The sequence below is a fragment of the Perna viridis genome, chromosome 6, assembly GCF_037379345.1.
Source record: "Perna viridis isolate PV_CMFRI_1.1 ecotype Kerala chromosome 6, ASM3737934v1, whole genome shotgun sequence".
Lineage (NCBI taxonomy): Eukaryota > Metazoa > Mollusca > Bivalvia > Mytilida > Mytilidae > Perna > Perna viridis.
The window spans coordinates 7,051,226-7,339,583 of NC_142450.1; the positions used below are offsets into that span (position 1 = coordinate 7,051,226).

The 288,358-nt window shown below is 33.5% G+C and overlaps 8 protein-coding genes and 1 long non-coding RNA gene across 27 annotated transcripts; 6 read left to right on the forward strand and 3 right to left on the reverse strand.

Annotated features, from left to right (window-relative positions):
• The first annotated feature begins 4,905 nt into the window (after positions 1-4,905).
• Positions 4,906-5,772, forward strand: LOC148613493 (uncharacterized). Its single transcript, XM_088586278.1, has one exon. The coding sequence runs from the start codon at positions 4,906-4,908 to the stop codon at positions 5,770-5,772; it is 867 nt and encodes a 288-aa protein (XP_088442404.1).
• Positions 5,773-6,004: 232 nt separating this feature from the next.
• On the forward strand, positions 6,005-7,690 carry LOC148613494 (uncharacterized). The gene has a single exon (XM_088586279.1). The coding sequence runs from the start codon at positions 6,005-6,007 to the stop codon at positions 7,688-7,690; it is 1,686 nt and encodes a 561-aa protein (XP_088442405.1).
• Positions 7,691-46,180: 38,490 nt separating this feature from the next.
• On the reverse strand, positions 46,181-54,621 carry LOC148613495 (uncharacterized). Of its 3 annotated transcripts, XR_015923360.1 has the most exons (3): positions 54,408-54,621; positions 47,060-53,582; positions 46,181-46,234 (listed from the first exon to the last, which is right to left on the reverse strand). XR_015923360.1 is itself a non-coding variant. In XM_088586802.1 (2 exons), the coding sequence occupies exon 2, from the start codon at positions 53,441-53,443 to the stop codon at positions 47,534-47,536; it is 5,910 nt and encodes a 1,969-aa protein (XP_088442928.1). In that variant the 5' UTR covers positions 53,444-53,582; positions 54,408-54,621; the 3' UTR covers positions 46,181-47,533. The 3 variants fall into 3 exon arrangements, 1 of the variants encoding a protein (XP_088442928.1); XR_015923361.1 differs by having other exon boundaries at positions 47,060-54,621; XM_088586802.1 differs by having other exon boundaries at positions 46,181-53,582.
• Positions 54,622-67,226: 12,605 nt separating this feature from the next.
• On the reverse strand, positions 67,227-118,623 carry LOC148613496 (histone-binding protein RBBP4). 2 transcript variants are annotated; one of them, XR_015923362.1, is made up of 15 exons: positions 118,525-118,623; positions 105,869-106,016; positions 103,712-103,762; positions 99,795-99,889; positions 99,104-99,277; positions 92,738-92,792; positions 92,345-92,405; positions 90,034-90,126; positions 88,372-88,439; positions 74,023-74,149; positions 71,847-72,816; positions 71,281-71,357; positions 69,485-69,542; positions 68,469-68,579; positions 67,227-67,460 (listed from the first exon to the last, which is right to left on the reverse strand). XR_015923362.1 is itself a non-coding variant. In XM_088586803.1 (15 exons), the coding sequence occupies exons 1-15, from the start codon at positions 118,541-118,543 to the stop codon at positions 67,392-67,394; spliced, it is 1,284 nt and encodes a 427-aa protein (XP_088442929.1). In that variant the 5' UTR covers positions 118,544-118,623; the 3' UTR covers positions 67,227-67,391. The 2 variants fall into 2 exon arrangements, 1 of the variants encoding a protein (XP_088442929.1); XM_088586803.1 differs by having other exon boundaries at positions 71,847-71,924.
• A 320-nt stretch (positions 118,624-118,943) lies between these two features.
• Positions 118,944-173,900, forward strand: LOC148613497 (ralBP1-associated Eps domain-containing protein 1-like). 5 transcript variants are annotated; one of them, XM_088586814.1, is made up of 20 exons: positions 118,944-119,221; positions 126,565-126,688; positions 141,105-141,149; positions 145,744-145,795; positions 146,423-146,576; positions 148,167-148,404; positions 148,787-148,963; positions 149,875-149,938; positions 151,032-151,177; positions 151,542-151,565; positions 152,743-152,939; positions 154,308-154,395; positions 157,610-157,717; positions 159,305-159,436; positions 161,692-161,738; positions 162,186-162,398; positions 163,709-163,754; positions 164,450-164,481; positions 164,939-165,015; positions 166,495-173,900. In XM_088586814.1, the coding sequence occupies exons 1-20, from the start codon at positions 119,072-119,074 to the stop codon at positions 166,664-166,666; spliced, it is 2,286 nt and encodes a 761-aa protein (XP_088442940.1). In that variant the 5' UTR covers positions 118,944-119,071; the 3' UTR covers positions 166,667-173,900. The 5 variants fall into 5 exon arrangements, with proteins under 5 accessions (XP_088442940.1, XP_088442943.1, XP_088442944.1 ...); XM_088586817.1 differs by having other exon boundaries at positions 154,308-154,368; XM_088586818.1 differs by lacking the exon at positions 157,610-157,717.
• On the reverse strand, positions 173,884-181,594 carry LOC148613498 (uncharacterized). The gene is made up of 3 exons (XR_015923363.1): positions 181,147-181,594; positions 177,075-177,921; positions 173,884-175,475 (listed from the first exon to the last, which is right to left on the reverse strand). It is a non-coding gene; the product is annotated as an uncharacterized LOC148613498 (long non-coding RNA).
• On the forward strand, positions 180,562-215,921 carry LOC148613499 (uncharacterized). 10 transcript variants are annotated; one of them, XM_088586805.1, is made up of 16 exons: positions 180,562-180,886; positions 182,608-183,374; positions 189,639-189,813; positions 195,923-197,193; positions 199,218-199,421; positions 200,992-201,178; positions 201,745-201,917; positions 203,958-204,174; positions 205,033-205,857; positions 206,502-206,759; positions 209,634-209,780; positions 210,941-211,216; positions 212,257-212,404; positions 212,967-213,151; positions 213,805-213,850; positions 214,428-215,921. In XM_088586805.1, the coding sequence occupies exons 1-16, from the start codon at positions 180,847-180,849 to the stop codon at positions 214,492-214,494; spliced, it is 4,986 nt and encodes a 1,661-aa protein (XP_088442931.1). In that variant the 5' UTR covers positions 180,562-180,846; the 3' UTR covers positions 214,495-215,921. The 10 variants fall into 10 exon arrangements, with proteins under 10 accessions (XP_088442931.1, XP_088442934.1, XP_088442935.1 ...); XM_088586804.1 differs by having other exon boundaries at positions 180,566-180,886; positions 201,742-201,917; XM_088586807.1 differs by having other exon boundaries at positions 180,569-180,886; positions 201,742-201,917; positions 206,502-206,708.
• Positions 215,922-218,754: 2,833 nt separating this feature from the next.
• LOC148613500 (ras-related and estrogen-regulated growth inhibitor-like protein) lies at positions 218,755-222,708 on the forward strand. Of its 2 annotated transcripts, none has more exons than XM_088586821.1 (4): positions 218,755-218,960; positions 219,603-219,656; positions 220,460-220,536; positions 221,734-222,708. In XM_088586821.1, the coding sequence occupies exons 1-4, from the start codon at positions 218,912-218,914 to the stop codon at positions 222,208-222,210; spliced, it is 657 nt and encodes a 218-aa protein (XP_088442947.1). In that variant the 5' UTR covers positions 218,755-218,911; the 3' UTR covers positions 222,211-222,708. The 2 variants fall into 2 exon arrangements, with proteins under 2 accessions (XP_088442947.1, XP_088442946.1); XM_088586820.1 differs by having other exon boundaries at positions 218,757-218,960; positions 219,600-219,656.
• A 40,517-nt stretch (positions 222,709-263,225) lies between these two features.
• LOC148613501 (serum amyloid A-5 protein-like) lies at positions 263,226-276,681 on the forward strand. Of its 2 annotated transcripts, none has more exons than XM_088586823.1 (5): positions 263,226-263,461; positions 274,353-274,440; positions 274,902-274,983; positions 275,244-275,354; positions 276,291-276,681. In XM_088586823.1, exons 2-5 carry the CDS (start codon positions 274,368-274,370, stop codon positions 276,496-276,498), a joined length of 474 nt encoding a protein of 157 aa, XP_088442949.1. In that variant the 5' UTR covers positions 263,226-263,461; positions 274,353-274,367; the 3' UTR covers positions 276,499-276,681. The 2 variants fall into 2 exon arrangements, with proteins under 2 accessions (XP_088442949.1, XP_088442948.1); XM_088586822.1 differs by lacking the exon at positions 263,226-263,461 and adding an exon at positions 263,840-263,983.
• Positions 276,682-288,358: the final 11,677 nt, after the last annotated feature.

Below are 288,358 nucleotides of genomic sequence, written 5' to 3' on the forward strand. Positions count from 1 at the left end.
AAAGTTATTTCTAAAATATCAAGTTAAATTCCATGTTATTTTACGGCAATAAACAACTTTTTTCTCCGACCTATATATGCTTAATTAACAACGATTCAATTCAAAATAGTTGACCTTTAATCTCTGATCATTACATGTTGTTCATTACTATGCATTTACCCTAATAAACTATGCCTCTTCTTCGATATTCAAATTGTTAAACGCATAATAAGCCGTTTGATGTTTAGCTAGGAAGGAAAACCCTGCGATATTATTAATAGTCATCATTCTTAGATAGGAAAAATATAAAGAGATATGCTAGAGCTGTTTTCACATTTCATATTGAGGAGGATCCAAATACATGTATTTATAAAAAGGGGCAGTGATTCCGATAAAGAAAGAGGTTCCAGTTTCATTTTTTGCTCAATTGTTTTGGAAACTTTTACCCAAACTTATAAACAAAAGAGAGATCCAACCCCCAAAGCCATCATGATGTTTATTTCACTGTTTCGAACATTTCAATTATAATCAATGTGCTGAGGCACTGAATCATGGAAGACCTCAAATATATCAAAAATATAAATGCAATCCAAACTTTTAAGCTAAATAAACCAATTAACCAGTCATTTTTAGGAATAACTAGTTGTTTTAATGCAATGAACTCCATATTTTACACTTCTTATGAATTCACTCCAACGTGGGTTGAGATAATCCTCCGTGCACCTTCCACCCACATTTCCCCACTCGTCAACCAAAATATGATTTTCAGCTTCTCTTATACCTGCCTTTTATGCCAAAAAATTAATTAAAGCATGTTTGTATTTTTTGGCTACTTTTTGTACCTCGTTGAAGATTTAAGTTTTGGTGTAAAATGAAAAGAATGTATCCCATTTTTTTTTCATTTTTTAAAAATAATTTCTGACTACGAATATCGCCACAAGTCATCAAAGGAATTCCAGAATTATTAATTGTGATAATATTAAACCGAAAATACCAAATAAGCCATTTTTGTCAAGGAAGGCTATTTACAGAGATCGTAGGCAAGTAGAATTCAACCGGAAGTGGGATATTGCCACATCGAACCGCCAAAATATTCCGCGGTCTGTTCTCTTTACCCCCCCCTCCCCCCACCTTTTCCACCTTGCAAATTTACGTTAGTATATCGCTCCGCCGCCGATCAATATGTGATGCTTTATTTTTCGTAATAGATGGAAGTATTATGACGTCAAAGCTTTTTGTAATATTGGTTGAATTGCAATATTTCTATGATTATGTGCTTATTTTAAACTATTTGAATTTTGTCTTAGCGAGCAGGACCATTTTTTTCTAATTGACGTGGCGCAGGTCAAACACGGTACCTCCAACAACCGAAAGCAATATGACGTCGGAGGGATAAGTGACTAATTTCAAAGTACTGACGCCATTTTGATTATTACGGACTTTCATTAGGTATCTAGAAAGTGCTGGATCATTAATAAAAAACCTTTTTTGCAAGTGTGTTTAAATAACACAGTGAGCAATAATACCACCCAAAAACGTGTTTTATTGAGGTTTTCGGATTTTCAATAAAAAAATATGTTTCATGTTTTTGCATATGTATGGTGTGCATTTAGGTTCATTTTTACATGTTGCATTTTTGACTTATTATTATCACATGTTTTATGATTAGGTTCTATATTGTCATTTTTTCTTTGATTTCAGCTTTTTACCGTTTTCTTGTTGTTTTACGTGAAACTCCTTTGAACATCAGCATACTTCTATATGTTCATGCTACTCGTGTTATTGGAAGCGTAAAATAAAGGTTAACTCTAGTGCAATTTTCATTTGTCCGCCCCTTGGGAATGATGGAGGCACTACAGTAAAAAGACTATTGGATCTGGTGGTACGAGTAGGAATGACCTTTGATTGTACAAGTAAATAGACTCTTGATCCCGACAAATCGAGTGTAATTATGGCTTCCATCGGAGATTTTGACAATGAGGACTTAGACAAAATCGAAGCTCCTGAAAATATGGGTAATATCGATCAACAAGGACAAGACACGTCCGACGATTTTTCGAAGGATAGAAGCAGGAGAATTCGCACAATGACAGAAAGAGGACAATCTGTATTTGAAGCGTTTCAGCGAAAATTCTTATTGGAAATTCAAATTGTGAAAAGTAACTTAGAGCTGGTTTCTCGAAATTTTAAGCCATATTCGAACGATCTCGATGCACTTATCGATTTAAAGGCAGATTTCATGAAAGGAACCACAAACTATGATGACATTTGCAAGAAATACTTAGACTTTCTTAAACGGACCAACACGCAGGAATGTTTATCGGCAGTCGGTTATATGACATCAGAGATCAAGGACTTCTCTAGTATGGTGCGACAGGAAGTTGGGCTCATGAACAAATACATAAACGATTTGCGATCAATAGAAAAACAACAATCTGTGAAATCCAATGGTTCAATGAGTAGACATTCGACAAGGAGATCAACTAGTTCCCCCGCTTCTTCAGCTTTAAGTTGAAAAAGGGCTAAAGCAGAACCCGAGAAGGTCCGCTTAAAATTTGCCGAACTAGAAGCTAAAATTGGCAAGGAAAAGGCCGATCTTGAACATAAGCGTGCGATTGAAGCGGCCAACTTTGACAAAGAGCACGCGACTATAAATGCTGATTTGACTCTCTTGAACACAAAGAAAGAAGCCGCAGTGATAGAAGCAGAAGCTGACGCGTTTCAAGGTGAAATTGACGACAGACTATCGCAAGTATTATCGGATCATGTGCCGATAAACGCTCATGAAAGGACCGCTGCATACGTTGATCATGTGAACACTACGTCGCCAAATAGTGTTGATCAAGTGCATGAACAACCAACGATGACCTTTGATCCACGTGCTAAACCTTTCACTCCGATTGACACAAATCTTGATTATCCTATGGACTCTAGAATTCGTACTTCCGTTGATCCTCAAAGCCGACCAAAGTGACAAGTATATAGTCTCAGACTTTACGAGATTATTACTCAAGAAAGATCTCCTAATGTCACGTTTTCATGTGTTTAATGACAAACCCGAGTATTATCCATCGTGGAAGGATACTTTCCAGAAAATTACTCTGACATCGGAGCCGATGATAGTAAAGAGATCGATCTTCTGCTCAAGTGGACCGGACCACAGTCCAGAACTCACGTGCATAGTATAAAGGCCGCAAACATGTGTAATCCTTCAAACGCTAAAATTCTCATATGGGATAGACTAAACGAGAGATATGGAAGCCCAGTTCTAATTGAAAATGCATTGAAAGTGAAACTTGCTGCATTTCCTCGTATCACGAATAAGGATTATTCGAAGTTATACGACTTGTCAGATATTCTGTCGGAAATATCATCTGTTAAGGAGAGTGACAACTATAAGGCGATCTTTTCCTACTTTGACTCCTCAATTGGTGTTTCTCCTATCGTATCTAAACTGTCATATCAGCTTCAGGAACGTTGGACCAGAACGGCCGTAGAATACAATTCTCGACATGGCACAATTTACCCACCATTTCATGTTTTTGCAAACTTTGTGAAAGAGCAGAGCAAGGTGAGGAACTGAAAATCCGTACCAGGAAATCAACCTCTACCGACATTCGTGGTGATAAACCTCAACAAACCTCACATTCTAGTAGTGATGCACAAGGCATAATTTGAATGACTGTCGAACATATAAATCCAAACCCATCATGGAACGGAGACGTCTTCTCAAAACTCACAAAGTCTGTTTTCACTGTTGTATGTCAAACTCTCATGTTCAGCGAGACTGTCCAGTTGCCGTGATGAATGTGGACGGACAGATCACCCAACAGCGCTACATATCACAATCCGACCTTCAGATTCCGCTAAAGGTCATGGCGGGGAGCATTCTGGACACGACCAAGATACAGTAGAAACAAAATGCACACAGATATGTTTGAACAAGTTTGCCGGAAAATCCTGCGCAAAAATTGTGCTTGTGGAAGGCTTTCTCATTGACAATCAGGACAGGAAACTCAAATTGTATGCCATTCTTGATGACCAATCAAACAGAACTTTGGCTAAGTCCGAAAATTTTTACTTCTTTGGATCAACCTCTGATTCCGACTATATCTTGTTAACTTGTTCAGGAAAGACACACGTAACCGGACGTAAGCTTAGTGGCCTCATGATTCAGTCATTTGATGGAACTACATTGAAATCGCCTGATATCATAGAATGCAACCAAATTCCTGACTCTCGAGATGAGATACCGACACCGGAAGTGGTGATAAACCACACTCATCTCAACGATCTTACGGACTCAATACCTCCATTAGATAGGGACTCTAAAATCCTAGTGTTGATAGGACGTGATCTTACAAGCGCACACCACGTGCTTGATCAACGACTTGGTCCTAACAATTCACCTTATGCACAGAAACTACCGTTAGGGTAGACCATCATCGATGAGACTTGTTTGGGTAAGGTTCATCACCCAGATATCGCCAGTGTGAAAAAGGTACACTTACTTCAGTCAGACAGAGTGTTAATTTTTCCACCGTGTGAAAATGACTTCAATATAGAAGAAATCGATTCATTCGAGGCTTACGAGAAGATATCTGATAACTATGGACACGATATATTTGTGCGTAGTACAGATGACGATAAACCAGACCTATCTGTAGACGATAGGGAATTCCTAAAACTCATGGACAAACACTTCAAGAAGGACGAAAACGGTAATTGGTCAGCACCATTACCATTCAGATCTGATCGTCAGCGACTTCCGAATAATACGACTCAGGCGTGGAAACGAGCAAAAGGCTAACATGTGAATTTGACTAAAAACCCTGAAAAACGAGAACACTTTCTCACATTCATGCAAGGAGTCTTAGAGAAGGGTCATGCTCAAAAGGCTCCAGACATTAGTGATGATCAAGAACAATGGTTCTTACCCATCCCATTTTCGGCGTATATCACCCGAAGAAACCGGGAAAACTCAGAGCAGTCTTCGATTCATCTTGTCAGTTCGATGGACTTTCGTTGAACAGTGTACTACTTGGTGGACCAGACGTCATCAATAGTCTTTTAGGAGTGTTATTGCGATTCCGAAAGGAGCACGTTCCGGTCATGTGCGATATAGAGCAGATGTACTATAGTTTTCGAGTAGATGAGGAGCATAGAAACTTCCGGAAGTTCTTTTGGTATACAGACAATGACTTTACCAAATCTCTCATGACATATCGTATGTGCGTCCATGTATTTGGAAATAGCCCGAGCCATTCTATTGCAACTTGTGGATTGCGAAAGACTGCTCAAGAAGGCGAACTAGAACATGGATCCGATATGGTTGATTTTGTGACTAGAGACTTTTATGTGGATGATGGGTTGATGTCAAAACTCACAAGTGCTGAAGCAATTGATCTCATGACTAGGACTAGGAAAGCGTTACAACAACATGGTAACATAAAACTACACAAGATCTCGTCTAACGATCAAAAAGTTATGCGGTCATTTGACAGTGAAGACCTGGCAAGTGGTCTGAAAGATATCGCCTTATCAGACACTCTCCCAGTTCAGCGCAGTCTTGGAATGACTTGGAATTTGGAGTCGGATTCATTCATGCACGGGATAAACATAGATGTAAAACCTTACACACGTTGTGGACTATTATCTATTATTAATAGCATATATGACCCTATTGGATATTTGGCGCCTGTAACAATTATAGGAAAGTTACTCCTTCAATCAGCAATGACTGGAAATATTGCTTGGGACGATCCGTTGCCTCAGGAACTGTATCGCATATAGGAAACATGGCGTACATCGTTGTTTGACTTGGAAGAAGTCCGATTCTCTCGCATGTTTATTCCCATGTCATTCAATCTTCAAGGAAAATAGTGCACATATACTGCGATGCTTCCGAGCAAGCTATAGCCGCTGTTGGCTACATTCAGTTAGACGATCATCCGAATTTAGGATTCATTATGGGAAAGGCCAAGGTTACGCCAGTTCATGGCCGCACAATACCTCGTTTAGAACTATGTGGTGCCTTGTTGGCTACAGAATTAGGACTTACCATCAGCTTTACATTCCTTTGTCGGATATACGGTATTATACAGATAGCCAAGTGCTGTTGGGATACATTTACAAAACTTTCTACCACTATGTATCGAATCGTGTTGCAAGGATTCACAAAGTATCTGAATCGTCACAGTGGTCGTATGTGCACACAGACACAAACCCAGCGGATCAAGGAACTAGATCAATTGAAGCGTCAAAGTTACAAACTAGCTTGTGGTTATCTGGACCGACAATTCACAAACCGTCAGAGAACAATTTCACTTTAATTGAGCCGGACTCTGACTGTGAGATACTTTCTGAAGTCATTACTACGAAAACAGAAGTTCAGTCTGATTCGTCTCTTGGTTTACACCGATTCGAAAGATTCAGTAGTTGGAACTCGCTTGTTCGTACATTTGCTCGTATCAAGGACTTTGTTTCACGAAAACGCTCACACAAGTCTGAGAGTATTGCTTCTTGTCAGTTTCATGATGCTGAGAAAATCATTCTTAGATCTGTACAAAGTGAAGTGTACTCAGATGAACTTACAAGTATCAGGGAAAATCAACCTTTGAACAAACGGAGCACACTACTAAAGCTCAACCCGTTCATAGATAGTAATAGAATTATGCGTATTGGAGGACGCATTTCACTCTCTAGCGTTAGTTCAGATGAGAGACACCCGATCTTTATTCCAAGTAAACACTGGATTGCGATGATTATTGTTCGTTACCTCCATGAGAAAATACAATACCAGGGCAGACTTTTTTCCTCAGGAACAGTGCGTACTGGAAGTTATTGGATCGTTGGAGGCAAGCGTCTCATTTCTTCTCTGATTCATAAGTGTGTAACTTGCAGAAGGCTTCGTAGACCTACGGAACAACAGAAAATAGCAGATTTACCGAGTGACCGTGTGAATCCAGAGTCACCGTTCACATCAATAGGCATCAACACTTTTGGACCTTGGTCCGTAGTTAGTCGACGTACAAGTGGCGGACTCGCAAATGCTAAGCGTTGGGCCATCATCTTCACTTGTGTGACCACGGGAGGCGTTCACATTGAGGTAGTGGAAGAATTAAGCTCTTCGTCATTTATCAATGCATTCAAGAGATTTACAGCGATCCGTGGCCAAGTGAAACTAATAAGGTCTGATAGAGGAACAAACTTTGTCGGAGCGACTGACTCTTTAGGTATTAATACCATAATCGTTGAGGATGAACCTACGAAACAATTTCTCTATGATAATGGAATACTGTGGCGATTTAATTCACCACACTTCTCCCATATGGATGGCATTTGGGAGCGGATGATCAGGACTACTGGATCAATTCTAGATTCCATGTTATCTAAAGTACCCGGAAATGATCTAGCTCAGGAAGTTCCAGTGACACTTCTAGCAGAGGTTACTGCCATTATAAACTCTAGACCTCTTACATGCGTATCAACTGACACTGATGAACCATTTCCAAATCTATTGATAACTCAAAAACCAAATGTTTTGGTTCCAAAGGATGTCTCGTTCAACTGCAAGGACATGTTTCACGTTCAATGGAAAAGGGTACAATACTTTGCGGACATTGTCTGGAAGCGTTGGTATTTCGAATACCTTCAGGAATATGACAATATCCAAGAAGGCGATATCATTTTGCTCAGAAAAATCAAGTGAGTCGTATCAACTGGCCTATGGGTATGATCACCACAGTATTTCCTAGCGCCGACAATCTAGTCCGAAAAGTGGAACTGCGTACTGTACATTCCATAGACGACAAAAAATGTGCAAAAACATCTGTATTCATCAGACCTGTTACTGAAGTATTCCTCTTGTCGAAAAGGCGGAATAACAGTAGTGACATCAAGATGCCAGACGGGGAGTGTGCTGCCTTTCCCTCACGTGCAGACAGTGACTGTTCTTGACTCTTATTATTGGTACCTATAGTTAAATGTTCGTTTCTTTCCCCGTATTTTCATTCCTCCGATACTTGTTTTGATGACAAAATGTACATTCATGTCTTTTATAATTTTGGATGTGTACACCTGATTCTAGCACAGTGTAAGTTTTTATGCTTATTCATAGTTACAACATAGGATAAGTTAAACATGATTTATTTCCGGTAGTATGACCTAGGACATGATCAACAATTTCATTGTGGTTTTGTTTATATTTTGCTTAGATGATTTAGGGTACCCCTTTTTAATGTTCCCTTGACCTGATTCATTCATTTTTGTGTACATTTTGACGTTTCATACACCTCCCCTTTTTATGTATTTTCAAAAATTATGGAACGCCAGTTTGTCACTTTAAATCAATGTCATTTTTTAATTCTCGAATTTAGGCTAGAACATACATGTATTTTGTCATATATTTCATGATTTTGAGTTAACTGAAGTAATTTCACGATATTTCTCATAAGAAAATACGTTTCATATTTTTGCGTATGTATGGTGTGCATTTGGATTCATTTTTACATGTTGCATTTTTGACTTATTATTATCACATGTTTTATGATTAGGTTTTATATTGTCATTCTTTCTTTGATTTCAGCTTTTTACCGTTTTCTTGTTGTTTTACGTGAAACTCCTTTGAACATCAGCATACTTCTATATGTTCATGCTACTCGTGTTATTGGAAGCGTAAAATAAAGGTTAACTCTAGTGCAATTTTCATTTGTCCGCCCCTTGGGAATGATGGAGGCACTACAGAAACATAAAGAATGTCTGTTTCAAAGGTAAAAATGAAAGGCAATATAATTAAAATTATATTGGGATGAAATGAGGCCATGTGGCATATTTATTACATTCAGTAGTTGATCTTGATCTATATTTAAAAGAGGGATATCTAGTAAAAATAGGTATTTAAAACTATATCGCATAATTATCCTATATCGCATATCCTATATCACACCCCTAGACTTATATCGCATACCCTATATCACAAGCCTAAACCTATTTTGGGTACCCCTAGACCTATATTGCATACTGTACAAATTTATATCACACCCCTAGACCTATATGGCATACTGTATATCACACCCTTAGACCTACATGTAAATCGCATATCGTATATCACACCGCTGGACTATATCGCACCCTTAGTCATACATAATGATATGCACATCATATACTGCATATCACTCCCCTAGACATATATATATATATGGCATACCCTATATCACACCCCTAGACCTATATGGCATACCATATATCACACCCTTAGACCTATCGGGTATATGGCATCCATATATCACACCCCTAGACCTATATTCATATCCTATATCACAACCCTAGACCTGTATTGCATACCTTATATCACACCGTACACAGAACACACTTGAGGTATAATTAAAATATATGTTTTAATGAACATGACATGCCAAAATCTGTATCTGATGCGGTATCAATCCTCGACCTATATCACCCCGCGACCAAGTGGGTTGACATAGGAGTCTTGTGTTGATACCGCATGTGATACAGATTTTGGCATGTAATATTCAGTATGGAATGTACATGTGTATTATTTCTATATACATGTAAGTCATAATAGATTATCAATATATAGTCTTTTTAGTGCATTGTTAAGATATACAGCTATTATAATGCAGATCTTAAAGATAGATACAGGATTTTCATGTTACATGAAAGTGGATTGAAAATATGATGGATATCAAGGCACCCAAAAGTAGACATTTCCTAAAAGCTGATTTTCATGGACATTCATATATGTACAATGTATAAGGTAAGTGAAGGTATACATAAGTTTGTTCACATATTTCCAATGTACACAATGATTTAAAATTTTCAGAACTGGTGATAGGTCTACTGTAAACATTGCTAGTGTAGAACAGTTGTCATATGTCTTAGCAAAATTGGCAGCTTACATTTGTATGTCTGTGAACAGGAAATGTATACTGAAAACTTCAAAAATACATGTGCATGTACTCTAACTATGGTTACTGGCATATGCAGTACAGTATTAATTAACGATTTCATACATGAAATTATGATATTTGTGATATAATAATACATGTATCAAATTTGTTATATACTTTACAGTGTGACATTAATTGCTCATAAATAAATCAACACACAGGGATGGATCCAGATATTTTGAAATTGGGGGTCCAGACATCATTATAAATCATCAGGTAACTAGAAACCATACATGGGAGAAGCTCTAAAGCAATATCATTAGTAAACTTTCCAGTTTCTGTATTTATAAGTTTTGTCTAGTACATGCAATGACTTTAATTTATTGTCTTAAACTCACCATTTCAAGCCACTTTAGTGATCTTCCTGGTTATGAGGGGATGTTTGAATTATTTTAGAGAAAGAAGTATTTATTTTTTTCTTAATTAAGACAGCTGATAGAGATATTTTAAGAATACCATTTCAGAACACTAATGTATAATGTATATTTATTGTATTAACTTTTTATAATGTAGGACAGAAATTATAATATTCCAGAAAAACTGTTTGCAAAATTTCAATCAACCAATACTGGCTAGGTGGCTTAAAAACCAGTAAAAACCTGGGATAATGATAACCACTTAACCTCTATTTTTGCCTGATTTTGCACACACTTATATGTACATGTAAGAATATTTCTCACCAAGAGGAGGTTTCTGTACTTCCATATGATGTGGCTAAAATACATGTATATTTCCATGCTTTACATAATGTAGCATACTGAAATTATCAAAGGCACTGTTATCATATTTTCAGTGTTAATCCCTTTTAAAGTTTCACTAGATGTAGCGAGAAGAAAGCAAAAGCAAAATGGACTATTACTGTGCTCGGACAATATTTAGGCAATTTAAACAATCAATCAGAAAAAAAATAAAAGAAATGCACATACATTATTGAGGGCAGGCAGGTGTAAAACACTTTGCTTAAGCCCAATAATGATTCATCATAAAAAGTGGTACTCATGGGGTATGGGTTCATTAATTACCTTTTTTGTTTTGGAAAGTAGAAAAGATGGATTTATATTCAAAGTGCATTTGTTATAAAGAAAGACATAATATTTCCTGTATTCACTACATCTCTTTATCCTTGACTTTCCATCTTGATTGGAATCTGAAATTGCTAAAATATATGAGGTACAAACAAAGTTACAAAGTTTTTTTTTTTAGTTTAAAGATGTTTAAACTGCATAGTAGTTTTGATAACGAGAGTTTGTATCCTTGTTTGAATTGAAAAATTCCTAGAGAAAGGTAATTATTTATTGTAAAAAAGTGTATAGTTTAGACATTTTCAAGTCGTGGCCTAATCTAGACAAGGACAAGCTTTAGTAAATTCTGTTTGAAAACTAACAATATTGACATATTTGTTCATTTAATCTAATACAAATTACTGTCAAAGAGAGCATAAACAAGGAGAAGTCTTTTGCTCATTTCTCCCTTTAGATTAGGTCCTTGCTTAACCTAGTTCCCCTAGTCCACATTTCTACTTCATGTATCTCCAACCCGAAATTTCAAAGTGTGAATTTTTTCTCACTTTGAAAATCCATCTAATATTGATAGTCAGTGATTCACAGTGGAGATAATATTTTTGAAGAAATGCTGGTTTAGGTGTAAAGTGTCAAGAAATTTGAGGACATAAACGTACACAACCAGAATACAAAAAACAATAAAAGAAAAGAAGATCCATAAATACATTAATAAACAAGCAGTATTGATATGCATTTCATTAAAACAGATGGTTCACTTTAAAATGACAAGGTTTTTGATCGGTTTATTTAGCTTGCAATTTGGTTATATGAATATTTATGAGGTCTTCCTTGACTCAGTGTCCCAGCAATTTGATTTATTGAAGCATAAATACTTAAGAGGTTTTGACATTGAAAAATATGTCGATTTAAGCGATTTTTCGGTGGGATATGGGTAAGATTTTTTCGGCTTACTCCAAAACCCTTAGTGTTACCGCAACTTTCTTGGTAAAATTGAGACATTGGTCTAGATGTTGATATGTATATGGTTTTAGTTTCTTTACACATGCTGTCCGAGGAAGATTTAAACTCTCGAACAAAAATTTTGCTTTTTGACCTAGTAGGGTACAAATGAAGGCTTCCACTAAAAAATAATCTGAGAATACTCTTTGGCAACAAATTGTAATTGGATGTATAAAGTTACCCGAAAATCAACATGATATTGATGAATTGGTGGACCCTCTAAGCCCATGGACTAGTTGAGGCTATAACCTCCAAAAACAATACCAACCTTTCTCTTGTGGTTTGAAACCTTGCAACTAAATTTTATGAAGATTAACCATCTATTACTAAAGTTATCGCACGAAAACCAGGTGTCTACGGACGATGACAAGGCCATACCAATATACGACCGCAAATGTTTACGGTCGTATAAAAAAGGGGAAGTTGTCCAAATTAAGGGTTTCACTCTCTAATTTGCTCTATTTTGGTAAACGTCTCCACAAATGTATAAATAAAAGAGTGTCCCAACCTCCCCGAAATCACTATCATATATCAATCACTGTTTCGAACATTTTAGAAAAGCAGCATTTATAAAAATGGAGCATTTATTTGCATTATACCGTTATGCTGAAATGGTACCTTCTATTATTTATGGCCGCTGAAGACATTCTTATCCCCTTTCCCTCTGAATGAAAATAGGTAAACAAAAAAGACAAAATAAAACAAAACAAACAAAACAAAAACAAAAACAATCGCCGAATTAGACGAACATGTAGATTGAAAACAAATTGTTTAATTTGACAGACCGCTTCAACCTGAAGTTCGCTAACTTGAATTTCGACTTGAAAATTTAGAAACTTGTAGTTTGTAGTTCAATTATTTATGATGTCGGAGGGTTTCGTGTGTTCATTCATGTAGATGTTCAATGTAAACCGATCATGAAACCGATTATCACGAACTGGCGGAATGATTTTTTTGTGTGATATTTTAAAGAAAAAATACCATTCTTAATCAAAAAGGTGAAAGTAAATCAAAGCCGTAATATGCTAACAATTCACAACAACAAGCTTGTGTTCAGGTACGTTTAAGTCGATCGCGGTTCTTCCTTTTCATCTTATTCCCATTTTTGCAGTTTGATGGTTGATTATAACGAGAAATACGGGGCGCTGAATGGGACTCTTGTGGTTTTGTACTCAAAATTCAATTTTGTACAGACAAAAGTGAGTTTTGTTCAACAAAAATTAAGTTCAGATTAAAAAAAAATCATAACATGCTACAAATTTAAATTTTATCATACAAAGTAATCTTTCAGTGGACAAAAGTTACTTTTGTCATGACAAAAATTCATTTTTGTATCACAGACTTTACTTTTGTTACCTAATTTGAATATTGGGTAACAAAAGTAAATTTGCATGCAAACTAGTTTAGTTTGGATTCGGTGAACTAGTAGAAATATTCATTTGCATATCCTTTGGATATGCAAATACATTCTCTCATCAAGATTTTGTAATGACTACTAAATAAAGCATTACTTACTTTAGCGGAATATCGCATCAACCATATGATGTGCCCTTGCTCGAAGTAATCGGAAACTTGATATACCCGCGATTACTGTATCCAATCAGAGACCTTCTTACAAAATCGTGATGAGAGAATTCATTTGCATATCCAAGGATTCTGTAAACAAATTTGCATTACAAAATTGACTTCTGTGACACAAAATTGACTTTATCTCACAAAATTGACTTTTTTGTTATTTAATTTCCATATCAGGTTACAAAAGTCAATTTTCTATGCTAATAAGTTAATATTTGCATACCTATTTGCCACAATTGAATTTTATCAAGACACAAATAAATTTTGTCTACTTATTTGAATTTTGTTATGACAAAGATGAATTTTTTTCATTACAACATTGAAGTGATCATAAACCAAGTCCCTGTATAACATTGACATAGTTTTGTACGACAAAAATGATCTTGTTATGACAGAATTCAATTTTGTGTACACAAAATTGATTTTGATTACAAAAATATCAAGTCCAATTCGGCGCCCCGTAAGTAATAGCTTTTCTCTTAGTTTTAGTTGTTGTTTAAGATACTTAGTTTATTGACTTTTACGATATAGAGACAAGATTTCTGTTGGTTACATACTTGCTATATAATTGAAGATGAAAATGTTATCATAGTTGTCAAAAAAAACAAAATTAAATTGATCAAGTGAAGAATGTCCCATTGCAATTTTGTTGGCGAAGGGTTAATAAGACATTTAATATATTCCTTTTAACACATATGTAAATGATGTTTTTTGCTTTGTGTAAAGTTTCATTCAAATCCATAAAGTTGTTTACGAGATATGCTTACGATAAAAGTGGAACAAAACTGATGAATTATAATAATATATTTGTGTTGGAAACTTATTTATTCATGCATATCATGATATAGTTTCATTTAATTCAGTAAAGTTTCATTTAAAAAAAGAGGTATAGGAGGACTTTGGCTTAAGAAAAATATTGACCAAAACGTTATTTAAAGTCTAATTATTTTACTCTCATGATTTGAGAATAAGTTGATATGAAGTTTCTTATGGAGATTTTCCTTTTTGCAAAGTTTCGTTAAATTTGTGCGGCAGTAAAAGGATGACTTATGAGAAGTGTGAAAAGCGAGCGAAATGTATCTATATCGTGTATTTTCGGTAGATTCCGCGTATTTCCGTAACACGTTTCTATATTTTTTCATCGAAAATATTTTTAAACACACGAAAGATAGTTATGTTTATCTAAGTCATTCTAAGTCATTCATTCGCCATCCCGTGCCGAGTGCGGATTCTCATCCTCATTTCTGCCAAACAAACGACTTCAGAAACTTGAAACTTGAAACTTTTTATTTCTCAAAGACCCCAACTGGGGTATATGAATACAAACATGTAAACAATACAACATTTTTACAATTAAATGGCATACTGTATGTAACATACATATAATTTGAAATATCAAATATTAAAGTGGAAGCAATACAAATCAATGGTAAATGGAAGGCAAATTGTAATTGTAGTGTGAATTACAAAATAATATTTCAGTTTACTACAGACAATATAATTTTACAAAATTTTGCAACATTCATTTTAATAAAATAATCATCTGAATTAAATAAATCATGAAATTTCACAGTATTTGGTTTCGTAATAAAATTATCTGGTAATAACCTTTTTCTTTCATCATCAAAAAAATTGCATTCAAACATGTAGTGGAATTCGTCACCAATATTATTCATATTACAAATATCACATATACGATCATCTCTATCTTCCCCCCAAGAAACGCCCTTGTTCAACTGGCAATCTATGATTTTAACATCTGTAACTACACAATGCTTTTCTCAAGTCAAAAGGAAGATCAACTAAGTAGCTTTCAAAGTTATGACTACATTTGAATACTCTATAATTAAGGCACTTAGCAATATTAAAAACTTTCTCATGCCATGACTGTTTATACTGATCACATAACCTTTGTTTGACCATACATGACAGTGCTAAATTTTGTGGTACATTTTGCGACAACCAAAATTTTGAATAGCCACAAGTATTTAAAATACATTTTCAATACAAGTTAACCATTTTGAATGGTAAAATTGCTTAACATGCATATTGTACAGAAGTTTATACAAAATAGCACTAATTTTGTCTTGCTTATTACATATAATTCTTTTCCAAAATGCTATCATTCTACTTTTGATAAAAAATATCAATGGGAAATCTACCCAATTCACCATAAATAATACAGTTTGGTGTACTCTTTTTAAGACCAAGTATTTGTTTGTAAAATTGTACACAAAAAGACTCAAATACATCATTATTGTTAAAACCCCATACTTCACAACCATAAAGTAATATTGGAACTACCATAGTATCAAAAATTTCGAGTTGTAAATCTAATGACAAATTAAGTATTCTACTCTTCTTTAAAATACTGAACAGACCTTTTCTACCTTGCATAACTAACTTTGTTTTATTTTTACAAAAAGATCCATTTGACATAAATACAGTACCTAAATAATTAAAATCATCTACAATATTAATTACTTCACCATTAAATGTAGATACAGGGTCATTATGAAAATTTACATTTCTCTTGCGAAAAATAACAATCTTTGTTTTGGAAGCATTTACTTCTAATTTCCAGGTTTTACAATATAAATACATTGCATTTAGTGTAGCTTATAATTCATTTTGAGATTCAGCCAATATTACAGTGTCGTCTGCATATAAGTATAACTTCATATACACTGACAATTCTTCATTATCAAGAAAAATATGAGTAGCATTGTATATATTTGACAAACCATCGTAAGAATGCGATATAAATTCAATAAGATCATTTAAAAACAGTGAAATAAAGTACAGGCGATAGATTTTCGCCTTGGCGAACACCTACATTACTACTAAAATAATCTGAAAATTCTGTACCTTTTCTGACACAAGATTTTGCATGTGCATACATATTGTGAATAATTTTAAACATTTTACCATCAATACAGTTTGATAACAATTTATGCCATAATGCTAATCTATCAACATAATCGAAAGCCTTTCGATAATCTATGAAAGCACAATATAAAGGTTTATTACATCTAGTATAAAGATCGATTAAACATTTCAAATTAAAAATATGGTCACATGTGCTATAGTGTTTTCTAAAACCTGCTTGTTCCTCACACAATACATTGTAATTTTATAAGTTGCAATAAAGTCTATTATTTAAGACAGTAGTGAAGAGCTTACCAAAACAACTTAAAATTGTAATACCCCTGTAGTTGTCTGGACTACAGGGATCACCTTTATTCTTATATAATGGAATAATAAAACCCTCTGACCATGTATCAGGAATTATACCACAATCAAAAATAATATTAAAAAGTTTGACAAAAACAGGTAGTAACTTAACACATGAATGTTGCAAAAATTCATTTAATATCATATCTGAACTACAAGCTTTCAGCAACCGTTATTTCCTTGACTGTTACCCATGTAAAGCGACTGGTTCCCCGTGTTTAGTTTTTTACTTATCTATCCCGCCTCGCATGCGAGACGGGAACAATCGATGTATTGATTCAGTACATGATTTAAGCGATGGTGTCATAAAGCAAGTGCTTTGCATTGTCCTTCTGTTTTGATGTTTGGGTATAATTTTGCTGATATCTTCACTAAAAACAAGATAAATATGTGGTGTTTGCGTCGGATTAATTAAAAAAATGTTGACTTTATCCCCCAAAAATATCTTAAAAAGCCCTTTAGTAACGGTATATAGGCGGCTTATTATCATTTCTTAATTTGTTATATAATTTACAATAACTTGTAATCAGTGTATTATAATCATGATTTGAGAAAGAAAATGTTTATGATTTTTTACAAGACTAAAACTTCAAGTAATTTATAAACACATTTTTTTTTTTTTTTTTTTTTTTTTTTTTTGGGGGGGGGGTCCATAAGCGTCACTTAGACTTTTGTAAGTACCCAAATCTTCACTACACTTATTTTGTTTCACTGTTTCGGGTATAATATTGACCTGGTTAAATTTTGTAAAACCTATATTTTTAAGTATAGATGGTAAGTGTGGTAAAACGGTTATCTAATAGAAAGATTGATTATATTTAATAGTGTAGATGTGTAATTTAAATGCATAAAGGTATCCGTAAGTTCTCAGTCCAAACTGAAACAATTTTTCGATATGTTACCATTGCATCTTGCATCTTCAGAAAGCAATAGTATTACCCGAATTCCAGCACCAAGACAGACTTATTTGAAAGTGGGTCAAATATTTTTTGGGAACATAAGAGTGTTTTCTCATCTCTCCGTTGTAAGTAATGTTGCAAGCAGGTATAGACGTCTTTTTTTCCATCAAAGAAATGCATGGGTAAGCTTGACATAAAGTCGATAAGCAAAAGATAAATGAAGGATTTTTTTTTTCTTCAAGTGTAAATCGATTTTTGGTGAATATTATGTTGATATATGGATGCAATATTTACCGCCTATTGAATCGCCAAATCTTGATCAATCGAGGTTGAAATGTTAAAAATGACAAAAAAACGTTTATTTAACGAAGCAGAAATGTTCAAAATCTTAAATAGTCAATGAACTAAAAAAATATGCCCAAGTAAATAATACTGTGCTACATCATATGGTATTGTTGTATTAAGCTAAAGTAAACAAAACTAGTAATACAATGAGAAAAGTCTACCTGTTGATTCCTATCTCTAGAAACCATATAAGAGACCACATGAGTCATTCAGATTGAAAATCTAAATAGGAGGTAAACAATTGAATCATGTTATAAAGGGTAATCAAGGGAACCAAGGTTATAGCGGTAATCAAAAGAATGTAATCCAGGGACAAAGACCAGACATGGAAAACAGACATACACAACAAAGAACATAAAATAACTAAAATCATACATACAAAATAACAAAAGCAAATGAGCAACTCGGACTCCACTAAAAACTGGGAGCAAGGACCAGGTGCACCGATAGGGTAAGCATCCTCTGTTTTTCTAGAAACACCCGCCAAATTGCTCATAAAACGTCAAGTCCGGGGTAGACAAACGAGGACAGGAAAACTATGACGCGCTGAATAAATCAGTTTTTATGGCGCAGATGGGTACACCATAACGATCCACAAGTTCATGATGACGACCATAAAACATCTGTAGTGATGACTTCAATCTTGTAGCAACATAACACTGTTCCAGAAGCCTATTTGTAAGAAGTCTAGCGCGATACAAAAAGTCTACATAGTTTCGGTAAGCTCTGGCATGAGTTGTGATATGAACACTCCATACGCAGGTGCAGAAGGGATGTTGCCACAGATGAAAGGAAAGTTGACAATTCTGAATGAAAGTCATCACGTTTGTCGTAAAGTTTGGTCAATAGTTTCCCTTTACCATCGATTTCTAAGTGTAGGTCAAGATATGAGGCTGACCTTACAGTGTCTGTAGTATCCTTTATCTCAAGTTCTTTGGGGTAGATGCGAAGTATCAAATCCCCGAAATCAAGATTGTTTAAAGATAATGTGTCATCTATTTTGCGGAAACTGATATTAAAGGATCTAGCCAAACGATATTCTTTCTTTCAGATCAGATCAGCTATAAAGTTAGCCTTATAAGAGTGATGGAATAGGTCAGCAAGTAGAAGAGCACATTTGTTCCCAGTGGAATGCAGACCGTTTGTTGAAAAACACGTCCACCACGCTGGACAAATATGTTGCCGATTAAAAATTCCAGCATTTTGTAAACATCTTCCACTGTATATTTGGATTCTTGTGGCGTTTAGGAATCCAGTACATAGACGGTAAATCACAATCATCGTCTTTGGTAGAAAGACCAAAAGAGAATAGCACAGATTTATGGTTTCCCACAATCTCTTCTTTGAAGAGTGTGGTAGCAGTATAGGTCTATTCACTGCTATTATTTGCTACGTTTACCTCTGATAATAAACATTGGATGTTAAACGTTTTGCAGACAAAAACTTTGTCTGCTGGTGCGACAACATATTTATCATGTATAGTAGACAATGTTTTTGCTACATCGGGGTCTTGATGTAGTCTTTGCACTCATTGACCTACTTAAAACTTTCTTTCGTTTTAAAATTAAAGACCTCATGGCTTTTGACCACTCTGACAGAGAATCAATGTCTGCTCGTTCTCGTTTTATCCATTTTCTTGCATACTCCTCCACGGCAACCATAAGAACTTTAAAGTTATAATTTTAGTTTATGGAGCGTGGTTCACGGTACTTGGGACCCTAGAAATGATATCATGCAGCGATTCGTTTTCGATTATGGTTAAATCTCCCGTAACGACGTGACCAGAAGGACCATATTTGAATGGAGAGTTTTTGCAAGAACAGTCAGGTGGTTAAGCCTTGAAGTCCTCAATCTCGAGGTTTTGCAATGGCCTTTTATAATTGAAAAATTTTGGATGCAATGGGTGAAGTATAGGAATATGAAATAATTGGTATGGATTTGTCTTTGAAATATGGGGGAATTTATTGGTAAGGTTTTTGTGATGGAGGATGTTAGCCAAATTAATTACATCTATACCTTTGTTGACAAGCGGTTGCGGAAAAAATGATGGTTTTTCTTCATCTTGACTTTTCACACAAACTGGTTTAAAGCGTCTGTGGAAACCAATACCAAAAATGATGGCAACAAGTCTGTATAATGATGAGATAGGTTCAGAAACAGGAGTGTCAATACTTGTTTTGTAAAGGGAGTGTAGTAGAGTAAAAGGTATAGAATAGAGTTTGGTTCTAATGTGATGAAATCCAAGAGGTTTTGTATGAAAAGAAGGAGACCATCTATGGAGACATCATGTAGGTGACGTATAGTGGCGATGGCCATGACTCCTTTCCCGTCTTGGATTTTTGTCAAATAAATTCATCACATTTATGCTATTGTTATATTGGCTTGAAAGGTTTCCTTTACTTTTGATGTTGTCATTGCATCCGAAAGGTATTGCAGTACCTAGTCTGCGTATTCAGTACTCCTCTCTTTCCCTACGATAAGTTTTACATAGAATGGGACTGTTCGTAGGTAGGTAATTTTTTTTTTCTAAATTACGAACTTTCATAGAGAGCATTGAATGATCTTGTTGATTAAAGTGTTGATAAACTGTCGGGAATTTGGTGTTGTTAATTCCCGAACGATGACCGCACATTCTTTTGTTTAATCGTTCTTAAGTTTCACCGACATATACTAGACAGAAAAAGTTGCATTCTAATTCATATATTAAGATATCAACTTCAGCCATCGTGACTTCTTGTATGGAAGGTTTTGTTTGCAAGGGAACTGGAGAAGTAAGAACGTGTTAAATTAAATTCCATTCAGCGTGTAATAGAAGTTGCGAAATAGAGCTGTGGGGGCGGTCGAACAGGATGAACACTATATACCTAGCGTTTTTCAAAACTGTTGATTTGAACTGGAAATCTGTTTACTGTATTTTACATATTGAAATCACATGATATTCATAAACCTCTTGAAAATTGCTAATTGTTTTATGGGTTAGAACAGAGTGATGAGATTGAGATCATTCCAAAAGATCTGCAGTCGCCATCTTGAAATTGTCGATCGAAGTTTGTTTTCATATTGTATGTCTATTTTCGATGGTTGTCTGTTCATATAACGGTATTTTATGTTACAGACCGCCAATTGCATCATCAAAAAAGTCCTACGCCAAGATACAAAGTAGTCCCTTTAGTATACCATTATAAAAAGAGTTGAAAATATTTTTAAATGAATTAACTTTTTTCATAAAAGGAATTTTATTCTGATAATTTTGAGCCCAAAGTATGCTGCCTCAAACTAATTTGGTAGAACTATAAATAAAGATAGTCATAAAGGTAGATGAGTTCCGAGTCTCAGTGCTGCAATGCAAGGTAGTACACCCCTGGCGAAATTTTGAATGGCATAGCAGTACATGTGTGTTTCAGGAGATATATATTTTGGTTAAGTTAAACTTAAGGTAAACTACTGAGGATCCCCTGAAAATGAGCACATTAACAGAGAGTAATGGGAATCTGAAATAGCGGTTTGTAGCTTTTTTACGTTTCCGGAAATTTGGGGGTCTATACCGATTTCCTGATAGAATTTAGGTTGAGCTTTTTACCGGCCGGTAGCAGACGTATATTTTTGTTGTTTACTTGTTTGTGTAAAAAACATTGGAGAAGCTTAAAATGTGTGGTATAGCTTTCCATTTGTTTGTTTGTTTGTATACTATATAAATGTTCCCCATTGATAGGATACAAAATTCAAGTTTAAATCATTTTTGAAAAAATGAACTCGACAAGTGGGGAAGAAATGAAATTGACACAATCCAATGGAGCACCTGTTGCTCAGACGTGTTTCCAGTTGTTGGTTTTGTTGCTAGTGATATTTGTTTTTTTAAGGGGTGGATGTTTTCGGATTTTAGAACAAATATATATGAATAAGGGCGTTTTTAAGTAGCACTCCAGGCAAGAATTATGATTAATGGGTTAAAAGCCAAATTATTATTATTTTTGATATTTTGTTTGAATTGCCGTAGTAAACAGAAATTAACATTCAGTTTTTCATATAACCCGTGTTCCCAGGAGATAAAATTTATATAGAACGCACTGTAGATTTCAAAATTAAGGGAGGTAACTCTGTAAATGACACTCAAATACAATAGAATCTATTGGATTTTCAATGTTGATTATCTCCTACGAGCAGGCAGATTGGAATGAATAAATACACATTTTATAGTATAGACCAGTAAAACAACTTAATTATAAAAATACAAATATGTGCCCTTTTTTGGAATGTATCACATTTTTCAGATTTTGCATGATTCTTACAAAGACAGCTAATTAAAACCTCAGCAGGACAAAAAATATCCATGCATTTTATCAATTTATACCCCACTCTTCTTCCCGAAGATTTCGCATGATTGATATCCTTGAGTACCACCCACTAAATCCTGGAGACTATCACTGGATGAGATATCTATACCATTGACAAAACTTAACGGTAAGGATTATAAGTTAAATGGGTGATACTTTATTTCTAGTTTTGAAGTAAATTTACAGTTGTTTGCTGTCGCAAAACCAGTTTCTTGTGTATACATAGTACATGCCAATATGTGCGTATTTGTATTTATAAAATTCATATTCATATACATGAAGTTGTTTCAATAGTACTCACTTCATTCGATAAGATACTGTATCATTTATAATAAAAAGTTGTAAATGCAAATTGCAAATGATTGATCATCGGGTTACTGACATAACGCACGACACAAAATAACACCATTTACAAATTTTTGTTGTCTCCCTTATTCTTTTAACTATACGCTATAGTAGTATGATAATAAATATATTTTCGTTAAATATCTCTAGATCTTTCATTCGCATGTTTGTTGTCTAAACGCTGTAGTGACCTTTGAAATATGTGAAAAATCTTTATATCGTTCAAATAGGGGGTGTAAGACAAATCGAGCCCACCTTTAATAATGTATTTTTGTAGTATCTAATTTGTATGTATTGTTCGAAAATAAATACAATTGTGCTACTGCACCTTATTTGTTTAAATGAAAAGAAATTAAAAAAAGGAAAATGTTGGCGTGCAAAAGTTCACGATATATAATTTGTATCTCTATCATTTTTTATGTATTTTTTATTCATACGCATATTTAAGACGACTGAAGAAAAGCATCTAATTATAATAAAAATTCTTCCAATTATCGGCACGTAAAACTGTCCCGTCGAAAATGCTCACCAAAAATGTGATCATCTTATCTCCATCGAAGAAATTTGTTAAGGCTTTTCGTATATCAAACCAATGCTTATATAACGTTATGCTTATAAACCTGGAACAAAATAAAAATATCACTTAGACGACAGATACTACAGTCGCAAGTGGTTTATCCAGATCATTCAATCTCAGTCTCACTGTATAGATGACGTATTGACATTAAACAATCCTGGTTTCATCCTTGTTTCGGCGACTTTATACAATGCATCTACCCAAAAGAACTTTAGATAAAAGACACTACAGACACTATGGAGTCAGCCTCATCTCTTGACCTACATTTAGAAATCGGTGGAAAAGGGAAACACATGACCAAACTATAAGACATACGCGATGACTTCTCATCCCGTATTGTCAACTTTCCATTCATCTGTGAAATCATATCTTCAGCTCCTGCGTACCATTTTCATATCACAAGGCATACGTTGTCGTTATACCAGAGCTTGCCGTAACTATGCGGACTTTTTGTACCGTGCTAAACTTCGACAACTTAGGGCCTGGAACAGGGTCATCACCACTACAGACGTTTCATTGTCTTCATCATGTACTCTTGGATCGTTATAGTGTATCCATCTGCACCATGAGAACCAATTTGTTCACCGTGTCATGTATTTCTTTTCCTCTTTCGTCTACCTTGAACGTTACATTTTATGAGTTATTCGGCAGATGTTTCTAGAAAAGCAGAGAACGCTTATCCTACCGGTGCACCTGGTCCATGATCCGACTTTTTAACTGGAGTCCAGGTTGCTCATTTACGTTTGTATCTTCATACGTCTTATTTTAGTTATTTCAAATTATTTGTTGTGTGTATCAGGTTTACCTGTCTGGTCTTTATCTTTTGATTTCCGCTCAAATCTTCGTTCCCTTGATTACTCTCTCAACACTCTATGTTTGGGAATTAAGAGAGCAGGGTAGCTATGGTCTTCTTCGTAGGTTACATTCAATATAAAGATAACAAGAGGTTCTCAGGGGTCTGAATAGCTCACCTGGTTAGAATTTGTCTTTCCAGGGCAATAAATTCAAGGAGTTGTCCAACAATTTTGACTCCACAAGACTTTGGTAGCACTTATTATAAGGATCATTTCAGCGATTGAAAGTTTCTATCTACCATAATTTTTCAAGATATTGGTTGAAAACTGTAAAAAAAAAGTCATTTTTCACTTTCCAAGGGCAATAACTCTTACAAGCACTCGACTGACAACTCCGATCCATGAAGACTTATGAAGGCCTTATAACAGAATCATTTCAGCAATTGAAAGAATTTTGGTTTTGGAAATATATGCGAAAAACTACTATCTGGCCCCAATGTTCTATTTTTTAGTAATCGCGGCCTTGTTTTTCAACGGATAAAAAATCCCCACATCAGTTATATGCAGGATACCCCAAAGAACTTTCATACCAAATTTGGTTCCAATTAGTGAAGTAGTGTCAGAGGAGAAGATTTTTTTAAAAGAAATAACATTCAAAATAGCAAAAACATTAAAAGAGGGCAATAACTCCAATATGGCTTAACAAATTTGAATAAAAAATTGACCACATCATGCTGAACATTTTTACCCACGTCAGAATTTTGCTAAACCCAACGGTTTTGGAGATATATGCGAATAACTACTGTCTGACCACTATGTTCTAATTTTAGTAACGGCGGTCATGTCTTTCGACAGATCAAAAATCTCCACATCAGTTCTATGCAGAATACCCCAAGGAACATTCATACCACGTGCAATACAAGGACAGAAGTCTCAGTGTTTTAACAATTTTGAAATTTGTAATACTGATATATATAAGAAATAAAATCTGTTATCATCTGGGGTCAGACAATTCTGACTACTTGGTTGGTGAATTTCTCATGCGGATCTTAGGTCCACCAGCAGTGGTAAATGCATCTACATGGTGGTTATCAAATGCAAATATATATAATCCTTGTTATTTATTAAGTGTTTTTGATAGATGAAACCTATAGAAAATCTAGAGAAATCCTTTTCCGACCACATTTTCAAATGCTTATATCTCAAAAACAAGAACATCTATTTTTTTCTACTTTCATTGTTCTAGGATGAACGATCTGAACAAGATTTACGACTGTTTGAAATCCGCTTAAATAAAGCGGCGAACACCCTTAATTGATGCCAGTTAGTATATGTAATGATTTGACCGTTAGTCCAATTCCAACTTAATTAAACCTAATACAAACCATCTGTAAAGTGCATGTACAGTAATGTATTACATGTACTAAGGACCAAATGCATATGGTCAGTCAACATACGAAAGTGTGTCCAGAATATTTATGTTTTGTTATAATTGATCTGTGTGGTTCATAGTTGCAGATTGAACATAAAATTTCTCCAACACGTATTAAATGGAGAGAAGAGGAGAGAATTTTTTAACACAACAAAATATTGATATTCATTTATTTATATCTTTGTTCGTTTGGTTTTCAACTTTCTGGTCTGGTAATAAGAAATTAAACCAGTTTGAGTATTGAGTATTCAAAACATGATATCGTGTAACCTTTTGGGTATTTTCTTGTTATTAATTAAAAGACGTGTATGTAAAATATTTCACTGCTGGATTCAGTTCATTAGCCTTCTCGTTAATGAACGTCTGCTCCTCTGGGGAGTTGATCGAGACAAATCTGCCGCGCAAACCCTCACGTGTTTACTAGTTAAAAAAAGATACCAGCCCTATTCAAATCGTAATATTTACAAGATCACAGCACACAATACAAATAAAATTAAAAAGATAAAACAAATAAAATAAACAGAAATTACATTTTCAACGTTCAAAAAAAAAAAATAATAATAAGCCCGGGAAAAAAATCTTATTCGGAAATAAACAAATCCTGACTAAAGCTTAAAATTAATAATATGTGTTCTACGAGTGTCAAACCTTTGAGTATGGAAAATTATATTTTTACTTTAAGACGAACGGTCAAGAAAGAGAGCTGATTGACTAAATGGGGTATTACCACCTCAAGGCTATAAAAGATTATGCTGGCCTTTCTGTCAAGTAATCCGGGTACCCAAAACTAAAAAAAAGTGGTCCCTGAAGAGATAAATGCTTTCTGATCTAGTGAATGCAGTGGATTTGTTTTGTCGAGCGAAACCGCGACGATGTTTATGATTACTTGATATTGTGGCTATTCAAGCGGTTTGCAGTAAGGGCAATCATGACCCGAGGTAAAGTAAAAAAAAAAAAAGCTTTGAGCTCCTGGACCAAATATAGACCAGCAATATTGAAGAGGTATTAAATCAGATGATGTGGCTTCATTATAACAATCATACCTCGTTTATGAGGGGTTAACAAAAGAGATTTAGATGAAATACTCTAATGAAAGATGGATAGTGTCTATTAGACAGAGAAGATAGTCACATCGCCATAGCCCAAATCTTATAGCTCCTTCGGTAGTAGAAGATAAATCGACACCAATGAAAACATGATATCTACCAGTTTGAGAAGAAAATGGAGGAAAACGTTTCTCAATTCCATTCCTTTGATTTCCACTAGAATCTTGGTTCCCTTGAACTAATTTGAATGATACTGAGGTTCCTAAATGTTTCCATGATATTGCTAGTGTCTTGTTAATAGTCCCTTTTGGAATGTACATGTTACATTTGTGCTTACATATGACTGTTGTCTCCTTTTTGCAGCAACATGTATATTGGACAAATCTGATGGCCCTGATTAAATTTTCCAGGCGATCGACTATTGGAAGAGTAATCAAAGGAACCAATTTCTATGGCGGAAATTAAAAGAATATAATCCAGGGACAAAGACCAGACATGGAAAACAGACACACACAACAATGAACATGAAATAATAAAAAATAATACGTACAAAGCAACAAAACTAAATGAGAAACTCGGACTCCACTAAAACAATTCTGGGAGAATGGACCAGATGCAACGGTAGGATGAACGTCCTCTGATTTTCTAGAAACACCCGCCGAGTCAAGTCAAGTCCGTTGTAGACGAAAGAAGGAAACGGCCTCAAATTCTGCCTCCTGTTTTAGGGGGTCACTCCTAACAGCTGGAGAAACAATTTCACCTCTAGGAACAAATAGACAGGCTTCGCAATATTTTTCGAATTGAATGTTTGGTTCCCTTTAAAAGTAATTGTCACCTAATTGGGTGCACGCGTCAATTTCTCATGGACGATTTTCAGTTTTGTTTTTACGCCCGTGTAATTATCATACTTCATTACGATCAAATGTCATTTAACAGCGTTTTTTCCTGATATGTGAGCGATGGATTACGCCATCAATTCATTTTTTTCCTTTTATGTTCTTTGGTTTAGGATATCAACTCAGAAATTGTTTTCTATTGTTGCTTTGATCTATTTTGAACTCCATGATCATAAGAGATACATTTTCTATCTTTTTTCCCACCGACTCAGATGGTTCCAAAAGTCTGCGATACAATGTGAAATAAAATATAAAACTCACGTAATGAAATTGGATTGTCCCATGACATGCTCAAAGTTTTTAGTTGACTCTGGGTTGCTCATTTACTTTTGTTTCTGTGTACGTGATTCTTTAGTTGTTTCATGTCCTTTATTGTGTATGTCTATTTCCCTTTCTGGTCTTTGTCCTTGGAAGATATTCTTTTGATTTCTACTCGAATATTTGTTCCCTTGATAACTCTTTAAAAAAACATACCCTGCTGCTGCGAGATTCCGTCCTGATTTTACAAATTTTAAAGCAGACTTTTTAATAATTTTGAGTATTTTTGTAGAATTTTGGGAATCTAGATCTTCTTGTGTTTGTATATACGTCTCAGAATGTGACGACTCCATTCGCTACACTGCTCCATCGGAAACAAATTGATACAGGGAAGATACTGTAAACTTATAGTAAGGTCCGAAAAATTCCCAACGATGTTAGAATTGTCAAATTTGCGATGCAAATTTTTGGTCGTTCCCTCAGCGGGACTCGAACTCGTACCGCTGTGACATCTTTGGCAATACCGCCTGCACTAAGTCCAGCGCCCTAGACCACTCGGCCAGCTAGGCTAAATAAATCGTAGCTTTTGCTGGCCGGGTCATTCCGCATCGTGGGATTAATCTAGGGCTGTCATTTAGTACACGATGTGTGGTAGTGTATGGGGCGGTTCACCTAGGTGTTATTATGTAGGATAGATGATCAAATTAATGATGCAAACGTCTCAGAATGTGACGACTCTATTCGCTTCACAGCTCCATCGGATCAAATTGATACAGGGAAGATAATTTAAACGTATAGAAGGGTCTGAAAAGTTCCCAACAATGTTAGAACCGTCAAATTTGGGATGCAAATTTTATGTCGTTCCCTCAGCGGGACTCAGATCCTTCTATACATTTACATTATCTTGGCGTTAGGGATGTATGTACTCTTTGAAAAACGTCTAGAACATACCAAAATATTTATATTAAATTGTTGTTTGTGTGTTTTGTATACGGTTTACCGTGCACGAAATTTTCAATCATTATTTTCTTTATAATATTTTAGGTACCTTATACCTATATCGTTGAACGTAGATGATAATTAGTTTGACGTTACGCACGCTATTGCGGCACATTCGGTAACATCAGAATTTGACGTTTGTTGACATTTTTCGTTTCTTGCTTGCTTGCTTATTGAAACAAGTGTACAGTAAAGCAAAATATACAATAATTTTTTATTGGTAGCAATTAAAACATCTTGAACTGATTAATTTTGTTATCAATACTACCGGTAAATTAAATTTGCACATGCATGCATGTGCACCGCAGCGTGAAATACAACCGCCACATATATGCACACTCTGTCTGTCTAGAGAGGGAACATAGCAACTTTCTCGTGCGATAAGTTGAAATGTGCATTTTGATATACATGTAGGATTTTATGTTACATGTACCAATAGTAGAATTTGGACCTTTCACAGCTTAGTATTTCGTTTGAAAGTTTTTTTCTATTCATCAGAAAATCGGGTTAACTTTCATCAACACCCATTAGATAACCGCTCATTGATTTTCATTTCATTTGCTCATTTGCGTTTTCCAAAATAAATGTTTATGACTCCCTTTCTGCATTCATTTTATCTATTAGCATTCTGCTTTTCTATACCTTTTTAAAGCTCTGTCAAGTCTAATTTGCGTTTCAGTCATTCCACTCCGATCGAATTCCTATAAACTTTAAGAATTTATTCTATTCTTTTTTTAGTTTATTCTTTCGTTTTTTAATAATACAAAATACAGATACTTGTAGTCTTTTTATATACCTTTGATTTCGATTTTTTTTTTGTCTCTTTCAGCTGCATGTTCTATATTTGCAATTGCAGAGATGAGTATAAGTGTCTGGTTCTTGTAATCTAATGCAGAAATTATTTCCGTTTTATTTCCCCATTTACCGATCGACGGAAAACGTTCCAAACGTTCTAACACTGAAAGTTCGAGTTTTCCCCGTTTTAAACGGTTTGAATCATAAAAATTGAAATATGTGTATTCCTAAATGTATGTACAATTTCAAAGTATCATTATTTCATAGAAGAAGTTGCCAATTGATTATAAAATTGCTTTGGAGCATGAACTTTTCTAAGCAAACCCAGTAAATATTGACATCTGACATTTCGCTAGACATTTTCAAAAAGACATTACTTTTTTGTTTGTACTGAAAATTTTATCAAATTCCGGGTAGAATTGCTGAAAGTATGTACATTTTTTAGGAAATAATAATCGGAAAAGAATATTGTGTAAATAAGTTCTTACATTAGTAATAAAATTTGATAACTGAACACTTTTAGAAATCTGACCATTTACCAACTTTCATTTTTGCATTACATATTTTTTTGCCTAAAATTAACGCAATTTCGATAATTATCTCACCAAGAACATATAAAATTATTCCTCCACGCAAAATTTGGCGAATTTCGTACTATCTGCAATAGCGCAATTCACTATTTTAGCTTTTTTGGACCTACAGTGTGTTACACCTGACATATGGAATTTTTACGGGTTTTCGGAAAGTTTAATTGATTTTAAAGTATTTGAAGTACCATCTGCGACAAATATTCAAAACTTATAATTTGTCCTGATTCCAACAGTATACAGCTTTCACATAATCACAGTTTTGATTGTTTTCAATAGTCAGTTTAGATAGGTGTGTTTATTCAACACAGCCCCAATAGCGTGCGTAACGTCTTTGTAAAGAGTATTGTTGTTTTGTTTGTATTGAAAACAGCTTATTTTTGTATCTTCAATTTAAAAGAAACATTCCCGAATTTCTTTGAACTAAACAAATTAGTTATTTCGTATGATTTTTCTTTTTTTTTTCGTGATAGTCTTGTACATATATAATTAAAGAGTAATTACTACTGTATATGACTTTAATTTATAGAGTACTAATTATTATTTTCAAAATAAAGTGTAGATAATGATTTTCGCGTTTCATGATACATTTGCACCAAACTATTTCCTCCACTAACATTCTTATTCATAATAACAAAATTGCTAAACCGTGAGGGGAGCTTTTTAGTACAAACTGTCAAAATTAAGGATAAACCAAAATTAAAAAGCTCTGTGTAATGCATTAATGTGCTACATAAAACAGTTCCTATTAAATGAATCAACAGTCGTTAAAGCCAACTCTGTTATCATCTACCTTTACCAAATGGGATTCTATTATTGTCAAAAACGCACCAAAACCATAAACTGTTATTCGCTGATGGTCATACGGTGATACCATGAAAGTATAATATACTTCCATGGTGATACGGACTAAGCCGAACCCCCTTTGGACTGTGACTGGTTTTCGGTTATTTCAGGGTTCGGTTTAGTCTGGTTTCAATGTATTTACACATCCCACATTCCTACAAAGTATAAAAGAAAAAATATAATATTCATGATCAATCGTTGGAGTGCCTTAAGCGTAAATTTTCACTTCACGTATATTTAATTTTAGCATCCGTTTTAATTGTAACATCTGGTAATATATTAAACAGGTTTCCAGTTTCGCATAAAAAAAATGATTAATTTGCATATTTATCGCCCACTCTGTTTCCAAGTACTGGTGTCTCTACAATTTACGAATCATTTGCTTTTACTAAAATTGGAAATATTTTAGACCTTTCATTAAAAGATATCTAAGATTTTTCACTTTAATTTAAAAAAATGAAGATCAACCTTGGGGTATAACAGTCAATGACACGACACCCCATTTGAAGTTCGAAATCAATATTGTGTCAAGATTCCCAGATCTGACCGTAGCTCAAATGCTTAAATGAATAATAAATAAATAATAAAAAATTTCTATTAAGAGTCGGCATGAAATACATAGTAATAGACAAAAGCTCTATTGAGCTTTTGACCGACATGGTATAGCAACAAAACATGCAAAGAAATAACGGACAACACAAGAGATACATATATGATAAGAGGCTGCAACCATAGCAAAATAAAAGCAGATGAATAAATAGCATTAGAACTAAAAGCAACTAAAACTAATGTGATAAAAACAATACACAAGAGTTAAAAAGCAAAATAAAACATACATTTAGCCAAAAAATAAAAGTGTGAGCACTTCCAATTTACCTATTTGATTTATATTTCATATTAGAGACTGTGACACATGTAATTCTGTCAAATTCTAAAAATTGACATATTTCTGAAAAATGTATGAGTTTGTCAATGAGCATTTTTAATTTCTATAAGAGTCTAAAACTATTGACTAAAATGACAATTTTTTCCATATAACTATCATGTGGGTGACTGCGACATATTAATTTCGGTCAAAATTCTTTAAAAATGTCATATGCTTGCAAAATGAATGAGTGCGTGCACTAATAATTTCCATAACAGTTTAAAATTACTGTAAAAAATGTGAAAATTGTAAATATAAGTATCCTGATACTGGTAATTTCGACACATATATTTCAATCAAAATTCTTAAAATTTACATATTTTTGCAAAATGTATGAGTGCGGTCACTTTTAATTTCGACAGGGATCTAAAATTAATGACGAAGAGCTATTTTTTTTTTCAATATAACTATCATGTGGGGTGGCTGCGACACATACAGATGCGATCACTTCTAACCTCTCTCAAATTCTGTCAGAATCTGTTAGGATTTCTGTTCTACGACAGCAGATAAAACAGAAATCCTGACAGATTCTGACAGAGGCTGTCCTGGGTCAGGACACTTTTTGCTCTATTTCCTGACAGATCCTGACAGAAACTGTCCTGGGTCGTGACAAAGAAAATACGAAAAGCTGTTCTAAAATGTCATACCCCTGGACAGTTCCAGACACTAAATCTTTCTATTCTGTGTGAAATAATTTAGAACAGGAAGTCCGCGATTAATAAATGAAACTGTGTGACTAATGTAAATAACCTAATCCGATTGGAAAAATGTCTTGATTTCAAAATTTACATTGAATTCCAATTATATGGTCATGGTCATCATCCCACTATCAATCGATCGTTGTACGTTCATGTTCAAATTTTCATCGATCACGGTCCATTCACTCATCGTTCAAAAATCATCATTGTTTACATGTATAATTTGTTTACATTCTGTTATACACATGTGATATCAATTAAATTAAATTATTTAATTATAAAATTAAAGGTCTTTGTTTCCGTTTAAGTGTAAAAGTGGTAACCGATAACTTTCAGATGTTTGGTAATTCTCACGAAGTTCAAGATTGACAGAGTACTTTTTGAGTGAAAGCTACTTTTAACGAAATAAGGGTAACAAATCATTCTAAAAAATGTTAAAATTGACAATTTTAGCAGTAAATGGTTGACTGATACCTAAATATTTCGGTCAAAATTCTCCAAAATGCCACTTTTCGCAAGGAATATGAGTGTGAACACTTCCAGTTTACCTACATGGTTTTATTAGTAGAAAATGTAGAAATCATTATGTTAGTTTCATATTAGTGACTGTGACAGCTCTATTTAAGTAAAAATTCTAAAAATTCTGCAAATTGTATGACTGGGAGCAGTTTTAATTAAAACTATTGACTAAAATATTTCTGACAAAATTCTTCAAAAATGTCATATTCAAGCATATGTATGTGTGCCTACACTTTAAATTGCTATGATGGTCTAAAATTAATGACTAAAATGCTAAATTTTTCAATATAATTATCATTTGGTGGCTGCGACACATTGTTTTGAGTCAAAATTCTTTGTAAATGTCATATTCTTGCAAAATGTATGAGTGCGAGCACTTTCAATTTCCCAGAGAGTCTAAAATTTGACTTGAATACTAAATTTTTCAATATAACTATCATATAGTGGCTGTGACATATTATTTGAGTCAAAATTCTTCAAAAATGTCATATTCTTGCAAAATGTATGAGTGGGAGCACTTTTAATTTGCATGAGGGTATAAAATTATTGACTAAAATGCTAATTGTTTCAATATGACTGTCATATAGTGGTTGTGACATATCAATTTGAGTCAAAATTATACAAAAATGTCATATTCTTGCAAAATGTATGAGTGCGAGCGCTTTTATTTCCAGGAAGGTATAAAAATATTGACTAAAATGCTAATTTTTTCAATATTACTATCATGTGTTGGTTGCAACACATTATTTTGAGTCAAAATTCTTTATAAATGTCATATTCTTGCAAAATGTATGAGTGCGAGCACTTTCAATTTCCAATAGAGTATAAAATTAACGACTAAAATGCTAAAATTTTCAATATAACTATCATATAGTGGCTGTGACGTATTAATTTGAGTCAAAGTTCTTCAAAAATGTCATATTCTTGCAAAATGTATGAGTGCGCACACTTTTAATTTCCATGAGGGTGTTAAATTAATGAATGAAATGCTTAATTTTTAAATATAACTATCATGTGGTGGCTGCGACACATTAGTTTGAGTCAAAATTCTTTATAAATGTCATATTCTTGCAAAATGTATGAATGTGAGCACTTTTGATATCCATGAGATTCTAAAATTATTGACTAAAATGCTATTTTTTGTAATATAACTACCATATGGGTGATTGCGACTTCTATATTTCAGTCAAAATACTTCAAAAAGGTATATAAACATAAGTCAAAATTCTTCAAAAATGTCATATTCTTTCAAAATGTATGAGTGTGAACACTTTAAAGTTCCTTAAAGGCCTAAACTTTCTGTACAAACTGTTTAAAATTGTACAGGTACTCTGTATCATACCGGTGTCTAGATATGCAACCAAAAGAATTCAGTACAATATCTATAAAGTCAGGGGTGTACATGTAGCATATGTACGGCAGGCAATAATTTGTGTTCGTACTGCATGCCATACATAAAAGTCGGATCACAAAAATTAAAAAAAATCAAGTTTAAACATTGCAAGACTTCTTTCCCGTCGTACGAATCGGGATTCGGGTGCTACGCCTTTTTTTTTGCAGAATCACGTACATGTACTGTATGTAATTCAGTCAGAGAAGTATTCTCGAGCTAATGACTGTCAGAATCGGTCAGGAACTCTTCTAATCCATATATATCTGTTCTACCTAAAACAGTTCCTGACAGGAGGGTATCAGGACCCATGACAGATTATGACAAAGCTTGTCCAGAGTCCTGACAGACCCTGACAGGGTGTGTCGCGGGTCAGAACAGTTTCTGATAGTTTAGAACTGTTCTATGACAGCGAATCCTGACAGGATCGAAGAGAGGTTAGAAGTGATCGCAACTGTATATTACAATCAAAATTCTTAAAATTAACATATTTTGCAGAACCTCGAGATTGAAGACTTCAAGGCTAAACCACCTGACTGCTCTTGCAAAAACTCTCCATTCAAATATGGTCCTTCCGGTCACATCGTGACGGGAGTTTTGTCCATCATCGAAAACGAATCCCTTTTAAAGGTCCCAAGTACCGTGAACCACGATCCATAAATTGAAATTATAACTTTAGAACAAGAAGACATTGATTCTCAGTCAGAGTGGTTAAAGGCTGTGAGGTCTTTAATTTTGAAACGAATGAAAGTAGGTCAATGAATGCCAATGCTACATCAGTTTTCAAAGACCCCGATGTAGCAAAAACATTATCTATTAAACAAATATGTTGTCGTACCAGCAGACAAAGAACAAAACAACATTGTTTTTGTCTACAAAACGTTTTACATCCAATGTTTATTAGACCTATACTGCTACAACACTCTCCACAGAAGGGATTGTGGAAAACCATAAATCTGTGCTATCCTCTTTTGGTCTCTCTACCAAGGACGATGATTGTGATTTACCATCTATGTACCGGATTCCTAAACTCCACAAGAATCCATACAAACAACGTTACATATCTGGATCTGCAAAATGTACCACCAAAGCCTCTTTCAAAACTAGTACTTTTAGCTTCTATACTCACAGCTGTCAAAGAGGATCTGCAGTCCTACCACAACACTTATTACTCCCGTAGTGGTATTAATTCAATGTGGATCCTGACAAATTCGAAATATCTTTTGAAGACAATCAGTTCAAGACTATTTTCAGAATATAATAGCATTAAAATCTATGATTTTTCAACACTGTTTGCTTCCCTATACTCGGTTCAAATCCCGACTTAAAAACATTATACGTCGTTTTTTCCAAAATAAGATGGTACACCTAGATACATACATGTAGTTCTTGGTAGAGATTCCTCATACTTTGTAAGAAATTATCCCAAATCATCTTCCAAATATACAGAAGAAATTGTTTACAAAACGCTGAAATTTTTAATCGACAACATATTTGTCTAGTGTGGTGGACGCATTTTTCAACAAACGGTCGACATTCCAATGGGAACAAATTGTGCCCCTCTACTTACTGAACTATTCCTTTACTCTTATGAGGCTGACTTTGATGACATATTATCTTTAAACAATCCTAATTTTGGGATTTGATACATCGCATCTACCCGAAAGAACTTGAGATAAAGGATACTACATACACTGTGAAGTAAGCCTCTTATCTTGACCTATACTTAGAAATCGATGGTAAAGGAAAACTATTGACCGAACTTTACCACAAACGTGATGACTTTTCATTCAGAATTGTCAACTTTCCTTTCATCTGTGGCAACATCCCTTCAGCACATGTGTATGGAGTGTTAATATCACAACTCATACGTTATGCCAGAGCTTGCCGAAACTACGCAGACTTTTTGTATCGCGCTAGAATTCTAACAAATAGGCTTCTGGAACATGGTTATGTTGCTACAAGATTGAAGTCATCACTACAAATGTTTTATGGTCGTCATCATGAACTTGTGGATCGTTATGGTGTATCCATCTGCGCCATGAAAACTGATTTGTTCAACGTGTCATAGTTTTCCTTTCCTCTTTCGTCTAACCCGGACTTGACTTTTTATGATCAACTCGGCAGGTGTTTCTAGAAAAACAGAGGACCCTTACCCTACCGGTGCACTTGGTCCATGCTCCCAGTTTTTAGTGGAGTCCGAGTTGCTTATTTGCTTTTGTTACTTTGTATGTATGATTGTAGTTACTTTATGTTCTTTGTTGTGTATGTCTGTTTTCCATGTCTGGTCTTTGTCCCTGGATTAAATTCTTTTGATTACCGCTATAACCTTGGTTCCCTTGGTTACTCTTTGCAACTTTTAATTTCAACAAGGATCTAATCGAAAATTAATTACTAAACTGCAATTTTTTTCAATATACCTATCATGTGGGTGGCTGAGACACATAAATTTGTGTTAAAATTCTTTTTTAAAATGCCATTTTCTTGCATAATGTATGGGTGGGAGCATTGTTAAATTCAAAATGGGTATATGATTGATGACTAGTTTGCAATTTTTTTCCAAAATACTATCATGTGGGTGGCTGCGACACATATAATAATTTTATGAATTTTTGTTTCTATTCAGGAACGAAGATATATGTTTTTACACTGCCAAAATCTGCAATGATATTTTAATTCATAGAAAGAATGTTTTTATATAAATAGCGAAATATTTTAATATTATAGTCTCGTAACTCATTTAAGGGTGGATCTCGAATGGCAGTAATTTTATTACTTTTAATTTGTGTTCTATATTTTATTGTATATATGTATATGAGAGGTGAGACTTAAATAAAATATTTGTCTGTCTGTCTGTCTATATTACAATCACAATTCTTAAAATTGACATATTTTTTGCAAAATGTATGAGTGTGGACATTTTCAATTTCCATAAGAGTATAAAATTATTTACTAAAAGGCTATGTGTTTTCAATGTAACTGTCATGTTGGGGACTGCGACACATATATTTAAGTCAAAATTCTTCACCAATGTCAAATTCATGTATGAGTGTGAACACTTTAATGTTTCATGAAGGTTTCCATTTTTTGTATAGAATGTTTGAAATTGTCAATGTAAGCAGAGACCTACAATTACAGGTCTATGATATAAGTACTATGTATCATATACTGGTGACTGCGGCAAATAAATTTCAGCCCAAATTCTTTTAAGTCAGGGTTGGAGCACCTGGTACACCAGGCAATAATATTTGTTGGAGCTGCATGCCATACATAAATGTCTTGAAAAAAAAACAATTTCAAATATAGCAAGGCTTCCTTCCCGGCGTAAGAATCGAGATTCGGGTGCTACACCTTTTTTTGTCGAATCACGTACATGTACTGTCCGTAATTCAGTCAGAGAAGTATTTTCTAGCTAGTGACTGCCAGAATCTGTCAGGAACTCTTCTAATCCACGTCTCAGTTCTACCTAGAACAGTTCCTGACAGGAGAGGGTCACGAACCACGACAGATTATGGCAGAGCTTGTCCAAAGCCCTGACAGATCCCGATAAGGTGTGTCAAGGGTCAGAACAGTTTCTGACAGTTTAGAACTGTTCTATGACAGCGAATCCTGACAGAATTGAAGAGAGGTTAGAAGTGATCGCAACTGTATATAAATACTTGAAATGACTTATAGTGCTGCGGACGGCTAAGTATTTTTCGAACTTTTAATGGGCCTAGAGGGTATACGGCTATATCATATGTCAATGGAAAGATAAATCAATGTAGTTTTTTTGAATATCAGTCTTTTCTAACTGAAACGTGGGAAAGTTTTCCGCTATGTTTCATTAATTAGAGGAGGGGTCAAAGATCAATCGACCCCAATACACTTTGAATAGTGGTTGAAGTGAAATCATTTATTGTAGGTATCGGAAAACAAGTATCATGTAAAGATCATATGTATAGAATTTCAAAAATGTAAAAAAGAACTTTTTCCGACAAAAGTTGGCTATTTAATCACAGAACAAAAATGTCCCTAAAATTGGTTGTATTTTAGTGCATTTTCAATGATTAAGAGATAATAAGATACCGTAGAATATTACAATGTATATCTTCTATTTACAGAATGACAAATAAAATAAACACAACGTTCACGATTCGATCTGCAACAAGGGCTTTGCAAAATGAGTTTGAAGTTGCAAATTTTCACATATTTAAACTATTATTTTCACATATTTAAACTATTATTTGTACAAAAATTGTATAACACGGAATGGTTTCCGGACAATTTGTCTAGATTTATTTTTGTACATACAAAAATCATACATATTTTTGTTGTTGCATTTGTCTTTATATGCTTGGACTAAAAAAAAACCGTTAAAGATTCAACCATGAATCAGGGATTCTCAAACAAACTGGGAACAAAAAATGCGACTCGGGGGTTCATGATAAGGCTGGATTTCGTAATAAATTTGACAATACACAAACTGTGAACTTTGAAATTTGCATGGAAGCATGTGCAAACATGTACATGCATGTTGTCACAATATATATGTCTTATGTTTTACTGTGCGTCAGACTGATGCTTGTAATGCAATATCCTCTAAAGTGGCAGATCCACATTGTGAAAAGGAGGATGTTAGCCGGAGTTCCTCAGAAAAGGCGGTGTGTGCTAGGATATTATTTACGTTTTTTTTTTTTTGTCAATTTTACACATGAAAATGACAATAATAAAAAAGGGGAGTGCCAATCCCATCACAACCTCTGGTTCGGCCGTCACTCTGAACGGATTATACTAAACAAGTTGATAAAAACAAACCAGATTCCTTGTAAAAATTCTAACGCAGAAAGAAGAAAGAAGTTCAGACGCAATAAAAACTTCTAAGATTTGTTTACCTCTCAAAAAGACTCCAAGTTTAGTTGCCGTATGAATAGGACACAATGGTTTACAACATAGTTGTTATAGAACATTAGTTCATAGGAAACATCACTGTCCAGGCCAGGGGCGGATCAAAAATAGTTAAAAAAAGAAAGGCTCTGATCAAGACGTTTGAAAACAGGGGATGCAATCCATCGTTTGCTATATTTACTGTCTATAAGTTGTTATAAACTTACTATTTTTACGGTGTAAACATACATGTACAGAGCAGTTGTAGTAAGTGGATTGTGCATTGAATTGTGCGTTACTTCTGTTGTCATATTTTGACATGATAGAAAAGTTGTTTTGAACATTAACAATGTCATAGTTTCAATTTTTGGGCAGCTAATCATGTCTGTCTGCTTCACGCAAAGAATGAATAAGTGAGCCACTTTATGGTTCACTGTAATTCTGATTTGTTATAATCTAAATACCAAAAAGAATCAAACTTAATATGGGATCACAACTGTAAAAGCCTAATTCGCTACCATATGGTTACGTCTTGCCCCCTCCCTTCACGCAATGGAAGGGGGAGGGGCAGGACCGTAACCCTTGCCTAACAAGATGCTGTAAAATCCAGGAATCGGAAATAAGCCATTTACATTCATAACTTGGAAACTTTTCATCGGTCTATATGATAGTAAAGGCAGATTTTATTTGAAATAATCCATTTACAAAAAATCTTTGTAAAGTTCTCTTTTTCACCTTCATATACTATATTACTTTTAAGCAATGCCATAGTTTCCCTCCTTCGTTTAAACCGGAATGACATCATTATATAAGAACAGATCGACGGGCGCTTAAGGAAAAACAAAGAAAAGGCGTTCAAATAAATATCCTACCAATGAACCTGGTCCAAACCCCCAGTTTGTTTTTAGCAAGCCTTGCTTGCTAATTAATTCTTTAAATCTATATATGTTTTTCTTATGACTAATTTTGTATTTTGGTGCTTTGTCTTGACTGTGAATATTCTGCTTTTCATTCCAATTTCCTCAAAACGAACATTGTTGAGCGCTCGATTATTGAATGACAGAAGAAATATGTCAAACTTATTTATCTGCTTAAAGAACACTTAGAACATTGATCAAGTTAAAAAAATAAGTTACTTTGGATAATATTCATGCTTTTCTGTTGTACCAACATTTCGGAAACAGGACAGATTGTCCAGAAAATGATTTTTAGTATAATTAGAATTTAAAATATGTGAAAATTTGCAACTTCAAACACATTTTGGAAAGCTCATGTTGCAGATCGAATTGAGAACGTTGTGTTTATTTTATTTGTTATTCAGTAAAGAATACTCAGACATACATTGTTGAATGATACGCACGGTGCCTTATGATCTCATAATCATTGAAAATGCACTAAAATGCAACCATTTTAGGGGCAATATTGTTCTGTGATTAAATAATCAACATTTGTCGGAAAAAGTTCTTTTTTTCACATTTTTGAAATTCTATACATGTGAACTTTACATGTTACTGGTTTCCTAATACCTAAAATAAGTGATTTCACTTAAATTACTTATCAAAGTGTACTGGTGTCGATTGATCTTTGACCCCTCCTCTAATTAATGCAAAATAGCAGAAAACTTTACTGCTTTTCACTTTGATAAGTACGATATTCAAGAACTACATTGATTTATCTTTCCATTGCCATATGATATAGCCGTATACCCTCTAAGCCCATTAAACTCGAAAACTAAATCACTTTTGATACATGTTCGCAGCACTATTAAATGGAGTCAGCACATGCCGTGCATTTACAGTTTTTTCCACCCCAAGATTTTATAATGTTTTAAATTTATTAAAATTTAATATTTTTTTTCTAAAATTGTCAGGTACGTCATTCCATAAAACAGCTGCAGCATGTTTAAATGAGTTCTTATCATAAGTAGTTGTTCGTATTCTTGGTATATCAACAATATTTGAATACTTAAAATTATAATTTGAGTTTCTAAAAACAAGAAGATCAAGTAAACATGGCGGTGCCAGTTTTGGTGACAGTTTGTTTAAAATCTTAAAACACTCTAAAGCCATTGCACGCATTCTTCTGATCTTAAGCGATGATACTTTAGTTTGATCTAATAGTTCATCATATGTACTCTCGTAGTCTTTATACATAAACCGCAAGGCTCTCTCTTGTATTTTTTCCAACTTAGAAGTATTAATTATAGTGCAAAAATGCCATGCCAAGGACAAAAATTAAAGTTCGAAAGAATACAAGTGAAAAAAATATGGTAAGTGTATTTAATTTGAAGAGGTAGCAGCCACTGCTCTTAACCACATTGAGTTGCTGTGAGGCCTTACGACAGATATTTTTTATATGTTGATTGCAATGCAATTGATAGTCTATATCGATCCCCAGTAATTTGACAACATCATCACAGGTTATTACAGATGACTCAATATTAAAAACAGGCTTCATATCATGGGTTTTATCACCAATAGCAACACCCAGATTTTTTTCAGATTGGCCTACATACAGTTAAATTTATTTTAAACTCTATCAATACAGTACTTTCCTTTAAAAGAACAGACATTAATTATCAAAGTTATAATCAGCATAAGACACGGTTTTATCATCAGCATAATTATATAAAGTACCCTGTTCAATAAAACAAAATATATCATTTATAAATATGTTAAAAAGTAAGGGACAGAGAGTATAGAACCTTGAGGCACATCCTTAGTGATGTCAACCCAGTCACTGACTACTCCCTGCAATTTGATTTGCTGCTTATGACCTGTTGTATAATTTTCCAATAATTTTACAGATTTAGATGATAAGCCGTAAGCAGAAAGTTTACTTAAAAGAATAGCATGTGTCTGACAATCAAAAGCTTTCGAAAGGTCCATTAATATAGCTGCCACATACTGGTTTTTATCAAGTGCGAATTTCCCATCTTCAGTGACCTTCAGCAAAGTGGTCTGGCACCCATGCCTTTTTCTAAAAGCACATAAAAAAGAATGAAAAATGTTTTCAAAATCATTTGTCAATTGATCAAACAGAACCATTTCATATAGCTTAGATATCGTTGGTAAAATACTGACAGGACGGTATTTTTTTCTTGTCCACTGGATCACTTTTTTATATAAAGGTACAACCAGTGCTTCTTTAGACCTGTTTGGAAAATTACTATTACAAATAGTATCATTTATCAAAGATGTAATAATCTGGTTAAGAGCAGGAGCCCAAGCACATATAAGCTTAGATGAGATATTATCTGTAGCTTTCACAGCTAAATTCCATAACTCCCTCACCCAAAACTCGGACAAGTTGTACTAAAGAATTTCTTATTTTTCTGCTTCATTATATGCAAGGTAAAAACCCTCTAGTGATACTAATTTTTGTAGGATCCTCTTCCAGACATCTTAATCAATTATTATTTCTTTTAATCACGAAATCGTTTTTATACGTTTTAAAAATTTCGTCTTTAGCAAAGCCTCGTCTACATGCAAAAATTTGCACTGTATGTGTGTAGAAACTTTCACACGTGTGTAAAAGCAAAATTGCTAAGCACTTATATGAGTTTTTGTAGGGTGTGAGTTTTTAAAAAAATCTAACAGTGAATCAATATTCGGTCTTCTGTTGACACATCCTTACAATGGATGGAAATCTTGCCTTTAAAAGACGACAAAGAAGACTCACTTCCTTTTATTTTGGTGGGAATCACCCTGGAATAAAGACGTGGGCTTTTGACAGTCTATCTGTTTGGTGTTAGAAACATTCACTGAACAACAGTGGCTTTAGTCCAAATTTCCTCTGATCTTGCAACCCTCCTCATTTTTATTTGGATAGACAAGATAGAGAGGGATGTAGGGACAGAGAAAATTCGGACTAATTGAAAAGTAGATGGAGAGATGCCTACGGATACTAGATTGCATGTATGGTGATTGTCGCCTGTGTGATGTTTCTGATAAACATATTGAAGTTGGTAAATTTTCATAACGTCTACTTCATTTTCTGTAGTTTTTACTCGTATATTATCATTATTTCATCTTGAACCGGACACACCTTCCACGCAAATTTTGAAGACTTTTAGAAACTCGTGGCTAGGATTTACATCAGGTTAATGGTATTTAAAATTAGTTCTGTTTATCTTCACTTGTTTATTGTTCATACCTTCTGTACTGTTTTGACTACTGTTTTTTTCCCGATTTTGACTGGTGACAATTTGATGCTGCCCATTTCTGCTGAAGTATACCGGAAATAATGAACCGTAATGGAAGCGGGAGGTTAAGCCCTATACAGCCAGGTTTAACCCACCTTTCATTTTGAAAAGCCAGTACCAACGTCAGGACCATTGCGGTGGTTTTTCAACTTCACAGACTTTGCCCTCATCTTGCCATTTGTTATACAGACTTTCCTTTTAAGCTATTCCTTCTGATTACTGCCTGGTTTTATTAAACTGAGTTCGGTAATTTTGTTAATACCCTTCATCTAACACAAAATCGGAACGATGTGATAACCAGTGGAATGTTGAAATTGACGGTTATAAAATTGCGTTGCATGAAGGAAATTATGCCGTGATATGCATAACTATATAGGATGACCTTGCGTCAGTGTTGGAAGTAGACCAGGGATCTCCTGTACTTGGCGATTGCAATACTGGTAAATAAATTTGTTCCAGTATTGTGATTATTTTTCAAAATTTTGTAATGTATACTAGTATTGTAATTAAGATATTGGTATTGTAATTTAATCATGAAAGTATGATATCGCATAGGTTTTATAGTGTATTGGATTGGATTGGTTCATGTCATCATCTGTTGAAAAGCAAGAGATGAAGAAGAGCAATAAAGGCAATCTTTTGCTTTCAGGGATTTTGTGTCATGAATTTAAGACCATTGAAGATTTAAGACTCACTCTAATGACAGTACATGTGTATCACCAACTTAATATGTAATTTTTTCATGATATTTTTATTTGTTTTAAAAATGTGCTTTGATTCGTGCTTTCAGTCTTTCATATCAACGTCAACATTGCTACATCAATAAAATTTTGATTCTCTGTAGAAATGGGTAATAACAAAACAGTACTTCAGCTAAATTTTCTCATTACTCATGACAATACTTACTACAATACTATAGCTATACAAGTAAAATATTTAAAAAATCACAATACTGGAACAAATTTTATACCAGTATTGGGGACAATACTGGTATACTAGTACTGCAATCGCCAATTTCAGGAGATCCTAGACCGCGGTTTTTTAGGTGTAGGAGTAATATTTCTGAACTTTCTTTCATTAAAAAGTTTCTCGTGATTTGAATATGTGGTAAATTAAATTATCTATCGAATGAAAAAAAATTTGTTGTGCAATAATTTGAAGAATATTACAATTAATGCGACTTTTTATTGGAAAAAAAACGAAAACCCCATTTTTTGGCAATTTTCATAAATTCTGACAATGAAGATCGCCTCAAGTCATCAACAGAACCTCAGAAGTACTAGTTGTAATAGCACTAAACAGAAAATATCAAATAAGTAATTTTTACTGCAACATACATACTCTAGGGTTTTGACATTAAAATCTATACCAATTTAAGCAAAGTGATAAAGAATCCGAGAATATTCTTTGGTGACAAGTTGATTCGGGAATGGGAGGTATAATGGTATCAGGAAATCATCATAAAGCGGATGACACGTGGGTGCACAATGGATCATCCCAGCCCATGCAAATGGACTATATGTAATTCTAGAGCTGTAGAGATGAATTTCTACTTGATAAGGTAGAAACTGGAAAAGGCTTACTAATGGTTCATAGTTCAATTTTTACGACGGACAGTTTTACGTTTATTTATCTCGATAAAATAAAACAAATAAAAACAAACCCTTTGCTACTAAATCATAAATAATCCGTGGAATCTGACATCGAAAAAAAATGCAATTAAGCGTTTTGGATCGGATGGGGTATATTTTTGCATATAAAACAAAAAAAAAAACAAAACAAAACAAAAAAACAAAACAAAACAAAAAACAAAAACAAAAAAAACCAAAAAAACCGGAAATATGATCGCACTTTTTGGATGCCAATAGACATTGAGCTGCATGGAGATAACAATATAACTGTATATCACATGATAAAAATTTGGAATTAACAAAAAATCTGGGGTTTTGTTGATACAATATATAACGAGAATGGATATGGTGAATATGTCAAAGAAACCACAACCCCACCGGGACGAAAAATATCAACTCAAGTCTTCAATGAACAAGAAAACCCTCATATCACATTTGATTTTGTCATAATATTTCTCAGTTTTTTATGCAAATTAGTACACGGAATCCAAACTAAACTAATTCCATACAAAATTCACAATTGTTACCCAATAATCAAATTAGGTAACAAAAGTGAAGTTTGTGATACAAAAATGAATTTTGTCATGGCAAAAGTACATGACTTTTGTAACTTTTGTCCACTGACAGATTACTTTGTATGACAAAATTAAAATTTGTAGTATGTTATAAATTCTGTTTCTAAACGCATTTTGGGTGAACAAAATTCATTTTTGTCTGTACAAAATTGAATTTTGAATACAAAAACACAAGAGTCTCATTCGGCGCCCCGTAAGATTCAGTACGAAAAGGTACGAGTCCGTTGTGAAAACAGAAATAAAGAAACTGATTATACGTTGCACAAATGCAAAAACAAAGGACTACTAGCAATTAACTGACATGTCAGCTACAGACAAGTTTAAACCTACAAAAAGTTATGTCCTCATGTCCTCATTGTATGTAAAATCAATCCCGATTGTTCTGCCTTTAACATGTGTATTCGGTTGAATGTATATGTATTTGCAGATAGCTAACCAATACAATTGTTGAATAGTTTATTGTACTCAAATTGTATGTGTATGTGGTGAAAAGCTACAAAAGAAAAGAGAAAAAACTCATGTAATCTAGGCCATGTGACATGTATGAATGACAAAAGCTCTATAAACATTAGAAAAATGCACATAAGCACAATAAAACATACATGTACAATATTATAATCATAAAAACATGTCAAAGTGAATGTGTGTGTATTCCATGTTTTGATTGGTTTCGGTAGGCAAATATTCCATATCCACTGTACAAAGAAGCTTATCTAATCTATGCTAGTCGAGATAACCTATTAATTTGGTGAACACATATGAGACTTGTTACAGTAAATGAAGTCGCAGTTATATGTAATTGGACATACATGTATGTGTAAGCAGTCATGAAATTCCATACAAACTTTGGATTGTTTAATTATGAGCAGCAAAGTAGCCCTGTAATGGTCAGATAAGGATAACACTCTACTCTATTTTACGAGGTGAAAAATGCATAAAATATCTATATGTACATATACATGTAAAAGTGAAGGAAGTTTCACTCAAATAAAGGTTAAACAAACATGTCATAAAAAATCAATAATTATATGAATTATGTGGTATAAACTCTACCAAATATCATGACACACTTGCAAATATATTTCCACAATTTATCATAAAGAATAAACCTCAAAATTTCTCAAAAATAATTTCTTATAATTTTACCATCATGGACAAAAGGGTCCAAGATCGGAAATGCGTACCAACTTTTCGGTCAACCTTGATTCTGACAATTTCAAAGTTTTGAAAAACTACTTTATCTTGACTTTGAAGGGTGGGGCTTGTTGAATGGATAAAACATTACTCAAATATGATAAAGAAACAAATGATTACTTACACTGTGCCCCATTATGGCTAAAAAAGCACAAAGTGCTACAAAAAATTTCACGTGGATGTCAACAGGAAATGTAAATAATCGAATGAAAATACTAAAACCCGGAAGACAAAATTCGATAATAACATATAGCACAAAATTGAAATAATGTGTGAAGCATTTTTTGAAATTAAACTTAATTAGTAAAATTTAATAAAAATGTATCAAATAAGATACAGCACACTCCTCGCCTGATATTAAAAATATCACTCTTTTCAAAATAACAATATTCACAGTGAATTTAAAAGTTAGGCTATATAACCATAATTTGGTCTCAAAATGAGTTTTTCATCAAAGAAAAAATGATAAAGAAAAATAAATTCAAAAATTGAACTTGATACCCTTATAGTTCAAAGTACAAATACAAAACTTGAATGTATAAACCGTCAAAAGGCATATAACATGACAAATGGCATTAACAATAGATTGACAATGTAATTATTCTGGCAACAAAAGAATGACTTCATGAATTGGACGTGTGTATGTCTTTGCTTCTCCATTGACGACTACACGAACTACGACTTTGCGAACTAATCCATCATCACTAGGAATTGATTTCACAATGAGACCCATAGGCCAAGCTGATCTAGATAATTCTTTGTCGCGCACTAGAACTACATCTCCTAATTTTATGTTTTCTACTTCTAAATTCCACTTACGACGCTTCTGAAGAGTATTTATGTATTCCACTTTCCATCGCTTCCAAAAGATTGCAGAAAGATGCTTAACACGTTCCCACTGTTTACGAAACAATGAAACACGATCGACTTTCATATCATAATCTACATCTGCAGAATTATCCATTCCATCGACAACGCTTGGTAGAACTGGTGATTTCTGGGTAAGTATCATTGAAGGAGATAAAACGCATGGATTTTCTGGATCTGTTGATATCGGGATGAGTGGTCTAGAGTTCATTATAGCTGAAGCTTCTGCAAAGAAGGTAGTAAGAACCTCATGACTTAGATTACGTGATCCATATTCCAACATCATAGACTCAAATATTCGACGTGTAATAGCTATCATTCTTTCCCACACTCCTCCCATGTGGGAAGAATGGGGAGAATTGAAAATCCAAGTCGTTCCTTGTGTGTTCAAATACTTGCGCATGTGAGTGTCATCAACGTTGATGCAATTCAATCTCAGCTCGTTTACCGTACCCACAAAGTTAGTTCCTTTATCAGAATGAATGACCTTAACACTGCCTCGGATAGATGTAAACCTTCTGAGTGCGTTGACAAATGACGATGTAGTCATTTCCTCGACTACCTCTATGTGTGTCGCTCTAGTCGTTAAGCATGTAAACAAAGCACCCCATCTCTTACTATTGGCCGATCCTCCACGTGTGCGTCGGGTTACTACTTCGAAAGGTCCAAAGATATCCACACCTACGTATGAGAACGGTGGCTCCCCATAACTTAACCTTTCTTCTGGGAGATCAGACATTTTCTGACTACTCGGTTCTGACCTTAACTTACGACATGTGACACATTTGAAGATAATTGACGAAACAAGTTTCTTCCCGCCTAAAATCCAATATCCAGCTGATCTGACTCGACCCTCTGTCGTGTGACGTCCTTGATGTTTGACTTCAATGTGGAATTTACGGACAATCAATGTAGTTGTTGGATGTTTTCCAGGAAGAATGATCGGATGTCTGAGTTGACCTTCTAAACCACTTGCTTTCCTTAGTCGACCTCCTACGCACAAAAGTCCATCCTTGTTCAAATACGGGTCCAACTGATAGATTTTGCTGTTTTTATCAATTGGTTTTGAGAGTTTAAGATTCTCGATCTCAGTAGAAAAGAACTTCCTTTGAACGTCCATGATTATAACACATTCAGTACTGCGAATCAAATCAATGTCATTGCATTTACCAGAGTGCTCATCTTTGTGTTTCTGTATGAATTTACGAATCGTCACTAATGATCTTACAAGTCTATCCCAGTCAGAAAATCTAGAATACAAGTCATCATTAAAACCTTGAACTGGATCTGTTACATCCGCCTTGATGTCTACTTTGTTACAACGAATCTCAGAATCCTCGTCCGGATTAATCAGGCGGTGAGTGTCCTGATCAGAATTTACCAACTTCGGTCCACATAACCAAGTACTATGTTGCATGTCAATTGGGTTGATCCCTCTTGTTCCAACATCTGCTGGATTTTCCTCACTACGAATATAAAACCACTGAGACGGATCACTGAGCTTTCTGATGTGTGCAACACGGTTTCCGACGTAAACGAAAAATCGTCTCTGATTGTTGTTTATGTACCCCAAGACCACACGACTATCACTGAAGAATTTAACCTGGTCGAGTTCGAGTTGTAATTGATCGATAGCTATCTGACTAACCTCTATAGCGAGCACAGCTGCACACAGCTCTAATCTTGGTATCGTGTGTCCACTGCGGGGTGTGACTTTGGATTTTCCTAATACGAATCCAACTTTGGTTGAGTTGTTCCGATAAGTAACATGTAAGTATGAAACAGCAGAAATTGCAAGTTCTGACGCATCACAATAAGTAAGTAACTCTCGACTTACAGTTTCACTAAGGTAAGGAACTATTACTCTTGGAATTTGAAGCGATTCAAGATAATGTAAGTTTTCCTTCCATTTGTACCACTCTTGAAGTTGATCTTCGGTTAACGGTTCATCCCAATCAACCGTAATTGCTACTATTTTCCTCAAGATTATCTTTCCACTAATGGTGACAGGTGATATGAACCCAAGAGGGTCAAAGAGACTATTCACTACAGACAGAATGCCTCGACGAGTTGCAGGTTTTTTGTCTGTCGATATACTGATCTTAAAGGTATCTGAGCCTAAATCCCACAATAGTCCTAGACTACGCTGAGTGAGAGTGTCCTTTTCAAAGTCAAGATTTACCAAGCCTTTAGCGATGTCTTCTGATTTGAATGAGCTCATTACTTCTCCACTATTTGAGGCGAATTTATGGAGTCTTAATTGTCCATGTACTTTCATTGCATCCTGTGTCCTAGAAACTAAGTCGATAGCTTCGTCAGCTGTTGAACAAGACACCAGTCCATCATCAACATAAAAATGGTTGATAATAAAGTCCTTAACATCGCTTCCATGTGTCTCCTCTGCTAAGCTGCCTATGCGTCTAAGACCATACATTGCGATTGACGGAGAGGGGCTGTTGCCAAATACATGTGCCCTCATTCTATAAGGTACCAACGGATTGTCAAATATGTTGTCTTTGTGCCACAAAAACCTGAGGTAATCACGATCTTGCTCGTTGACCAAGAACGAATGGAACATTTGTTCAATATCTGCGACTATGGCGATCATTTCTTTTCTAAACCTGATGAGTATGCCCACGAGACTATTTATAAGATCTGGCCCTTGTAGAAGTTGAGAGTTAAGTGAGATGCCTTGGTACGTAGCAGACGAGTCGAATACCCCGCGTATTCTGTCTAACTTATGTGGGTGATAAACACCGAAAAGCGGTAAGTACCACCGCTCTTTATCTGGTGGAATTTCTGGTGCCAACTCTGCATGGTTACGATCGAAGATTTGTTCCATAAAGGTCATAAAATGTTCCTTTTTCTTAACATTTTTCCTCAGGGAATAATCCAGTGAACGAGCACGATTCAACGCCAAGTCGAAGTTATCAGGTATAGGTTCCTTGTTTGCACGGAATGGCAAAGGTGCAGTCCATTTGCCCTCAGTTCCTATGTGAAATTCCTTGTCCATGACTTCAAGGAATTGTCTATCGTCTGTAGATAAACCTGGAGTGTTATCATCATTCCTAGTCTCGAATATGTCAAGGTGAGTAACTCTCGTCTTCCTTTTACTCAAATCACCATCCGATATGTTTACGACTTGCTGACACGGTTCCAAAGTGCTAATGAGACCACTCTTACTGATGAAAGTTTTGTAAACTTTGGTAGAAGAAACATGTTTCCCAGATAAGCATACGTCGCCAATGATCGTCCAACCAAGAGGCGATCGTTGCGCAAACGGTAATTCAGGTGACCCGATCCTCTGATCAATAACATGATGAGCTTTAGGTAAGTCACGACCTATCAGTAATAGAATTTCCTTGTTTGTACTTGAGTCAGGTAAGTATTGCGCGATATCCTGCATGTGAGGAAAGTGTTGAGCGACATTTGAGGTAGGTATCTCGGTTTCGTTTTCAGGCAGATTGTCACATTCCAGAACTGGAGGTAAGTGAACTTGAACATTATCTGATCCTTCTACGACTAGTTCATCAGCTAAACGACCATTCGTTACACACGTTCCTGAGCAAGATTGCATGGTGTACTGTACTGAGTTAGAGTGTATTCCAAGACTGTCAAATAACGCACCTTTACCGAGAGACTTATTGCTCTGATCATCGAGCATTGCGAAACAATCAACAAAATTGTCACTTTGACCGTTCTTGTATACACGCACTGGGACGATACGAGCACATGATTTACCACGAAACTTTCCGCAGACTTCTGTACATTTTGCTTTTACTAAGACGGTACCAGTTACCTCCTCGCCATGAATTTGCGCACTAGGAAGGTCTTGTTTCGGTTTCGTTGACTCCTGAGAAATATGTAGAGCTGTACAGTGTCTATCGCTTTTACAAACATTACATTGTATCTTCGCCTCACATTTCTTCGCAAAGTGAGAAGTGGTTTCACAACATCTGTAACAAACGTTCTTAGACTTTAGAATTTCTCTCCGATCATGAAAACTTTTACCTCTGAAGGCGTTACACTGATTGATTGTATGTTTCGAACCTGGATGTATTATGCACAACAGTTTATCATTTCCCGCTTTCGTGACAACTTCTGTTTTGAGACTTGCAACTTGTTTAAGTTTCATGTTGTTCGATAACTGAGTCTTTCCTCGGAAATTTGTGCTTTCCTTCGACGAACCGAAATTGAGTCCTGGGTCGTTACGTATCGAACTAATTTCGCCAATAAAGTCAACGAATTCCTCAAACGGCGGATATAAAACACCGTGCTGTTTCTTGTAATTTACTACTCGATTTATCCACTTATCTTGGATATGTCTAGGAAGCTTTTGTATGATTTGTTTCAACCCTAATGAAGAGTCCAAGTAAGCAAAAATGCTGCTATACGCTGGCAACACTTTGACTGCCTGGATCTCGACCAACAAGTCCGACAATTCATATAACCTTTGATAGTCTAATGAATCTGGTAATTTCATGATCCTCGATTTCAATACCGATTCTATCAATTCTGGAGACCCAAAACGTTTGTCTAATCTAGACCAAATCAGGTCTAAACAGTTCTCTGGCTGGTCTGCGCATGAGGCACGAGCACTCATGACTAATCGGTACGCATTAGCATTTCGATTTATACAGCTGGATAGAAGTGTTATTTCTTCAAGTGGTGAACAATCAATTTCAGTAGTCATTCTCAAAAATTGAGCTTTCCAAACAAGGTATTGTTCAGGTTTGTCGTCGAACAACTGTCTCTGCATACTTTCTAGTAAGAGATTTTTCTTTAACAAATAGTTTGAAGGATCTACAACATTCTGGTTACCACGATCGAAGGTGTGAGGCAAGGTTGACATGTGTCTCGCTTGCTGTTTAACATGAGGTGTTGATGTGGGATAAAAGACAGGTGCTTCAGCAGAAAGTTTGTTGTCGTTTTCAGCTTTCGTATACGAAATGTCTCTTAAGAAATTAAGCGTCTTTTCGAAAGGAGTTATCGTTTCCTTTGGCAATTCCGTTTCAAACTCATTTTTATCTGCTTGACTAGGTCTCTCATTGATCACACTCGCCTCTGCCTCTGCCGCGGCTACTGTCTTTAATTGTTCTAGCACTTTAATTTCACATTCCTTGTCAAATTTTTCCTTTTTCAATGTGAGTTCTTTTTCTAGAAATTTTAATTTCACTTTTTCTGATTCGACCTTTGCCTGTGTCTGTAAGGCCAATTGGCTCGCGTTCGAATTATCAGTTTTAATAGATCTATGAGTTTGTCTACTTTTGCTGGATTCTGTATCGCAATTATCCTTAGCTAACTGGATTCTGTCCACTAATTTACACACTTTAGATTTCAACTCTTGAAATATTGGCCAGTATTGTTCTGTATAATCTTGTGCATTTTCTAATGGACAACGAGATAAAAAGTCCAAATATTCATTTGAAATTTTCTCAAATCTCTGGAACACTGTGTTTAAATTTGATTCTTCAGTTTGTAGTGCTTTAAGTGAAGCCGGTAATTGCTCTAGTTTTGAAAGAGTGTCTTTTAACATAAAACATGATGATTTGATCTTCTTTTCATGACCGTCTAATAAAGCTTTCTGAAAATCTTTGCCCTTTTCTGTAGGTACACTTTGTCGATGCTCTGTGTCTGCCATCTTTGATTATCAGAGTCTTTTCACTGTTCTGCCTTTAACATGTGTATTCGGTTGAATGTATATGTATTTGCAGATAGCTAACCAATACAATTGTTGAATAGTTTATTGTACTCAAATTGTATGTGTATGTGGTGAAAAGCTACAAAAGAAAAGAGAAAAAACTCATGTAATCTAGGCCATGTGACATGTATGAATGACAAAAGCTCTATAAACATTAGAAAAATGCACATAAGCACAATAAAACATACATGTACAATATTATAATCATAAAAACATGTCAAAGTGAATGTGTGTGTATTCCATGTTTTGATTGGTTTCGGTAGGCAAATATTCCATATCCACTGTACAAAGAAGCTTATCTAATCTATGCTAGTCGAGATAACCTATTAATTTGGTGAACACATATGAGACTTGTTACAGTAAATGAAGTCGCAGTTATATGTAATTGGACATACATGTATGTGTAAGCAGTCATGAAATTCCATACAAACTTTGGATTGTTTAATTATGAGCAGCAAAGTAGCCCTGTAATGGTCAGATAAGGATAACACTCTACTCTATTTTACGAGGTGAAAAATGCATAAAATATCTATATGTACATATACATGTAAAAGTGAAGGAAGTTTCACTCAAATAAAGGTTAAACAAACATGTCATAAAAAATCAATAATTATATGAATTATGTGGTATAAACTCTACCAAATATCATGACACACTTGCAAATATATTTCCACAATTTATCATAAAGAATAAACCTCAAAATTTCTCAAAAATAATTTCTTATAATTTTACCATCATGGACAAAAGGGTCCAAGATCGGAAATGCGTACCAACTTTTCGGTCAACCTTGATTCTGACAATTTCAAAGTTTTGAAAAACTACTTTATCTTGACTTTGAAGGGTGGGGCTTGTTGAATGGATAAAACATTACTCAAATATGATAAAGAAACAAATGATTACTTACACTGTGCCCCATTATGGCTAAAAAAGCACAAAGTGCTACAAAAAATTTCACGTGGATGTCAACAGGAAATGTAAATAATCGAATGAAAATACTAAAACCCGGAAGACAAAATTCGATAATAACATATAGCACAAAATTGAAATAATGTGTGAAGCATTTTTTGAAATTAAACTTAATTAGTAAAATTTAATAAAAATGTATCAAATAAGATACAGCACACCGATTCTTCCAATGCGTGGATGAGAACCACAGCATATCACTAGTCACACAATAAGGTAGATATGTTAAGGTTGTAAAAGATTAATCCAGCTGAGGGATATTCTTTGACGGTAAATTGATTCATAAATGGGAGTTAGCAGTAAGGTACCTGGGCATTATAAGTGGGGATGCACGGTGGATCTGCTGGCCATTGACAACTATATATATATATATATATATATATATATATATATATTTAGATTGTAAAACTGCTAAAAGCTCCCCTTTTATTCTAAGTTTAGCAACTTAAACATATTCCGTTACCAAATTAAAAATACCGATTAAGTAAAACCTGTAGTTATTGTACATCGGAACGGTATATCACTGTTATTATGCACAGCACGGTGACACTACTTGACCCGAACGATGAAGGAGTTCAGGCTAAAAAGTGTCATCCGGTTCTGACGCGTCAGTCTTTTATTCGAATCTGACGCTTATAAAATTCGCAATTCCCGCTCCAAAACATTTAGTTCTTTTTGGTCCTTTTATTAAACTAGAGGCTCTAAAGTGCCTGAATCGCTCACCTGGTTCGACAAGCGATGTTCTATTTTTGTAAAAGCATCCATATTTTTCTTGGATAAAAATTTCTAACGCCGAAACCTAAAAAGCAATCACATTAATGTCCAGTTATGTCAAATGATAACATTTAAAACAGCGAAAAATAGTTGAAAAAGTGCAATCACTGCAACATGGCTGAACAGATTTACACGAAAATTTGACCACATATAGATCTCATCATGCTAAACAACTTTGCTAAACCTAACGTTTTTTTTTTTACTTTTTTCTAGATATGTTAAAAAAACTTCTGGCTGATCCCCATGTTCTATTTTAGTAACAATGATATTGCCATCACTTGGTGTCTGTCGTCGTCGTTAACATTTTTTTCAAAACTCTTCTCCTCTGACCCAACTTGATCAATTAGAACCAAACTTGGTATGCATTTTTCTTGGATAATTCTGAACTAGCTAATGTGGGTATTTTTGACCCATCGAAAAACATGACCATTGTTACTTTTTTTAGGTTGAGCACAGTCCGGAATTGGCCCGGCATTTAGATACACGGAGGCGGGACGATATCTAGGTATTAGCATCACCCAGTCGGTAGAAATGAAAACCTGAGAAGACCGAAGAAAACAAAAGAAGACCAAAATATAAATACGCTTTAAATAAATATTAGCTTTATTTTGTGTACGTAGAAAATCGTTATATTGATGCATTTCAGTAATTTCCATGCAAATTTTCCGTCTTAGGGTTTCAGTGGCAGAAAATCACGTACCGCGATTAGAAGACCAAAGAAGTTCAAACCCAAAAATGACAATATGAATTTTAAGTCCGGTATCCAACAGTTTAAACTTTGCATTGCTTGTATTCCGAGATTTGATTATTATTTCTCTTATTAATGGAATTACTAGATCCATCAGTCGAATTTTAATTTTAAGGAAAATAAAAGCATTACACTGTGGCGAATCAAAAATTTCAGCTTGGGGGGTGGGGGTGGAAAAAGAATTAAATGCCAAGGGAAACGAGTGAATATCGTTTGTGAAAAATCAAGATTTCATACAAAAGATATTCTAATCTTTTGGGATCATGTACGCCCGGGAAGCCCATCCGTAGATCCGCATCTGGTTAAGGTGTGTGTAAATTTGTTTGACTTGAACAGTTATGCAACTGGGATTTCTAGACCAATTGAGAGTTAGGTCAAAAAGAAAGGACCCTTTTTCATATTAACTACATGAAGTTGTTCATAGTCTGTAACAGATCGATATTGGTTTTACAAATGGGAACGCTAGCACTCCACACATTACTTTGTCAATTTGCTGAGATTCCGCTAAAAAAATATTTTTTTAAAAATCTTTGAAGATTTAGTAGTGTGATGTATTTGAGTTTTATAACAACACAACTTTTTGGTTATACGGTTTATATAAAAAATCAGTACATTTGCAGACTATAGCAAAACAGACAGGAAAGAATCTAACCCTAACTTAACCCTTAGCATAATTCATTGATAAACAACTAAGACACGATATTGAAACTGTCATTATAATTTGGAAGTGTTAAATGATAAGGATGTTGTGGTTTATAATACGATAACAAACTGGTTAATAATTAATGTTTTCTAAAGTACTTAACACCTTTCCCCTCTTAAATGAAACACGCGTCTAAGCGATTACTGTCACTATGATTATATCTAATCTACGAAATATATTTATTCAGTCTTCACTAAACTAAAGGAACAGAAATTAAATTTGCACTTTAAACAAGTTACATTTCCTCAATTAAACATTTCGGTTTATTTCTCTGCCTTTCGGGATATCTTCTTTCGGAAATGTCATTTCTTGCTTCTACCTGTCGATACTCGGGCTGATCGATAGACGCAGTCATTTCTGGTTGAACCTCTGTAGTTCGAACTTGATCGGCATGTCTTCTCCAAATTGCACCTTCAGAAGTTTTAACATCGTACATTAACGGACCCAATCTATTAACAATTTCTGCCGTTTTCCATTTCTCTTCTCCTCTGTAATTTCTAACGTTTACTTTTTCACCACCGTCAAAGTTTCTCATTTTCTGTTTTCCTGCAAATGATTTCTTAAATTGATTATCATTTACAGAACCTTTAATGTCGGGTTTAAGCAAATCCAAACGGGTACGGATGCTGCGTCCCAAATACAGTTTTGCGGGAGTTTCATTTGTTGTGCTGTGTGGTGTGTTTCGGTAAGTTATCAGAAAGTTAGCCAATTTTACATTTAGCGAAATTGATCGAGACGACATGGCATGCAAACTTTGTTTCATAGTTTAAATGAACCTTTCAGCCAATCCGTTGGTAGCGGGGTGATACGATGCGGAGCGATAGTGTTTGATACCATTTGACAGAACAAATTTTCGAAATTCATCCGATACAAATTGTGTACCATTATCGCTGACAATTTGCTTTGGAATTCCATTTCTGGAAAATACTTCTCTTAAGATTTCAATTGTTTGTTTCGACGAAGTCGATTTCATTATAAACACGTCAGGCCACTTAGAATGTGCATCGACTACTACTAGAAACATAGTGTTCATAAAAGGTCCTGCAAAGTCAATGTGTATTCTTTCATACGGTGTGGTAGGCTATTCCCACGGGTGCAATGGCGCAGCTTGTGTATTCTTCGCGAACATCCTTTACATTGTTTAGCCAAATGTTCTATATCGGCATCAATCCCTGACCACCATACATAGCTTCTTGCAATAGCTTTCATTTGTACAACACCGGGGTGTCCTGAATGTAGCATTTCCAACACTTCCTTTCTATGTTTAACCGGAATAACGACACGCATTCCCCATAGTTTACATCTTTGGTGCACAGTAAGCTCGTCACGACGTGTATAATATGCTTGAAAGCATTTTGCGTCTGGATTTGTTTATCTTGTCAAAATGAACTCATACACTCTACTTAATACAGTTTCTCGATTGGTTTCTCTTTGCACGGCTGCACTATTAATCGGAGCTTGTTCTATTTGTTCAATCCACGGCATCTTTAGTGTCCTCTGAATTTTCATGCGGCAGTCGCGACAACCCATCAGCATTCTGCTGAAGTTTAGTGTTTTTGTATTCAATATCATAATCATAGCCAGTAAGAAATAGTGCAAAACGCTGAAGTCGGGCAGCTGTAGTTGGCGAAATGTCCTTTTTAGGGTTGAAAATAGACACAAGAGGCATATGATCAGTTATCAATGTAAAATGTCTACCAAATAAGTGTGTGTGGAATTTCTTGACTCCAAAAATGATTGCAGTCGCTTCTTTGTCGATTTGAGAACGGTTTTGCTCAGATTTTGTCAGCGTTCGAGATGCATATGCTATCGGATGCTCAGTTCCATCTTCCATCATATGTGAAATGACGGCTCCAACACCGAATGGCGGAGCATCGCAAGCAAGACGGATCGGTTTCTTTGGATCATGATGACATAGTACTAAGTCGGATGTCACTAGCTTTTTCGCTTCGAGAAATGCAGACTCGCATTGCTTATCCCAGCTCCATTTTCTATCTTTTTCAAGCAGTCGAGTTAACGGTTTAACCACTGTTGAAATGTTAGGTAAGAATCGGTGATAATAATCAATCCAAGGAAAGCTCTTAGCTTAGTAGTATTCTCAGGTTTTGGAGTGTTTAGCACTGATTCAACTTTATCTGACATTTTATGCAATCCCCTTGAATCTATAACGTGACCACAATATTCCACACTCTCTTTGAAAAATTGACACTTATCAGGATTGGCTCTTAGATTATATTCACTTAATCGTTTCGACACATTCTCAAGGTTAGCTAGATGTTGCTCCTCGGTTTCACCTATGACTATCATGTCATCAGAGATGCATTGAACACCACTTAATCCACATAGAATTTAATCACTTGTGCGCTGCCAAATTGAGGGCGCAGACCCTACACCAAAACATGTGCGTGTATAGCGGAATAATCCCAAGCTTGTGCTTACTGTGAGATATTTCTGATGATCTCTATCGACCTGTAGGTACTGTAGGTATTTCGTAAATCGATTTTCGAAAACTTTGTCCCCCCTGCTAATGATGCAAAGATATCTTCAATTTTAGGTAACGGATATTAATCCACTGTGTTAAATATGACAATTAGGAAATTGATAATCAGCAGTTTACTGATAAAACTCTATACACCCATGAAGTGATGATAGACATTTCCCAGTGACATTCTATTGTTCAATTGTTTAAAAGTACCTACCGCCGTATCAGAGATTTCTTGCTATATACCATGTATATTGATAATGTCATTCAGTGTAGAATAAAATGCTAATCTAAATAGATGCCTTCTATACTCAATCCTGTTATGATATAAATTGTCAGGAATACATAACACACTGCAAGTTGGGGGTTCACTGTGACCTTAAAGTCACCACAAATACGAACATTTTTTCCATCTTTCTTCATTGCCTACTCACTATTTTTCACTGATTTGATAATTCCTTTTTCTTCGAGATTTCGTAATTCCTGTTCAATTTTCGGTTTAAAGGCGTAAGAAACTGGTCGGGCCTTAAAGAATTTTGGGCAACTGTCTGGTTTGAAATTAAACTTAGCTGTTATACCTTTCACTTTACCTAGTCCTTCATCAAATACGGTCTGATATGCTTTCAGCATTTGTTCAAACGACCTTGGCGGTTTAACGATTTAAGCGATTTTAATCGATAGTTGAATCGATTGGAGCCATTCAAGACCACATAGCGGGTGACAACCAGCTTTCAAAACGTACAGTTTTAGTGAAAATTTCTGATCATTGTACTGCACTGCTACTTTAGCATATCCTAACAGTTTTTAAATTTCACCGGAACATGTCTGTAATGACACCTTGGTGTCTTCCAAAGGCACTTCCGATCCATATATTTCACCAAAGTCACGCTAAGATCTTACTTATAGTGAGGAACCAGTGTCTAATTCCATGTGAATTGATTTTCCAACGACAATAGGTTCAATCCAGATAGGGTTTACACTTTTATTTCTAACTGTGTTGATGCCGAGATTGTCAAGGTCATGAGTTAAGTCATCTTCGCGTATCTCATGAACTGTTTTCCGTCGTGTTTGAAAAGACCTCTGTCTCTCGGTGGACTTGCAAGCCTTCTGGATATGACCCTTCTTTTTACACTTGAAGCAAGTTGCATCTATGAATCTGCACTCGTTTGCACGATGATTAAATCCATTACATCTATAACACTTGGAACCTGTTTGTTTTTGAGAACTTTGTTTGAACGACTGATTGCGTTTCAGTTTATTTAGTCCAACTGTTTCTCGTGTTCGGAGTTCGTCTGCATCTTTTGTGGCTGTTTCCATTGCTTTCTGAAGAGTCAAGTCTGCTTCGGACAAGTCTCTTTTTGATTTGCTGGTTCTTTTATCCACACACTAACTGGACTCTCAAAGTATTGTTTAAATCTTGAAATCCACATTGTTTAGTTAACTTCCGTAGTGCGGCCATGTAGACATTTACATTTTCGTCTTCTTGTTGGGTACGCTGTCGAAATCGATGTCTTTCTGCAACTTGAAGAGGCTCTGGAGACAAATGATCTTTCAGAATCTTAACAATGTCTTTGTATGTTTTATCCGCGGGTTTCTCTGGGCTAGTCAGGCTTCTCAGTAAGGTATAAGTTTTACCTCCGATAGGACTAAGTAATGCAGCTACTTTCACATTATTTTCTATTTTGTTCACCCATAGCATAATTCATTGATAAACAACTGAGACACGATATTGAAACTGTCATTATAATTTGGAAGTGTTAAATGATAAGAATGCTGTGGTTCATACTACGATAACAAACTGGTTAATGATTGATGTTTTCTGAAGTACTTAACAAGTAGAGGCCAATATCAGTCGCTGAACGGGACAAAAACTGATAGCTTAAAGTAACAGAGAAAGCGGCCGGTCAACGAACGGAGTGTCGGACAGTTTTCCACCATTTATGTATAAACATAGTCCAGAATTGGTTCAGAAATGTGCTACAGATTATAGGTTAATTACGTGTTATTATAGGCGGCCCAATCGCAGAGAATTTAAGTCATCGAACGGAGTTTTTTTTCACCTTTTTTAATACTAGGTTCCGGAGTTAGATCAATGTTGCACTACAGGTTTAAGGTTGCTCAATCGCAGGTACTTTTGGGTGCAAGAACGGAGTTTTTTTTAGATTCAGCATTTAGATATACGAAGGCGGGACGATATCTTGGTATTAGCATCACCCGGTCGGTGGAAATGAAAACTGAAGAAGACCGAAGAAAACAAAAGAAGTCAAAACTTAAAATACGCGTTTAATAAACGTTGGTTTTATTTTCGTACCTAGAAAATCATTGTATTGATGCATTACAAGGTTCCACTACATAGATAGGTCCGTGCAGATAACTTTATGACAATTTGTGGCAATAAAGCTATATTGAGACACTCAAACAAGCAAATCCAGCATTTTTTTCCTGTAAAAAGTATATATTTTCCAAAACCTTACATTATGGAGATCCATGAGAAAAAAAAATAGATATTATTTTCTATTTTGTTATGAAAATCTGTAGTCATGGTAACATTATGAAATCAAACATCAGTTTTCTTAACAAATTTTGGGTGCCTTCCCAAAATTGTCAAAAAAAAAACAGATTTTCTAAAATATCAGGCACTTAAAAACTGTCAGGAAAAGTAAGTTGGCATGGTATTATTGTAAAAAAGCAAATAAAAAGTGTACCTTTTTTCTGCTCATTTGTTCATGAATTTAATTCTTGAAGTTCGTGTGAAATTTTGCATTTTTGAAAAACAGCCAGTTGGTGCAGGTACGAGAACACAATTAATTCCCCTTGGTTTTCGTTGTATACGAATATAGTTCCAACTTTGGTAGTAGGTACCTTCCACATTTTTTTCAGATTTTTACTGGAAACTTATTGGCTGAAGTTTTGCCTCTAATTGGTAGAAAATAGGTTAAAATTACATGGGATTTTTTTTCATTAATCAATTCTGACTAAAAGTTGTGATTTGGTTCAGTGGAAGAAGGTTAAAATTTAGGACTTTTAACTCAGTTCATTTGTCATGTTTACCCCATCTCCGAATTATATGTATTAATTTCAGAAAATGATGGTAAAATTTTCTACAATTTATATATAAAATCCTGTTTGTACATATCTTTAGGCCAGAGAAGTTTTATTCAGTTTGCACCGGTAGAATGTTTTTTAATCTGCTCAAATGCGTATATTGAAATGCACTTGAAAATTAATTGCGGTCTCGTGCCTAATAAGGGGGTTGCCTGGGTATCAGAAATTGTATTTGCTAGTATTTGCTGGGGGTAATTTGGTGTTTATTTTCAAGAATTCAGTAAATCTACATGAAATAATAAGATTTTGGCCCTTTATTCTCTATTTTCTGAAATTAAAATAAAAAATATGGTTTCTATGGGATTTTCCATTGAAATTGCACTTTTGCTAAGGTGCTAGGTATGAAATATAGACCAGTGGGGAAAATATTGTACAGCTTCGAGTTTTTCTCTCTTTAACTATACACTAGGAACATCAAATCAACAAAAACATACTTTTTGAACAAGGTTTAGGCAGAAATCTGACAATTTAGTGTAATTTTTATGAACCCAGTCAATGAAATATGGCAAAATCAGGGGTTTTCACAGCCTTGTCTTAGGATCTATAAAATCACAGATATGTGTTTTATTGGTCTGAATCTTTTGTATTTGCTAGTAAATAATATAAATAATGTGAAAAAAACCTAATATATTCATTCCATTGATATTCATGCATCTAATGTAAGTCACTACATGTATATACCTTGTGATGTCTCAAAAACACCTAATTTTAGAGTTCCGCATACACTTTAAGGTTTCAAAAATGAAATTTTTTGTAGAAAAACTGGAAAAATACAGCTGACTGTCTGCTTATGTACCTGATAAGCTTAGAACCTTGCAGTATTTTATATTTCAAACACTGGAAGCGTGTTTTCACTGGTAGGGTGATTGTTCAAGCAAAGCCACTGGTTTGTGTGCGCCAGTTTGTACCTCAATTAGTACAGGAGGCTAACTGGTTGACGACTTTCGTAAATATTTCAACTGATATATATATAAATTAAAATACTCTATTTATGTCTGAATAACATCATTTATTATATATTTGGACGCAAGATATTTATGAAACTTAAATAGGTTGTACATAAAACCACAAACCAGAACTGTTAAAAATGGTGCAGGGTCCCCCATTTTCTTTTTACTAGCAGCGGACGAGGTTTGTCAACATACTCAGGTCACGTAAGGTAAAAAACGATCACTGTATATAAATAAAGGGGCGCTTACTGGTCAATAAATTATCTTGTTGCTGTGCTTGGTTTGTTCACTGTTTCTGCTCTGGTTTGATCTGCTAGACCCGTGCTTGCTCTATTGTGGAAACTGCAGTAATGGTTTTCAGACGATAAGAACGGTTTGTTTACGTGAAACCAACGAATCTGTCGTGACATCTGGGAGTTAAATAAATGAGTGATAAAATACAATATTAAAGACTGAAAAAGTTTTAAAAACATATGAAAATGACAAAATAGCATGATTAAACTACAACTCGCATAAAAACAATATTACACACTGAAATTGTCACGAGGTACCTCCAGACTTTACGGCCGTCATGTTGGAGAAACGAAAATGTTGAAGTCGTGACCGTATGTAAATAAATGTCTACAGAAATGCACCAAAAACATTTATTTTATCTAAAAATAAAAGAATATCACTATATTGATACAAAGAAACTTTTATTCAATAAAATAAATCAATATTTCGGTATCAGTCTTTACCAGACTGTTGTGCCCTTTACCACTCTTTGTTTAGTAGGACCCCCACCGTGGGCCCAATCACAATTAATGATTGGTTATCGATTGGGTTATAAGGTCAATATTATTCATTTAGCAACAGAACTGTATGAATTTCAGATGTCAAATCTTGTTTTTGACAGCTGTAGATGTATTCTAAAATATGTTGTTTACATTTTTGTTGTTAATGTTATATAGAAGTTATAAAACGTGTTCCAAAGTTTGACTTGTACTTACGAGTCATATACATTTGAAGATGCATTTAGCAATGTTTCAGTGTTAAATTTAATGTATATTTAAAAAAATAAATGAAAACATTTCACTAAGGAATGTCCTAGATATTGACTTTCGCTGAACCTTAAGTAAATACTTTATTAATTCCTGGCTCTAACATTATACATTTTAAAAAATTGCCTTATATTTTTTTTAAACCATTTTATATAAATATTATGAATTTTTAGAATTTATGTGTCATTCGCAGAAAAAATGGGGGACTTTGACCCCACACATCATCTGCTTAAAATACCAAAGAATCGAGACCGTTTTGCTATGACTTCGATCTCAATTTTAATTAGAGAAATGAAGGTTTACAGGAAAAATGTCAGTTTATAGCTCAGTCATTGTTTTAAAGGTGTGAATTTTTCAAAAGTTTCCCTATGGTCGCCAATGAGAAATAAATAGTACCTTTAAGACAGTAATGACACCCCGAATCGCTAGATTTGCCAAATTAAGAATATGTTTATTTTTGTATGAAGACATGGTTTGTAGATTCAGAGGTTATTTACTGTTGGTTGATGCAGTAAATACTTGGTAGGTTTGGCTAAGCACTGCTAAAATACTTGCAATGAGATAAAGAGGACTGATGGACGGACTGACTGACACATAAAAGAATGTTAATACCCCAATTACAAATCCACGACTTAGTTGCTTGTGGTATTATATTTCTGACAAAAATTACTGAAATCCAAACTATCACCCAGTTCCTAATATTCCATGAAAATCAAAATCCTATGACCTTGTACAAGATCATTACGTGCAGAAACATCCTGCAATAAGAATCTATAATACTACTGTGGCAGGACGGCCTACCTGCGTTGTTGCTGGCTTGTCACCAAGCGGTCTAGGGTTCGATCCTCGGTGGTGGAGTATAATTTTGGGAGTCAAATCATGCATTCCCGTTACACTACTAACGAAAGAGACCAATTTTTTTTAGCCACAACTCCTCTGAAACCATACAAGGTTCAATATATTTGTGATATGAGGTATACATGTAGTGTTGTGTACTTCCTAATTTTGTCTTTGAAACAATCTTTTTTCAATGGAAAACGCGAATTTTTTTTTTAAATATCCCAATTCGGAGACCATCATTGGTCCGTGTGTCATAATGTGCTTTCGCGCATGCTCAATCGACGTACTGTCCACATCATGTGTACTTGTGTTACAACAATAATGTACGTTCATTATTTTGCTTTTAAAATTAAACGACATCCACCATTTTTCTGAGGTGCAAAACTGTCCAGAGTTGGAGAGGCGTAGAACATGTCGAAATAAACCTTCCCCCTTTTATGTGCAAACTGGCATGACTGGTAAACCCCCTACACAATGTTTGAGTAAAATATTGATTTAAAATTTAAGAATTTATCATGCATCTTTTAACTTGGTGGAGCAAAACCTTCAGAAAATTAAAGGGTAACCCCCCCCCCAAAAAAAAACAACAAAAAACAAAAAACATGACTGCATGGATCATCAATCGCCAACAGGAAATGACATTTTCACATTTAGAATGACTTAAAAATGTAGTACCAAGTCTGCAAAGCTTATAATATACATGTAGTTGTCTTTCTTTTCTTACATTGTACATAAAAAGTTCTGTTCAAGCAAAATGCACAGTTCAGATAAAGTGTGAATGGAGCCTAAACTTTTTATCATGCATAAAAATTCAGTTGAGTGTGTCCCTCGTCCGATCGTCTCTCGGCATTTTCCATTTGACAAACAAAACTCAGTCCAGTTGTTAAGCACAAAAGGACATGCAAGTTCGATTTTCAGCTAGGTAAAAAAATATTTTTCGAGTTAGCAAGAGACCACTTTGATAACCTACTAGAAAGCATTATTGGGCGTAATTCTTTGATTACTAACAGGAATTTTCAATGAATAATAGGACAAAATGCTAGAAAGTCCCCTTCCGACTTTTCTCGCCAATGCAACCATCTAAAAATTACGAGTGAACAAGTCCCAGTTTGGGGTTGATCACATATTTGTATATACATATAACAGGGTGGTTACGGAGTGAATGTGCATCTGAAAAAACTCGCATGATACATTGAAAATAACCGATATCAAGGAACAAGGCTTTAATGCCTCTTCTGCGTCTTGATGTTTTAAGAGGGTCTTCAACAATGAAAAAATGTGAACACCCTCAAACCAGACCAAGAAGGCCCCATATCACATGCACATAAGCAGAATAAAAATCAAGGTTACTCTCTCGCTGCCCACTGGCCATGGAGTTAAAACTTGAACGAAGCCTTAGGGTAACCAGATAACAGCACCACGGTTACTGGTAGTGACTGCTATTTTGTTTGGTTTTTTCATCTTTGGTTGTTAAAAAATATTTCGATCCTGTCAATGGAGAAAAGATAATTTGGTTAGGAATAGTTAAAAAATAAGTAATGTGACCAAAAAAAAAAAAAAAAAAAAAAATTCGCTTACAAGCGTTAGAAAAGTACTTATTTGCTGCACACACACAAAAAAAATTTTTTTTTTTAAAAATTGACCAATCTACATGAATAGGACATTATAAACTGCACATCTACACTTCATAACAATAAAAAACGGAAGAAGTTAACAAGACTTTTCAAAGGAGTGGCTTTGTGGCTCAAAGTTGAGAAACCTGTACTTAGTCCATTGCAGGCCACAAAATTTAACTATGGTAAAAATATAAAAGGATCATAACTCTGCAAAAACACATTACACCAGAACTAAATTCAAACTATTTTAGAGATAATCACTTGTAGCTATGTTGAGACCAATCGCAGTTCAAGTTATTATCTCTAAAATAGTTGCACACATTATGTACCTAATTACAATTCTGAGAAAGTTCCATAGTGGGAATTGCAGGTACATGTAAGAGGACGGTACCCCACTGTGTAAAAGAAGCATGGGAGAAAGTACAGATGAAAGGACGGACAACCAAGAAAATGGGAGGATGGGGATAAAAATAACATTTAACCATAGAATCAAACACAAATCTAAAAATGTACAATTTAATGTAAGAATGACACATGAATAATTTATCAGCACTGCTTCTGAAGACATGATGCTCTAAGACAATGACAGAAAAATGTTGATACCACAAATCCATGGGTACAAAGTCCAATGACACTGATCCAACAGTAACAAGACAAGCCACCATATTCAGGATGCTGTTCCTTCAAGTTCTGAAGCAGGGGCATCAGGTTCTTCATCATTGTAAATATTCTCAGCCTAAAAAAATAAGAATTTAAAATTGTAGATAAAAGAAGGACTAAAAGAATAATTAAGGGAACCAAGGTTATAGTGGTAATCAAAAGAATGTAATCCAGGGACAAAGACCAGACATGGAAAACAGACATACACAACAAAGAACATAAAATAACTAAAATCATACATACAAAGTAACAAAAACAAATGAGCAACTCAGACTCTAATTAAAATTGGAAGCATGGACCAGGTGCACCGGTAGGGTAAGTGTCCTCTGCTTTTCTAGAAACACCTGCTGAGTTGCTCATAAAAAGTCAAGTCCGGGGTAGACAAACGAGGAAAGGAAAACTATGACCCGTTGAATAAATCAGTTTTCATGGTGTTGATGGATACACCATAACGATCCACGAGTTCATGATGACGACCATAAAACTTCTGTAGTGATGACTTCAATCTTGTTGCAACATAACCTTGATCCAGAAGCCTATTTGTTAGAGTTCTAGCGCGATATGAATAGTCTGCGTAGTTTCGGCAAGCTCTGGCATAACGTATGAGTTGTGATATGAACATCCATACAAAGAGCTGAAGGGATGTTGCCACAGATGAAAGGAAAGTTGACAATTCTGAATGAAAAGTCATCACGTTTGTGGTAAAGTTTGGTCAATAGTTTTCCTTTACCATCGATTTCTAAGTGTAGGTCAAGATATGAGGCTGACTTCACAGTGTCTGTAGTATCCTTTATCTCAAGTTCTTTCGGGTAGATGAGATGTATCAAATCCCCAAAATTAGGATTGTTTAAAGATAACACGTCATCTAAATTGCGGAAACTGAGATTGAAGGATCTAGCTAAACAATATTCTTTATTTCTGATCAGATCAGCAATCATATGACAGCCGACCCTAATAAAGAGGTCTTTACAAATTATGCTAAAATTTGACATTTGCCTTAAAATCCTTTTCAATAAATAGAAATGAAAACCTTTTCTACCAGATTGATTTATTACTGCTAATCACAACAAAAATATAAGCTTACCATTTGCCAAACTTGCATGATGTTATCTTCTGAAACTGAACAGATGACCCAGGGCTCATTTGGATTCCATGAGAAATCAGAAATCTTGGCTGTATGTCCTCCATGTATAAACTAAAATTGAACAGATAAATATAGATTTTTTACCAGAAAGTTTTTTTCATAATGAAGCCACAATAGATGACAACACTAAATTTGCTACTTGTGTCGAATCTGCTGGAAGTGGTTTATGATTTCATACTACTAAGCAAAGGAAAGAATTTTGATTTCAAGAAAACAAGACCAGTAATATTTATGTTATATTTCTCCAAACAAAAATATATTAAGTGCTTCTATAATATTGTATGATTAAAAAATAAGAACTTCTTTGTAGTGCACATGCAATCAATTCAAAATTCTGTTCTCTTGACTGATGTATTAACTTGACCACATTTGACCTTGATATAAATGAAGAATTTTTCCTGAACAGAAGTAAATGTGAAAGTAATCCATAGTAAGCCATACTGAGGAGGGAAGAGGAGATATAACTTCCTATTTGATTATACTGTTTGAACAATTATTGTAAAACTAAATTTCAACTACATTTATTTGGTATTTTGAAAACACATTTTCAAATATATTATGTAACGATACACACACATTGAGGACTTTTAACCTCTTCCTTTCAAAGAGAGAAAACTTGAACTCTCCAGCTGCTTCCTGTTTAACACATTTACTGAAGACATTACAATAAAAATACTCCCACATTCAGCTACAAGCTATTGTTAATGCATTTAATTTTGTGGATTCTGTCTATTGATCATACAATCTAATTAAAATTAGACCTATTGTTCCATTCAGTCACTATGTAGTGATCATATTGGCAGGTAATTCTTTCTAGTAAACATATTGGCCAGGACTAATTTTCATGGCACTTCTAAGGTTTAAAATCAATTATACTATTTTTAGCACTTCTTGTATGTCCACTTCAAAAATAGCAAAAACAAGTTGGTCTGCAGTGTGTATCATTATAGCCATACCAGTAATTCTGGTGGTCCATCTTCTGCATCCTCAGCTGACTGCTCTTCTCCTATTTTACTGAAATATAATAATAATGAAGTCATAATAATAGTTATGCAAGGTTTCAACCTAAAATTTTGTCATGGTAGCCCACAGCTTAAATTTTTGTTGCCAATATATTAAGTTCTTTACAATTACTATAGAAATTTTAGTAGCCTATTTTAGGGGGCATCGAAGAGTGGGTCCCTCCTAATTTCAAACCCCGTTATGGCTGGCACATCTTACCATTATGGTAAGATATTTAATTTTTGTATTATAGGAGCCATTACTAGATAACATACTAAAGTTAATCAAAACAAGAGGCTCTAAGAGAGCTGGAATCGCTCATCTGGTTTTACAAGCTACATTCAATTTTTTTGTAAAAGAGGCTATGTTTTTTCAGATTAAAATTCTGGTAGTAATTTTGTGCTGGATACCTTAAGGAACAATCATACCAACTTTCATTAAATTCTGTACCTGGGAAAAAGACTTTTTAGTCAAAACATCAATAATTGCAACGACAAAAAAAAAACATCTAAAAAGGGCAATAACTCCAAATATACAGATTTTCATACAAATTTGACCACTGATAGATTTAATCATGCTGAACACTTTTACTCCCTAAGTATTTTGTTAAACCTAATGGTTATGAAGATATATGCAAAATACTGCTGTCTGACTCCTATGTTCTCTTTTTTTAAGTAATGGGGGAATGTTCTTTCACAGATTAAAAAAAAAAAACAAATGGTCATTTTTGTGCATGATACCCTAAGAACCAAACATATCAAATTTCATTGAATTCTATAAAGTAGTTTCTGAGGAGAAGATTTTTAAACGTAATAACGCCAAAAACAACAAAAACGTCCAAAAAGGGCAGTTACTCCAACATGGGTCAACAAATTTTCATCAAAATTGAACCAGTGACAGATCTCATCATGAGGAACGCTTTCACCATGTCAGAATTTTGTTCAACCTAATGGCTTTGGAGATAAATGCCAAGAATGGCTGTCTAATTCCTTTGTTCTATTTTTACTAACAATGAGCATGTATTTTGACAGATCAAAAATCAAGGCATAAACTTTGTACAGGATACCACAAGGTATAATCAAGCTAAGTTTCATCCAAATCCATTCAGTAGTTTCAGAGGAAATGATGTTTTCATAAAGAGCACTGCTTTAAGCGCATGATACGCCTGTTGCCCTTTAAACTTGTCATTATGCTTTTAATGAAGTTATGTAATCAAGGAGAAAAGCTGCAAGTCCTGTCAAATACCCCCCCCCCCCAAAAAAAAACAAAAAAAAAACTTGGCAGTATCTGTTTCTGCTTTTTTAAAAAGAGTAAAACTTCATAACAAGAAAACATAAAATTTGACATTTATACAAATCAGAAGGGAGCTTACTTCAATAGATATAAACCATTCACCATAGTTTCATAAAAGTTAGTGAAAGTGTTTTCGAGTTCTGATGTGAAAACTTGAAAATCCTCCCTTTTTTTTAGTATAAAAATTCATAACCAGAAATGAAAAATCTAAAATTTATAAAAATCGAAAGGGAGCTTGTCAATAAGATATAGACAATTTACCAAAGTTTCATAAAAGTAGGTAAAAGTGTTTTGAGTTATCGTCCAAAGTGTTGAAAACGGAGGTACAACAGTATACCATAATATGTCCCGTCTTACTGGTGTATAAAAATTGTTACAACAACAGACAACACCAAGTGATGGCAATATCTCACATTGCCTATGGCCATGACCTTAGTGTTCTTGAAGTTAATTTTACCTTAGATCCCATACATGCAACCTCCTATCAGTCCCACTGGATGCCAGTATTGTCTCATTATGAGGTGACCACTGAACCTGTAATCAAACATTTTACCTTGTCCATGAAACTTTAAAAAGGTTTTGCTAAAGCAATGCTTAACATGAGTTAATAATTATTGTGAATTAGAAATTGTAGCTGGAATTGCCAGTTGAATTTTGCAATTGTGAGAAATGTGCTGTATTATTAAAGTTAAGATTTCCATATTTGGAGTTTAATACTGTGATTTTTGAGACAAGTCACACTTTTTTCAAATAATAAAAACATAGCAATAATTTCTGAAATTAAAGAACTTGAATGTTATTTCATGAAGTACTCAATATATTGAGTTCAGGAATGTTGTTGTGCAATTTGAGACTCTTCCATTCAACATCCATTAAAAAAAAAACTAAATGAACCTCTCAAGCCAGCGATGATAGTGTGAAGTTTGTCATAAATCAGTTTACTACAATTAAAATGCATGAATAGTCACCATCGACTTCTTAGCACTATCCAACATTGAACAATTTACAAGTCCACTAACATACCTGGAATATTTCATCCTTATGAGATTCAAAAGAATGTAATTTTAGCTTCAGATTTCTCAAGTCCCACAATGCCACTGTCTGAAAAAATAAAAGATACACAAAAATACTATTAGTAAGTCATATAATCAGGTACAACAAAAATGCCACATACAAGTACTATATCCAGTTAATCAAATTGAACAGATGGTCTCATTAACCACTTCTAATGTTCCCATTACTTTACATGTTTAACAACTTCTTACGTTTCTATTACTTTACATGTTAAAAAAGTAATTTTCATCACTAACCACTTCTAATGTTTCCATTACTCTACATTAAACAAGTAATTTTTAAAGTGAGGACAAAAGACACCTTTAAGTTGCATACATGTACTATTGCGAAGCTTGGAAAATAAGGCTTTCAAAATCATTATGCTAATGGTACGATGATCGTAGAAATTCATCACAAAATTTACTTGAATAAATAATGCTGAAAATCCACATTTTTACCTATTCTGCTAACTGACTGCATGGAGGCAAATTATTTATACATGTCAACAATGTTCCTGGGGTCGCACTGGGCTTCACCTCTGTTGCAATTTGTGATTTTTTTATTTTATCTGGCGACAAAAGTAACTAGTTAGCGATTTTCTTGGAACCTTGGTTTTTTTTTTTTTTTTTTTAATTAAAATTGACAGGAAGTTTATCAGCAAAGGATATTCACTCTAATTAAACAATTGTTTATCACCTTGTCAGAGTTAATCGACCATGACCAATTTACAACTGAAGGCAATTAAAGGTAATTAGACCAGGTGATCATGACTGACAATATCCTCATGGGAGGTGTCAATCAAATGTAAATATATTATTGAACCAATCAAAACTCTTGTCATCTGGTCAAAGGTAAACACAATCATGGCCATGTGCACGTGGCTACATACAAACTTCACAGCCCTGTTTGTCCATGTGATACATTCCAGAACCAGAATTACCTAATAAAAGAATAAATTTAATCTAATTCACAATAAATAACCCATCAGAAAGTGTCTAAACACTTCGAATGAAAGAAGTGATAAAAGAAAATGGACGACATTCGTTAACACTTTTGCCATGTAACTTTTTTGGTGGAAAATCGGTAAACAAATAGAATGGGCATTCCCAAAATCTAATTAAGGAAATACTATTCAGATATCAAGATAGTTAAACAGGGACACAATTAATGGTCCATGGTACAAAATGGTAGAAATTTTATCACTTGAGAAAAAGAATCAAGTTTGTTAAAAATGTAAAAAAAAAAAAAATTATTAAATCATATTATAAGATAATTAGACCATAAAGGACAAAGGTGAACATGTTTTAGAATCAGGGACTATATGACAATAGTAATAAATAGTCCTTGATAGAAATAAAACACCTGTTTCTGGAGTGACAAGACTAAAGCTGAAACCTGCTTTATACATGCATCAAGAGTGAATCTTGGGTACATGTATGTTACAAATGGAGAGGTCGTTTTAATGAATTGACAAACATAATTCATCAGTGGACTTAATACCGTCATATTTTAAAAAAAATATCAAATTTTTTTTTGGTACCCTTTAGCTCTAATTCTGAAAATTGGTAACAAAAAATGGCAGCCGGAGATTTTTCTGGTGACAGAATTTTGGAAGCCAGAGCAGCCCCTGTATTCACACTCTTTGGTAGTAAATTACAAATATGATTTTAAAGTGCACATTCTCAGCTTTATTTTGACTTGTTTTGATCAAAATACACACAAATAATGCACTTACACTGCATAGATATAGGTTCAGCGTGTTTTTGGTACTACATAGGGGGTTGGCCATTTCATCCGAAAGTGGTTTAGTGTGACCTAAACTATTATACGCCTATAATTAATTGAAGCATACACCCTCTTATAAGTTCCATTTAAATCAACATGGGAATGGGGGGTTGCTGATTTTTCATTTTTCTCCTGATGGGGTCTTTTACAAGTTGCGTCCCCTCCTCCCCATGTAAATTTAAATGGAACAGCCCATAAGCATTCAAAATTTAATGACCTAAGTCAATGAATAAGAATGTACATATTTGCAAATATTTTTTTCTAAACTATCCTTTTTTAAACTTAACACCTATTTCTTTTTCTATATACTTATGGAGCAAGGATTTTTTTTTTGTTCAAAAGATTATCAGAAGTGACTAACCTTATCTGCAGATCCTGTGGCAAGTATATATTCACTGTATGGGTTAAATGATAAACAATTGACTTCTGCCGTGTGGGCATCAACTGTGTGACTGGGCTTAGAGGTACTTTTTGAACGGGTATCCCATCTGAAACAATGAGTAAAAGGCTAAGTGAATGACTTGCAAACAAATGTCCCTGAAATAAATTGTAAAATAAGTTTTGTACATGTATTTAGCAGTTTAAAAATTATTGTCCGAGATGTTATTCGATGCTAAAGACACTTTATAATTCTATTGCGAAAGCTACTTCAGCAATATTTATTAGAACTAAGAATGAGTTGTTGAATCAATAATCAAGTAGAAAAGCTGGTTGACATTTTCTATCAATATGAACCATTTACATCTATGGCAAGTAATTTTAAAATAAATTTAAATTCCAAAGATACCATTAATGAAAAAAAAAAATGGATTCACCAATGAGATCATTTAATTCTACTATGAGTTTCCATTTAAACTGGGGAAACCTTCACCTGTGCACATTATTGTGCTAGGTATTGACCTATTATTTCAGAAAGTTGATATTGAACAGAAACCATCATCCCTTACAACTTATGACCCACCAATAGAAAGAACAGCGTTCCAATGTCCCCCTGCGAAAAAAAAGTGTGGAAAACTTTAAATTCACTGAAATTTTCTAAGTCCAAGGGCCATAACTTCTGTAAAAATCAATCAACGGTAACAAAAGTCTAACTTAATCCGTAACTTCTCATTATAAGACTACATACAAAATATAAAATCAATTAGTAAAAGCGTTACTAAAAAAATGTGGAAAACTGTAAATTGACTGAAATTTTCTAAAGTCTAAGGGCCATAATTTCCATAAAAATCATTCAACCAAAACCAAAGTCGAACTAAATCTGTAACTCTTCATAATAAGGCCACATATCAAAATTAAACTTATTTGATTAAAGCATAACAAAAAAAAGTGCGGAAAATGCGAACAGACAGACGGACACCCGGCATTTCCATGTCCCCTCGTGATGCGTCACTGACAATAAAGCCCACAAATTTGATTTAAATCCATCCATTGTGAACTGAGAATATTGTAACGAAAATTTTCTCAATCATTCACTGTGAATGAACTCCGATATAAGGTAGTTTTTCATGGTCCAAAATTCAGAGAACTACAGTGCCTCAATTGGAAACTTAATTTCAAAACCATAGTGCATGCTTTTGAAGATTATGCCAGTTCGTGGAAAAATAGAGTAAAAGACCAAGAACCAGAAATCGAGTCCATGTCAGATTGGATATGTACCATCCAATCGTTGGTACAGAATTGTAGTGACAATCTCAAGAAATGTGTCAATAAAAGACCGAATTCCATATTTAACAATTGTAATGCACTTGAATGCCTTTTCTCAATACATGAGAAATATGTTATTGTCCCTGCTTTAAACAACATTGTATTTGTTTATAAAGCCCATTACCTGAATTGTCTTATTAAGAAATTTAGCATCGATAGTAACATCCCAGGTAAGACCACATACCAACTTACCACTTTTGATAAAGATGGAATCCTAAACAACCATAAGACCTTTATGTCTTCTTTCAACATCAAACCAAAATGTGAGGACTTAACTTACTTGTATTGGTTTCCCAAACTTCATAAGAATCCATACAAAGAAAAGAATATAGCTGGGTCTTCATCTTGCTCCATGAATGAGATGTCAATTCATCTTACAAAAATATAGCCCAAAGTGAAGGATGGAGAGCAAGCTAGCTGCAATTCCACTCACAGTGGCATTAATGATAAGTGGATACTTAAAAATTCTAAAGTTTTAAGATTTACTTCAAAACCTAAAATCCCACATCTCTTCGGAAACAAGTTCCCTCCAAACTTTTGACTTCTCTTTTCACTACGTTGCCACATGATCAATTGAAATCTCGTTCGAAAGGACTTATTTGTAAATCTTTTGCTGCTCTGAAAAACCATGTTGTTCTTGGTTACAAATCCACATATTTTTCTAAACATCACAGAAGGACAAAGTGTGCTACATAGAAAAGCACGTTTGCGATATGCTTCATTTCCTCATTGATAATATATTTATTACATTTGGAGGAGCTATTTTTCAACAAAATGGCAATCCAATGGGCACTAACTGTGCTCTTCTCCTCACCGATTTGTTTTTAAATTCATACAGGGGTTTCATTAATTTTTTAGGCAGGAAGTACTTCATAGGAAGTTGGAGGTACCAAATATATAAATTTGAAATCAAGATAAATGATGAATCATAACTGATTTAGTCTCTTAACCCTGAAATCCAGGAGCTCCCAATGATTCCCCCCAGATCCATTTCTAGACCAATGCTGATAAACTTTGTGAACTGTTTAATACTATGCATTTTATATGAAATTTTTATACATGTCATATTTTGTTCTTAGGCTTTTATTTACTTGTTACAAAATTTGAACACTAACAAGTGCAACTAAAAGCATAGGAACAAAACTATACATTTATTAAATGAAATTCCATAACATGTGGCGGTTCCTAGTGCTGATTAAACAATTTTCATAATACTACTTCGCAGGGGTCGCGCTGGGCTTCACTAATGTCGCAATTTGCGATTTTTTTATTTTATCTGGCGACAAAAATAACCAGTTAGCGATTTTCTTGGCACCTAGGTTTTGTATATTAAAATTGACAGGAAGTTTATCAGCAACGGATATTCTCTCTAATTAAACAATTGGGTTGACACCTGGTCAAAGTTAATTGACCATGACCAATTTACGACTGAAGGCAATTAAAGGTAATTAGACCAGGCGACCGTGACTGGCAATATCCTCATGGGAGGTGTCAATCAAATATATTATTGAGCCAATCAAAACTCATCATCTGGTCAAAGCGAAACACAATTATGGCCAAGAGTACGTGGCTACATACAAACTTCACAGCCCTGTGATACATTCAGAAACACACTTACTTAATCCTAATAACAGAATATATTAAATCCAATTAACAATGATTATCCCATCAGGAAGTGTCTAAACACCTCGAAATGAAAGAATTGATAAAAGAAAATGGATGACATTTGTTTACACTTTTGCCATGAGGTTTTTTTGGCGGAAAATCGGTAAACAAATAGAATGGGGATTCCCAAAATATAAATGAAGGAAATACTACTCAGAGATCAAAATAATTATACAGGGACACAATTAATGGTCCTTGGTACAAAATGTAGCTTGCTAGAAATTTTATCACTTGAAAAAAAGGATCAAGTTCGTTAAAAAAAAACAAAAAAAACCAAATTATATTGTAAGGTACATTAGACCATAAAGGACAATGGTGAACATGTTATATTTGTTTATTTGTTTGTTGGGGTTTAACGTCCGAGCAGCAATATTTCAGCTATATTCAGACGATGAACATGAAATTGATGATAAAATGGACATGAAATAATGATGAAATGAAAAAGGGATGGGACACAAGAGCAATAGGGTCGACAAATTTTGATTGCCACTGGAAATAGGGAGAGGTGGGTAGGGTTGGGCAATTTAGCCTCCCGTGGCAGAGCCCTGTGGTTCCTACTCCAGGAGAATACCACAGTAGGGTTCTTTAACGTGCAAGGAATGTTGCATCTTTCCAGACACGGTGCACCACTATGGTTTGCGGTCAGGTTTTCTGTATTATAGCCTGACAACCCCAGCATGTAACACGCCAGGGGTACCCCATTCCATCACATGGGGCACACATCCCAGTTGCTCTGTGGGCAAAGCGCCCTAGCCTCTGGCTAGGGTTCTGAGGACTATTTAGTCGCCTTTTACGACAAGCTTAGCGCTGCTGGAGGCCTATTCTTTTGACACCCGGACCTGCACGGGGCTGAACATGTTATAAAATCAGGGACTATATGAGAATATTTAATAAAGTCCTTGATAGAAATAAAATACCCGTTTCTGGAGTAATACTTTTTTATTTCATGCACATGAAAGTGACAGACTAGAGCTAAAAACATGCATTATACATGTATCAAGAGTGAATCTTGGTACATCCGTGTATGTCATGAATTGAGAAGTTATTTTGATGAATTCACAAAGATGAGTCATCAGAAGACTTAATACTATCATATTTTGGCACCCTTTGGCTCTAATTTCTTAAAGTTGGTGACAAAAAATGGCAGCTGGCAAATTTTCTGGCAACACAATTTTGGAAGCCAGAGCAGCTCCTGCTTTGTTGTTGTTTATTGCCTAATTATTACTGTGACATGTAGTGCAAATGCATGTGTCATATTTAAATGTTGGTCTAAAAATCATAGTCTGATAAAAAATTCTTAGCTTCTGAAAAAGAACAAGGCTGGCAGTTTTAGTCTGCTTTTAGACAGACAGAAATTTTTTAAACATTGCATTGTATTTATTTTCTATTATTATCTATAGCAGTGTTGAATCTCGGATCCAAATTTTTCTTATATTCTTGTGAGAAAAGTTCAGATATGTTCTTTTCAAACTTAGGGTTGCCAGAATATTTTTACCAAAACTCCCACTCCCCGCCAAATCAAATGGTCGTCCATTATATCGCATTCTGTAAAAGTTTGTTTCACATGTTGACTTATCAACACTAAAAATACCTGAACTAGTCTGCACAAATCACAACAAATATTGGGAAAAATGACGGGTATGGAGCAATTCCAAATAGGAATGGCATTTTTTTTTTTACACATTTTCATAGAATATTCATGTGTTAAGCTTCTTTTTTTTTTTCAGCACAAAATAATTGGTGATTGCCTTGACATTGTTAAGTCACCACATTTTCTATAAATGGACACTGTACGTTAAATTGTCGTAGGTTAAAGCACTTTTTCTATTAGATTCTGACGTGGACCACGACGAAGACACCCATATAAACAATAATAAACACTACAGATGACGATTTTGGATACAAAGCCTGCAGATGGAACGATCTCAGATACCCATTTACTAGATTTTTCCTCATGATTTTTTTTGGCTTTTATTCTCTTCTGCTGGTACCTGACGCTACCGTAGCCGGGTAAAAGTACCGTGTACCAGGCTCTTAATGAAAGTACTGTCATATGAGACTGAATTTCTTCAGATTTTAGAATCTTGTAAAGAATAAAAATACAAAAGATGCCAAGTCCTTAAACTTTACATTCAGATATATTGATGATGTATTGTCCATCAACAGCCCTTCTTTTGGTAAATGGATACCTTAAATATATCCACGAGAGCTCAAGATAAAGGAGACTACAGAAACAGCTTGTTCTGCATCTTTTTTGGACCTACATCTTGAATATGACAACAGTGGTCATCTCAGCAGTAAGACCTATGATAAAGAGACAACTTTAATTTTAATATCATTAATTTTCCTTACCTGTGCAGCAATACACATTCATCTCCTGCATATAATGTTTATATTTCACAATTGATTCACTACACTAAAGTACTAACTCCTCTTATTTCCTTGAACACCATAAATATCTGTGCAACAAGACTCCTGAATCAGGGTTATGCGGAAATGTGTCTCGAAAGATCTCTTACAAAATTCTTTTTTAGATATCAGTCTTTGGTGGAAACTCAGTTTCTTCTAAAATAATGAGTAAGGCCAACATTTTTTAAAAATCTGTTTTACGGGACCGCCGACCTTATTTTAGCAAACAATAAAATAATAATAAAAGTATGTGAATGTCGTTTTATTTTTGTAAATTCCGCCGACTCCTGGAATATTTGCGAGAAAATCCCATGCTAAAAATAAAAGAAAATAGATCGCAAGTTTTCATTGGACGAGTAAAAAAGAAGTGAACTATCAGAGATCGTTTTAATTTGGTAAGCTATCAGAAGCTTTCAGAATTTATCATTAGTTAATGAAAAACACTGAAGGTCAATGGCCAACCACAACAATGCGTTCGAGGGTCGGCCTACGATAATTTCAAACTTGTTATTATTGGGAAATACAGACAGATGAATCCTTTCCGATCTGTCAACGAAATAATTGATGAGATTGTCGATGAGAAAGCTGCGGTTGTCATAACAAAGGTGTCCTGCCATGGTCCCACATTTTTAATATGCAAACAGCTTCATAAGGATTAATACGTGTATATTTATCTCCATAATTATGAAATAAATGCTTAATAACCAAACAACATTCTCATAAACTGCCCAACGCACCAGTGGGCAATATTAGCTTAAAAGTAACATCTAAATCTCAACATATCTTGTAATACAGTAAAAAAAGTTCTGCACAAATTATTTACATTTTTCAAAGCAAGAGTTGTTCAACGTCCCACCTCTGCAATTGATACTGATGTAACCATTTCAATACCAACTGCAAATTCAAAATAATCATCTTATCTAGAAAACGCTCCTATCTAACTACCAAGAGTTAAGATTATCCTCTATGAATAAAATAAATTAATGGAATCACATTTATATACTGTACTGGGTAAACATCTTGCCTATAATTACCATTTTATCTGGCTTGGACAGCTGATGATTACTGGTCATTATAATAATGTACATGTCATTATTGTAAACAACATAGACCTTTTTAAATTTAACTATCAAATTACATAAACTAAAGATTGATGGACAACACTGCACATCTCAGCTGCAGCTTTTCATCAAGATCATTTCACCTACCAAAAAACCATTATCAAAACACATTATAACAATAGGATGCCGACATCCAGTCATACCTAGGATATAATACAAATATGATTCTCTAGGGTTCTCAGTAAGTGCCGGTGATCGGCGATTTCGAAGTCTACTTTGACATTGGCGCCGGCTATTTTGTCGCTAAAAAAATTAAACTGAAAAAAAAAAGTTTGTTTATTTCACGTTTCATACATAAAAAATTGCGACAGCAAACTTCGATTGCGGTATTTATTAGTTTCCTTGATAACTTCATTTTGGTTGTTGTGATCAGTAGTACGATAAACAAACTTTAATCATGGTTAATTTGGCGCTTTTGTAATGGACGTGATCCGTTTTTTTCAAACGCAGTACTGATTCCGTATGTGAGAAATTTTAGAAGCAATTCAACATTTCCGGTCATCATTGACCATGTCACAATATGTTACACAGCATTGCAAAATTAGTTGAAATTTAGAAGGAAAGTTAATAAACACTACAAGCCAGCTAGCATTAGGCAGAGGGTGACTAAGAACTAAAAGGTGCATACAAAGAAACAATATGAAGTTGCAGATAAATAAGTCACTGTATACACAATTATTAGGGCTATCCTGGAAATGTTTGTATGGTGAGGGGGAAGGCCTCATATCTTTTTCGAAGAAAGATATATAAAAAATCAAAAAGTTATGGTCCAAATAAAGTGTCTTTCCCTCCCAAAAATTTGCAAATTTATAGTGCAGGAGGTGGCATCTGGGCTGTTCTGAGCAAATTTTGATCACTTATTTTTGATGCAAATATTCCCATTTCTTTCAAATCTGGAAAGCTTAGTGTTATAAACAACATGCAAAGCAAACCATGTCGTGCAAATCTGAAAAAAATCACATAAATTTTCAAATTTGAGCAAAATGAGCTAAAAAAAAAAAAAAAAATGGGAATATTTGCATCAAGAATAAGTGATCAAAATCTGCTCAGAACAGCTCAGATGCCACCTCCTGCACTATAGATTTTCAAAATTTTCCGGGGGAATACCCACGGACCCCCCACCTCCAGAAAGGGGGATACCCCCTCTAAGGCTCTCACCCCTCGGGTTTAGGCCTCCCGGCCCTCAATGGTGCCATCTACATTTCATTTTCTTCCACCTACATGTACTTCAAAACTTACTGAGAACCCTGATTCTCCAAATAATAACCATAACTAATTAGTCACAGTAAGATCAAATGTGGTGTGGTTTCTGATATATTTACCTAGGCAAAAATACATTGTCAGAAGGGTCGAAATGTTTACAAATGACTTGAAATACACATTCAAAATATTTCGGAAATGTAGCCAAAAACTTGGAAAGGGGTACAAATGTATCTACCCACCGAAAATATTTTATACTTCTTCTTTTCAAAAGAAAAAATTTGTGTGTATTCTGTTACATTGTAAAAACAGTCTTTTTAACAAAAAATAAATACAATAAAAAGGTCAATTGTTCCAGAACAATTGAAAGGTCTTTCCCACCAACTCTCTTCTGACAGCAATCATGTTCATATGAAAGTACCTTTGACTCACAGCAGATGGCTCATTGTATAACAACCTGTACCAACCGGTCGATCGACACCACTTATTTCTTGCATATATTTTAATAGGCAAGGTTTTTGAAAATTATCAAATTTGCAAAATAGTTCTGATTCTTAGAAAAAGATGAATTCAGTAGTAACTGTGTAGTTATAAACTTTTTTTTCTGTCAATTTCATCAATACAATTATTTGAGAACAAAATGAACTTGTGATATTCATGAAAATAAAAAAAAAATCGAAGGGAGATAATTATAAAGTATTCCAAAGCAAAGGGTCTCAATTGTCACCACTCTATGGAATACTTAAAAACACTTAACCTAGTATCATGCATTGTAAAGATATTGTTTGAATGTGTATTGAACAAATGGGGTCAAAATAAAACTCAGATTGTAAACTCTAAATTCGTACTTTAAGTCTCTACAAATATGAGTACTGCGTATAGGTGTGAATTATTTGCCTCCGTTGTGTAAGTTGGGACAACAATGTCGGAAAAAAGTGACTTTACTGTATTACTGTACAATGACTGTTTTAATGTTTTGATAACCAAGAAGTTGGTCTCTGTTCTTGATTTTTTGAGGCAACTGAAAGAGTAAATGTAAATTGATTCAGTACATGAGTACTTTGATTTTTCTATTTTTATGACAATTGAAAATTATTAATACATGTTAAATTATCGTGATATTCCCGCTAGGCTTTTGTTTAATGTTAGGTGATGCATAGGCAATCGGCAATGTAGATGCCTATTTATAAATTGAATGTATTATGCCGCCTTAAAATAATGTAGTGGGAGTATTTTTAAAAAGACAGCTTTCAGAAACTGACACATCTATGAACGTATTCACATTATTTATTTATTGTCTTAATTAATAAGAAGACAACATATTTCGGTTTAAAAGATGTTAATGTGTATTGCGGCTATTTTTTATTCTTGCACTGTAACGGAGGTGACAGTAGCTAGTTGGTATTCTAATATTACTGTTTACTTATCAAACTGTTCAGGTATTTTTGGCTTTGGTCATGTGACATTGTTAACAATGTAAATAGTCGTAACTTTCATTTTGAGCTTGCCTCGGTGTTTTACGTTAAATGTTCGAGTCTAAGTATTTTAAGTTTAATTTCAGTTTATTTCAAAATGTGTTTTACTCAGATCGAGTTCATAACATTTGAGTTGATATCCTTGCTCTGATTGGTTGATTCATTTTTAACTAAGTATTTCAGCGAGTGCGCGGCGTGGTTTATCGCTTCTACTACAGATAGCCAGTTCAGGTGTGTATCACACATTTTCTCTAATTTAAGACTGTTACAGTCTGTAAGTTCTTTGTTTCTAACCTATTTACGGTTTTACCGTTTTTTTTCAAAGGAATGTAACATTTTGGAGAATACTTTTGGCATTTTTGGCTTGCCGATTTATGGAATGATTTTGGATATTTAAGCTTTTATATACACTAAAACATTTATACTTATTGGTTTTCTGTCAATCGTCGAGCCGTGTTGAAATGTAAATTAGTAATTAAGGTTGGTCAACAGTTATGATTTTAAATCCCATGCTTTCCCAAAACAATGTTAAAGTATTTTAAGCCAGTCACTTCCAGTTAACTAGCTGAACCAGTTAATTTACTCACAGGCGATCCGCATTTATAAGTGTTATGCACTATTGTTTTACATGAATTTGTACTTTATTAAAAAAAACTGTGTGTTTCCACATGTAGTTCTTATTCACAGTGTTTAATGATGGAGCCCAGTGCACGAACAATCCAAGGGGGGTGTATTGTATGAGCTTTGGTCATAGGTAGTAGTTATTGACAAGTAAATCTAGAAAAGCAAATTATTCATCCAACATTCAAATACTATCATTTATTAAAAGAAGATCACACTACTTAAACAGTTAGATTGGTATTGCTGTTGTCTTTGATTGTAAAGTATTAACTCGTCATTTTCACTGAGAAACTTGCACACACAGAAGACTCCAGTTACAGCACCATGATTTATTGTTACTCATTTACAGTACTGGATTTTGTTATTGTATTCATTTTAAAGGTGAAGTGTGAGAATACTAGAAATGCCCAAAATTACTTACAATCTTTTACAGGATTATTACTTCACGAATGATTTTCAAAATGAAATATTTTAATTTGTCACATTAATCAAACAATTCGGAAAACGTGAATACATATTACAACTTTTTGCACACATCAACGAAAAGGGGGGGTAACAAAAAAGTAATACTGGAGGTCCCAACAACAAAAAACAAAGTTCCAATTAAATTATCCTTGCAGTAGAAAGCGATAGTTTGAACTGTAAGAAAATAAAAGGAAATTTAAACTTCATTATTCTTTGTTTCCGTGATTCATTTTTTCCACTTAACATTTGGAGTTACGGTGCTTTGACCGCATATGTTATACTGATTACGTTCACTGTTTCAAACAAAATAAATATTTGTCATACAACTAAATATGCATCCATGGATTCATTTGAAGCTTTGAATAAATGTAGTGAAGGTTTCTGATTAAAGCAGCTAACAGATTACCCTTGAGCACGAGACTCCATTATCACATTTTCATTACATAAATCATGATTGTTGGATTACTTTAGAAAAATCTTAATCCATATTCTTTTTTTAGATTAGTTTTATTAAACAAATGCATTAACTACTGTCAGAACTGTTGTTTTCAACGTGTGCACCAATTTTCAAAGAGAGGTAATTTTCAATAACCAAAACCGGCAAAGACACCACTAATGGAATTGGTTGTATACGAATATAGTTCGAAATGTTGGTGGAGAGTTTTCCTATATAGATACATATTTTGACAGTAAATCCCGTGTTACCAGTAGTTATAACTCATACTATAAAGACATAAACAAAAAAACTAAACCAAAAAAGTGCCTAATAAAGATTCAGAAATGTCCATACAAATGAGGTAAAATATCTTATCAAAGTTTGACAAAGAACCAAGAAATCCAAAAACATACTGCAAATCATTTAAGATCAACAGTGAAGGTCCCAAGTCTATACGACTTACGGTTTAAAAGTTTAGTGACCAACCGAGCAATTTCATTTTAGGTCACGAAATCGCATAACCAGGGAAACCTCAAATCTTTTCGAAACTTTGTCAAATAGTACTGCCCGGGGTTTCTAAAAGATATGGAGCTATTGTTTTTTAATAGTCAGGCTTTTACAGAGACCCTTACAGCACCACCAGACTAGGGTGTACAGGGGTATTAAATTGAAATATAGAAAGAAAAAAACACTAACTATTTTTTACAAGAAATATAAGTTAGATCATTCAATTCAAAATATTAAGTATATAATGTTTTTGAAATAAATCCTTATATATATCAATTAAAAAAAAATGTCCATTCACTCTCTTTTCCTTGCTTCAACCATATACAATATCATTAATCCTTTTATTTTAATATTCATTCATTACTCCTTTCTACTCTCTTTGTAACTCTCATTGCACACTCTCGCACAGTTGCACCCAGATAGTATATATAAAAAAATTTGCTCCTTTTTCTATTATTTTTTTTATATTATTTGAAAATTATTGAAAAATCTGATCACATGGGGCCCAGAATAGCTGTGTTTTATGTATAACATTACGTTGTGTTCCATTATACATATCTAGACTTTTATAATGTAAATTTTTTTGCTTTACACCACTTATATTTGGAAGTTTTTCATCCAATTTACACTTATAAATATAATTCTTAACAATAATAACAAGCAGATTTAACAACGATGAATATTCTGGATAACCAAGCAGTATGTTTTTCTTATCTATATTAATGTCGTGAAAAACTCTTTTCAGTCGAACGAAAAATTCGTGTAAAAAAGCCTGAATATGGCAACACTCATAGAAAACATGCTCAATAGTTTCATCATGATTTTTACAAAAAGTGCAAACCTTAGAGTTGACAAAACCTATTTTAAACAAAAAAGTATTTGTAGGAAGTATTCTGTGTAATAATTTGTATTGGAAAGTTTTAAGGTAGGAATTCTTCCAACATTTTTGTAAAGTTAGAAAAAAATTCCTCCATTCAAATCTTTCCATATTTACCTTTTCTTGTCATGCTTCAATTTTAGGATTAGGCAAAACAAAAATCCTTATAAACAAATTTAATACTTTAACATGTCTGTAAATTTGTAATAAATTTGTTATACACAGTAAAATTTTCAAAATCATACATAGTCATTCCCTGCAACCCTTCTTTCAACTGATTTTTTAAATCAGGTGGAATGCAAGAGAGAAGACTATAATATTTAATAAAATTTTTAGTATTACAAAGCTGACCTATCCTATCAAAAGTATAAAATGTTTTTGTATGCTTGTCTATCAAATCTTTTAAATTTGTCACCCCTTTTGATTTCCATTTGATAAAATAAGGGAGATCATCAAGAGATGCAAAATTCAAAATATCTGAACTTAAAATATCCTGCACGTTTGTACAGTTTGATATCATGTAAACCCTTAACCATATCTCGCCAAAAAGGGTTGGTAATTTTATTACCAACTTCTCGAAGTTTTTCCTTCTGCAAATTAAATAGTCGAACACCCCCAACCTTTTGAAGTTGGTTGTCGGCAATTTTTTGCCAAATACCAAGCTCATCAGTAAAAAGTCTTTTAATCCAACTCATTTTTAGATATGTACTAAAAGACTCAAGGTGTATCATTTTCAGACCACCGTCACAGAAATTTCCAATTAATGTGTTTCTTTTAATTTTCTCAGTCTTTCCATCCCAAATGAAATTATAAAACAATTTATTTATTTCATTCAACATGGTGACTTTAAGGTTTGGCAATGATGTAAGTAGATGTATAATCTTTGGAAGTGCCAAAGATTTAATAACAGTAATCTTTCCTCGAAGGGTCCTAGAATTGTCAAAATCTTGTCGTGATACGTTCAGCCAAAACTTTGGCAAAATGCCTGGCGGAAAAAAAAGAATAATAATAATAATCAGAAGAAATAAAAGAATAATAAAAATGAAAAATAATAACTTTCATTTTTATTTTTTCCATCGACTCGCCAAGATTTTGACTTTTATTTTTTTCTATTTACTCCCCTCGACCCAATTTAAAAAAAAAAAAATCCTATAAACAGTTTGTAAAAAAAACAACAAAAAAAAACCGGCCTAATGATTGTTTTTTTTGTAAATTGTTCTTTGTGATGATGTAACCGTTGATTTACTGATTTTGACGTAATAGCATGCAAATGCTATTTAAATCACCACTAGTGTATTTATGCCGCAATGACAGAGGGAGATTTAGCACTTGAAGAACTTATATTTATCCCACCACTTTGTTTGAAATGCCTGTAACAAGTCAGGAACATTGCAGTACCAGCTGCTCCTGTAGTGTAATAAACTATTTTGCCAGATTTGTTTTGGACTGGACTCAATAATAGATCCTACAAGTGTTGAGTAATTTTGTTCTTACCCTTATTCCATATAGTGAAAAATGGCCCACGAAACCGGAAGTTAATATCAGACAACACTCAATAAATATTAAGCCACACACTGAATTTGAAATAAATCCATCCATTAGGAGCCGGGATAATTTTTTTTTAAAAATCCAATATACCACCAAACAGTTGAATGGGGTATAAAACCTTAAACACAATTGAACCTTTCCTACAATATGTGGACGACAAGGCACATGATGGGTCATTTATCATATTAACTTTCACAGTTCAGTCTTTCTCACTTAGTACAAAATATAAGAAGGCTGATTTTATGTAATTTGTAGATCTCTGATGAAAACAGTAAGGGGTATTTTTGTTGCAAAAAGCTGATTTTATGAACAGAAACCACTCATATTGTAGAAGAATATCAATAAAAGTTCTGTAACCACTTGGTCAGCTTTTTCTTGGCAGGAGCACAAGTATTTTCTTCACAACTACCTTTTTTGATGTTTTTGAAACTGGAAATAACCACTGGTACAATAGTTAATGAAGTCATATAACAAAAAGACGGAATGGAAACAAAAAATCCTGAAATTGGAACATTTCTAGAAAGTTTGCCATATCATAAAGGGCAAAGCTATAAAATTTGTGAGCCTTACACCAAAATAATATGAGTAGGGAACTCAGAATTTGTTCACTAGCCCCACAAAGACTTATTTGACTCCAGCCTAGTTACTGAAGACAAATATATCAACAGGCCTAATTACTTACATAAGTAATTTTTGATCATCTGCTACAGAACCAAATAAACTTTCATGCAGTAAATGCCATGCCACATCCTGTAAAAGAGAAAATGAATAGCATGTTATAATTTTAACAAACTTCTCTAGATTAACCAAACCATCTAATCACACATTAAGAAGAGCATGGCTTGGGTAATATGGCTTGTATTTCAGTTCTATGTGTGATACATATACTTCTTTACAATTAAACTTGTATGGTTAAGAAAAAATGCAGAACTAATTATTTGCGTCATCTGAATCATTTAATAATCAAGACACCATTTCTTTCTTGGAACTTGTAAATACCTAAATAGTTATCTGTGCATGAACCAATTTAAAAAAAAAAAATGTTCAATAGAATTAACTACAACTGTTCTTAAATGAATCATAGCATGGTTGTTGCATTAGGCAAATTTCCATATGGCTGCAATTAAACCAATTACAGGGATATCAGTATTATTTTAAGTAGCTAGGGGAAAAAAGAAACAAGAGGCTCCCAAGAGCCTGAATCGCTCACCTGGTTAAATTTTGCCAATAAGTTGTCCAACAATTTTGACTCAAGATGTCTTTGGTAGGACTTATACGATCTTTTCAACAATTGAAAGTTTCTTTTAATCTATCATAGTTTTCAAGATATTGACTGAAAACTGTTGAAAAGTCATTTTTCCCCTTTCAAGGGCAATGACTCTTACAAGAAACCATCTGACAAGATTCAGGCTCCCTGATGACTTTTGTAGTCCTAATACTAAGGATCATTTCAGCTACTGAAAGAATTTGGCTAAACTAACAGTTTTGGAGATATATGCGAAAAACTACTGACCCCTATTCTATTTTTAGTAACTGCTGCCATGCTTTTTTGACGGATTAAAAATCCCCACATCAGTGCTATGCAAGACATACCAAGGAACATTTGTACCAAGTTTGGTTCCAATTGATCGAATAATGTCAGAGGAGAAGATTTTTGAAAGAAATAACATAAAAAAAATAGCAAAAATCATTTTAAAGGGCAATAACTCCAACATGGCTTAACGGATTAAAACCAAAATTTGACTAGAGAAAGATCATGCTGAACACTTTTATCCATGTCAGAATTTAACTAAACCTAACAGTTTAGGAGGTATATGTGAAAAACTACTGTTTGACCCCAATGTTCTATTTTTAGTAACAGTGGCCATGTTTTTTGATGAAGCAAAATCCCCACATCAGTTCTATGCAGGATACCCCAAGGAACATCCATACCAAGTTTGGTTTCAATTGGTCAAGTAGTGTCAGAGAAGAAGAGTTTTATATAATTGTTAACGAAGACGCGACACTTATGTGAATAAATAACATAGAACACGATTTTCTCACACAGCATGAAAATAAAGGTTATTTTTTTCCCCCAAATTCAATACATGATGACAAATTAATGCTTGAATAAAAGATACACCTTACTTTTGTACATTCTCAAAAGATATCATTATCATTAGTATTGTAAGCAACCCCACTCATATTGTGTATTGTATCGTCGGGCAAAATAGTAAGATATATGGTGGTACGTTATATCGCTGTACTCCATCATGAAATACTGTTAAGCAGCCATTATGAAGCCATTACTGAAAATAATCCTGCCAAAATCTTCTCAAAATTTGATGCAGAAGTTGTCTCTTACCTCTACTACTGATGTATGTCCTGTAAATATTGTCTGTGCATCCACCAACTTTGTGTCCCTGGGTGTAGCATTAATGTCCCATAAACATATTGTCTGAAATTGATTGATGTTAACCTTTACTTCACTGTCAAAAGAAATCATCTTGGGCCTTAAAAAGTATGAAAATACAATTACTTTTCAATTAAATCAGAAATGAAATAATGGAGATTCCAACCTATAACATTAAAAAAAAAAAGCATTGATGACAAGGTATAAATAGACGGACAGTGGAAATATAATAAAGAAAGATATGCTTTCAGGGGCCAAAATAAGCATTCTCCAACTGGCCTTTGGCAAGCAGATTTCATGATTGGCAAGTTATTGTCAGAGCCCACTGGGCAACCTATTTTTGGAATTTTTTTTCTGTTCTACATGTCAGAAAGGGCAATTAAACTTTCCTCTGGGCCTCTTCAGTTTCAACAAAACTTACCCCCTTGATGAGTTGGACAAATCAAAATCTTAGTTCACTCTCGTAATTAAGATTCAATGTTCTAGGATTTTTCAGAAATTGAGCTTTCCTCAGGAAAAATCCATATAAAATCAACTTTCCCACAGTCAATGACTGCTTTCCTAACAAAACAAGCATATGAAGTTTTCAACTTGCCACGGAAAAGTGGAATCCTAGAACACTGAGATTACCTCCCTTTGGAGTCCTTTAGGTAATTATGTTCCTTCATGTACATCTACATATGATACCCAACCATCCTATGCGATTTCATCAAAATCCCTTGACCATTTAAGGAGTTGCCCTTACAAGAAACATGGACAGTCAGATGGAAAGACAGGGTGATTCCTATATATACCCCCAAACTTTGTTTGCAGGGGATATAAAGAAAAATAGGGCATTAATGGAAAATTAAAAGAGTAATCAAGGGAACCAAGGTTATAGCGGTAATCAAAAGAATGTAATCCAGGGACAAAGACCCAACATGGAAAACAGACATACACAACAAAGAACATAAAGTAACTAAAATCATGCCTACAAAGTTACAGAAGCAAATGAGCAACTCGGACTCCACTAAAAACTGGGAGCATGGACCAGGGTAAGTGTCCTCTGTTTTTCTAGAAACACCCGCCGAGTTGCTCATAAAAAGGCAAGTCCGGGGTAGACAAACAAGGAAAGGAAAACTATGACCCGTTGAATAAATCAATTTTCATGGTTCAAGAGAAGACCATGTTATTGTGCAAGTCGTAAATATCAAAACTAATCTGTTAAATATTCATGAAAATTAAATAGAAACGAAATAATTTCCTTTTCTTAATTAATTAATCGAGATTTCTAATTAGGAAATTTGAATTTCCCGAACCTATAGGTGCCACCATGATCGGTTGAACTGTGACATCACAAAGTCGGTTTGTAAAGTGAAAGTAAATAGGTAATTGATTACGATGTCCGAAGAAACTGCAAATTTGGGACTTTCCCCTACAATTTCAACCCAAAGTTAATAGAAGAAGAGATTGAGGCACAGCATGTAAGCAAATGTCAGACATCATTGATGAACAACAGGATTTGCAGCCAGATGACAAGTATTTGCAAGGAAAATCTTATGGCTACTTCCGAAGAATGTTTGTGTTGCTGGAAAAAAAAAACAAACTTTTAGAACATTTCTCTTTTATCATTCGTGCAATCGTAAACTTGACAAGTCATTGTGTTTTGGTGATTAGATAAACATGATTGTAGAAAAATTTATGGAATATTCTTTTACATATTTGCAGAACTTGTATCAGTATCAAACGGACTTAGTGACGTCACCAGTCAATCAGAAGCTATCGGTAAAAATCAATAAAATCTGGCTATGATCTTCCTTCAGATAGGAGAGTTCTGCAAGATGGCCATCCACTGATATTTCAAGATTTCGACCTTTGCATAGCCTTGAGCATTTTGTAAAAGTGCAAGTTGCATTAAAGGTTATTTACTTTTGTTTACGTGGGTATGATTTATCATAAGAGCCTAACTTAATACAAAAGTGGTCTTTACCTTTAAGTGATACTCAGCCATGTAATGACGAAAAAAAAACGGGGATGGCTAAACTTTCAAAATAGCCTATCTTCAAATAATCTTGAAACTTCATTTTTGATTTGCTGAAAATTAAACTGAACCTGGATTTTATGGTACTAAATAACTGCACAAAGTTTAAAGAAATTCATTCATGCTGTTTCAAGTTATCATCTGGAAAACCGTCAGGGGATGCAACTTTTCAAAAGGTATCAAATAACACCTCATAACTACATGTGGTGGGAATAAAAATTAATAGAACCACATAAAACTTACATGGTCATCTGATGCACTGAGCAAATGTCCATTCAGATTTGGGTTCCAGGATAATCCATATCTACCAAAAAATACATTAAGTAATAGTTTTTAATATAATGAAATGAGAAAATAAAAATAAAAAAGAAATGACTTAATTTTAAGGGATTTAATGTCATGCATAACAAGATGTCCTTTGGTGCAATGGTAACTTGTGGTACTCACTTTTACTAAAGATACTGTCCAGTTATTAGAAAAATGTTGAGACCAAAAACAATTGTTGCAGTGCATGAACATTTTTTCCTGACCACTGTAATTTCGAGGACTGTTTGTGAAGTTTTATACCCTTTTTAACTGGGTTCATGTATACTGTAACCCACTTTTAAACCAGAGATGGTGAGAATAAATTCATACCCTTCTTTTTGATGTCCTTTTAATCTGAGTTCAGGATTGCACTCTCCACTGGGATCTGTAAAACAAAGTCCAATGAAAGCACTTTCATTTGAAACAAATAAGAAAGGGAAAAATACTCCAAGACTGATATATCATGTATAACTGTCTGATGGTAGAGTTAAGAGAATGAAGTAACCAGTTTACATTCAAAAGTCTAGACAGCCAAAATCACTTAAATGGGACCATGATCGAAATTAATGTCCAAAGACTTCACTTTTCTTTGAGTAAATTTTTGAGCTTAGCATTGATTATTTTGATTTCTGTTTCATATAATTCATTAGTTGTAAAAATGCAAAATGAATAGAAGAATTCGCTCATATGGTTTTAAAAATTGTGGTATTTTATATGACAGTGGTATTGAAAAAAGCCATGTCCTAACCACTAATGCCAAGGAGAGGATGATGATTTACAAAAATATCCATTTGTCATTATGTTTTCCTTTTATTGAAATGATCCAGTGAGTCAGAAAGTGCGAAGTTGATAAATATAGTAAATTACAAAAATACTGTATTTTTATCATTGTCCACCATTTCTATGTGAATTACATTACCTTGTACTAAATCAGCCGAAGCCTAAACAAGCCATCAAACTGATGACATATTAGAGTGCTGAAACTTTTTAAATTTAAGACCCAGATTGAGGAAAACAAGAGATGAGAGGTTTCAAAGTGAAAAAGAAATTTTACTATTTGACTGATTGTATGTAATGACTTTATTTATATAAGAATGTGAACTATGTGACTATTTTAACCCACTTAAAACACTGTAACTGATAAAATGCTTCTTCAGAAAAGCAACTTATTACATAAATTGGTTGCAAAAATCATCTTCACATATTGTTAATGTGATGTTCGAAGCTTGAAAGTGAATTACAATTAGTGAACTACATTACCACATTACATTAAGTACTAATTTAATTCACACAATTACAGTGTCCTAGCTAGGGCAAAATGGAGGGACAATGTGCCCCTATCACACCCTTCTGCTCCTATTGAGTACCCAATGTGCCCATTTCCAATTATCTGAATGTTTCTTTAAGATTACACTCTTGTTAATAAATTACCCGAAGCCAATTAAGAAGTGTCACCATCATTAACTACATCCTGTCGTAATTAACCCTCAGGTAAACCTCAGGCAATTATTGGTGATCAATCAGCTGATCCGGGGTAATGGATGATGATTGATTAGTAGAAAATGGATCCCGATCGGATCTATCACCATTTTATAGACAGCCAATCATTGGTTAATAAATAATTTCTGCTGCACAATTAATTTCTCAATATTTTGAAGTTAACATGTATTAGTTTTGTGCAACGATGAGTGTAAACAGTTTCATGTTGCACTTGTTACAGTGATTGGGATTAAAAATTTTGCCAATGGGACTATGGCCCCCTTACCCTTCAATTCAATGGGCCATTCTGAAAAAAAAAAAAGAAAAGAAAAAAATTTGGTATAGCAGATAAGGCCAGCTAAACGTAGGTATTGAAGACCAAATGTAGCATAAACAAACTTTAATTTACACTGCAGATCAAGTGTTTGTTAAGAGTTAACAATTAACGTGTCAATTAATTGTCACATCAAATCACTTTTCTTTTCTCTTGTTTGAGTTTTTATACTAATGTATTGTCTAGTGCTTTATCATAGTCAACAGAACCCCCATCAGTTAGACCCTAACTTGGCTATTAAAGTAGTTAATCACAAATGATAAGAAAGAGTCTATTTTTTTTTGTTTGGATGCAATCAGATTTTGTAAAAATTTTTTTGGATGCTTCAGGACCAGATAATATGACTCCAAAATTATTAATATTTATTATAGGGGATTCATAATCTTGTCCAGCTGCCAAGTTAGTTTCTACAATAACTGCAGTTTTATTCTGGTTATGATCATTATTTTTTAGGCTTTGAAAAAGATAATTTCTTCTGTTTTGGGTCTAGCTTGAAAAATGTCTTTGGTAGCATTTTCAATTTCAAATGGGACCGCCAGTCCACGCTTTTCTGATATTATCAAATTATTTTTATTCTTTAAAACAATGATTATTATTCTTTCAAATGCATAAGAGATCAAGAATACAAAATCTAAAAAATTGGCAAAGTACCGTTTCATTCCCCGTCTTCAAATCACCTCGATCAAAACATCCGCCTGCAGCAAATAAAAACATTGTTATAAGACACGTTCATGCCTTTTTTACTGTCGCCCCGTGCGTCTACAGCGCATGGTAATCCCAATCACTACTTGCCAGTTTATTTAAAATGTCATTTACCTCCCTTATAATTTCAATAATTTAAAAATTTTCAATATCTTCAACAGTACAAGACATTTTGCAAAAGTTGTGATTGTAATATAGGAAATAATATTTATTTTAATTTAATAGAATTTTGAAATTTAATTGCAGCAATATTGAATATTTGTTACATTTCATGCAACATTTCACCTCATAGTATGTCATCTATGTGAAGAATCACTAGCCCTTAATCACTAATGATGTGTGATTGTATACTAACTAACACTACGGCTAACGACTATTTTGACAATTCCCTCTTCCCGCGGTGGGCATGGGCAATGCATTCTGGTGGTCACTTTTAAATCTTGTTTCGTATTAACAGGAATCAGAGTTAAAACTCATTCTTACGTAATAAATATCACAGTCCTGTTGTATTATAAGAAGCGTTCAGAGTTAAAACTCATTCTTACGTAATAAATATTACGGTCCTGTTGTATTATAAGAAGCGTATCTAATTGTGTGAACTATCGGTAACAGTATTTCATAGGTGTCCATTGAGCCTCTATATAATTGACAATCATCAATTACCTGTGGGCGGGATTAAAGCAGAGAAACGTGAGCATTTGCCAACAAATTGAATAAATAGAGGAAATCCTGGTAACCTTTGATAGGTACCATCTGAACTCTTTAACTAACAGTTAATCAATTAACGGTAGCGGCAGGTTTTAATACAGTGCAGCGCTATCACTTGTCAAAAAATAAATTGCGTTATAGTAGAAATTTTGATTCAACGTTAATCAAGTGTTACTAGTTGGATTAGAATATATTCAGAAATACTGTATACTTCAACATAACTTACATGAAACAACAACTAATCTTACAAGATAAATTCTGAGACAAATATTTTAACGGCCATGTGATAGAAAAAATGCACCCTCCTTTTGCTAATAATATTTAAAATTCTTCGAGAAAATCAGCCAAGATTGGATGTGCAGTCCCTTTGAAAGAAGAAACTATTTAAAACTGCATCCCCCTTTACAGCACTGCATTATGTTGCCATCAATTTCTCAGAGTGGCTAAAGATGCAGGTGTCCTATCTCAGACCTTTGATTGACAGGTAATCAATTAAATAAAATATCAAGGGTGTAGTTTTCAGTAAAGATGCAGTAACGTTGATTAACAGGTAATAAATTACAGGAATATTAAGGGTGTGGTTTAAAGTATTGTGAACTGAAGCTGGACAGTTAACCGGTGCGTATTAGCAAACGACATGTACATGTAAGTCAGAAGACATATTCATGTAGATGATTTAATCATAATTAGACCTTTGAGCATGTGTGTGCTACAATTGAGGAGTAAAAAAAATTTTTTTTTTCCAACAACCGTAAAAAAATAAACGAGATACACGATGAGTGCAACCTTCATGACATTCAAAAATAAAATCGAAACAACTGTGGGCTGGTGTTACGAAATTTAAATATGCTAAAATCTGAATAATACTCTCAACTATGATAATTTAATATGTATCCATTTCAACAACTACAAGTGAAAGACAAAGTATCGCAAAAATACAAAATTTTCCAAATCATTTTTGTCCCGTTTTAGTATTAAAATATATTGGGAAATTTTCAGAAAAAGGCTTACCAAGTCAACACACCAGTGTAAATAAAGATACCAATGAGTTTAATTTATTCTATTTATAGTTAGTCGTAAAATTCATACTAGAAGAATTTAATTTTTTTTTATCAGATTATACCTGGGGGATTCAAACACTATTTCATATTTTATCAGGGATTTTAAATGTCGAAATTTTGATTTAAAAATAAAACTTTAGATGTCCCTAATACACTTCTGTAATCATAAAACATTAAATTAGGTTTCTTTTTATTCTTTAATCTAAATATTACCGAACAATTCCTTCTCATTAATTAGCAGTTAATCGACCACTTCCTGTATATTGGCTGAGTGTGACACGCTTGGGTACTAAGTAGTGACATTACACGGATAATACTGATTTGACTAATTAAGTTTACCTTGTAAACACATTGATTAATTTTATTTCTAGGTGGCTATGATATGAAAATCACTAATACTTTACAAGATTATTACATTTAGTAAAAAGAAAAAATACTTGTATCGAGCATGATTTTACAAGAACAATGAACATTTATTTATTGAAATAAGAATATGATTGCCCTTGTGTCATTCACCAATTTGAATGTTCATAAACTCACTATGGATATTTCGAAAATGAAATAATGTTTCTGGAATAAAGTTTCAGAAGATTCTAAAAAATTAAGAGATTTCAAAATAAATCACTTTAAAAGAAATCCATTTTCAAAGTGCATTTGATTAATAACTATTAATAATATGCAAAGATTTTCGGGAATTACATATAAATAAATTTTAATTAAAAAGTCTCGAAAAATGATTTAACGTCAATGGTTATGAAAAATTTAAGAAAACATAATTTTATATTTCTATATGTCTCTTAAAATTACATGTTTTTTATTTGACAGTGTCGAATTTTAAATACTTTCATATATTATTACTCTTCTTATTATCTGTGCAAATAAAGCACATTGTTCGTCGATCGATAATTGTTGCTGTGTCAACGAAATGTCAATTTACCTCATACTATGCTCAAAACACAGGGACACACCTCTTGAAAAAACATGAAACACATTGATTGGTTGACGATATTACAAAGGCATTTATCAAATTTGCATTAGAAATTGACACACTCAAAGCATTTTTATAGTTATAGGTTTAAAATACTTTGTTCTTTTTTTTTTTTAGAATTATTACGTAAGAAACCCATTAGTAAAATGAGTAGTTTGCAAGTACTCGATTTTCATGATCATTTTAATTTACAATTTGTATGCTACTGTTATTATATAATAACGGAACTAATCGTAGTCAAAATTGTTGAACTAAGGTTAAATATGCGGTTAAATCCATTGCCATATGAAAACTTATGAACTACGCGGTTCAATAATTCTGGATCATATATTATCTTCCAACGATGCTTCCCGCTTCCAAATATTGTTGAAATGACAGGATACCGAAATTGGTTATTTATAGACCGTAAGTTAAAGTTGCACGTGTTTGCTTCAAATCAGTTCTTTCACTAAGAAAATACAACTGTTAAATTGGTTGTCAGTAAAATAAGGAGTTAATAGTACATATTGCAGCTAGTTGAAAATGACCATTTCCAATTTCAATACAAATTTAGGTGGGCTACTGAGTAATATAAATAGCTCTCTATATAGAAAACTGCCCTACATTATACTACTGTAAATAGTATTAGTCTGCAATACTACATCAAAATCATAACAAAACAAATCCTGTTCAGATTAATTTGTACTTTTTTCAACTGATATTATGTAAGGGGTGTTTTTAATTGCCCGGGAAAGAAAATATCTAAATTTCAGATGTTGGTTATGCAATTTGTCTAGAGATTGGTTCATAGTAGGCCAATGAATAAATAATTACACATCTTATATACTAGACCATTTGTTTAATAAATAGAAATTGAAGGAATGGTTAGTAAATCACCTAATTATGGTCAATCTTTGAGGGGCATATTAATCATCATGTACATACTGTAAACCTATTAATTTTCATGGTTGCTAATTTTCAAGGATTCTGTCAAAAGAACATATTCACGGGAATCAATTTTTGCGGTTTACCTGTACAAAAAATGATTGGAGTTATAAAGCAATAAATATCAATGTCGCTAGTACTAATTTTTGCGCTGTTCTGTCCACACCAAAAATAGTGTAAAATAGTACACTGCAAAAATTAATACGTTTACAGTAGTCATTTGGTGCTCCTCTTTTGCGAAACACTGAGATATAGTAAATTACGATTTTATCAAAGGTCTTGGAATAATAATAAAATGATTTTTGTTAATACAAATTTTTTTATTTCGTATGTGTCATTTAACTGATTTTGGTTGTAGAACTAAAACAAGTTTGAAGCTTCAATTATAAAAAGTAACAATTTCAAGTCCTCATACAGCATCTTTGTAAAGAGAGCCCATCTTAATAAGATATTCTAATACATGTACTTGTACATGAATTTAATCCAATAATCTTACTCACCTGGTTTAGATGGATGTTTTGTGTAGTCAAAAACCAGTACATCACTAGATGGCGTCTTTGTTGCTATGATACATGGATTCTGTGGCATGAAACGGGCTCTGTTTACTTCACCTTCATGGTTAATTTTAATTTCTATTTCTATTTTTCCACTTACTGAACCAAAACCTCCAAACTCTGGAAAAAATTGAGAAAAAATATTGCATTGAAACTACAAGTCAAGTGCTTGTGCCACATTGACACTCTTTTATAAACTGATGTGATCAAAATACATTTTTTGTAGCATCTAGTTTTAGGAACAAGCAAGAAAATTAAATTGCATATAAGAAACACCAGAGTTTGTGGAAACTTAGCAAGGCCAAAACAATTTCTTGGTACTCAGGTAATTTCTTTAGAGGGTGCTTCACTACCAATTCTACTGTTGCCTACCAAATATGAATACAAAAATTGATAGCACCTTAATAGTAATTTTTATCTGGTCATGAAAAATGTAAACATCCCCTCATTTATTTGAGAGCAAAGAATAAGATAAAATTAAATGCCCTCTATCCTCATTGGAGAACAAATCAATTAAATTTAGAATGATAGCCTCATATAACCACCTAATTTTCAACTCACTCAGAAGTTATTTCACCATTCTCAGTCAGCAAATTTATCTTATTTTCTTTAATTTTCTGGTGCTCATTTCACCTACCTCCCTTTTCACTGTCATAGTGTGAAGCATCAAACTGTGCATTGTCATTCGGCAACTGAACACTGGCTATCAACAGGTGATTTTGTTCATCCGAGCTGTAATTAATAAAGGCCAAGGTACCGCCACTTTTAATTTTAACAATACATTTTAGATTGATTGAAGACAAAATGCCGAAAATTAAACTGATAAAAATCTTTGAATTATGAACCATTAGCATAGGAGCAAAGAACTGAAAAACAATGAAACTAAATTACAAAAAATAAAAAAAAAAATAAAAGAATAAGTAAATAAAATGTAAATGAAAACAAATATCTTTAACCCACTCCATAATGGATTTTTAAAAAAATCTTTTTCTATATTACATGTGGTATATATTTTTACCTTGTCCTTTATTTGGGGGAAAAAAAGAAAAAAATATTCATTAATTGTTGGAAACAAATTCACTTTTTTAAAAGTTAATCCACACAAATTAACAACCTCCAAACAAACAGACCCTTTCAATAGTGTTAATTAAATCATGATGTGCACAAACATGCAAAAGTACATGTACTTATGGATATCATAAATACATGAAGTATTTTTCATATTCAATTTTGAAAAAAAAAGTGCAACAAAAAATCATAAAAATCATGCCATACTTACAAGAAAATTTCACATCCAAAATTAAACAATTTAACCAAGGCAACGATTTGATTGAACAGCTATGTCCTTTTTTTCAAAGTGATCCCTTTTTGGGAAAAAGATATTGTACTGGGATTTTAAACAGAAAAGGAACGCTATTTTTAGCTGCACAGCTTTATAATCAAGATGTCATTAAAAAATTTAATAAAAAATATAATGAAACTATTTTATTTTATATTTCATTAAAAATGCATGCACATCTGTTACAATATTCAAAGGGTCTACTATTAAGTTGAGCATGCAATTATTACACACAATAATTTTCCACCAGGGAGGGGTTTCTTCAGTAACTGAAACAATAAAAATATATAAACACATAAAGAATACCGAAAATATATAACAACATTAAACAAACATGTTTTTTTGTGTTTTCACAAATAAATATACATCAAATTTTCTGACCACCTTTGCCAAACATACATGTACAGTAACTAAGATCTCAGAATAGAATTGATGAAGTTAAATTTAATTTTAATAAGTATTAAATATGAAACAAGATTTAGGTATAGAAACAATTTCTTTCCTACTCTATCCTTTTCTTTACATTTACATTTGTACATATACCGTATTTTGGTGTGTATTGTGCACACTTTTTTTTCTTCCAGGAAACTAATTTCAGAACATGGGATGCGTATAATACACCCGTACATCGTTTCAACACATTTTTACAGACCTAAGATCTGTCAAAAATTAATGACCTTGTGGGAGTCAACACTGAATCAGTGACCACTTGTGAGTGGCCAAAGCATATTTATGCATTTTTCTTGAGTTTTTTTGTTGACTTGTTACCTTTGTAAGCATAGATTGTCAATAAAATCTTCTTGAACAGAATTTGGTTTTAATTTATTTCCTCCCAAAAGAACACATCAGATTATGTTCACAACCACCATACTTTTGCTTTAAAATACACAAAGTTTAAATAATTTAATTACTGAATAACAAAATCTTGGACATATTGGCCCTAAAATATTTCCATTGGACAAAGTAGTTTGTTTAAAAAAAAAAAAATTGTTATTCATGCATCATATTGAACTCTACTTCATAGCTATTGGACATTCTACTTTTTGAAAATATTGGCTTCCTTTTTTCAGTGAACTAATATCAAAATCCTTATCCAACATACATGTAAAAACTAATAACTTTAAACATAAACCCTTTATGTATCCCTGACACACATCGGAGAAAATTCTGCATCTCACTATCACGCTTGGCCGAGCTATTGACACACATGCCATATTTACTCTCAATAGAAACCTTTCAAAGGTAATCAAAACATATGTCCAAGCTGACAATTTCAGCTATTGTCTATGTTACGCATATACATGAATACATATAAACACGGACAAAACAGATAAATACAAAAAGTAACAACAACAATATTCTTTATTGAAATTAAAACACAAAACAAATGAAATGGTCCCTTCTATTTACAAATAAATTAAAGCCAGAAATGTCTCTGGTTCTAACAGGTTATGCTATTTTCACCACGTACAATACATACATACATCGCTAAAAAAGTTTTTACATCAATTTTCAATGGAAAAACCACCCTGTGCATTATACACAAATGTGCACTGTCCACACCAAAATATGGTACATTACAGCAAGTAGAATAGATAAGTTCTAATTTTAACATAGAGTACAAGCTTGCCCAAACACACTGACTTCAAGGTTAAGGTCATCATAACTGACTGCTATTCAAACTTAAGACAGTATCCAATAGATCACACAGGTGTTCAGTAGTGATTTAGTAGGACACATTAATAATGAAGTGCAGATTTCTACCTAGAAAGCTATTTACATATGCAAAGTACCCAGTTTGTATTGAAATTGGAACTGGTCTATTTCAACTAGCTGTAAAACTAAATATTCAAGTGTTCAATGGAAAAGAAAAATGTTTGACTGCAGTGCAATTTGGTTTAAAATTCCTGAACTATCAATAATATAATATAATGCATCTCAACTCTGCAATCCCTGTGTAACTAGTGGAATTCATCTATCATCTACATGTATTTAATTGAAATAGATGACACACATGTATAAAATATATCCATACGAGTCTTAACATGTGATCATTGCATACATGTATATTTAGCAATACTAGCTGGATGTCAATATCTCACTGAATTGTTTTATTCTCCAAAAAAAATAGAGTGAATCTGTCTAAACTTTCAAACATGCTTTTTAACACAGAATGAATTCAAAATACATAAATGTTTGGGAGTTCTCAAAGTATTTTTGTCATTTCAAATAACTTTGAAATATTAGATCATATTACTTGTACATATATATTCCAGTGTAGTGTCAAATTTACCTTTAAGAGTGAAAAGTCCTGAACTTTTCTAAGTTTGAAATCAGGTGTCTCATTGAGGAAAACCAAGTCCTCAATATAGTGTCAAGAAAAAGGATTGAAGGTCCAGGACCAAAATTAATGAAATTTCCAAGGTTCCAGGTTAGAAATTGAGGGACCTGAGCCTTGGGCACTACTTTGAACCTATGCAGTGAAACTGATCCATATCAGTTTCAATGCCATTGATTATATGTCAGGGCCAGAGCTTCAAATTAGTGCTGGCCGAGGTCAGGGACCATGAACTTCTCATTTACTTTGTCCTGGACCTGTTATACTTTACATTTACTCTTATTGAGAATATTCACCTTCTTCTGGTGATCTTTTCATGTACAATGCAAAAAGTCTAGGAACTATCACTTTTGGAAGTAAATTTGAACCCCTATATGTACCCATAAATCAGCCTGATTCCAACAAATATTTCATTCACTTCAGTCTACAATGTGGTTTGGTTTAGACAGAACCATCATGAAGAGTAAAGTTTTCAAATAAAGAAGAAAATTAACTATTTCAAAATTAACATATCATGATCAAAATAGAGGAAAAGGCCAAATATTTAAAATCATGCAAGAACTTTCAAAATGAATACATAGATTAGAACTCTTAATACTCATTTCTGATTGCATTTGTGTCTTCATGTAAAAGTAAAAATGAATTATCATCAATTAAGGTAATATAAACAGAAACTGATATTCCTCAAGTGAATACACAACAGTTTGCTAAGTGATATTTTTTACTTTTCAGTCCTGAATGAAGGGAATGAAGATCTGAACTGAAGACAAAGTAGAAAGTACATGTAGTTCTACAAAAAACTGCAGGTCTGTGCATCTTAAATTCCTATTTCAAAAATTGAAGAATTCAAATTCAATACAAACTTCATTTAACTTACGTGTGTGTTCCTAGAATGAGTCTGTGAAGTGAGTAATCTTTTCCATCTGGTCTAAACAGGAAAAGTAAACAAAACCAGGATCAAAATTAATAAACATTCAAGATCTTATACTGTACAATGTACCTAGGAAAGTCCACTTGAAGAGTTACATGACATGAACACCTGTTATCTTATGTGGCCTAAAACTCAGTCAAAAGTCACGCCCCATTAATTCATTTCAACCTTTAACAGAATCTGTAATGGGGAAGTATTGGATTCCGTCTTTTTTTTCGTTCAATTGTACTTGTGTGTTGTAAAAATAACAATAATGATTTTACTGGAAATGTACCTGTATTTACAGGTACAAACATTCCAGGGTACCTCACCAGTGAAAGCTGTAACTAAGATTTTTTTAAACAGTTTTGCTAAATAAAGTATATTTTGTGTTGCCTAGTTTGTTCATGATCAAGAAAACGGGTCAAAGACCAAAATGGCCAGAATGCCATAAACTGATAGTAGAAGTGCTACAAATGGATTTCGCATGCCATGATATGAGACCCTATACTGAAGTTGTGTATCAAATATCTAGTGACTGTGATATATACTGTAGTTGCCAATATAAATGTTACAAAAATATTTTCGCCACCCGCCCAACATTTGCCATTCTGTAAGATAATTTATACGAGTGCAACCTGACCAAAATATCTGTGGTAAACATAATGAATGTGAAATGCGTGGTTGCAGGTTTCATTAATCAACAGACAAGGGCGTTTTAAATTGTTACGTAAGTCTACCAAAGCTACATGTACATACTTCAAAAAAATTGCATTATATATAGTAAACAAGACAGATAAGTAAATTATTTCTTTAATGGCAATAATGTTTATAACACGATTTAGTCCACAATAGGACCTTGAATCAAGGGTCGCGCTGGGCTTTGCCAATGTCGCAATTTGCGATTTTTTATTTGATCTGGCTACAAAAATAACCAATTGGCGATTTTATTGGCGCCTAAGTTTTGTATAATAAAATTGACAGGAAGTTTATCAGCAAGGGATATTTTCTCTTATTATCAAATTATGTTGGTACCGGGTCAGAGTTAACTGACCATGACCAATTTACGACTGAGAGCAATTAAGGGTAATTAGACCAGATGACCATGACTGACAATATCCTCATGGGAGGTGTCAATCAAATGTAAATATATTATTGTGCCAATCAAAACTCTCATCATCTGGTCAAAGGTAAACACATATGGCCATGTGCACGTGGCTACATACAAGCTTCACAGCCCTGTCTAACCATGTGATACATTCAGAAAAAGACTTACCTAATAACAGAATAAATTAAATCCAATTAACAACGATTATCCCATCAGGAAGTGTCTAAACACTTAGAAATTAAAGAATTGATGAAAGAAAATGGATGACATTTGTTTACACTTTGGCCATGTGACTTCTTGGTGGGAAAATAGGTAAACAAATAGAATAGGGATTCCCAAAATCTAATTAAGGAAATACTATTCTGATACCAAGATAATTAAACAGGGACACAATTAATGGTCCATGGTACAAAATGTAGTTTGTTAGAATTTAATCACGAAAAAAAGAAAGAATCCCGTTTGTTAAATTAAAAAAAAAATCAAATTATATTGTAAGATAAATTAGACCATGAAGGACAAAGGTGAAAATCCTATAAAATCAGGGACTATATGAGAAAAGTAATAAAGTCCTAGATAGAAATAAAATACCTGTTTCTGGAGTAGTACTTCATTATTTTATGCATATGAAAGTGACAGACTTGAGCTAAAAACCTGCTTCATTCATGCATCAAGAGTGAATCTTGTGTACATGTATGTCATGAATGGAGAGGTTATTTTGATGAATTGACAAAGATAATTCATCAGTGGTCTTAATACTGTCATATTTAAAAAAAAGGTATAATTTTTTTTGGCCCCACCCCCAGCTCTAATTTCTGAAAATTGGCGACATAAAACGGTAACTGGCGATTTTTCTGGCGACAGAATTTTGGAAGCCAGAGCAGCCCCTGTTGAATGAAATCTTTTTCGAACTTTAATTTAAATTCTTCTTCAACCACTTGTCCAGACTGCCTAAGCTGGTCAATTTTACTTGTCTCAAATTAGATAACTTTTCAAACTAATGACCATTATCAATATACCTTGTGACATCAGGTAACCACTGTGCAGTAAGACTTGGCCATTCTAAGGCATGTGTCATAACAAGATCATACAGAAATGGTGTGTTTTTCTTCCATATCTTGTACTCTTCATTGATAACCCTTTCTTCAACAGCATCATCAAAGCCTTCTACAAGTAAAAACAGATCTACATGTATAGTATAATTGTATACACAGTGATTTAGCTAGCACTTGTCATTTTCAACATTGACAAATCATCTTCATAAATGACAAACCTTTTTTTCAACTGAATTTGCCAGTTTCATTTTTCAAATACCACATTTTCAAGGTGTTAAATAAGGGGCAAGTAAACTGCTAAGCCTCACAAATATATGACTGAAGCCAATGAAAGGTAATTTAGACATTGATTGCCAGGGTTATGAAATTAATCAATTTACTAATTAGTCACCTAACAAATAAATTTCAGTGGGAGGAGTCAATCAGATTAAATTTCTATTGACCGAGTTTGTGAATTTTGTTGGTATTGTCTGTTAAAAAAACAGGTAGGTCTGATGGTTTTGTCTGAGGACTGCCGATAAAAAATGGCTTTCATAGTGCTTTGCTGGTTCGACTTCTCATTCAGTTATTAGACTGGTATGCACAATCCATTTCCGGTTTTTCAATGGGTTCAGTAGACTCTGGCAAATTGGATTATCAATATCCTGTGAGCTGTTCTTTTAACCCTTTTTTCACTGTAGATCTTTTGACAAAAAAGTCTCTAAACCGTGATCTTTTTCTACTTATATTTATTTCAATTTTTTAAATTGAGTTGTATTAAACGACATACAAAGAAAAAAAAATCACTTTCTATTGATTTTATTTGTTTATTTTTCGACAATATATACATGTGTAAAGAGTACAGACGACACCAAAAGCGCAGTCGCCCTTTCATTTTCAGACATCGCCCATGATCGGGACTGTAATCTGTCTTTTAGCGGTATTTTGACCAGAGTTATCTTTCTTCCGATAACAATTCAAACAAAAATGGCGCCCGTTCAAGAAAATAAATTGAAAAAAATTTCGAAATCTATCAAATTATCGGTTACAAGCAAGTATTTTAATTAGCTTTTTGTTTCAAACGTTTAAGTAAAGATACAGAATGAACATTCTTCACTTCAGCTTACGAAAATTCATGTTTTATCGTTCACATTTTGTTACTAAACTTGCCAATTCGTTGTGCTGGTTCTTAGAATTAAGTTAAATTTATCTCAGTTGATATTCGGTAGAAACCCAAGTGTTTTTTTTGATCTTCAAGTTTCATATCAGAACAATTAATTCTCTATTTCAACGAAACATTTCTTAAGCTTGAAACAAGTTCATACCTACCGCTACAATGTGTGTCAATATTGAATTAAGTTTCAGTCTTGTTTTGTCAGTAATAACATTTTTACATGTACATGTATATTGATACTCTTGATCAACTTATATCAATAGACTGGTTATTTTGAACAAGAAATCATTATGGATTAAGTGGGATCAGGAAAAAAAACAGAAAATGAAAATTCAAACAGAGTGTCACTGCCTGAAAGTTTCTATTCCAGTGCTGCTAAAAAAAGACAAAATCAAAAGGACAATGCAATGCAAGAAGCTTTGCTTTGCTCAATTATATATTAATTTTGCTGTAATAAATTTGGTAAGGGGTAGAGGTATACAGTGGGCGCAATGCGGATTTTAATTTCTCACCTCAACACGGTTGAGGAAAATTGCATTCTCAATGCTCTCCATGCATTCCATCAACAGTTGAGTTGCGGTAACAGAGTCGCGGCAAACAGCTGAGAAACGGCAAGTGCCGGTTGAGACTAATTCACCAATTTAAAAACTATGTGCAGACATAAATGGTTGTTAATTGCAGTGTGAATTAAAATGACAGGAAACTGATTTGCCCTCAGGTAATATTCAGATATCTAAAATTTACCGGTGTGTGAATGTTGTAGCTAAGTTGTTTGTTAAAAAATTAATCTTGACTTTGATTGACTGGTCAGTTGACTCTTTGTTCTTTATTAGGAAGATTGTAGTTATAAACAGCATTTTTAATTTTAATTACAAATCAGGGTACATATTAGATGGCTGATTTTTCAACTAATATTAGTGAAAAGCGTAAATTTCTAGTATTTGGACCATTTGACTAATAATGCTATAAACGGTGACTAAACAAATTTATGGTTAATACTTCATTTAATTTTTTTTTAAATCAATGAGAAGCAGTAGCTTGAACTAACATAGTACAGGAAAAGCCAATTTGCCGAAGCACTGTTTATTTCCGCAGCCCCCTAGCTACTTGGTTATTTTGAATCACGCATCTTTGGAAGGGCAACTCTTTTTTTTTTTTTAACTTAAAATGTAATTAAAACAGATTTTGGTTGTATACATACATTATTTGTTTGAGAATGTTCTGCATATAAAAAACAAAAGAGTTTTGATTTTTTTCCGGGATTGAAATTGTTTGGCTGTAAGGTCGATTTCGAAATCATCAACTACACCATCTTTAAAACAAAAAGTGGAATATGTTTAACGACAAAATTATATATAATAAACATTGTTGAAGAGTTTTTATGCGGTTGTAACCGAGTTGCGTCATGTATTTAAATATTTTTCGTGTTGCCATGTGAAAATACAAGTTTTTAGAAGTATTAAAAGATGTAAAATAATTTTGTCCTCATTTTGTAAATCTGCCCTGGGTTTCAAGATAGTTTGCAAACACAAACAAAGTTTATTATGAAGTTCAGGATAAAAAAAATAGCCTGTAGAGTACCAGAATATTGTAATTAGTTAAAATATTGGTGTGAATTCTATTTTTTTTTTTTAACAAAACATAGATAAATTGTAATCAATTTCATTACTCCGAATTAAATAAATCTAGGATAGTTATTTAAACATCTGAAATCACACACACTTAGTTTAGAGTCGGAGATGTCATGATTCATTCCTTGTAACCGGATCTTTTGCGTCAACTGAATAAAATATATATCACAAGAGCCACATCATGCACAATAAACCTGTAATTTGCGTGGAAGTCTTGGTTGGAACTAAACATAGTAATATTCAAAATACATGTACATTAGTACTCTAAAAGATAGTTATTGTTAACAATAATTCATATTTGTTGCATATTGGGTGCACCTAGGACATTGTAATTAGTTAATTATTGTGACAGGTGATTTATTGCTTTAGAAAATACAAATTTAATGCCGTTTCACGTACTTAGAAATGCCTATAATATGTTAATTTTGTCCAAATTTTATGAGAAATTATCAAATCCACCACTGAATTTATGTCATTTACACTGTGCACTGCTTCATAAATATCTTCATCAATTAGTTATATATCATAATTTATTCTTCGAGAAACATAATATAATTAGAACTTAGTAATGCACTGCAACCATGACAATACCCCAGCGATTTGGCTAACTGAATTTGAATTTGAACTTGAATACTGAAAATACGGGTGGGGGGTTCATATTTACAGCAATATGTTGGTTGGAAGTAGTGTTATGCATAGCTTTCCACATAAGCTCAGGATCAAATATTGTACAGAGTTTAATTATTTGTACCCCGTGCAGGTCCGGGTGTTAAAAGAATAGGCCTGCAGCAGCGCTAAGCTTGTTGTAAAAGGCAACTAAATAGTGCTCCGAACCCTAGCCGGGGGCTAAGGCGCTTTGCCCACAGCGCAACTGGAATGTGTGCCCCTGGTGGTTGAATGGGGTACCCCTGGCGTGTTACATGCTCGGGTTGTCAGGCTATAATACGGAAAACCTGACCACTAACCATAGTGGTGCACCGTGTTGGAAAAGATGCCACGTTCCTTGCACGTTAAAGAACCCTACTGTGGTATTCTCCCGGAGTAGGAACCATAGGGCTCCGCCACAGGAGGATAAATTGCCCGACCCTACCCATCTCTCCCTATTTCCAGTGGCAATCAAAATTTGTCGACCCCATTGTCCTTGTGTCCCATCCCTTTTTCATTTCATCATCATTTCATGTTCATTTTATCACCAATTTCATGTTCATCATCTGAATATAGCTGAAATATAGCTGCTCGGATGTTAAACCCCAACAAACAAATTATTCGTTATTTCAAGTTATATCAATATTATATTCATATAAAATTTCTTCATCCGTTTATTAAAGCCAAGGATATTTATAGAAGGCTGCTGAATTATGGACACATGAAGCATCCTGATATGATATAGCATATATTCAAAAAAAAAAATATACTAATAAAATAATAGTAAATTGGATTTATTTAACAGAAACCTGTTATCCTTTCCAATGTGGTAGCAGTTAACAGTGTCCAAAAATAGAAAAATAGTTTGCACCAGTTAGCTCCCCTGCAGTGCTACCATGTGTGCTGTGTACAGCAATGTTAGTGTCTCAGTAAGCTTCTTCTTCAAGCTGAGCAAGACATCTTGTACATTTATGTGATATGGAAAAGCATTGTTACATACAACTCAAACAGCATTCTTTACTACGTATATGTATATTGACAGATCCGACAGGTGAACTGTGTAATGTACATACACATTTTTTTTTCTTTGGGGGGGGGGGGGAGGATTTCAATGTGATAGGGCTGAGTTGCTGTGCTGTTCAATCTCCACTGTCCACGATGTTTGGGGAAAAATTAACGGCAATTCAAATTTAATTTGTATATAATGCTATATATGTGTGATATGCACACACATGCCACAAGTTGGGGAACTACTGCTTGTTTACAAAAACGATGCATGTTGCTCTTTTTTCTTTTTGACTCAGAAGACAAAACTATATCAACCCACAAAGATAGCAGTAAGGCCAGCATTACTATAAACAGACAAGAATCTGACATTATGTCAGACATTACAGGACATTTTGATGCTGAAGATTTAAGGTTAGGAGTTCTGCATAACCACTGTCTTTCACAAAGAGCATGAGGAAAGATTGAGAGTAGGAGAGGAAATACAGATGAAGGCTTTTATGGCAGCATACTGGATAATGAATGAGGAAATACCTAATACATGTAGTAAGCTAGTTTCTCTCTTGTCTTTAACTCAGCAGCTAGGAGTGCATGGTCTAAAGTATTTCAACCATAAAGGACTAGGTTCCTTGCAAGAAATTTTTCTTCTTATTGGGGACATTTTGTATAGAAACATTATAGCAGACACAAATTCATCAATGGCATACAGTTCATTAGTTGATGAGGTTCCTGATATTTCAGTCTAGTGCCAAATGGTAACCTTTTTACAGTATACAGTTAGCTCAGCTAAACCTGTTATAAAATTTCTTTCAATATCCAATGTTTTAGAGAATTCAGTAACAGCTAACAGTGAAACTCTTCATAAGGTTTTGAAGGAAGCCTTTAAGGATTTAAATAATAAGTTTTAATCAGGAATAGTAACAGATGGAGCCAGCACGACGACAGGAAAAAATAATGGTCTGACAGCAAGACTCAAAGCTGAGCACCCAAATGTCATCTCTGTCCAATGTACGTCATAGATTAGCCTTGGCCTGCACAGATTCAAATGCTGATGTCAAATTCATCAAAGACATTGCTGATATCTTGAGATATTTATGGAAATTTTTTGATGATTCACCCAAACAATCAGCCACCTTAGCCAAGGTGCAGATTGTGTTAGCCAAACATGAATATCACCTACCGAAGTCATCAAGAGTAGCCATTGTACACCAAGTTAAAAAAAAGCCTGCCTGACAAGGTGGCTGTCATTTGATGAAGGTGTAAAGGGTTTCTATAACAATAAGGTAGCAATTTTCCACTGCTTGAGAAATTTGGACAAAGACTGCACTGCAATTGGATTTCTGAAGATGATGAGGAATGTTCATTTCATGGCTGGTATTTACATTTTGACAGAGGTTTTGCCAATATTGGCTAAATTGAGCAAGACTTTCCAAAAGAGTACTATCAATTTTGCATGTATTTAGCCTTGTATTGAAAAAACAATTCATGACCTAGATGCTGCACTAGAAGGAGAAATTGGTAACAAATTTGAAGAGTTAGGAGTTGATGGAAAATATAAAATTTTAGAACTTAATCCAACACAGCACCAACTATAACAGATGAAGGATCTTATGAACAAATACACACAGGCTTTAAGGCAAATATTCATGAAAGATTTAGACTCAACCCCAATTCTATCAGCATTTTCAGTATTAGACCCTGCCATGATGCCAGAAAAGACTAATCCACTTTTCAAAAGATATGGTGATGATAAGTTGCAAACTTTAGCAAACCACTTCTATAATGATGAAGAATCAAGAGATGAAGTAAATTAGAGTGGGCTAGCTTTAAATATCACTTAATGAAAATCAAGGAAGAAATACAGAGAGACAAACAAAAAGGCACACCAACTAAATATACTCTTCAAAGAATTATTCAGCTGAAATCACAGCAAGGCTACATCTTTCCAAAACTGGAAAAAATTGCAGTAGTTATTTTGTCATTACCAGTTAGTAATGCTTGGCCAGAAAGAGGTGCCTGTGCTGTGAAAAGAGTAAAAACTAGGATGAGGAACAGACTGAAGAACACAATGCTTTCATCATTACTCCAAGTTGCAGTAAATGGTCCACCAGTTCATGATTCAGAGCAGTTGATAAAACGATGTGTACACCAGTGGTATGCTATGAAAACAAGAGGAAAACTGAAAAATTCTAAATCATCACTTCCACTCCAGACACCATACTTTGTTCTTAGGCTTTTATTTACTTGTTACAAAATTAGAACTCTATCAAATGCAAATAAATGCATTTGAAAAAACTTAACATTAATTAAATGAAATTCAGTAACATGTGGTGGTTCCTAGTGCTAATTAAATTACACTATGGCTAACGACTATTTTGACGATTCCCTTTTCCCACGGTGGGCATGGGCAATGGTGGACAATTTGTGTCCACCTTGGACACGTTCCCAACAGCCCACGGTGGACACGTGGTTGGTCTCTGTCCACGATGCCCACGCATTCTGGTGGTCACTTTTAAATCTTGTTTCGTTTTAACAGGAATCGGAGTTAAAACTCATTCTTACATAATAAATATTATGGTCCTGTTGTATTATAAGAAGCGTATATAATTGTATGAACTATCGGTAACAATATTTCACAGGTGTCAATAGAGCTTCTTTATAATTGACAGTCATCAATTACCTGTGGGCGGGATTACAGCAGAGAAGCGTGAGCATTTGCCAACAAATTGAATAAATACAGGAAATCGTGGTAACCTTTGATAGGTGTCATTGATCTCTTTAATTGACAGTTCATCAATTAACGGTAGCGGCAGGTTTTAATACAGTGCAGCGCTATCACTTATCAAGAAATAAATTGTGTTACAGTAGAAATTTTGATTTAAAGTTAATCAAGTTTTACTTGTTGGATTAGAATATATTCAGAAATACTGAATAGTTCAACATAACTTATATGAATTTGGAAACTACAACTAATCTTGTAAGATGAATTCTGAGAAAAATACTTTAACTGCCATGTGATGGAAAAAGTGCACCCTCCTTTTGCTTCTAATATTTAAAATTCTTAGAGAAAATCAGCTAAGATTGGATGTGCAGTCCCTTTGAAATATGAAACTATTTACAACTGCATCCCCTTTCACAGCACTCCATTATTTTGCTATGAATTTCTCAAGGTGGCTAAAGATGTAGGTGTTCTATCTCAGACCTTTGATTGACAGGTATTCAATTTAATAAAATGTCAAGGGGGTGGTTTTAAGTAAAGATGCAGTAACGTTGATTGACAGGTAATAAATTATAGGAATATTGAGGGTGTGGTTTAAAGTATCGTGAACTGAAACTGGACAGTTAACTGGCGCATATTAGCAAATGACACTTACATGTACCTTAGAAGACGTATTCATGTGGGTGATTTAAACATTAGACCTTCATGCACATGTGTACTAAGATTGAGGAGTAATGACTTGTTTTTTTTTGTGTGTCAACAACCATAAAAAAAGATAAACAAGAGATACGATGAGTGCAACCTTCATGACATTCGAAAATAAAATTGAAATGATTGTGGGCTGGTGTTACGAATTTTAAATATGCTAAAATTCGAATAATACTCTCAACTATGATTAATTTAATATGAATCCATTTCAACAACTACAAGTGAAAGACAAAATAAGGCAAAAATATGAAATTTTCCAACTCATTTTTGTCCCATTTTAGTATTGAAATATATTGGAGATTTTCAGAAAAAGGCCTACTAAGTCGGCACACCAGTGTAAATAAAGATACCAGTGAGTTTAATTTATTCTATTTATAGATAGTCGTAAAATTCATACTAGCAGAACTTAATTTTTTTTTTTATCAGATTATATCTGGGGGATTCAAACACTATATTATATTTTATAAGGGATTTTAAATGTCGAACTTTTGATTTAAAAATAAAACTTTGGATGTCTCTAATACACTTCTGTAATTATACATTAAATTAGGTTTCTTTTTATTCTTTAATCTAAATATTACCAAACAATTCCTTCTCGTTAATTAGCTGTTAACTGTCCATTTCCTGTATATTGGCTGAGTGTGACACGCTCGGGTATTAAGCAGTGACATTACATGGATAATACTGATTTGACTAATTAAGTTTACCTTGTAAACACATTGATTAATTTTATTTCTAGGTGGCTATGATATGAAAATCACATCTACTTTATTATATTATTACGTTTAGTGAAAAGAAAAAAATACTTGTATTGAGCATGATTTTACAAGAACATTTAATTATTGAAATAAAAATATAATTGCCCTTGTGTCATTCACCTATTTGTATATTCATAAACTAACAATGGATATTTCAAAAATGAAAGTAATAATGTTTCAGAAGATTCTAAAAAATTACGAGATTTCAAAATAAAACACTTCAAAAGAAATCCATTTTCAAAGCGCATTTTGATTAACAACTTGATATGCGAAGATTTTCTGGAATTACAAGTAAATTAATTATAATTAAAAAGTTTGACTCGTAAGATGAAAAATTATGATTTAACGTCACTGGTTATGAAAAATTTAAGAAAACATAATTTTATATTTCTATATGTCTCTTAAAATTACATGTTTTTTGAATGACGGTGTCAAATTTTAAATACTTCCAAGTATTTATACTCTATACTCTTCCTACTATCTATGCAAATAAGGCACGTTGTTCGTCGATCGATAATTGTTGCCGTGTCAACGAAATGTCAATTTACCTCATATGATGCTCAAAACACAAGGACACACCTTTTGATAAAACGTGAAACACATTGATTGGTCGACGATATTACAAAGACGTTTATCAAATTTGCATAAGAAATTGACACACTCAAAGCATTTTTATAGTTATTGGTTTAAAATACTTTGTTCTTTTTTTTTTAGAATTATTCCCTAAGAAACCCGTCAGTAAAATGAGTAGTTCGCAAGTACTCGATTTTCTTGAACATTTTAATTTCCAATTTGTATGCTACTGTTATTACATAATATCGGAACTAATGGTAGTTAAAATTGTTGAACTAAGTGAAGAAAAAAAAACGAAGAAATAAGTCGTTCAATTGTCTATGGTGTGCTAAATCTAAAAGAACTAACTGCATATTCAACTGCATATTCAACTTAAGAGGGGAAATTTTCACCCATCACTATATTTGGCGAACGTGTGCTGGGATAATACACGGTTAATTCCGTTGTCATGTGAAAACTCGTGAACTACACGGTTCAACAATTCTGGATCATATATAACGATATTAAGCTTCCCGCTTTCAAATTTTGTTGAAATGACACGATACCTAAATTGGTTATTTATAGACCATAAGTTAAAGTTGCACATGTTTGCTTAAAATCCATTCTTTCACTAAGAAAATACAACTACATTAAATGGGTTATCAGTAAAATAAGGAGTTCGTAAATACTCGATTTTCTTGAACATCATATTTTACAATTTGTAACAATCTTGTGACAGGTCAGGTGTACAATATTATTACATGATACATGTAGAAACTGGAAATGATAAAATTAAGGCCTTATGAATTTCTTTAAAAATTATATCAACTTTGGTTTCCCAGACTTACATTTCGATGATACTAAATAATGATAGACTTTAGTATGATGTGGGCCATAAGAAATAGAAAAAAACAAAACAAAAAAACAAGTATTTAATCCATATAAAAACCTAATAAGATATTAATTCCTAAGTAAACACATGGTAGTGTCACAATTTTGGCTTGCAGCCAATTGTACATGAAAGAAAATTGATTCTCACGGTCAGGGTAATGATCGACACATTGTCGTTTATTTGTCAACCGTTTGAACAATGTAATAAAATTGCCAATCATAGATTAAATCCAATCAACAAGTTATCACTCATCCACCAGATACCATGAGCGTGGACACTATACTGTCCACCTGACATGGCGGGCACCTGAACGTCTGTCCACCATGGGCGAGTGGCATCATCAAAAAATTCTTTAGCTGTAGTGTATTTCATAATAAAATATTGTTGTTGTTTATTGATAAATCATTACTGTGACATGTAGAGCAATTGCACATGTCTTATTGTGAAATGCTGGCCTAAAAATCATAGTCTGATAAGAAATTCTTCGCTTCTGAAAAAGAACAAGGCTGGCAGTTTTAGTCTAGTTGACTTTTAGATGGACAGAATTTGTTAAACATTACAATGTATTTATTTTCTATTATTATCTATTTTTTTACATTCTTGTGATTTTCAAACTTAGGGTTGCCAGAATATTTTTACCACAAGTCCCCCTCCCCACCGAATTGAATGGTCATCCCTTAAATCATATTCTGTTAAAGTTTGTTTCACACGTTGACTTGCTCTCATCTGCACAAATCACAACAAATAATGGGAAAATGACGAGTATGGGGCAATTCCAAATACAAACAGCATTTTTTTTTACATGTTTACATAGAATCTTCACCTGTATTTAGCTTTTCTTCAGCACAAAATAATCAGCGATTGCCTTGACATTGTTAATTCACCACATTTTCTACTAATGGACACTATATTAAATCGTTGTAGGTTTAAACGCTTTAATGATTAGATTCCGACTCAGACCTCGACAAAGACACCAATATAAACAATAATAAACACTAAAGATCGCGACTTTGGAGACATAGCCTACTGACAGAACGATCTTAGATCTCTATTAAATTTTTCAGGATTTATTTTGCTTTTATTTCATTCTGCCAGTAACAGACACTACCATAGCCGAGTTAAAGTACCAGGTACCTTATCTTAATGAAAGCACTGTCATATACAATGTATATTAACACTGAAAGACAACAAAAAGCAGCATTACACCAGGTGAAAAGATTAATGGTCACCCACTCACCAATGGTGACTAGAAATGTGCATGGGCGACCATTTTTTCTATTTTAGTAGCCCAGCTGGCGAATTGCAAAAAAAAAAAAATATTGTACACAACAGTTGCGGTCTGAGTTTTAACTGGTTACCATTTGATTGGAAACATAGCATCCCTAGTTAAATTTTATCAGTAACCACTTCTAATAATACCGAAATCAATCGTAACCGATGTTGGTTTCTTCTTTAGAAATGCTTATTAATTTCTACATCCGAAATTTCGTAAAATGTGTCAGAATGTGACAGTGATTGGTGGAGGATTCTGTTTTTGCAAGACTGTTTGAATATTCTAGAGATTAATTTGTTCAGCATCTAAACACAATTAATCTCTAAAACTTTCAAACAGTCTACTGTTTCATGTATTAAAGTTTTGAAATTATATGAATTGGTTGTATAATTTTAATTCATTATCCAAAGCAAAATTTTAACTTTAACTGCATTTCAGGGTTTTCCATAATGCATATAAAAAGGGAGGCTATGGAGTGAATGAGTGTGTGTGACAACAAATTACACGATACAGTGAATAAAATAAAAATTATCAAGGAGCAGGGCTTTTATTCCTGATCTGCTTCTTGATGTTGCATGAGGGTCTTCAACAATGAAAAAATAGTTCATACCCTCAAACAAGTATTTTTACGTACCAACATTTTGTCCAAAATAGTCTGAGCTACCAACTTTTTTTCTGAGCTAATTGATTTTATAGTTCAGTAGCCCATGTGGGTACTGGCCTCAAAAAGTTAATCTTGACCCCTGTTAAACATACATTAGAAAGAATAATCAAGGGAACGAAGGTTATAGTGGTAATCAAAACGATGTAATCCGGGGATAAAGACCAGACATAGAGAGACATACACAACAATGAACATGAAGTAACTAAAGTCATACAAACTAAGCAACAAAAGCAATGAGCAACTCAAACTCCACTAAAAACTGGGAGCATGGACCAGGTGGACAGATTATTTTTCAGTCCGGCAGATTTGAAAATAATATCGACAGGTCCGCATTCAGTCTCAGAATTAACCTGTTAAACGACATAAGAAATGAATACAAAGAGATCCAAAGGCATATTCGTAGCGGTTAGATAGAGAGGAAACGAACGCCTGCCGTCGGTTGGAGCTTGGGAAAGACGGGCTGTTGTTGACGGACCATAGCATGGGACCGGGAAATACTATACAAAATTAAGAGTTAACTACTTGGTGTCAACTGTAGATCAACAATTAAAGCACATTCGTCAACAAAATTGATATGCAACTCAAATTAGTTTTAAAAGCAAATGTGGTTTATTATTTACCACCGTCTTTCTCTGTCATTGTTCCGTTTTCGTCTTCAGAAAGTAGGACACATGCGCACTAATGGCGCCAAATTTTTGATCAATTTCCGCGGTCCAGTATTTTATGTCCAACCACAATGAATCTGATTAATACGTTCATCTATCTAAAAACAAATCTGAGATATTTTTGAAGGAAACAAATTACCTCCTTTTGTATAAAATAACCAGTTTCAAGAAGAAAATAGTCAAATAAAATGAGCAGTAAAATGATGCACAACATGCATATTTTTATGAACTAAATCAAATTTTAAAATATGTTTCTTTTCGTGTAGACATTGAAATATTAAATTGAAAACAGATATTGATAATTCAGCTAAATATAGATAAATTTGGTAGTAATTTGTTTATTTTTTTGAGTTGGATATCAAACGCGTAATAAATTTTCATCATGGTGGGCAGTCGTTGAAACTTCCTGACCAAAAAGTTGTTGTTTTAGGTCGTTGTTCGTCGTTTATGTAGATTAACAACAGTAAAGCCTAAAAGCTTCATAGTATATGCGAGATCTACAATGGAAGGACTAAAGTTGAGTCAACAGGAACAAAGAAGTTATGGAGAGTTGTTCCAGTTATGCGATGTTGATGGTACTGGAAAAATTAGTGGCATGAAAGCATCTGAGCTATTTTTATCTTCAGGACTTGGCCAAGAAGCTTTGCTACAAGTAAGTATCAATTATCAAAATCGTATGTATTGTAATATAGACAATATTTATTAGCACAAACACATTTACATAAAATGGTTATGGCATAATGCAATACAAAACAAAGTGCAAATAAAACTAATATGACAAATTAATATGAACAATAATTTGATCAAGGTACAACAGTGGTATACAGTTTAATAAATTTATGTATTTATTCTGATTTCAAAACATTCTTTCATAAATTTTGTAATTAGTTTGATTACATATGACTGACAGAAAACTGCATTTATTTATGATCAGTGAAAAGAATACGAACACCTATTGTCAAATATTAATAACTAACTTTATTACGTGTACATAATTTAGCCCATTTGTCTAAAGAACAATATTTACAGATGGATCAGCATTGGAACAGATCAAATGAAACTGGGATAAATCATTTAGAATTGACTTGAGTCTTGACATGAAACTGAAACACAAATCTAAAAAAAAAATGTAAAAATATTACCCTACCCCTAGAAAACTGGTCTCGCAGTTCTCCACGTATGAAAATTTAACAATGGAGGGAAATTTTACGACTCAGTTTTCATTGACACGGAAGCATTCAAGATTCAAGATATAACAATGACTAGAAAAAAGTTAAGGAAGGGTGCACTAAATGAAATGAATATCATATTCTAACAAAACCCATTTTTTAAGAATATGATATTTATTTCATTTATTTCATTCTTCCTTAGTTTTTTTCTATTCATTGTAACATGAATTACTGCCATGAGAACCCTGAATATCAAATAAAATTCTCATTTGTGGCATACTGACTCTCTAAAACTCATATTCTGGGCATTCATAAATGTAATTAAGATTATGATGTACCCAACATATCTGATCAATTCATACGTTAGATTTTCTTTTTGGGTTTACATTTTTAACATTTTTGGAAAATTATTTTTGTGGTTTATTTATGTAGAAAATTAAATTATCTATCAAATGATGTCAAATTTGAGACATTTTAGTTGAGCAATGACTTGTAGAGATTAATTTATGTGACTTTTTACTGGAAAATCAAAAATCCTATTTTTTGGATTTTTTAATAAATTCTGACTACAAAATCGCCACAAGTCATAAGAACTGCAGAAATACATGTATCAGTTGTGACAATACTGAACAGAAATTACAAAATAAGTAATTTTTTACTGATGCTTAAATACTCTAGGGGTTTTGGCATTGAAAAATACAAAAATGAATATCAATTTAAGAGATTTTTGGTGGGGTAGGAGGACATTTTTTTTCAGTTTAATCCAAAACCCCTAGTGTTATGACAACTTTCTTGATACCATTGTAAAGCTGCAACATACATGTATGGCTATATGTTGATACAGTGATTTAGCTTGTGCTTGTCTTTTTCGCCATTTACGAAACGATTTCATAAATGACAAAAATGTTTTAGATTGTTTTCGTCTTTTAAAATTTGAAAAGTGTATATAAAAAAAATCCATTCAAAAAGTATTTCATATACATTTTTGTCACCTGAAATAAAAAGGTTGTTAAGAACTGTCAATCGAAAGTTACATAATTTCCCCAGGCCTTACGCTATGACCCCAAGCTTGGTAATTACCTGGTCAACCAGGTGTGAAATACATTCTGTTGTTATTAACATGGCATCCCTGATATGTGCATCGTTAATAATCATTTAAAATAACAACAATTTATCAATCATTTGATCAGTAGGACCACAAAAGATATCCCAGGGTTCTCACTCAACTTCAGCCAGTCGTTTTCGACCGCCGAAAGAAGCGTCGAGTTGACGCGAGACATTTCTACTTTTAAGTACGTTTAAAATATAACTTATATATATCCTTATTTTATAAACAAACCCTTCACAAACTGCAACATATATATAGCTCAGGGGTCGCGCTGGGCAACGCCAATGTCGCAATTTGCGATTTTTTATTTGATCTGGCGACCAAAATAACCAATTGGCGATTTTCTTGGTGCTTAAGTTTTGTATAATAAAATTGACAGGAAGTTTATGAGCAAGGGATATTATCTCTAATTATCAAATTATGTTGGCACCGGGTCAGAGTTAACTGACCATGACCAATTTACGACTGAAGGCAATTAACGGTAATCAGACAAGACAACCGTGACTGACAATATCCTCCTGGGAGGTGTCAGTCGAATGTAAATATATTATTGAGCCAATCAAAACTCTCATCATCTGGTCAAAGGTAAACACATATGGCCATGTGCACGCGGCTACATACAACCTTCACAGCCCTGTCTAACCATGTGATACATTCAGAAAAAGACTTACCTAAAAACAGAATAAATTAAATCCAATTAACAATGATTATCCCATCAGGAAGTGTCTAAACACTTAGAAATTAAAGAATTGATGAAAGAAAATGGATGACATTTGTTTACACTTTGGCCATGTGACTTTTTGGCGGGAAAATCGGTAAACAAATAGAATGGGGATTCCCAAAATCTAATTAAGGAAATACTATTCTGATACCAAGATAATTAAACAGGGACACAATTAATGGTCCATGGTACAAAATGTAGTTTGTTAGAAATTTTATCAGGAAAAAAACAATCCAGTTTGTTAAATTAAAAAAAAATCAAATTATATTGTAAGATAAATAATTGTAAGGACAAAGGTGAAAATGCTTTAAAATCAGGGACTATGTGAGAAAAGCAATAAAGTCCTTGATAGAAATAAAATACCTGTTTTCTGGAGTAGTACTTCATTATTTTATGCATATGAAAGTGACAGACTAGAACTAAAAACCTGCTTCATTCATGCGTCAAGAGTGAATCTTGTGTACATGTATGTCATGAATGGAGAGGTTATTTTGATGAATTGACAGATAATTCATCAGTGGTCTTGATACTGTCATATTCTAAAAAAAAAAGTATGATTTTTTTTGCCCCCCCCACCCCCGGCTCTAATTTCTATAAATTGGCGACATAAAATGGCAGCTGGCGATTTTTCTGGCGACAGAATTTTGGAAGCCAGAGCAGCCCCTGTAGTTATCTATTTTTAGAAATTTAAATGCACACAAAAAACAATGTCTCCGATGTGTGACTGGTCATAAATTAATTTTAATAGCGGACAGTTAGGAAGTATTAATCAACGTTAAATATTTTACGATTCTCTTTTCTTCTTGAAACGAATTCACAATGATTATGAACATCTTCAATTCTACTCATGATCTTGGGTCAAAGGTCACTAAAAAATTACTACCCAGCAGTAAGATATCACACAGCAACCGCTTACAGAGTGCAACATTCTACAGTTGGCTATGCCAATGTGGCCAACCTCATTTCTATCTGTCTAGTTTCTGCGTTATCTTCTGCTGACTGAGAGGGGATTTAATAGGTACTATCTGATCGAGACCTATCTTAGGAACAGGCTCGAGGTTTCATCAATCGATTCTCTTCTAAAGATCTGTCTCCATCATTATGATTTGAGGAGTTTTAGGTTGAAGAGGGCTTTTGAGGTGTGGTGTTTGGCAACGGACAGGAGGATTTTCTCTTGTTTAGTTGTTAGTTGAGTGTCAGGTCATACCATAATAGTAGCTTCTGTCAAATAGTAGCTACAATGTATTTTTAGACTGAATGCATCAAAGCTTTGTCATGATGTAAAAAAATTTTCTATTTTACTATTTTTCTAATAGTAATTATTTTATTTCATTAAGTAACACATGTTTTCTTATAGAAAATAAGTTATTTTCTTGTGACTTAAAATGAATATATTAAGAGTGTTTATGTCTTTAGTTTATGATACTACTGACTATTTACCAAATTCTGCTGCCAATATGTCGTTCGTGCTCTACGCAAAAGTGACTAAAGCCCTCAAAATCCTACCTAAAACCCTGTGATACCTATATGTATTTAGTTTTTTTATACATTCTGTCCCAGAAAGACTAAGACTCTCATCCAATTGAATCACAAAAATCTTGGCTTTCTGAAAATATTCATTGGCGTCAAATTAATATGGTAATGAGAGGTATAAAGGTACATGTACATGTACCTGAAAATCACCCATAAGGTAAATGAGTGAAGGATGCATGGTGGACCCTCTCAGCACTTAGACTAATGTACCTATGAGACAATTAGTGCAACTTCATGTTTTTTACTGAAAGTCCAGTAACTTTTCTAGTAACTGATTGCCTGTACAAAAATGTGCATGTGTAGTTTCTACAATGTACATTTTTGATTCATGGGGCATTGCCACATTTGTCATTTATCTTATTCCCTCTGAAATTGTTTCATTAAGATGAGAAGCTTAAAAAAGAGTGTTAAAGAATGTATGGTCTAGTGTAATTCTGAATATACACTACCATTAACCGAAAATTTCTCCACTCTTCACAGTGGAGTCCCTATTTTACACTACTTTGTCTCCACTAAATTAAAAACTGATATAAAATTTATTATTTCTTCATTCCAATACTTTTCATTTATGGTTTCTGTATATTTAATTACAGTGGATTCCCGTTAGTCGCATAACCTATTTGTCTAAAAAAAATATTCAATTAACAGGAATATGCATCTAACAGAAATGGTTATTTCAAGGGAAAATACCTGATAGTTTTCAATGGTTAAGTGGGGTATATTCTTTTCCGCATGTCTACTTACATGTAGATTCCCGCTTTAGTGTCTGGTCAAAAGAAAAAGAAAATGTTGTAAAAACAAATTTCTTAAGAAAACTGAGGTACTTGTATTTCACTAACAATGTATTGTTGTTTTACTATTTACAAATGTACAATGTAGGTACATTGTTAAGTAAATTTGGAAAAATATTCATGCAATTAAGAGTAATTTTCTCATTTTTATTCGAAAGTCATGTGACTTCTGAGTTTTAAAACCATCTGATGTCAATCAAAAGGATTTCCGGTTGATAACCGTCTTAAAAGTACCTTCTCTGCAAAAGATATCTGGCAGATAAATTTTAAAATGTATCAAATTAATTATTTTGTATAAATACATTGCCCGTTTTTACAGTATATGATTATATTTTACATGATTGATAGTCAAAGAAAAAATTAAATACATATATGAAAGTTTGAACTATATTTTGTCAATGCCTTTGATATCCATATATGGATTCCATGTGATTGGTTATGTTTAATACTAAAAATAGGTTGTTAAGATTACACATTGAAAAACAAACTAAAATTGAAATGAAACGAAAAAAGAAAGAAAACAAAATTGAAATTGAAATTCTGAATCATCAGTATTGTGTGCCATGGATGTGTAGTTCTTGTTGTGTTGAAAGCGCTGACCCTGTTGTAAATAATTAATCTTCTTGGAAATACAGAAAGAACAAATTACCATCAGCGGATTATAAAGTTTTTCAAGTACCGATAATAAATATCTCATCGGCGCTTTGATTGGTCTTACGTTATTCAAATAAGAGGATTCTTTTACATGGATAAGATGGGAAATGTTTTTGTTCTTTGAATTTTTATGCAGTAAACAGGTATGTGAGTAAGTGGAACCCACTGTATAAATGAAATGCTATTAAATTTTAAAAATCATTAAATATATTTGGTCATGTAAGCAGAGGAATTAGACTACTAGCATATTTTGAAATGGTGACTCCACTATGATTGGTGGAGACACTGTGACTCTACTCTTATTATCTCTAATGTGAAGAGTAGAAAATCAAAGGAGACATGACACAAAAATTATTTTTTTCAATTTTGGTTTATTTGATTTATTACACCTAAAATATATGATATAATTGCTCCTTGTAGTCACTTATGTCGTTTAATTGAAGATAAATTGATTCATCATCCAGGATGATCTAAGTCATATGAATTTTAATTAGCCATGTGGTCACGTGATTGTGTTACATCATTGGTTCTCAATTCATAGATCGAGTGGTTGTAATGCGGGGGACTTCTGCATATTTTACATTATTTCTACAACTGAGAGTGAGAATATTGAAAGTTGTGGTTTGCAAGCGAATAAATACTTACAGTTGTACAGTTGTGTCAATTTAAATCACTTCCAGAAGAAAATGATAGAAATATTAAACTCTTACATGTATGAAGATTAGACTATTCACATCGAGACGACACCATTTTTGTTCAAAGATTGTATAGAAACATTTCATTATGTTCAGTCATGTAAGATTGAACTTTTTACATAAAATAAATTTAATTCATATTTTAAGATTTTAAATGTTCCGATCTCGATCTTCATAAAAATATTGATTTCACATCTTTTTACGGAACGTTACTCCTGACAAGTGTATCTGTCCAAGGGATGAAGTCCCCACATGTACAGCTAGAGGATGATATGAACATGTTTATTTTTTATTGGTTTTTGATAATTTTATTTGAAAACCCATAAGAGATTCGTGCTGAAGCTTCCTTGGGTTCTCAGTCTTTTTTGCTAAAATTAAATATTTTAACTGACCTATAAAAAATATCATAGGTACTAGAAAAGCTCCCTTAAACTCACCTATGGTCACCTATTATAAACTGTGTATTGTGTCCAATTCTCCATGTATTTTGTTTTATTTCAAAATTTGTAAAACAAAAGAAATTAAATTATATTTCAATTATATCGAAGTCAAACACCTGTGTCAACACCTGTGTCATGAGTCCTCGAAGCATGCAAAGATAAATGAAGCCGCCCACACTCTCTCATGGCAATAATTAAGTCTACCAGGCAAAGGAAGAATGATACACAAAGTGTCACTAAATAGTTTTACCTTTCTGTTCAAGTCCTGAAATGCATGTAGTGTGCAAAGTAGTTGTGTATTCGCCTTGCGGGGATGTATGCCTAACAAAAAAGAACTTTAGTCTTCTAACTTTCTTAACATGATTATTGTACTCATACACAGATCAGTGGACCACTCTGCATCATGTATACATGCTATTTTCAAAGATTTTTTTTGTTTTTTTCGGGCACGTGTATACATTTTCAATGCACTCAAATAGAGATTGAGAGCCAATGATGTAGCACTTCCATATATGGTAAGTGAGCATTCCTTCCGGTTTTCATTTATGCATATTAATTAGGTCATTATGAAAACGCAAATAAATCATTCTAACTTTATTTAGAGCTAACCTGTTGAGAAAACATTTGTTACCCTCATATCTAAACATACTATAGTTTTTATAAATATAAACATTTATAAATGATACTTTTTGTGTCCCGTCTCCTTTAAACTTTGTGTTGACAGTAGCTACTGTAGTGTAGTTTGAAATGGCAGATTTTCAAAACATTAATCCCATTGGAAGATAATCAACTACCTCCTAAAAAGGGGGGGAGAGTCAGGAGAAACAGCTGAAGCAACAATTCAGCTATATGTATTGATATTAATCTTATTAATCTTTTTCTAGATATCAGAATTATGTGGGGCCAAAAGACTTGGGCACTTTGGAAGAAGCCAGTTTTACATTGCATTGAAATTGATAGCTGCAACTCAACAAGGGATGCCACTAAAACTTGACAGCTTAAATGCAGGTAAAAAAATACTTATTATGTACTAATTATTTTTTCACTATCTGTGTAAAATTGTCAAACAACAGATAATGTGTGTACAAAATCATCTTGGCTTAATGGCCAAGTCGAAAAAATTTACTATGTTCAGTACATGTACATTTGTATGTGACCCCTTTTCCAAAAAATAAAGTGGGTTTCCTTATTATGATAGAGCAGTCATTATAATGAGAAAATGAAATAAATTGATTTCCCCTTTAAAAGCTGCAAAAGAAAAACACATTACTAACTTTAAATCTTTTTGAGGCTTTTTTACATGTGCAGTGTACATGTACATGAACATGCATTTGTGGCTTGTTCTTTTGTCCGTATGTCCATCACTTAGTTTATCAATGCAATCCTCTCAAACTACTGAACTGATTTTTAGGTAACTTGGTATGTAGCAAGAACATGATATGTAGTTGTGCATATTACCAGGAAATTTTGATCTCTTAATTTTTGTAGGAGTTATGCCCCTTTGAACTTAGAAATTTGCCCATAATCCTCATAAATTACCTTGTCAGCACAACTCCTCTGAAACTATTGTGCCAAATTTTACGGAACTTGGTATGTTGCAAGAACATTGTATATAGTTGCGCATATTACCAGGAAATTTTGATCCCCTAATTTCTGTAGGAGTTACGTGTATGTCTCTTTGAACTTACCTTGTCAGCGTAACTCCTCTGAAACTATTGAACCAAATTTTACAAAACTTGGTATGTAGCAAGAACATCATATATAGAAATTTGTGCAAAATCCTCATAAATTACCTTGTCAGTGCAACTCCTCTTAAACTATTGAACCAAAAATGCTGAGTACAGTTTGCAGGATAGGGGAGAGATATGTTTTTACAGACAAAAACAAACTTTGATTCAAATTCAATTTCTTCATGATGGATAGAATGAGTATTTATAGATGCATATGTACACTTTGATAATATTTTTTATCGCTATTTTGTTAAAAGTCCCTTTGATCTTGCTGTACGATAATTTTCAATCTCACGCCAGTGGAATGAGAATGAAAATTATCGCTAGTTTCTATGTCCTCATGTGACATACAAGCAACAGCATAGGAATATCTGACAACCCAAATAACCATCTGTTTGTTTACTGTGTATTAAATAATGCCTAATTTGTGGTAAAATTTTCAAGTCTACAATGGAAAATGATAAAATACAGTAACTTGTCCGATTAGAATGAATAAATCCCCAAATTACTTTGCAAATTTTAAATGCGACTGACATAGTTAACCAAATTTTTTTCAAATGACGGGTATCACAGCTGCATAACTTACGCGACGTCAAGCAGCACGTCGCCAAAAAATAGTCCCGAAAGGAAAGTTTGCAGCGCTAATAAAATTTACATATTTAGGTCGGGAAAACTGAAAATAAAAGAAAACTAATAATTTACACTTCAGCAAAATAGCGATAAACAGATTCTTATGTATTTTTTTCAACTCGCGGGAGTTTCTCATCTCATTGAAAAAATATTAAATAATCTAATAATTCTTGAAATTATTTGTTGTTCTTAGATTTAATCTGTAGTGAAACCTATCTAAACCTTGTTCGGTTGGGAAGGTTTCAGTTTATCCATCTTAGAAGTGTACCAGTATAAATTGTTATGATTGAAGGAATTTTGAAGGAATTTTGCTTGGACGAGTTTCTGGTTTATTCTGGGTTCAGTTCGGATTTTAATACATTCTTTGTACAAATGTCATCTTACCATCATAATTTAAGGGGAACATTTTAATAATAAACAAATAATAAACTTTATTTTGAGAAGGTAACACAGTTAGTGTACAAGAACTAATCTTCCCTGAGGTCCTCATGCAACACAAATGGAGTCAGAAATTAAAAAATAATATTTTAAAATACATGTACAATGTACCTGTATGATTTCATCAGTTGTTACACTATCCCAATATTGATATGGTGCTATGGTAGTATATTGATTGATTGATTGTTGGGGTTAACGTCCAAGCAGCAATATTTCAGCGATATTCAGACAATGAACATGGATGATAAAATGAATATGAAGTGATGATGAAATGAAAAATGGGATGGGACACAAGGATAATAAGGTAGACAAATTTTGATTGCCACTAGAAAAAGGGGAAGGATGGGTAAGGTCAGGCAATTTAGCCTCCTGTGGACAAAGGTTCCTACTCCTATCGAATACCACAGCAGGGTTCTTTAATGGTGAGGAACGTGGCCTCTGTCCCAACACGGTGCATCACTATGGTTTGTGCTCAGGGTCCCTGTTGCTTTCTGTTAACTTATATTTCGTGCAACAACTTAAAATGTAGTTTTGGGGGTTATGGCCCCACTGTTTAAGAACCAAGGGCCAAAAACCAGCATTTCATAAAATTAACTACAATGAATGTACATGTACTGGTAACTCCACTGTGCAGGTATGGATCTCTATGTTTGTACTACTGCAATTAATTTTAGGGGTTATGATCTAAAATGAAATAGGGGCTGAGAAGTGGGAAAACAAGCATTTTTCTGGTTTCCAAACTATTGTTTGAGTGAAAGGGAATGGATCAATATTTAGTTGTGCTACAAGTTTCCATACCAAAAAGGAAAGTTTTGATTGCATTTTAGGGATTATTATCTTTATTGTAGGACAAAAAATGAACCAGAAACAAGTTTTTATTGTGTAAACTAAGTACAGTGTAAAATTGTATCTCAAGGTTCCATTCTTCTAACTCCTTTAGCTTTTTGAAATTATGGACCAAATACATGTAGGGACTAGAAAAATACATTTCATTTACTTCATATAAATTGCTTCTTTTGTATGTCTTATTGCAAATTTCACTGTTCTATAACTACTGTCATTCTTGTGCTGTGTCAAATTTTCAATCACAATCCAAATTGAGAGCAGTATCAAGTTTGAATTTTTTGTCAATATTAACTTGTTCCAACTGTTCAGGGTTTGACCTTTGTAGTTGTATCAAGCCATGTTCTGTACATGTACATCATATTATTTCTTTGATAATTTTCTCAGAATTCAACAGAATTAACATTCGATTGATTTTCCTCTACTTTGATACATGTAAATTCTTTTTTTTTTACCATTGCCACTTACAATAATGACATTGTTCCCATCCAAAGCTTTTGAAGTTGATGAACAGAGGCAGTGTTGTTCTTTTGAAAATAAATTATTTTGCTATCACCTGTCTAAGCTACAAATGTAGTTATTTTAAGGTAGTGTGCAGGCAGTTAAGATTGAAAAGAAATGATGTTTGGAATCAGAATTTTTTTTAATATACTCTGAAATTTTATGACTATGTGAACAAATATTTTAAGTTAATTTTTTGTAAAAATCAACAAAATGGGAAAAATCAGAAACATGAATGTCAAAAACCCACTGATCTGACAATATAATTTCATTCAAGGATGCTTTCTCTAGTTGAAAATACCATTATTTGATCTTGTCATCACTGGATTTGTTCAGAAATTTTTTCAATAGATTGTTAGAAAAATGAAGTTTTTGACAGAGTTAAATATATACATGTATCTGCCCATAAAATGTTCATTTTCAGTGCATTTCATGAAATTATAACTCATTTTACCTAAGTGATATGGAAAGTCTTGTCTCTTTTCCTTGATTTTGATGGTGCAAATAGTCAAGATTAAACTTTCAAAATGGTGTTTTTTATACCATGTTTCACCCCCTGCCTGATTCTTGCAGAGACTAACACTTAACAGTAAATTGATTGCATGCAAGTTCATTGTTTCTGTACAAATTGGACTTAATTGTTTTTACATGTATCATGATTAAAAGTTATACAACCTGTTTGAACTTATATTGAAGAAATCTGGTGTGTCCATGTTGTCTATTCCTTTAAGTCTTTTCTGTCTCACATATAGACATCACAACATTAGCACCTTGGTACTAATAATTAATGAGGACACCTACATGTAACCTACTAGTACATTGGATCCATGTGATCAACTCTCTCTTTTTTTGTGGAAGGCTGGGGGGAGAAAAAAATGCTTTTTTGAAATGCCAGAATTGAATTCATTTTTTCAGCCTCTATGAACTAAATATAATTCCTTAATTTAACCTTTGTTACAATACATTGTGTTTTTACATGTATCTAATTCATTATCTAGTGCCTGAATTTTTTTAGGGCAGTTTTCTTAGTGTTTACTAAATTGACTTGTATTAAACTATAAAATGGCCCTTACAAAAAACGGTGCATAGGAAATAGTCATGATAAAAATATAGTATGTTATCATGCCAAAGTAACCTGACTAGATAAAAAATAATTGGTTTGCCTAAGGACTAAGTCATGTTCGTAACTGTATATCTTATCTTTCTGTATGTGGTAAGATCAAATGACATTGTGTAGGGGTAATGTCATTAATATTATAACACCTTTGTAAGATGTGCACTAATATCAACTTTATGTAGTTAAATTATTAAAAAAAACAAGAGGCTCCCAGGAGCCTGAATTGCTCACCTTGTTCAAGTTTGTCTTTCAAGGGTAATAAATTCTACAAGGAGATGTTCAACAATTTTGACTCAAAAAGATTTTGGTAGAACTTATCATAAGGATCATTTTAGCAATTGAAAGTTTCTTTCTATCTACTATAGGTTTCAAGATATTGGCTGAAAACTGTAAAAAAAAAATCATCTTTCAAAAGCAGTAAACTCTTACAAGGAGTGCCTGACAACTTTGATCCCTGAACACCTTTGAAGGCCTTATAATAAGGATCATTTCAGCAATTGAAAGAGTTTGGCTAAACCTAATGGTTTTGAGATATATGTGGAAAAACTACTGTCTTACCACTATGTTCTATTTTTAGTTATGTTGAGTAGTTTCAGATTAAAATCAAAATTTGACCAGAGATAGATCTCATCATGCTGAACACTTTTACCCCATGTCAGAATTTGGCTAAACCTAACGGTTTTGGATATATATTAAAAAATCTACTGCCTGACTCCTACGTTCTATTTTTAGTAACGGCAGCCATGTTTTTTGACGAATCAAAAATCCCCACATCAGTTCTATGCAGGATACCCCAAGAAACATTCATACCATATTTGGTTTCAATTGGTCAAGTAATGTCAGAGGAGAGGATTTTGGAAAAAAATAATATTAAAAATAGCAAAACAAATTGCAAAAATGGTTGAAAAAGGACAATAGCTCCAACATGGCTTTACTGATTAAAACCAAAACTTGATCAGAGATAGATCTCATCATGCTGAACACTTTTACCCGATGTCAGAATTTAGCTAAACCTAACAGTTTTGGAGATATAAGTGAAAAACTACTGTCTGACCCTTATGTTCTATTTTTAGTAAGGGTGGCCATGTTTTTCGACGGATCAAAAATCCCCACATCAGTTTTATGCAGGATACCCCAAGGAACATTTATACCAAGTTTGGTTCTAATCAGTCAAGTAGTTTCAGAGGAAAAGAGTTTTGTACATTTGTTAAAGACGATGGATGAGGACGACGGACGACGATAGACGCCAAATGATGGCAATAGCTCACATGGTCTTTTGCAAGGTGAGCTAAAAAGGGGAGAGCCTAACACTGAATATATGTAAAACAAACATATTACTTCTATAATGCACCGTTTTTTTTTCATTAATGAATTATTGTCAGATGTATTAAATTATGGGTCTGAAATGATTAAGGAAATTTTATAAACTTACATGTACATAAAATACAAACTTCATTATTTTTACTGGTCAGTTTTATACATGTACTTCTTGCTACCACTCAATGACTGAGTGGGAGGTTTTTTTGTAATCACCATGTCATTCTTCCTTTCCTACATAATGTAAGTCTATCTTAGTTTTCTGAATTACTACTGATTGAAATTGTTTCCAATTCATAGTGATTTTCAAAGCTTTGTAAGTTTCTGTCTGATATCAATTTTATGTGGAACTCTGAATTTATTTAACAGCAGAAGTAAAGATACATTTTTGTAGGTGAAAATTCTGGAGCAAAATTCTTGGCTGTCTATGATTTTGATTACTGCCTGATATCAACTTTCTGCATGTATATGAGTAGGGGTATACATGTAAATAGCACAACGACATGCAACTTCATGACTCATGCTGCTAAACGTTGGGAACTATTTAGGGATATGATTTGAAATTTGGCACATGTACTGTTTTTAGTTCACCTGGACGAAGGCCATGTGAGCTATTGCCACCACTTGGCGTCTGTCGTCGTTAACAATTTTTCAAAACTCTTCTCCTCTGAAACTACGCGACCACTTTGAATCAAACTTGGTATGAATGTTCCTTGGGGTATCCTGCATAGAACTGATATGGGGATTCTTGATCAATTGAAAAACATGGCTGCCATTACTAAGAATAGAACGTAGGGGTGAGACAGTAGTTTTTCACATATATCTCCAAAACCGGTAGGTTTAGCCAAATTCTGAAATGGGGTTAAAGTGTTCAGCATGATGAGATCTATCTGTGGTCAAATTTTCATTTTAATCTATTAAGCCATGTTGGAATTATTGCCCTTTTTCAACGTTTTTTGCCATTTTTAGCTCACCTGTCTGAAGGCCAAATGAGCTTATGCCATCAATTGGTGTCCATTGTCATGTTGTCGTGGATGTAGATGTCGATGTACGAGTTATGGCCCCTGGAACTGTTTTTTTTTTGCATTTTTCGCATGTGCAACTTTGAAAATCTTCTTCTCAAAATCCATTGCACAGAATTCAATGAAAGTTGGCATTTATGTTCCGAAGGGTATCCCACACAAAATGATTGTTGGGATTGTTGACTCATGAAAAAACATGGCCGCCTTTACGAAAAAATGGTCAGATGGCAGTTTTTTGCAAATAACTCAAAAACCGTTGCCTTTAGCAAATTTCTGGCGGGGGTAAAATTGTTAAGCATCATGAGAAGGACCCATGCCAAAATTTTCAAAACCATTCATTGACTAATGTAGGAGTTACAACCCCTGAAACAGATTTGTTGTTGTTTTTTTTTTTCACATGTACAACTTTGAAAATCTTATTCTCTAAAACCATTTAAGATCATTGAATGAAAATAAGCATATTAGTTCTTTAGTGTATTGTGCTCAAAATGACTTGTGATTTTTAATTCGTGAATAGATATGGCTGCCTATACTAAAAATGGAACTTAGGGGTCTTAAGACAGGTTTTGAAAAAAAATTCAAAAATTGTTGCCTTTAGCAAAATTCTGGTTCAGGTCATAAAAATGCTATGAATAATTTTAGTTAATTTTAACTTAGCCTGTCTCATTCCTCAAGTTTTTCAAATAAGCAAATGGTTAACCAGGTGAGCCATTCAGGCTCTCTTGAGCCTCTAGTTCATGTTATTTCTTTCAAAACTCTTCTCCTCTGTCACCACTTGACCAATTGGAACCAAACTTGGTATGAATGTTTCTTGGGGTATCGTGCATAGACTGATGTGAGGATTTTTGATCCATTGAAAAACATGGTCGCAGTTACTAAAAACAGAACATAGGGGTCAGGCAGTAGTTTTTCGCATTTATCTCCAAAACGTTAGATTAAGCTGAATTCTGATTGGGTAAAAGTGTTCAGCACGATGAGATCTATTTGTGGTCAAAATTTTGTGAAAATCTGTTGAGCCATGTTAGAGTCATTGCCCTTTTTGGACGTTTTTTACTGTTTTTAATGTTATTATTTTTAAAAAATCTTCTCCTCAGAGACTGCTTTACAGAATTCAATGAAAGTTGTTTTTTTTGTTTTAAAGGACATTGTTAACAAAATGGCTGTTTGGATTTTTGATCTGTTATAAAGCATGGCCGCTGTTACTAAAAATTGAACATTGGGGTCACACAGCAGATTTTTGCATATATCTCCAAAACAGTTAGGGTTAACCAAATCTGACATGGGGTAAAATTATTCAGCATGAAGAGATCTATCTGTAGTTTAATTTTGGTGAAAATTTGTTGACCCATGTTAAGAGTTATTGCCCTTCTTGGACATATTTTCTGTTTATGATATTATTACTTTAAAAAATCTTCTCCTCAGAAACTGCTCTACAGAATTCAATGAAAGTTAACATTTTTGTTTTATGGGTATCCTTAACGAAATGACAGATTTTTGATTGCTGAAAAAACATGGCTGCCATTTTTAAAAATAGAACAATGGGGTCAGACAGCAGATTTTTGCATACATCTTCAAATCTGTTAGGTTTAGCCAATAGCTTTCAATTGCTGAAATGATCCCTATTATAAGGCTTACAAGTGTGTCCAATGAATCAAATGAAGTCAAAATTGTCTGACAACTCCTTGTTAGAGTTATTGCACTTAAAAGGCAAAAATTTAACCAGGTGAGCGATTCAGGCTTCTGAGAGCCTCTTGTTTACTCATCAACTTCTTGTATGACAATTTCAAATCAGTAATGTTATAGGCAGGGACACCAGTGTCCTAAATAAATGATTATATTTCTCCATATGGTATTGACTGTAAAATATCTTAATATTCTAAACGACATCTACCATTTTTGTCATCAATAATCATCTTTTACCCCTCAGTCTAATTCACACAGCCAGACATTTCCTCCAAATGGAAAATCAATGCCAAGACTGAATCGGTATGTTCCTAGATAGATTTTTATGACCAGTATCCTCCTGTTTTATTTTGTAATGTTCAATTGCTGTTGAACATATAGTCCTTCGTAATAATAGCGTTATTATAGTATTGCTTTAAAGTGTTGCAGTTATTTCAGCCGACATTTATATCAATTGGCAACTTCTAGAGGAAATGGACAGCCTATAAATCTGGCCTTCCTTGGTGAATATATGGCTGTACTGTAGAGCATAAAAGTAGTGTCCTGACACCGACAATATGTTCTTTTTAAACAGCACATGTACATTTGTACATCCAGTGGAATCTTGTGAGAAGCTGGGTCATACCATCTTGGAACCTCTTTACCCATGAATGTGAGTTATGAGGTTAAGGGGTAGAGCTCTGCACCATGTAGATCATCCTTTTATATATACAATGTAGGATGATTTTTTTTCTTTGATTTGGTTCTTTTACCTGTTTAATGTTAATCCTCTCTAACATGGCAAAACAAATTACTTTATATTATTTACCAAAAGTTATGGTACATATTGATAATACATGATATTAGAAAGCCAAAATATTGAAAAATTGAGGAAAATGAATGGTTCTAATGTAAGTTTGCGAATAAAAGGCTTAAAATGAGTATAGAATTGTTCACTGATCGTGTGTTGTGATGAATGAGGTTAAGGCTATATCACAAGATGAAAATGCCATCATCTAAACACTGATAGTGAGCACAAAGTGAGCTCAACAGCAACAGGTGTGTGAAAATATCATTCTTGAGATGGTCCCCAGTGATAGCTGTTAACCCGAATACGTTTGGTATTCAGCAGAAAGAGCCTTAAAATTGAAGTTCTGCAGCAAGAAAATTAGAAATTTACACTCATCAGGATCAATAAACAAATATAGTTCAGCTTTAATTTTTATCATTAAAAATATACAGTTGTTTTCAGTGCACTCCTATTTTTTTCTGTTCCATACGATATTCATGGAATAGTTCGGGAAAGGTTGCATGCACTGACCAGTGTACTTACACATCTCTCTTCGTTGTTCCAATTACTGTTCAAGAACGTAACCTGCCTTGGACAAATATAGCCCTGGCTGTATTATTCAAATCGAAGCATAAATTTTCTAAGACAGGAAAGGCAATCATGTTTTGGAATTTCTGTAAAGTTGCATCATTTATTTACGTCACAGGTTATGTGCAAAATATTACCGCCATCCGTGGAGAACTGTTATATTTTCAGATTTTATATATATTCTGAATAAGCATAGACCTGCTAAATTTTAAAAGTGCTCGTAAGTTAAATAGCACCAAGAATGTTCAATCTCCCAGTGCTCAATTCTATAGGCAAAGTACATGCCGACACCATACCATTGTCAAAATTAGGATGAATTTTCATTTTCAAATTTTTTGTTTATATTCAGTCTTTGCATGTCAATTGCTTGACACAAATCCAAACAAAGTGATGTATCAAGTGTGGTTGTCATTTGGGATTATATCAAGCTGCACACTACAGATCATGTTGTTTTGATTGTAATTATTTTACTTAGGAAAACATAGTACATGTATAGCCAAAAGCTGACTTATAACAAGTTAACATGAAAAGTGATTTAGCCATTTTAGGTTATAGAGGCTGTATCCTTCCTGTGGCTAGAAGATTGTTTTTGTTTACTATGGAAATGTTGGTTTACAACCAGTTAGAAAATATGGTCAAACTTCTACATATAATATACATATACTGTACAGTATGAGTATAGACAGTTATTTTCTGTATCCTACATTATTTATGGCAGGAAATATCATTTTCATGTACAAATATAATTTAGTATACAAACCTCAAAATTGTGTTCTAGAAATTTCTGATTTTATATGAATTCAGTATAAATGTACATTGTACATGGTGAATGTGGGAAAGTTAAATCTCTACAATTTGTAGGCACAGGAAATAAGAAGTTTCCTTTTTCCATTCCAGAAAAGGCATATAAGTCTGTGTTCTTGTTTTTGTTTTTGTTTTTTTTTGTTGTTGTGAAAAATGGGAAATTTTGTGAATTCTGTTTTCTCATGCACAGTGGCAACAATTAATGACTTGCGTACTAGAAATATATAGCTTTCCAGGTGACTATACTTAGTTCTTTCAAATGCAGTGAGTTCAGTTTAGATTTATAGTAAATAATCCACTAATTAGTCAGAGTGAATTGGCTACTACTTATTCAGTTATTTCTTGCATTTGTCAGTAAATTACTGTCCCATTTTTAACTTTCAATAAGTTTTGTCTGAACTTGTATGCTACTCTTGTTCAACAGTTCTCTTGCAATTGCTTGGTTTATTTCAACTACATGTACCACTATAATGAAATCTCACAGTAGCCTGGGGATGCTTAAAGTTTTATTTGTACTGTTCACTGGGTTAAAGTTTCATTTAATTGATTCTATTTTTACATGATTTACAAGTTAATGACAGACTGAGCTCTGTATGCTATGAGCTTCACATACTCGTATCGGCTTATATCACTTGACATATACTGTTTCTGAATATCTCTTATTTGCCTAACACTGGCCTTCTGGGCTATAGTTAAAACCATCAGATGAGCTGATGCTCTGATCATCAGACTGTTGTTAGTCTAGATAAGTCTGATCTTTTCCAAGAAATCAAAAATGTTTGAATGGTGGTTGTAGAACAGTTCACTGAAATGACTCGCAACCGTTCGTTGTCCATTTAATATCAAGATTTGGCTCATACCAAATTACCAAAGGATAATGTAATGTTGCCTCTGTGTAGTTTTGAATGATATATTCTGCAAACTTCGATTTACCATGAGCTTGTGAGGTGTTTCTGTAAGGATTTCTTCAGCCTTTCTCTTACAGGTCTGTCTTATCTTATACCTCTGTGTCGAATCAAGAAAGAGACTTAGTAGGCAGCAATTTGATTCTGATGGTGGAACCTGACAGTTTTTGTAGATATATATCTTGGCCTGAAAATATTTGGAAAGAAATATTCTGGCCTCCACATTCTTTTGTGCGGTATATTGAAAATAAATAATCAAGCCATATAGCATTTGAAGACAAATTTTCTGACTCATAAATTTTTAGAAATAAATATTCTGAGAATTTTCTCATGTTATGCTCAGTTCTGCCGTCCAAAATCATCAGGTCTCTGAGATCTGTCTTGCAACGAGCTTTGCAGAAATTTTTTATGCATCTCCAAAGATGTGTGCTACTGTAAGCTTTATCAAATCAAAACTTGGACCCATCCAAAATCAAACCTTCCCCGATTCGTGGTGTACTTTTCAATCTTTATTTTGAATCTTAACTTAATTTTGTATTTTAGTCTAATCTTTTGTGTATCATTCAGAAAAGGTATTGGTCAAGTAGTCAAATGACCCATTACATACAGGGTAAATAAGATCTTTTATTCAAGATCTACAAAATATATACAATTATTGTGAATTAAAACTAAATGTATAAATTTATATTTATAATATACAGTTAATAAATGGGTTGGATGCAATAGACCAGAACATTTGTCCTGAGGTACTGAGAATGATCAAGTGTTCTATTGCATGAGGCCAACGCCCGAGTGCAATTGAACACTTGATCATTCTCAGTACCAACCCATTTAATAACTGTTTTATTACCTAATTTGTCTATGAGATATAATAAAGAATGGAAATGGGGAATATGTCAAAGAGACAACCATTCGACCAGGAATAGGAAATTGACCACTCCATGTTTACGAATTGGCAGACGAGAGTCACATCTACATTTTTACACACAAGTTTTTTGTGTGTTAATTCCAATTCAATGAAGCGCTTAAAAAAAGTTCAACCAATCAAAAGGCTTAGACAAAGGTCATTATGGGGTCAGTGCAATAGTACATCGACAGTGCAATAGATCGCCCTGTCCTGAACAAATTTTGAAAATAGAGAAGAATATGTGTATATTTAATAAACAAGATAAAACCTTATAATTAGGTAATAAACTTATCTATTTCATATTTTTTTAATTTAATTTAATTCTTTTTTTTATATTTTCATCAATCTATACCAGAAATTTATTTCAATTTTATCAATTATTTCATTGATAATAAATGTTGCTGAATTTACATGTGATATTTACTAATTAAGAAATAAATCATGGAAACTCCAGTTTATCATTGTTTTACCACGGGCTAACCATTTATGCCGCATTATTTTACCCCAATAATGATGAACTGGAGTTTTCGTGATTTATTTCGAATAGGACAATTACGGTACCGTTTTTACAATTTTCGTGACCTATTACGGTAACTGAAGACCCGCCATATTTGTCCATAATTGACTGTACACAGTCACTTAACGCTATGTCAGTTGAAATGATCGCTAACGAAACTTTGTGTTCTGTATTATGTATAATGAAGGAAAGGGCGAATTAAGTAGAATGATATTAGATATGGCAATAGTTGCTTGCAATATAAGGTTGCAGTGTTCACACATGGACACAACGTTTCATTCATATACGATTGTTATTGTTTGTTTTCATAAATGATGGTGCACATGGCAAGTGCTACCGTGTACATGTGTGATTTTTTGCGGAATATAGTATTGCTTTTCTAAAACATAACATTAAATATTTTTATTAAATATGAATTTGATGTTCATTCCCGCAACTGAAATGAATGAAAACAGCTGTTACACGTCATAATGTTACATGTGTTTGTTTACAGCACTTCAGGTGGGCAGTAATTTACACACACAAGCCACACCCAAATTAACGGCTTTTGAATAGAATTGCAACCTTTACCGTTCACTTTTGGAACACAAGCTGAATGTAGAAATTTATTGCTTTTTTCCGTCAATATATTTCTCCATTTGGAGAAAGGATTAGGTACAATAAGGGCCATATTTGGTCCCCTATTTTAAAAAAAATGTGAATGACAAAATGCAATATATGCACTGTTTAATGGATGATTAAATTGTTTTAAAATGGTTATAAATTTTCACAATTACATCAATTGTCAGTTTTATGGAAGCCTAAAATCTTCAAAAACCAACAAAATGGTGTAAAATAAAAATTTTCATTGCTACTTTCGTTATTTTCAAAGGCCTTTGTCAATGTGACCCAGGGATATCTTGACTGATTTAAACTCCTATCATAATGGCATTTAAAAATTATAAACAATTATTTTGGATGAAGCTGGTGAAGGCACTCTAAAATTGAATAATGTTCCAAAATATGCCAAATTTCAGCGTATTTGATAGAAATTTGCATATTTCCAATTCGGGATATCACATTTCAACATTGAAAGATTATGTGCTTATAAATGTGGTTGAATATGTTAAACCATACATTTAACATTCTTAAGTTCTCCATTTCAAATTTCTAATTTCCAGTCATGCAGGGGGTCAAATATGGGCCTTACTGTACTTAATTCTACTGGCCTGGGCACCTGATTTCACAAAGCATTCATAAGACTTACGTACACATAAATTTTTAACAAACCAATGGGACTTACATGCACATAAGTCCTATCAAAGCTTTGTGAAGCGATGCCCAGGGCCGTCCGACTTGTAGTTAATTTCAAAGACTAGATTGCATGTGTAGCTAGATTTCACTGTTCTGGAAAGTTAATGTTGGTAAATTTTTAAAAATTAGTTGAGAAATGAGAACTGAATTTACTATATATGTATTTTGGGTCATTATAAATTCAAACATAAACATGTCAAATTCTCTTCATGGAGAGAAAAAAACACAATATTAACACAAATTTGCAATATATATATATATATTGCAAGTTTTGTTTATATTTATTTTGAATAGACTATAGCATTCCCTATTGAGATTTATGATATTGATAGAAAATTTGTTATATTTTGTGTGTTTCAGGTGTAGACATAGCATTACCGAAGTTTTCCAGACTTCCAGAACAAGGTATGTACTTATACACGGTAATACATGTATGTTTTGGGTAAATATTTTGATCCCAAGCCACAAAGTTCTGTAGTGTAAAAATGTATACATACACATGTACCATGGATATAGGTTTCCTGGAGTCCTTTTCTAGTTGGTTGTATTTGTTGTGATTTTTATTCTGGTAAAAAAATCACCTGCCAGTGATTCTGTTTGCCTTAGATTACCTCCGATATAAGGCTGTTTCCCCTGATGAGAGTTTCTCAATTTGTCAGAAAAATGGCTAAAAAAATCAAAAATAAAATTAACTATTTCCCAATTTGTAGTAGAGTAGAATATGGTGTTTTTGTTAAAACTACACCCATTAATTGTTTATGGCTTATCTTCTTCTTGGCATCCTGTACAAAATTATTCTTTTTAACTACAAATTCAAGGTTTTGTAACGTTATTTCAAATTTCCCAATTTAAAAACGTGACATATTTTCCAAGTTAAAAATGAATGGGGTACTTTTAAATACTTAAACCTTGGGCCACAGAATGAACCACAAGAGCCAGAGGTTTTGAAAATTAAAGGGGGGAGGACATTCCAGCACATTATCATTTGCTCATTTTCCCCCAAATTTTTTAAGTAATTAACTAAATTTTCCAACAAAAGAGGGGGTTCCAGCCCCCAGTACTTCCTCCTAGGTCTGACACTGATGTCTAAGACAGATGAAGGTGAGGCATATATCCCTTGGTTTGTCGTGTTTTGAATGACATCAGTACACACAAAGTATATTATGTTTAAGTGCCTTGGACAAATTTGATTTTGTTGATAATAATAACACTTGCCTTGTTTGTTTTATCCATGATTACCTTTTCATTTCCATAAAAATCATTTTTGACACTCTTCCCTGTAACAACATTTAAACAACATTTATGACTTGATGGGAGGGTTTCTATGGTAATAAAAATTGATTTTATTCAATCAAATTATTTATTATTACATAACTTGAGTTTAGCAGAAAATTAGATTTTGGGGAACAGTTTATTTCACATCAATTATTTTACCTCAAAGTGAAATCAATTTTGTGTGTCAGGTTATACTGGCCCATCAAATGATTTTGCAAATTTTACATATTTTTGTATTTGGCTTAAAATAATTTGATATTGCAAAGCTATTGGTCCATAAGTGTAGTATAGTGCTACTATTGCCAACTACATGTAGTAGCTTAAAATTTGTAGAATTCAGATTCCAATTGTTGCCTCAGGTATAGGAGGTTTTTGAGCCAGGTTATACCCAAAATTTATTATATTACCTAAATGTATCAACACTGCTCAGATAATGTAATTATTTAGGGTGATATGCTTTCACGTGTGGGCAGTTGCTTCACTGAACAAGCTCTCAATTGTTCTCATCCTTTAAAGCAGAAATTTTGAAATATCTACCAATTACTACATGTAGCATTGCTATTGGAAAATAATAATCACTTACTCTGTAAGTCAATTAACCAATCAACAGTCTGATTTGTCTTTGCAATTATCTGTTGTAGTTAAGCTATCAGAGCTCCAGATAAGAATTGGTCACCCTTCTTTTCTCAATGATGTTGGGAAATCATATTTTGTAATTTTCTTTAGCAAAATATCCTTCCTTCAGTATGATATGAATTCAGTAATTGATGAGTAAGCAGTTCATAGAACTAATTTTCATGCTAAGACTTATAAAACACATTGAAATGCTATAAAATAATCAACTTTGAGGAAGAAAAACAGACTGAGTAGGGCTCCTACCAAATATATTTTTATTCTTTCGCACTTAATTGGAAATGGCCTCTTCGAACAATAATTTTCACCCTTCAACTTTTTCTAAATAGGGTTTCTAATTTTTTTGCTGGTGGGTCTTTTGATGACATGATGGTTTTTGCTAATTTTAATTGGGTAATTACTCAGTTACTCCCCTTATCTGGATGTCTGAGCTATATGTCCCTGTGTGGTGCCATCTCCCCCACCCGATATGTAAAATTAACCTGTATGTAAACATCACCTTAGTCATGTGACCATGACTTTGTTCCCCCTTCAACAGGTCATTTATAACAGATTTGACTGTATCTGAAATCCTTTGGGGGTTTTTGTGGGGTGGGGGGTATAAACAAATTTATATTCACTCTATTTTTACATTTTTTTCTATTTAGATGAAATGGACAGTCACATGATTTCTACTCTTAAAAATGTTATGTGATATATTTTTCTGCCTTAATTTTAGAATTGTTGATACACTTACTCCAATTTAGTTTTGGGAAAATTAGTAAGAAAATTATGACAGCACTAGTCAATTGTGTAGAAACATTGAAGATCTACCGCAAGTCTAAGAAACCATCTGTTTTATAATGAATGTTTTGACTAGAACGTGTACCAGAAGTCTCTATGCCTTGTACTAAAAGACTTAATTTGTTGGTAATTTGTTTTGTTAAGATGAAAAGTCTAATGGGTAATTGATTTATAATTTTATGGGTGTTTAATTGAGTGGGAGATCAGTTTGAGGTTTTACATGCAGTTTGTCGGACTGTTTTTTTTATTTTTAACATGAGTCAGTATTTTTTTCATTTTTCATTTTGTGCATTTCTTAATAATTATGGCATTATCTCATTATTGCAAGTGAACTGTAGAAGAAACTTAGAACTTAATAAGAGATTAGACATGAATAATCATTTGTTATGAAAATCAAATCTTAAATTCAGGGAAAAAGGGGATACTGCCAGAACAGAAATTACCATCGAAGACTTACAGAAGGCCTTCATGTATTGTTTAATATACCGTGTCATGAAAAATGTACCAAAAAATTATTGATTGTGGAGGGGGTGGGGTATACTGTTTTAGCTATGTCCGTCATTCCGTCTGTAACCAGAATTTTCATAACATTTTCTCAGGAGCTACTGATAGTAGCCACTTGATATTTGGTATGCAGCCTCAGCTTGTGGTCCTAACCACAACTACCGATTTTGGTCCTGTGGGACATCTACTTCCTAATTATCAACTAAGTTTATTATACTTCTGCAAACAAAGTTTGGGGGTATATAGTATGTACATGTAGATTTCACCTTGTCTATCCATCTGTCTGTCCAAACTTTTTTTAGTAGCTTGCTGCGTTGTAATGAAACTTTGTGGGATATAATATAACCACTTTGAGATGTGCATACTGTCAGGAACAGGACAAAAAATGTAGAAATGACAGCTGTTTAAGTTAGGAGTTTTTCAGCAAAACTTTGTTTCATGTGTTGTCTGCAACTCCTCCTCAACGACTTGCAGGTTTGTTATGAAACTAATCGGGGTGTAAGATTACCATTTTGGGATGTTTATATTGTCAGGAATTTATGTTTAAAGGAAATTTGCAGTCATATTCTGTCATTGTGTTATCAAAAAAAAAAATAGAACTGATTGTGGTTTGGAGTAATGGCAGCAAAATCGTGTGTCAAAAGTGCTTAGTTTATCTCCAATAAAATTGTGTCCAATATGAATGGTGTATCTACATTGATCCAAGTGTACAGTGTTCAACAGGTTGCTGGTGGTATGAGTCCTGTTAGGGGCAATGTATAGTTTATTTTGGAACTTCTGTCTGTCAGTCTGTCACTGTCACACTGAGGGGGTACCTAAACTTTGTGTAATCTGTAACTCAAATGTTCTTCAAATGTTGCTCGGTGATTTTGTACACATTGAAGACTCACACAATTCTATTAACTGAGTCTACTATAAATGTTCAGAAAATGTATCAATATCTGGTTTGCACCTTCATTCAGGAGCATAAATATAGCATAATAGCAACTCTACTTGCATATAATGTAAAATATTATTGTAAAAAAAAACATTTGCTAGCTTTGATGATTAAATACAAATCGAAATAATAGATTTTTACAATATAGGGATGGCCAAAATAGTCAACAGTATGATGAAGCCTAAAAGTTTATAATGAAAAAGACATCAGTCTTACTCATTATGCCTTGACCATTCTGAACAATTTGGCTTAAAGACAGTTTTGGCGTTTTCTTGTCTTAATTTAGGAACTGTTTTAATATTTGTGTTTTAACATATTTGTCATTATAATTTTACCCGTGCAGCTCCGGGTGTCAAAAGAATAGGCCTGCAGCAGCGCTAAGCTTGTCGTAAAAGGCGACTAAATAGTGCTCAGAACCCTGGCCGGGGGCTAGAGCACTCTGCCCACAGAGCAACTGGGTTGTGTGCCCTAGGTGGTGGAATGGGGTACCCCTGGTGTGTTACATGCTGGGGTTGTCAGGCTACAATACGGAAAACCTGACCGCAAACCATAGTGGTGCACCATGTTGGGAAAGATGCCACGTTCCTCGCACGTTAAAAAATCCTACTGTGGTATTCTCCCGGAGTAGGAACCATAGGGCTCCACCACAGGAGGCTAAATTGCCTGACCCTACCCACCTCTCCCTATTTCCAGTGGCAATCAAAATTTGTCAACCCCATTATCCTTGTGTCCTATCCCATTTTTCATTTCATCATCATTTCATGTTCTTTTTATCATCTCTTTCATGTTCATCGCCTGAATATAGCTGAAATATTGCTGCTCGGGCGTTAAACCAACATTATAATTATTTTCTTTTTTCTTGTTCAGAAAATATGGTTGGTCCATACAATGTACAGACAGATGGTGTATCTATAGAGAGGTAAATAGTGTACAGTTTTCCTCTTGTTCAATGACACAACAGTTTTTGTACATATTGCAAACCTACTTTTCAGTGTAGGGAAATAAATGTGCTACAATTACTCACAGTATAATTATACATGTACAAAACTTTTCTTTGCATATTAAGGTCCTCAGAAAGCATTATTTTAAACATGTTTCTCTAAATTAATAATTTGAATTAAATAGTTGACAGATTTGTGATAAATACAAGTAAATGCTCATGAAATGTTGACAGTCCAATCCTGACCAAATCTGTATAAAAATAGAGTTCAATTGAAAACATCAGGTCTAATCACTTCAAAACACACGTAAACCTATTTAAACGAACCCTGAAAAAAGCAAGAATCTGTCTAAACCAGACACTTTATGAAGTCTTTTCATATCAGTTTGTACTTTGAACCTTGGTAAACCAAACAAACGTCTAAAGTGAGTAATTTTACAGTCCAGCAAAGGCAGGTTTCACTGTATTGTTAATTCTAAAGAAAATCACTATTAAGAATTGCCACTACCTTGTTTTACTTGAAATAGATTTTTTGAATTCATATTAAAAATGCTGACTGCAATTTTCTTTGTTTATTTTCATAAAGTTTTCATTTTTTGTTTATAGATCTGGTCAAGCTGTGCCATTACAACAGCATCCACCAGCTGGTCAACTTCCCCCTCCCCCTGCCACAAGGAAAACACATGCTCGGCGAGATTCTGGTCAACAGAGAAACCTTGTGGATCGAGAGCCCTTACCAACACAACAACCTCAAAATCAGGTAAAACATATTTTTTATCAAACATACCATATATACTTGCGTATAAGTCAGTTTATTGTAGTAAATTTTGAGTTGCTAAGAGGGGTTGTGACTTATAAGCGAGATTTTGGCCGAGGGTTAAAAATTCTAGTAGGAGAATCAAGGTATTGACACGAAAATGACATCTACCTTTAACAGTCAGATCGGCGCCATACTTGTGTATTGTTAAAGTCGACCTATATGTCATATTTGTTATTGTTGTGTATGCTTATAAAGTGATGAAATAAATGAATATTTGCAGTTTTGTTTTTATTATGCCTTACAACTAAACTATCTTTAATAAAATTTGTATTTCCTGTATAGCTTCTTGTGTTTGTTATTTTCACTTACATGTCACATGGTTGTTGAAAATTTCTGAATACCGAAAAGATGGCATGAAACATGACTTAGCGATGTACTGTAGTTTACAAGAAATATTAGCAATACTAATAAATAATTAATATTTAATTTTAATATCTACATGTATGAGAAATAATTTGGCTTTTCTTCATTTTTTATACGACCACAAAAAATTTGCGATGGTGTATTGGTATGGCGCTGTAGTTGTCGTCCATGCAATAACTTAAGTTATGATTGACCAGTTGTAATGGAATTTTGATCTGATTTAACTACCAAAGAAAGGTTCCTATTTAATTTGAAGTTTGTGGCCCCTACAATTTTAAAATAAGGAGCCAAAAAGGGTAAAAATATGTGTTTTATTAAAACCCATTTGTAGTATTTGGTTTTCTTCCGATTTTGATTATTCCTTTTTTATTGTGTTCCTTATTTAATTTTGGTATACAAATATATTAGCAGAGTTGATGTGTTTTGGACTGTTTTCGAGTTATAAGGGGTCAAAGGGGCCACATTCTAATTTCTTAATTTTGGTGTTTTCAAAAAAATTTTTAATTGGATTCCTTTTGAAAATCCTTGCCTGCCTTTTTAAATCAGATTTCATATGTTTCTTTAAGGCTTTTGAGTTGTAAGGGGTCAAAAAGGCCACACTGCTAAAATAAGACTTTCATATTTTTGGTATGATTTGAATTTTCTTTCATATTGGATTCCTTATGAAAATCACTGCCTGCATTTTCAATCAGATTTCAGATATCGCTTATGGTTTTCAGGTTATAAGATGTCAGAGGGGCCATAACCCCCCAAAAAAGCGTTTTTAATTATTGGTCTGATTTTAAAATTTATTTGAATTTCAAATTTTGTTCAATATAGTGTCCAAACCAGTTGTTGTGTCTGTAATAAATTGTAAGTCTCTGTGCTTAAGTGTGTCAAAAACTAATATTTTGTCCAGACTTGCCCCAACTGTTCAGGGTTATATCATGCTGTGCTCCGGAAAGCTTTTTATTTTTCTCTTGATTTAGCAGTTATTGAAAATCTACAAACATTGTTTAGAAAGCCTGTAAATACATAATGATAACGTAAGTTGTATGAACTTTGTGTTTTTCAAATCACGATTAGGAATTAAATTAATTTCAATCTTAAGTTTTTTAGGTTTTTTTTTTTGTTTGTTTGTTTGTTTTAAAACATTGTGTAATATTGTTTGAATGTATTGTTTTGCAGACAAATGCCAGAAATGAATCTCCAATGAATCCTAAATCTCCAACATCAAAGACATCCCCTCCACCTCCCTCTTCACCCCCTGCACATCCTCAGAATGTTCCCACAGTGTCTGTCACAAATCAGGCTAATCCACAGAAGCAGCCTCAACAGGGGACAGCACCACATCATGGCAGTTATAACTCAATTAATTCTACACATGATGTTGGCTGGGCATCATTTGAGGATGAAGAAAGCCATGGTATGTCAATTGTTACAAAATTTTTATACCCCAACAAGCATTGTCTTTTTTGGGGGACTATAGGAATCATGTGACCCAATCTCTGTCTATCTGTCCATTTGTGTATATATCTTGTAAGAACAACTCTTCATTGCATTTTAATAAAATTTTAGCAACATATACCTATGTACATGTACGAAGATTCTTTTTTTGAGCTTTTCACAGATGGTTTTGTTAATTCTACAAAGAAGATTACTGATATGTTACTACCAATATCAAATTTTTTTTTCAGATTTCACATTTTCTCACTGTTGAAGCATGTTTTATAAAATAATGTATTGGGTTACTAAATTTGATGCTATGATTTAGTTTTGTTTCAATGTTATTACTTCATTTCTTCCAGGTTTACTTGGAACAGGTCCAAAGAAATATAACCTTGAACCTCCAGGTTTTGATTCATCATCCATTAGTTCTGATCCAGAAAGTGTTGATGATGTTTTCTCAATTACAGAAGAACAAAAGGAATATTACATCAAACAGTTCCAGACAATGCAACCTGATCTCAGTGGTGTCATAATTGGTAAAATTCTACATTAAAGAAATTTTTCTCTCACATTTGAGACAAGGATTCTTTTTTTTTATCCATGTGATGTCTGTGACATCACCATATAAAAATGTTTATGATGTTTTGTAAAAACAAAAGAGTTTAGGCAAGCAGAGCCTTCTGAAATTGCGTTCTGATAAAAAAATCATTTTCAAAGGTAATTAAAAGAATCAAACACCACCATAAATTGCAAGACTAATAAATATAAAACACCCTGGGCTAAGAGTTCAAGGATCTCTAAAGGGACAGAGCCTCAGAATCTGAGATTTCTAGCACTCACATTAATGTTAGATTCTTCATGTCCCTCTTTTATACAATCAATTAATGGATATGTTTTTATGCCATGTCTACAAAACTTGATTCATGGTCTGTGTTTGCAACCATTCTTCTGACTTCTGTAGGATTTATTATTCATCAATCATCAAGTTGAGATTTCATTTAATGCTCAATTCTTAGAAGATCCAATACTCATTAAACATTGTATATGTACACAGCCTTGGTTATTTCCCTTGATTACTCTATCATACTTGCTTACACATAAAATTGTTTTTACAAATCTCACCTTTGTAACATAAATTTTGGAATGGTTGATAGAAATAAAGCATGTTGAGACAATCCATAGTGAGGCCAAATGGGTTAGATGATTTGATAATCAAACCAAACAAAAATATTACAGTTTCACAGAAACTGTGGTGCATCTGGTCACCCCTAAAAAGTACTGAGCTGGGCATCAATCTTGTGTTAACTTGTTTGTTGTTGTTTCCATGTATTTATCGTACATGTTGTATAAGGTAGCTGCAAGCATGAAATAAATATTTTAGAGAATAAACATATTCCACAAATAAGAAACATGAAAATTAACTGTATATTTGTCTTGGCTGTTGTAGGAAGTGTTGCTAAAGAATTTTTCGAAAAATCCAAATTACCTGTTCGAGAACTCTCACAGATATGGTAGGTTATTGTTGGAACAGACACCATAGAAATAATTGATTGCAAATAAATGTCGGCATGCTTTTTTTGCTTATTGAGACAATCCATAATAAGGTACTTAATGTACGTAAGATTCTTGTTTTCTTTTTAACTCATCTGGACCGAAGGTTCTACTGAGCTTATGCCATCACTTTGCGTCTATCATTCTTAAACAGTCCACATTTTGCTCAACTACATTAAAACTTCTTGATCAATTTTAACCATACTTGGCAGAAATGATGTAACCTTTACAAAAGATCCATTTTTGGTTCTACTTGATTAAACAAGATGGCCATTTGGGCTTCAGATTGGCCAATTTTCAAAGAGCAACTTCACTGAAACCACATGTGCAAATGTTTTGAAACTTGATAGGGATGATGACTTCAATGCCATCTATAAACGTCCCACTTTTTGTGTGGCTCAAGGGGTGGTTGTGACAACTCAATGTTGCCATTGAAACCTTAATGGGGAAAAACATTTCGGCCTATATCTCTGCTTTTACTGAACCAATGGTGACCAAAATAATAAAAGGACAACTTAAATATCTGATAAAATTTTGGTTCTGCTTGATTAAACAAGATGGCCACCAGAGGCCTTTTAAGCTTTAAATGGTCCAATGATATGACCACATTATTTCAAGTTCTCCAGGTGAGTGATTCAGGCTCTTTTGAGCCTCTAGTTTAAATTGCTATCAATAGAAACTAATGACTATTATATATGTACTTAGTTCAAATATAAAATGATATGTATGTCTGTCAAAGGAACATTGTGCATGTCATCTCATCCTGTTAAAAGGTGTGTATATTCTGCATTCAACTTGCATACATATGTATTCCATATTTTTGCTAAGGTGAACGTTGATTGATAAAGTTTTAAAATTTGTCATTCGATTTCAACATTTAGACGAGTCAAAAATTGAACCAAGTAAAACTACGGCAGTTTCATTTAAACTCTGGTGCATTGTCCCTCCTTCTGGAAAGTACTGAACTGGGCATCAGTCTTTAGAAAGGCTTCGTAAGTATGTGAATGTGTAATAGTGTTTGCTTTTCAAACTCTTTTCCTTTCCATTACACAGGAATTTGGCAGATATTAACAAAGATGGAGCCCTTTCATTAGAGGAGTTCTGTATTGCTATGCATCTGGTAGTCTTACGGAGACATGAAGTAGAATTACCAGAGCGACTACCTCTCTCTCTAATGCCATATACAGCATTTACTGATGGTAACTATGATGGACATTCTTTGATATGTAGATAGATTCTTCTTCAGGTAGAGGGAGTTAAAGTTATATCTCTGCTCAAGATAGTAAAATCAAGAGTCAAGGAATAGTTTGAATTTAAAATAAATTTCATTCTTGAATACTGCAGATACTATGAAATAGCAAGAAAGGGTTCTTAGAAAGTGAAGGACAACCAACTGTTTAGAGAAGATGCATGCATAGTTAGTCACTTCCCCAAAAGAGGAGAAATGGCAATCTAAATGACTTACCGTTTTGACTCTTATTATTTGTCACCCTAACTTTTCGTCACTTCGTTTTTTTTTGTTTTTTGTTTTAGTTTTAAATTCCCTAATTTTTCGTCATTTAGAATTTCTGCAGGGATGTACAAAAGGTAAGTTTATTTTCAGTAAAAACACAAAGGATAAATAAGTAGCGTCTTGATATGCCACAAATACAACTGTCACATTTTTCCATTTTGAGCTAAAAGTATGGCTTCACACATCAATTGTCTGCAAAAACATTTACTGTTTCTGCATGGTCAACAGAGATAGTTGTTTACCAATTTATTTAAGATTTCGAGCAATGACTGGTCAGTATGTTTACTGAGGGATGGGAAGGGTTGAAATGTTTAAAAAATTGTGGTAAAAACATTTCTTTCCATATGTTGATGAAAAGGACATTTCTAAGACCCACTTAATATTTTCAAAAAGATTCTTGACTTGATGGTACAAAAAAGATCAAAACAAAAAAACAAAAAAAAAGAATAAGCCAAGTCCCATTTCAGTATAATCTAAAAATAGCTCCACTAACTCTCTGCACATTGCCCCATATTATCTTTAATTATTTTTAACACCGATTATACAACTCAATACACAAATGTCTGATGTGTATGGCAGTGCAAACACCAGGAGATGCTCTACCAATTAACACCACTATCATTTACCAAATAAAAGGAAATTACTCTTAATTGGTGATTGAGTTAGGCAAGATCATTAACATGGTGCACATGATTGATAATTGCTAAGCGCACACATACAAATACAATATAATAATAAGACATAGTTTACAAACTTTATTTAGTATAATAAGTCAATAATTTGCTATACAAACATATTGGATTTACACGTTTTATACATAAAATTGACGAGTGCAACAGCTTCTAAACAAAGCAGTCCATTACGTCAAAGGTTGACCTGAAAGAAAAGTTTGTCAAAATTTTCCAATTTTTCATCGCTTTTCCAAAATTTGTAAAAGAAAAAAAATAACTGCTGTTTTTGAGTGACAAAAAATGTAATGTTATCATTTCATTTAGAATTAGAAAACAATGTATGCTGAATTCAAAATTTTATTAGTATTATGAAATTATCTTCATCAGTTTCAAGTTTAAAATGTTTAAAACAAGATGTTAACAGAAAAGGTGTAGACTTATATGATACAGCCCATTGTAATGTAAACAATATTTTCTTATTAAATGAAGAAGTATTCAGCTCTGAAAGAGTGATTAAGAGTTGTGTGTAAATATTCATATTTTAATGATACCTTCACTTCTTTTTAAATTTTCTTTGCAGAAGAACCATTTAACACAGATCTTCCTAAAGGGAGTACAATTAAGCGTGTCACTCCCCAACCATCAGTTTCCCCACAACAGTCAGCCCAGTGGGCCCCATCATTGATTCAAGAGTCTCCCCAAGTACCAAGTGATGTGTCTTCACCCAACCAGCCTCCAGTTCAGTTTGATTTCTCTAAACCAGTCCCATCAGATCCTGTAAGTGAATGTAGAATATAAATTCCAGGAATGTTGTATGCATTTTTTATTGCAGTTATAGTTCTTTCATATTTCTTAGCAATAATTCCAAATTTCTAATAATAGGTGCTTAAAAATTTGATTCTAAAAATATCATGGTGAATAGTTACACCAGCAAAGAGGTGAAGCAGGTAACTGTCATTTTATAAATCATAGTATCAAATTTAAATATTTCAACTGTGTTTACCCTCACCTATGTTTCTTTAGGTAGAAGTTCAAGTTTGAATTGATGTGAAACTGCAAGTGTGTGAGAGGTTTTATTAACAGTTTCTTAAATCTATTTAAAAACTAATTCATTGAAGAACATCTTTATTTACCCTAAATCTGGTAGATTTTGCAGAAGCAAGAAGAAAATTGTGTGTCAAATATGTGTCACTTTTTATATTGTATATTGGTATGGGGCTGTAGTTTTTTGTTGTCATTGTCACTTTCATATGTATATACATGTGATAAATTAAGTTGTGGTTGACCAATTGTTCTGAAATTCTGTTATGATTTTATTCACCACTAAAGGAAGGTTCCTGTTTAATTTTGACTTGGTGACCCCTATTGTTTTAGAAGAAGGTGCCAAAAAAGGGTAAAAATATGTGTTTTATTGAAATCCATGTAGAATGTTTGTTTTTTTTTCCCCTGATTTTAATTGTTCTTTTTTATTTAATTCAGGTAAACAAATGTATCAGCAGCTTTTAGGTGTTTTTGACTTTCTTCAAGTTATAGGGGGTCAAAGTTGGGCAACGCCAAAAAAATTCAGCTTTTTTATTTTTGGTATAATTTTAAGAAAAAAAATTTTGACATGAAAATCCCTGCCTGTGTGTTTCAATCAGATATCAGATATCTCTTATGGTTTTTGAGTTATAAGGGGTCAAAGTGGCCACACCCCAAAAAATCAACTGTTTTATTTTTTGATCTGATTTTGAACATTTTTAATTGAATTTAAAATTTTGTGCAATAGTGTCTAAACCATTTGTTGTGTCCATGATGAATTGTAAGTCCCTATGCTCAAGTGTGTCAAAAATTAATATTGTGTCCACACTTGCCCCAACTTTGCAGGGTTGTACCACTGCAGTCATATCATGCTGAGCTTGGTTAAGCTTTTTTTTTTTTTGCACAATCTAACTTTTTTGGTCTATTGCAGTTCTTCCTAAAGTCATTATAAGTTTTTTGTGACTGAAGATAAACATGATTTGAATTAATATTTTACAATTTTAATTATGTAATTCCATGGAAACTGCAATATTTCACAAAAATTTTGGGTAATTCTTACTTACTTTTTAATTTACGAACTACTTTTTTAGGCCTTTATGTTAATATGTTTATATTTGTTTCCAGGAAGCAGTAATCGTACACCCTGTTGCTATGAGGGTATCCCCAGAAACTATGAAGAAAGATGGTAGGGAAAGGGTTAGGGCATACTCAGGTAGAGGCTAACAGCATGCTTTACTAACAAACCAATTCAGAATCTCAAATGTATTATGGGTGATAAAGTTTGGCAAACTCCTGAATAAGGGGTTGAATTTTCCCTTTAGGGTGTCAATGTCAAAAGGGTACAACAAAAGATGAAGAGAAAAATATATTTTTTTTTATATTCATACTGGGAGATTAAAGTTGATTGAATTAATATTTTTATTCATAAATATGAGAGTTCATTTTGAGTATTAGCAATAGTTTAGATACTGAATTGGTCTCTGTTTTCTGCATTGATCATTTTTACAGATTTTGCTAGAGTATTAACAAAAAGTATTGTGTTTCTCAAGAAAAATAGGATTCAACACTAACATCAAAGTTCAGTTACCAAAATTGACAGCATTTTTACTTGATTTCACCTGTTGATATAAAGATGTAAAATAAAATCATAGAAACTGCTCTTTATGCAGACATTTGTTTGAAAGAAAACACCTTAAATTTTATTCTATCCTGCTATCTTGAAACTTAAAGCTTTAGCTATTAATTTTAAATGCATTGATTCATCGGACGTAGTGCTGGGCATACACCCCTTTTCTTTCAGATCCTGAGGTCTTGATTTTTCACATTCACAAATATGTCCTTAACATTTTTCATTATTAACTGGGAAAAAAACTGGATCCATCTCTAATACATGTATAGTAATTACTGAGGATATTGTGCTCAGCATGTTTAACCAGTTATTGAAATGACTTTCATTGCACTGTGATAATGTTATTGCAGTATGAACTGCCACTTGTTTACTCTGTGAAGTAATTTAACCCCACTCCTTAGATCCCTTTGACAAAAAAGTAAACACTTGTCTATTTGTTCATATTAAAAATTTTAAAAAATATGTTATTCTAAGTGTTTGATTCATTTTATCTACTTACATCATGTGATTTGATATCTTCCTTATTTACAAATTTCTCCTTAATATACAGTTACGATAAGTAAATTGAATAATGTGATCATCTTGCTGGATACTTCTCAGATTAAAGTTTAAGATTTAAGGACATCAAGTACTTATATATTGAAACAAATTCCAAAATAATAAATACAACAAATATGACTAATTATAGTGGAAATATAAATGTGAGTAAGTTTGATATATGTACCTGTATGTTCTTAAGGATGTGCCTTCATAATAAAGTGATAAATGTAAATCACTGTTACAAGTATGTGTGAAAAATCTTCTTTAATAAAATAAACATAAAAAGGTTTTTGTTCTTGTTGAAAACCTCCAATAGTAATGTTTTTGGTCAATGTTCAAATTTAGCAGGGAAATAAGATAGAAAAATAAATGTTTGCATTCATTTAAAATTTTATATCAATTTATCATAGAAGGTAAAGGTCTGTAGGTGCCACTTTTACGCCTCTGGCCTTTCAACTCCCATACCAGTAGGAGCCACCATTTTAAAACCTCTGACTTTCAACTCCCAAACCAGTAGGTACTACCATTTTAAAACCTCTGACTTTCAACTCCCAAACCAGTAGGTGCCACCATTTTAAAACCTCTGACTTTAGACTCCCAAACCAGTAGGTACCACCATTTTAAAATCTCTGACTTTCAACTATCAGACCTGTAGGAGCTACCAGTTTTTACACCTCTGACCTTTCAGCTTTTGCCTTTGCATTATGTAGTTTGCATGCAGTTGATTTTAGTGAAGCATTGTATTTATATAGAGATATGGCTTGATATTAGGTGATTGATTGTTTGTTTGTTTGTTGGGGTTTAACGTCCGAGCAGCAATATTCCAGCTATATTCAGACAATGAACATGAAATGGATGATATAATGAACATGAAATGAAAAAAAAGGATGGGACACAAGGATAATAGGGTCGACAAATTTTGATTGCCACTGGAAAAAGGGGGGATGGGTAAGATCGGGCAATTTAGCCTCCTGTGGCGGAGCGCAAAGGTTCCTACTCCTATCGAACACCACAGCAGGGTTCTTTAACGTGCGAGGAACGTGGCATCGTTCCCAACATGGTGCACCACTATGGTTTACGGTCATTTCATATTATAGCCTGACAACCCCAGCATGTAACACGCCAGGGGTACCCCATTCCACCAGTATTAGGTGATTGTGATGAAGATGAGTTCTTATAGATTGAATTTACTATATACTGCGTGAAGTTTGGAATGTTCATGTATTAATTCACATAAGTGGAAATAATTTATAATGGTTGTAACTCGTTTTATTTGATGTAAGAAATATGACAACAAATATGACTAATTATAGTGGATTATTTCTCATTAAATTTAGTTCTTATTTAAGAATGTTCAATCTTCACTGAATTGTCTGAGACACAATAGTACTTTAGTTTTATCCATGTAGATAATATATGGTAACTTAAGGATACAATATTTAGCATGGCTGTGCTTTGTTATATGGTATCACTGGTTCAAACTGTGAATGTATACTTTTATTGTGGGCATCAAAGTTCGAACATAATCATTTAGAGGGAAATTTTAAATTTTCTATTGTTTTAAGAATTTTAGCCTTGATAATGATACTATTATAGAACTTGCACAGTGAGTTATGCTTTTGATTCACTGTAAATCTCTGAATTTTAGAATGATGAACAGAGTTCTTTTCTTAGGGTTGTTCCATTAGAATAATATGAAGCAAGTGTAACCTGTACAAATGCTGTAAGAGGGCAAAATTTAATATGTTGATATTATTTTTTTTTGATAATCATGACTTTGCAGTTTAACATTAACTAGGATTTATTGTCTTTATAATCTAACAAACTCTGAATTGGACTGTAAAAAAATTATTTTTGTTAAAGTTACTAAACTAGTAAAGATCCTTACTTGGTGTACAATTTTCTATCAGATTGAAATCATGCTCTCAATGCTTCTAAGGTCATAGGCAAAATTGGTAAACATTACCATTTGTCCTCTAATTCAGGAGACTCACATGTAGAAGCAATTATAAGTCATCTTGTAAAATTTTTGACAACTACCCATGTTTAAATTTTTAAAGTGTTTCACCTTTACCACATATTTTTTTATTGGAACAGCCCTTATAAATTTCCTTTTTTTAAATGTTGGACAAAATATCCTAGTATAGTAGAACCCAAAGGATTTATTTAGAATTTTTATTGAAAAGAGTGTCCCTCTAAGGTACCTTCACAGCTGTATGAATTTGCTTGTATGCATCCTCACTGCTTTTGTTTACAGAACCTGCCCCATTAGTAGATACCTCAGTACCAGAACAGTCTTCACCGGGTCCACCAGAACCTAAGGAAACCAGTCCTTCTCCTAATCCGCCCAATATACCAGCACCAGGTATATACAAATACCAAAAGATAATCATAATGAAGTGTTTAATATGGGTTAATGAGTGCTATGAAAGGTCAACAATCAGACATCTTTTTGGGCTATTGTAGTAAAATCTGTATCTTATCTTATATTTTGTCTGTTTTGTCAGTTTCTTTTTACAACCATATCATAATGAATTGTATGATGTCCATTACTTTTCAATGCATTTTATTAAATATACACTGTAATGTAAACCTTGGAAAGTACAAAACCTTAATTTTTTTTTCAAATGGTGAACAAACCTTACAGAAAGTTCTTTTGTGCATGATATAAATTGCATGGCTAATCTAGGAACATAAAAAAGGCTTTTTGTTAAAACACGTATATTAAGCATGGTCTAAGGCAGGCTGAAATTTAGGAACGTGGGGCATGTATGTTTTATTTATATCAATTTTGTTCTTTTGTGTTGAATTCTGCTGACTTTCCTGAAAAGTAGGCACACAATGCAGTAATACTGTATCATGTTTTAGTATTTATTTTTTTGTCCCCATGACATGTTGAGAGGGAGACATGGAAATGCCTTGCGTCCGTCCATCTATCCGTCTGTCCATCCATCCGTGTTTTCCGCATTTTTTTGTTATGCTTTTGAATAAGTTTATTTTTGGTATGTGGCCTTATTTTGAAGAGTTACAGATTGAGTTTAACTTTGGTTACAGTTGATTGATTTTTACAGAAGTTATGGCCCTTGGACTTAGAAAATTTCAGTGAATTTACAGTTTTCTGCATTTTTTGTTTTTTTTGTAATGTTTTCACAATTGATATTATATTATGTATGAAGTCTTACTATGAGAAGTTACAGATTTAGTTCAATTTTGGTTACAGTTGAATGATTTTTATGGAAGTTACAGCCCTTGGATTTAGAAAATTTCAGTGATTTTAAGTTTTCCACTCTTTTTTTTTCGTGGGGGACATTGGAACGCTGTTCTTTTATTTAAATTATGTAGAGGAGAGAAAAGGTTAAAGCTGAAAAGAATCAGGGCAATGCTAGGAAGGAAATTTAGAAAGAATTATTTTTTAGATAGCAGTGGACTATTGAGTGTTCTCCCTCTGTAATAAATTTGGATGAATCACATGTGAAATGAATTTTGTAATTTCACTCATGGACTTCTCCTGCTAAGACATAACAGAACTTTTCTCATGTGTAAACTATATTTGATGACACTGATGATTTTGGAATATAAATTCGCTGATTTGAATTTTATCCGTAAATAACAATAAACTATTGAGAGATCTGTAACCAATTGGTTATTGTTAATAATCATTTGTGTTGAGAACACTCCTGAAAGCTTGAAATTCTTCAGCATTCAATATCATATTTTGGTTATTAACTCCTTCTGATTTATTATCCGATTAGTATATAGTCATTTATATTCAGACATGAATCTTTCTGATTTAAATAGGAAAACCAATGAAGTCCAGATTTAATTATAATATTTGTTTTTTTTACTGCATATTTATTCTCCCATTTTGTCACTTTCTTAAAATCTGATGTAGATGAGCCATTGATGGAATGTAAAATGTAATAATTATTTAATGAAATGTGCATGAATATAGTTCCAGGTGCAGTAACAGGCTTATTAATTCCAGTTCAAGCGTCTAGTCATGAAGGTACAGAGGAACCTCCTGCCCCTCCCCCTCGACCACCCCAACAACAACATAATCGTAGTCTCTCTGTAGATCTCCATGGTAAGTCTAACAAACGGTCATGCAACTATTTGTCTAAGTTTCAACAGAAACCTATAATTTAAGAGATAAGAAACTTGTTAATTAGCCTGTTTATTGATAAAATTATCAGGTGGCATAGAACGGGATTCTCTGGCCTTTCCACTTATTCATTAAACTATTTTTTCCCCTTTTGATGAAATGATCTGAAATAAATTGTAGCAGATGCCCAGGAAACATAAAAATGGGAAACTGAAGATTTTATTAAATTATCTTTAAAAACAAAAAAGTTGATAGGTTAATGTGAAAATAATGAATTTTATTTTTAATTAGTATCATTTTCGTAAAAATCTGGGGAAGGGGAGGGTGTTAATAAAAACTGAAGGTTTTATTACAATATTTGTAATACTTTTTTGGTTGTGATCATTTCAAGTCAAGTTGTCATTGTCAAAAGTAAGTACGAGATCTCGTTCTCCACTGTATGATAATGTGAGATTTCAGTTAGTTGCAAATCTCTTAAATTACAGGTCTATGGTTTCAATTTGTTCACTGTTCCAAGGTAATATAAAAAACAATTTTTCTGTCTCACTTTGGTAAGATACAGTAAAGGTATTTATAATTTTGGTGTACTAATTTTTGTTTTTTGCAGTTGTCATAAAAATGTGAAAAACAATACCCACCAAATTGATTTTTAACACTAAACAAGGCTTATCATTTTTTGAAACCAAGAAAATTGATACCCCCAAATATATTCACTTGACAGAATTTGCAAAAAAGTAGCAACATTGAAATTACAGTAAGAAAAATTTGAGTAGTGTACAGTTCTGAAAAAAAAAAACAAGCATTGACATGCAATTTTGGGTTTTTGATCCTTGAGGATCAAAATACCTTATGTCACCTGTTTATGTAATATGACATGATATGTCCAGAACTTTCCTATAATTTCTTATATATCTATTTAAATTTGTTTCAAAATCAGTAAATATTTTTCAGGCAATTATTGAACTTAAGTAGCACTCCAGCTAAGAGTCATGCAAAATGTGATTCATGGGTAAAAAGCCTACATATTTTTATTTTTGATATTTTGTTTGAATTGCCATTGTAAACAGAAACTAACATTCAGTTTTTCATATAACCTGTGTTCTTAGGAGATAAAAAATAGATTTGAAAATTAAGGGAGATAACTCTGTAAATGACACTCAAATACAATAGAATCTATTGGATTTTCAATGTTGATTATCTTCTAAGAGCAGGCAGATTTGAAAAAATAATTACACATTTCACAGTATTTGCCCATAAAACAATTTAATTACAAAAATAAAAATATGTAGCCTTTTTTGGGGTGTATCACATTTTTCAGATTTTGCATGATTCTTACAAAGACAGCTACTTTAAAATAACATCCTATAATTACTGCTCTAGACTTTCAATCAAATGAAGATTTGAGGGACTTCTTTTTGGCATTGAAGATGTTAAGTAATAAATTTGCTGAAGGGAAATTTAGTTTTTGCAAAATGTGTTCAGTATATTCTATTTAACACACTAATTCAACAAAATCATCATCTTTTCATTGTTAAACAGTAAGTGAAGAGCAGAAATTTCAACCAAGTAAAATTGGCAGGAAAATTTGAATTGGTAGAAAGTGTCAATTTTTTTCTTTAATCTTATGTACATCTAGGAAATTTTCTTCTTAAACAGATTGCTTTAATGTTGTTGGAAATTCATTTTTAGACAGGTTTAAAAAATTGTGAAATGGTTGAATGAAATAAAGTTTATAAATGTATATAAAGTTTGATACTATTTATCTCATATCCATACATGTCAACCCTTCCACATTAGGGGAAGACTCCCACAAAAGAAAGAAAGAATTAGAATCTTCCACTTAAAAAATGTAAGATTTGTGGTAAGTTTTTGGTTACGATTACTGTCTTTTCTGCGAAAATTTGCTTCTACATAAAAAATCTCCCACTAGAGACAGTGTCACTGGAGAAGAATATCCTATGAACTGTTCCAAAGGTTAACAGGTATGCATATCTCTAAAATCAGTATTCAAGATTAATATTTAGTTTAAACATTTGAGAAAACACAGTTCTGTGTTGTATGTAATTGGGAAATGCAAATTTCATAGATTAGTTTACATCATGTAATCTTTGAAATTAAGTGTATAGTACTATTTTCACAAGAATCAAATTCTTCTAGTGCTAACAACAAACGTAATATTGTAAATGTGATCTTGATAAATAGTATGTGTACTAAAGGTATATAAATTCTATTTTTAGGTCTTTCAGCACCCCCTGCTGTACCTCCTAGAGCATCACCCAAAGATGTGAGTAATTATCATTTTAATTAGAAATATTGTATTAGGACCTTAAAGTTGTGGTAAAGTTTGGTACATACTGCTGTTAACACAGTATCTTTTGTTATGTTCTAATTTTTGCTTTTTCATTACATCTATGAATGCCGTCTTCACACATTCGAATTTCATATAAAATGACTGAGAATGGGGTTTGTATTCTGTTTAAAAACTTGTGGTTCTAGTTTATTTCGTGCAAAATGAATTGAGTTAGAAAATGTTGAAAATATTTGAAATACAGTATAAATGTAAAGTAAACTAAAATTGTATAGTTAAATACTTGAATTTCCTACAGTTTGGACTCAATTTTACCTGTTTTTACTGAATATATTTTCACATTTTTAGGAAATGTATACATATATGTCATGTTTTGCTGATTTTTCATAGGTTTTATTAAATCATGTCTTCTTTCTTTTCTAGAGCCCTGCTGTAAAAAGAGGGGGAGATATTTCCTTTAGTGCAATAGGCTCCGAAAAAATTAACAAATTTGCCGAATTCAAGAACAAATTTGAACCCATTCCTTCCCAAGAGGCTTTGAACACAATGGTGTCTAGCGATGTCAGTAGTAGGTTGTCACAGAGTGATGGTCTGGACAGACATCGGAGGACAGTTTCATTAGATTACGACTTGAGGGTAAAATATCTAGTTCTTTGTAGATTTCAGCTTACCCCCAGTATAAGACAGTATTGTACATGTATTCAATCCATAGAAAAAGAACAGATATGGTTTACGTAACATATGCACCAGCATATACAAAATAGTACTAATAATACTAAATACAAAATATTAAATACTTTCAAAGATCACCTAAAAGTCTTCACTAAATGTAAACACACCTTTAGTAAGCTCTGGAAGGCACCACCCACGAAGAAATAACATACGTGGTAACTGAATGATGGCAACTCTTCAAAATCAAATTAAAAAGTAATATAACAACACAAAGACGCATGTTCAACATCTCCTGACTGTGGACAGGCACATGAAATCTGTGGTGGGGTTAAACTAGTTTTATAAGGCCTTTATCACCCCCTTTTAATGTATTGAATCCATTGATTTTATTGTTTAATTTTCATTTTTATCATACTAGGTTTGATTTTTGAATGATTCATCCGCTTGAATTCAAAATCCAATTGAAACATGATGTTTCATGGAAATTGTTTATGTGGTAAAGAAGCACACGAATTTGTCAAAACTTTTTCCACTGAATAATTAAATCCACTAAATAACTTGTTTTGATTTCACTATATGGACTAACCCAGTAGATGACCTTTTCAAATTAGTGGTTTGACCAATCTACAAAAACTACTAACATTGATCCAAATAGTTAAATAATACTAATATAATAGAATAAGGGGGAGTAACTGGAAATAGAAGAAAATGATTGAAAAGAACATGTGGAGTATGTTTGTACGTGGATGGAATGGAATTAAAAAATGAGTCTTCTAGACCTAGTTTCATTTAAAAAAGCTCAATTTTTGTATTCCCTGAAATCTCTCCCCAGATTGCTAAAAATTGAAGATTTAAGGAAAACTTCAGGCTATTGGGAAACTCTAAATTCAATTTTTTTTGGTAAAACCAGGCTCTGTGTTGTAATATATATTGGCATAAAAAATAGAGGGACAATTTAAAGACATGAAAATCCAATATATAACCAAAACTTTAAAAGAGGAAGACAATCTACCAATGTAATGTAGATAACAGAATACATTTACTTAAAAGAAATGAGGAAACTGATAAAAATTTTCTAATATAAACCATAAAATTAGAAAGATGATAATAAGTTGGAAATTGCCATCAAATTACAAAACACAATTAAAAATTCAGAAAATAAATACTACCGCTATTAAAAATGATAAAAACAGATTATGCAGAAAACAGTATCTGAATAAATTTCTCTTTAAAAAACTAAATAATGTAAAACACTTCTTCATTATGTTTGACAGGGACCAATCAAACCTGATAAAACTGTTGCTGGTGCTGAATCTGGAGGTATGTTTTCAGAAAAAATGGGTTTGTTTATAGATTAAGCAGCAATCTGAAAGAAAATATAGTATTAAAATCATTACATCTTGTCTGTCACCTTGTCTGTCTGTCATTGGAATTTCATAGTAATTTTTTCTCAATGGATTTGGTATGTGACTTTCAATATATCTAGCATCTTTTGTATGTGATTTTGGTTGCAGTATTAACTTCCTGTACTAGTAGGGGTAACAATGTCTTTTTTTTTTAAACAATACACATCATGATATTAGATATGTTGGATCGTACGTATCACAATACATTTTAAGAGACATGTATCCTTCAAGGGCGTCGCCATGTCTTACAAAACAAAGCCGCTAATGCATAACCGGAAATAAAAAGTAAGGATTTGATCCATCATTCCATTTGAAATAAAACATTTAAGCAGTATTTTTTTTCACTGGGTCTTTAAAATAATGCTAGCTGTAACACTAATACCAATAAACTTATTAAAATATAGCATCGTATCGTTAGTGTTGTAGGCAGCCACAACGTACCATGAACCAAATTGTCCCAAAAAATACTGCGATTTTGGTACATACGGTGAATCGTTTCCCCCTTATGTACTAGTAGGGATAAACCTACCACTAAGACGTATGCTACATATTATTATTCTATTGATGAATGATGTTGCATAAAATCAATATTTTTTTAAAATATTTTAGATGCTAGTCTTACTGTATCAGGATCGTCACAGGTAAGATAATTAGCACCTTTATTTTATGACAGTAAATTAAAAAATTGTATCATTATGCATACCATGCAGTTATAACTTGTATCTGTACAATGTTCTAGTTTTATATTCAGTGACATCTCTTTATGAAATATGAAATATTTTAAGCTTATTTTTTCGCTCTTTATTTTCATTGGACTTGCTCATGGTATGTTTGCTTCAATTCTACCCAATGAAATGCACTTTGTAGTTGGGTAAAAATTTGTGTCAAGAATTATTTAATGCAATACACAGATAGAAATGAAAAGATCAGTTGCTTAGTTTTGGAATCAATCATTCACCAAAATAGCTGAAGTGACTCTTGAAGGTATAATCTGTATTACTGTAAATTTTGTATGATGGGTAGGATTTCCAGGAAAAGAATTAGTGTAGGTTTCTAGCAATTAATTGGAGGCATTCATGTATGTTGTTCAAATTTCAGGTTATCTCTCCTTCTGTGACTTGGGATGTACCAGAAGAGGAGGAAGGGGCTGGAGAGAAGCAAAAATCTACATATAGGTATGTAAAATATAGAAACTTTATAGTGGAAAAAAGGTGATCTATTTATGCTAATAGCAATCTAGGTTTTGCCTATTGGTGACCGAGCTATTTGTACTCAATTAACGGTTTTGAAGATAATGCACTAATGTTGTAATATTGGCAAGGGTCAAGATTAACTTTTTGAGGCCAGTAGCCACCTGGGCTACTTAACTATAAAAACAATTAGCCCAGAAAAAAAGTTGGTAGAAAAGACTTTTTTGGACAAAATTTTGGTACATAAAAATACTTGTTGGAGGGTATGTGGTGTCGGTTTCTTGTTTTTTTTTTAACCCCAGGCATAAAATTCCACATTTTACAAAAACCGTATGCGGAAAATAATACGCGATTCAAAACAAGAAACCAACATCGGTTATGAACCATTTATGTATTATTAGAACTGGTTAAAATTTGACTAGGGACGCTACGTTTCGATCTAATGGTAACCAGTTAAGACTCCGATTGCAACTTTTGTTTACAATAATTTCTTTTTAGCAATTCGCCAGCTGGGCTGCTAAAATAGAAAAAATGGTCGCCCAGACACATTTCTGGTCACCATTAGCAAGTGGGCGACTATAAATCTTTTCCCCTGTATTGGTAATGTTGGGAATATGTGAAACTACAATTTACGTATATATTTCCAACTGAATGGTCCAGTTATTATAAATTTTAACTAAAATAAATAACATTATGCCAGGATCTGGACAAAGCACTCCCCAGACAAATGCCCTCTAGATAAAACCCCCCCCCCCCCCCCCCCACCATGAGCAATTATTTTATCAATTATGAATAATATTTCTATTAGTACTGAAAGTGTAAAATTTGAAATTTAATTTCTATAGTGTTTCTTTTTAAAACAATATTTTTTCAATGAAATGATAACAGTTGTCAAATATACATTCTTTAAAAAGGAAATGTATATAAAAACAAACATTTTGTTTTCTTTTTAAAAAGTGTATTACTGGCAGCTTTTCTTATTTCGTTGATGAAATTTCAAATGATTCTGGTAATAAGAAATACAATATTAAATATAAACGAAATACCCTTGAAAAAAAATACACTGGACCATTTTATTACACAACAGAAACTTCCTAAATATACTAATTAGAATTGAAAAAAAAATACACAAACAAAACAAATGAAAATTAAAAAAAAAAAACATTTAATACAAACAAAAACTTCCTAAACACACTAAACAGAATTAAAAATACACAAATCAAATGCGATACCAATATAAAAGGAACAGTCACAACAAAAGAAAAAAGAACAAAAAATACAAAAAAAAACCTAACAAACAAATAAATATGTATATTTACTTTAACATTAAGCTTATTATAAGATGGGAGGCTTTTATCCAGGGGGCTTATGTCCTAGACCCCATTATGTCCTATATATCAAAATTAGCTGTGGTAACTGTGTTGATATGTTTTCTGATGTTATATTTAGTATTATCTTTTTCAGACAAGTGAGTAGAGACAAAAAAGACTTACAAATGGCGATACGGACTCATAAAGAAAGGAATTCCATGTTAGAACGATTAAGTAGTGAATTAAATCAAGAACTACAAGAAGTGATGGAACAGCGAATAGCTCTAGAAATTCAGTTGGAACACTTAAAACCAGTCTACAGCTAACATTCTGTGTACTGGTAACTTTCCCCTCATTAATTGCTTGGGATTCAGTTTCTGATCTGATCCCCTATTTGATTAGTGCTTTTTCAAACCAGTTAGCAGCTTCAACTGGTGTGAACTAGTACCCTGTGATATCCAGCCCTGTATAGGTAATAGGTAACAGAGAATATGTGCCCTGACAGGAAAGGACAGACCGATCCAACTGTAATATTCATTGTTTCATAAAATAATTTTGATACAGCAAGTAAAGTAGATAACTTCAGAGAAGATGTGCTCTGACAATATAGAAGTTTTTTGTTTGTCAACATGAACTTGTGGATCGTTACGGTGTTATCAGCTGCACCATGGAAACTGATTTGTTCAAAGTGTCATAGCTGTCCATTTCTCTTTCGTTTACCCTGGACTTGACTTTTTATAAGCAACACAGCAGGTGTTTCTAGAAAAGCAGAGGACTCTTACCCTACTGGTACACCTGGTCCATGCTCAGAGTTGCTCATTTACTTTTATTACTTTAATTTGTATGTATTTTTTCAGTTATATTATGTTCTTTGATGTGTATGTCTGTTTTCCATGTCTGGTCTTTGTCCCTGGATTACATTCTTTTAATTTCCACAAGAATCTAGGTTCCTTCGATTACTCTTTAGGAAATAGAGCTGGTTTCACTTGAATGGCAATCAACTGATAAACTTCCTTAGGTAGTAAACTGGTTAATTGACAAAGAGACTTTAATTTTCTATCAAACATAAAAGAAAATGCATATAAAATGATAGAAAATTTTAATCTCCGTGTTAATTGTTCAGTTAACTACCTTTTAACATTAAGACATTGCTGCTCGGACGTTAAACCCCAACAAACAAACAAACAAACATTTAAACAGGTAATAGTCTTCCAATTAATGGAAGACTAATTCTATTCTCTGAAGTTAACTATATTACTCTCTGTAATTTTGAATTATTATTACTAAAGTTACAAGTCAGCAATACGTTGAGAAATGCCAAAAAATTATCAAAATATGATTGTGAATTTTCATGATTTTAAGTGATATTTGATAAAATTATCTGCAATGTAGTAATAGCTGTACTACAGTATGGCGATTGTAAATTTTGTCAGTTTTAATTTTAACAGGTGCGAAGTGGTGCACAGAGTTAATATTTCCTGGAATTTGTTTTGTCATTTTTAAACAGACCATAAAAATACAATGAGAAAATTATCCACTTTATGGTAGTTTCAGCTAATTTTTTTTTTAAGTGCTTGAGTTCAATTTAATTCCGCCATGTTTATGACCTAGGGAGATTTCTATACTTTGTAAAATGTTGTTTCATTAGGTTGCCCAAAGGTTTATTTCTCAACTGGAGATAACTCACAACAAGATGAAACCATGTTTGTATGTTCAGTACCAGTTTTTTTAAGACTCGGGCTGTGGGTGAAACATGGTCAGAAAATATCACTTAATACAAACTTGCGAAGTTACTAAGTAATGTATGTATATTAGACTGACAACTCTATCGAAAAGTATATTTTTTTCCCTTCTTAAACTTTGTAGAGTTCAAATAGTGGTAATTTGGATTAGAGAAGACCTCTTTGGGGGAAAATATACCATCAGGCTCACGTTTTTTTTTTATACAAGTTCAGAAAAGGACAATTTCATCTGCAGGTTAAATATAGGTTATCCTTCAGAAATGATTGCTTTAAATTATTTGATATAGATTGGTACTAGTAATTTTTTTTGTTTTTTTTTTGTGTTCAAAGATGTCTTAGAAGAAAGTTCAATTGGTAGTTTAATTTGAATAGCTTCCCCTTTACAGCTCATTTTTCTGAAATCAATATTTTCATCCCCCCAAAAAGGAAGAGCATTTCAAATGGGTAAAGGGTAATTTCTGTGATGAATATGAACCATTGAATAGATAGTTGTATCGTTGGCATTGTTGCCAATGAGTAAAAGTAATGGAATCTTACAGCTTGTAGTAGTTGACACATGTAGATTTATTTTTTTATGAATGACACTGCAGCCTGTTGGACTGAATCATTTCCACTGCTCCTCTTTTCATACCTTATGTGGTGGAAGAGATGATTTTGAATAGGGGAGGACCAGATGTCAATTCTCCTCAAAATTCTTAGCTTCTTGATGATTGATGGATAAAAATGATATTTATTGGACACATTAGCAGAGCCTGTAAACAGTGTAAGTTTATAAAATAACAATTGGGGTTAACTTTTTATCATTAAGCATAATAATCAAGATCCCTGTTGGTTTTCATGATGATCGGTCAAAGGACAATGTCATAGAGTCAAAGGTCAATGTTATAGAGTCAAAATGATATATGTTCAGAAGTTGCATTATTTAACATTGTCTTGGTCTTTTAGAATTTGTCCCCCAAATTCTTTGTCAAGGAGTTGCCATGTCAAAATCCACCAGGCTGTATTGTAAGGAAAGTCGGCATTCATGGTGCATGATATATGTCATTCTGAAGTACTAAATTTGTTTCTTTTATGATAAATTGATTAACATATCACGATATTTTACCTCATTGTTAGGATAAATTAGCATTTTATAGTTATTTCTAATGTTTTGCCAAATATAAACTATAAACTAAACTTCTTTGATATTTTTGGTAACTTTGTATTGTGCTTTTGAAAAGAGATGTAACTTTTCAATTCTAAGGGCTTCGAATATATAATGCTTATTTTATCATAAGATACCACAAAAAACACTTAAAAGTGTGTGCATAAGCGCCTTCCCAAATACTTCCATAGTATATAAACAAAATCCCCCTTATTGGTTGTTATAACTAGTTTTAGTGTGTCTGCCAATTGGTAGAAATTTATCTACACATTTTCTCCATGACTAGTAGACAGATTTCTGTTAAAATAGGCAAAATTCCACATTTATTTATTACTTAGATCAGCTTTTTATGGTGAGAACTAATGTTTGTAGTGATGTAAAGTAACAAGTTTGAATATCACTAACTTTTTTTGACAATTTATTTATTTATTTTTTTTTTTTTTGGTCTATGAAAGTAGAAAAATTAGTTTGTGGATACTTTTTTCAATTTTATTTCCAAAACAATTAAGAAACTAATATGGATTTATATTTTTCATCCTTCAAACAAAACAGCCTGCTTTATGACAGTCTATGTGTAGTTAAGTGCTGGAATCTTTAAGAATCAGACAAAATTGAAAAGTAATGAGTCATGCTCAGAAAAAAAAAAAACATATTACGTTGACAATGTGGGCTGATAGGTTATGGTCTATTGACAAGGAATTGACAGTTCATTTGTCTGAGAAGTGTCAGCAGAAGCAGAAAAGCCAGTTCAAAGTTATAATAGAATGTTAGGGGGAAAATCAGTCATCTCCCTTTAATAATGAAATTGCAGTGCATTTCATATGATTTATACCTCAAATTACTGAAACTTAAAATGGAAATGAATGCCATTTCTGTATTTCAGATGAGATTTTGAGTAAGATTTCATGGAAAACTTTTGTATTTTTTCCTCCATGATTCACCCACTGCCTGATTCTTACAGAAAATAGCACTTAATCATTCCAAATTTATTATGTTTTTGTTTTCCAATGAAATTTCATGATTTCATGGGCATTAACTCAATAATTCAGTAAGGAGAATTCTGTCAGAAGTTCTGTGTGCATGCCATTTCAATGCAATACTGTACATAATATTATTTTTGTAGATTTCTAGAATTCTTCGAAAGTGAAGATTTTATTACTGCTGTTAACCCATATTTTTAGCTCAATTGGACCAAAAGTCCCAGTGAGCTTATGCCATAACTCTTCTTCCATCTTCCATAAACTTTTCACATTTTATTCAACTACATCAAAACCCCTCAACCAATTTTAACCAAACTTGGTAAAAATGATGTATGCATGAGCCTTTACAAAAGATCCACTTTTGGTTCCGCTTTATTAAACAAGATGGCTGCCAGAGGCCATTTAAGCTTCTGATTGGTCAAATTTCAAAGATCAACTCCTTGATAGGGTAAATGAGCTCAATGCTGTCTACAAACCATCTACTTTTTGTGTGGCTCAGGTGGCTAAACAAGTGGCTGTCGCCACTCAAAGTTATCATTGAAACCCTATGGGGAAAAACATTTTGTCTTATATCTTTGGTTTTTCTAAGCCATTAGTGACCAAACTTGACAGAAATAATGGACAGCTTTCACAACAAGATGGCCACCAGAGACCATTTAAGCTTTAAATAATCAAATGATAAGATCTCCAGGTGAGCGGTTCAGGCTCTTTAGAGCCTCTAGTTTCTAATTACCCAGAGAAGTTGTCAGGTATATTGATACGACCAGTAGTCTTCTTGTCTGTCCTCTCAATATTTTTTTTAATTATGTTAATTTCAAAATCATGTCATAATAGTACCATGGACGGTATTGATTGTTTTAATGTTTAAATCAAGAAAGCTGTTGTCCACAACTCACATTTTCACTTATGTGAATATGCCTATATGCTAAAAAAAACACATCTTGTTTCTGAAAAGGGATGATGTGCAAATGCATTTTCACATTGTTTTTACAGTAGAGATTTTATTTTTGTTGAGATTTCACTATACTGGTGCTTTCCATTCCAAAACAAACTTGGTTACTATCATCATTAACTTTTCAATAACTGTTTTAAACTCCCAGATAGTTTGATTAAAGCAATTTTTTTTAAGTACATGTAAATCTAATTTGCAGCATTTGTTCAATATTTTGATCTGTTTTTAATGCATTCCATTAGTTTTTTTTTTCTTGTTTTGACCTTTCTTATACTGCCTTATTCATTAATGTGTCACCGTGATAAGTTGCTTAGCTTATTACTGCGATGTAATAATATATTTTTTCATTTTGGGAGAGAGGGATTTTTCCAGCAAAGTGGTGATGCAAACTGTAGGTTTAATCAATCATATTGGCCAAATATGAATAGTTGTTGAAATCATGTTGATGAATTGAAATATTTTTAACCAACTTATTTTCAGCATTGATTTTTGTTTCGCTAATTTTGTGAGTAAGAAAAAATTGTGACAATAATAACAGCCAATATTTCCATTTATTATGAATAACAAGCAGCAGTAGATGTTAGTATGTGAGTCACTAAAAATAAATAGCAGTGAATTTGAATTGATATCATAAAATGACAAAATATAGATTCTCGTTCAGAAATGAGTGGCCTAAACTATTTCTGCACTTGTGATTTTCAACGTGAGCTTAGCAAGCATGTTAAAATCTTAATTTTACAATAGAGAGTTTAAGTCAAGCATAAGCTTAAGGAGAATGGGTTTCTCCAATAAAATCTGTAGAAATCTAGGAAAATGTAAAATGGTGGGAAAACTCTGGCAGAAATTTAATCACCACCAGGTGGTTGAAAAATCACATGCATTTTTTAATCAACAGCTTAGAATGGAAGAAATAGATATCCACTAAAATAAGTTGGTTTACAGGACTACTTTTGTTGTTGATATTAGTTTTATTATGTATCCTGTATTGCATAAAATACTTGTTTATAAATTCATTGTAGTAGTTGTTGATATAAATTTTGAATTATTGTGCAATTTTAATATTATAAATGTTCAACTTCAGTTTGAATTGCCATCTATGAAAGTTACCATATAAGTTTGTATGAGGTTTTCAGTTGAAATTGAAATCTGCAAGATAAATTAGATAAGCAACCACACCGGTGTTTACAAATACAAGTTCCCAGTCAATAATAAACATTCAGAATTTATGCTGATATTTCAGCTTCTCCTATTTTAAGAAATTTATCCCTTTTCAGTACTTTTTAGCTTACATTTCTTCAGAGGTTGAATTCTGTAGTTTTTTGCCAATATGACAGGTCTGAACAGTTTTCTTCAGTTTTAGGAGCAGTTAATTCAGAAATTATTCCAACATTCATACCATAAACAAAGCAGTGGATGGCTCATTGACAAAAGTATGTGTTTATCATAGCCCAAATAATTTTGTCCCATTCTATTTCGGATTCCTTTCTTCAATTCCTATATTGTGGAGATATTAATATTTATGGGTGTCACTTTCCATTTCTTTACAAAATTTTACGAAGTCTTAGATTTCATTTGTAATTTAAACCACTCAAACATTGAAATGTAGTGTTTTTGAAAAGTCAGACACAATTTGTTGGTCTAAGTTGATACTTTCACAAATTGTAACCTTTTTATTGTGACCTATTTCAAACCCAGTTTTTCTTGCCATAGGTTTGTTGAAAAAGGTAGGTTTAATTGAGTGGTAAATATACATAATGATTGCTATAATTTCTGAATTAAGTGATTGTTATTAGAACAATGAATAAGAACTACTGAATGACAAATCTTTCATTGATCTTGATTGGCTGGGGCCCATGTGTCCTTGTATGTTTACTACTGTATGCAATTTTGGTTTGTATCTTGACCACACAATTATGATTCAGTTATCTTTACAGAACAAATCTCCTAATAAAATAGATTGGTTTCATACCATTTAATTATTTTTACCATTTGTTGGGCGTTATGTTTTTGATTAGAGACAGCCACAGGTATTAGTTATCATATGAAATTAGAAATTCCTACTCCTTAACATTTTGTTAAACTGGTTCTTTCATAAAAAAATTCTGTAGAATGAACCCAGGCTATATACTTGGTAAAGGATAGAGTCTTGATGATCCGGGCTAATTATATCAGGAAATCATTCTTTTCTGGTTAACTCTCTGCATAAACGCTAAGGGTGTGAATGTTGAAACATCATAAAATATACTAATGGATCACATTGTTCTACTGGTTTTTACTGTTCCTAAGAGTCCCCTCAAAACATCACATGCAATTGTACTTTACTTTATTGTTTTCTTTTCCATTGCCTAAGTACTACACTGGCTTGCTTAATCTGGTGATATAAAGTTAAAATAGCAGTATATGATCTATGGAATCATCACAGAATTTGTTGTACAAATAGGATGACCAGCAATTAAAAGTGAACATTTGTTTTTACTTGGAACCCAAGTCCTCACTTCAGCTGTACTGTACACATCAATCATGGCATGCTTGAAATTAAGTACTGTTAGCAGGGTGTGCTGTAAATCATGGCATGATTAAATTTAAATATTGTATTAGGAAATGGGCATGTTTTTAATTATTGTTATGATTTCTATACTGGTATTAAAATTGTACTAAATTATATACCTATTTAAAAAAAAAACAGATTGTTACAACCAGTATTTATAGTATGGTCAACAATAAAATTGCTTATATATGATATATATGTTTAATTCATTTGCCCTCTCCAAGGTTCCACTGCCTCTCAGGGCTGAAGGGTTGTGTGTCTGATTCCTAGACCAGTGTAGTCATGCAAGTTTTTATACCCTACCAAAATATATGTGATATTCTCCAAGAAGTTGCCTGATTGTCTATTTGTCCCCTGATGGTTTCAAGATGAAAACTTCAGAAGGTTTTTAAGGATCTTTGTATAGTTATTGTGTATCATAAAATACAGATTGAGTTCAAATTTCAATTACAAATTAGTTATGACCATTTAAAGTTGTTTTTACCCCAAAAATGTGTTTGCAACATAACACATATCATTTAATGGCCCATTATTGATGCCATATTTTTAGCCTGCATAGAACTAATATGGGGATTTTTTATTTGTGTGGAAAAACATTGCTGCTGTTACTAAAAATAGAACATAGGGGTCAGACAGTGGTTTTTCGCATATATGTGCAAAACCATTAGGTTTAGCTAAATTCTGTGTAAAGCATGATGAAATCTTTCACTGGTCAAATATTGGTTTTAATTCATTTAGCCATGTCGGAGTTATTGCCCTTTTTCAAAGAGTTTTGCTATTTTTTAATGTTATTTCTTTAACAAATCTTCTCCTATGACATTATTTGATCAATAATTTGATCTGTCAATAATAGAACAGATGTGGGAATTTTTGATCCCTCGAAAAACATGGCCACTGTTACTAAAAATAGAACATAGGGGTCAGACAGTATTTTTCGCATATATCTCCAAAACCAAAAATATCTTGAAATATCTTATATTCCCACCCATTAGAGCAGGGGCTATTTACTGCATGCAGTCCGTTACACTTTTTTCGTAATAGACTTCCCAGCTTCTACTGGAGGGTATGCTTAGATATTTGGTATATTGCGTTATTGTGATGACTTGTACCGTGTCTCTTCTTTCCAGGTTCATTGTTCATCTACTTCCTGGTTACCGATCGACTTCGTATTTTTAGGTGCTGCATAATGAAAATTTTCGTAACGGATTTCGCCGCTTCTATCGAAGGGAATGCGTAGATATTTGGTATACTGCCTTCTCATGGTCACTTGTACCACGTCTGCCCTATTCAGGTTCGTCGCTCATCTACTTCATGTTTACCGATCGACTTGGTAGTATTTTAGATGCTACCTAATGGGATTCGTAACAGCTTTATCTGCTTCTACTAGAGATAATGCTTAGATATTTGATATATTGCTTTCTCATGATGACTTGTACCTAGTCCCTCCTTTTCGGGTTAGTCGCTCATGCTCATCCACTTCCTGTTACCGATCGACCTGATAGTTTTTAGGTGCTGCATAATGGAGATTTTTGTAACATATTACTCAGCTTCTATTGCAGGGAATGCTAAAGTCTCTTTCCCAGCTTTGACTTAAATGGTTGAATGGTGATATTCTTAGCACTACGTAGCGTTCAACATCTTGTTATATTTATAGTCGTTCAATAGTGAGCTGATTGTTTTGATCCCTGCTTGATGAGTTGGATAGTAATCTTCATGTTTGTCTATACTGTTCTGTTTGTGGTAATATTAACCAAATAACTCAACTAAATCTAAAAAAGAACTCATATGAACAATCAGTTTACAGAGTTAAAAAGAACTTACAACTTGATTTGAATAAAAGTTAATTAAATAAACCGAAGGATTTCAATGCATGTGATTTTTCTGTGGGCATATTTTAAATTTTAAAACTGTTGTGTATACTCTTTGTGTCTCTCGGCGCGTTTTTTCTAGAAAAGCAAAGGTCGCTTACCCTACCAAGGCAACTGGTCCATGCTCCCAGTTTTTCACTGAGTCCGAGTTACTCATTAACTTTTGTTGCTTTATACGTATTATTTTGGTTACGTTACGTTCTTTCTTGCGCGTGTCTGGACTTTGTCCCTGGATTACCTTCTTTTGATATCCGCTAGAATTAACCTTGATTTCCTTGATTACTCTTTCTAGATCACATTGATAAATGCATTTTTGTACATTGGTAAAAGTGTATCAAATCTAAATTTCACAGAGTTTTGGCTTCTTGAGTCTAAACTTTAGTGTAAATTGCATATGGACCTAGACATTTTATTCAGGATTTCACTTTATGGGTGTCAATATAATTATAAAGACTGAAGAAAGGACGCAAGAACATATTTTAAAAAATAAAGATTTTATGCAAAATCAAACTTTCCCAATTTCCACTTCTGAATTACAATCTTTGTAATCCCTTGATTTGTTTAGCTTCCCGAATTGAAATAATAAAAAAACTTGAAAAATAAAAGTTAAAATGAGGTAGATAAAATACGTATTGTGCTTTTTAAATGCCGTGTAAATCACCCTTCCCACTTATCTGAGCCCTATATTGATAGGATCTAACAGATTAATAAAAAATATAGAAATACATCCATGAATATAATCGATGAAAACCTGGTAATATAATTTTTACATCCGCGTCCTAACATTCAGAGTTGTTTGAACTTGTCAATTTTCCCTATTTATGTTTGTGGCTATTGATATGTATATATTCAACAATATTTATACGTTTAAAAGTCGCGCACGATTTATATCCACTTGTAATTGTAGGTATGCTAACAGGATTTCAAATGAGTGTTCTGTAAAGCAGTCCGTTCTCATACCAAAGTCGCGGTTCACATGCATGTTTTGGTCCAATTGTGTAACAATCGCAGAGTATCATTTAACATTTTATAATATACTTTGAAAAACTGGCATTCTGAATGAAAAAGCACATATTTTTTTGTGTTATAGCAAGATCGTATATAGCAAAAACGTTTTTGGTGACAAGTACTATGTGCTATATAACTGAAGAATCAGCTTTTAAGTTTTCTGATCAAATGAGCGAAAAGAAATTTGTATCAAAGCACGGGTTACTAAGTTAGTTTTAATTCATTTAATGGAATGCCATATCTTTATGCGGACTAGTGCATCAATCCTTGACTAATATCAAACTTATGGGATCTTTACAATTCAATACCATCCATTCATGGGTCAGTGATCCCCTTTATGATGAGATTGAATATATCCTCGCCGATTTATCGAACTGTACCATTGATGTAGTCGATTTCTGATTAGTTCAGTGTCAAATTTCTAATTGGATAAAAGGCTAATTAAATCTTAATGATGTATGGTTTAATATAAATTTGATATAAATGTGTTACCTTGGATGTGACTTCTAGCTTCAGTTTTTGTAGGAGTTTGAATTACCACCTGGAATATTTTAAGGTAGGTAAACATTAGATGTTATCTTCACATTAGTGGCTTTCATTTTTACGTCTTCCATCAAATGTTTCGTTTGGTCGGTAAATGGCCTAGGAAAAGTACGAAGACATGGCGATATGATAACTGGAGATAAAAGAAAAACAATGTTTTACTCATTCTTGAACACATATTTCTATTGTCATTTCTCAGACCCCTCACTCATTCTATTCTCAAGTAATTCTGTTTAAAAGCTGTTATGCATACTCTTCCAAATGTCTATTCTTACTCGGTCCGTGCTAAAGGCCGTAGATCATTGTTTGTTATCATCTTATTTTACACCACGATTAGCATACTCCCACTACCAGCGGATCCATTTTTTCGCAGGTCAGGCTGGGTGTAAATAGAATTAAGGACACAACGAAGCGATGCAATATTTTTGTGGGAAATCAAGATTCCATGCCAAACAAAAAAGCAATTACATCTCAGTGAAATTCAAATTATATATTCGGTGTTCCAGTACTGGACCAGATCGTATGGGCTATGACTAGACTCATCAATATAGGCCCATATACACATGCATATATATATTCCTATCAATTTTAAATTAAATTGTTTACTTTTAACAAATAAACTGTTTATTCTGCAAACTCTTAGGGTCATTGTAAACAGTCATCTTGTGGTATAACCATCACGTTTGATCCTTTGCGGGGCAAATGTTCAATTCTTGAACAAGTAGAGAGTTGTCCCGAGCTGGCAGAGTTCCGTTTGTTTATTACACCACTAAAATAACTTCCCCTGTCAAACTCACTGGAAATAAATTGTAAAATATCCGATAAAAATCGTTGGTGTAGAAGTCACTTTATACAATCAGGACTTTAAAAGATAGGGTAAATATTTTTCTTTCCAACATATACTATATGGATTTTAACTTTATTTTAGAGGACTCTTTTGTGCTTTAAAATATATTAAAAGCTTTGAATAATTGTTTAAATTCTCTATTATTCAGTTGTTCCTCTCTCTTATCACCGCGTTAGATCGACTTAATCTTCTTCATTCAGAGTTTATAAGCTATTTCAATAGGAACCTAGAAAGTCAAATTAAATGGCACCGGTTTTGATTACGTGTAGCGCCCCATTGTTTTAGAATGGAGCTGTGTCTAAGAATAATAAATTAACGGGAAATTTGAGGTCAGTGCATTTTTATTATTACATCATGAATAATTCACAATGATCTGTTTTGTTTATTCCTTTGTTTAAACTGATTCCTTTGTTTAAATTGATATATATATATATATATATTTACCTTGAACATTTTACAGATTTTTGACAAATGCAAATGTTCTTTAGAGAATTACAATTGTAAAATAAGTATTTATACTAATATATTACTCTGCTATGAAATAATATCCTGAATACAATTAAGAATACCTCTTGCTGTTTCCTAATAACTTATTTTAATATCATCAATCAAGCATTGAAACAATTTAATAAAGTAGTAAAAATAATATCCTCCGGAAATAAATGTGAAATTATGTCCATATGATCAGATTTCTTCCGGATAGTATTATGCCTTACATATCATATTCTGTCTTACATGTTTCACTGGACATATGGCATCACCCGACGGTGACCTGGACATTTTCTTCAAATACAGAAAAAATATAGTCGAGTTTATTGAAACCCTTTTAAAATATCTATATTAATTCAAATAAAATATTAAGCCTGGGGCATTAGGACAAGTATAGCACGATATTTCTTGGTCTTGGGAATACGTAAAAAATATCCGAGTCCTTTTGATGCGTAGATAAACTAACCTTGGTCTCTTGCAATCTTTGTTTGGTTAAGGTTGGTCTTTTTGACATTATTATTCAACAGAGCTATTAGATATAAGTGGTATAGCTAACTAAAATCGAAATCTACGAAATCTAGATTTTATCAAAATGTGCATTCTTAGGCACTGTTTCAAATGTGAATATTTCTTCACAAAAGGCCTGCATTTAAAACTCCAGTCGTGATTGAATACCAAACAGAAGCCACAGTGGCTTGGTTGCGTGCCATGTGTGACACAAACACAAGTTCTGTATATAAAATATAAAAAAAATATGTAGTATTTAAACTACATTTACAAGAGCTATTTTCTGTTTACATACATTAAAGTCTGCACTTATATCAAACTTAATTATTACGTTAGTAACATCAGCCATATTCTTCGTGTTCTGAAGTTATTTCATGCTGGGTTTCTGTTCACTACGAACCTGTGTGAAACAATAACCTCTTCAATTCGAAAAAACCTGCAGGTCCAATAAAGATAAGTCCCAATGTTTTTGGTTAAACAGTCTCCTGCTGCCCTGTGCTTAACTGGCACTGCCCACCTCTCTTCCAGATAATTTTGATCCGTTTGTTCTCTTAATTTTCTATCTGCCCCCTTTATTTCTTTAATGTTTATACTGTCCGTATACTGTACATACTTAACTTTAAGGCTAAATTATATTTATACTTTCCAGCAATTTCACATTGAAGTTTTAATTCTGTGATCGGCAAACCCACGACTAATTTATTCGTTTACAATAAAGCTGGAAAGACCAGGTCAGTGAACCTGTTTCCAACAAAAACCAGCCAGACTCATTCTTTCCATATTACTTTCGAACGATTCTATTGAGCACTTCTGGGGTGGTTACATTATACAATGATATCTTAATTACTTAAAAACAGAAACCTGTCAAAATCAAACATATTCTGCAAATCCTTAAAAAAGTGACTAACGTTAGCAACCTGTATAATATAGACACCTGCATAAACCGAACTAAAATCAATAGTGCTCCGTACAGAAATGTTTATGAACGGCTCCTCCCCTCTCTATAAGGAGACACGTATTCACTGTATGGTCTGTTCGGCTTATATAACCGATGCATATATAGTTGTCGTTACTATTTTACTAAAGTCAAAATTTAAACTAATTTCATGGGAAACTCTCCATGTCAGACCAAATCATCCATAGATCTAGCTGCCACTCTTTAAACTTTAGAGCAACTATGAAAAATTTAGATTTATCTGATCCGAGACACTGAACTCAGATTTTTCGTCATAATCACTGCCAAAACGTTTGATGTAAATTTATAGATTTGGTGTGTACGTGTATATTCATAATGGGGATAAAACTCGTTAACGAAATTCGAAACTGTTTAGTTTGGCTGACAGTGGAATGATTTAAGAAGTAATAAATGTACTGTTGATTACATTATTAAAATCCCCAGAAATTAAAATGAATTTTTAAATTGGACATACAAAAGTGACTGATTATAGGTAGGAGCATAAACTTGAACTGATTTCTAAATACCAATAACAGTCCACGAGTATCATGAAAAGTGTAAATATTGAATCAGGGATATCGTTTTAATAATTTACCATTTAAGATAATTGTGAAAATTCAACTTGTTGGACTTTTTCCTTTTCTATCTTGCGGATTTGTTCCCCCTGGACAGTGTGTTCTATTTGAAAATATCGTGAACTATAGGATATCGGAGATAGTGGAATGTGAAAACCAATATATTGACAAATTTATCCGGAATATTTGAAAGTGCCGATCACATAGTAATAATGTTGATACATTGGCGTTACTCTTCTAAAATGACGTAAATGCTCCCGTTGATTTTGGGTTCCTTAAAAACATAAAAGATTTGTAAAGGATAAATGTTTGCTTTCTGAAATCGATGAATTTACTTTCCTGGGATTAATGATTACGATAGTGAAAATGGCTGAAGTTATGACGGCAGGTGAGTAATCGATATCACGATAGATTTCTGTCAATCAAAACATATTGTCATGAGTAGCTACATGAAAGTAATGGGTTCGACATCTTTTGGTTCGTCTTAAATAACCGGTCTTGGTTTAGACCATTCTCTCAGTCATTGTCAAATGTCGTATCTTGCCAGACCTCCTTCATGCATGAATTTTGTTGGTTGTTCTGTCAGGTTTCTCTTTTGGGTAATTGTTGGATTTCCCACCAACGTTACAGTTTTTAATATATATTTACCTTTATCCATGAAATCGATCTTTGGTACCAATTAAGTCAAGACTGTTGACAATAATTTTGGTCTGTATTGTGAAAACATCTTGTAAGTACCTGTATTCCATGCAAGAGCAAAACTGAAAAAAAAACGATAGTCAATATGAATTAATCGTACCAAAAATTTGAACGGAATAGATTCTTCGTAGACTCTCCAGAGCAACTCTGTTGTTCTGATTTTCTGAAATCTTAATCTCATTCCATATATGTTTTTCGACTAGGGCTTTCAAGAGAATCAAACTATTCGAAAGCTCGCCTCTGTAATATAGGTTCTCGATCTATGAGGTTTACACACTCACCCGGTTTATTCTGTAAGAATTTAAAGGTTTTATACCCGATTTAAAAATCAATCAATACGACATTGGTTCATAGGTGCAAAAAATACAATATACTACCTGGGAACCTTACGTGTATCTACCTGAAAGCCCATTGTGTATTGTTATAATGGGTTTTAAAGGATATAGTGTGACGATTTGAAAGAGCCCTTGTCTAGAGAACGAATTTATTTTGGGCTTCTAAACAAGGGGCTAATTGTGGACTATAATATTTAATCTGAGGTCCGCAGAATGGAAGACCCCAAATCAGGTAGGATAGATTTATGTGACAAATTTATGTATTGGTATCATATATTTTTAATATCTAATTTAAATGGAATATTTTTGTTATCCAATATATGTTATTGAAGACGCATTGATCAAGCTAAAAATTGTCTTGAGTGTCCAGGTTATTATAATATGAAAAGTCATAATTCATTTGTAAGAGTCCGATTACATTCTTATTTAACTCGTTAATAGGGGTCGAGTGTTAAAAAGTAAATCATTAGATTGACACCAACAAACCGTGTAAACGCTATGATTATTCTCGATACTTACCATTTATATACGTAAGTGGTTTTTGCTCGATGACACACATTCTGCATGTTGACACTAAGCATATCTTTAGTTGGAACTTGACTTTTGTGTGGGTTCGGGGTGAAAAAAAAGTCAGGCAAACTGACGTCAGCCATGAACTTCACTTGGGACCACCCACAAATTCCTTTCTAAATCCGCCACTGTCTAATTCTATGCAAATTTCAGATAAAATTGAGCAAGTTATAACCCGAACCCCGACCTTTTTCAAAACCCATACGGACCCCCTCCTTTTTATTTTCCTTGATTCGCCCTTTGTGTTAGCCTAAGACTACCTACCGTATGTAATTCTACTGTATGTAATTCTGAAAAAATGCAAAATTAACACATCATGTAGCTGCATGGTTTCAATTGACCAAACAAAAAGCAGGAAGCGTATTTATCCCAGTGATATAATAAGTATATCTAATATTCCTGATAAGACCAAAACATTTCAAGTGCTGTCAAAATACTCTAAATATTACAAGATTAAATTTACACCTTTAAAAGGAAACTTTACTTCTAGTTTTGATCTTTACAGGTTCGTCTGGTGACCAGAATGAGGTTGTAACACCAACAACGGAAACTCCACAAGAACAGCTTCAAGCTAACGATCCTTTGACACGGGAGCAATTAGAGCCAGCCGACGACACAATTCCACAGGAGGAGCTAGTGCAATCACACGGCTCAAAATCACAGGAAGAACTATTGGAAGCAGACGATTCTATTCCAAAGGAGCAACAAGAACAAACAGAGAAGCAAGCTACCGGAACAAAAGGCGTGGACGAAATTGGCTCGTCAGTTGATCCTGATGAAAATGTTTTGATTGCATTGGCAAGCTCTAAAATCGTAAACAACGAGGAGAAAATAGATGAAATTTTCGACGAAAAAGACGGAGACGCATTAAAAGGGCAGGAGGCTGATACATTCACGGATATAACATCCGACGATTCAGAAAGTTTGTGTGACAGAAAGGACGACTTTGACATTGATGAAAGGAATGAAAGTGAGACGAGTGAAATAATATTTATTGAGAATTTGTTGGATGCAAGTGAGACAAGTGAAAATCCACAACCGGTTCAAGAGGAAGTTATTATTGGAAGTGCAAATTTAACTCAAGAAACTGGAATATTTATTACACAGACAGAAACAAAGAAAGAAAGAAAGCTTGAGATTGAAGAAATGCCTGAAAAACGAGAGGAGGAAGTTGTGTCACCTACTCTTCAGAGAGCTAATCTCCGTTTCAGGTGGGGAAGGACAATTCCTGTTACTGCAAATGATGTAGTTTTCTTCTCATCACATAAAAGGGTAGGTATTTTATATTTTATAAACTTCTTAAATAAACATACTGAAAAATGGAAAACAACATTTCAAGATAAAAATAACCCACTTTTTTACAAATGAAAAATCGGTTATATTCTAAATAGACGAAGTCTGTCTCCCTTTTTCTTCAATCATTGCATCGAGTTATTCACACTGATCAGTTGTGCAAGGGATATACCAACTGTTCATCTAGTCCGAATTTCCTCTGACCCTGCAACCCTCTTATTTTTTTTATTTGGATATTGAAATGTCGGGTAGGGGTCAGAACGATGTGCCATACACAAAGTTGGAGATTTAGCGGTACCGCGGAGTAGGCGGGGCTTGTTACCTTTGGAACGGAACGGAGCAGAGACGATTTTGAAGGCCGTGAGGTCTTTAATTTTGAAACGAATGAAAGTTTTAAGTAGGTCAATGAGTGCCAAGGCTACATCAGTTTTCAAAGACCCCGATGTAGCAAAAACATTGTCTACTATACATGACAAATATGTTGTCGTACCATCAGACAAAGCCCAAAACAACATTGTTTTTGTCTGCAAAACGTTTTATATCCAATGTTTATTATCAGAGGTAGACGTAGAAAATAATAGCAGTGGTAAGACCTACACTGCTACCACTCTTTCCAAAGAAGAGATTGTGGAAAACCATAAATCTGTGCTATCCTCTTTTGGTGTCTCTACCAAGGACGATGATTGTGATTTACTGTCTATGTACTGGATTCCTAAACTTCACAAGAATCCATACAAACAACGTGTCATAGCTGGATCTGCAAAATGTACCACCAAACCTCTTTCAAAACTTTTAACTTCTATACTCACAACTGTCAAAGAGGGTCTAAAGTCCTACCACAACACTTGTTACTCCCGTAGTGGTATTAATTCAATGTGGATCCTGAAAAATTCAAAAGATCTTTTGGAGACAATCAGTTCAAGACTACTATCTGAATATAATAGCATTAAAACCTATGATTTTTCAACACTGTATACTTCTATTCCCCATACTCAGTTAAAATCCCGACTTAAAGACATTATACATCGTTGTTTTTCCAAAAAAGATGGTACACCTAGATACAAATATATAGTTCTTGGTAGAGATTCCTCATACTTTGTAAGGAATAATTCCAAATCATCTTCCAAATATACAGATTAAGATGTTTACAAAATGCTGGAATTTTTAATCGACAACATATTTGTCCAGTGTGGTGGACGTGTTTTTCAACAAACGGTCGGCATTCCAATGGGAACAAATTGTGCTCCTTTACTAGCTGACCTATTCCTTTACTCTTATGAGGCTGACTTTATAGCTGATCTGATCAGAAAGAAAGAATATTGTTTGGCTAGATCCTTCAATCTCAGTTTCCGCAATATAGATGACGTATTATCTTTAAACAATCCTAATTTCGGGGATTTGATACATCGCATCTACCCAAAAGAACTTGAGATAAAAGATACTACAGACACTGTGAAGTCAGCCTCATATCTTGACCTACACTTAGAAATCGATGGTAAAGGAAAACTATTGACCAAACATTACGACAAACGTGATGACTTTTCATTCAGAATTGTCAACTTTCCTTTCATCTGTGGCAACATCCCTTCGACTCCTGCGTATGGAGTGTTCATATCACAACTCATACGTTATGCCAGAGCTTGCCGAAACTACGCAGATTTTTTGTATCGCGCTAGAACTCTAACAAATAGGCTTCTGGAACAGAGTTATGTTGCTACAAGATTGAAGTCATCACTACAGAAGTTTTATGGTCGTCATCATGAACTCGTGGATCGTTATGGTGTATCCATCAGCACCATGAAAACTGATTTATTCAACGGGTCATAGTTTTCCTTTCCTCGTTTGTATACCCCGGATTTGACTTTTTATGAGCAACTCGGCGGGTGTTTCTAGAAAAGCAGAGGACGCGTACCCTACCGGTGCACCTGATCCATGCTCCCAGTTTTTAGTGGAGTCCGAGTTGCTCATTTACTTTTGTTACTTTGTATGTATGATTTTAGTTACTTAATGTTCTTTGTTGTGTATGACTGTTTTCCATCTCTGGTCTTTGTCCTTGGATTACATTCTTTGATTACCGCTATAACCTTGGTTCCCTTGATTACTCTTTAAAACCAGAATCTAACAGAATATTTCAAAATTCCTCTGAAAAATTACGTGCCCGCTACCCTTCCGTTCCAAAAGTAACAAGATCAGCCTACTCTCTATTACGATTCAAAATGTCAACAAAACAGGGTCTCTCGTGGAAAATTATCGAAACTTCAATAATAAATGTAATTTTTGTAGCAAATTTGGTATCAGCATACAGGAAAATGATTCCGGAATCGAACTAGGTAGGTGTGACATGCACAATTTCAACTTGAAAGTCGTTACAAGCGCTTGAAGAGCGATACTCCGCGGTACCGCAAAATCTCCAACTTTTTGTATGGCACATCGTTCTGACCCCAACCTGACATATCAATATCCAAATAAAAAAGAGGAGGGTTGCATGGTCAGAGGAAATTCGGACTACTGTTCATCGTGCCCACTGAAATCAGTTGTCTATCGTACTATTCGATGAAAGAAAAAAAACCAGACACTTAACGACTTAGACATGGCTGGTGGCAACTGCCCCTCTTTCTCAGGAACAGGGTTATGTTGCTACAAGATTGAAGTCATCACTACAGAAGTTTTATGGTCGTCATCGTGAACTCGTGGATCGTTATGGTGCATCCATCTGCACCATGAAAACTGGTTTATTCTAGTTTTCCTTTCCTCGTTTTTCTACCCCGGACTTGACTTTTTATGAGCAACTTGGCGGGTGTTTCTAGCAAAGCAGAGGACGCTTACCCTACCGGTGCACCTGCATGGTCTATGCTCCCAGTTTTTAGTGGAATCCGAGTTGCTCATTTGTTACTTTGTATGTATGATTTTGGTTGCTTTGTGTTGTTTGTTGTGTATGTCTGTTTTGAATGTCTGGTCTTTGTGCCAGGATTACATTCTTTTGATTACTGCTATAACCTTGGTTCCCTTGATTACTCTTGATATGCATCCATTATTTCTGAAACGAATTTTGGCCGTTGCTATGCCTACTCATTGACAATATCACAGAGAAAATAAAATATATCAATATCTTATGAATATCTTCTTCGAGTTCTATAGGGAAGAATGGAATTTAGAATGGTAAAATGTCAGCAGGTGCGATTTTTACGGAATTGATATCAACCCTACTTCTATCCGTTTGTTACTATTATAATTTCCTGTGTCCTAATATTCAAACTGTGTTTAATAAAGGGAAAACGGTAGTATTTATTTTCCCATATCCGACAATACTAACCTTTTCAAATTTTTCAGTAATTTTTAATTAAAACTAGGACTCTTAAACAATTTTTTGTTGTTGTACTTTCATTCAGAGATCGAAAAATCACCATGGCAATAGGGGTTGACCATCTTTTTTTTCAACCACCATCAAAAGTTCGAAGGTAGTGGAAGTTATGCATTATTTTGGTTCTGCGCTCTTTTTTAAATTTTATTTACTATGTATTTTTGAGGATAAAAAGTTTTAAACTTAATTTTTTCAACTACTTTAATCTTCAAGAATCTGAGAGAGTAAAATCATAATTGCAAACTTTGTCAGTAATCCATTCTGTCCTTTCAAAGTTCTACTTCCTTTCATATGAATAGGGTACACGATTGGTCAACCTAATGCAGGGAAATAAATACTACTATATTTCCTTTATTCCAATATATACAATTGTATCTGCTAAAACTTGGTTCTTATTTATATAATGAGGCAAAAAGACAAAGGCGAAAAAATTTCAGCATTTCCAGAACCCTGTTTGACCTCCAAATCTTAACAATCTTTCAACAAAAATTCTGGTAAAATTGGGTACATGTACCAGATGATATGGAGATATATAACAAAAGTTCTACTGGGAATTTAGTTCTACAACATGTAATTGCACTAACAATTGCAATGACAGTATGGTAAACATGGCAGAAAAGGATTAACAAGATTTTTGCTTTTGAAAACATTATATCCATACAGACATACAGTACTGGTATGAATACATATTTTCATTAACATCACTTTTGTTTTTTATGTATATCAATGACTTCTCGATCATCGGTCCTTGGGTCTGTTTAAAAAAAAATTGCCAATATTTCCATGAAGCATTTGCCTCATTTGCCTCAATGTAGTAACTTTACAGCCCTGATATTTATATGGCATCAATGGTGGATCCAGGGGGCGATCCCACAATGCACTTGACCACCCCCTCTCCAAACCTCATATATTATTAAGGAGACCATTCTCAATAAGCTAATTAACAAACAATAGATTTAATTGCAATACCTTGAGGTTCAAAGCATCAGTTTAAAAAAAATATATATAAAACCATCTTCACAACAACTGTCAATTCCTGCTAAATATGGTGTTGGTAATTTTGAATGTACACGTAAACAACAACTGAACTGCATGATGAACAGAAATACCAACTTCTACCTACTTTAAAGAATGTTTATTTCATTCCATCACATTAATAAATTTTGGTGTTCCTAGATTTGGGACCCAAGAGAACATCTCTGTGTTCTTGGTGAGAAAGCGATGCTGGACTAAAATATTAATCTCCTTAAAATTGTTGCTTTTACAGTTACTGTTTCTTTTTCTGATCAGACAAAGTGGCTGATAATTGCGCATACAAAACATATAGATTTGGAAAAAGGGCACGCAGTTGTCTTGGTGTGATAATGCTAACTATGGTACCATGTATTACTTTATCACACAATGCAAAAGTTGTGAAAAAAGAGTGAAATCCTGTCTTCTGTTGTTAGATGTGAAGTTTTATTTTCTAAACGCGCCTTTAAGTGGTCATAGAGCTAGGTGACTCTCATGCAGCATGTTGATTAGTTGCATCAATTCAGGGGTGAAAATAAAATCAGGCAAATTGAATTTAATGTTGATCTTCACCTCGGACAGCCCTCAAATTTCTTTCTGGATCCACCACTGGGCATTGGCATGAACTACTATATGTAAGCTCCAGGATGTTTCTTTACTTAAAATACAATCTTGGAGCTTCTGGGTATCCTGGGAGTGATTAATAATTTTCACTTTATTACCCTGTGACTTAAACCTATCACAATAGGTAATTTGATGATTTTATCAATAGACTGGGTAATTCTGGGAATTATATGTCTCTGCTGAAGTAAACATGGTGACTTGGCCAAGGACTTGCCTTCATAAAAATGTAGCCAGTCTATCTGGCAGTGGGTGAAACCCAAACACTCAGTAGGAGTAATTTCACTATTAAATGTGTGAAATGCACATTAAGGGCACATAAGTGCTAACCCCCTTGTATTCTGCACGAGACTCCAGCAAAAAAGGTCAATCTCCCTACAATATGTTTTCTCCCTTGCAAGAGACACAAATCAGATGGAATTGTGCAGATAACACTGTAAAAGCTTCTATTGAAAATTATCTTCCAAGTCTTTAGAAACAGGCTATATCAATGGCTATTTTTAGTTTAAGACACCAGTTTCATTTCAATCGTGAGTTTTTGACATGTTTTAGTTTTTGTATACTTTTCCAGATAAAACACTTGTACTGAATTAAAAGGGTACTCCTGTTCAAAGTTGTAATAGTGGTCACTATTTGCACACTTATGGTCGTTATTGAATTTACAAAATACTTTGAAAGAGATCCTAAAATACACCATTTGATCCCATGCAATGTTTGATAGTACTGCTTGGGTGGTATCGTGGTAGCTAGTGTGTTTTCCTGAAGTACAGGAGGTGGTTGGTTAAATCCCAATGTGGGTCCTAATCATTTAAAGATTTGAAATTGGTAGTCACTTCTTAAGGAGGTAGACCTAGGGTAAGGGACACAACACTTACAAATCATTGGAACGTTTGTATTCACCATTTTACATCAATCTCATGTAAGCATCAAAGTAACTTGGACTGATTTCATTCTGTTTCAAGGAAAAGCTTGAAAGGCTTTGGTGAAATTGAATTTGATACAAACATATCAATGATTTCAAGAGCTATGCCCCCTACCGTAGGTCTACCTCCTTAATATGGAAGATGGAGTAATGTGTTTGACAGGTCTACATGTGAGCTGTTGCCTCTGTGAGCTAGCACAATAAAAATATTATACAGTACATCAGAAAGCATATATACACTTTGATTGTAGATGGACTTCTTAGAAATCAAATTGTTGCTTCCTTAATCTGAATCAATTATTTGATAATATATTTGGTATATTTACAGGAGGACCCCTTGAAATTAACATGGTCAGAGGGAACAGACTGTTTCTACTCCAAAGACATGGAGGTACCAACAGGTGTGTACAAGGGGACCCTAGTGATTGATCAGAAATCTTACCCTATTGAGGAGATTACTGTTAAACATTACACATTTGAGGCAGATCTGTATATCAAAGATGGTAAGAATATAAAAGAATAGTGAATAATTAACACACTGCAGACAGTAATACCTGAACAACATGTTGTTTGAAATGATATCAAGAGTACACAATGTTTTATAGCAGTATTTAATACCAATATCCAAACTAATACCAGTAATTCAGGAAACAAAGATAAAACTAAAATAACAAAATAACAATTAACCTGCAGAAACCAAATGAAAAACAGAGAAAGTTGACAGCACAGACTATTGTAAACCAACTTATTTTTGCATTTCAGAAAATCAATTTTTTGTGGTTAGTCTAAAATTCATTAGATCAGGAAATTTTAAATCATTGGATTTTTTTCCTCAAACAAGTACCGGTATCTTAAGATTTTAATGGAAATTTTACAAATCATGGCAAATTTGAATGAGAAGTTTGACCAAACCACAAAAATTGGTACTCATGGAAACAAATAATCCTACCTGTGTCAATGCTCCCTATTTTTAGTGAAGTCACTTTTGTTTCTTTTTGCTTGTTATTTTGTTTGTTTCATGTTCTTTGTTGTGTGTGTTTATCTTTTTTCTCTGTTTATTCTTTATCTTGGGAATATATTCTTCTGATTACCGCTCGATTCTTTGCCTTTTTCTCAAGTATTTACACTGATAGATACATAGTTAAAATCAAATGAAATGACCACTTTAAGGAATGAAATACTGTTTATTTTCATAAAAGATTTATTATGTGCTAATTTAGTGAGCATGAAAATAACGCAAGAGTAAATCACTGCAAATATAAAGTATTTTTTATAATAAAATTTTCTGTAAAAGAGTGTTAATCTCAAAATGAAATAGCCATGTAATTGGATTTACATCCTGAATACCAAAAATAAATTGGTGTTCAATAAATTTACCAAGACATTGCAGGCTTTGCTCTAGAATTTCTATTTCCCATAATTCATCGCAAGTATAAAACCCGGGTAAAGAAACATTTGTTAATTATATAGGTTGATTTCTTTTGTGGGTAAGTTTTAAACTATTTATGTCAAACTTGTGGATGCCAGGCAAGATATTTCAGAGATTCTAGAGCACTACACAAGATTTAAAGTAGACTTAATTCACTGTAATATTTATAATCAAGTGTTTTTCAGCTGCTTTGTGGTATGGCCTAAATTGACTATATTTTACATATATTAGGTTCTGTTCCCTTATGTAAGTTTTTGGCTGCTAACCTGAATGACTTTGTTAGCATAATTTGTATTTTGACTACATATGATATTCTCCATACATCAGCTGACATGAATCTAACAAAGGGGTCTGATTTTTAAAGGGGAAGGTTTTCCTGCACCATTACACTAATATCAATGAATTGCCCTGTCATTTATATTGTATTATCTGTATAGAAATATACTTCTTCAGTAATCTTATTTATATTTACTGGTATACAAAGATTTAAAATTCACACAACTTGGGTTTTACGAACATACATGTATAGGGTCTCTATTGTATGACTCTGTATCTTAATACTTTCATGAATAATTTGTTTTTGATATTGGCAATTGGTAACAGATAATTTTATTCTATGCCTATTAATGATAATAAAATGGTGTTGAGATAGATTTCCTAGTGTGTATAATGAGAACTATCTCTAACCTGCATGAACATGCATAATCATTCAAGGTGTTAATGCACCAAGTTACCCAGTGTAAAACCTCTTGATATGTCTTTCTGATATCGAGGCAAAACATTTGGAAATGTGGCATTATAGATTTTTCCTTCAGTTCTGAATGGTATAAATGATTTCTGCACTCGAGATGGTAAAATGAAGATTTTCAACACATGAGAGTTAATGAGCACTTAAAATTCTTTTTATAATTTTACCATAGAGAGTGAAGAAATACATTTTGTAGTTTAAATCAAGAATGGGCTGTAGAAGAATAGATTTCTTCAATGAAACATATAGGAAACTTGGAACTGTGAAATGACTGGAAACCTCTCACAGAAATCACACCTTCCTAAAAAGTCACACACATTTTTAATTACTGGCTTAGAATGGGAGAAATTATTTTAAAAATTCACCCAAACTAAATTCAAATGGAAATCCATTCAAACATCTATTTCCTATATTATGTACAAAAGAATTTTTATTGTGGTTAAACCTTCCTGAATTTGTAGAATTCAAGTAGATATGTATACAGCATAAACATTAATATTAATATGCTCAGATGTATGTATATAAAGGTGGAAAATGGGCTACAGCCAAACCTGTCTAAAATGACCTGAGAGCAAAATCATGATCACATAAGACAAGTGGTCTTTATAAGCAGGTTACCATAATTGTACTACCATAGGGATACTCTTATATATAATCATAGTCTTTAAAAGACTTGTAGTGCTGAATCCTGTTGGTTGTAAAGACAAGTTTGACTGTATTTCTAAGCAAACAATTCATACTACATTTTTATTCAGTGTTTTTTTCTGCTTGTATCAGTATAACTATAAACCAGGAAATTTTTGCACCATTTCTACTTCATGGCTACTGGAATCAATCTACTTTTATACAGCTTTAAATTTGTAAAAGTCCCAAAATGGTATTATAATGTCCTTCAAAGAAAATAGTAAGGACATTTACAGGGTCTTTCTTTGTGTACAATATAGTGAAAATTTATTAAATAATTGATTCAAATCATGTCTGATTCACAATAGCATAATTAGAAATGTCAGTCCACTTTATAAAGGATTACATAGATATTTTTTTCAAAAATGACCTGTACATTGTTTACATGTATTTTATAGTTCTAAAGATAAATGACTGTATTTTGTGAAGTTTGCATAATTATTTTTATTAATGATTATGGATTATTTATTCTTTTGTACTGGAGCAAATTACTCAAGAGCTATGAAAAGTTTCCTGAGAGGCCATAAAAGGGGGTGTTAATAATTTACAACATTTTATCATGTGAGATAATCCCATAAAACCCTTTCATGTACCAAGAACTACAGATAAATATAATCTAAACAGTTCCTTAACATGAATACAGTCAATGTAAATTAGGTTGGCCCTTATTCACAAGTGAGATTAAAAGCAAACAAATATGTTCCCAGACTAGCCATGACATTACAGGGAAAGTCACTGCATGTTCAATTTAATTTTCTGATCATTTTGTAAAAGGATTGATCATGACAATCTTCAATATTTCACCATGGTTCAAATTTGAGTTAAATATGTCCTGATATCTTTGATAACTTTTGCTGAAAGTGCATATTTTATGTTATGGATTTTGATAACTTTACTTATAAAGGTGGTAAGTTTACTTATGGAAGTTTAGAAGTGTGTTGTGTACAAGTTGCCAGGGGAGCAAGTAAGTATTTTCAATATGAAGTGTTAAATTCTTACCAGAAATTTTTGGTACAGATAAATTTTCTTTCAACCTTTAAAGTTCTTTAGTTGTGATGTAATGGTCCATCTTAAAATATCATTATTAAATTAAATTTGAGGTCAGCCATGAAATTTTAATACAAAAAGATAAAATGTGTCCTGCAGAAAATTGGTACCCATGAATAAAAGTACTTTCTTTATAATTTATTAAGTCTTGCAAGTAATGCTTAAAGTTGGACAGTGATGCCATCTTGCCAGTAAGGCATATAGTTGGACTGTAAAGCCATCGTGCAAGTAAGACATATAGTTTGACTGTGATGCCATCTTGCCGGTAAAGCATATAGTTGGACTGTGATGCCATCTTGCCAGGAAGGCCAAGTAAAATGCCCATTCTGGTATCAGTTTTGCATCACATTTCTTCTTTGTAAATAATTAAGTTATGAACTAAATTTAATAGCGATAGTTTTTTATACTCACAATTTTTATTATTAGAGCACTATGTAATTCAATACCAAAACTGTTGCTATATACAAAGAATGCCAAAGCATAAGAATATGTGTATTGTTGCCACAAGTCCAAGCTACCAAGGCTTGTGCAGTTATAGGCAACCCTCTCCATATTTTGAATGAGTAATCAAGGGAACTAAGATTCTAGTGAAAGTCAAAAGAATGTAATCCAGGTACAAAGACCAGACATGGAAAATAGACACATACAACTAAGAACATAAAAAAAACAAAATAATACGTACCATGTAACAAAAGTAAATGAGCAACTTTGACTCCACTAAAAACTGGGAGCATGGACCAGGTGCACCGGTAGGGTAAGCATTCTCTTGCTTTTTAGAAACAGCCACGAGCTGTTCATAAAAGTTACATCCAGGGTAGACGAAAGAGGAAAGGAAAACTATGACACATTGAACTAATCAGTTTTTATGATGCAGAGGGAGACTCCCACATTTGAGCTTAGTCTCCCACAAAAAATTGTGTCTTGCGCTTGTGAAATTTGTGAAATAAATCCACAAGCCAGATATATGCAAAATGACCAAAATACCTTTTTTGATTTGAGCTTAATGTAAATTTATGCCAAAAAGTTTACTGTAAAAAAATGACTATTGAGAAGTGCCAAGATAGTCAAAAAATTTAACTGACCAGTTTCTAAGTTAATCCTGATTTAGAACAAAGTATAAAGTTCTGTGTATTTAATTGTTAAGATTGGATTTATTGTAGGATTTAACATATGACCAAGTTTTACTCAAATAAGAATTATTTTAGATATTTTAAAGCACCTTTGACTATTTTTAAACAAGTTTAATCTGTCAAAATTCCTGCCTTTAATGACAATCTCTTGATCACCTGTAGTACTTTATTACTGGAATGTTTCAGACCTCTTAATAAGGGAATCTAGTGATTTGATGTTTTGAATTGTTTAATCTCTGAAATATGATTCTGAACAAAATATTTATTTTGTAGATATCATTTACTGTACATTAACAACCTGAACTTCAGTAATTTTGAAATCCTTCAAAATCATCCCAAAATCTTCAATTTGGTATAAACATAACATACCCAGTGTACATCTTTTATTGTTGTATTATTGCAATAATCTGTCTTTAAGAAATAGTCATGGGTCCAAATAATTCATTAAATGTATTACATCTGTATTATTAAAATTAAACCCCTAAAAAAAAGAAGAAAAAAATTGTGACAATAATTCCTTTTCTTTAGTAGTGTTCCCTGCAGAGTGTGTTTGGAAAGTGTAGGTACCCTTCCCTTTTCTGTCCATTTTCTTTTAGTACAGGTATATTCCTTCAACTTTACTTTTAACTTGCAGTAGTGCCATTTTTTTACTTGAATGACCCTGTGTTTTTTAAAAGCTTTTGGGATCACTGTTAAGGTGACATAAATTTATTTATCCGAACAGAATTACTGTTAAAAGTTTTACTTTACTTTATTACATTTGAAGTCCATGTTTAACTAGGTACAGTTGTAAATAACTTGCTTATTAAGTGTTGACAAGTCCAGACTTTCCAAAGCCATTGCGTCTTTATCTTAATGGTGTAAACAATTGTTTATTTCTGTTCCAATTGACTGGCCAAAGTTATTAGATCAGTAATTATTAAATTTACTAACAAAGAACTTGTAAAGATTATGCCCCCAATACACAAAAGGAGTAATATCAGAAATTTAATCATACTTAAGTGTTAACAAGTAGAAAAGCTAACAAGCAAATATTGTAAAGAAGATTTTTGGTCTGTGAAATGATGACAATTTATGACTAGATCAAATTTTCAAATTATTCAGCAGTTTATTTCTTGCTCATACATGGCTTGTGTGACATCACATGCATATTTGTGCATTGAGTGAACCTTGTGTTGTTTGTGAAATTCTCAATCTGCTCATGAGAACAGATATTCTAGATAAAAATGCAATTTTATTTTTAAATAATCTAAGTGACTTCTGTGGAAATAAATGGCTTCATGTGTAACTTTAGAAATGGGATGTTATGTGATCGCAGGATATGACTTAATTTTAAGTTTGGGTGTTTAGCAGTGAGTGTTAAACTTGAAATTGACAAAAATATTCCCTTGGATGTAAGTGTTTGACCTGCACTGATAATCATGTTTCTGAAATGTTAATATCTGTTCATGAATATTTCTAACTGAATTAAAACATTATGCCTAGAACCAGGGTTGAGTATATTTTGGATTCTAGAATTCCATGTGTTATTATAGATACAATGAGCGACGATGAAAATTCTGATGTTCTTTCAGATATCATTGAGGATAATTTCAATATTGGACAACCAGTAAGTCCCAGAAACACAGAAAATTATGGTGACCTGAACAAATCTGCAGACGAACAAAGAGGCCTTAATTTTTCTGAAAAGATTGAAGATATTATAAGGCAGCAAATGACATCTACTGACACTGAACAATTAGCATCTAAGTCCGATTACGATTCTGGTCGTCGCACTCCAGTTGGGGATGTTGGTAAAGACACGTATCAAGATGGATTGAGTAGCCTGAATAATTCATACAACAAAAATTTTAATACTTCAGTTGTTGAGGATGAAATTGAACAAAGTTTTGATAATTCCCAGCATTCATCAAAGCCCCATACTTCACAACCTTCAGTTGAAGAAATTATTGAGAACACCTTACGTTGTTCTGGAAGTCAGGAGCAGAAAACTCCTGATGCATCAGCTGAGTTTTATAGCAAAGCTGAGAGAAGAACCCCTGCTGATATAATTCTCAATAGGGATAATGTAGATGACAGCTTTGGTTACAAATCCCCTTCTGCTACTTATTCAGTTCATAGCTCTGCGAGACAAACTCCACAAAAAGATTATGTAAGTGATATTCTGGACTATGAACCAAAATCAGCAGATGGTCTGTTTCATAGCTTTGAGCAATCTAGAACACCAACCAAGTCAGATGAAGGGTCCCGTCAAGGATCAGCAAGACATACACCATTAGATGATGATGTAGCGATAGTGCCATCTCCTGTAGGGAGTTACCATGGTTTAGCTAGACAGACACCACAACAAACATCTGCCAATTCTTCCGCTAGGCAAACTCCTCAACCAATGTCAGAATCACTACGGGCAAGTCAAGAAAAGATGTATGGCTCACATGGATCATTGCCTAGCTTACATAGTTCTTTGCCTGGGCATGGAGGATCTAGGCCACAAAGCTTGACCAGTGAGCAAGAATTGACTCAGTATTTTGAGCAAAGCAGTAGAAAAGTTAATGATAATGTATCTGTGGGGTCTAACAAAACACCAATGCCACAACAGTACATGGCAACAAACCAAGTTTCAGGCAGTCGGCCACAAAGTACTTCAAGTTTACCTGTGATCACAACACAACAAAGACTTTTGGCAGAGAAGCGTAGTATGACACCTGATAATTACATCAGAGTGCCAGGCAGCACGTCATCACCTGTAGCTCGCCCACCTTCTGTGTCAAAGGTAGATGCCTCATCTCGAGCTAGCAGTAGGACTATTACTCCAGCTAATGGTGTAGAAAATCAGTTTTCTGTGGTGAGTAAATTATACCAGATAAAACAACTTTGTTAAGGTATTCAGTGGCAAATTCCAACCTGCCAAAAGAGGGGATGGCCCAATGATGTCCAGTGTTTTGTATATACAGTGAAACCTGTCTAAACCAAACCCATTATATCTGTAGATTGTGTTTGCTTCAGATAGGTGTTCAGTCTACCCAGGTTTAGTAATATATTTAAACTGGTACAATAGGACTTCAAAAAGTGTTTGGTTTAGACAGGTTTTCATTTTTTTCCTGGGGTTAAGTTTAGAGAGGTTTCACTGTACATGTAATGATTTGTGGCATAAGCCCTTTCTTAAAGTGCCATAAGCATTTTACTCATCTGTTTGCTAGAATGTATTTATCGTGATGTTGTGTTCTCTAGTAATGCTAGAGGTTTACTGGCAAGTTGTTTTATGACCTGTTGCTATTGAAGATGGAAGTTAAAGTCCCTCCATATCTTGTTCAATAACTCCAAGAAATGTTTTGATGGATTTTGATAATTTTTTTGTCAGTCTGTTGCGTAAGATGATCATGATGTCTATCAGTCAGTTTCCACATCTCCTTTGTTATACAATTTTCAGTGCAACTGCTTATCACACGCACTTGAAATCGACAAAAGTTTTATATCTATAGGTATGCTATATGGTGGGATTCCAATTCAGACTGAAGCAACCTACTCTCTTTGTTTGACCACTTTGTTTACATATTACTGTCTTTTGGAGTAGGAATATCTTTGAGTTTTGCTTACAATTTTCTGATTTATTTTTTGTTGTAATTATGACATTTTATTTGACAATATTTCAAGACAGATTTAACATGTGCTAAATTGAAGTTACCGTAGATACAGAATTAAAATCTTATCTTGTATATATATTTCTCCAACAAAATGGTCTAATATTACAGTATAGAAGAAAGCTTAATGCATAGATCTATACTACATATGTTAAATTTGTCTGTATAACTTGAAATTGATCTATTATATATTCAGTATTCCCTTTCAAAGTTCCTACACATACAAAAAACCACACGCAGAACAAGCATCTATTTGCATTAATGTTTAAAAAACATATACAACTCAATCAAATCCCTCCAATACATTAACTGTGTCCGAACATGAAATTTAAAACCTGCAGGCCGTCAGGGTGATAAAAATAGTCATAACCATCAGAAAGAAAATTGTTAGGTTAATAGTTTATTTTATTGATCAAGTACCATTGCACAGGTACGTTACTTCTTGTTTACAGTTTAGTGTCCAGGTGAAAATTTAAATAATTTCCCATTAAAGGTCATATTCTATGTTAATCCCTTTATACATATAGTCCAGTGTCATGGAGGTTTGTCTTTTATTTACTAAACATATAGTGAAAGTGATCATTGTGTATATTTTTGACAAATTACTTTTTGAAATGATTAGAGATTTGTGTATTGAAATTCTTATTACTGATATATGCGAAGCTGCATATTGCAATTATTTCAAATTTATCATATTTAGTGATTTATTGCATGTTCAATTTTCTGTTACTGACAAATTTCCCATAATGCTTGTATAACCATGTGAATCTAAAATTAATACATAACTTTAAAGAACTTTTCAGCTTTTTGGACAAATACCAAGATTGTGCAATAAATTGTTATCTGTCTAAACTTATTCTATGATAAACTGGAAGTCTGTTTTATATTGATATTGTCAGTTCATTTGATGACTTGTACTTGTGATTTGGGATTTTGCTGTTTTGTAATTGAAGATGATATTGAACAAATTGTCTGTCCTGGATTTGGCGATTGCAAATTGAAAAAAAACCGGTTGAAATATAAATGGAGCAAGTATACACACAGCCAAATGTGCCACATATGATAATCCTATGGTGCTTGCTCGATTCATATGATAGTCATATGGTTATCATTTAATTATCATATGTTAATTTTGGCTTTAAGTTTGAAACAAGGGATTATTATGTATGCTCAATTCATATGATAATTGTAAAACTATTCAAAAATAAAACTGCATTTTCTTCTGCAGGATACTGCATCACTCAAGAGGATAGAAGATCTAGAGGACACTGTAAGAAATCTACGTAAATTGTTGAGTGCTCGAGAGCAGGAGGTTCACGAATTGACAGATCAAGTTAATGATGTAAAGGATATAAATAGAACTCTTCAAGATGAGGTACATCATTGTCGCCAGAAACATTCTGGTACACCAAGAAATGAAAACTTTAAAGAGGTGAGAAATTCTCTCTTTGAAATAGAAAGGAGATGGACCACTTACTGTAAACTTATCAAGTTTTCCTGTCATTGTGACTATGTTGCTAAATCACAAATTGCTTGTGGTGCTGCCAATGCCCTTGTTTTGGTTGAACGTCTACATTATCTCCCACACATTGGTTATCTTAACTCAAGAATACCCATTTACAGAAGAATGGGTGTTCAAGATCTTGACTGGAATATTGTATTTGATTGTTATTCATATCAGTCATTCTTAGGCAAAGGACTAAAATATCCATAATCACAATCTAAATTTCTATTCATGAAAGGACTACAATTGTACATGAACAGACCTAAATAAATATTTTTAAATTGTGCAGGTATATAGATAATGGGCTACTTTATATAATTCTGAAAAGGAAAAATATCTGGTTTGAAAATATGTTTCAACCAGAAACTAAGATGTTTTCTACACTTAGTACACCTTAGAATTGCATTCTATGAATTGGAAAGAAATCTACATCATTGAATACTGTTGAGATGGAGGTTTCACATGGCAGTTATTCACACTGCATTTGTGGTCACATAATACATACAAACATAACTCCCACACAAATATTTATTATTAATATTAACACATCTGAAATCAACATACATAGTAATGTACACCCGCACGAAAAATTTGACCAGCAAATTGCAAAAAATAAGACACAGTGACAATTTCAATTTTTTTAGTATATTTTTTCTAAGTTGAATTTGTTTTTAAAACTGTGTATTGTATTTTTCCTTTGCACATTTGAAGGTTACTCAATTTAGCATAGTTAATAGATCTGTTGATAGTTCCTTAATTCTGATCATTAACAGTTTTTTAAGCTGCCTGACTTTTACAGTGTCTAAGTCTGATATGTCAAGGTAGACAAGACTGGTTGGCAAATTAACTATCACTTAGGTGCAACAGAAGAGGTGTTAAAACATGTTGTTTAGGTCAAACAGGTTCAAATTTCAGTTGTATTATCTGCAGATTTGATCAAAATTTATAATGACTTTACATAATAAATCTTGTGAAGTACTCAGGTTTCACAGGTACTTTGAAGTCAAAACTAATATTCAATAATTCAGTAGTGTTGTTTTGTGCCTGGAAAGAAGATATGAGTGTTTTAATACCATTCTTAACTCAGGCAGGTCATGGAGGTTTATACAGTGTATACATAATTCATGGTTTTAGTCAATTAAACAATACCTGATTCTTGATACTAGTATTCATTGATATCAATCTATTTTCCTGGCAATCAATGATATATTGAAATATATTTAAAATCCTAAAACAAACAGAAAAAGGGCATGACAGATTTCTGTCCTTCTATCAGTCTGTCCATCCCTCATAATTCAGGGTTTGATTTATGTCTTTGGAGACTTCATAACATCATCATGATTATCGAAACACCTGTATATTGTGATAAAATTTTTTAAAATGTTTATACTAGTGAGGCATTAGTATCATTGTGCATGTTCTTGCACATGTTTTAACCTGGTTATTCTTATTGTTTTACATGGTTAAAAAAAAACAATCATAATCAATTCTATTGCAGTTGGAAAGAAGGTACAGTTCACTTGCTGAGGAGAAGGAAATTTTAGCCCAAAAAGTTGTCAAATTAAAAGATCATATATCAGATCTACAGAGACAAGTAGAGAGGAATGAACAACCTGATGGGGAGACTCATCCCAGCCTCAGTAGCTATGATCCTAACAACCCTAATGCTCTACAGAGGAAAATAGGTATATATCGGTAAACCCTCATCCCAGCCTCAGTGACAATGATCCTAACAACTGCAATGCTCTTCAGAAGATAATAGTTATGTAAACCCTCATCCTAGCCTCAGTAGCTATGATCATAACAATGCTAATGCTCCATGGCAAAAAGTAGATGTAGATAGACTAAATATACATGGTTGGCCTGTTTTGTAGGGTAATTTAGATATTTTTGGTCTAAAGGTACATTTTTATACATTTTCATGTGAAACCAGGAAGTCCAAATCTAAATGAGGTGCTAAATTGCTTTGAAAAAAGACTTAAAAATCATTAAGTTAACACTCCTCATTCTACAGACATTTTACAAAATGTTGATAAGATACTTCAGTGTGCTTGTACCTAAGAAATAAAAACAATAACAAAATTACAGAACTCATAAAAGAAATAAATAGTAATGCAAAGTTGCAAAAGCAAGGATAAATAAAAAAACAATGAAAATTTTGAAATTAGCCATTATTTTTAACTTTTTTATTGTGTATTCATGTTTCCCCCAAATACTAATACATGTAACAGGTAATTTTATATTACAGCAGACTTACAAAGCCATGTTCAAGACTTACATGAAGCTAATGAATCAGCTGCATCAGAGTTAGACAAGGCTGAGAGGAAGATCTCTGAACTGATGAAACAGAATGATGCTTTAAAGACATCACAGAATGTTGGTCAGCAGGATTTACAGTCTGAGAACAGGCGACTACATGATAAGGTATGTTCCCCCCCCACCCCCCAAAAAAAAAAAAAAAAAATAAAATGCTGTTTTAACCTCTGCAAGCAAGCAGCATGGGTATAATGGGAATCACCTTAAGGTTGCCAGTAAGATCTACAGATTGAGAATAGGCTACACACAACAAGATAAGCCCCTGGAAAGATAGATTTTTATACACCCTGCAAGTACACAATGAGATTATATTTGGAATCACCCAATCTGTCTGTTGTTCTGTCTATATATAAAAGATTTTCATAATTGAGTGATCTAGATGCCTCCTTAAGGTACACTTACATGCAATTCAGCAGTTCATAAGTAAAGCAACAGAATATTGTACTAGTCAGACTACTTGCTAAGATTGAGGAGGGGTGGGTGGAGGTCAGTGATAAGGGTGTTCATCGGTCCTTCCTTCTAATATGCAGAGGGAGCCCATCTCTTATCCGTTACTCTTCCTACATAGATAAATGGAATTTAACGAAAGTTTCGCAGAATTTTTAAATAATTTCCATTGTACACCTCCTATTTTGGATTTTGATATGAATAAATTTGGGGGCTTCACACAGCAAATATAATAGGAATGAGTATTGGGACATGGGGAGAGGTTCATCTTATATCCAATTATCCACCTACACTGCTGATTTAAATTTTATGAAAACTTCTCAGAATCTTCATTATAGATTCCCATTGTGAACCTGACCTATTTTAGGATTTGATCGAAATCAATTTTGGATTTCACATGGCGAAACATGGACTTTGTCATTTATGAATATTAGGACATGGGGCCCATCTCTCATTTGTTAAACTGCTGAATGGAATTGAATGAATCTTTTACAGAATCTTAATATAACATATTCCCATTGTGCACCTTCATTTTTGAGATTTTAATTCAAATCAATTTTGAGGTCATCATTAAATGCAGAATGGAAGGTATCAGTTTAGTGAGCATTGCTCAGAGTTTTCTAGTTCTTAAGTGTAAATTTTAGGTATGCTCTACCTATGAAATAAAGACAATAACAAAATTACAGAACTCATATAAGAGATAAATAGTAATATAAAGTGACAAAATTAGCCACTACATTCCTCAAATTGTGTATGTAGATTCATTTTTATCTTCGGGCATGTACTTGGATTTTGATGGACCTGAATTATCCCTTATTGACACTTCAGTATTTTTAATGCCCCTGCGACAAACTGTCCAGGGGCATATTATTTTATCCCTGTCCGTCCGTCCGTCCAGATTACACATGATCATGGCTTGTCCGGCTATCTCCTTGTACAGTTTTTGAACTACATCTGAAATATTTTACAGAATATTTCTACACATTATGAAGCTGTGCAGGGCCAAAGGATTTTTATTTTCTTGAAATATTACAGAAATTGGTGATAGTTACACTTAGTCATTTTAAGTGTAGTAAACCAAAGATTCTTGTACCATGATAAAACAGTACCTTCAGATCACTTGTTTACAAAGTATCCAATATTCAAATTAATAGTAAACCAAAGATTCTTGTACCATGATAAAACAGTACCTTCAGAACACTTGTTTACAAAGTACCTAATATTCAAATCAATAGTAAACCAAAGATTCTTGTACCATGATAAAACAGTACCTTCAGATCACTTGTTTACAAAGTATCCAATATTCAAATTAATAGTAAGCCAAAGATTCTTGTACCATGATAAAACAGTACCTTCAGATCACTTGTTTACAAAGTATCCAATATTCAAATCAATAGTAAACCAACACTTTTATTAAAGTCTAAATGTAGGTACTAATCGTTGAATCAATCAATAATGTAGGAAATTGTCCATCAGTATGTTTTGTTTATGGATATTGTGAAACATAACACATGCACGAGCACATAACCTGAATACAAAATAGTAAATATTTTAAGGGATCACCAAAAGGTCTTCAACAATTGAAAATGCTTCTGTAAGTAAGCTTTGAAAGGCCCCAACAACAAAAGTAATATAATCCATGGTAACAGGAGAATGACAATATTTAAAGTCAAACTAAAAATAATGTTTGTTTTTTTTCAGATTTCGAAGTTATGGGAGCAGGGATATGGTGACACAGACCACAAGACACGTGTGGAGAACCAGCAGTTACGAGATGACAACCTTGCCACACGGGAAAGGAACTACAAACTCCATGAGGAAAATCTCAAACTAAAAGAGGAGATTACTGAATTAAGGAAGGTGCTAGAGAGACAAGCCACTGAGCCAAAATTATCTAGAACAAGTATAAATAGTTTAGGTATGTGAAGAATGAAAAACAATTTTAAAGAGGATCTTTGGATACATCAACTAAGAAATATTGGAGATAACTCAATTTCATAACTGTTTAAAGTTGATAATTCTTTAATTTTAAAATATAATAAACAAATTTACAATGTATTTACATGAATTATGGTCGTTCACTTTTTCCAAATAAAATTTAGTAAAATGTAATTTAAGCCAAAATGTAATGGACAGTTTCGTTTTATCACAATGTATGTTTTGATTCAATCTGGGATCAAAATTAATTTTAAAAAATTCTTGTACCATGATAAAACAAATTCTCCATATTTGAATCAGTACTGAACCAGCACTGTTAAGGATAGGTACTGGTTATTGTTCTCCATCAATAGTGAACCAGCACTGTTAAGGATAGGTACTGGTCCTTGTTCCCGATCAGTTGTGAACCAGCACTGTCAAGGATAGTTACTGGTCTTGTTCCCGATCAGTAGTGAACCAGCACTGTTAAATTTTACATTGGCCACTTAAAAAGTGGGGGTGGGGGTGGGGGGGGGGTATATAGTGATGGGGTGTCGGTCCTTCCGTCTATACTTACTTCCTTCCATTACTCAGGGGGGACCCATCTCTGATCCATTACTGCTCCTATACCACTGATTGGAATTGAATGAATCTTTATTACATATTGCCAATGTGCATCTCCTATTTTAGATTTTGATTTAAATCAATACCGAGTCGAAAGGTGCATGTTATCAAATGGGGGAAGTGGGGGTATCAAGTTCGTGAGCATTGCTCACAGTTTTTCCTAATTATTACTAGTTTTCATTTGAAAGTAATAGAAATAATAGATACAGGTCAACATTTTCACTTTTTCTTTCAGACCGAGACCATTTTGATAAATATTCTAGTTTGGACAGATCAAAGCTTCCTGATATTTCAGCAGAAAAGTTAATTAAAACAAGTTTAACAATGCTAAACGGACACATTGAACAAAAACCTGTTTTAGAAAAAGAAGGTCATCGCTATGGATACCGGCAGAGTAAAGAGGAAAAGTTATATTCTACTTCCCCTGAGAGGGACATTTTAAAACCATACTCTTCTCATGTTGATAGTCCTAGATTTACTAGTAGTATGGAAAAATCTGATCCATATTTACGAAGTCATGTTGAGAAAGACAGTTATAGGAGATCATACGATCAAGATGCACTGTCTTTTAGAGACATAGGTGGTAAAGATGAAAGGTCATTTAAGGACACTAGTACCAAAGATGAAAGTCGATTTAGAAGTAGTCTAGAAAGAGCAGAGGCGAAGCTACGAAGTAGCCTAGAGAAGAATTCTTATTTGGACCAAATGTCTCCTTATGAAAGTAACAGTAGAGGTTCTGACAGGCACAAAATGGACAGGAACTTCATGCCTGAAAAGTCAATAATGGAGAGAAGTAGAACTCCTGATCGCTTGAAACCTGACACCTATAGGTCAAAGCCTGATGGCATTAGTGACAAGGATGAGCGATCATTGAATCAGCAATACAGTTTGACATCGGAACGCCTACAGAGTCACAAACTGGACACTGAAAGACGGTTGGATTATGGACTAGAGTCTCGAAGCCTTGCCAGTATAGATCGTGATTATAAAACACTGACAGCCTCCTATCCAGAGTTAAACAGAGTTTCACCCTCCACCTCAACAATGGAGAAAAGTAAAGGTAACTTATATTACAAGTATGCATTCTTTGTGATATATTTCTGTAGCTATGTGAATTATCTTGTTTGCTATTAGTCTACAATACAGAAGCATAAAGTTCTTAGGCAAGATAAAAGTTCTGTTGAGGCTAATATGTTTAGTTGTTTACAGTATGACATAATTAAGGCTTACTTCCTTTTAAGTGTTTTCATTAAAAGAAAAATAAAATATTGCAGACTAAAAAAAATCCTTAAAAACCATTAACCTTTTTAATTGTGGCAACTTTTATGGATTAACATTGATGACTTGTCCTTTAATTTATCATAATGCATCAACATTTTTGAGGTAATAGATGCTTGATTTTTGGACTTTGAATCAATAAACATTTTCTGTTGGAAGATTAAATTGTGGGGTTGGTTTAATTCTTTAATAAGGATTAGCCGTTTTGTTCTGTGATTACAAAGAAAGGAGATATATAACCAGTTGTGTGGTGCACTTATTAACTATTAAATTATTGTATTTGCAATATTAAATGTCTTATATTTATATTTATACAGCACCATGATTTGAATTACTAAATATTACCTAATTTACTTTAAGAATATTATTTGCAGTATAAAACAAAATTTGAATCACAAAATACAGCAAAGTTTAACAAATTTGTAGAATTATCTCAATCTGAGGTTGACCTTCGACCAAAGCGAAGTCATTCAAGAAGTCGGTCAAGGTCACCAGAAAGGCATGCTCACATTTGCTCAGATAGATCACACAGTCACAACTGTGCTCATGGGCTTCCGCCAGCACATCAGACTGGCTTCCGCTTTAGGAACATAAAAAAGCGTCACATGCCGCAACAAGCATATACGTGGGATGGTAGGTTTGCATGCGCTCAGTGTGGAAGTCATTTAGTTAAGCATTCTATAGGTAACCCATCCATAACCTAGATGTGGCTTTTTGTATCTGGCGCAGGTCGGTGTTCTAGCAAGTTTCAGTTTCTCAAAAATTTATTTTTCACCACTATTAGCAAAAAGACACTGATTTTATGTTCAGCTTTGTATTAGAATGTTAAAAAGCTGTAGTGTATAATTTGTTTGGAAAACATTGCTCTTAAAGACATTCTTCAAGAATTTTTTTAATATTAATAAATTAGTATCAAACTGCCAGTACAGATTTTTGAGAAACTGAAAATGTTACACCTATATGTATTGACATGATTGATTTGAGATTAGTTGGGAAAAGGAAGTTTGTATTCTAATCACAATATCTCAGTATGCAACTATATTTTATATGGCTTTATGTATCAGTATGTGTAGTTGTAGCCTGGAAATTGTAGACGGTCCTGGAATTCAGGAAAGGGTTTCTAAATAACAAATATTCCTTTGGTCTAAGATTGACTTAATATTTCAGAAGCAAATGCTTCTTGATGTTTCAGAAAGTGATTTTGCTTCTCTTGAGTTTAGATAGTTTAACTTAGTAAACTGACTGAGAATCTTGAATTGAGCTTTAACTAATTTCAGAATTGTCACGGTTGATATTCCAGAAGTTTTGATGCTATATTTTGCATTTATCCAAATTAAGTACTCTTTTCAAATGTTTTCTTTTTTTGGGCAACTTCACAAGAAGTCGTTTTCATCCCAGACAAAAATTTTTTTAATGGTAAAATATATAGACACCAAGATGAAAGTTTTGATTGTATCTACATTCATTACTCTTATAACTACTGCAATACAAATTAATTTGAGATAAATACTGTAATTTGATTGGTTAAAATAATTTTGTGGTATCTTAAAGGATAAAAAAAAATATTGACACACCCTTATTCAGTTAATTCAGAGTTACTTTTCTCATGTTTAAAGATAAAACTATGTTTTAAAATTAATTTATAAGAATTGGCTATGATAAAAATTTTGTCTATTGAAAAATAACATAAATTTTCCATGTGCATATTGTTTATTGCGCTAAATGCCAATTCTTAAATATACCTTATATTTAAAAAAATGACATAGCAAAGTCAAAATCCTTTTCATGGACACACTTCGGTTTTTTTTTAACAGAAATTAGCCTGCCACAGTAGAACTTGCATTTGAGCGAAAGGTTTTTAATCCCTTATAGAGGCTTTTTATGCCTATCTTAATTTTCAAATAAAAGATATGAACTAAAGATGTCAATGGGAAAAATTGGTGTAAAAATCGTAACCTAAATGTCTTTCATGTCTCCATTAACATATCAGAAAATCTTGAAATGTCTTTTTTCCTGCACTTTTTCAAATATAGAGTTGTCAAAGCAAAGTAGCATTTTTAGCTCACCTGGCCAAAGGCCATGTGAGCTATTGCCATCACTTGGCGTCTGTCATCATCATTGTCGTCGTTGTCGTTAACAATTTTTCAAAAATCTTCTCCTCTGACACCACCTGACCAATTGGAACCAAACTTGGTATTAATATTCCTTGAGGAATCCTGCATAGAACTGATGTGGGGATTTTTTGATCGGTCGAAAAAAAATGGCCGCCGTTACTAAAAATAGAACATAGGGATCAGACAGTAGTTTTTCGCATATATCTCCAAAACTGTTTAAAAGGTTTAGCAAAATTATTTCTAAGGCTGAAATGACACTTATTATAAGGCCTTCAAAAGTTGTCAGGGATCAAAGTTGTCAGGTGACTCCTGTGAGAGTTATTGCCCTTGAAAGATGAAAAATGACAGTTTATTTTACAGTTTTCAGCCAATATCTTTAAAACTAAAAGAAACTTTCTATCGCTGAAATGATCCTCATGATAGTCTTACCAAAATCTTCTTAAGTCAAAATTGTTGGACAACTCCTTGTCAGATATATTGCTTTCGAAAAACAAACTTTAATCAGGTGAGCATTTCAGTCTTCTGGGAGCCTCTTGTTGGTGAATGGATTCTATTTCCAAACTTCCACAGACATTTGGCATTTTGTCAACACAACATGTACATATCTTGTGGTTTAAAAGAGCACTTTAATTGAGGAAGTGTCATTGTTGTCATGAATAGGGCTGAAACACACACTTTAAACTTGCACAATTGGTGTATTTTCGGTTCAGTACATGTTTGATTTAAATGAATTTAAGATTTATTTTAGTTTGTATTGAACTTAGGGTATATAAATGTTTGTGTAGCTTGGTAGATATTCAATTTGTTTGATTTTACATGTAAGTGTTCCAAAATTATTTTTTGCAACTTGCAAAGACTTGCTCTAATATTAATTTTTTTATAATTTTAAGTGCTTTTAGTGTAAAAATATTGTTTTTAATGAAACTTGTATACATACATGTATGTTTATGAACATGATATAAAATTTGTAGCATTGAACTATTGTAAAAATATTTTATATGGGGGTAAAAGTATGGGCTTTTTTCTTTCTGAAACAACTCCATATCTTATTTCTTCATTACTACAGCTTTTGGAGATTGGATTAAAGGATGAAAAAAAAATAATTGTTTTTTATTTTTCCCCCTAGTCAGTCTTTCCTTTTACTGAAAACCATACAAAACAATAAAATCAATTTTAAATGGTCTATTTTAATATTTTTTTAGTTACTAAATACAGAATGTTTTGAATTTCTATCTTTTAAATATGTACTTTAAAAACTTGATTGAAATTCACAATTTCTACTCAATAAAACACATTATATATTCTCTGGTGAGGGTATACTTGTTTCTTCTTAACATTTTATGATTTCTATTTTTCATAACCAATTAAGAATGATCTCATCCTTCCATTAAACAGTAATTTTTATACATGATTGTATAAATGTGAACAATAATTTACATTCTAGGCTTAAGCCGGAATCAACCATCGTGTTCAACTGAGCCATATTTACGGGACAGTGAAATGTCGAGATACAGGTCGACACGTCCTCGAACAACAAGTCACATGGCCTATACTACACAAGATTATTATAGCAGAGATAATGATTACTATAGTATGTTTTCTGAATTACCTCCCCTTTTGATTTTTTGAAGTTATCTCCCCTTGATGTTATTCACAAAGCCATCACATTTTGTTTTGTTTTTATGGTTTTGTTTTTTCACTTGATATCTGGAGATTAGTACTTCACTTAGACTCTCTGGTTTTTCTTCTTCCTAAACTTTTCTGCCCTTAAACATGAAAAAAACAATTACACATACTTTGTTAAAAATCACTTGTTTTCTATTTTTCTCTCCACCATATCCACCAATTCTGTGTTAATGTTTTGCACTAGAAAAATGTTTATTTATTGATCTTTCTTGCAAGGGAATTCAGGTTTTGATTTATGTACATGTATGATATTCAAAAGTGAACACAACAAGATTTTGCAATCATTTTAAAAAATAATATGAATGCTTAATCTATGGACCATTCAAAGTGAATTTCTGGGTTCTCATGCATTTTTTTTTTACCTTTTCAGTTCTGCCCAAAAGTGATGAGGGTGCTTTTTAAATTGTTTTCAACCTTCAAAAATATGGTGACAGTGGTGCTCTTCTTTATATTATTTATATTGGGATAAACAAACCTGTTAACCTTTGGAACCCCTCATTGACACTGTCACATGTAGGCGATTTTTACATAAAAGCAATTATTTTCAGTTGGCCTTATTATTTCAAATGTTTTATACAAGGCATTTATATTAAAATTAGTCCAGTTTTACATAGATTTAGTTTCATTTGTTTGCACATAATTGCATTTTTCATTTATTGCTTTTTTCACTATTTTAACTAATGCTTTTTGAGAGAGAAAAAAAAAACTAATGTGAGTGTTAATACTTTACACAAGAGCAATGTATGAAGGAAAACTGCATGTTTGTGACCATGAAAGAATAATGTTAATTTCTAATGATATATACATGTAGATTTTATAGATGTCTTGCATTTTCTTCACAATTAGAACTTTTATAGCAATAATACATTACAAATCTATAAACTTTACCACTCTTGAATTAGAAATCTTCAATAGCACTAAGCTGTTTATGATCATACCTTTTTGTCTTTGCTTTCTTCAGCATCTTATATGGCAGTGTTTGTTACGAAATAAAAGACCTCACCAAATTTTATATACAATGAATGTATTAGCAAAACATAAAGTTCAAATAATAAAAATTTACAGGAACCGACAAGAAATCTAATGCTTACCAAAGTGATGGATATGAGAGCGACACTGCGACAGACATTCTAGTCTCCGCTCAGCCATACGAACAGAGAATTTCACCTACATCATCTCCTGAAGATTCCCCCAGTCACAGAGGTCATCAGAAGTACCATCGGAGGTCATATAGCCAGAGACGGGACTCGCTTGGGTCAGATGGATCATCAATTGAAGATGTGGAAGAATCGTTCAATAAACAGAGACTTCATAGCAGATCTAAATCAGCTGATGGAAGAGGTAAGACAGATGCGATAATCTGTTGTAAATGTTGCTGATGTTTCAATTTAAAAAAAAACACTGTTGTGGCAACAAAAGGACAATTTGTAGGAACAAAAATTTTGCGAAAATTTTTGTAAAATGTATTAAAATATGTTTTTGATCAAACATTCTAATAGCAAACTTTAAGAACTTCTATTAACAAATAGATAATATCTTTATGATATGCCTTTAAAACCTCTTAAATGCTTTTCACACATTGCCCATAAGTACCAATCCATAATTCAGACACTGCAATGGTAGAGGGGATTCATGGTGCAGAAAAACCCACTGAGTATATTTATGTAACTATAGTCCATTCTGTATGTAGATCTGTGTGTTGGAGAAAATCAATTAGATCCAGAACACTTTCATGTACAATCTATATAATTTTCATCTCAAAAGTGCAAAAGCTGAGACTGTTTATGTGGTCTGTAACTATTTGTGAATAATAAATAAAAGTGAATAAGGTGTATGTATATCCTCCTGTCTGACGGCTACATATCATGTCTGTACTGTTGCACTTCATTGGTCCAGTAAGTTTTCCTTAAATTTGATATTAAAAGATTTATATTTATTATTCAGTCACCAATAGTCATTAAAAGGTTTATAAATATTATTTGTTCATTGGTAGTCATGAAAAGATTTATATTTATTATTTTGTCTCTGGTAGTCATTAAAAAATTTATATTTATTATTTAGTCTCTGGTGGTCATTAAAAAAATTATATTTATTATTTAGTCACTGGTGGTCATTAAAAGGTTTATAAATATTATTTTATTCATCTGTAGTCATGAAAAGATTTATATTTATTATTTAGTCACTGGTGGTCATTAAAATATACACAATTACTTATTCTATAATTTAACAGAATATGAATTATCTAAAATGAGTTCTCTACATCTAAATATAAACCATGTCCATGGTGCATGAAAATAACTAAGTTTAATATTTATGTTTAATAATTTGAGCTTAGCTACAAAAAAGAAATGTATGGTATTGAGGCAAATATATCTTTATAGAGCTATTGAGACGCACTGAGCCAATGGGTGGATCAGGTAGAACTCCACAGAAGACAGATAGACTTAGTCTGACTACAGGGGATCCTGGCTTCCGTACAGTGACCCCAAGTATCCTCCATACACAACACAACAGAACAGTTGACAGAGGGTAAGAATTTGTTTTGGTACCTGGCTTTTGTATTGATAAAATGAAAATTTAGTATTGACAATGAAAATTTTCTGTTGACTTCATATCAGGATAGATTGAGCTTTTCTTATAGGTGTGGTATTCATTAATGTTTGTTGAAATGTCAAGAGGATTGGTGCCAGGATTTTATACTAACAAAAACAAAGATTGAGAATAGACTATGAAAATGCCTGGTTCACTCAATTTAAGGGAATATTCAAAATGCAGTATTTGGAATAGGATTTGTTGCAATAAAAAAAGAGGAAAAAAATAAACCTAACATGAATGAGAATTTTAATCTAAGCACGGAGAAATTAGAGAAATAAATTGCATGTTTATCATTTGATGCAAAATATTTTGTTAAAGCAACATTATACAGTTTGTGATATCTCTTTTATGGTAATCTATTTAAGTAAGATAATTCAGAAAAAAGCTTGGCAATTATGAATAATTCATCTTAATTTGAGTAATACTTTATAAAATACCATTTTATAATAATCATAATTTGAGAAATTGTGATAAAATTTAATTTTCAATTTTTCAGCCAACCGACAAACTTAACTTCAGGAATGAGACCATTTGCTCCAAGAACCCCTGGTGATATCAATATAGAAGATGTTGTGAAGTTCTCCCGTCAGGGTGGCAAACTCAGTCAAGGAAAAGTCAAATTTGTAGGTCATCTACCAGGTCGTAGTGACATTTACCTTGGTGTAGAGCTAGATAAAGAAGGTAAAACATATTTTAAAATAAAGTGACAACCCATAATTTAATTGCTTTAATTTTTTGAAAGAGTTTACTCTGTGATAAAATATTCTTGGCAAAGGTTTGTTTTTACGAAGCTGAATTATGCTAATTTAGATGAGAATTAAGATAATTTTTTAGTGATTTGTGCTTGATCCATTTGAGATTATGCCCAGTAAGTATTAATCTGTAAATTCAGAAATTATTGCAATGTATTTATTATTGCATAAAATACATCTGACTCAAATTTGCAATAATTTAAATGCACATTATGGAATATTTGACATTATTATTGTAGATTGTTTCACAAAACTGCAAATACTAAAATCACATTTTTGGCTCAAGTTATATATTGCATGCAATAATTTCTAAATTTATATTTCTTAATTGATTGTATATTTGTAGTAGTAGTTTTTCCATGATATTAAGTTGATAATGCTAATTATAATAATTATTCTGAGGTATTATATATCAGGAAACATGAAAAAACCTATGAACAAAAAGCATAGCACACATTAATATAAACATGAGTGAACAGGAAAATGAATTTTATCGCAAATCCAAGTTTGCCATATGATGTTATCACATACATGTTAAGGTCTCCAAACCTACAAACATAATTTGTGTGTCTTTATTTATAGATGGTAAACATGATGGGACATTTGAAGGAGTTAGATATTATCAATGGTAAGTTATCTTAGTTCTTATTCAAAACCACAGATATTTCATGCATTAGCTAGAAAATTCCATTATACATGTTATAGTTAAAAGACATTGTTATGATGTCTCCAACTCTGCCAATACATATATAGCTTGTATGTGAATGTTATTTAAGTGTAGTCAACATAAGTGATTTACTTACTGCCTATATAGACAATCAAACTTTAATTGTTGAATGCTCAAAGGGGAGATAAGAGTCCCTTTTCAACACAGTAAGTTGAAGTATATAAATAATTAAAGAAGTATTTTAAACATTGATTGTTTTCGCAGATGTAGAATCATATGTCCTATTTGACGAATAAATACAACAAACAAGTTAGAATTAACCACAAAATTATTTTTTGCGTGAATCAATATACTGTTGGAACTTCATAAATAGACTCAATATTGTACTGCATACAGCTACAGTAATGTACTAAATATCAAAATATATTTTGGTTAATCAGATAATGCATTGTAATTCTCAAAAGATTTTTCATCTACATATAGTTCTATATATTGTTATTTACTATTTAAAATAATGCTTTTCCCCTTTTTATTTCAGTAAACCCAGCAAAGGAGTATTTGTAGCCTTTAACAAAGTGGTAATGGCTTGGGCACCTAATCTTTGAAGATTGAAGACTAGATCTAAAATCAACATTCTGTCTGCAGGCCGTAACATAGAAAGTCAAAACAACTGTGAATCTTATAATGTTTGTTTTAATAATCAGACTTGGGTTCCTCTGAATTCATGTAGTAATATTCAATGTACATTTAGGTTGTAAAAACCACAATAGATGTGTTCTACTTTCACCAGTTTATGATCAATAGTGTTTCAACTTTAGATCCAGTGATTACATGAGGGTTATATTTCTTGGAAAGGACTCAATGGAATCTTAATTTCTCATTTGGGTCTCATTTGTTATGGGTTTACATGTTTAGTGTGCTTAGTCATGTTAGTAGTGTGATAGTGTACCAAGACTGAACAAGTATGTACCCAGTATAATGGTATTGAAATATACTAACTTAAACAGAAATGTGCCAGGTGTATATAACAAGTACATTTTTATGTACCAAGTGTACCATTGTTGGTGTGTACCAAAGTGTATTTGTACCAAGTGTATCAGAATTGATTTGTTTGAAAAATTGGTTTGCATTTTATATGGAAATCTTCATGAATATTAAGATAAAGATTTGATAAGCAAAGTTACAGAAATCAGTCAAATCAGATGTAAGAGACATTCCCTTGTTGATAAGAAAAAAAAACAAACGTTACAGTAACTGTTACTACCTTTGATGCCAAGTTTAGTATATCACCCCCACTTTTGATGGCTTATATTTGTCCACTCATTTCTATTTCATTTTAGGTTCTTTTTTTCAATGATGCATTCCATGAATATATAATCAAATGGGTATAAGACCTACGTTTATTTTTCTATTATGATTTCCATACGATATAGTGCAAAGTAGCTGTGATATTTTGAAATAATTTATAGTATTTTGGAATCTATTTATTGTATTTATTGAAATATTACAATGCTGCAAAGCCTACCATTGACATTCATGTTAGTTGCTAAGTGGACAGCAATGTTTTCAATTTATTTCAAAACTATTATAGTTGTGATGCACAGTTTATCAGGCCTACTCAAGAGAGCAGAAAAATATAGTGTAAACTAAGTTTGTAAATTGGTTCTGTTTAGACAGGTTTCAGTTTTCAAAGGTTCAAAACTGAAGTAAAAGGACTTTAAAAAAACTGTCTGGTTTAGACAGGTTTTTAATTTATTCAGTACTCAGTTTAGACAGATTTCAATGTATATGCTGATAAGATCAGAAGAATGTCAATGGTAACTTTGGTAGGGTAGTATTTTGTATCAGAATTCCGTCCATTTTTAAATGATGGATTTACACAATTTTTATATTATTGTCATGTATAGATATTTATGACTAGTGTAGAATTTTAACAATTCCAAAGTTTTAATATTTTTTTTGATATATTTTGGAAGCCTGTGCTTAATGGTAGTCAGTACTCTTGGAGAAATAAAATTAGACAACTTTTAAATTGTTTTTTTTTTATTTATTGTCAAGGGACATGGAAATCCTGGGCGTTCGTCCTTTTGTGTTTAATAAATTTGTTTTTGGTATGTGACCTTATTATGAAGATTAACCGATTAAGTTCGACCTTAGTTATGGTTGAATGATTTTATGGAAGTTATGGCCCTTGGACTTAAAATATTTCAGTGAATTTAAAGTTTTCCACACTTTTTTTGTAATGCTTTTACCAATTGATTTTATCTTTTGTATGTAGTCTTATTATTAGAAGTTACAGATTTAATTTGACTTTTGTTGTGGTTGAATGATTTTTTACAGAAGTTATGGCCCTTGGACTTAAAAGTTTCAGTGAATTTACTGTTTTCCGCACTTTTTTGGTAATGCTTTTACCAATTGATTTTATCTTATGTATGTAGTCTTATTATTAGGAGTTACAGATTTAATTTGACTTTGGTTACGGTTGATTGAATTTTTCGGTAGTTGTGGCCCTTGGACTTAGAAAATATCAGTGAATTTAAAGTTTTCAGCACTTTTCTTTTCACAGTGGTTATTGGAACACTGTTCTTTCATGTTTACTTTTGGAGGGCATGAGTAAGGTTGCAAATACAAAAATACCCGAATCATTTAAGAATTGCAATTTGTGGTATGCAGTACAAGTGTTTCATCAGCAATTAGCAATAAAACCCAATATTGACGAACAGATTCAAAAATAAATTGTGTACTAGAAGTACCAGAAACAAATATTGAAAGCCAAATCCAGCACTGAGAAATTCTACCATGTGAAAAGAAAGGAACCAAGTCTCATAATTTATTTTATGTTCGAATGTTGTGCTACTTCAAGTCTCAGTAATTTTGATCTGAGACATAAATCAGGTCAGTCATGTCTTACTACTAGGATGGTGAATACACTAGCGGTGGCATCGACCCTATGGTTTCTAAATACAAAAATACCAATCATATGAAACATCTTTTTATTTGAAAGATTGTTGATGATTATTATAAGCTACTCAACATCATATTACATTGTATATCAGTAATTACATTCCCTGCATCATCTCAAGAGTATGAGGAAACCAGAAAAGGTAGAGAACTGAATTATTAATGCAGTGAAATCAATATACAAGATATTACAGTAAGAGTTATATTCAAAGCTTGGAAACCAGCGAGTAATCTAAGCAAATACAGAGTGAATCAAGAAACAAAGCAGTTATAATTTGGCCTTCGACAAAACGTGAAAACAATGGAGTGAATATAAGGTTAGTAGATAGTGTAGGTGTCATTTGGTTTCTAGAAATGTACTCCAAATTTACATACCATCAAGTGCAGGATTAATAAAAAAAAATCCATTAATAAGATATGAGTTGAGAAATGTTTCGTGAAAAGCAGATGACAATAACCCTACCGGTGCACCTGGCCTATGTTCCCAGTTTTCAGTGGAATCCGAATTGTTCATTTAATTTGGTTTCTTTGTGTTATTTTGATTATTTCAATTTCTTTGGTGTCTTTTTTCCCTGTTTGGACGTTATCCTTGGATCATTATGTTCTTTTTATTACCGTTCGAATTCTGGTTCACTTGACTGATACTGTATCTTTATAAAGTTTTTTTTACTCCTACAACATAAGAGACTAATTCCGTACCTCCACACTCCATCTACCAGGTCAGAAAATAGCTTGCCAGACAATCTCTACCATTGCTGGAACTAGTTAAGTTTTTTTTTTCATTAGAAAACGACCCAATACAGTAGTGTTGAAGTACATGTAACACATTGACACCATCCAGATGAGTCTATGGGGAGAAATACTCGCAGTGATTTAACAGCAGCAAATTGTACAGGACTTCAGCACCTGCGTATGGAGTGTTCATATCACAACTCATACGTTATGCCAGAGCTTGCCGAAACTATGCAGACTTTTTGTATCGCACTAGAACTCTAACAAATAGGCTTCTGGAACAGGGTTATGTTGCTACAAGATTGAAGTCATCACAACAGAGGTTTTATGGTTGTCATCATGAACTCGTGGATCGTTACGGTGTATCCATCTGCACAACGAAAACTGATTTATTCAACGGGTCATAGTTTTCCTTTCATCGTTTGTCTACCCCAGACTTGACTTTTTATGAGCAACTCGGCGGGTACACCGTATCAATCCACGAGTTCATGATGACGACCACTGGGAGCATGTAACTCGGTGTTTCTAGAAAAGCAGAGCACGCTTACCCTACCGGTGCACCTGGTCCATGCTCCCAGTCTTTAGTGGAGTCCGAGTTGCTTATTTGCTTTTTGCTTTTGTTACTTTGTATGTATGATTTTAGTTACTTTATGTTCTTTGTTGTGTATATCTGTTTTCCACGTCTGGTTTTTGTCCCTCGATTACATTCTTTTGATTACTGCTATAACCTTGGTTCCCTTGATTACTCTTCCAAGAGACTGATATTGTACATGTATGATAATCAAACATTCACAATAATACAGCAAGTGATGTCGAAGTTACTCCAGGGGGTTCTGGGGTTAGAACCAACCTTTTGCTGAACTATTTTCTTATTTTCATGCAAAATTTAATAAAAAAAAAATTAGCTAACAATTAATTGTCTGGAACCCTCTGGTCCCTCCTATTTCAAAATCTCTGGATCTACTACTACAATGTCAAAAAAGGGTATCGCCAGAAATACATTTTTTATAAACATGGAAAACTCAAACCACTTTTTAATCACCATGATGACAGAAATATTCATGTCATAAATTATATTTTGTACAATGTCTTGATATTAAATTTTGGCGATCCTTAGGGAATACCTCGTGTGTACGAGATATTTCACAAATTGACATTTTACGTACAAATTGATTACTTAAATCACGTGAACTTGCTAAGCTCAGGAAAGGTTTAAATTAAGTTGTGAAGAGTAAATATATGGACTTTAAGTCTGTTTCTAAAGATTTTTCCATTGGTAACATTGATTTTGTCAGACATGGAAGTCAATGACATTAGTTAGAAGTAGGAATGGCTTTACGTGTTGTTGTCCTGGGAGCTAAAACTGTGGGAAAATCGGGTAAGAGTTATTACATTATTTATACTGTATGTTGTTTGTGGGAAAGTTGTTCATGGTTTTATGTGCGGAAAAGGCAGTTTCAAACGCTCTATTTTGCAATTTCGCAATGAAAAGTTTCAAGTTTTCCACTTGCCAGTCATTTTAATTCTAGCTTGATGGCGAACAGCACATTTAAGTTATATATAATTTAATAGATGTGTTACAATTTAAACAAAAATATGTAAACTGTAAAAGAGTTGGGTAAGTGAAACCATGGAAACCAAACTTAAACGATAGAGAATTGATAAAATGAAAACCAAAACACAAAACAAATTTGTGTTAACCGCGAACTTGGATAAAGTAGATGAGCAAATCCGAACTCATCAGGTACCAGGAGCGTCGATAGGGTAAACATCCTTGCTTGTTTAGTTCCTTATTTGATATGTTACACTGCAAGTTACTTCTAAGATAAATGGGAATAAATTATGACAATTTTAATAAAATCAACACAATGAAACGGTGATAGTGCACTGTTGAAACCATTGGCTCGTCGTTTGTTCGTGTTCATCAGCAAATACTTAGTAATCGGAGGTCAAATTATTTTTGACAAAAATTGCTCATTCAAAAATTAATAAATAAACGGTTATTTGTTTTTTTAAGCAGTGACAGTGAGATTTCTTACCAGGAGGTTCATAGGAGAATATAACTCTAAAATAGGTAAGAAAGTTTACAAAATATTAAAACAAATTGTATAAAATTTATCTACATTAGGATTATTTTAAGTGAAAGAAATGTGAATAGTGTTTGAATAGTTTAACATTTTTGCGTATCTTGGCTTCAGAGATAAACCTTGCACCGTGGATGGCGTAAGAAAATTATTTATTTGTCACCTTTTCTCCTATTGGAATTTATTCAAAGACTACAATTTATCAAAGACCTTGCACAATTGAACTGATGCAGAGGTCATAGTTCATATAAGTGAAGTATAGCAAATGTAAAAACATCGATAGTTTGTTGTTCAGTTTATAATGTTCTGTCTGTATCATTTAAGACGCAATAAACAAAATCCACCAATGCAACTGTGATACTTCTGTTTGAGAGTACCGTAGTACAATCATGCATCAAGTAAAATTTAGATATTTTGTATCAATAAACACAATGAATGTAGGTGGACAGGGGTGAATGTACTTCATCCCCGTCCCTCCCCCACCCCCCAGACCACCGCTTCCCGACCCATTTCATTTTACTCCCGGTTATGATGCAAATCACAATTCCCGCTTCCCGCACTCCCCCTTTCAACCACCGTTCCCTCCACCGCCGTTCCTTACCCTTTCAACCCCCGATTCCAGCTCCCTAAATCCCTGTATGCCCATTCCCCTATGTCCTCTCAACCATGTAAAGACTGTTGTATCTGCTTAATTTTGCTTTGATGAAAACAACGATTTTTTAAGAAGTATCTTTAAAATGGGACTTTACTAGGGGTCAATGGTATTGATATGAAATTGTTTGTATCTTTGCAGATCTATTATACAAGTCTAGTATCAAGCAAGAAGATTATATAACAGACATAGAGATCTTAGATACTTGTGCTAAAAAGGTTGGTGACTTGCGAATAAAAGTTTATCCAGGCCGGATGGGGGCATAAAAATACAACTCCAAGCTATAAAATACTTCAAGAGTTCATCAGATAGTGGCTTACATCGTCCTTACATCCAAAGCATCAACGCAACAATTAAGGTTTTCTAGTACAGTGACCCCCTACACACGGTAGTGTTTATAAACAAAACCGACCTACATTTTTCGGTTCTGATATAACCCGAACCCTATATTAGGTCACTCTGGAATGGGTACCTGCAGTATTCTACCGTAATTAACTGACTTTTATCAATTTTATTGCTATTTATGAGTGACTAGATTAAAGCAATTCGAAAATTTAAACCGACAATAACAAACAAAAATTAAATGTTCCATCTTAATGGTTTAATAGTAAACATGTAATACTTGGCGGAGTACATTTAAATGATGTAGTACGTAAACAGATTAACAGTAACGTTCAAAATGTACTTCTTAGAATTACTTTTAGAGAAAACAATTAGGTGTTCAAACCGGAGTTGAATCCACCATTACACTCTAGAAATTGCATGTACTACAAAGTCCTGTAATCTATTCGTAGGTCATAAAATCTTATTTTCGCGGTGGTCAAACAACTCAGTGTCAGTTCCAGATGTCGGGGTCCAGGAATTAGACCCCATATCCTTGGAAAATTTGGCCAACTTAATGTAAAATATGGGTAAATATGGGCATATAACAGTCTGAAATGACCTTTTTCATAATTTCTTGATCATAGTGAGTTTAGTTTCTTCTTGACACTTTTAATTACTAACCCCGTCATATGTCATGCGACGGAAATTACCATGAACAGATCGAAAACGGATGTCAAGTATTACAGCTTGAATATGAAGATAGAAATCATGAACAGCTATTTGCAAAATGTACCTTTCCGACAATTTCAGCACAAAACAAGGATGCCAAAAGGATCAAGTCATATCGCAGTTTTTTTTCTTCTGAATTCACGATCATTTAAATCATCCGTTAACGCTGCACGATATAAATAATTTCTAAGTGTGACGGGTGTAAATGTCGTTACCACAAAATTCAATTGAATGTCATTTTTTAAACTATTTTTTTTGGTACGAAAACAGAACTCCCAATACGTGTATATACTGTACAAATTGTGTCGGCTAATCCTTTTAACGAATAATCATTTTAAACTTTTTTATCATTATCATTTCAGAACACCTCCATTTCGCCTGGGGACGGAATTCTAACATGGACAGACGCATTTGTCGTTGTATACGACATCTGCGAACGTTCCTCCTTTGATCAAGCTTTAAAAGTTCTTGAAAATTTAAGCAAGCCTCGATCAAGTGCATATTGTCCTGCGCTCCTACTTGGCAACAAGAAAGATCTTGATCACCGAAGAGTTGTCGGTGTTGAGGAAGGCCACCAGGTAGCGTTAGAATACAACTGCCAATTTTACGAAGTGTCGGCTGCTGACGAATTTGTGACAATCAGTATTGCGTTTCAGGCACTTCTAAGAGAAACAAAAATAATCCAGCAACACAAGCCACTTTTAAAACGACGGAGAAGTTCGTTAGTAAATGTATCGAAGAAAATTGGTGCAATGTTTGGCAAAAAAGACAATGAGTTAGAAAAGAAAAAAATCACCTGTGATGTCACATCCCCGAAAACTATCTTTGAAAAGACCTGAGACAAAATATCGGGTGTGGTTTTTGGAACGTGCAATAATGAGGGAATGTAACTGAGGGAATAACATGCTAATGCAACCACGAATTTGCGTGTAACATTTAACGTTTGAATCTCTAAAGAATATCGACTTCACAAACCCAGAAAAGTTAAATTGCCTATCAAAGTTATTACATTATGCAATTTCGCAATTACGCATTTACTGAAATCCTTAAAACATTTTATTTTAATTATTACAGCATGAGTGTGCCTACTTTATCTTGCAGACTATACGATAGAAAAACACTGGCAATATGAACTCCCACAAAACAACGGGAGCGACGCCAGGTTTGCGGATGTGTTAAATAGTTTAAAACATGTTTTTATAATGGTTAATTATGTTACGACTTGGTACATGTGTATACGCGTATTTCTCATGCTTGTTACTGATTCCACAGATACTCCTTTATTTTCAACGTTGTTACAGTTGTTTTATCTAATTACAAACTAAAATTTCAAACAATCAGTATTTTAACTTAACAAAAAGTGTCCAACTAAGTGTTCAATAACAATAGCTAGTGGCTTATCTACAAGCAAGTACAGAAAATCAGGACTTCGAACGATTATCTTTAAAATAATGTCAGAATGAAAAACAATAACTTAGACACAAATAATGCAGTTAATGCCACGTGTCAGTAAATTTATTGCTGCATAGCACCAATATTGCTACATGCCAACAGAATTAAAAGTGTGAAACATTGTAATTTCGACAAACTCGTCAACACATAAAATAAGTTTCTTCCCTGTTACCCCTAACCATAAATCGCAAAAAGTTTTTATTGCCTTGGTTATCTCAATTGATGCATGTGGAAGCTTATCACAGCAAGGGGCTTTGGTCGCTAAAGGCCCCCAGTGGGTCCAGGGCAAAGCACTGGTGGGGACCAAGGGGGCGGGCAAAGCTTCCTGGAAGCTCCGCAATTTTCGTTAATTGGAGACAAATATCATGTCCAGAAATTAATAGCATTTATACCCTTTTGTGGTGTCCCTATATACTAATATACGCTAATGAATGATAATGGAAATGGGGGGAAATAACATTCTCCAACATAGTTACCATTCCTGACCAATTAAACACACAAAACATATTATACCAAGAATGCAAAATTGACATGCACGGTGACCAGATTGTTTTATTTGGGATAAGCGTAAACTGTATCTGCATGGGTTGAGAATATTTTCAGCATAAAACTGATGTGACTGATATTTTTTTTTATCTCAGACGTTCAAGATTTTATTGTATTCCTAAAATTTAACCCTAGAAAAATTCACAAAACTAGGTCATTATATTGAATAATGTAAGTAGAGAGCTATAATATTTACTCTAGTATACTCGAAATTAAATGCAATTTAATATGAGTGTAATCCAGGTCAGCGTTGCCTTCTACTCTGAGTAAGAATGCAAGTCTTCAGTCCTTACGTACAAAGGAACAGTCTTTAACTTAGTCAATGTCATTGCTTGCAATGCGCATAATCCTGTTAGTCGCTCTGTTGTCATTGTCGAACGGAGACAAGTTTTGACTCTACGCACTCTCGGTCGTAGCATTGGCGACAGGCATGCACAGTAGGATGAGCATACATTTATACTATACAAATCTGGATAGAAAGTTTATTTATTTCGCATATCTCTCTGATAGCATATATACTACTTATTGCGGGATTTTAGCAAAAAGTAGTGACGTTATCAGAGAGGTTATTTACATAGATTTTCTGAGTCATATATATATAATAAAGATGGACTTGTAGCAAGTCTCGTCTCTCTGCCTCATCTACGCTACTCCATCTGGGTTTCCATAAATGGATTTCATGTTTGCACTCATCTGTGTCTGCCAGGTCAGACCTGAAAGTGTCATACAAAGTGTTTGTAGCAGTATCAGTAACAATCTATCACTGAATGAACAATATGCTGAGCAAGAAAACTATCTTCGTTTTTTTATCAGTCTGTTAGATTGTCAATGAATGGAAGAGACATGACTCGTTTCCAATAATGATTAGGGTCTGTTAACGGAATAATCACACGAAGGCATTGAAGCTCCTCGAGAGGCACAGGGAATCACTTCTATACTGTTTCCGATCGCAACAGCTCGTTCATATATAGCGTCCAACTAAGTGTCAATATTTCGCTTTTCCTGTAACAAAGACACAACGACCTTTGCTTCTGATACTGCTTGAATCAAATCAAAATTTGGTTTGAAGAATTGTAGATAACCGAACATTTTGTGTCGCAACCAAACTAACGATAAAGTCAAACTTTGTGATTGGGCAGTAGTAGCTACGTGCCTTAGCATCACCATCTTGTTGCAGATCATCCTAACAACCACAGGACAGACAGTCAAAAATGTGAAAACGCATCTATGGGTATTTGGGACGCCATGACGACTGAAAACCTCTGTTCATACCAAGGATACTTCTGCCTAAAACATTACCACGTTCTGTACAAAAGTATTATTTTCAACGTCGGGCTACTTTCATCAACAGTTACATTTTCGAATTCATCTTTCTTTATCATGTGGTGGTATATGCTTCCAATAGGTCGAAATAGCTAGGCACAGAAAAAGACAAGCTTTTTTTCATCAGTTGAGCAGCTTGTGAATGTGGCCATAGAAGTTGAAACATCTTTATCGGCATTGGAAGCGTCAATAGGTTCGTCGGCTTTGGTTTATAGACGATTATTTCTTTTTAAAACAACTGTTTTTTTTTCGTTGCATTATCAGCTTACGTGTGAATCGTATAAAATAAGAAGAAATTGCGCATTTCTTGTGGTCAAAATTGCCGCCTTCAGAATCGATTGATACTGTATTAATTTAGTTCTTTGACGTCTTCATCAGACGTGGCCGGCATTTATGCTTGAAAGGCAAAAAGTTAAAATTTATAAACAAAGGGATTCAGACGCAAAGATATTTACAACGTAATTAAATATGATACTTTGACGTAGTAAGACATATGGGGGTAACAGTACATGAATGATATATTACCTTTACCAGTAGACAAGTAATGAACCATTACGCCCTCTTTCCTCCTTCTCGCTCTCGTGCTTTTTATTATTATTATTTTTTTTGTTTCTTTTTTGTTTGTTTTTTTTCCCAAAACTATGTGGAAGCTCGTGATTCCAAGCTTCCGCCTAGCAACGCGCCTGAACACAACATAACGTTCCGTGATCAAAGCAGTACGCGTCTGCCAATTGACCTTCATGCCCAGGGCAGTATTGAGAAATCTTCAGTAGATCTTCAAACGCTCTTTCGCCTTCTATCGGAATTACGACATGTTTCAAAGAACTTCTAATGGCGTCATGACTTTTTGTACAGTTTTGGCACTGCGCCTCCTGGAACTGTTGACATGCATTAAGTGGCGGACCCAGAGGGGGTACGAATTGATCTCAAGATGAGACTCAGCAAGTAGAATGGTACTGTTTCTCATTGGTTACCTTAGCCCTCTATATTTATATGCATTAATATATATAAACCATTGGTTACCTCAGCCTCCTATTGATATATATATATATATTAATATAAAATGTGGGTTACCTTAGACACCCTACAGTTATATACTTTAATATGAACCATTAGTTACCTTATGTCCTGTAAAGTTATATACATTGATATAAACTGTGGACTACCTAAGACACCCTGCAGTTATATACATAGTACATTAATATAAATAATTGGTTGCCTTGGGCCCCCTATATTTATTTGCATTATTTTAAACCATGGATTCAGTGCATGAATTACCTTGGGTCACACATATAAAACGCACGAACAACGGACCGGAGGCGTTTCATTCATAATTTAACTCCCAGTTTTATTCGGCGCATCCTGCTCTGTATGTTTTTGTGGATGTATTGCTGATGCAGCAGACTGTGGACTACATCAAGATGAGAGAACTAGATGCTGTCGCGACGGTTCGGCAAGAGGAACGCGAGGAAATTGAGTACTCAACGGAACAGTATCGACTCTACTATAGTGAGGAATTGACCCGTCTTGAATTCATTCAGTATATGAGCTACACGTATTCCGCTCGAACAGATATATAGTTTGTCAGTTCAACCTTCCTGTGATGTCATATTTTAGCAGGACTCTTTTAGAATGATTGTGTTTTAAGCAAGTCACTTTTATCTTCTAGTGCTTTTGATGTTTACTTAACAATCACATTTTAACGCTTAGTCCTTATATATTTTATCATGCCAACTTTAACATCTTGTGGTATGTTGTTTTATCATGTAAATAAATTAATTAACATTATAACTATTATTCACTTACACTAGCTCTTGAAAATCCTATGTAAAAAAAATGTTCCCATATGAAATGTACATGTTAAAATATCATGCGCCCATTTGAAAGATTTTATGCCCCCGTTTGCAAGATTTTTTGCGCTCATTTGAAATGTCAAGCGCCGAAATGCAATGCACCGGGTTAAATTTAAAGCCTATAAGATTTATATTTGACATATGCATACGGTATTTGAGTTATATTAGTTATAACATTGACAAATTGATAATGAAAGTTATAATAAAAATACTGAGGGAGGGTGTCCTATCAAAACACTGAAATATGATAAAAATTTACCTGTAAAAATCAATAATTACCTATTATTTTATAAATAATTGCCACATGGAAAATTAATGAAATTGGTCAACTTCTAACTGATAATTTAGTATTTCAAACTCAGTATTATGTAATAAAAATCATATCATTTGGAAGACGTTTCTTTAATCTTTTAATTGTAGTAAATTTATATTGTTAAACAGAGAGAAAGACACAATGATTAACATCTTACTGGGGTATAGTTTAGGAAATTGAAAATTTTGATATTTGTTTCTCAAGACAAAGGTACTTTACTTTCATTTAGTCTTCATTTTATTGTTTTTCAAAACGGTCTTATTAAAAATAGCCTCAGCCCTTGGTTTTTTCTCTTTCATTTGATATTGAGTTTGTCTGAACAGAGAGAACAATTGTCGATATTATTTACCTGGCCGCCAGACTTCGTATCAGGCTTAACCGAATCCGCTTCCTTATCAGTTATCCGCTTGCCCGTTGCAGTGGATTGTAAACAAATGATAGTATATTTTTATCATTGTCTAACAGAAATTAACACTAAAAGTGAAATCATTAGAAAATTTTCAATCCAGTTCTTTTGAAAATTTCATCATCCGTCAAATAATGCGTTCATTGTGGAATCATATTTAGTTAAGATAGTACATTTTTTTATCTAAATAATATATAAGTAGTATAGGTAGAATAGAATTAAGAAATCAAAATTTTGAGATGCATCCACAAATTCTTTCCCTTTAAAATAACGTAGTTCGCTATCCTAATACTAAACGTCAGCAAAGATTAAGGCTTAAACGCTTAGTTTGACAGCATAGAGTAAAGCTTTTTTTACTCCAAAAAAGTCAATAACTCAGGAATATTTCATTTCTGAAGAGACCGTCTTAACACTGATCCGAATGAGAAATAAACATATACATGTTCCAGAAATTCAATCCTCTATACATGCTTCATTGACTTCGAGAAAGCATTCGATAGTGTCCATCAAGAAACGCTTTGGAAATTAATGAAACACTATGGTATACCGGAAAAGCTAATAAATCTGGTATAATGTATGTATGAAGACAACAAATACGCAGTGGTAACATCTAACGGGAAATTCAGATTTGTTTAAATCAAATCTGGAGTGAAACAGGAATGCGACATGTCTGGCTTCCTATTTCTCATGTAATTGACTGGATTATATAAAAATCAACAGTAGAGAACAACACATGCAGGAATCTTCACCGCAAAAGTAGAGGACATAGATTATGCAGACGGCATTGCGTTATTTTCAAGCACAAAAGAACAACTAAAAAGGAAACTTACTGATGTCAACAAACATGCCTACTTTACTGGCCTCAAGATCAATGCAGCTAAAACAAGTGATGAGACTCATTGCCAACACCAACAAATCCATTACTAACGCAGAACAAACAGTAATTGATGATGTAAAGTCATTTACATATCTTGGAGCCATAATTACTACCTCAGGAGAAACCAACGAAGACATGAGAAGACGCTTAGGCCTCGCCAGAATAACATACAACAAATTACCACCTGTTTTGAACAATAGTCAAATTTAAAAAAAAAACAAAAACAAAATTCCGTCTGTTTAACTCCAACGTTCTATCCGTCCTCTACGGTAGCGAAACTTGGAAAATGACCAAGAAAGATGAACACCTGGTGGACGCTTTTCTTCATAAGAGTATCAGGCTAATACTAAAGAGCTACTGGCCACAGAAAGTGACAAATGAGGAGGTCAGGAGAAGAGCTGGAATAGAATAGATTAGCACTCAAACTAAACGACGAAGATGGAAATGGTTGGGCCATGTGCTAAGAATGAAAAACACCATGCATGTAAAACTAGCTATTTCATGGATACCTGAAGGGAGAAGAAAGAGAGGACGACCCAAAGAGACATGGAGATAAACAATAGAAAGAGAGCGACAAGATCTTGGCTTCCAATCATGGATTGACGAAAATCACTGTAGCGAGAGATAGACAAAGATGGAGAGAACCCGATTCTCCAAACGTGGAGACGGAATTAAGCCAAATAAGTCATGTTCCAGAAAATCTAAATTTTTAGCCTGTGTCTAAACCACAGTGTAAATGAGACCTTGCAAGGTAAATAACCAATTTCGACCCGACATAAATCTCCTGGTCAAACCATTATTAATAAGAAATCCAAATTTACTTTAACATCGTCCATATAAATTGTCCCCCACAAAGTGTTTAAATTAAATATGGATAACAAAATATAAAAGCCGTCCAATATTTGAATTAAGCTATTGAATCTAATCTTAAGGACCTTTGACAATGGAAAAAAGGTGACATTAGTTTTAATCAAAATACAAAGAAGTTTTGAAAAATTACTAATTCTAATAATGAGACAGAAACACAGCTCAATTTTTAGTATTTACCATATAGACGTCACCGACGTATGTTTATAAAATATAAAAAAATAATACCCCCGCAAACAAAGTTCATGATGGGGTACACAGGCAAAATTCCGACATTTATTTTCATATGTTTTAAAACATGGCAACACATGTTTAGGACCAGTATGGTTAAATACTAATAGGATAATTAATTGGAAAGAGTGAATAAACGAAATATTACCATGAGTGCCGAAGAACGCCTAGATTTAACGAGTGTGCGGGACTTGTTCCGCACACGAATTAAATCCTCAAGCGTTCTTGGCACGATTGATCGTATTATTGATCAATTGATTATCTTATTTATTATATAGATTTTATTCATAATTCATCGATATTTTCAACATTAATTTTAAATTCTGCGATTGAGGGATTGATATCAAAGTTGTGACCTTTTGGTGGGAGAAAGTCCGAGAGTGAAATAACCGGATTTATTTCATAGTGTGAATTATCGAAATTTATTATACTGGAAACATTCGGTAAAACACTGCTACCTATATAAAAAAATATGTTTTCCTGCATTTACAAATATTTAAAAGAGTAATCAAGGGAACCAAGGTTATAGCGGTAATCAAAAGAATGTAAGCCATGGACAAAGACCAGACATATGGACAAAGACCAGACATGGAAAGCAGACATACACAACAAAGAACATAAAGTAAATAAAATCATACATACAAAGTAACAAAAGCAAATGAGCGACTCGGACTCCACTAAAAACTGGGAGCATGGACCAGGTGCACCGGTAGGGTAAGCGTCCTCTGCTTTTCTAGAAACACCCGCCGAGTTGCTCATAAAATGTCAAGTCTGGGGTAGACAAACGAGGAAAGGAAAACTATGACCCGATGAATAAATCAGTTTTCATGGTGCAGAAGGATACACCATAACAATCCACAAGTTTATGATGACGACCATAAAACTTCTGTAGTGATGACTTCAATCTTGTAGCAACATAACCCTGTTCCAGAAGCCTATTTGTTAGAGTTCTAGCGCGATACAAAAAGTCTGCGTAGTTTCGGCAAGCTCTGGCATAACGTGTATGGGTTGTGATATGAACACTCCGTACGCAGGTGCTGAAGGGATGTTGCCACAGATGAAAGGAAAGTTGACAATTCTGAATGAAAAGTCATCACATTTGTCGTTTAGTTTGGCCAATAGTTTTCCTTTACCATCGATTTCTAAGTGTAAGTCAAGATATGAGGCTAACTTCACAGTGTCTGTAGTATCCTTTATCTCAAGTTCTTTTAGGTAGATGCGATGTATCAAATCCCCGAAATTATGATTGTTTAAAGATAATACGTCATCTATATAGCGGAAACTGAGATTGAAGGATCTAGCCAAACGAAATTCTTTCTTTCTGATCAGATCAGCTATAAAGTCAGCCTCATAAGAGTGAAGGAATAGGTCAGCAAGTAAAGGAGCACAATTTTTTTCCATTGGAATGCCGACCGTTTGTTGAAAAACACGTCCACCACACTGGACAAATATGTTGTAGATTAAAAATTCAAGCATTTTGTAAACATCTTCCTCTGTATATTTGGAAGATGATTGGGAATTATTTCTTACAAAGTATGAGGAATCTCTACCAAGAACTATATATTTGTATCTAGGTGTACCATCTTTTTTTTCTTCTATAGTCCAAGTCACCTCAGATTGTTTGCGGTTTTTTCTTTTACTAAAGGTAAAGAGCAGAAATATGGCGGGAAATCATGTTATTTCACCTCTTCAATTGTGAGATCATAGGGAACATTTCAAAATATCCATAGAAACAAGATGGCGGATAAACAATACATTCAATGCAAAATTCTCGTAGGAAAAATAAATTTTGAATTTTTTCAATCTCGGAGGTAAGAACGAAAAATAATTGTAAGGGAATCGTAGTACAGAACGACATGAATAAAATGGCAAGTTTTTGAAAGGAACCGTCGAGTAATTACAAAAATAAACGCAAAAAACCGCAAACAATCTGAGGTAACTTGGACTATAGGTGTACATTTTTTTTAAAATCATTTGTTTTCGAAAATCATATGAAAACCATACTCTTTTCATATGCGAAATCCTACTGAAAAAAACGAAAGTACTATGTGATTCTTATTCACTTATTTTTTTAGTCAGAAACATTTTTTTGTCATATTTAAGTCGCTTAACCGTTATAATTGATTTGTACACATACAGTTAAGGACCAGTTACATAAATGTTAATTCAAATTATTTCATATAAGTAAAAAATCTGTAATTTCAATTGGATAAAACCTTTATATGTGGTATTAATTAACATGCAGTATAAAGTTTTACCAGTCAATATCATAATGTAATAATGCCTGCGGGCATTATCAAATCGTGGTAATGCCCGGTTACGAATTTAGAGTTACACCCCTTATTAAAACGCATTCGTGTTCAAACAGTTTTCAATGTAAGTATGCAGGAACACGAATTACATGGCTTTCTGAAAGAAAAAAATCGAGGACATGGTTCTTCAATGAAATAAACGTAATAGTTGTTGATAAACTGGTCAATATCGTGATATTTAGTCTGCCCGCAGGACGGTGGTATTTACTGCGACAGCGATAATGACCTCGCCTACAGCTCGGTCATTTTCACGGTCTTCGTCAATACCACTGTCCTGTGGACAGTCTAAACATCACGCTGTTGACCAGTTTATCGACAACTATTATATAAGTCGCAAATACCCTAGTTAAGAAAAATAGCATGAATTTTATGACGAATATTTTATATATATTTTATACTAGAGTATTGTTCATCATTTTAACCATTCAAACGACACACAATTTATATTATATTATCCAATTTAAATGGTTATCTCATGTAAAAGTGAATGTGAATGTGAATATAGCTATCTATGGTCAAGCCAATTAACACCAAATATTAGCGCTATAAAAAATATACTAAAACAAGGGCTAGTTGACCAATTTTACCAGATACAAGTTTCTGAAATGGAAGAATATTCTAGGGGAAGGTTTTATCTTACTTTTAAAACAAATTTCAAGCCAGAAAAAATATCGTTCAACTTTTTGCAAATTCAGATGCTTTGAATTGTTAATTGAAGTAGGTCGCTGGGATAATGTAATATAATAGAAAAGACAATGCCCTTTGTTTAATTCTCAAGAAGTTGGAAATGAATATCATTATCTTTTACTTGTATTATAACGATAGGTTAGCGGAACTGAGGAATAAATATATTCCAAGTTATTACACTCTAAACCCGTCTCCATCAAGATGCAGGGTTTATTGTCCATTTGTAATTAGTAAGGTTGTGTATTTTTTAAGGAAACTAGAAAGTGTAATCAAGGGAACCAAGGTTATACCGGTAATTCAAAAGAAAAAAAAATGTTTTCACAATTTTGACATTTGTGTTGATTTTCATTTAAGCTTTTGATATTCATGTTTTCTTTCTCACAAAATTGTTAAAAACTTGTCTATATATTGCTCTTGTGTAACTTAATTGTGTCAGAGTTAGCAAAACAAACTTGTCTTGTCATGTCTTGTCTTGTATATGCGGGCACAATACACACATTTAAACATACCGGATAAACGTTACTCTGCAGATTATTAACGAAAAGTTATCAAAGAAAAATAATTAAAAAAAAAACAAATTAACACGTACTCATAGAATAATTTCTAACCAAACAAAATGATAAGTCGTAATATCTGATAAGTTCAGCGTGGAAATATGCAATCAGTATGCGACGCGTATTGTTTGAGAATGAACAGTAAGAATTTACCGCTAAAACCCGAGAGTCAATAGAAAATGTATATAATACTATCTATATTTCATAAAGACAAATTGAAAACAAACATTTATACATATACCATTGGAATAAAATACAATTCATACAACACAAATGATAAATTAATAGACTCCAACAAAAGAATAAGACCAAAATGAAAACTAGTCTTATTTCACTGGTTGATTATACTTAGCTAACATTTTGAGACAAACAATCAAACAAACAAACAAACACTTTATCTTTCCTCAGACACCGAGGTGTACAAGACATACCCGTAGCCAGGGACGAACCCCTCCCCTCTTTGAAAACCAATAAGCACTATTAAACTCGCAATTCAGATTGAAGTCTGACTATTAAAGTAAAGATTTTAATTGAGCTGATCAATATAAGTGCTTGAACTGTTACTCACAGTCCACGTTTTTATTGGAGTTCATGTCAAATGGTGTGTTAACTAAGCTCGGTCGTACCGGTAAAATGATTTAGTAATGCCGATTAGGCTAAAAACCACTAATTCCACTTCCCATAGGCTTCTATGCTAATTTCACAATATTCAATGGCTTCTCTGGACTTTACCTTAACTTTAACCTGCAGATGACTATATATCAGCATGATTCTACATATGTCAGCTCACAATCCTCAGAATGGCATGTGGGGTTAGCAGACTTGCAGTGCAGTACTGGTCACCGGAAGTGAAGGGTCTATAAATAGCATGGGAAATCCCAGTGTTTTCACAAGATAGGGGTATATTTAAAAATCATTATAGAGATTAGGCTTCACATCACAAGAAGCAAAATGCACCTATAAAATGTACAGAAATGTTTTTCCTTTCAGAAACTGTTTAAATTTTTAAAATAAGATGAGAACTTTTTTCACAGCACTATGAGGAACAGGGGTAATTTCTGCGTAGGACTATTTTTGCGTACGTTCCAAGTGCTCATTGGTTGAATTGGTGGTCTGTAACCTAAAGAGTCACTTTTTGTCTTAGAAAAAATAAATAACTATACAGGTATCTTCCTACACACATACTGAATGCATTTGCAAAGTTTCAGTGAAATGTGACAAGCACTTTTTTAAATATTTGATTTTTAAATATAGGGTAACCAAGTTGTGCGAGCAAAAAAGTGAAAATATTCTACCGTACTGAAATGCATTAATTATTTGCAAAGAACTTTTTCTGACTTTTCAAATAAAAAAATATCAATCACAACTTGTTTTTTAACAATATTAATGAAGAAATAGTTTTAAAAGTAATCATTTTCTGAGAAATTGGTCTATTTTTAAAAATTTATTTCTGACATGCCTCCCCCTTTTTCTTGATCACATGTCAAACATCCTAAATCTTTAAATTTTCACAAAAGGTGATATATTTGGCTTTAAATTTGTAAATACAGTGTTTTCACATTAAAACATGACCAGTAAAGGGCACCTAAAGCAAAAAAAGTGCTCAATAATGGATTTTCCATGTTGCCATAGGGGAATGCTTATATGGCCTTAACCGCAGTAATAAAAGTGAGTTTTTCCTCATTTCTAACCTAATTTTTGCTCAAATCTACACAAAACTTGATTTCAAGTGCTTATTACTACCATATTTAGGTAAATATAGCCCTCAAAGTTTAATATTTGATATTTTTACTAAATTTTCTACACTTTTTACAAGATAGGACATAAAAATCAGCCAAAAAGACCAATTTTCCATAATTTGGACCTATAACTTAAAAAAATGCATATTTTGAATGATTTTTGTAGTGTATTCCTCTCATGGCAAAGTTAACAAGATCTTCAAGTAGTTTAAATCTATTTCAAGAAACTTTTCATTTTGCCATGGCTTCATCTTAAGGCTAAAAACCACTAATTCCACTTCCCATAGGCTTCTATGCTAATTTCACAATATTCAATGGCTTCTCTGGACTTTACCTTAACTTTAACCTGCAGATGACTATATATCAGCATGATTCTACATATGTCAGCTCACAATCCTCAGAATGGCATGTGGGGTTAGCAGACTTGCAGTGCAGTACTGGTCACCGGAAGTGAAGGGTCTATAAATAGCATGGGAAATCCCAGTGTTTTCACAAGATAGGGGTATATTTAAAAATCATTATAGAGATTAGGCTTCACATCACAAGAAGCAAAATGCACCTATAAAATGTACAGAAATGTTTTTCCTTTCAGAAACTGTTTAAATTTTTAAAATAAGATGAGAACTTTTTTCACAGCACTATGAGGAACAGGGGTAATTTCTGCGTAGGACTATTTTTGCGTACGTTCCAAGTGCTCATTGGTTGAATTGGTGGTCTGTAACCTTATTCCCGGTGCTGATTTCGTCCGGCATTGATTTTCTTTTATACATCACATTACGATTTCCGATAGATTGCCGAAGCGCAAAACCTTATTTTGGGAAAACATTTCATTCATCACTTTTAAGAATGTATTTTGAAAATCTTGCTTACATTAAATCATAAAGATGTGAAGGGAATACTGTCATACCTAAGTTCCTATCACCTCTGTTGCAAGTTCAGCGGAGGAGTTTTAATTACAATTGCAAAAAATATAAGACATTCAACAAGATTTGACACCCAAATTAATACATATTGTTAAACATACCAAGACCCTTATTGTACCATTACTTAAGGTATGCTGTAATAAGCAACAGTTGGTCTACTCATTCTTCATAGCAACATATTACTAGCATCGGCCCATGTTTATAACAAACTATTATTGTTTGGGGAAAAAATGTCTCATTGGGAAAAAATTAACCCATACTTTTTATCAATTTAGATCGAAGATCGGAACTGATATAGTAGTCGCCAGAGCCTTCATATTTATAAAGCCTGATAGCATCTGCAATTATCTTATACTACATACTACCGCAGTGAAATAGTCCCATTGGCAAACCCATTTAGGTTCAATGCAGATAGTTAGGTCCATTTTACAGGTATTTCTAATATATCAAATTCAATTCTACGTTATTTACGCCAATAAACGAACCAAATAAACAATTTTTACTGTGAACTTAATATACTGTTTAACGATCCAATTAAAAATAGTTGACCTCTAACCTCTTATTGGTTCCTGTTTATTTCTAAGCAACCAGTCTTTCACTGTCAATGTATTCAAGGTGTCTATTTATTTAGACGCACAATGAACTTTAATGTTTATCTGGAAATGAAAACCATGTGAGGCTATAAATATTCATTGATCATAGAAATGAAATAAAAAGAGGAATGCCGAAGTTGTCATCAGATATTTCATGCAGGTCCTAGCGGATCCAAATATTTACGAAAAGGGGGAAAATAGAGAAAGGGTTTCCATGCTATCATTTGCCACTCATTGTAGGGCCAAGTGTTGTACAAAAGGGTAGCATAAATCCCGTAACCATCCCGACGTATCACTCACTGTATCTTGTGTTTTTATAATGATTACCGCCACGTGACATCAGAAGCCCAGGGATGACAATTAAAAATGAAACATTGCTTAGATGATAGCACAGAAATTTTGATAATGCATTCCTCGGGATGGTGTCGGTCTGTTGTCTAGTGATATTGCTTTTCGTAATAACCATTCTATTGGGCTTTTTGGTCTTGTGTGAAGATAATAGAGATGCGGGTGCTCCAGGGCATTAAAAATGCATAGCTAGTATCTGCACCAGACATAGTTGTTGAAAGTATTTTCTAACACTTTGGCGTTTATGTTTAGGCGCCTAAGACACTAGGTACTTTAAATGACACATAGGTGTTTATGCGGTAACTTGCTGCACCTGAGCTACAAAGGTTTTCAACTGAGGAATGTCGCTAATTGAAAGGGGCTAATATCAAAGGAGATTAATTATTTCAATGATTGTGGCGGCTGAAGTTTAAATAATTTGTCATACAGTTTCGACCTGGAGGTCGATGAATTGAATTTTGTTTTGAAAATTTAGAAACTGGGAAAGGCCAAAACAATAGTTTGTTGTTCAATTACCCAGTATGTCGGAGGGTGTTATGTTCATTCATTTAAGTATTTCATGTGAACCGACATCAAACCTGAATATTACGCAAACTGGCGCACTGCTATGATGCATCATAGATTTGTGTTTCTTCGTAATCTGAATGGTGAATTAAGAATTAATCAAAGAGTACTATATTAACCATTTACAATAAGTAGCTTATGTCTAGATACATTTGAATTCGGTCCGTATTTCCTTTCATCACGCCCAATTTGACTGTTATTTGCGACGTAAAAATTAAAACGATCGATTATTAATTGATTCAGTACATGAGTACTTTGATTTCAAATTGGGAACTACTTCCAGGGGAAAAAGCCTTGTTCGGCAGTAGTTTAAGGCAAACAATATCACTAAGTCCAGTGTAGAATTATTACAATATATATTTTAAAGGTTCTTTAAAGCTTTTAACAAAAAATATAGTTAAATATGTAAGCTATGAAGTACATAGCATACTGAAACACACAAGCATTACATGATACATTTGAAGGTACATATGTCAGTGATTAGTTTTATTTTTTCATAGCTTTCATTAGTATTACTCTCATTTGTCTGTATATGTTGAAAAAGGGTAATTATGTAACTTTTGCATTAAACAAATATATTAGGGGTCATTATAGAATACTGTTTAAACTTTAAAATGAGAATTGACCATTTTCAATGAAAATGGGTAATTATTCTTGTAGCTCAATGTTCCCAAACCCCTTTTGTTGTATAGATTGCTTATATTTTTAAACAGAAAAAAATTAGTTTAACATGATTATGGATTGTTATAGTTGAGGTTCACTTATAAGCTTATAAAAAGCAAGTGTATGGAGTTTTAACCCCCTCACGCCTTAAAATAATGAAGTAAAATTATTTAAACTCCCCTCACCAGATTTTTAAATCATATTAGTTTATGGTGAACAGAAAATTCTCGAATTCAAACACATTTTATACGCATTAAAGGAAATCTCAAGTAATCCCTAATTCATAGGCTTAGAAGATGGTGTTGGAATCAAACATGCTGTATTTACTCATTTGCATTACATTTTGGATAATAGATAATGTTACAAAAATGTATATTGTTGTATTATTGTTTTTTTTATCCATGTTTAATAGTATATCATTAATGCCTTACATATTTGAAAATTTTGACTTTTTTGCTATATTGATTTGCTTAAAACTTTGAAGTAAAAGTATACAGATGCAAAGGAAGTGGAAAATTATGTCTATCTTTAAAAAAAATGGTTAAAAAACAGGACTTTCTGAAATGCAAAAACAGTGCCAGGAAATGGCTAGATTGCAGGATATTGCACCAAATACCCCCAGTCCCCCGGCTGTGAAGGGCGTGCCCCGAGTCAACGTACCCCCCTCCTGAACATTTCTGGCTACGGGCATGCAAGAGGTCAATCAGTTTTTTTTACATACATCTAAAAAACACAACAAAGGCAAGGGAAGGTGACATAATAGTATTTGTTAGTTCAGGAATAAATTTGTGTATATATCCCAAGCTTTGTACACCACGTTACTTCTTTCACAGACTTCTGAACGTGGGTTTTTGAAAAAAAATAATGTGGATGGATTAAAATTTGTTCAAATTTGTAAGTACATTACTATATATTAGAAATTAATATGCATATTCTTTAATTAACCTACATAGATGCAAGAATTTCGATAATGTTTTGATAAAATATGAAAAATTGCGATATACACGAGTTACAATACGTTAATAGACCGTTCAGTTTGCTCACATTTGGATTACGAGTATAATATTGTGGAATAAATTTGATTCTGGCTTCCACAATATCAGGATGGTTACAAACAAATAGGTAATGATATTCATTTCCCAGAGTTTTACAAAATTTGCACATTCGCTGGTGTATCGGTATGCAGGCCCATCTCCAAGTCAACAGTTTTACAATAGAGCATCTACATTTTGCATATAAATACGATCAGCTTTGTTCAGCTTAATCTGATACGACTCTAACTTTAATTCAGTCTTCAAAGATCAATGTAACTCTCCCCGTGAAGAAATACCTAGTTGTGAGAACCAATCCTGAATAAATTGATCAACCATTTTTTGTTTTACAATTGGTTTTAACATATTTTTCTTAACACTCAGCTGATCATTCCATACACACAAATCAACCCAGTTCCATCAAATATCGATTTAACAGAAGTAATCCATTTAAATGAAAAGTTATTATTCATTTGCAGCTTTAACATAAGATTATTTATAATGCTTGACAGTCTATTACCTCCTTCTAAAAGATAATTCCAAAACTAACCATTCTCAATTTAATAATAATTTCCAAGGGAAAACGTTCAAGTTCTTCGTACACCATGTAATTTGGTGTATTATTTCGAATCTTTAATATCTTTTTGCAAAATTGTAAGTGAATCTTCTCAACAATTTTACTGTTTTCAAAACCCCAAACCTCGCTAGAATAAGTGAGAATGGGGCTGATAAGAGAATCGAATAGTTTTAACTGTAAATCCACCAGAAGAGATACATTTTGCAATTTTCTATACAAGGCATACATAGCCTTGGTAGCTAGATCAGTTAACTTTTTTTTGCTGCTCAAACATTTCCGTTATAATTAAATTACACACCTAGATAAGAATATGAATATACCATATTTATGCTTCCTCTTGCTAAAAAGAACAATTTTGGTTTTTTGAGTATTGACCCTTAACTTCCAAACATTACAATATTCTTCAAATTTTTCTGATGCATTTTTCATACCTTCTACTGATTCACACATAATAACAGCATCGCCAGTATACAAAATGTTAAATATTTTGATTAACATTCCCAATTGATCTAAACACATATTAGATATACAGCGAAATTTCTCCAAACCGGCCACCACTGGGACAAGAAAAAATGGCCGGTTTATAGGGATGGCCGCTTTTGTGAAAAATAGCAATGCATTCTAAGAGCTGTTTCCATTACTGTGTTCTATAACCATACATCTTGTCAGTTTGTAGGTCGAGACATGTTTAATGCCAATTCAAAACTTTTGGCCTTTTATTACATTTCAAAGCTTGCATCATTTGTAAACGATTTGATTTTACAAACAGTACTGCTGACAAAATAATGTTCATGGTTTTGAAAGAATGTGTATTAAAGATCAAAGGGCTATTAATGGTAATTAATTATTTGTATTGTTTTCGCAAATTACCCATCAACAAAGTCTAATAACTTCACACCAACTTTGTTTTGGCTTGGGCACAGGTCACATTAATTGACAGTTAAAAGATCGTAAAGATCATACTATTAAATGACCCCAGTTGCCTGATATGTGCACACAACAATTAACAGCCAAACAGTGACAAAATGTAACTGGTTTATTTACGTGGAAAAACTATAGTGTTGTAGAATATTACATTTGTAGTTATGATTTTTTCCAATTTATTGTTCAAATGCAAGTTCTTGAATTTTCTGCTCTTTTCTCAGATGCCCATTGTCCTTTGTCACTTCAAATGACTTTTGATATTAATACATTTGTTGCTAGTACTGGGGCAAATAAAGCTAAAAATCCAGGAAATAAAAGGATAAAGAGATGGAATGATAACAAGGAACAAACTTTTATTGAAGGAATAGATTTGAATATTTTGGCAATCTTAGAAAATGACCTAGATAGAGTAGACCCTAATACTATCTCTAAAGACGACATTAATAATATTGTCGAAAAAGTTAATAAAATTATTTTGGAATCGGCAGAAAATGCGATGGGCAGTTATACACCAAATACAAGCAACAGAGGTAAAGTGACAAAAGAAAATAAACCATGGTTTGTTAAATACTGTTGGGAAAAGCATAAGTGCTTCAGGATCGCTAAAAGAAGATATAATACTTATAAGACTGATGTTAAACTCGAAAACATGCGCAAAGCAGAAAAAGATTATAAGCATCGGATGAATATTTCAATTAAAGCTTACAGAAGAGAATTTAGAAAAAAAGATGAAGAATATGAATAATAGTGATCCTAAAACATTTTGGAATATCTTAAATAATAAAAACGGAAAACGTGAACAACTTTCTGGTATATCTACAGAATTCCTTTTCGATTTTTTTAGATTTAAATTCTGCACCAGCAGACGTAGATAATATCCCTATGGCAACCAGAGTCAGAAGAATTAAATGAGCGGTTAAATTCTAGAATAAGCGAGAGCGAAATTTTAAAATGTATTAATGGTTTAAAGAATAGGAAAACGTGTGGTGATAATTTTATCATAAATGGATACATAAAAAGTACAAGTAGTTTATTTTTACCATTGTACAAAAAGTTTTTCAACATTATTTTTGACTCAGGAATAATACCAAGCTCGTGGCTGGTAGGCAATATTCTACCTTTTTATAAGAATAAAGGAGAAAAATCAGACCCAAAAAATTATAGACCAATCACCATTCTTAGCTGCATGGGAAAATTGTTCACATCAGTATTAAATTTGAGATTGGGTTCTTTCCTTGAAAACTTTAAATAACTGCACGAGAACCAATTTGGATTTAGAAAGGGTCATTCCACTGTAGATAGTGTATTTGTTCTTTACTTGTTGTTGGAACTATTGAAAAAGAGGAAGAAAAAATTGTACTGTGCCTCCATAGATTTTGCCAAGGCCTTCGATACTGCCTGACATTCAGGTCTCTGGTCAAAACACCTTATATATGCAGTTGACGGGAAAATGTACAAAACTATCAAAATATGTATAGTGATATAAGATCTCGTATTCTTAATGGTTCTGAACAGTCAGATTATTTTCCATGTAATATTGGTGTACAACAGTGAGAAAATTGATCACCTGCGTTGTTCTCCTTGTATATTAATGATCTTCATTGCTTTTTTGACAATAGGAATATCAATGGTTTAGACTCTGTAACAGAGGACATATATTCAGAATTAAATCAATATCTAAAACTTTTTGTGATACTCTATGCAGATGATACAGTTGTACTATCTGAATCGCAATCTGACCTACAGAAACAATTAGATATGTTACTTGAATACTGTAATATGTAGAAGCTTAAATTTAATGTAGAGAAAAAGTATGATTGTTATATTTACGAGGGGCAAAATGCTAGATAATTTGTCATTTATATATAATAACGTATCATTAGAAATTGTGTCTGAATTTAATTATTTATGGGTCTTGTTTACAAGATCAGGAAATTTTTCAGCCGCTAAAAAAAGCTCAAGCAAGCAAAGCCACGCGTGCTTATGTACGATGTAATTCGTAAGGGCAGATCCCACAACTTATCGGTGTCTTCCACCTATTCCCACTTTTTAAAAAAACATTATTCCTCCTATTCCCACATACAAGTTTCTTTGATGTTTTGATTTGTTTTTATAGTAATTAAGCCCTACATAAATGACACCTTCTGTTTACCTGTGTTTACCTTTATTTTGCAATTTTTGTGCATATTTTATATTTTTACATAAGTATGAAAGAGAATGAGATTTAAACAAATGGAACATAAATTTAAGATTTTATTATAATATGTGATATGATATTTAACAAAATATAAATATTATCAGAAACTGAAAAAAAAACTAGACCAGAATCTAGACATTTTGATGTAATTAAATTACAGCTTTCTAATTGATTAAATAATTATGAACTGGCAAAGCTGAGAAATATTAAATGTTTCATTGCAAGCTGATGTACTGATTTGACAGATATGTACTCAGCTGAGAACCCCAAGCTTCATGAACTCCAAGCCAATGTTTGGCTATATATTGTTGTCCATTCCCAGTTTTTGTCATTAAATAGTTACAATGGCTAATGCAATACTTCAAGTGAAGTTCGTTACAAACAGACTTGGCAACCAAAACCTAGTACACAATGGCTTTAAGTTTCAAGCAAAAAACAGAAGGGTTGAAAGGACTTACTGGAAATGTTCTACTGCAAATTGTCCTGCTACAATTAATACATTACACAATATACCAACCAAAGTATCAGCAAATCACAACCATGAGTCTGATAACGTGCAGTTGAAGGTAGATGTAGTCCTGCAGAGCATGAAAAAACGTTGCATAGAAGCCATCCATGACTTGACTATGATTCAATTAGCAGCTGGTGGTAAAAGAGCAGTACAAAAGAGAAAGTATGTAGACATCAACAACAGGTTAGCAGCACTCAAAACCAGACATCGTAACCAGGAAGTCACAACTGTCCAGTTTGGTGATGCAGCTTCATACCTTCTGCACCTTGACTAAATTGATGAACTGTTAAATTGTTATGTGAAAACAAAATTATTGTGTATGTTTAATATATATGATCTAGTGCTTAATATCGTAGAGACTGGTTGAATGAATGTGTTTAAACTGATATTGTTACTTTCTTATGTCTTATGGCTATGTATATCAAAAACTACTGATTCATTAATATACATTATGTATTCATATATATAACTGTTTATTTATATTTCCTTAAATTAAAAAGTATAATATTCAAAATTTACTTGTTTCTTTTTTATTATATTTATGCAACAAAATGGAAATTCACTGACAAAATATATCATTTACCTGTCATTAATTACAAAATCAATTAAAACCTAATCAAACATTGTTTATACAGTATAATCCTTTATCTACACTATTTTCCACCTATTCCCACATGAAAATTTACCTTTTTATTACCTATTTTATAAAAAAGTGGGAATAGGTGGAATGAACCATAAGTTTGGACTTAATATAGCAGTCGCCATAGCCTATAGATTTGAAAAGCGTGTTAGTATCTGCAACTATCACTTACACCGCCGCAGAAAAATAGTTCCATTTCGATACCCCACAAACACTTCATTTTACAGTTATTTCTAAAACATCAAGTTTTATTCAATGTGATATAAACCAATAAACTCTTTGTGATCAACAATCCTAAAAAGGAAAATATAAAGAAGAGATAGATGGATGCTGACACAGGTTAAAATTGCAAGTCTATGATGCCGATTACCAATCGGAAGAGCTGTCTTCACATAAAGGGGCGGCTCTTTGCATTATCCCGTTTTGCCGAAAGGGTACGTTCGTTTTATGGCAACAGAAACATTCTCTGAACAGAAAAAAAACAACAACAACAAAATAAAAAAAAACAAAAAACGAACACCTATGTTTAAAAACAAATTGTGTACTGATCTTCGATTTTTAGCATAGTTGTCGCCACGTGACATCGGTAGTAGATAGCAAATAAAAATAGAACTTTTCTTAGACGGTGGCATAGTAATTTTGATAATGCAATTTTCCCAGAAATGGTGCCACTATTCAGTGTGGTGTTATTGCTACTTGTAATAATCAATCTATTTGGGCATTTGTAAAGAAACTGTAATGTATCATTTCAAAACCAGATGTTTTATAAAGCTTACAGAGCTGTAGGTGTTCATTAGACAGGTAATCTTAGGCTTCTGTGTGTTAAGTATATGCTATTGTATGTGTCCCTGGAACTATGTGACAATGTGCAGTACTTGAGCTCTAGTTTTTCAACTAAGAAATAGTTAGATGAAACTTAAGGTACATCTATCAAATACATGATTAGTATTAACGACTGCGAGTTTGCTAAATTGAATTTAGAACTGTATATTTTATTAATTGATTCAGTTCACAAGTACTTTGTTTTTCTGTACTTATAAAAAATAGCTTTTTCTAAAATAAAAAAAAAAAAAAAAAAAAAAAAAAAAAAACGAAAAAAAAGAAAAAAAAAGAAAAGAAAGGGCATTTTATTAACTTTTTACCCTTACACTGGAGAAGCTGACTAAACTGAAGAAAAGCAAAGGATCTACCTGATGAGAAAATTCAGCAATCCTGGAAATGTATAAAATCGTTGTAAACAAAATATCTCAAATCTGTAAAGAAATGATAATCTACAGAACATATACAAAATGTTTGCAAACAAATTTGAAAATTTCAAAGCTCATTTTGGGCTCAATGAATAATGAAATATGATGTAATTGCTAAATCCAGAACCGAAGGTCGTAGAGACATGAGACAACCACCATACACATAAGGATCACTAAACCTTGAAAATGTGGTAATAAGGTCAAGTCATACAATTATATCAAGGTCAAAAACCTGACTATGTGAAACAATTAAATTGTCATAACTTTTGAACAAACGGTCGGACTATAGTAAACTTGGGTTCGTCGAGAAGATTATTTTATTTACTGCATTATGCACTTATCTCTTGTATTTCTGTTAATATCAAGTCCTGATGTTTGCGGTGAGAAAGCTTTTTAGCACTTTTTTACCTTTGACCTTCGATGCAAATGAAAGGTCACATAGACCAAAGACCTTCGTCTCTACGTCCTCCGGTTCTCAAAATACAAATTTTTAAAACTTCAAGGTTTAAACCCCGTAAGGTTAAAGATAATTTAAAAATACATATTTATGATTATTCCTTAGGTCATCTGTTTGTGTATTTGTAACCGTTTTCAGATTGTTTAAATTCATTTTGATTTTTAAGAAATGAGCGATGAACTTCTATATCAGATGAAGAAATCTTTAATAGAGTCATCCTGTAAAAGTCTATCGATTCTCTAAATTTGATATCTTAAAATTTGACGGAACAGGTCCATGTCAAAGTAAATGAAAACGAAAAACAGTATTCAGTCTTTCCAAGATTAAACAACTGGCAATGAATATTTATAGATATTGGAGCCCTGCTAATATATATGACCTATATAGTCTTGTAACGAGCCTGAATCGGAAACTGGATAATGTTCAATGCTAACCGATTATTTCGTGTAAACTTCCCGTTCTCATACAAGCAAGAAACACATGTAGAACACACGTGTATGATATTTAAAAGGTACATTTTTATTTCGTATGAAGCTAGAAATATGACGATATGACGGTAAACATGGGCCAGATCTGCAGCACAACGTGGAGTATATAATTATGCAAATCACATGCGATTATAAAATACTGAAATTACGAGTGCACGAAGTCGCTAACAATAGAGAAAGACCTTAAAATGTCATTCAAATGGTAAACAAATTAGAAGGTGCATTATGGCATCATGTGATAAAGAATTTGTGAAAGTTTAACTAAATTCTATTCAGCGGCTTATGAGAATTTGTGGATTACATGATGCCCCTCTCCTTGATTAACAAATGTTCTGTATCAGGAAAATCCTAGTCATTCAAATGGCAAAACAAAATTAGAAGCAATGGTAGTATAACATAGAAAGTGCGAGAGGTATTCATTTATACTCAATAAAAATATGTTCATTGCCACAACTATTAGGTACAATACTCAACAACTCGATCTGGCCTAAAAATAATACATGTACTATCAATTAACAAGTATGCATGCACTTCCTTACACTACAGAAGTTTTATGGTCATCAAGAACTCGTGGATCATTACGGTGTATCCATTTGCACCACGAAAACTGATTTGTTCAAAGTGTCATAGTTTTCCTTTCCATTCCTTCACATTGCATTCTGTATATCAAAATGTCTTGCGTGCATGTATGTCTATATCTAAATGATAGGCATCACGAGATTCTTTTGCAGTTGTCTTAATAATCTTGAAGTGCAATAAAATCTCTTCCTTTTTCTTAACATGACCCACTGCCATTGTTTTGTAAATAGCTCTACTTATACAGGAATCAATGTTGTGAATATGCTGTTATAATCTGGACACCAACTTTGTTTTAGCATATTGGGTTAGTATTCGCCACGACATTCAACAGTGCTGAACATATTGGGGAATACCATACTTGCAGCTAGCACTAGCAAAACTGTCTTTGAACTTATTTTCTTGTACTTTAATTCGAGAGTACAAACTTTCGTGGTTTCATGAAAAAGTGTTGGTTCGTGAATTTTTCAATGCGTGGATTTCTTGTTTTACAAAATCGAAAATGTTGCTTTCAGCAATTTTGGATTAAGCTGTAAGTGCAAAATGGGTGTTTTTGTGATCACAGCTAAAAGACCTGATCACAAATTTCAACATTTTTTAAAATAAAAACAAATGATTTCAATTACTGTTTAGTTGTAATAACTAACTCTTAGTGAATCACTATTTTTATTGCAACTAATTTTTTAACTACCCGTGAACAAAAAAAAAAAACATCTGGTTAGCTGTCCAAGCTCTTCTAACGTAGTAACCAAAACTAAGACTTTATTCAAAAAGATTTTGATTTTACCCAGTGGCAATCAAAGACCTTTAAATAGAAGCCAGACATCCTTTAAACTTAAAGACATTTCAGTACAATTTAATTCCATCGTTGTTTCTTACGTCGAAGTTGGTCGATACCTCTATGGTCTGTAGTCAATATTTCGTTGGATTCTCACACGAAAACCATGAATAATATATCATCACTACAATCATCGTATGTTGGTGGTGTTGGTAGTGAAATGCGTCTAGTGCGACTGTAATGAAAATTGTAGATCTACAGTTGCCGCTGGCTAACCTACTTGTAGGTGAAAGGAAAGTCGAGTGTGTAAATCTTCCGTGCCAGTACAAAACCTCTACACTACCAAGACGCCTTCAAATGCCTCCCCGTAGCAATGCACGTCAAAGTAGGTCTTGTATCTCAGGCTGAATTTTGGATGGGATCTCGGAGCAGCAAGGGCCCCAGAGATGCAGTGCGTAGGCCCACCGGCGTGTGGATATACTCTAGCACTCATTGACCTTGCCCCAGCTATGGGTTAAATAGTCCCACCGCCTTGTGGTTGGCTCGGTAGAGCCAAAGGCTATGGAAGTAAATCCAAACAGAAAATCCAGGCAGATGCAGCATATCAGCAATGGGAATTGCAATCATCTATGGGAAGGTCAAACCCAGAAAATAAACCCGGTCCAACGGAGTGATGGTTTGGCATAGTGTTAACTACTCTATCCTGCAAGTCAGTTACAGAAACTGTAATTCTGGGAAATACTCAAAACCGGGACAATACCGATGATTACCATTTCACAAATGGAAGCATGACTGCTAACAGCACGAATAGACAATCATCATTGCACCCTAAACACGCCCATTGGGGCATGGAATGTGCCCATCATGTATGAGGCAGGAAAAGCAGTTCAAGTGGAAAAAGAAATGAAGAGATATAATCTTGAAATATTAGGGGTTAGTGAATGTAGATGGACTGGAACTGGAGCAATTACCACCAGCTCAAACAATACCATCATTTATTCGGGAAGGAATGAAAACCAGCACAGAGAGGGTTTTGCTATCATAATGACACCTACGGCAAAGAAAAACCTAATTGAATGGAATCTTATCTCGGAAAAAATATTATCACTGCTCGATTTAATGGAAGATACACAAAAACAACTTTGATATCATGCTATGCACCTACAAATGATACCGAAGACGAATTAAAAGACATTTTCTATGAAGAAGTGCAAAAAGAAATAAATAAAACCCCAGTACATGATATTCTACCTGTAATAGGAGATCTTCATGCCAAAGTTGGTGACTGTAACGAAGGAGTAATCAAGGGAACCAAGGTTATAGCGGTAATCAAATGAATGTAATCCAGGGACAAAGACCAGACATGGAAAACAGACATACACAACAAAGAACATATAGTAACTAAAATCATACATACAAAGTAACAAAAGCAAATGAGCAACTCGGACTCCACTAAAAACTGGGAGCATGGACCAGGTGCACCGGTACGGTAAGCGTCCTCTACTTTTCTAGAAACACCGAGTTGCTCATACAAAGTCAAGTCCGGGGTTGACAAATGATGAAAGGAAAACTATGACCCGTTGAATAAATCGGTTTTCGTGGTGCAGATGGATACACCATAACGATCCACGACTTCATGATGACGACCATAAAACCTCTGTAGTGATGACTTCCAGAAGCCTAATTGTTAGAGTTCTAGCGCGATAAAAAAGGTCTGCGTAGTTTCGGCAAGCTCTGGCATAACGTATGAGTTGTGATATGAACACTCCATACGCAGGTGCTGAAGGGATGTTGCCACACATGAAAGGAAAGTTGACAATTCTGAATGAAAAGTCATCACGTTTGTCGTAAAGTTTGGTCAATAGTCTTCCTTTACCATAGATTTTTAAGTTTAGATCAAGATATGAGGCTGACTTCACATTGTCTATAATATCCTTTATCTCAAGTTCTTTGGGGGTAGATATGATGTATCAAATCCCCGAAATTATGATTGTTTAAAGATAATACGTCATCTATATAGCGGAAACTGAGATTAAATGATCTACCCAAACGATATTCTTTCTTTCTGATCAGATCAGCTATAAAGCCAGCCTCATAAGGGTGAAGGAGTTGGTCTGCAAGTAAAGGAGCACAATTTTTCCCATTGGAATGCCGAACGTTTGTTGAAAAACACTTCCACCACACTGGACAAATATGTTGTCGATTTAAAATTCCAGCATTTTGTAAACATCTTCCTCTGTATATTTGGAAGATGATTGGGAATTATTTCTTAAAAAGTATGAGGAATCTCTACCAACAACTATATATTTGTATCTAGGTGTACCATCTTTTTTTGAAAAAAAAACAACGATGTATAATGTTTTTAAGTTCGGACTTTAACTGAGTATGGGGAATAGAAGTATACAGTTTTGAAAAATTATAGGTTTTAATACTATTATATTCAGATAATAGTCTTGAACTGATTGTCTCCAAAAGATCTTTCGAATTTTTCAGGATCCACATTGAATTACGTCTATCTCTGAAAATAAACATAGAAAGTAAAACGTTTTGCAGACAAAAAAACAATGTTGTATTTGGGCTTTGGCTGCTGATACGACAACATATTTGTCATGTATAGTGGACAATGTTTTTGCTACATCGGGGTCTTTGAACACCGATGTAGCCTTGGCACTCATTGGCCTAATTAAAACTTTCATTCGTGTCAAAATTAAAGACTTCATGGCTTTTAACCACTCTGACGGAGAATCAATGTCTTCTTGTTCTCGTTTTATCAATTTTCTTGCATAGTCCTCGACGGCATCCATAAGAACTTTAAAGTTATAATTCCAATTTTTGGAGCGTGGTTCACGGTACTTGGAGCCTTTAGAAAGGATATTACGCAGAGATTCGTTTTCGATGATGGTTAAATCTCCCGTAACGACGTGACCAGAATGGAGAGTTTTTGCAAGAACAGTCAGGTGGTTTAGCCTTGAAGTCCTCTATCTCGAGGTTCTGCAATAGCCTTTTTTATTGAAAATTGCGGATGCAATGGGTGAAGTATAGGAATATGAAATAAATGGTATGGATTTGTCTTTGAAATATGGGGGAATTTTGTTGGTAACGTTTTTGTGATGGAGGATGTTAGCTAAATTAATTGCATCTATACCTTTGTTGACAAACGGTAGTGGAAGTTGACTTTGCACACAAACTGGTTTAAAGAGTCTGTGGAAACCAATATCCAAAATGATGGCAACAAGTCTATATAATAATGAGGTGGGGTCAGAAACAGGAGTGTCAAGACTTGTTTTGTAAAGGGAGTGTAGTAGAGTGAGAGGTATAAAATAAAGTTTGATTCTAATGTGATGAAGTCCAAGAGGTTTTTGTATGATAGGAAGGAGAACATCTATGGAGACATCATGTAACTTAGGTGACGTATAGTGGCGATGACCATGACTCCTTTTCCGTCTAGGATTTTTGTCAAATAAATTCATCACATTTATGCTATTGTTACATTGGTTTGAAAGGTTTCCTATACTTTTGATGTTGTCATTGCTTCCGTAAGGTATTGCAGTACCTAGTCTGCGTATCCAGTACTCCTCTCTTTTCCTAAGATAGTTTTTACTTGGAACGGGACTGTTCGTAGGATGGTATTTTTTTTCTCTAAAATACGAATTTTTATAGAGAGGATTGAATGATCTTGTTGATTAGAGTGTTGATGAACTGTCGGGAATTTGGTGGTGTTAATTCCCGAACGATGACCGCACATTCTTTTGTTTAATCGTTCTTGCGTTTCTCCGACATATACTAAACCACAGAAGTTGCACTGTAATTCATATATTAAGTTTGCTGATTTGCAACTGAAGTCATCGTGACTTCTTGTATGGAAGGTAGAGAACAAACTATAGGCAAACATGGATGTGGAGTGATGAACGAAAATGGAGAAAGATTGGCAGACTTGTGTGGATTAAACAACTTAGTGATAGGTGGAACCATCTTTCCGCACAAAGACATCCACAAGAAAACATGGATCTCACAAAATGGAAGAGATCAGAATTAAATTGACCATATTATCATCAATGGACGCTGGAAACATTCACTAGAAAATGTTGTGAAACGTGGTGCAGATGCTGACAGTGATCACCATCTACTTATTGCCAAGATCAAACTTAACATCCGTAAAGCAAAGAAAACATCAGATTAAACCCAGCCCAGATACAACACAAATAAATTAAAAGACCCGTCTGTTAACAAGTCTAAGAGATATTGGTGAGGGGACTGAACATCACCAATGTGAAAATATCTGGTAAAAAAATAAAGGATGTATATACCGATGTCAGCAGCACAGTACTTGGAACGAAAAAAAGCAGGATAAAAACTGGATAAATGTTGACACCTGGACCCTCATTGACAAAAGAAGGAAAATTAAAGAAAACATGGGAAATGCCAGGTCAGAACGTCTCCTGAAAAAATACAGCAGAGAATACTCTGAAATAAATAAAGACACAAAATGTAAAGTAAGACGAGACAAAAGATCATTTATAGACTAAAAAGCCACTGAGGCAGAAACAGCAGCCCAAGGAGGAGAGCTGAGTGAAGTATATAGAATTACCAGAAAACTCATTGGAGCACCTTCCAACAGTAACAACCCAGTAAAAGATAAATATGGAAACAAACTCACCATAGAAAGTTTAAAACTTAGGAGATGGGGAAAACATTTTAAAGAAGTCTTAAACCGCCCTCACCCAACAGAAACACCCACGTTTAACGAAAACTTTGGAGAATTAATGGACATACATCCCGAACCACCAACAGAAGACGAAATCATGAAAGCAATTCTAAAACTGAAAAACAACAAAGCACCTGGAAGTGACAACTTAAATGGTGAACTTTTCAAGGCAGACATTAAGCTAGCTACAAATCAGATTCACATTTTGTTTTCAGAATTATGGGAATCCGAGATACTCTCAACTGATTGGTGCAAAAGACTGATAGTCAAGTTACCGTAAAAGGGTGATAGAATGGACTGTTCAAACTTGCGCGGTATAACGCCCCTTTCAGTTCCTGGAACAGTAAATTACATCTAAACTTTATAGACTTTGAAAAGGCATTTGACAGTGTACATCGTGAGAGCCTTTGAAAATACTTACAGCCTATAGACGCCCAGATAAACTCGTTCAAATATTCAAATCATTCTATATAACAACTTTTCATGCAGCATTATAGATGACAACAAGTTCAGTGAATGGTTTAACATCACAAGTGGAGTCAGACAAGGATATTCCTTGTAGCAATAGATTGGGTGATGAGGAAAACTGTTGGGAATCGGCAAAGGGGCATAAGATGGACTTTATCATCAATGCTAGAAGATCTCGAAGTTGGATTGAACATCAGAAAAATAACCGTGCAATTTGTTCCTTCAGAAATCAGGTTAGACAATAAACCACTGGAAGAAGTTGAAGATTTCACCTATCTAGGAAGTGCATTAAATAAAAGCAATGTAAAATCAATAGATATTGCCAACAGACTTCAAAAGGCAAATGTCGCATTTCACAAACTAAATAGAATATGGAAGAATAACAACATCAACCAGAGGACAAAAACCAAATTATATAACAGCAATGTCATATCAGTCCTTCTGTATGGGTCTGAATGCTGGACATAACACAGAAAGGCAGCCAGAGACTCTCAGGATTCCACAACAAATGCCTGAGAAAGATCTCCAGAATATATTGGCCACAAAAGATCACCTACCTGGCATTGTATGAAAAGACTGGTCAAACCGATATCATGATCCAGATAAAACATAGATGATTAAGGTGGTTTGGCCATGTCAACAGAAGAAAGGCAGACAATATCATCAGAGTAGCTGCCAAATGGACACCATCAGATGGCAAACGAAGCAGAGGACGACCAAGAGAAATATGGAGACAAACTACGACATCAGAGTTCAAAGACATGGGAAAGACCTGAAGTGAAATGGAAAGCATTGCCAAAAACCGAGAAAACTGGAGGTCACTGATTACAGCCTTATGCGCCACCAGCCGCGAAGAGGATAAGTAAGTAAGTAACTACAATCATCGACATAATTCAACAAGATGTCAGAAAGTAATGATCACATTAATTGTCTTATTATAAAATGCCTAAAACTGGGATCTGTTTTCCTATGCGCTATGTGCTCCAGTGTGTTACTGACAGTTGCACCAACGGTCATGCTACATTCTTTCATCTAGGTAGCTGAGAAGTAGGTGTGATGATACACCTTTCATGTCTTTAAAACTGTATTTTGCCTTTGCCCAGTTAGACTATTGTCTGAGTGCACACCAGTGTCTGGAACTACAAAGTTGACTGAACGTTTGACGGTTCCATACTGCATATTTAGTTCAGACTGGATGTTGTTGTTGGCTCTCCTTTGGTCTGAATGAATGATAGTACCGGGTTGAAATTAAGCCTTTCAAATGTTTGGGAGAAATGTTGCTGTGTCCCTCTTCTCTTCAACTTCCAGGAAGAAGATAGCAGGCTTGTATGATATGCCGGCCAGTCCAAATACTCATGATTCTTCCTGTGGTCGTCGTCCACGCCTGTATTTAGATGGTTGAACAGACCCTCGTCGATCTGTACCACTTCGTCTTGGCCGCCTAATTGTATGAGTGTGTTAAGTAACTTTGTAGTACAGACATCACGGAGGTACTGGTACATTTGGATAACTGCCTTCTCTACCTGCTTTATAGTTGCACTTTGGTCTGGTGGCTCCATAAAGAGATGACGTACAACAATTTGGTAAATGGAAGTCTAGAGTTCTCGAAGAAGGACCCACTTCGTACTCCTGTATGTATGTCTTTTAGGGCATCTTTGGTTTGTGCATTGCCAGCTGAACCCATCTGACTTTAAAATGAGTGGTCTGGTTACCATTTCCATTGGTTTAGTGCATGCTTTTGTCTGTAGTTTGTGCTCTTTCATGTTCTCTATTACTGCAATGGGGTCATTATTGAAGATAATGTTTTCCAGGCTTTCTGTCACTGACAGAGTCCAGATAATTATACAGCGATACAAGAACAACTACATGTATTCCAAAAAATGTTCAACACAAGACCTATACTCGGCGTCACATGTATAAGATACTATTAAAATTGGAATAAAAATATTTTTTACGACTTTATTGACACCTACCGCCATTTAAATTGTCTTAAATGACTCATTTGTTTAGCCAAACGGCTTCTCCCTAAACATTGAATCGTAAAATTCCGGTGGGATTTTAATTATTGGTCCCAATATTTACATTGTCAAAAGTCGGCCATGTTTACAGTGATCGGGTTGCTAGGAGATGTTGTTTACGTTTAAATGGTTTGTCCAAAAACCGAAGAACACTGAATGCATTTCGGCATTAATTCGGATATCTCGGATTTATTCTACGCGAACATCGTACAACACCGAGAAGTCGATCAAGCAGACGATTGTCACCGGAAATCGACGGGAACTTACAAACTTCATTTGTAAACAAATCGTCCCGTAGAAACCAACATGGCGGATATTAGTATAGGATTTTTCCGTAAGGATTTGTTACGCACGATTTCAGCCAATAAACGACTCGTTGGAACTATCACGTCATGCATATATGCGAACTATCTTCAGATTAAATAAAAGAGAGACAACTCTAGCAGTAAGTCCTGACAGTTTAAAAAATAGAGCTTCAAATCGAAAATGTGCTGTACGTGCCGTCGGGTATAGAGGATGCTGATATATATCACAAGACCTCTGCAATATACCACAGATTATATCTTCAATGAACGAGGTAACAAGGAACAGAAAGCTGCAGTTCTGCAAAGACAATTGAAGGTTTAAGACGAAATCGCATGACAATAGCTGTGTACCACCATCTTAATATGTGATTTTACCATGATATTCTTATTTGCTTTAAATGTGCTTTCATTAAAAAAGTGCTCTATTTTCTTCTTATATTGTTACAAAATAATATCATACAACAATTTTTGAAGTCTTTCATATCAAAGCCGACATTGATACACATATAAAAGTTAATTCTTGTGGTATTGTTTATTGACAATACTGGCAGTAATATTCCCACAATACATATTACAACACAATACAGAACTCACAAGCAAATATTTTTTGATCAAAAACCACAATACTGGTATACAATAGTTTTTAATTGAAAATCACAATACTGGTGCAATAATGGCATATAATGCTGGAAAAAAGTGTTATATCAGTATTGTATACAATACTGGTATTGTTATATCAGTATTGTATACAATACTGGTATACCAGTACATTGTATTTGCGATCATAAAGTACAGGAGTTCCGAAGAGTTTAGTGTCGTGAACCTATATCCCGGAATGGGGTTACTCCATTATAATATAAACACGACGTACATTTTCAAATCGAAATCAGTACCCAAATCTATGTAAGCCTAAGCCTGGGAAAACATACCCAAATTGTATAAATAAAGCTATTCAATGGCCAAAATCTATGTATAATGAAGCTAAATCCATACTTTCATCTATGGCTCATCCCTGTATACCATTAAATAAGGAGTACCCTCACCCCCGGGCCTATATACACATGTATGTATAAATGTATAAATGTACAAATGTGCATTTCATTTTAAGCGGATATGTACGGTATGTCAACAACAGAGTGTGTTCGCTTAATCACTGTTGAAGGGATTGTCATTTGCAGCGACTATTCGTCAATTGTCCCCAGAAACTGGCTTTTTGACACCCACGTGCAACGGAGAGAATTGAAAAAAAAAACAGTTCTTTTCAACAAAATATGTACTTGTGGCAGGGTACCAGAGTCATACTTAGTGATAAATGAATTATTAACAAGATTTACCCAAATCTATTTTTATCAATTTAGAACGAAGATCAGAATTGATGTAGCAGTCGCCAGAGCCTTTAGATTTGAAAATCCTATTAGCATCTGCAGTAAAATAGTCTTATTAAGTGGCATATCTCACTAAGGCTCAAATGCAGATAGTCAGGTCCATTTTACAGGTATTTTTTATATATCCAATTTAATTCTGTATTATTCACGCCAATAAATAAACCCAATAATCAATTTTTACTGCAAACTAAATATGCTATTTAATTAGGATTTTATTAACAACGATCCGATTAAAATAGTTGACTTTCAACCTCTTATCAGTACCCGTAGATATCTATGTAATGTATGTAATTTTTCTAATATATATTAATATATATATATATATTAAAATATATATTTTTGCTTATTCATTGTAAGTGTTTGTTTAAACCCTATATCGTCTAACCTATATCGCATACCCTATATCATACTTCTAGACCTGTACTGCATACCCTATATCACACCCCCTAGACCTATATCGCATAAAATACAGGATATACTGAATATTACATGTAAAAATCAAACTGTGCTTAGACGATGGTGCCAGCATAAGAATTTCGGCAATCCTTTTCGTGGAGATGGAGACAGGTTGTGTTCTGGTGATATTGTTTTACTTTTTTGTAATAATTATTCTATTTGGCTTTTCTTTGGCCACGTGTTCCAGGGTCTAAAATGTGCATGACTTGTGTTTCCTGCACCAGACATAATTGTCGAAATTATATTCTAAGCCTTTGGCATTTATGATACTATGTACGTGTGTTTAGAACTAGGTGCCTCAGAAGCTAAGAGCTTTGAATGACACATAGGTGTTTATGCGATAATGTAACACTGGAGCTTTAAATTGTATCAACTGAGGAATGTAGCTATATGTAGTTGAGAGGGACATATATTTAAGGACATGAATTATTTCAATGAGTGTGGCTAACGTTTGAATGATTTGACGGACAGTTACGGCACGGAGGTCGATAAATTGAATTTCGACATGAAAATTTAGAAACTTGGAAAGGCCAACTAGTAGTTTGTAGTTCAATTACGCCGTATGTCGGAATGTTTTGTGTTCATTCATCTTGTTCCGACACTAAACCTGCATATTACGCAAACTGGCGCACTGCTACGATGCATCATGAATTTGGTGTGTTATGTATGTTCTGCGTGATCATACTGGTAAATTTAAAAATAAGTCGAAGAGTTCAACATTTACCTTTATGTAATGTTCTTCGTGATCATGATACTTGTAAATTTAAAAATAAAACCGAAGAGTTCAATATCAATCATTTACAACAATAAGGTTGTGATTAGATACGTTTGGATTCAATCCCCATACTTTCCTTTTATCTTTTATTTTTGCAATTTGACGATTATTTGAGGCGTAAAAATTCAAACGATCGTTATAAAATGATTCGGTATGTGAGTACTTTGACTGTTATTATAATGCTTTCGGTGAAAGTTGTAAACTTCGGAAGAATTACGTAAGTATTTAGATTTGTAATGTGTTCAATATCAAGTGAAATCAATCTTTATAAAATGTCAACAAAATAGACACAACACACACACACTCACACACACATACATACACACAACGGACTTTAAAATATTCCAGCCACATAAGCAATAACAATGTATGAAAATATCACACTGACACCGTCTGTTTTGTGTTTCATAGAATATTCTACACGCAGATAATTATATTAATCTGGTGTAATAACCTAGAGAGATGTTCAGGACGTGTTTCAATTACATACACATACAGTACATGTCAAACTGGAGTCAAAGCACCAAAGGTGCTGAAACTCGGAAGTCACTTGGCGTGCAACCTGCAAGATAGGTTCCCGATGTTTATTTTTTTAAGCCATGTGCTAGAGTGCCGGTCATGACATGGACTAAGGTTTGAGAATGTTTTGGTGTTGAACCCATAATTCCCTTGCAACCTGCAGCAAAACAAAACAAAGATGACACAAATATCGTGAAAATAAGATTATTGCATTTGTTTACGTTCTTGAGACCTTAAACTTGAAAAAAGGCAGCTGATGATGTTGATTGTGACGCTTCTTGATAAAATGATTTTGATTATATTATCATCCACGGGGCATAGTTAAAATCCAACACCACCCAAAGAGAGATAACTCCAATCAAATTGAAACTTGAAACTTTTTATTTCTCAAAGACCCCAACTGGGGTATGTGAATACAAACATGTAAACAATACAACATTTTTACAATTAAATGGCATACTGGATGAAACATACATATAATTTGAAATATCAAATATTAAAGTGGAAGTAATACAAATCAATGGTAAATGGAAGGCAAATTGTAATTGTAGTGAATTACAAAATAATATTTCAGTTTACTACAGACAATATAATTTTACAAAATTTTGCAACATTCATTTTAGTAAAATAATCATCTGAATTAAATAAATTATGAAATTTCACAGTATTTGGTTTCGTAATAAAATTATCTGGTAATAACCTTTTTCTTTCATCATCAAAAAATTTGCATTCAAACATGTAGTGGAATTCGTCACCAATATTATTCATATTACAAATATCACATATACGATCATCTCTATCTTCCCCCAAGAAATGCCCTTGTTCAACTGGCAATCTATGATTTAAACATCTGTAACTACAAAATGCTTTTCTCAAGTCAAAAGGAAGATCAACTAAGTAGCTTTCAAAGTTATGACTACATTTGAATACTCTATAATTAAGGCACTTAGCAGTATTAAAAACTTTCTCATGCCATGACTGTTTATACTGATCACATAACCTTTGTTTGACCATACATGACAATGCTAAATTTTGTGGTACATTTTGCGACAACCAAAATTTTGAATAGCCACAAGTATTTAATACATTTTCAATACAAGTTAACCATTTTGAATGGTAAAATTGCTTAACATGCATATTGTACAGAAGTTTATACAAAATAGCTTATTACATATAATTCTTTTCCAAAATGCTATCATTCTACTTTTGATAAAAATATCAATGGGAAATCTACCCAATTCACCATAAATAATACAGTTTGGTGTACTCTTTTTAAGACCAAGTATTTGTTAGTAAAATTGTACACAAAAAGACTCAAATACATCATTATTGTTAAAACCCCATACTTCACAACCATAAAGTAATATTGGAACTACCATAGTATCAAAAATTTCGAGTTGTAAATCTAATGGCAAATTAAGTTTTCTACTCTTCTTTAAAATACTGAACAGAGCTTTTCTACCTTGCATAACTAACTTTGTTTTATTTTTACAAAAAGATCCATTTGACATAAATACAGTACCTAAATAAGTAAAATCATCTACAATATTAATTACTTCACCATTAAATGTAAATACAGGGTCATTATGAAAATTACATTTCTCTTGCGAAAAATAACAATCTTTGTTTTGGAAGCATTTACTTCTAATTTCCAGGTTTTACAATATAAATACATTGCATTTAGTGCAGCTTGTAATTCATTTTGAGATTCAGCCAATATTACAGTGTCGTCTGCATATAATAACAAGTATAACTTCATATACACTGACAATTCTTCATTATCAAGAAAAATATGAGTAGCATTGTATATATTTGACAAACCATCGTAAGAATGCGACATAAATTCAACAAGATCATTTAAAAACAGTGAAAAAAGTACAGGCGATAGATTTTCGCCTTGGCGAACACCTACATTACTACTACAATAATCTGAAAATTCTGTACCTTTTCTGACACAAGATTTTGCAAGTGCATACATATTGAGAATAATTTTAAACATTTTACCATCAATACAGTTTGATAACAATTTATGCCATAATGCTAATCTATCAACAGAATCGAAAGCCTTTCGGTAATCTATGCAAGCACAATATAAAGGTTTATTAAATCTAGTATAAAGATCGATTAAACATTTCAAATTAAAAATATGGTCACATGCGCTATAGTGTTTTCTAAAACCTGCTTGTTCCTCACACAATACATTGTAATTTTCTAAGTAGCAATTAAGGCTATTATTTAAGACAGTAGTGAAGAGCTTACCAAAACAACTTAAAATTGTAATACCCCTGTAGTTGTCTGGACTACAGGGATCACCTTTATTCTTATATAATTGAATAATAAAACCCTCTGACCAAATATCAGGAATTATACCACAATCAAAAATAATATTAAAAAGTTTGACAAAAACAGGTAGTAACTTAACACATGAATGTTTCGAAAATTCATTTAATATCATATCTGAACTACAAGCTTTATTGTTTTTCAAACTTTTAACAGCATCTAATACTTCCTTTTCATTTATAACAGCATTTATTTCTGTATTCATATTTGTTACAGTATTTGGATCAATATCATCAAAAACATCATCCTGCTCATTTACAACATAAGCAGTATTTAATTTCTTAAAGTGTTCTAAAAACATTCTATAGATACCTTATCTACAATTTTTTGCTTACTATCATTATTACATGTTCTACTCAATAACGACCAGTCATTTTGTCTAAGACCTCTGAGTTTTTTAATAGATTTTTTCTGATACTCATTATATTGCTTATTCAGCACCTTCTTATAATCTTTACTACATTGTACAAGATTGCTTTTACTTTCAGCAGTACGAATTCTCCAATTGAGATTTTTTGCTCTATTATGTTTTTTACGTTTTTCATGACATTCTTTATTATACCATGGTTTATTTATTTTACAGTTTCTGTTTCAACTGACTTTTCTATTAACACAATCAAACAATAATTCACTATCAATAGCAGCATTTTTAATTATATTGTTACATTCTTCAACAAAACTATTGACAACATCTTTATTCACAGTATCAATATCAACCAAATTTAATTTTTCAATAAAAGTACTAATATCTTCATCACATAATGAATTCTCAAAAGTCTGACAATTTTCATTTTTCCATTTTGATTTGTTAACTACATCATTAACATTATCAGTATTTTTAACAATATTTTCATTAGGTTTACATAACAATTTAATATTCAATGCATTATGTACATCACTAAGCATACTATAAAAAAACGAATTTCAAAGTTTGATACATTTGAAAAAAGAATAGGCGACAAGATACAGTAGTCAACAGTAGATAATTCTTTACAAGTGAAAGACCCAATCTGCTTATCTTCACCTAACCTATCATTTGCTATTAACAAATTTAAATCTTTACAAAATTGTAGCAAACGATTACCATAATTATTCACAAATTTACCATGGTATAGCGTTTATACTCAATACCTAATTTGTCTAAATTTGCAAGATCAAATTCTTGTTTTGTTACATAGTCTAACTGTATAGAATTACATACATAATCATCTAAATTTACATAGTCATCTTTAACACCAGTTCTAGCATTAAAGTCGCCTAAAAGGCAAACTTGATAGTCCTTCTCTGTGGTAAACTTCAGTAAATCTTCTTGGATTACATCGAAAAAGTTTATATCACTATAGTCACTATTTTCAGGAGGAATGTAAATTGAACCAAATAAAATAGGACCATAAAGAACATTATTTAGAACAACCAATACAGCATTTTCAGATGAACCTTTCAATAGTTCAATATTTTCATAAAGAACATTTTTAACAAACACAATAATACCACCAGATTTTCTTTTAGCACCCTTTCTATTTGAAGGTGGTAGATGTACAAAATTTGCTATTTGTACATCATCATAATCATCAAGCATAGATTCACTGAAACATAATATATCATAGCTTTGACACTTTTCTTCTAAACCATAAGCCTTAAGCTTTGAGATTAAAACACAAATATTTATAGAAAACACTTTTAACGAATGAACTTGAACATTTGCATTTGAACTAATAACTGAAACGCACTCCTCATCATTTGAATTTGAACTAATGACTGAAATACTCTCCTCTTCATTTGAACTAGTAATAGAAACATCATTTGAACTCATAAAAGAACCACTATCTTCTTCATTTTTCGAACAAATATATGATACATTCTCCTCTTCTTTACTAGAAATAGAATGCACTTGCCTTCCATATAATTCCTATAGCTTGGGCATACCGAATTCCTTGTAATCAAGATCCGTAACTCCTAGATGAAAAAGATCATCAACATTTTCGACGTTAAACTTTTTCCCATCTTTCATTGTGCATATTATTTTACCATCCCTTGTGGTAGTGTTTTTAACATTGTCAAGATTTTTAACATACTTTAGAAGTTTAAAACGCAAAGTAGTTAAGTCCTCATTGATATATACTTTACTCATACCTAGATTTGTTTTCAGTTTCTTTTTGTTAGCAAATAATTTAGCTTTAGTGTCTCTTGAATCAACACGGACCAACAATGCACGCGGTTTCCTAGCTGGGTTACCAACGCTGTGTAATGCAACAATGTCCTCCTTTTTAATATCAACTTCCATGACTTCACACACACCTTTAAAAATGTCAAAATCATCCGTACCCTCTACTTCCTGAAGACCACTAATTCTAATATTTTCCCTCCTCGAGTACTGATTTTGTTTGTCAATTTCAAAACTGTTAGTTCTTACCACAGAACAAATCTTGTTTATCTTAACATCCTGTTTACTAACGCATTTGCCGACAATTTTGGATGACGTCAAGTTTACGGCAGGCAATAACAAGTTTACTACTTTTATGGCGGTCACGTCCGACTCGTTCAATCCATTTATATTCTGAGAAGAAATACGTAATTGTTCAATCAACTCGGAAACGGGGTCTCCGTCACTGTCACTGTAATCAGCACATGCGTCTGTAAAAACAGAAGACAGGTCAGAAAAGCTTTTCATTTTTCCTTTTCCACTTTTGTTTGCGGGTTGAGACGGCATTTTTCCGATTTCAAAGTCCAATATTGTTCAAATCCTTTGTTTACGTGTATGAAAAAAAGGCTTTATTGTTCAGAAAAATTCATATTATGAATGTTTACATAGATGTCAGACTGTATTTTCAATACCATATATCGATGTTTGTCGATTTTACTTTCCACATAAAGTCTCTTTTTTTTGTATTGGCTTTGAACTAGACTGGTTCCCGATCATATTATACAGTAGTCCCGGGAACCAGGATAGCTTTTAACTATCTGCTGTGAAATTACTACGCGGCCTAGCGGCAAAAATAGTTTAGCGTTTCGATTTACCAGTTCGACAATATTTAGCTGAAAATTAACACTTAAAAATGTTTGAAATATCATTCATTTGGGATGTCGGTGAAATATTTAAAGTTTCAAAGAGAATCACGCATTAATTTGAAGACAGCATTTCCGTCCGTGAAGTTATCTGCCGGAAGCCCTTGTGTCATTCGTATACATACAATACTCGAAGCCACTCACATGTCTTCCGAGTAAAAATCATTTTCAGTAGTACATTCCTTTTTATCCGAATTGCCGTTAGTACGTCCTTGCAGTAAGAGGATTAGGCAAACTTGTTGTAGGGGAAACCCCAAATATGCTTTACGAGTAACTTTAGCAGTTAATCAAGGGTATCCAAAAAGACAACAAGGAAGTTTAGAATGGCAAATTAAGCTTCATTAATTACTTTAATTGAAGCAATCCTTGTTTACAAGTGAGTACAATTTGTAACTGAATTAGATGTAATAGTTTCAGGGACCAGTCGAAGGCAGAATCCCAGTGTAGGGATAAGGAATTTTTCATCGTTTATTGAAAACCTAATTACATGTAAGTGTTGTTTTTCAGCAGGGATATCGTTTTCACTGAAAAAAAATATTGGAAGAGCCAGCTTCATATCATTAAAATTGGTCTTACAGTACCACCAAGAACTAAACAACTGCACGCAAAATAAAGCTTTTGTTTAGTTAGAAGAAATCAATTTGTATGCGGCGTTCAATGTTCAAATGCGTATATAAAGTGGTCATAGCGTATAAAAACTTAACCTAAGCGTGTATTATCTATACTACTTGGGGCTGACTTCCTTTTCTCCAGCCAATTATGTAAGCGTTTCATTAAGTGGTTATTAATCTTATTAACTAACCAACTACAGATTCAAATTTCTTCCCTGTATGCAAACTTACAAAAGCGGAGGTTGCTGAAAAATCAACAGCACCGATAACCTATACTACAGTTTTGTGTAAGTACATGATAGATTATATACTTTCTGCATTCAACACACGTGCATTTTAAACCCGAATGCAACTGCTATGTTTGCGTATTATTTTATGGTTTTGTTTGTTTGTTCCTATTCAGCTCAACTGGCCTTCGGCCAGGTGAGCTATTGCCATCACTTGGCGTCCGTCGTCGTCGATAACTACCTGACCAATTGGAACCTAACTTGGTATGAATGTTCCTTGGGGTATCCTACACAGAACTGTTGTGGTTCTTTTTTTATCTGTCGAAAAACATGGCCGTCTTTACTGAAAATAGTATATAGGGGTCAGACAGTAGTTTTTGCATATACATGTATCTCCAAAACCGTTAATCTGTTAAGCCATTTTGGAGTTATTGCCCTTTTTCGACATTTTTTTTTTGCAATTTATTGCTGTTTCTTTCAAACATCTTGTCCTCTGACACTACTTGACCAATTTGAAACAAACTTTGACATGAATGTTCCTTGGGGTATCCTACATAGAACTGATGCGGGAATTTTTGATCCGTCGAAAAACATGGCCGCCGTTACTAAAAATAGAACAAGGGGGTCAGCCAGTAGTTTTTTGCATATATCTTCAAAACAGATAGTTTTAGCAAAATTATTTCAATTGCTGAAATGACCTTATTATAAGGCCTTGAAAAGTCTTTAGGGATCAAAGTTGTCATTGGACGCCTTGTAAGAGTTAATGCCCTTGAAAGATGAAAAATGACGTTTTTGTTTTTGTTTTTGTTTTTTTACCATTTTCAGCCAATACCTTGAAAACTATAATAAATAGAAAGAAACTTTCAATCGCTGAAATGATCCTCATGATATTCCTACAAAATTTTCTTGAGTCAAAACCATTGGACAACTCTTGGTTAAATTTATTGCCTTTCAAATACAAACTTTATCCGGGTGAACGATTCAGGCTCCTGGGAGCCTCTTGTTTTCATCCAGGTTATGTTGGAACACCCTAGACATTCGGTTATGAAACATACCTACAATTGAAAATGTCAAAAGGGTACTAAAGAATCAACATCCGATTTTAAAACCACCTGCATACTAAACTGGTGGTATACGAAAATTTAACATTCTCCATACTAGACTTCGTCATATGAGCAGCACCCTTAAAGCTGATCTCTTCAGAGTGAACCTGGTACCTGACCAGAGCATGAAATTGATGATAAAATGAACATGAAATGATGATGAAATGAAAAAGGGATGGGACACAAGGACAATGGGGTCGACAAACTTTGATTGCCACTGGAAATAGGGAGAGGTGGGTAGGGTCGGACAATTTAGCCTCCTGTGGCGGAGCCCTATGGTTCCTACTCCGGGAAAATACCACAGTAGGGTTCTTTAACGTGCGAGGAACGTGGCATCTTTCCCAACACGGTGCACCACTATGGTTTGCGGTCAAGTTTTCTGTATTATAGCCTGACAACTCCAGCATGTAACACGCCAGGGGTACCCCATTCAACCACCTGGGGCACACATCCCAGTTGCTCTGTGGACAGAGCGCCCTAGCCCCCGGCTAGGGTTCTGAGCACTATTTAGTCGCTTTTTACGACAAGCTTAGTGCTGCTGCAGGCCTATTCTTTTAACACCCGGACCTGCACGGGGCTCTATGGTACTAGGTGCAACAATTTTGTCATTTCTTAAAGTGTAAGTTCGCGATTTTTTCAAAATTTGAGTATGCACAGAGCTTACTTTAGTTTTCAAGAAAAGCTAATCCATTAACTAGTGCGTAGTTTTGACCCCAAAATTGCATTTTAAGGATCTTGAGTAGTCACGTGACTTTTACTTTAAGAGACGATATGTCTGATTACCACAGTATATATGTAACCTACCATGACCATTAATTGCGACCGTCGTTTATTTGTGCTCTTCTGTTCTGATATCTTATACGCCGACAAAAATGAACGTTTTTTTTTAATGAAATTTAAGTTTCTAAGGGTGACGATATGATGATGAAAACGAAAAGAAATTAATCAATTGTATATGAATTCTAACTTAATTACAAAAATTGATGTTATTATGTCTCATTATATTCACGCCCATCTAAATTCAACTATTTGCCTCCTTTAGCACTTGTTGCATGCTTTAATTCGTAATATATTGTCTTGATCTGTCTGATCTTTACTTCTTAAACATAAGTCTCAATTAACCTCTATTATATATTTTGTTATCTGAAAACTTGTCATGTCTCTTTCTTAATTATGCATGAAACAGAGTTCTGAAAACCTCTGTTGACGCTCTGGTCTACTATGTAACCTACAAACACGTGGTTTCGAGAGCGTTTCGGAGTACAGAGTCTAGCCAGCACTCCACAGTTTAGTTTAGTTTCCCACTTTTGGCTAGGGATGAAAAATGACATAAATGGAAACCGGTGGTTGCTATAGTGATTAAAAATGAAGAATCTATTGTTAATCAAACATTTTCTGAAAAAAGGGGACTTTTGGAAGTATTTTGCAATGTTTTATATATTTTCAATGTTGAAGGGGCTTTTTTTCAATGACAATTTGACTTCATTGTGAAAGTGAAAGTAAGTCAATTTTTCACCATGCTAAATTTAATAAGTGGATTACAAGGTGAAATAGCTCAAAATCTAACCGGCGATGCCCATATGAGGAAGGGGTTTTCGAAGGAAAAAGTTTGAACAGTTTCAGGGGATGAAATAAAAATTGCAGATATTTTGCGGGAAATTTGATATTTTTAAACCTGATTTTATGAACTTTTTTGCAAATTTTCGCATATTTTTGCATGGTTTCTATGGTAACCCTATATGCTGTGGGTAATTTTTTTCCAGAACATTTTTACTGCATCCTGAAGGCCTTGGCTAGAGCTATTTCTAGATATATAGATTTACAGATGCTTGACATTTTTTTAAAGTGATAAATGTTACAAAGCATCAGATTACAAGACCAAAATTAGGCAGTTCTACAATACTGTGGAGTGCTGGCCTAGTGTAACAGTTTCCACCACTTGTGCTAAAACAGAGCTGGAATCTTTATCAGCTTCTTCGCTGTCAATCGCACTTTCAGTACATTGTAAAAACAATTAAATGAAGGTTTTCCATTATTTGAATCGGTATATTAATCGGGTCCTCAGAACCTGGAAGGTGTAAACCGGGTCTCTTTTTTTTTTTTATCTAAACCGGGAACTTTTCGAATGAAAAGTGGTCAAGGTCACTGAATGATTAATTAATCTAAACCAGGTCCTTGTCTATTTTGTAAACACCATAAATCTGTTATATTTAATTACCTGTTGTAATTTTTTATACGGGAATGATTTTTGTCTGAATAAAATTATCATAGACAACGGTTTCATTCAAAAATATGGGCACAAACAAGATGAAATGATGGGAAGAATGTTCGACCCTCCGCTTGATTTCGTTATTTTCACAATAAACAAGATTTCAATCAATGTTCTGTTGAGATTGAAGGCATTTTCGTCCGTATACTAGTATTGTTAATGAGATAGAATATAATTGCTGTTTGTGTGTTACAGTTGTAAGCAGTTACAAGTATGCATAAGGTCGTACCAGAAAGATATACAAGACACCTCCTACCTTTCTTCAATGTGCCCGCCTGCCATGTTGCGTTTTCGAAACTAGGTAAAAAGTATCCAAACCGGGCTCGTTCAGGACAGTGATAAATGAATCGATAGAACTCCACTTGTAAAAAACGCGAAATTACAATTTAAGTATGAAATTTGTAATTAGATTGATTTATAGTTACTTCGAAATATTATCTATCATTAAGTCGCTAATATTGTTACCGACTTGCACTCATAATTTCAGTACTTTACATTCGCATATGTTTGGCATAATTATATATTACTACACCACATTATACTGCTGGTCGCTGCCGTGTTTACCGCCAATTCTAGCTTCCTACGAGATCAAAATGTACCTCTTAAATATCATACATGTACACATATGTTCTATGTGTGTTTTTGCTTGTATGAAAACGGGGATTTTTAATTACATTCAAAGATGAAATGATTGATTAGCAATGAACTTAATGTAATATTACCCAGTTTCTGATTCCGACACAGGGGCTCATTACAATTGATATACAAACGTCTCAGAATGTGACGACTCTATTCGCTACACTGCTCCATCGGATCATATTGATACAGGGAAGATGTGTAAACATATAGAAAGGTCTGAAAAATTCCCAACGATGTTAGAACTGTCAAATTTGCGATGCAAATTTTAGGTCGTTCCCTCCACGGGACTCGGAACTCGTACCGCTGTGACATCTATGGCAACACCGCCTGCACTAAGTCCAGCGCCCTAGACCACTCGGCCAGCTAGGCTATATGAAATTTAGCTTCCGCTGGCCGGGTCATTCCTCCTCGTAGGATTAATCTAGGGCTGTAACGAGGAGGAATCAGTGGCATAGAATATTTGACGATTAGCGACTTTGAAGACTTCAGTCTTTGATTTTTAAAGTGTAAGTTCTCGATTTTTACCTGTAGGGTTAATTCGATTTAGATAGTCGAAAAAGATAAGGTAATTGTGCAAAGTATTACATCCCAACGAAAATATTGTTACCGACTTCTTGCACCCTGTACATTCGTACATAATTATATATCACATGTACTACACCACTATATGCTGCTGATCGGTACCGTAGAACCGTCAATTCTAGCTTCATACGTGATCAAAATGTACCTCTTAATACCATACGTGTACATGTGTTCTACGTGTGTTTTATATTGCTTTTATGAGAGCGGGAAGTTTTAATTACATTAAAAGACGAAATGATCGGTTATCATTGAACTTTCTGTTATATTGCAGAGAAACGAGTAGTCTTCGGGTTGTTTTGCGTCATTACGGTTTTAAATAGAGCATATCGAAACTTCGCTTGAAGTTTGTCGATCTTAGCCGATTGACGAACTGTTGCGTTACACAACAAAGTTCAAAGTTCAAAAGTGAAGTCGATGCATTAAAAAAAAACAACATTACAGCAGATTTTAAAACCGACATAAGCTTTTAAAACGTTCAAAAATGCCTACTCTATTCAGTGATTGGGATTAAAATTTTGCCAATGGGACTATGGCCCCCTTACCCTTCAATTCAATGGAACATTTTCAATTTCAATGGGCCATTCTGAAAAAAAAACATAGGACAGTACATCAACTCAATGAAATCTAGCACAATATCTGAGAATCATTTAACAAGAAATATATATATGTCTAAATGAAATGACAAAAACAACTACCCCTTCCCAAAATCCGATCAACCTTCTTACTTACCCCAAAAAGTACTCACAATCAATTCCTAACCTTTAAATAACATCAAGGAGTATACGTGAAGATAAATCCAAAATCAATTACTGTAGTCCGGAAACTTATGTCATACAATTTAGGTCACAGTCATATAATAAATCATGGAAATCAACACAAATATAACAAATATCATAAAAACAACATAAACTACATAATTTTGATTGTCGATGTCTAGCTAATAATATTATGTAACCGTATAGGATGCTTGAACTCGCCCCTGAGTCGGACACATTTCTTGCCGAGCTTAGATACGGTTTTTGTCAAGGAAGGCTATTTATAGCCTGAACTTGACTTAGAGATCGTCGGCAAGTGGGATTTAACCGGAAGTGGATATTGCCAAATGGAACTGCCTAAATATTCCGCGATCTTTTCTCTTTACCCTCCCCCTTTTCCACCTTGCAAATTTACGTTAGTATATCGCTCCGCCGCCGATCAATATCTGATGCTTTGTTTTTCGTAAGAGATGGAAGTATTATGACATCAAAGCTTTTGTAATATTTGTTGAATTGCAATATTTCTATGATTATGTGTTTATCTTAAACTATTTGAATTTTGTCTTAGCGAGCAGGACTATTTGTTCTAATTGACATGACGCAGGACAAACACGGTACCTCCAATAACCGAAAACAATATGGCGTCGGAAGGACAAGTGACTAATTTCAAAGTACTGACGCCATATTGATTATTACGGACTTTCGTTAGGTATCTAGAAAGTGCTGGAATACTAACTTATTTGCAAGTGTGTTTAAATATCAAAGTGAACAATTATACCACCCAATAACGTGTTTTATTGATGTTTTCGGATTTTCAATCTGGTTTTCGGTTAACACCGAGGTTTTTGGTTATTCGAGCCAACCGCAACGCAAAGTTTTTAATGACGAATTTTTTTTTCTGCAATGTACACTGTTTGAGTTGTTGGTATATTGTTAATGTCTACCATTACAAGAGGGTCCTGTAGGTTTGAAATTGTTAATTGTTTGTCAATCTTACCAAGGTGTTAAATATAGACTACTGTCATGACTGTAAAAATCTATTGCGAATGTCGATAGCCTCTAATAACGGATTTTCGGATCTGCAATTTAAGTATAGTTTTAATGTTTATGATTACAGTGAGGGTGCGGGGGGGGGGGGGTTGGCAACCCACCTTTTTAAGGGAAAATTATAATTTTCATGCCAGATGAGCCCTGAAGGTTTGAGAAAGTGTTCTAGTATTTGTAAATTACAGGTATTTTTGTGATCCCAGGAATTAAAAATGCAAGCAATGTGTACATGTACATGAATAAACATACAAATGCACATGTAGCAAACAATATGAAGTATTTAAACTATAAAATAAACATTTGAATAATGGAATTGTTATATTAATATGATTTCGAAAGCAGAAACATAAACAATGTCTGTTTCAAAGGTAAGGCAATGTAACTAAATTAGACCTTAATTGCTTCCCCTTTTTTTCTATGTCACATGAAGTCATGCGACAAAGGAAAAAAGGGGAGCAATTAAAATCTAATCTGAATTAGATTGGGAAATGAAGCCATGTGGCATATTTATCACATTCAGTAGTTGATCTATCAAAAAGAGGGATCTAGTAAAAATTAGGTATTTTATGTAGCCAAAAAAACTTTTAAAGCATAAAGAGTCCCCGCTGATGACAATACTGCTGAAAATATTCCTAAGTACGTTAAAAACGATTTGATGATATTTTTTGTATTAGAAATTGCCCAATTCTCAAATTTTCAATCATTATCATTGTGGCTGACCTGTGATTTAAATACCCTATAGCACATCCCTAGACATATATTGCATACCCTAAAGCACAAGCCTAGACCTATCTCGAGTACCCCTAGGCCTATATTGCATACTGTACAAATGTATATCACACCCCTAGACCTATATGGCATACTGTATATCACACCCTTAGACCTACATATATATCGCATACACTATATCATACCGCTGGACTATATCGCACCCTTAGTCATACAAAGTATGCATCATATACTGCATATCACCCCCTAGACCTACATATACATGTATATGGCATACCTTATATCACACCCCTAGACCTATATGGCATACCATATACCACACCCTTAGACCTACCGGGTATATGGCATACCATATATCACACACCTTGACCCAAAAGTAGACCTTTCCTAACAGCTGATTTTCAGGGACATTCATACATGTACAATGTATTAGGTAAGTGAAGGTATACATAAGTTTGTTCATATACTACCAATGCACACAATGATTCAAAATTTTCGGAACTGGTGATAGGTCTACTGTAAACATTGCCATTGAAAAACAGTTGTCATATGTCTTAGCGAAATTTGTAGTTTACATTTGTATGTCTGTGAAAAGGAAATTTATACTGAAAACGTCAAAAATACATGTGCATGTACTCTAACTATGGTTACCGGCATATGCAGTACAGTATTAATTAAAGATTTCATATATGAAATTATGATATTTGTAATATAATAATACATGTATCAAATTTGTTATTCACTTTACAGTGAGACATTAATTGCTTATAAACAAATCAACATACAGGGATAGATCCAGATATTTTTTGAAATGGGGGGGGGGGGGCATCATTATAAATCATCAGGTAACTAGAAACAATATATGGGAGAAGCCCTAAATTTAGGTTACAGACCACCAATTCAACCAATGAGCATTTGGAACGTACGCAAAAATAGTCCTACGCAGAAATTACTCCTGTTCCTCATAGTGCTGTGAAAAAAAGTTCTCATCTTATTTAAAAAATTTAAACAGTTTCTGAAAGGAAAAACATTTCTGTACATTTTATAGGTGCATTTTGCTTCTTGTGATGTGAAGCCTAATCTCCATAATGATTTTTAAATATACCCCTATCTTGTGAAAACACTGGGATTTCCCATGCTATTTATAGACCCTTCACTTCCGGTGACCAGTACTGCACTGCAAGTCTGCTAACCCCACATGCCATTCTGAGGATTGTGAGCTGACATATGTAGAATCATGCTGATATATAGTCCTCTGCAGGTTAAAGTTAAGGTAAAGTCCAGAGAAGCCATTGAATATTGTGAAATTAGCATAGAAGCCTATGGAAAGTGGAATTAGTGGTTTTTAGCCTAAAGCAATATCATTAGTAAACTTTCCGGTTTCTGTATTTAGAAGTTTTGTCTAGTACATGAAAGGGCTTTAATTTATTGTTTTAAACTCACTACTTCAAACCACTTTAATGATCTTCCTGGTTATGAGAGGATGTTGGTTATAACAATGACCACCTGTCCGTCAGGTGAAAAGTAATTTATTCTACTCTTACTTATATTACCTGTTATTAACAGTTATTGAAACAAAGATGTGCTCACGAAGTACACGGTACTACATTTTGTAAAGTTTGTTATGTTTTATTCAAGATAAATTTGAATTATCTTAGAGAAAGAAGTGTGTATTTTTCCTTAATTAAGACAGCTGATAGAGATATTTCAAGAATAACATTTCAGAACACTAAAATATAATATATATTTATTGTATTACCTTTTTTAATGCAGGACAGAAATTATAATGCTACAGAAGTACTGTTTGCAAAATTTCAATCAACCAGTACTGACTAGGTGGCTTAAAAACCAGTAAAAACCTGGGACAAACCACCCAACCTCTATTTTTGCTTGGTTTTGCACACAATTATATGTACATGTAAGAATATTTCTCGTCAAGGGGAGGTTTCTGTACTTCCATATGATATGGTTAAAATACATGTATATTTTCATGCATTTACATATTGTAACATTTTGCAATTATCAAAGGCACTGTTATCATCTTTTGCTTGATTTCTTTTCAGTGGTAATCCCTTTATTGCGCTGGGGCACTATTTAGGCATGAAACAAAGTGCTGGTACATGTCAACATCTCTTAATAAAAACTACAAATATGAAGTCTGATTTCGTAGCACTTATTTGTTGGCAAAACTTAAGAGTTACTTGTGTTTTAATATAATGCATATCGGTGAAACAATCATGCAGAAAAAAATGAAAGAAATGGACATACATTATTGAGGGCAGACAGGTATAAAAGACTCTGCTTAAGCGCAACAATGATTCGACTTAAAAGTGGTACTCATGGGGTATGGGTTCATTAGTAACCTTTTTGTTTTGGAAAGTAGAAAAGATGGATTTATATTCAAAGTGCATTTGTTATAAAGAAAGACAAAATATTTCTTGTATTCACTACATCTCTTTAACCTTGACTTTCCATCTTGAGTGGAATCTTAAATTGCTAAAATATATGAGGTACAACCAAAATTTTTTAAAATTTTTAAACTGCATAGTAGTTTTGATAACAAGAGTTTGTAGCCTTGTTTGAATTGAAAAATTCCTAGAGAAAGGTAATTATTTATTGTAAAAAGTGTATAGTTTTGACATTTTCAACTCATGGCCTAATCTAGACAACAATGACAAGGACAAGCTTTAGTAAATTCTGTTTGAAAACTAACAATATTGACATATTTATTCATTTAATCTAATACAAATCACTGTCAAAGAGAGCACAAACAAGGAGAAGTTTTTTTGCTCATTTCTCCCTTAGATTAGGTCCTAGCTACACTACTCCACAGGATTCATTTCTACTTCATGCATCTCCAACCCGAAATTTCAAAGTGTGGATTTTTTCTTACTTTGAAAATCCATATAATTCTGATAGTCAGTAATTCACAGTGGAGATCATATTTTTGAAGAAATACTGGTTTAGGTGTAAAGTGTCAAGAAATTTGAGGACATAAACGTACACAGCCAGAAATACCAAAAACAATAAAAGAAAAGAAGATCCATTAATGCATTAATAAACAAGCAGTATTGATATGCATTTCATTAAAACAGATGGTTCTTTTTAAAATGACTAAGTTTTTTTTATCGTTTTTTAAGCTTGCATTTTGGTTACATGAATATTTATGAGGTTTTCATTGACTCAGTGCCTCAGCACTTTGATTTAACTTTATCTAGTATTTGCTTTATTCTGTGTGTGTGCAAGTGCATCGATGAAAGGTTAGTACTAAAACGAGATTTTAAACATAATTTTTATACTTCCAGATTTTGTTGTTCGTGATGAAGCATGTGTCAATTCTGGTGATATTACTAATTTGTGTGTATTTCCATGGGACTGATGCCTGGTGGAGAGGTAAATTATTTCAATTTGTCATTTTTAAAAATTGAGATGATTTCTATCGACAAGGATGGTGTAAATGAATTAAACAATCGATATAATGTAGATTTTTAACTGGCCTTTTAAATCTGACTCATCAGTTTTCTCTGAAAAGTGAAGAGAAAAAATATATGTTGATATGTAGAATTTACTGAATGAGAATAAATATACCCTTTTACCGTAAAGAAGGGCTTCTAGAAGAACACTAGAATTTTCTTCATGCCCGTTTTAGCAAATGGGAAAATACAGAATGGCGGGGACATCTCGCGGAAAATTAATCATCACACTGCGTTTTAAAAAAAGTTGCTTGGAAATTTATTTACGTCAGGGCTGCTGCACGACCCTTCTCGTCGAGTAGTTTCTATCTTAAGGGGTTTTACTGTCACATTTGAATAATGGATACATATATTTCGATCTAACATAATTATTTGTTGTAGGAATTGGGTCTCGTATCAGAAATGGGTACCGCTGGACCAAAGGATACCTAAAAGGAACGAGGGACATGTTGAAAACATATGGGTACATTAATACTTATTACTGTTACATGTACATGTATATGTTGTTTTATCATGTTGGAGAAATTAGAAAATAATAATTTGCTCTGGCATAAATCTAGAGTAGATAAAACCTTAATACATAAATATATAACGTATTTACTAGAACAAGAAATGTGAATTAACCCAACGAAGATGTATTTCTGTGTTTTCAAAACATACCAAAAACATAAAACAGACACAAGATGAAATGGGCATTTATACAAACTTCATAATCTTTTACAGGGAAATGAGGGCAGCTAATGTGATAAATTCTGATAAGTACTACCACTCCAAGGCAAACTATCTGGCAGCTAGACATGGAGGCGGAGGTCTTGCTGCAGCTAGACATCTGAGGTAAGTCTTGTTTACTAATCGTTGAAAGCCATGCAGCAAACAATGAAAAAGGTGGTAACAAAAAGGGGTTATAAAGGTTAATATTGCCCAACTTCAGATGAAATTAGCGTTATTCATCTGTGAGAAACTCATAGAAATCGATTCACATCAATTTCCCATGGACCCTGTCACAAATTTTACTTACTCGATTCAGGTAAAAATGACGTAAAATGTTTTTGCCTGTATAACCCTGGCTATATTCAGTAGCGACTTGGTGCATTATGGAAGAGTGAGATTTACAGAATGATAAATTAGTAAGGAAAGTCTCGAATACACAAATGAGGTAATCGAAAGGTTGATAGAAAACATCCTTAACATGGTAGGATCCGGAGATTTTGAAAGGGGGTTCAAAACGGGTTCCATAAAAGAGGGTTCACTGTTCCACTCTCCGGAACTTATGCTCTCCATTTCCACCTGTGTCTGTAGGTGAAACATGATATGAAAAAAAACCATAATTTTGCTAGTGTAATTTGACTATTTGCACCGTCAAGGAAAACATACAAAATTTTCCATATCATGCTGGACCATTTAGTTACAATTTCATTGAAATGCACTGAAAATGAAAATTTCAAAGGCAGATTACTCTGTCAAAAACTGCATTTTTCTAAGATTCTATTGAAAAAATTATGAGCAAATCAGCCATGCAAAGATCAAATAATGGTCTTTTCAACATAACTTATGTTTAAAGTCCCTGATTACTTAATTTCATTCAAAAATAAAGACGCATATAGTTGTATATGTTAATTGGTACATAGAGACAAGACAAAATAAAAACATCACACGCACATCGCGCATGTATTCAAATTTTATTGTAACGGTGCATGCATCGACGGAAATTAGTACCATGGGTTTCTGACGTTGCTGTACATGGTGGAAATCAACTTTTTTCTCTTTTAGCAATGCTCGAGAATGGACAGATAAAGTCAAGTACAGCGTAAAACACAAACTAAGATTGATTGATAACAATAGATACCAGGAATTAATGGCGGATTCAAAGAAAGATCAAGAGGCAAACCGATGGGGCAGAGCTGGTAATGACTACAATAAATATAAAGTCAGAGGCATTCCGAATACGTACAAAAACGGATACTACTACAATGAATAAATCTGAAGAGGCATTCCAAAGATGCTACGCACTACAATGAGTAACCTGAAAGACACTAACAGCAAAAAATCAAAATAATTGTCATTTTATTTTCAATATCACTACTACAAAACTTTATCATTTTATTTTTTTACTGGGTTTACGCTTATATTACAACCATTAGTTAATAAAGCATTCTGTTTATATGGCCATTTCAAAATAAGAACACGTGTACATGTATTTGTATGGTTTTGCAGCCCAACCATGAAACTAGATTACTGTTTTGTTGTGTCCGCTTCCACCATGATGACAAATTTATTTCTTCAGGTCGCTTGGATTCGGAAATTGTAAAGGGGTTGATTCAGGGCTATGAATTATTTTGTTCATTTTTGCTTAAATGTTATACAATGAATCCGCCGCTTATCTAGTTTCATAGTTTTCTCCTTCCATATTCCACATAAATAAAACAGCATAAGCAAGGAAAAGCAAACAAACGAAACAATAATACTTAATTTGCCGGCGTATTGTGGTCGCAATCGGAGTTTTTGGTGGAGCCAGTGTTGATTCTACAGTGAAAGATGGGCAAACCACTTACGGACTTGTTTCGGTATATCAAGGTTAAAAATGATTAAAATTGTTAGGAAGATACTTCAAAATGCTTATGATGTAAACAGGCCACGGCTTACTCAGGCTTCGGTTTAAATAGGTTTCACTGTATTTTTTTCTTCATTCCTACATGCTTTCTATTTGTTATTTTTATTTCTGTTAACTTTGATTTTACTGTTATTTGATTTTCTTAAAACTTTGCCAGGATTTTCACTTAAAAATAAAAAATAAAATATGTCAATGATACTCAAAAGAATAATTAATGATGACGAAAGCAGAAATAGCTTCAATATTATCTGTAATTTCTATACAAAGAAAGAAACCGACTTCATTGGAACACTGGATCATTTCGGATTCTGATCAATGTTTAGTGTTAGATAGTATGTATTCAAAAATGTTCTTGATAATTATAATATATTTTCGTAAGGGTAATATTCCCAAGTTTGCAAGATGTTTTATTCACACTAACGCTATAGGAATTTCTGTAGTTTCGGCAGGATCCGTATGTTGAACCTGTATTAAATGGAAAAAAAGTTTGTTCGTATTTATAATATTCATGTGGTTTTTGTTAGGAGCAGAATGAACCAAAAGTTTTAATTTGTACTAAGTATCTATTTAGCTTATACCCTTGAACTATTCTTTTTTCATTGAATGTTGAGTTGTGTGAAGGAGTTTATTTTGTAAGATTTATTTGACAAGTATTTTTCATTGATTTACTGTCAAAATATAGCATTTTGTTTGAAAAAAATGTGGAGAAATTGGGTTCCCCAGCGAATTTGAACACGTGTATTTCTAGATATCTATTATCGTTGAACAATCTAACAACTGAGTTATGTTTATTAATTAGTAAACTGTGACCTTACGCACGCTAGTGCGACTGTGTTGAAAAAATAAACACACCTATCTAAACTGACTATTGAAAACAATCAAAACTATGCTTATGTGAAAGCTGTATACTGTTGGAATCAGAACAAATTATAATTTCTGAATATTTGTCGCACATGGTTCTTCCAATTCCTTATAATCAATTGAACTTTCCAAAGACCCATAAAAAAGTCAAAATTCCGTATGTCATCTGTAACACACTGTCGGTCTAAAAAAGCTAAAACAGTGAATTGCGCTATTGCAGAGGGTACGAAATTCGCCAAATTTTGCATGGAATAATAATTTCATGTTTGCTTTTTGAGATAATAATCGATACTGCGTTAATTTTAGACAAAAAAAATATTCAATGCAAAAATGAAAGTGTTGGTAAATGGTCAGATTTCTAAAAGTGTTCAGTAATCAAATTTGATTACTAATGAAAGAACTTATTTACACAATATTCTTTTCCGATTAATATTTCCTAAAAACGTACATACTTTCAGCAATTCTACGTCGGCATTTGATAAAATTGTCAGTACAAGCAAAAAAGTTACGTCTTTTTGAAAATGTCTAGCGAAATGTCAGAAGTCAATATTTTCTGGATTCTTTGAGAAAAGTTCATGCTCCAAAGCAATTTTACAATCAATTGGCAACTTCTTCTATGAAATAATGATACTTTGTAATTGTACATACACTTAGGAATACACATATTTCATTTTTTATGATTTAAACCGTTTAAAACTGAAAAAAATCGAACAAAACGAATGTCTAGCGATTTGTCGAACTTTCACTTTTTGAACGTTTGGAACGTTTTCCGTCGATTGGGGAATGGGGAAATTAATGGAAATAGTTTCTGCTTTAGATAACAAGAACCAGACACTTATACGCGTCTCTGCAATTACAAGTACAGAACATGCAACTGAAAGAAACAAAAAAAAAAAAAAAAAAATCGAAATCAATAGGATTCAAAAAGACTAAAAGTATCTTTATTTTGTTTATTAACAAACGAAAGAATAAACCAAAAAATAATAGAATAAATTCTCATAGTTTATAGGAATTCGATCGGAGTGGTATTGTGCTGCTTTTAGGTGTTTTTCTGTTTTTCTTATGATTCTGTACTATATCAAGGCTAAAATAGACGTAAGTTCTGGATGTAACAATTTTATTTTCCAAGGATCAAGTTAATAAAAAGTAAATATATCTTGACTTTATATATATAAGTCTTTATATAGTGATTGATCCTTAGGTGTTTTTTCTGTTTTTCTTATGATTCTGTATATCAAGGCTAAAATAGACGTAAGTTCTGGATGTAACAATTTTATTTTCCAAGGACCAAGTTAATCATATTTAAAAACATAAATCATTTCATAAATATTACAAAACATAAGTATACTATATTAAAACTAAATTAAATTCTCAAAATACGATATTTGTACAAAAACATTTCATTTGGGGAAACATGGTTAATAACTACTCGCTTAAATTTTTACTTAACTATTTTCAAACAAGTCATAAAAATAATATTACTATACCTCAAATAAGTAACAGTATGTGTCATTTTCTAAAATAATATTTAAATCAAAAACATAAGTTTATAAGCGAAATAATTGTAACGTAAAATAATAGGTACGAGATCACAATTAATTCCACTTGACTTTTCGTTGCATAGTTCCTTTTTTTAGTGTGTTTCTTCCTGATATTTTTTCTTTTCTGTCGTAAACTTCATTGCTTAGTATTAACTGCAGAAATGTAGGACCAGGATTAAATTTACAAGGGATTTTTTTTTTATTCTGTAATTTTATGTGGAGTTGTAATTTGGTCCGACGAAAGAAGGTCAAAATTTAGGACATTTGGCAGTGGTCACTTTTCATGTCTACTGGGTCTCCGAAGCAAAGTTGCTAAAAAATAAAAAAAAATGATGGTGAATTTTTCTGTCACTCTTACAGAAATCTGCTATTATACATGTTTCTATATTGGTGAAGTTTGCATGAGTTTGAAGCGGTGGAATTTTTTTATATGTCCAGATGGGTCTGTTGAAATGCACTGCGAAATTAATTGTGTCCTCGTACCAAAAGTGATATATATCTCCCTTACCGGTGATTAGTCAAATAAGATCTTCCGGAACCAAATAACTATACTTGAAATATTATCAATAAATAAAATGTAAAATATTAAATTGAACTGAATTGATTAAACTAATATGAAAAGTTAAATAAGTAACTTGTAACTATTGAACAAATTATTTTCACCAAGAACAAAAATAAAATGAACTGCAAAAGTGACCAAAATATTCTTACCTAAAATAGACGTAAGTTCTGGATGTAACAATTTTATAATTTTTTAATAAAAAGTAAAAATATCTTGACTTGTATAGTGATTGATCCTTGGCCTCCAGAGACTTACGAAAGTCCGCCCATGTCCATTTCATACGGACACGTAAGATTTTCAATGTTGCAAATACATGTAAATTAATCCTTCGGCACTCTTTGATTATTGTTTTATATTTATTTATTATATCCGACAGACACTCAAAAAGATCCTAAATTATGAGATGACATTTGAATATAAGATTAAACACTTGAATTTCTAACCCGAAGGTTTTAATCATAACATTAATAGCTTTTGAACATGTGGAAGTGAGAAGTACCGTCAAGTATTAAAATATAAAATTATAAGTAAAAATATTATAGAATACTAACTCTTTTCATAAAGCTTTCATCTATTTCAGAAAATAAACTTTTATTTCTGATTTGAACTTCAAATTAAATTAGCTTCAAAAATAATAATTAGTACTAATTAGTCCCTTTTATAACACAATATATCCCTGTACTTTAAAAACTTTGTTCCTACAAAGTTGGAAAAAAAAATGCATGTATATACATACCAGCAATACAATAAAAAATGTATATACAACTATATGATAGATATTAAACCTTGAAATTTTGTTCATTTAGCTTCATGGCTGCATTAATTTATAAATTTGATATTTCCATTTAATGGCTAGAGTATCAATTGGATGTACACCATCAACTAATTTATGATAAAGATATCTTATTTTCATGTCATAATTATTTTTCTTGTGGATAAAGTAATGTAGAAATGGAGTGTGTAAATGACCTGTAATGAATTTATTAACCTTCTGAATGGTTTCATTTAATGCATTTTGCATTTCATCATATCGGTTGACAATATTTTAGTTGGTTTGTTTTTCCTTGTAATTTACGTACACTATTCCATTTCTGTATACTTATTGTTGTAATGGTTATAAATACAACTTTACAGTTTAATTCTTCCAAAGTTTATTTTGTTTTTAACATGATCTGCTTAATTTCTTCAAGTTTATTTATGTTAGTGGTGTCAAAATAAGTTTCATCATATCCTCCCTGTTTGATTTTATTACATAAGTCTGGTATTCCAGTCATAAAGTAAACTATTTTGGGATCTTTGTTATCTTGTAATTTTGAAACTGCCTCAGGTGCTAAATCTTCTAACTTTCCTCCTGGTATAATAAAAATTTCTTTACATTGTATTCTATCTTTAATACACCTGCCTCTACTTGAGGAGAAGAAGTAAGAGTAGTTGAATATCTATAATAAAAATATATATATAAGTAATAAGAATAATGTAATAAAATATTTGCGAATAGAAGAAAAATGATATCCTGTAAGTTCCGAATACTGATCAGGTTGCGAAAACATCTCTGAAATCAGTGTAAAGTTTTAGGCAGAAATATCATTTTAATTCTGTTCATAGTTATAAAAGACAAGTAAAATTCATTTATTAATATAAATAAATAAATCCTCAGAATGAATTATCTTGATATCTCACTTTTTTACTAATATTAAATCACACGGAATATCCTTTGAAGTCACCATGAATGAAAGCATCCTAGTCCTATATATCATATCCTTCCTGTAGTTGATTATATTGTGAATTGTTCGAATATCCATTGGTTTGATACATGTAAACGCACAAGTGGGAATGTGGCACAATATCGCTGCTTTTAAACATATTTATGTCATAATTCTCCATACATATTTTAATATTGATGTAAAGGTAGATGAGCAGTATAAGTAGGTAACCCCTTAGATGTTCAAATATTTAGGCATAAGGATATTAATGGTTTAATAGCTTAAAATAATTCTGATGAGTAATAATAGAGTGTACACAGTAAGGTTGTTTTAAAATTTGGCGCAACTGAAAACTTTGGAAATATGAAATGTGTACTTCCTTATTAATATTTAAAGAGCTTTATGAAAAGAGTTAGTATTATATAATATTTTTACTTATAATTTTATGTTTTGATACTTGACGGTAATTCTCACTTCCACATGTTCAAAAGCTATTAATGTTATGATAAAAACCTTCGGGTTAGAAATTCAAGTGTTTAATCTTATATTCAAATGTCATCTCATAATTTAGGATCTTTTTGAGTGTCTGTCGGATATAATAAATAAATATAAAACAATAATCAAAGAGTGCCGCCGGATAAATTTCCGAAAAACTCCGAATCGAACAATATAAATATAATTGATACGAATGAAGACCAAGTAAATTTTAGAATTCCTGTTCGTGTGCATGGAAATACCGAGGAAACAAAACCGACCAACTCTGATGTATTCGTTGGTGTGTCTCCCAGAAAACGTTCGGCAAGGTTCTATTTGTCTGGAATTGACAATAAGTCCACGAGGTCTGGTATTCTACGATTTCTCGAATTAAAAGGAGTAAAACCTACATTTTTACAACTCTTCCATGGCAAATATGGATCGTCTCGTATTTCCGCAAAATTGAACGTATCAGAAGATTGCGCTGACCTTATTGAAAACAATACTCATAGGCCGTCTGGTGTACGATGTAGAAGATGGTTAAGCAACCGCGACTGGCAACAGAAATGGAGTGAAAGTCCAGAAAATTAGTCTGGTATATATAATAAACTAGTCCCCATGTTGTTCATATTGTTTATTTTTAATATGTGTTGTGTTGCTTTTGCTATAATGAGCCTTAACATATTAACATGGAATGTGAGAGGTATAATGTCATCCACTATGTGCTTGGCAAATTTACTTAATCATACAAATTGTGATATTGCAATTATATGTGAGCATAAACTTAAACCAAACTTTCTTTCGTATATGGAAAGTATCGATAAAAGGTATCGTAGTATATAAAAAACTGACAAGCTACATGAACCATACTACTATACAACATGGAAAAGGTGGTATCTCTTTAATGTATAAATCTACTTTACAATTCTCAGTTAAAGAAATTGTAGATACGAACTCTGATAGAATTGTAGGTATTGAAGTGAAATGCAAAAATTCTAGATCAATTTTTATTTTTGGCGTGTACTTACCTGCAGATAGTTCAGTTGATAATTATAGGCAAGAGCTAAATGCCCTTGATGACCTGTGTTCGTTTTACACTAATTATGGTAAAATTATTGTTGCAGGAGACTTAAACGCTAGTTGCATCAGTAAACACATGAATCTTACAAACACAGTAAAATCAAAAGAACTACAAAATTTCGTAAAAAGACATTTTTTATATCACTCATTTACTGATTCATTTAAAGCTTCGCGGAAAGGTCCAGACTTTACATTTCCCTTAAAGAACACCATGTTAGACTATATTTTACTTGAAGAGACGCTAGTCAGACAATAAAGACAATACGAAATTCTCGAAGAAGGAACATTCAGTTCGACATCGGATCATCTGCCCGTTATTGCATCCGTTGTGCTAGAAGAAAATATTCATATTGAGTCAAACAAATTTTCGAAGTTGCCATCGTGGCACAAAGTCGCCGATCAGCATGTGCATAAATACCAAGACAGTCTTCGTGAACCGTTAAATAGACTTATACACGATCTTCAACACAACGACAAAGACATAGATTCCGTTTATTCGGATTTGGTGACTACGATACTTGATGCGGTAAAAGAATCAATACCATGTAACAGATTCAATCCATATACGAAACCGTATTGGAATGCAGACGTTAAAACAGCGCATCGTAAAGAACGTGAAATGCGTAAAATATGGTTGCAGGATGGTAGACCAAGGGGTATGCAATATCCGTCTTACTTTAATTATAAACGAGCGAAACGTAATTTTAGGAATATACAGCAACTTGCTTATGATCAATATATGGAAGAGACATACGATGATATAAACAATGCAGCTGAATGTGATATAAGGTTGTTTTGGAAACTTATAAAGCGACAGAAACCAAAACAGTCAAAGGTGTGCCATGAGATAAACTTTAATGACACTGTTCATAATACCCCCGAATCGGTTTGTAATGCGTTTGCCAGTTACTTCAAAGACTTATATACACCGTCCGATACTTCTATGTTTGACGAATCAACATTCCGTGAAGTGAATAAAATGTATGACGACATTGAAACTGTGTGTGACGTTGTTAAAGAACAATACTTACCCGGTGGTATCATAACTGACGAAGATGTTGCGGCGGTTATCAAACAATTAAAACGTAGAAAAGCAAGTGGAAATGACTTGGTTCAAAATGAACATTTAATTTTTGGCGAACCGAAACTAATTGAATGCCTCACAGTTTTTCTAAATACCATGATATCTAAATGTGAAGTACCCAGTGATTGGCGAAAGGGTTTTTTGGTTCCGTTATTTAAAGGTGGTGGCAAGCCTAAGTCACACCCTGACAGTTACCGACCCGTTTGTCTCTTGTCCGGTGTGTTGAAAACATTTGAAAAACTCCTACTCCAACGTATACAAACATTCGCGATAATACCAGGAACGTTTCCAAATCCACTGCAACACAGGTTTCAGAAAGGTCTGGGTTGTCTGACTGCGTCCTTTTGTCTTCTTGAAACAATTTTTAATAACATTGAGCAACACAGTAAAGTATTTGCCGCATTCCTAGACAGTAGAAAAGCCTTTGATACGGTATGGCACAAAGCACTTATGGTCAAACTTTGTAACTTAGGTGTTAAAGGTAAAGCTTGGTCCTGTATAAATATGTTATATAGTAATACACAAAGTTCGGTTATTGTAAATCAATGCAAATCGAAGTATTTTGAAGTAAATGAAGGTGTAAGGCAAGGTGGTGTGTTATCTGGTTTTTTATACCTTGTGTTTATTAATGATTTAATCAATGAGTTGTGTAATTCTAATCAGGTAACAGGTATAAATAGTATAAAATGTTGTGCCCCTTCGCTTGCTGACGATATTGCATGCATTGCTACAACACCTAAAGCATTACAACGAATGCTTGATGTGTGCACCGAATATGCGAATAAGTGGCGGTTCAATGGCAAGAAATCGTGTGTGATACAATTTTCTAAATCGTTCGTAAAATCAGACTTAAAATGGACAGTTAGCCAGGAAATAATTCCAATTTTAGAAAGCCATGTGCATTTAGGGATTGAACTCAATGGTAAATTTAAGTCTCTCTCAAGAACAACGAACGTTTGTAGGAAAGGTAGAAACATTTATTTTGCAATTGCCAATATCAGATGTGGAAATACAAATCCGTCAGTGCTTATAAAATTATATAGAACTGTTGTTATACCCACCGTTCTATACGGTTGTGAAGTATGGAACAATTTAACGAATACCGAGCTAGCACTTCTAAATAGATTTCAACATTTTGTTGTCAAACATGCAAAAAAGTTCAGCACACTCACACGATCGGACATTTGCGAAGTATGGTTGGGTTACGCAGCATAACAAGTGAAATCGAAAAACGCAAACTTTATTTCTTCGGCAAACTTTGCAAGTTGGATAATAGCTGCTTGGCGAAAACTATCTTCCTACACAGACTTTTTACATGCCTAACAGACAATCGAAATCGCATAGGCTTTATCCCGGATATTTTAGATATCTTAATCAAATATAACCTGTACGAATGCCTTGCGATCTTTATCAGAGACGGTGACTTTCCTGGCAAATTAGAATGGAAACACATGGTGGTAAATGCGGTTCATACAAAACATGATAATGACTGGAAAACACGTATAGACTCACATAGTGGCTTTAGTCGATTCAGAGAAATCCACAATTCCATTGCTGTTGCTGACATCTGGAAGTACCCTACAAACTGCTTTGATCTGCGTACCGCTCACATTATTGCTAAATACATTTCCTCTGTGCCAAACCTAATCGAACAATCATGTAAATTATGTGATCAAATATTCACCGACATGCTTGTCCATGCTACCAAAAACTGTACAAGTACTTCAGAGTTGTTATTTAATGTTTGGATGGACCTTATAACTGAACATTTTCCTCTAGAGTTGTACGTAGAACTAGGCGAGTATGATGATGAATCGCTTGTCCGAATTCTCCTCGGTAGAAAAACTTCCACTGAACTCTGTGATTCCGATATAGATGAATTCAGACGGCTCCGCTACATCCATATTATAAAGTCAACAGGCGAATATTTAAGATGCTTACGTTGTTGCAATACATTTTTGTAGCTAATGCATGTAATGTCACCAGTACACGAACATGTCTTGCTCACTTTACTTGTATATAGATATGAATTAATAATACAATTCATTATTATTATTATTTAATACTTCCTATTTGTAATTATGTAATTGCAATTCATGTCATCTCTATTTTGAGGAATTAAAGAATGAATGAATGAAATGTTTCAAAATTTGGCGCAACTGAAAACTTTGAAAATATGAAATGTGTACTTCCTTATTAATATTTAAAGAGCTTTATGAAAAGAGTTAGTATTATATAATATTTTTACTTATAATTTTATGTTTTAATACTTGACGGTAATTCTCACTTCCACATGTTCAAAAGCTATTAATGTTATGATTAAAACCTTCGAGTTAGAAATTCAAGTGTTTAATCTTATATTCAAATGTCATCTCATAATTTAGGATCTTTTTTGAGTGTTTGTCGGATATAATAAATAAATATAAAACAATAATCAAAGAGTGCCGCCGGATAAATTTACATGTATTTGCAACATTGCAAATCTTACGTGTCCGTATGAAAATCTTCATCAATGAGCGGCTATCTAATGGATGTTCATGAAAGCCCGATTTCCTGAAGAATAGAAAGCTCTTTCAATCGGAATACTAAGTTGTGATAGGTCCAGTCTGCTGTTGGTACATGTAACATAAAATCATACATGCACATTTTAATTTATCGCAGGAGAAAGTTGCAATAGACAGACAGAGTGCGCATATATGTTCAGTTGCGGTTGCATTCCACGCTGCTGTGCACATGCATGTTCAAATTTAATTTACCAGTAGTACTGATAATCAATTTAATTAATCTATTCGTTTCTTCTAAGAAATGTTCAAGATGTTTTAATTGCTACCAATACAAACATTATTGTATATTTTGCTTTACTGTACCCGTTTTTCGATAAACAAGCCAAGCAAGAAAGAAATGTGTCGACAAACGTCGAATTCCGACGTTACCGAATGTGCAGCAATAGCGTGCATAACGTCTTAATTAAATCAGCAATAAATATGAAGGCGTATTCCGTCAATGTTCATGAATACTATTTTAAGTGGCGATATTGATTTCCCGACTACATGTATACACCACTGGAATTTACAAGATCGAACAATTTGTTTGGTTAAAAACGACATGTACTATTGAAATTAGAACCAAAGTACAGCAGTTTTTTATTCCACTCATAAACATCTAGCACGAGCGGTATAGGATGGGGAACTGACTAACCAAAGATAGGGCGTGAACCGTCACGCTCCTTTTAAACCAAATGGGAGGGCGCGCCCATCCTGGATTTGCTTTTGTTTGGTTTAAAACTAACCAAATGATTTATTTGGAAGAAATATAATTATGTGGTAATTGTGAAAATGTGAAGGGGTACTGAATGAGAAACTATAGCTGCTAAAATTCTGTTACACAACAACATGACGAGATTTCTTTCATCAGCTCGTTTCGTACATAACGTCATAAATATTACTCTCTTCTAAACCTCTTAGTAGAAGGTTATTCTTAGTTTTGTCAAAATAAACAGACATTGGACTGGAATTCAGCATCGGAATCACTTTGTCTCTTTTCCCGTTCTCTGCGATCAAAACTAAGTTCTTGGTAGCAGTTCCAACAACGAACACGTTACCATGGTAATCACAAGCTATTCCACCTGGTGATTTCAATAAATCACTCTTGTAAAGCCAAAGCTTATTTCCTCCGAGGTCATAACAGTTCACATTATCCTCTTTTGCATTAGAACAAAATAACTTTGAGTCTTTAAGACAAATTCCATATATCCCTGATTCATCAATGGACAACAAATGTTTTGTTTTCTCTGCTTTTGTGTCATATAGCTGGATAGTAGTTCTTGAAAATGCTGATACCTTCACAGCAAGTAAACCATCTTCGTACGATATACCCCAGCATGTTTTACCCCCAGTGTCTACAACTTTGACTGGTTCGTATC

Bases quoted from the DNA above. Each gene is read 5' to 3' on its own strand.
- LOC148613493 (XM_088586278.1), top strand. From the start codon at position 4,906: ATGGTTCTTACCCATCCCATTTTCGGCGTATATCACCCGAAGAAACCG.
- LOC148613494 (XM_088586279.1), top strand. From the start codon at position 6,005: ATGTGGTGCCTTGTTGGCTACAGAATTAGGACTTACCATCAGCTTTAC.
- LOC148613495 (XM_088586802.1), bottom strand. From the start codon at position 53,443: ATGGCAGACACAGAGCATCGACAAAGTGTACCTACAGAAAAGGGCAAA.
- LOC148613496 (XM_088586803.1), bottom strand. The intron at 99,890-103,711 runs GTAAGTTAAATG...TATTAATTACAG, and splicing joins CTCATTCTAGGAACACACAC to CTCGGATGAACAAAATCACC. The intron at 92,793-99,103 runs GTGAGTAAGATT...TTTGTTTTACAG, and splicing joins AAAACATCCATCTAAACCAG to ATCCCAGTGGAGAGTGCAAT.
- LOC148613497 (XM_088586814.1), top strand. From the start codon at position 119,072: ATGGAAGGACTAAAGTTGAGTCAACAGGAACAAAGAAGTTATGGAGAG. The intron at 149,939-151,031 runs GTAGGTTATTGT...TCCATTACACAG, and splicing joins CGAGAACTCTCACAGATATG to GAATTTGGCAGATATTAACA. The intron at 151,178-151,541 runs GTAACTATGATG...TTCGTCATTTAG, and splicing joins ATATACAGCATTTACTGATG to AATTTCTGCAGGGATGTACA.
- LOC148613499 (XM_088586804.1), top strand. From the start codon at position 180,847: ATGATTACGATAGTGAAAATGGCTGAAGTTATGACGGCAG. The intron at 197,194-199,217 runs GTGAGTAAATTA...TTTCTTCTGCAG, and splicing joins TAGAAAATCAGTTTTCTGTG to GATACTGCATCACTCAAGAG. The intron at 206,760-209,633 runs GTAACCCATCCA...TTTACATTCTAG, and splicing joins TTTAGTTAAGCATTCTATAG to GCTTAAGCCGGAATCAACCA.
- LOC148613500 (XM_088586820.1), top strand. From the start codon at position 218,912: ATGGCTTTACGTGTTGTTGTCCTGGGAGCTAAAACTGTGGGAAAATCG. The intron at 218,961-219,599 runs GTAAGAGTTATT...TGTTTTTTTAAG, and splicing joins TAAAACTGTGGGAAAATCGG to CAGTGACAGTGAGATTTCTT. The intron at 220,537-221,733 runs GTTGGTGACTTG...TTATCATTTCAG, and splicing joins TAGATACTTGTGCTAAAAAG to AACACCTCCATTTCGCCTGG.
- LOC148613501 (XM_088586823.1), top strand. From the start codon at position 274,368: ATGAAGCATGTGTCAATTCTGGTGATATTACTAATTTGTGTGTATTTC. The intron at 274,441-274,901 runs GTAAATTATTTC...TATTTGTTGTAG, and splicing joins GACTGATGCCTGGTGGAGAG to GAATTGGGTCTCGTATCAGA. The intron at 275,355-276,290 runs GTAAGTCTTGTT...TTTCTCTTTTAG, and splicing joins GCTGCAGCTAGACATCTGAG to CAATGCTCGAGAATGGACAG.